This window comes from Prionailurus viverrinus, chromosome B1, assembly GCF_022837055.1.
Source record: "Prionailurus viverrinus isolate Anna chromosome B1, UM_Priviv_1.0, whole genome shotgun sequence".
NCBI classification, from domain to species: Eukaryota; Metazoa; Chordata; class Mammalia; order Carnivora; family Felidae; genus Prionailurus; species Prionailurus viverrinus.
Window position 1 is genome coordinate 28,075,861 of NC_062564.1, and position 250,212 is coordinate 28,326,072.

The following is a 250,212-nucleotide window of genomic DNA, read 5'->3' on the forward strand; positions in this document are numbered from 1 at the left end:
AATGAGAATTCCTGTTGTCCCACAGCCTCACCAGCATTTGGTGTTGTTAGCGTTTTGGATTTTTACCATTCTAATAGGTGTGTGGTCATATCTCATCCTTTAACTTTGCAATTCCCTAAGGATGTGTCTGTTCAGATATTTTGTCCCTTTTTAATTGGGCTGTTCATCTTATTGTTGACTTTTAAGAGTTCTTTACATATTCTGGTTAATAATTATTTTATCAGATGTCTTACGTAAATATTTTATACTATTCTGTGGCTTATTTTCTCATTCTCTTGACAGAGTCTTTTGCAGAGCAGAAGTTTTTAATATCAGGGAAGTCCAGATTTAAATTATTTCTTTCATGGATCATGTCTTTGGTGTTACATTTCAAAAGTCATTGTCATAACCAAGATCAACTGTATTCTCTCCTACTATCTTCTAGGAGTTTCATAGTTTTGCCTTTAAATTTAGGTTTGCTCCACTTTGAGTTATTTTGTTGTGAAGGATATAAGGTCTGTGTCTAGATTTTTTTCTTTCTATGTGAATGTCCAGTTGTTACAACACCATTTATTGAAAGGACCATCTTCTCCATTGTATTGCTTTTGTTCCTTTGTCAAAGATCATTTGGTGAGATTTATATGGGCCTATTTCTTTTCTTTGTTCTGGTCTAATTTTATGTTATGCTATACTATTTTATGACCTGCTTCTTTTGATGTTTTGGAGTGTGTGTGTGTGTGTGTGTGTGTGTTTTATAGAAAGAGAGAGGTGGGAGGGGCAGAGAGAGAGAGAATCTCAAGCAGGCTCAGCATGGAACCCAAAATGAGGCTTGACCTCACAACCCTGGGATCATGACCTGAGCAGAAATCAAGAGTCTGATGCTCAACCGACCAAGCCACCCAGGTGCACCCCCCCCCCACACACACATATGTTCCTCCATGTTTTGATAAATTTTGAAAAATTACATTTTTATTTTTGTTTAGTTCAAAATTTTAGAAGTTCTCTTGACATTTATACTTTGAACCATGTGTTATTTATTTATTTTTAAATATTTATTTATTTATTTATTTATTTATTTATTTATTTTGCAATCGCGCGTGCGCATGGGCAAGAGTGGTGGGGCGGTGGGGGGGGGGGCGCGGGGAGAGAAAGCGAATATGGGAGGGGCAGAGAGAGAGAATCCCAAGCAGGCTCCCTGCGGTCACCACAGAGCCCCATGCGGGCCTTGGTCCCATGAACCAGGGGATCATGACCTGAGCCAAAATCAAGAGTTGGACACTTTAACCAACTGAGCCACCCAGACGCCTCCAACCATGTGTTATTTAGATGTGTACTGCTTAACATTCAAATATTCCGGGACTTTTAAGGTACCTTTACGTTCTTGACTCCTAATTTAATTCCACTGTGGTCTGAGAGTACACATTGTATGATTTCTCTTCTTTTACACGTGTTAAGGTGGGTTTTATGGTCCAGAATGTGATCTATGTTGGTAAATATTCCATGTGAGCTTGAGAAGAACGTGTATCCCACCATTGTTAGATGGAGTAATCTATGGACGTCAATTATATCCGGCTGATTGATGGTGCTGTCGAGTTCAACTATGTTCTTTCTGATATTCCGTCTGCTGGATCTTACTGATAGAGGGGGTGTTGAAGTCTCCAACTATAACAGTGCATTCATCTGCTTGCAGTTTCTCTGTGCAGTTTTATCAGTTTTGCTTCACATATTTTGCTGCTCTGTTGTTAAGCACATACACATTAAGGATTGTTATTTCTTCTAAGTAACTTAAGTCCAGGTTTATGCTATGTTGTACAATTTTATGTCCTGCTTTTTCTCTCACTAAAAACATGTTTTTTTCCTAAGCAAAGCTCTTTTTGTTCCATAAGCCTAATATTTTTCTAAGTTTATGTATTTATTTTGCCAGAGAGGGAGCGAAAGTGCACGTCTGCGCATGCCCTTGCGCGAGCAGGGGCGGGGCTGAGACACAATCCCAAACAGGTTCAGCGCTCTCAGTGCGGAACCCTTGGCGGGGCACCACCTCCCAAACTGTGAGATCACGACCTGAGGCGAAATCAAGAGTCCGACGCTTAACCGACTGAGCCACCCAGGGGCCCCTAGAAGTCTAATATTTTTGTAATGAACTTAATTCAGAACAATTTGTGATGACTCCCAGTCCTGCCGCAGCAAGATTCCGTTCAGGTGCTCCGGGACGCGATGGGAAGGGGTACAGGACGTCAGAAGGAGAGCAAGCGGAGAGAGAGCCCTCGCAGACATCAGCAAGAGAGATGGCCGAAGAACAGGTGGAAGCTAGTCACGGGGTGAGGCAGCAGGTCAGCAGCAGCATAGAAGGAGCCAACCGTGCTACTTCCATCCTAACACCACCTGACTCCTAGTACAGAGTGAAGACCAGGAGTCCGAGGTGAAAGAAGTTCGAGTGCTTCTTGAGAGAGAAGTCAAGGGCATGCGCGAAAAGAAGGCCAAGAGTCAGAGTCCCTTAAACTGGAAACCAAGGTCAACCCTACTCACCCTGGCTGAGTGTCCAGGACATCTGCTGGATGGGGCCTACCAGTCTCTATTCTGAAACTCGGGGAACTTTCCCATCAGTCACATCAGACTTTCTGGGCAGCGGAACTAGTTTAAAAGAGAGCTATGGTAGGAGTGCCTGCGGGGCTCAGTGGGTCAAGCGTCCGACTTTGGCTCGGGTCATGATCTCACGGTTCGTGGGTTTGAGCCTTGCCTTGGGCTCTGTACTGACAGCTCAGGGCCCGGAGCCTGCTTCGGATTCTGTCTCCCTCTCTCTGCCCCGCCCCCACTTGTGCTCTGTCTCTCTCACTGACTCTCAAAAATAAATACACATTTAAAAAAAATTTTTATAAAAAAAGTGAGATGCGATAAATGTTGGACTCTTTAGTAATTGCCTTTGGGAATCGCTTCAATCACTGTCCCATTCTATTGGTGTGGGGATAGGCCAAACATTTCCTTATCTTCTGGAACCCTGGCTTTGATTGGCATGTCTATGCTCAGAATGGAAAAGGGGGAAGGGCTCTAAAGGCAGGACCGGTCATTGTTTTTTTTTTTGTTTTTTTTTTTTTAATTTTTTTTTTTTCAACGTTTATTTATTTTTGGGACAGAGAGAGACAGAGCATGAACGGGGGAGGGGCAGAGAGAGAGGGAGACACAGAATCAGAAACAGGCTCCAGGCTCTGAGCCATCAGCCCAGAGCCCGACGCGGGGCTTGAACTCACGGACCGCGAGATCGTGACCTGGCTGAAGTCGGACGCTTAACCGACTGCGCCACCCAGGCGCCCCAGGACCATTCATTGTTAAAAGAGGAGGTTGGGTGAGGGGTGGAGTCAGTGGCAATGCCCTGTTGCTACTCAATCAGCTGGGTTTCAGGCTATTCTTCGGTTCTGGTTCCGAGGCCTCCAAGGTGTGCCCACAGTGCAGTTACACCCCGAGCTTCAGGACTTCCAGGCTCCTTAAATGACAGGGCCCCTCAGCACGCTTTCAGTGCCAACCAACTCACTTAGCTACAAAGATAAGACCGGCCTTATCTTGCTCTCTGAGAGAGACTTTGGCATCTTTTATGGATTAAAATTCCTCCTGAGCTGTGTTTTGTTTTTGTTGGAATACAGCTGTTGCTTTTCCATAACAGAAAAATAGAGAACACTCTATAATTGGCAATAGGATCCTCCAGTAAGCAACACCTTGAAGCAAGGAGACATCGTGTGGTAGAATTCAGAGGAGGACTTTTTCAGCATGAACATGTGAAGCCTCAAACTTTAGATCAATGTCTGATTCACACAGAGGAAGGGCAGTAAGAACAGAGCAGAAGCAAAAAGAAGCACAGTGATATGGTCAGGGTGCAGAGTCAGACTCCCCTGGGTTGTCTCTTGTTTTGTGATTGTCTAGCTTGGTGCTCGTTATCTTCTCTGAGCTTTATTTTCCCAACGTGGCCTCTCAGAGAAAGGTCACTTATTCAGCAACTGTTTATTGAGGATCTGCTAAGTACAGTGAGCTCCTGTAGAGCAGAGCCATGTGCCCTTCACCTTCCATCTCAGAGGCTTAGCACAGTATCGAGCAAATTTTAAGCATTCAATGAATGCTTGTTGAATAAGCAGATAAATGCATGGGTGGAAAAAGTAAATGAATGAAGAAGAAATGAATCACTATAGAAATACTAACCTTTGAGAATCTGCTTGGAAGAGTTGAATGAAGGTCAAGATGAAGGGTAAGGTTTTTTTGTTTTTTGTTTTTAGTTTATCTATTTATTTTGAGAGAGAGAGAGGGAGAGAGAAAGAGGCAAGGAGGAAGGGGAGGGACAGAGGAGAGAGAGAATCCCAAGCAGGTTCTGCACCGTCAGTGCAACTCGGGGCTGGAACTCACGAACCGAACCGTGAGATCATTACCTGAGTGGAAATCAAGAGTTGGACACTTAAGGGCGCCTGGGTGGCTCAGTTGGTTAAGTGTCTGACTTTGGCTCAGGTCATGATCTCATGGTTTGTGGGTTTGAGCCCCGTGTAGGGCTCTGTGCTGACGGCTCAGAGCCCGGAGCCTGCTTCAGATCCTGTGTTCACTCGCTCTCTGCCCCTCCCCTGCTCCTGCTCTGTCTCTCTCTGTCTCTCAAAAATAAATTACAGTTTAAAAAAAAATTAAAAGAGTTGGACATGCAACCAACTGAACCACCCAGGTACCCCTTGGTTTTTTTAATTTTTATTTTAATTCCAGTTAGTCAACATACAACGTTATATTAGCTTCAGGTACAATACAGTGATTCAAAACTTCCATTCATCACCCAGTGATCATCACTAGAAATGCACTCCTTAATCCCCATCGTCTCTTAACCCATCCCCCACCTCCCTCCCCTCTGGTAACCATCAGTTTGTTCTTTGTAACTCAAGAGTGTTTCTTGATTTCTCTCTCTCTCTCTCTCTCTCTCTCTCTCTCTCTCATTTTTTCCCTTTGCTTATTTGTTTTATTTCTTAAATTTCTGACAGGTGTGAGGTGGTATCTCATTGTGGTTTTGATTTGCACTTCCCTGATGTGAGTGATGTGGAGCATCTTTTCATGTGTCTGTTGGCCTTCTGGATGTCTTCTTTAGAGAAATGTTTCTTCATGTCTTTTGCCCATGTTTTTGGTGTTGAGTGATATAAGTTCTTTATATATTTTGGATACTCTTTACTAGATATGTTATTTGTAAATATCCTTTCCCATTCCACGGGTTGTCTTTCAGTTTTGTTGATTATTTCCTTTGCTGTGCAGAAGCTTTTTATTTTCATGTAGTCCCAACAGCTTATTTTTGTTGTTTCCCTTGCCCCAGGAGAGATATCTAGGAAGAAGTTGCTACGGCTTCTGTCAAAGAAGCTACTGCCTGTGTTCTCTTCCAGGATTTTTATGATTTCAGGTCTCATATTTAGGTCTTTATTCCATTTTGAATTTATTTTTGTGTATGGTGTAAGAAAGTGGTTCGGTTTCATTCTTCTTCATGTTGCTGTCCAGTTTTCTCATCACCATTTGTTGAAGAGACTGTCTTTTTCCCATTAGATATTATTTCCTGCTTTGTTGACAATTAATTGACCATATAGTTGTGGGTTTATTTCTGGGTTTTCTATTCTGTTCCATTGATCTGTGTGCCTCTTTTTGTGCCAGTACCAAACTGTTTTGAGGACTACAGCTTTGTAATATAACTTAAAGTCGGGAATTGTGATGCCTCCAACTTTGCTTTTCTTTTTCAAGATTACTTTAGCTATTTGGGGTCTTTTGTGATTCTATACAAATTTTAGGATTGTTTGTTCTAGTTCTGTAAAAAAATGTTGTTGGTATTTTGATAGGGATTGCATTAAATGTGTGGATTGCTTTGGGTAGTATAGACAACAATATTTGTTCTTTCAATCCATGAGCAAGGGATGTCTTTCCATTTCTTTGTGTCATCTTTAATTTCTTTAATCAGTGTTTTATAGCTTTCAAAGTACAGGTCTTTCATTTATCTGGTTAGGTTTATTCCTAGGTATTTTATTATTTTTGGCGCAATTATAAATTGGATTGTTTTCTTAATATCTATTTCTGCTGCCTCATTATTGGTGTATAGAAATGTAACAGATCTCTGTACATTGATTTTTTTCTTAGAATTTTTTTTTTATTAGGTAAACTCTATCCCTAACATGGGGCTTGAACTTACTACCCCAAGATCAAGAGACACATGCTCCACTGGCTGAGCCAGCCAGGCACTCCTCTGTACATTGATTTTGTATTCTGCAACTTTACTGAATTTGTTTACCAATTCTAGCAGTTTTTTGGTGGAGTCTTTCAGATTTTCTATATATAGTATCATGTCATCTGCAAACAGTGAAAATTTTACTTCTTCCTTACTGATTAGATTCCTTTTATTTATTTATTTTGTTGTTGTTGTTGTTGTTGTTGTTGTCTGATTGCTGTAACTAGGACTTCCAGCACTATGTTGAATAAAAGTGATGAGAATGGACATCCTTGTCTTGTTCTCTACCTTAGGGGAAAAGCTCTCATTCTTTTCCCCATTAAGGCTGATATTAAATGTGGTTTTTCATAGATAGACTTTATTATGTTGAGGTGTGTTCCCTCTAAACCTAATTTGTTGAGTGCCTGGGTGGCTCAGTCGATTAAGCATCTGACTTCAGCACAGGTCATGATCTCACAGTTTGTGAGTTCAAGCCCCACATCGGGCTCTGTGCCGACAGCTCAGAGCCTAGAGCCTGCTTCAGATTCTGTGTCTCCCTCTCTGTCCCTCCCCAGCTCGCACTCTGTCTCTCTCTCTCTCTCTCTCTCTCAAAAATAAATAAACATTAAAAATTAAAAAAAAAACTAATTTGAGGGGTTGTGGGTGGAGATGGGCTAAATGAGTAAGTGGCATTAAGGAAGACACTTGTTGGGATGAGCACTGGGTGTTATACATAGGGAATGAATCACTGAAATCTAATCCTGAAATCATTATTGCACTATATGCTAACTAAATTGGATGTAAATTTAAAAATGAAAAATAAATTAAAAGTAATTACTTGAGGGTTTTTTTCATGAATGGATGTTGTACTTTGTCAAATGCTTTTCTGCATCTAGTGAAGTGATCATATGGTTCTTATTCTTTCTCTTATTGGTGTGCTGTATCACACTGATTGATTTGTGAATGCTGAACAACCCTGGAAACCCAGGGGTTAATCTTGCTTGATCATGGTGAATGCTTTTTTTTAAGGTATTGTTGAATTTGGTCTGCTGGTTTTTTTTTTGTTTTTTTTTTTTTGAGAATTTTTTGCATCTATGTTCATCAGGGATATTGGGCAAGGCCAGAAGTTAATCAGTTCCATTGTGTAAGGAGCAATGTGGCCAATTGGACCGATTCCACTAATATCCGTAATGATTAATTTCTTAGTTAATAATTGTCATGCCATGGCAAAGAAGCCTGAAAACTGGAAAGTCAATAATTTCATCATTTTGGATTCTTCCTATGTGTCTGGGCCCTGCTAAGAGTCATGTGGTACATGGAAACATCAGCAAGGGAATGCACATTTTTAGCCTTCTCAAGTTTTTAAATAAATTCAGATAAAATAAATTTAAATAAAATCTCCTGGGTTACCTGAAGAAAGCTGAAAGCACTCAAGAAGATGTATTGACTGTCCTGAATATCTGGGTGCTCTAAACAGATCCTCATTTAGGATTCGAGACTCTCAGAATGGGGCTGTCATACAATAGAGTCACCCCACATGTAACTGGCTGGGGGACTAGGTTAACAGGGACAGCTCTAGGGATTTTTGCTTTGTCATTTCCTCTGTAAACGTAACGGAAAAGTCCATTTAGCTGGGATTCTGGAATATTGCCCACTCCTGCCCTATTTGACTGTAAAATTCAACAAGAGATCATAGATAATAGACTGTAGTCCAAAAATACCTTTAGGGAATCCTGTCAAATGGAACGACTGACGTCAATGACTTCTGCATGGCCTCTGATATTTAGTCCAAACAGTGAGAAGGGGGATCACAAATCCAAGTGCAAGTTCTGCTGAGCGGAGCTAAGTAAAAGACATGCAGCAGAGCCAAGGCTCAGCACAACCCAGGTAACCCTGATGTTCACTTACCTATTTCTGCATAATAAACCACTCCGGGACTTAGCAGGTTAAAACAACATTCTATCTCATGGTTCTGTGGGTCAAGAATCTGGGAGAGTTCAGTTGGACACCTTTTCTGTTCCACACGACATCAACTGTAGTCAGTCAGTGTGATTGGATGGCGATGGCCTCACCTGGAAGGTCCAATATGGCTCCACTCACATGTCTAGAGCCCTGGTAGACTTCACTAAACGGCTTACCAGAGCGTGTTCATTTGGCTTCTATAGCATGGAGTCTCCAGGTACTCAAGGACTTACATGGCGGCTCAGGGCTCTGAGGGAAAGTGTTCCAAGAGACTTAGGTAGAAGCTGCAATTTTTCAGAAGGTCACTTGTGTAGCATTTTTCCCAACCAAGCAAGTCACAAAGGCCAGCTCAGCTCCAAGTAGAGGGGCACTAGACTTTACCTCTCAATGGGAGAAGTAGGAAGAATTTGTGGCCATTATCAGCCTAGAACATTGAGGAATGGAAGAAATTTCTACCCAGTGGAAGCAGAGACCTACACAAGCATCATTTCACTTTTCTGGGTCCTTCTTCAGTAACAGGAAGGATAGTGTAGAGATGCAAGGCAGGTTTGGAACCCGTCATCCCAATCCCTCTCAGAGACCACGGGATGCTCTAAACACCCTGGAGACTTGGAGACCCAGGACCTTACCTGGAAGCAGCTTTCTCTGAAACAAACAGCTTACTTTGACCTCTCTCACTGAGCTTCAAGCCCATCTTGTCTACAAATTCTTACACCATTGGAGGTCTTGAAAGACTGGAGGGCCACCTAGGTGGCTCAGTCAGTTAATCGTCCAACTTTGGCTCAGGTCATGATCTTGCATTGGTGAGTTCAAACCCAGCATTGTGCTGACAGTGCAGAGCCTGCTTGGGATTCTTGGGATTCTCTCTCTCTCTCTCTCTCTCTCTCAAAATAAATAAATGAACTTTTTAAAAAATATAAAAAAAGAAACTGGAGATGCTCATCCTACAGGAACACATTAGACTCAGTGAATGAATCAAAGTACAGGCCCCAAACTGGCACGTCCTACAAACATTCAAGTGCAGGCCTTTCTTCACACTTTAAATTTTTTTTTTTAACGTTTATTTATTTTTGAGACAGAGAGAGACAGAGCATGAACGGGGGAGGGGCAGAGAGAGAGGGAGACACAGAACTGGAAGCAGGCTCCAGGCTCTGAGCCATCAGCCCAGAGCCTGACGCGGGGCTCGAACTCACGGACCGCGAGATCGTGACCTGGCTGAAGTCGGACGCTTAACCGACTGCTCCACCCAGGCGCCTCAACACACTTTAAAGATATATTATTTCATAAGCTTTTCTATTATGTTCTTCCAGTTCCCAAACACTATCAATCAAGATCTTGGGTGAAGACAGTCCATGCATTCCACAATAGACGTCTATTTATCAACCAAGGGGCAAGCGCAGAGCTGGACCCGGCAGTACAAAGAAGAAAGGAGAAACACATGGTCCCCTCACACCAAGTGGCTCTTGGGCAACAGCAGTAGCCCAACACTGTATAAATATCTTCTCAAAACCCTGAGAAGGGACTATCATGTAACGTCATGTACAAATGAGGAAGGAATCAGGCTCAGAGAGATGAAGTGACTTATCTAAGAGCACACAGCAAGGTGCTGGCAAAACTTGGATTAGAATCTGGGCCAGGTTGTGCAATCTCTCAAGAGTTAAAAATTCTCTCGTAGAAAAGCAAGATGCACTTCTGGGTAAAACAGAGAGGCCTACTGAGGGTGCTTGTCTTTGACATCCTCTGTCTCACGTGTAGACTCGTGGAGCTAAGGGTGGAGGACAAGGAAGGAGTTCTGATATCACAGGCAGAACTACTTTTCAAGTCAAGCTACAGTTCCTCCAGGCCCCACTGTCTTATTTAGGACTTTTGAAAAGTATCTACCCCCTCTAGAGCTCAGTCTGGCCATATATATAAAAAGAGCTATAGGGGCGCCTGGGTGGCGCAGTCGGTTAAGCATCCGACTTCAGCCAGGTCACGATCTCGCGGTCGGTGAGTTCGAGCCCCGCGTCGGGCTCTGGGCTGATGGCTCAGAGCCTGGAGCCTGTTCCCGATTCTGTGTCTCCCTCTCTCTGCCCCTCCCCCCGTTCATGCTCTGTCTCTCTCTGTCCCAAAAAAATAAATAAACGTTGAAAAAAAATTTAAATAAAAAGAGCTATAAAACTGTTCATACACTTTGACCCAATTGTCCCATTTTTGGAATACACCCCAAGGAAAAATGCAAAAGAGAAAGGAAAGCAAATAGCACAAAGATGTTTGTGGTAACACCATTCATAACTGGAAAAATGGGACGCAGCCCAATGCCCAAAATTGGGAAAAGGTTATGGAAACCATGGTACATAAGGACAATGGAACGTTATGTCGCGAATAAAAGGAATTAAGGTTGCAGATTCTGTTGAGACACCAAAATGCATGTTTAACATCATATAAAGAGAAAAGAGAAGAATGCAAAAGAGAGTGTACATTCTGTCTACGAAATATAAATCAACCTGTGTCCTCATTGATAAGGATCCAAAGTGAACTGTGAGCTGCAAATCGCTGGTGCTCCAAATTACAGCACTTTTCCCTCTAAAGTCCACAGTACCGTGAAAATTCTGAATTTTGGTTTGGGGAAAGAAAGGGCAAAAAAGATTCATCATTCCATTTTTCTTGTCTTTTTTAGTTGACAAACCATGTTATGTTAGTTTCACCTGTACAACATAGTGATTCGACAATTCTACACATTATGAAATGCTCACCAGAGTAAGTGTGGTCACCATCTGTCACCATACAATGTTATTGCAATACTATGACTATAGTTCCTATGCTGTACTTTTCATCCTTGTGACTTATATATTTTATGACTGGAAGTTTGTACCTCTTAATACCCTTTATTTACTTTACCCGCCTCCCCTCCAGCACCCACCAGTTTGTTCTCTGCATTTATGAGTCTGGTTTTGTTTGTTTTGGTTTTTTAGGTCACATATAAGTGAAATCATATGGTACTTTTCTTTCTCTGACTTATTTCACTTAACATAATACCCTCTAGTTTCATTCAGGTTGTCATGAATGGCAAGATTTCATTCTTTTTTATAGCCAAGTAATATTCCACACACACACACCACATCTTCTTTATCCATTCACCTGTCAGTGGACACTTGGGCTGCTTCCATATCTTGCCTATTGTAAATAATGCTCCAATAAACATAGGGGTGCAAATATCTTGGTCATGGTGAAGAGAGGGGATTTCCTGATCTGAAGGTTTAATGTGTGTCTCCCGCGTGATTTGTCTACAAGAAGCCCCAACTCCATACTCATCTACTTAATAGAAATGCAGAGCTCAGTTTGGGGGGGTGAGGATGCCTGGCCTATACTCTCCAGGCTATGTCTTGATAATTACATATAGTTCTAGGCACCGCACCCCAGGGGAGACTGACAAACTGAACCTCATTTTAAGGAGGATAACTAGAATGCGGACTCACTACAGACCCTGGCTACAGAAGAAGCTTGGGAAGCCTAAGGACTTCTGGCCTGCAACAGAAAAACCTACTGGGGAAACAAGAAGTGCTCTTAAAGCCCTTGGGAAGCATTTATGTGGAAGAGGTTTGTTTGGAGCTGGGAAGCTCTGAGACTCATGAACAGAAGTTATGGAGGAGCAGAGTTCAAGTCAATATAAGTAGAGTCGTTCAAAAGAAGCAGTGAGTGGCACACCAGCAGAAGTATGAAAGCAAAGCATAGAAGTTTCCAACATGTAACAACTAACAGCCTGTGCCCCCATGACCCTCCAGCTTCACATTTGCCAACTTAAGTGGCTTTATGCTTCAATCAGGGGGCAGGTACAGTTTCTCTGATTCATGAAGCCCAGAGGGGAAAGCATATAGTGAATATGGAATATTCTGCCCTTTATATACTGAGATAATTCTATTGACCCATGTCAACGGGACGTCTGTTTTCAGTTGTTTTCCTAGGACTGATCCTAAGTGTTTAAAGTGCTATGGGGAACCACAGACAGGCCAGAGCTACCACCTGCTGATTTTATTTTTTCCAGTGAAAAGTTAATTGTCCTGAAATGAGCAGCATCTGTGACCTTTGACCTCATTAATCAAGCAAACAGGGAAAAAAAAATCCAGCAAACAACTATCCATCACTTTTTGGTGTCTTCCAATCAACTATGCTGGGCCATCTGAAGAATGCAAAGAAGTATTAGCCATGATCCCTGCCTTCAAGGAACTCACATAAACATGATGTTCTTGTCTAGTGACTTCCATACTTTTTAGATTAAAAACTCCTATCAGTAAAAAAAAAAAGAAAGTGAACATGTAAATATGTACCCCCTTTGTATGTACGTTAATGTACAAATTTTTTTTTTAGTTTATTTGAAAGAGAGAGCATGCACGCACGTGTGTGCGTGAGGGTGAGTGAGTGGGGGAGGGGCAGAGAGTGGGACAGAGAGAATCCCAAGCAGGCTCCACGCTGTCAGAGCACAGCCTGACCAGGGACTCAACCCCACAAACCGTGAGATCATGACCTGAGCCGAAATCAAGAGTGAGTCGCTCAACCACCTGAGCCACCCAGGCGCCCAATGTACAAATTTATACATGAGCTACTGTCAAAACATACATTGAATATTCATAAAGTTTAATTTTTTCTTATCTGTTGATAAAAGTATATAAACAGGGGCACCTGGGTGGCTCATCTGGTTAAGCTTCCAACTTCAGCTCAGGTCATCATCTCTCCGTTCGTGACTTTGAACCCCACACAGCGTTCCACGCTAACATTGAGGAGCCTGCTTGGGATTCTCTCTCTCCCTCTCTCTCTGCCCCTTCTCCGCACACACTGGCACTCTCTCTTTCTCTCAAAATAAATAAACTTCAAAAAAAGTATATAAACAGAAGTTCCAATATTTTCTTCCCAAACTCCTTACATTATTTTGCTTCCTCACCGCCCACTGCCCTCAAAGTGAACACTCACTCTGGAGACCATAGTTCTTACAACTGAGAAGTAAGTCTGATAATAGCGGGCAAGCTGCAATGGAAACCAGCCCTTCAGGATTTAAGGGAATGGGATATCTGATAAATACCACCATCTCTGAAACATTTTTAGGTCTATTGGTAGATATTGGAGTTGAGGTTTGAGCAACTTTTCCCAAACCAGATTAAAAGAGTGGACTAATAAAATTTTTAAATATAGGTAACTTCATAACAAACTTTATAAAAGGAAGCTTTAAAGAAAATAAGGGCTCTGGGGCACCAGGGTGGCTCAGTCAGTTACACATCCAACTCTTGGTTGTGGCTCATGTCATGATCTCCTGGTTTATGAGTTCGAGGCCCGCATCAGGCTCTGTGCTGACAGCATGGAACCTGCTTGGGATTCTCTGTCTCCCTCTCTGTCTGCTCCTCGCCACTCATACTGTCTGTATCTCAAAAACAAATAAATAAACTTAAAAAGAAATAAGCACTCTCATCATTGGATTTCAGTCTAGCTAGCACTTAATGATTGATTCATTAATTCAATATTTTTTTACTGTTTATTTTTGAGAGAGAGAGAGAGAGAGCATGTGTGAGTGGAGGAGGCACAGAAAGAGAAGGGGACAGAGGATCTAAAGCAGGCTCAGCGCTGACAGCAGTGAGCCCGATGTGGGGCTTGAATTCATAAACTGTGAGATCATGACCTGAGCCGAAGTCAGATGCTCAACCAACTGAACCACCTCGATGCCCCTGATTCAATATTTATTAAGAATCTGCTATGTACCACTTAGGCACTGTGTGTTAGGCACTGGGGACACAGTAGAAAGAAAATAAGGAGCAGACAGAGAGTCTCTGAGCTTGTGAGATACTAAACAAGTATGAGGCAGAAAATACACACACTAGCAAACAAATATCTAATTACAAATTGTGGCTCATGTCATCAGAAAAATAAGCAAGGTGGTGTGAGGGAGCTGTTGGTAGGAGGTAGATGACTGGTTTAGATCAGGAGCCCACCAGGCATCTCAGAGAAACCAGATCTATCCCAAGAGCTGAAGACTGAGAAGAGATGTCTGCACAGAAGACGGGAAAGCATATTGTCAGACACAAAACATGACACCCCAAGCCCCCTACACCCAAGGACAAACTTAAACCATCTTTCAGATACCCTTGGAGCCCATCATGCATGTGTAAAACGCCCTCTGCAGAGCTTGGACCAGAGCTATGCTCGTGTTAGGTACTCAGTACACTCAGTGAACGGACATCTGGCCCTAAGAAGAGCTTTCCTATTATTGGACAATTGAGATCCCCATCAATGCCTCACATACACTCTGCTTTCCTTGATCGAGGCTTCTTGGCAACCGTTACAGATGACTCAAAGACCAGATGATTGACAGCTATAGACAAACCACCCACTCGTCCTGCCAATGATGAGCACTCTTAGCTGAGCAGGGTTACCATATCCCATACCTGGAGGTAAAGAAAACTGTGGATTTGCTCTAAACTTGTTCAAATGCCCAGCAAGAACACCTGCTCTGTTTCAGAATGAAACAGAATGAGCTCGTTGTAGGTTCCATGCACACCAAAGATGTTAATATATAGTAGGTAGGTTGGATTTGTGATGTGGTATCATCTGGGAATCACATTCTGTCCATTAGGTCGAGCTAAGTGCTGTCAGAAATGCAGGGCAGAGCGTGAGGAAGAGAGGGAGCAAATAAGTGGTTCTGGTGCCTTAAGTGAATCCATCTGGACCAGCAGGCCCCTTGGTGGTGGCTCTACACTGGCGACATGGCTGAGCAGCCGGCAGACTCAATCTTCAGAAGTTTGGAGTTCAAAACACCAGCCCTTTGCTGTTAAGTTTCACTTGCATTTTATGTTCACTCATATGACAAGTAAGCTTCGGGAGAAATCACCAGTACACACTTTATTTTTTTTTAATGTTTATTCATATTTTGAGACAGAGACAGAGTGTGAGTGGGGGAGGGGCAGAGAGAGGGAGACACAGAATCTGAAACAGGCTCCAGGCTCTGAGCTGTCAGCACAGAGCCCGACGCGGGGCTCAAACTCACAGACCGTGAGATCATGACCTGAGCCGAAGTCGGACGCTTAACTGACTGAGCCACCCAGGCACCCTACCCAGTACACACTTTAGATTGAAAATAAGAACTGCAAATCTGCCCTTGAACTCAAAACGTGTCTCACATTCTAGGGTCTTGTGGAAGACAGCAAAACCACTGCAGTTCTCAGAGGTACAGTTAACGCTCATTTCAGTTCTGAATATCTTTGATAAAAAAAGAGGAGGAAAGTCCCTTGACTCTGTTTATAGAGAGATAATCCCAGGGCTAGTAGAGTTGGGCATTAAAAAGTATTACAATGGGGCGCCTGGGTGGTGCAGTCGGTTAAGTGTCCGACTTCAGCCAGGTCACGATCTCACGGTCCGCGAGTTCGAGCCCCGCGTCGGGCTCTGGGCTGATGGCTCAGAGCCTGGAGCCTGTTTCCGATTCTGTGTCTCCCTCTCTCTCTGCCCCTCCCCCATTCATGCTCTGTCTCTCTCTGTCCCAAAAATAAATAAACGTTGAAAAAAAAAATTAAAAAAAAAAAAAAGTATTACAAGAGAAAGATGTCTTTCTAACAGAACCAGGAATAGCAAAGACACTTCTAACATGAAAACCTTGTCTCTTTAACTTCAAAGCAACATGAAATGCGTCCCATGGTACTATAAGAAAGTAATTTGAGCCTTTCTCAAGAATGATTCACAAACTTAAAACAGGTAGCGGCCAAATGTGCCAAAATTCAACAAGAGAAGAACATTTTCCAGAAAGGGTAGACTGGAATGTGTTTGATTTTAATTCCCAGCAAAACCCCAAAAAAGTTATAAAAAACAGATGGTAAGCTAGCACCAAGAAAAGGAACAAATAAAAGGTATAACCAAACTAATTTCAGTTATTTCTTTTAATTTTTTTTAATGTTTATTTATTTTTGAGAGAGAGAGAGAGACAGAGCATGAGCAGGGGAGGGGCAGAGAGAGAGGGAGACACAGAATCTGAAGCAGGTTCCAGGCTCTGAGCTGTCAGCACAGAACCCAATGAGGGGCTCCAACCCACAAACCATGAGATCATGACCTAAGCCGAAGTCAGATGCTTAACCGACTGAGCCACCCAGACCCCCTACTTCAGTTTTTTTTTTAAGATTTTAAAAGATAAGTGTAAAAAAACATGAAAAGGTCGTGTACGCTGTACCATGATTTGCGATAGACATCGAACAAAATCTCTCGAGGTATCCTCTTGCTCAGAGGAGATATGCAGGCTCCACGGGAGGTCGTGGACCCCGTGAGTCCAGTTGTTCACCCTGCATGATCCGAAAACAGAGCGATCCCAGGGACCTACGAGGTGTTTGTCCTTGGTCCACTTCCAATAGTGTTGTCAGCCTCCAAATGGAAACATGAAATACCAGTTTATCAGGTTTACTATTGACCCCAGGTTATGAGAGACTGCTGCCATATTGGAAAATGCCACCCAGGCATCCCATCACCTGCTCACCAGCTGCAGCACCTTCTGTGAGCTTCAATTTCCTTCTTTGACTTTCAGGAAAAGGAGAAAAACTTCATGAGAAGGAAACTACACAACAGAAGCAAAATACCTAGGAGAGAGCTGGTGTACATGAGGGTTTCCTCCTGGTCTTAGAAGGTGCCAGGATTCAGTATTGTCTCAACAGCTGAGATGGGTTGATTAAAAATCCAAAACAGGGGCCCCTGGGTGGCTCAGTCGGTTGAGTGTCTGACTTCAGCTCAGGTCATGATCTCACAGTTCGTGAGTTCGAGCCCTGCATTGGGCTCTATGCTGACAGCTCAGAGCCTGGAGCCTGCTTCAGATTCTGTGTCTCCCTCACTCTCTGTTCCTCCCCTGCTCACATGCTGTCTCTCTCTCTCAAAGATAAATAAAGATTTAAAAAAATTTTTTTTAATCCAAAACAGAATATAATAGGGCAAAAAAACACTTTATCTTCTTTAAGTATACAAAGGTAGGCTATGGGAGAATTAACCTAATATCAACTTGGATTAAACAATTGTTTTTAAGTTCTTGGAATTGTGTAATAAGCTACAAGTTCAGAGTAAAGAGGTTGTATTTTTAAAAGATATGCACAGAGACACCTGGATGGCTCAGTCAGTTAAGCATCTGACTCTTGATTTCGACTCAGGTCATGATCCCAGGATTGTGGGATTGAAGCCTGCCTCGGGCTCAGCGCTGAGTGTTCAGCCAGCTTGGGATTCTCTCTCTCTCTCTCTGCTCCTCTCTTCTGCTCTCTCCCTCTCTTTCTCTCTCTCTAAAAAAAAAAAAAAAAAAAAAAAAAAAAAAAAAAAAAATTATAAAAACGCATGCACAGTCTGAAGATACGGTTTTAGTGGTGTGGTGTGGAAAAGGGCTAATGGCTGATGTGGCAACAAGACAGAATTTGCTCAATAAAATGACACATTTTCTAGAAGTAAAAGCTATGAATGAAATTGTTTTCATTCACAGGGATAGTGGCACCTCCATCAGGCTCCTCAGGGGAGTATTCTTGTGCTCGAGGTCTCTCAAGGTCTCTCTCAATACTTGTGTGTGGGGGGGCCTCTCTCTGGGCTCTGGTCTTCCGGGAGGGAAGGATGCCTGGACTGGGTCTGAGTTCTGGGCTCCTGCAGAGGGAAGCTTGTCCCATATTTGGAAACTGACCTGGCATCATTACCAGGTAGCTGTATGATTCTGTTTCTCACCAAGGTCAGGGCAGTAATTAAAGTAAACAGACTCAGAGTCCCTCCCAGTTTTAGAAAGGTATGCATGCCTCAACCTCCACTCACATTTAAGCCATGTTGAGGGAGTATCAAATACATAATTATGTGATCGGTTCTTGTCACACCGAAGTCTTGTATTTGACAGCACTGATAAGTCATCAGTTCAAGCTACTGTATGTTTACTAAGGGATAAAACCGATTATTTCTTGATAATGAAGTATTCTGTAATTCAGATGTTACAATTTAAGTGGCCTTTTCCTTTCTTCTCCGTTAGCCGAAAGTATCTTGAAGATCTGTAACCTAGCCTCATAAATTCATATCAGGAAGTACAATTGAGTTCTTCCTGGAGCCTTATTATTATTATTATTATTATTACTGTTTTTTGTTTTGAGAGAGAGAGGGAGCAGGGGAGGCGAGAGAGAGAATGCCAAGCAGGCTCGTGGTGAGCAGGACTCCATACTCTCACCTGGAATCATGACCTGAGCCAAAATCAAGAGTCAGTCACTCAACTGACTGAGCCACCCCTTGAACCTAATTGTTTTTAAAACGTCATAATGACATAGATAACATAGTGTACCTTTTCTTTTCTTTTTGTTAAGTAATCTCCACACCCATCTCCACACCCAACATGGGGCTTGAACTCCAGACCCAGGGATCAAGTGTCCTATGCTCTACCAACTGAGCCTGCCAGGCGCCCTCATTGATTTCAAATTTTATTGTTTATAGAATCAAGTTATCGGTGCATCATGTATACAATGACCATAGGCAAAAGGACAGTATTTATTTATTTATTTATTTATTTATTTATTTATTTATTTATTTTTAAGGTTTATTTATTTATTTTGAGAGCACGCACACAGCAGGGAAGGGCAGAGAGACAGAATTCCAACCAGGCTCTCCACAGTGCAGAGCCCAATGCACGGCTCGAGCTCATGAACTGTGGTGCCCCTGAGCCGAGCCACCCAGGCACCCAGGACAGTAACATATTTAAGTAAAAGTAGCAGACTGCATCAGGTATGTGCAGAAAGACACTTTAAAAACATTTACAAATATAGATACTCAAAATCTGCTTTCTTTATATAAGACCTTATTCTTCATCTACGACCAAATTTAGTACATGCCAAAGTCATTAAAAACAAAGTCATTGTTCAGTTATAAAGTGTAAAAATGCATCAGCTTTCCCCCCTCAACAAAAAAGGAAACACTTTAATCATTTTAAAGTGATCAGAACCAGCCAAATGGATTTTTAGGGAGTTTTCCAAGAGCAAAAGAAAGGGGGAAGTGAGCTGCTGTGGAATAAGAAACATTCTGGGTACCTGAATGAATTGTATCCAAAAACATCAAAGATTAGGTTAGCAAAAGTCAAAGTACAGCAGGTCTCATGAGCTCAGAATTGCTACTGAAATATTTGGATACACATATGGTCTGTTATACAGTTTATATTGCTATAAATGTGATACTCATGCGAATCTGGTGTTAAGACATATTAAGAGTGCAACCTTTGTAAACCAAGTGTATTGCAATTTTCTATTGTTAGAAGTTGTTATCAGTAATTTTGTCTCTCAGCCCTTCCCTTGTCATGTTTTACACTAAGCAGGGCTTCCAAGTTAAGAAAATATTCAAAACAGTTGAGAAAATATTTGAAACACTTTTGAAACAGTTAAGAAAATATTTGAGACACTTTCTTTAGCTGCCTTTTATGTGAGACTCCTTGAATGAATTAAACCTGCTTAGTGCTGCCCACACTCATGTTTCCATTGGCAGCTGTCTTCTCTACATTTCACTGGTATTTTTCAATTCAAGGCGTCTCCTTCCATGGATGTTGTCTATGAACTAATCCATCTTCTAGGCACTGGCTTGCCTTTCTCTCAAAATTCTGTTTGCCTGGAGTTCTTCCTTCCTCTGCCCAGAAATCTGTTGCCTTTAGTCTTTCTCTTCTACTGGTTAGCTCTCTGATTTAAAATGCAGATATTGGGGTGCCTAGGTGGCTCAGTTGGTTGAGCGTCTGACTTTGGCTCAGGTCATGATCTCGTGACTCATGAGTTCAAGCCCTACCTCGGGCTCTGTGCTGACAGCTTGGAAGCTGGAGCCTGCTTCACATTCTGTGTCTCCCTCTCTCTCTCTCTTCCCCTCCCCCACTTGCACTCTGTCTCTCTCAAGAATAAATAAATATTTTAAAAATTAAAATAAATAAATAATAAAATGTAGATATTGAATTTAACGTGACTTCTCAGTGCTGTTTGGAAGGGTTTCTAGCAGCAAAATATCCCCCAACCGAATACAGCAGGGAATTAGTCTAGTGTGCTATATACCTACTGCCATGAGGGTAAATATGAGCGGTGAAATTTAACTTCTAAAAGGCCCCACTGAACTATTACTTTTTATTTTGAAAATCAAATGGGATTTTATTACGTGGATGTTATATGTGCATCAAATCAATAAATGAGAACCGCCTTGGGGCGCCTGGGTGGCTCAGTCAGTTACAGGGCCAACTCCAGCTCAGGTCATGATCTCACAGTTCATGAGTTCAAGCCCGCATCGGGCTCTGCACTGACAGTGTGGAGCCTGCTTTGGAGTCTCTCTCCCTCTCTCTCTGTCTGCCCCTGCCCCACTTGCACCGTCTCTCTCAAAATAAATAAGTAAGCTTATTTTTTTAAAAAATAAACAAGAATCAACCCATTTATGTTCCATTATATTAGTAAGTCTTGCATTTCACTGGGGCTCTGTTTTGAATTTGCAGCACTGCCTAAGCTCAATGGCAGATATCTCAGTTTCCAAAAACCCTTTGGCTCTCTCCATGTACATAAATGAGATCATTCTTTTTTCTCAAGGGGGACAAAAAAAGAATAATGACAATCACACTATTTGTAGATCAAACCAAGGACACGGGTGGAAAATTTGAGAAAAGGGATGGTAAAGAAACAGGAGTTGAGGTTGATGCTACAAGGCTCCAAGCCTGGGCCACCGGGAAAATTAATGAGCTCAAGTGTGAGGACAGGTTTGACGATCTATAAAATGCTAAAATAAAGTCCATGGTTGGGAGAGGTACAGAATAACCAGCCGAGAAGGGAAAGGCTGGGGGAAGAGTGAGGAATTCAGTTTGGAAAGTTCCCATCTCGAAGAGTGAGATGGTCAAGCAGAGACTGGACAGGATCATGGTTTCTAATGTCAAGTTGAGTGAGGTAGTGAGTTTGGAACAGAATATCAGGAGTCTTCCTCATAGGGCGATGCTTGAGGTCCCAAGTGGATTAGGAAGAATGTGTATAGGAAGTGTCATCAGTGATGATAACACTTTGAATTCCACAGTATGTATCTTTTCATTTTTTTAAGTTTTTGTGTTTTGGGGTTTTGTTTTTTTTTTTAGCAATCTCTATACCCAATGTAGGACTCAAACTCACAACCCTGAGATCAAGAGTCTCACGCTCCTCCAACAGAGCCAGCCAGGTGCCTCTGACACTATATTATCTTCTCAGTGCCTTTTCCTCCCATATGTAGTCAGTTGTTATGTCTCTTCTATGCCTGTCTTATTTTAGCTTATATACTCCCAAAGAGCAAGAATGTGTTTTCCTCACTCTGAACAGTGTGCAGTTCGTCACTGGCGAGTAGGCTCTTAACTTGCACACTCCTTATCCAGACATGAGTTGGTTTGGCATGGGCTTGGGGAGAGGGGCGTCAGGCTCCAGGATACAGAGCACGGAGCTAAGGGTGAGTAGAGAGGGGTTAGAGAAAAACAAAAAACAAACAGAGCAAAAAACAACAAACAAAAAACCCACTTAAAAGCCAGCCCCATCGTGAAGGTGCTGAGGAAGTGTAATCCAGGTAGAAGACCACCAGAGGGCATACAGAGCCAGGTAGTAAGGGAGGGCAGAAGGTTTCCGAGTAGGGAGGAAATGCATATTGCGTGATGGATTTTCCCAACCTCCCCCTCCACTTATGCATTCCCGTTCTGGTGGAAGCCTGGACATACTGTCTTCATATTTTACCCAGTATTGCAAGGCTTTAGATATCATCCAGATCTATACTTTCCCATGTGTAATTTAAAGTCCTTCAAGTCCATTGTGTGTTTGGCCATCTGCAAAGAACCAAACGGTAAAAGCATCTCAGAGGCAGGGATGCGTCAGTGGTCTCTCCTGGGACCCTTCAGGAACTGTCCCAGCCCTCCTACAACCTGTCAGTGGGGTGTCCCCTGGATCCCCAGATTCATGGACTTGGTTTCCTATACCAAGGGCCTCACCCCCACTGTACCATGTTTCTCACAACACTGTCTTCATCCCACCAGGCAACCATCTCACAGGTCATCTATACTTATTGGGCACACTGTTTTCTGCCTTGGTCTCTTTTCAGGTCTGTCTGCATCTTTCTTCCTTGACTCAGCACTTTCTCAGAAAACCATGCCTCGGGGGAAATGCTTGACAAGGTTCAGGAATCTCAGTACTTCTCTGCAAGCAGGCCCTGCCTGGTGTACCTGGTCATTGCAGGGTTCACCTGTACCCTTGGCTCGGGCTGGTTGATCCATGTTGCTGACGGTCTTGCCCCCATATCGTCCACTATGATGATGCATGAAGAGTTGAAGGTTGAAAGAGTTACAGTTGTAATGAGAACGCATACGATCATGAGCAAACAAATTTAACACCATATAACTCAAATGAATAAATTAAAACAGCTCAGCTTCATGTGAATCTGCAGCTTTGGGGTCATATTTTCCTTTTTTGCATAAAATTAGAACCAGTTGCTGTGTTTACAGAAAATCCTTTGCTCTGCCAAGCAAATTGGCAGAGAAGATGTTCTTGCAATAAAAAGACAATATCCTAATATCTTTTCCTAGCTCCAACCTATAAAATGCAGTCTCTGTTGCATTGCCAAACATCAGGGAATTATAATTTCCTCCCATCGCTACCAACTCTGCTACAGACAGAAAAGGAAAAGCCAACATCTTTATTAATTCTTTGAATAAATTGTTACAATGCACATGTCAGAGGCTGGAAATTGGGCTGGCCACTAGGAGAGTTACAGTTGCAGGGAAGCTGTGATCCCTGGCCCACAGGCACTCACCATCTAGCTGGGAAGATAAGACATGTACAATTAGACACTCTCCTGGGCAGTGCGCCATAAATGCCATGGGAGTGAATGGTAGGGAGCTCAAGAGCCGTAGGATTTCAGAGGAGGGAGAGAAAATTTCTGGCTTAACAGAGGAAGTTCGAGTTGAGCTGGGCTTTTGTTTATTCAATAAATATTTATTGGGTGTCTCTGAGGTCTGGGTACTGTGCTAATTGCTGGGGAAACACAAGAGTGGGCATTACAGACATGGTCCATGGGTCCTCTGGGAGCCTAGGAGGGAAATAGACATTAATCAAGTGATCACACAATTATTTAATAATTACTCATGGTAAGTTGTATCAAGGAAGCAGAGGGAACTATGAGGGCATAAAGGAGCAGGCAGGGAAGACCTCTGTGGAAGGGATGTGGTTGCTTGGATTTATAAATGAGTAGGAGTCAACTAGGAGAAAAAAGAAAAAGAGAAGTGAGTATTTCTGCTAAAAGGAACAGCACAAGAAAAGCTCTTGAAATAGGAGTAAACATGACAACTTAAAAAAATTTTTTTTAAATGCCCCTGGAGGTAGAGCCAAAGTGATAGGCAAAAAGGAAGAACAAGAAAAGACTGGAGCCAGACCTTCAGGGTCTAGTGAACAAGGACTTTGGTCTTGATCCCAAGAGCAGTGATAATCTCTGAAGGGATTTAGGAAGAAGGCTTACCATCAGATTCATCTTAAAAATGTTATTCTGGCCTCAATGTGGGGAATGACTGTTAGTAGAGCTCCGGACAGGGTGTGGGAGACCAACCATAGCCAATCGCCCTAGTCCAAGCCATGGATGATGGTGGCATTGGAGGACGGAAGTGGTTGCATTTGGGAGATACTTGGTGGTAAAAAGCTGGTACCAGTTCGTAGCAATAGATCCTTAGATTGTGGAAGCCTTTTCCTCAATCCTGATATTTTCTACCTATGAAAAGCGTTTATCTCAGCCCTCCTTCTTGGGAGGGGGCTGATACAGAGAGCAAATATTCTCTTCAGTCCCCCCTGCCCCCCACCCCCCGCCGGCAATAACTAAGCTCTAAGCACTGCTCGAGACCAAGTGAGTGGGTCTGCTTTCTTCTTTCCATCTGGCCCTCACCTCTTCTTCTTCTTTTTAATTTTTTTAACACTTATTTTTGAGAGAAAGGGACAGAGGGTAACCAGGGGAGGGGCAGAGAGAGAATGAAACACAGAATCCAAAGCAGGCTCCAGGCTCTGGGCTGTCAGCACAGAACCCAAAGCCGGGCTTGAACCCACGAACCATGAGATCATGACCTGAGCTGAAGTCAGATGCTTAACTGATTGAGCCATCCAGGTGTCCCAACCCTTCGTTATCAATAAAGCCACTATAAGGTTTTCAATATCCTGGCCTCCATATCTCCTCTGTTTTATTTCTCAAATTTCTTAATGTGGGCAAAGAGATGCTATTTAGTAGGGAATCCTTTCAGACTCCCAACAGACTAGATATGGGGATTCCTTGGTGGATGAATAAGATTTTGATAAAAATGGAAGGAAAAGCATTATAGGTGTGGGAAAGGCACAGGGAAAGGAACAAAATGAGGGAAACACTTAAGGTGTGAGTGTGGAAAACTGAATGAACTAGTCCGACTAGAGCTGAAAATCTATGTGGGGAAGTCACTATAATCCCGAGGGAAAGATAGGCTGGGTTAAGATTTGGAAGGTCCAGAGGGCCTGCTAAAAATTTTGGATTTTATCCTATAAGCAAAATAAAAACAAATCACCGTAAGGTGTTCAAGCCGGCGGCATGAGCCAAACAACGGGAGGTATGTAAGGTAAATTGGAGCGTAGAAATCAGTTAGGAGGTTATGACAAGGTCCTGCACTACTGTGAGAATAATAGAGAAGGAGTAAATACAGACAAATGAAAGGATTAGCAGGCCTTCTTTGGAAGATAGATGAGATGGGTGGCACGAAAGAAGAACTCGAGGTGGCTCCACAGTTTGCCTTTTAAACTGACAACTTTTGAATGTGCAAACTATTACCTATCTGTTCTACAGGATATCTTAGTTCCTTAAAATATTTCTTAAAGAATACGGGGAAATACTTTTTATAATGTGGAGTTTAACAAGTTGCATACAAGGCAGGGCACCTGGGTGACTCTGGGTTAAGCGTCCAACTTTGGCTCAGGTCAGGATCTTACAGTTCGTGAGTTCGAGACCTGCACTGGGCTCTCTGCTGTCAGCACAGAGTCTGCTTTGGATCCTGTCTCCCTCTCTCTGCCCGTCCCCCACTCACACACATGCTCCCTCTCTCAAAAATAAATAAATATATATTTTTAAAAAAGCTCAAGGGGCGCCTGGGTGGCGCAGTCGGTTAAGCGCCCGACTTCAGCCAGGTCACGATCTCGTGGTCCGTGAGTTCGAGCCCCGCGTCGGGCTCTGGGCTGATGGCTCAGAGCCTGGAGCCTGTTTCCGATTCTGTGTCTCCCTCTCTCTCTGCCCCCTCCCCCGTTCATGCTCTGTCTCTCTCTGTCCCAAAAAATAAATAAATGTTGAAAAAAAAAATTTAAAAAAAAAAAAAAAAGCTCGAATGGGGCGCCTGGGTGGCGCAGTCGGTTGGGTGTCCGACTTCAGCCAGGTCACGATCTCGCGGTCCGTGAGTTCGAGCCCCGCGTCAGGCTCTGGGCTGATGGCTCAGAGCCTGGAGCCTGTTTCTGATTCTGTGTCTCCCTCTCTCTCTGCCCCTCCCCCGTTCATGCTCTGTCTCTCTCTGTCCCAAAAATAAATAAACGTTGAAAAAAAAATTAAAAAAAAAAAAAAAAGCTCGATTCAGGGGCGCCTGGGTGGCTCCATCGGTTAAGCATCGACTTCGGCTCAGGGCATGTTCTCACGGTTTGTGGGTTCGAGCCCTGTGTCGGGCTCTGTGCTGTCAGCCTGGAGCCTGGAGCCTGTTCAGATTCTGTGTCTCCCTCTCTCTCTGCCCTTCCACCGCTTGCACTCTGTCTCTCTCTCTCTCTCTCTCTCTCTCTCAAAAGTAAATAAAACATTAAAAAAAAAAAAACAAAAGCTGGATACAGGGGCACCTGGCTGCCTCAGTCGGTAGAGCATGCAACTCTTGATCTCGAGGTTGTGAGTTTGAGCCTCATGTTGGGTGTAGAGATTACCTAAAAATAAAATCTTAAAAAAAATTTTTTTTTAAGCTGGATACAAACCTGGATGTCCATTATGATTATAGTTCATTAAAAATAGTGTGCAGAAGGAAAAAAATCACTTTGAATAAATAAACCAAAATTTTCAAATGAGATTATCATTGAGCAGTAGAATTCTATGTGGTAGTTCTTTTCTCTTTTACCTATTTTCAAATACTCTAACATGAGCTTATATTACTTTACAATTATAAAATAGAATATAAACTTTTTAAAGGAAAAGTATAGTTTAAAAGGACCAAATCCATATTCCTCTCTTAAACTAGGTACTAGGGGAGCCTGGGTGGCTCAGTCGGTTAGGCAGCCGACCTCTGCTCAGGTCATGATCTCGCAGTCTGTGAATGCAAGCCCTGCGTCGGGCTCTGTGCTGACAGCTCAGAGCCTGGAGCCTGTTTCGGATTCTGTGTCTTCCCCTCTCTCTGGCCCTCCCTGGCTCACACTCTGGCTCTCTCTCTCCCAAAAATAAATAAACAGTAAAAAAAATTAAAAAGGGGCGCCTGGGTGGATCAGTCCATTAAACGTCTGACTTTGACTCAGGTCATGATCTCATGGTTTGTGAGTTTGAGCCCTGTATCAGGCTCTGTGTTGACAGCTCAGAGCCTGGAGCTTGCTTCAGATTCTGTGTCTCCCCCTCTCTCTGCCCCTCCCCAGGCTCACACTCTGTCTCTGTCTCAAAAACAAACATTAAAAAAAAATTGTTTTTTAATTTAAAAAATATAAACCAGGGAGTAAAATAAAAGATTTTCTTTTTCCACCTTTAAATGTGGTATGTTCTTTTTCTTATGCCTTTCTGTGATTTTTTTTTTTTTTTTCTTTTTAAGTAGACTCCACACCCAGTGTGGAGCCCAGTTCTGGGCTTGAACTCAAGACCCTGAGATAAAGACCTGAGCTGATATCAAGAGCTGGACGCCTAACTGACTGAGCCATGCAGACGCCCGGAGAGAACACTAGTGTGATTAAAGGAACTGATAAATGACCAAGAATTCATGAGTCATCAAATATAATTCCCTGAAGAATAAGGAGAAAACCTTAAACTACCCCTTGAGGGTAGTATTAAGCTAATATAAACAATTAGTCATGTAAACCTACCAAGACTGAATATTCAGTACTTCATTTACTGTTTAGTTATGTGAAGACATACCAATGCTGTGAAACGGAAACGAGTTTTAATAACAAATAGCAACAGAGGCTTCTTCGCTAAGGTAGGCAGAAACCCAACCAGGAAGACTTGAGAATGATTAAAATCTTACAATGAGCTGAAGACAAAGTCAACAGAGGGAGCCCCTGGATGATGTAACTAACAGTCTGGATCACTCCAGATTCAAATTAGTCCAAGTGCGTCAGGTGATCTTGAGAGAGAGCTGGCCGAGAGGTGGGGAGGGGCTAATGACTCAATCAAGCTGAGACTCAGGTATAATTAGGTGAGCCCTTATACTAACTGGACACCACAAATCTGTGATTTGGTCTGCATGAGGCTTTATTTTTACCTCAGGCTCTGTCCTGTGTCAGAATTTGCCAATTATTTTCATGAATCCCATGACAGTTTTGCATGGATCCAAATAATGCCTCTTACTTTTTAATATCCCTACTTAGCCATTAGATTTTGATGGATTGACTTTCATTTTTAATATTGAACTTATTCTGTATTTTAGACCAGGGAGCATGAAGCTATTATGCAGCTAATGAGTTTCATCATTATATACAATAGGATGAACAGTGTTTTATTTAAATCTGGCAAACGTTAACAATCATGCCCAGAACATTTTTGTTTTCAAATTTTCTCCACGCTCTGTGGCACACGGCAGAGTTTCGTGGTAGATCTGGAGAAGGAAAAGGAAGAGTGAGGATTGACCAAGGTAGGTCCAACTCATTGTTTCACTAGAGGGAAGCTTTGCGGATGGATGAGTGGGTGGGTACCCACCGGCTGCACATCCACTGAGGTGCTGTCATCTGGAAGGTGCTGAGCACACCTCCTGGCCCCCATGAATCTTTCCTATAGATTTATCACAGTGCCTGAGGCTCCACCATTGCAATTTTCCCCTGGAGTCTTGAAGGCTAATCACATTTATGGTCCTGCTTTGAAAAATCACAAAGCACCTCTGGGAACACTTTGCTAATACCTCAGAGCGGGTGCTGTAACCAGCTGATCCAGATTGACCGGTAGACCTTTCACGGAAGAAGCAGTAATGTTAAGAGCTTGGGCTTCAGAGTTTGTTTTTTAATTTTTTTTTAAGTTTATGTATTTATTTTGAGAAAGAGGGGGTTAGTGGAGGGGGGGGCAGAGAGAGAGGGAGAAAGAGAATCTGAAGCAGGCTCCGCTCTGTCAGCGCAGAGCCTGCTTCAGGGCTTGAACTCGAACTTTGAGATCATGACCTGAGCCAAGGTTGGACGTTTAACCATCTGAGCCACCCAGGCGCCCCCAGGGCTTCAGGGTTTAAATGTTGCCTCTTACTTGCTGAGAGCAACCTGGGTCATATTATGAACTTCAAGGCTCAGTTTCTTCATCTATAAAATAAGGATAATAATATTTACCTGGAAGGGCAGTTGTAAGGGGAAGATATATGTAAAATACTTCACCATAACAGATGGTACCTATTTCGGGAGAACCAGGTCAGTCAGCAAGAAGCCGTTAACTCCCAACTGAGCACACGCCCCTCCCTCAGCTCATGAGCATTTCCAGCAAAATAGTGTTTAATCTAGAGGTCCCAAACCTCACACTATGGAGATTTGTTTGTTTTACATAAGCTAAGAGGTACTCAGACACCAACCCCTCAGAGACTCTGATTCAGGAACTACAAGAGGGGTGGAGGAGGTCAAGAGTATAGATTCTGGAGTCAGATTGCCTGGGTTCAAATTCCAGCGTGCTGGCTTATGTCCTTAGGCAAGTCATTTATCTTTTGCACCGTCTCTTCATCTGTAAAATTAGGATAATATCAGTGAAGTTTTACTTCATAGAGTTGTTAATGGAATTAAATTAAATATTATTACTATTAAGCATGGGGAAGGTTCTAACATCTGATGTTTTAAAAATGGGGCACCTGGGTGGCTCAGTTGGTTAAGTGTCTGACTTCAGCTCAGGTCATGATCTTGTAGTTTGTGGGTTCAAACCCCGCATCAGGCTCTGAGCCTAGAGCCTGCTTGGGATTCTGTGTCTCCCTCTCTCTCTGCCCCTCCTCTGCTCACTCTCTTTCTCTCTAAAATAAATAAACATTTAAAAAATCATTAAAAAAAATAAAAAAGACCGTAGATCATGAGATACAGCTGAGCTGGTGAAACACTTTGCCACAAAGCTATTTCTTTTATTTTATTACTATCTTATTTTAAATGCTTATTTATTTTTGAGAGAGAGAGAGAGAGAGCAAGCACGTGTGGGAGCACAAGAGGGGGAAAGAGGGAGAAGAAGACTGAGGATCCAAAGCAGGCTCTGTGCTAACAACAGAGACCCCAATGCAGGGCTCAAGCTCATGAACCCTGAGATCATGACCTGAGCAGAAGTCGGTCACTTAACCGACTGAGCCACCCAGGCACCTCACCACAAAGCTATTTCTAATCATCTTTCAACCATTGGTCTTTAATATGATCTCAGAGGTAGAAACAGGAGATTCAAGGACATGAAAGAATAACTTTTGGCAAATGACTGATCACTGACAAGGAAGATGAAAACTAGGAGGAATTGCCTTTTGATCATTCCTTATGTGGATACATTTATGAAACACTGGACCATTTTCAAGGTAAACCATTTATGTCAAGAGGCACAGTCAAAAGATTGGAAGGGAAACCTGTAATTACAGCACTGCACATGACAAATCAAAGTAAATTAATCATTGCCAGAAATGTTTAAAACTGCTTGAGTTATACACTGAAAGTCAGGGGAATAAGATACACCCCATCTTAAAATGGAGAGAATTCCATCAAATTAGATCCAGATGCATCCAGAGCTCTATACCTGTAATACAAGTAGACCAGCTGCTTTAAGAATCAGAAATCAAACGTAGACAATACATGAGGGAATGTCAGTACTTTTAGCAACTAAACATGTTCTCCATACTTCCAAAATTCAGAGGTGCAAGCAGGCATTTCTTACAGCTTCTCTCTTACTTGTTTTTCTTGACTGTCTTCTCCAAATTCCTTTCTCTTCCTTTTGTATACTGTTATTTACCCTTTTTTTTTTTTTTTTTTTTTTGAGACAGAGAGAGGCAGAGTGTGAGCAGGGGAGGGGCACAGAAAGAGGGAGACAGAATGTGAAGCAGGCTCCGGGCTCTGAGCTGTCAGCACAGAGCCCAAAGTGAGGCTCGAACTTGTGAACTGTGAGATTATGACCGGAGCCAAAGTCGTATGCTTAACCGACTGAGCCACCCAGGAGCTCCTGTTATTTACCCTTCTAAGCAATTGCAAAATCATCCCTGTTGCTAATGACCATGGCATCTAGGTCTATATACATTTTTAATTAAAATTTTTGTTGAGGTAATTGTATGTTTATGTGCATTTGTAAGAAATGATACCAAGAGACTCCTTATACTTTATTTAATTTCCCCTAATAATAATATTTTGCACAACTATAGTATAATATTACAACCAGGTTAATTGACATGGCTAAAATCCACTGATTTTATGCAGATTTCCCTAGTCTTACTGATACTCAAGTGTGTGCATGTGTATTTATTAAATTCTATACAATTTTATCATCCAACCCCACGAGAATCATCTTCATATTGCCCCTTTAAATGATCTCTACTTCCTTCCAGCCCCACCCGAATCCCCAAGTCCCTTACTCTGGGATCCATCTTTCCTCTATTTTTAAAACTTTGTCACTTAAAAAATTTTACATAAATAGGAGCTCCTGAGTGGCTCAGTTAGTTAAGCGTCTGACTTCGGCTCAGGTCATGATCTCACAGTTCATGAGTTCAAGCCGCACATGGGACTCTATGCTGACAGCTCAGAACCTAGAGCCTGCTCAGATTCTATGTCTCCCTCTATCTGCCCCTCCTCCACTTGTGTTTTTCCTCTCTCTCCCCCCCCTCAAAAATAAATAAATAAACTTTAAAAATGTTCTACATAAATAGAATCATAGAGTATGCGTTTTACACTTAGTGTAATTCCCTGAAAATTGACCCAAGTTGTCATGGGTATTGATAGTTCATTCCCTTTTCATTGCTGAATAGTACTCCATAATATGGTTAGTCCACAGTTTACTGACCATTAACCTATAGGAGGACATCTAGGCTGATTGTAGTTTTTGTCTATTACAAATAAAACTTCTATGAACATTCATGTAAAAGTTTTATTTTATTTTATTAATTTTTTTAATGTTTATTTTTGAGAGAGAGAGAGAGAGAGAGAGAGAGAGAGAGAGAGAGAGAGAGAGCACAAACTAGGGAGAAGCAGAGAGAGAGGAAGACACAGAATCCAAAGCAGGCTCCAGGCCCTGAGCTGTCAGCACAGAGCCTGACGCAGGGCTCAAACTCACAAACCACGAGATCATGACCTGAGCAGAAGTCGGAGGCTTAACCGACTGAGCGACTCAGGCACCCTTTATTTTATATTTTAATGATTTTTTAAGTTTATTTATTTATTTTGAAAGAGACAGAGAGAGTGAGTGGGGGAGGGGCAGAGAGAGGGAGGGAGAGAATTCCAGACGGACTCTACACTGTCAGCATGGACCCGATGGGGGGCTGGGATTCATGAGCTGTGAGATCATGATCTGAGCCAAAACCAAGATTCTGCTGCTTAACTGACTGAGCCATCCAGGGGCCCCTCATGTAAAAGTTTTAGTGTGAATATAAGTTTCCATTTCTCTGTGACAAATGCCCAAGGGTATAATTGCTGGATCATATGGTAAATGCATATTTAGTTCTATAAGAAACTACCAAATGTGCCTGGCTGGCTCAGTTGGTGAAGCATAGGACTCCTGATTTGGGGGTCATGAGTTCAGGCCCCATGTTTAGTGTAGCAATTACAAAAGAAAGAAAGAAAGAAAGAAAGAAAGAAAGAAAGAAAGAAAGGAAGGAAGAAAGAAAGAAAGAAAGGGAGGGAGGGAGGAAGAGACTGCAAAACTCTTTCCCATTGTAGCTGTACTATTTTACATTGTCACCAGCAGCATATGCGTGACCCAGTTTCTCTATATGCTCATGTGCATTTAGTATTGAGACTTTTTAAATTTTTTTCATGTTTATTTATTTATTTTGAGAGAGAGAGAGAGCATGAGCAGGGGAGGGGCAGAGAGAGAGGGAGAGAATCCCAAGCAGGCTCCACACTGTCAGCACAGAGCCTGATGTGGGGCATGAACTCACAGACTTTGAGGTCATAACCTGAGCTGAGATCAAGAGTTGGACCCTTAGCCAACTAAGCCACCCAGGAGCCTCCTAGGAGATTTTTTTGTAGACTTCTTGGCATTTTCCACATAGAGAATCATGTTGTTTGCAAATAGAGGTAGTTTTATTTCCTCTTTCGAATCCATCTACATTTAATTCTTTTTCCTGCCTATTGCAGTGACTAGAACTTCCAGTATTATGTTGGATAAGAGTTAGTGAGAGCAGATTTCCTTGCCTTGTTCCCAGTCTAAGGGTGAAAACTTTCATTCTTTCATCATTAAGTATGATGTTAGCTCTAAACATTTTTGTAGATGCTATTATCAAATTTGGGCATTTCCCCTCTATTTCTTTTTTTTTTTTTAATTGATGTTTATTTATTTTTGACACAGAGAGAGAGAGAGCATGAGCGGGGGAGGGGGGAGAGAGAGGGAGATACAGAATCCGAAGCAGGCTCCAGGCTCTGAGCTGTTGGCACAGAGCCTGACACGGGGCTCAAACTCACAGACCGCGAGATCATGACCTGAGCCGAAGTCGGACGCTCAACCGACTGAGCCACCCAGGCGTTCCTTTTTCCCCTCTATTTCTAACTTGCTGAGAGTCTAACCATGTATCATTGCTGGATTTCCATAACAAATTGATATGGTAATATGATTGTTCTTCAGCTTGTTGATATGGTGGATTACATTGACTGATGTTTGAATATTGAACCAGCTTCATATACCTAGAGTAAATCCTACTTGGTCATGATTCATAATTCCTTTTATGAGAGATTTTGGCCTATTGTATTCTTTTCTTGTACTATCTTTGATTTTGTTATCAGGGTAATACTAGCTTTATAAAATTAATTGGCAAGTGTCCTCTTCTATTTCCTGGAAGAGATTGTGTAAAATAGGTATTAATTCTTCAGGAATTTGGTAGAATTCTCTAGTGAAATTATCTGAGGCTGACGATTTTTTTTTTGGAGGTGGGGGAGTTTTTAAAAAATAGACTTAACTTTTAAAAACAGTTCTGATTTACAGATAAATTGAGAAGATGGTACAGAAAGTTTCCATATATCCTATATCCATCTTAAATTAGTATGGTACATTCATTATAACTACTGAAAAATATTGCTACATTATTATTAACTAAGCTCTACATTTTGCTCAAATTACCTTAATTTTTATCTATTAGCCCTTTTCTGTTCCAGGATTCCATCATCCAGAACACATTACATTCAGTTGTCATATTTCCTTAGGCTCCTCTTGACTATGAGTTTCTCAGACTTCCTTTATTCTTGATGACATTAACAGCTTTGAGGAATACTGATCAGGTGTTTTGTAGGATTTTTCTCCACCGGAATGTGTCTGATGTTTTTCTCAGCACTAGACTGAGGCTATGGGTTTGGGGGAAGAAGACCACAGGGGTAAAGTGCCATTTTCATCACATCGTATCAGAGATATACTATGAACATGAATTATCATTGTTGATATTGACCTTGATCTCCTGGGTGAGGTATTGTTTGTTAGGTTTCTCCACAATAAATGTACTTGTACTCCCTCCCCCCCCTTTCCATACTGTCCTGTTTAGAAAGAAGTCACTATGTGCAGCTCATAGTTAACTAGTAGGGAGTTATGTTCCCCCTCCTTGAGGGCAGAATATCTATATACAGTATTTGAAATTACTCTGCATGAGAGATTGGTGTCTTCTCCCTCTTTTATGTGTTTATTCAATCATTTATATGAACTCTTAGAAATCCATTTTGGGTTATAAAGTAATACTAATTTTATTGCTATCGGGGGCCCTTCCAGCTGGCTCTTTTGTCCCTTTGACACACTCCCATAATGTGGAGTTTTTGGTTTTTGGAAGGTGGTGTGGGGGAGCCTTGTAGTTATGCATTCAATTTATTTCGTGGTTATATGGTTATTCAGATTGTCTATTTTGTTGTGGTTAAGTTTTGGTAGTTCGTGGTTTTCAAAGAATTGGTCCATATCTTCGAAGTTTCGAAGTTTATGAGAGTAAAGTATTTATTTCCTTATTAACTTTTTAATTTCCCACTTCATTTCTGATATTGGTGATTTGTGTCTTTCTTTTTTATTTGTGTTCTTTCAGTCTTGCTAGAAAATTATCAATCATTTCAGGGCACAAGCTTTTTGTTTCATTGATTTTTCTCTATTTTCAATTTTATTAATTTCTGCTCATTTCTTTATTATTTCCTTCTTTCTGCTTGCTTTGGGTTTATTTTTGCTCTTCCTTATCTAGTTTCTCAAGGGAAGAACTTAGGTTGTTGATTTAAGATGTTTCCTCATTGCTAATATAAGCATTTAGTGCTATAAACTGCCCTCTCAGCACTGTATCAGTAATCAGCTACATCTTACATGTTTTGATATGTTATGTATCCACTTTCATTCAGTTCTGAATATTTATTTTTTAAGATTTTATTTTTAAGTAATATCCATACCCAGTGTGGGGCTCGAACTCACAACCCTGAGATCAAGAGTTCCACAGTCCACCAACTGAGCTAGCCAGGCACCCCTCTGTGTAGTTTTTATTAGTTCTTTTGAGTCTTCCTCTTTAACTCATACAATATTCAGGAATGTGTTGTCTAATTTTCTTGTGTTTAGAGATTTCCTGCTGTCTTTCTGTTATCAATTTATACTTCAATTCCATTATGGCCAAAGAATAGAATACACTCAGTATGATTTTAATTCTTTTAACTTCATTGAAGTTTTTTTTTTTTTTTTTTTTGACCAGGGTACAATCTAATCTATCTCAGTAAATGTTTTGAAAAATATTTTTTAAATGTATATTCTATTGTTGGAGGAGTCTTCTACAGATGTTAGCTAAATCTTGCTGGATGATTGTGTTGTTCAGATCTGTACCCTAGCTGATTTCATATCAGGCCAATAGTTGTATCCCCTGAGAGGGGAAGGTTGAATTCCCCAACTATAATTGTCAATTTGTCTATTTCCCTTTCCAGCTCTATCAGTTTTTGCTTTGTGTATTTTAAGGCACTGTTGTTTGGTCCATACACATTTAGGATAATTGTGTGTTTTCTTGGAAGAATTTTATCATTATGTAAGGTCCCCCTCTGGCTCTGGTAATTTTCTTTTGCCTCAAATGTCTGAAGCTTATTTTATCAGATAACAGAGTCACTTCTGCTTTTTTAAATTAATGTTTGCATGATACATCTTTTTCCATCCTTTCACTTTCAACCTTCCTGTGCTTTGTTTGTTGCTGTTTTTAAATTTATTTTGAGAAAAAGAGAGCACCAGTGGGAGAGGGGTAGAGAGAGAGGGAGAGAGAGGGAGAATTCCAAGCAGATTTCATGCTCAGCACAGAGCCCAACTCGAGGTTCTATCTCATGAATCACGAAATCAAGAGTTGGATGCTTATCAACTGAGCCACCCAGGCGCCCCAACCTATCTGTGTGTGGGTTTTTTTTTTAATTTTCCTAAAATATTTATTTATTTATTTATTTTGGGAGAGAGAGAGAGAGAGAGAGAGAGAGAGAGAGAGCAGGAGAGGGACAGAGAGAGAGAGAGAGGGAGACAGAATCCCAAGCAGGCTCTGCACCATCAACATGGAGTCTGAGGCAGGGCTCAAACTTACGAGCTGCCGTGAGATCATGATCTGGCAGAAATCAAAAGTTGGAGGCCTAACCGAATCCGCCACCCAGGCACCCCAATCTATCTGTGTTTTGAATTTGGAGTGGATTTATCCATTCTGACAATCTGTCTTTGAATGGTGTAGTTAGACCACTGCATTTCAGGTACTTGTTGATGTTACTACTTAAGTTTGCTATTTTGTTGTTTGTTTCCTCTGGTTCTCTTAGTCTGCTTCTCTTTTCTCATCTTCCTTCAAGTTACTTGAATATGTTTTAGGATTTCCTCTTGATGTCTTTATAATATTTTTTAAGTTTATTTCTTTATTTTGAGGGGGAGGGGCAGTGAGAGAGGGGGATAGAGAATCCCACACAGGCTCTGCACCATCATCGTAGAGTGGAATGCAGGGCTTGAACTCACAAACTGCGAGATCATGACTTGAGCCAAAACCAAGAGACATTTAACCAACTGAGCCACCCAGGCACCCCAACTTTCCCCTCTTTTAAACACTATTGCCTTGAGTATCGGATGGTGTTATAATTTTTGTTCTAATTATCAAATATGATTTCTAAAACTCATGAGTGAAAGAATTGTCTGTTGTATGTACTCAGATTTCTGTTCTTTTCTTTGTTCCTTCTTTCTTCCTGATGCCCCCAAATCCCTTCTTTCATTATTTCCTTTCTGTTTGAAGAACTTCCTTTAGCCAATTTTTATGGATAGTTTCGACCACGACAAATTCTTTTAGTGTTCCCCTGTCTTAGAATGCTTCTATTTCCTTTTATTTCTAAAGGAGAGTTTCACCAGATATAGAATTCTGTTGACAGATCTTTTCTTTCAACACTTGAAAATTATTGTCCCATTTCCTTCTGGCCTCCATGATTTCAGATAAGAAATTGCTGCCATTTGAGTCAGTGTTCCCCTATAGATAATGCATTGTTTTTCTCTGCCTGCTTTCAAGATTTTTTTCTTTGTTTTTGGTTTTCAAATCCAAGTCTTGGCATGGATTTCTTTGGATTTATCCTGTTTGGGTTTTGCTTAGCTTCTTAAATCTGTAGGCTGTGACTTTGGTCAAATTTGGGAAGTTTCAGCCATTCTTTCTTCTAATTCTCTTTTAGCCTGCTTTTCCCTTGCATTCTAGGACTCCAACTGTATGAATGTTGGATCTTTTGTTATTGTTCCACAGGTCCCTGAGGCTCTGTTCATTTTTTTTTTCAGGCTATTTTATTTCTGTTGCTTAGATTGAATGCATTCTATTGTTCTGTTCTGAAGTTCACTGATTTTGTCATCTCCACTCTACTGTTAAACCCATACAATAAGGTTTTCCCCCCTGTTATTATATTTTTCAGTTCTATAATTTACATTTGGTTCTTTTTATTTATAACTTGTATTTCTTTCCTGAAAAAAATTTTTTTACATTTATTTCAAGAAAATTTATAATTGATTAAAAAAACTTTTAAAGCTTCTTTATTTTGAGAGAGAGAGAGAGAGAGAGAGAGAGAGAGAGAGAGAGAATGCACAAATGGGGTAGGGGCAGAGAAAGAGGGAGAGAGAACTCTAAGCAGGTTCCACAATGTCAGCTCAGAGCCTAATGCAGGGCTTGAACTGTGAGATCATGACCTAAGCCAAGATCAAGAGTTGGATGCTCAAACCACTGAGCGACCCAGGTGACCGTATAATTGATTTTTGAAGCATGTTTATGATGGCTGCTTTAAAATCTTTGTCAGATGTTTTCAACATTTTATTAAACTTGCTATTGGCATTAGTTGATTGTCTTTTCTCATTCAACTTGTGACTTGTTTTTGTTTTTGATTTTTTGATTCTTAGTATGATGGGTGATTTTTTTTCTTTAAAAAATGTTTATTTGAGAGAGAGAGGGAGGATGTGTGTGCACATGTGCAAGTGAGCAAGTGGGGGCTGTGTGGGCAGGGCAGAAAGAGGGAGAGAGGGAATCCCAAGCAGGCTCCATGCTGTCAGCACAAAGGATGGGTGATTTTCTTTCTTTCTTTTTTTTTTTTTAATTTTTTAAAATTTTTATTTATTATTTAAAAAAAATTTTTTTAATGGTTATATTTATTTTTGAGACAGAGAGAGACAGAGCATGAGCAGGAGAGGGGCAGAGAAAGGGAGACAGAGAATCTAAAGCAGGATCCAGGCTCTGAGCTGTCAGCACAGAGCCCAACGCAGGGCTGGAACTCATCAACCGCGAGATCATGACCTGAGCTGAAGTTGGACACTCAACCGACTGAGCCACCCAGGCGCCCCAATGCTTATTTATTTTTGAGAGAGAGAGTGAGACAGAGTGTGATCAGGGGAGGGGCAGAGAAAGAGGGAGACACAAAATCTGAACCAGGCTCCAGGCTCTGAGCTGTCAGCACAGAGCCTGATGTGGGGCTTGAACTCATGGACCGTGAGATCATTACCTGAGTCGAAGTCAGGTGCTCAACCAACTGAGCCACCCAGGCACCGCAAGGTTGGGTGATTTCCGATTGTATTCTGGACATTTTGTGTATTATGTAAGGGATTCAGATCCTATTTAAATAATTGATTTTAACAAACAGTCACCCTGTTTAGGTTTAGCACGTAGGTCCTGGCCTACCTTTCTGGACGGGGTTCCAAAAGCAGTTTAATTTCCAGAGACTTTGCACTATTATTCAGTGGTTTACCTAGTGTCACTGGGACTCCCACTGGTCCCTGCTGGTAAGTCCTGAAAGGGCAAATTATTTTCCCCTGTGGGTACATCTCATTGAGGGAGAAGTGTGGTAGGATCCTCCTAACAGTTTCCCCCCAGCTGCTCCAGACTCTCTGGATAGAGAAAGAGAGTCTTGGCCTATAAGGGGAAAGGAGGCTTCTTAGACCAGACCACTTGCTGTTGCTGGATTCTTCTTGCCCATTCTGTCCTGACTCCATATATTAGTCAGTTTGGGCTGCCATAACGAAATGCCACAAATTGGGTGGCCTAAACAACAGACATTTATTTTCTCTGTCTGGAGGTGCTATGGTCTGAATGTTTGTGACCCCCAAATTCATATGTTGAAATTTGGACTCCCAACGATGATGGTATTAGGAGGGAGAGCCTTTAGGAAGTGCTTAGGTCATGAGGGTGGAGCCGTCATGAATGGGATTAGAGTTCTTATTCTTATAAAAGAAGTCCGGAGGAGTTCCCCTGCCTCTTCCACCATGTGAGAACACAGGTAGAAGGCACCAGCTATGAACCAGAAAGACGGTCCTCACCAGAAGGTGGCCATGCTGACAACTTAATCATAGACCTCATAGCCTCCAGAGCGGTGAGAAATAAATGTCTGTTGTTTATAAGCCACCCAGTCTGTGGCATTTTGTTATCATAGCCTGAACAGGCCAAGACAGGATGCTAGAAGTCCATGATCAGGGGGCTGGCAAATTCCGTATCTGGTGAAACCTCTCTTCCTGGCTTGTAGGCAGTTCCCTTCTCCCTATGTCCTCACATGGCCTTTCTTCTGAGTGCACAGAGAAGGGGGTGGTGCTCCCTGGGGTCTCTGTCTCTTCATGTAGGGATACTAATCATATTGGATATGGTCCCCACCCTTATGACTTCACTTACCCTTAATTACTTCCTTAGAGGTCCCATTTCCAAATACTGCCGGACTGGGGGTTAGGGCTTCAATATGTGAATGTGGGAGGTGGGGGGCAGAAACATTGACCTCATAACACCTGGTGACTCTAGGTGGGAGAGAAGGATTTGGGGCCCATGGGGACAAAGGGGCCCATAGGGACAAATCTTCCTGCTGTAGCTGGACCTCTTTGGCTGGTTCTACCTGCCTTGGTATCTCTTGGCAGAAAGGGAAGTCTCAGACCCATTGGGGAATAAGAATGTTTTCCCTGGCCACTTATTTTTGGTAAAACTCCAAATTGAGCCCCATTGCTAGTTGTGTCAGGATCACCTCATATCAGAATTTCAGTCGATTGTGGGGGAGGAATGAGCCTGCCTGGGATTCCCTGTGTTACCAGCCTAGAGATCAGAGAATGCCAGGTCTGGCTTGCCTTCTTCTGTAGGCTGGGCATATATAAGATATGTTCTTCCAGTTCCAGAGTCCCAAACTTACTCGCTTTCTCCTTACTACCTTTTAGGGATCTCTTTTGTTATTTCCAGGGTTTAAAATTGTGCTTCATGGGGAAGAACAGGGAAAAATGAATCTTCACTACCTGGTCCAGAAAGAAAGCTTTACGCCTCCTTCTGAAAATTGGTGTTATCTTGGTACTGGTATTGATGAAAGGGCTGGGATAGGAAGATTGCACGACTTTCAGCCTGATAAAATTCACTAAGCATTCCAGGTAATCTAGCTAACTGAAATGGAACTCAAGGATTGCCCAAAATGCAGCTAGATGATAAGTATCCTACACGGTACCTTCTTGAATGTCTCTGTATTTCCAAACCACATGGTTTTATCTGGCTGACATTGATGATAATCAGGGCTTCTAAAACCTATGGATCTCAGCCAGCTGAAACTTTTTACAGAACATATGCCCTTTGGAAATTTTTGTTTAATCATTATTTTGATTCAATATGGTAGACTAATCAATACATTAGAATTCAAGTGTAATTTAATGGAAAGAGTCTTGGGATAAAAATAAAGAAATCTGGATTCAGGTTTTCTCTCTGTCACTAATTTATCATTCACCCTTGGAGAAATACATTTCTTATTTAAAATGAAAATAATAATTTCCTCCCAGGACTGCGAGAGTAAAATGAAATAAAATATGTGAAAGCATTTTGGAAAACACAAAATAGGATATATAGGTATGACATCAGTGTTATTCTTCAGTAGGAGCAGTGGCAGTGGCGGATTTTCCTTAATGCATCCACATCCCCAAATGTTACTAATGGCAGATATGAGGTGGTTATCTAGGGTGAAATTACCTATTATCCTAGCTTGGTTCCAAGACTCTTGATTTCATAACACCCACCTCACTTTATATATGCTGTACGGCACAAGATGGTTTTTGAAGTTGATGTGAGTAAAAACTGGGTTGAGTCCTTGGTGAGGCACTCATGCTCCCTGCACATATTCGGATCTCAGGGTGTCATGTGCAGAGGCTAGACCAGGAATCAGAAGGCCCGAGCCATTCTGCTCTTTACTCTACTGAGTTATGTAACCTAGGGGAAGTCACTTTAAACTCTGGAACACAGGGGCGCCTGGGTGCCTCAGTCATTTAAGTGTCTGACTCTTGATTTCAGCGTGGGTCATGATCTCCCTGCATCGGGGATTCGCTGTCTACCTCTCTCTCTGCCCCTCCCCCACTGCCCATACTCTTTTTCTCTCTCAAAATATGTAAGTCAACATGACATAAATGCATACATAAATAAATAATAGATAAATAATAAATAAAAATATTCCACGTGTTGCAAAGTCGCCGCTAGGTTCAGGGTGGTTTAACTGGTCACTGCAGCAACAATCAACCACTGTGGTTTTGCTTGACCAGCAATGCTGTATAGAGTTTAACCAGGCAAGGGGTGGCCTTGTGCTCAGCCTTGCCTCATGGTTCCTTAGTGACGTTTCCTGACTATGCCCCTCCCTCTGCATCCGTGTTACCACGTTGTTATTAAGGTCATTAAGCTCTGACGCCTAGACCATTGCAGAAATCTCCTCGTGGATATCCCAGCTCCCATGTCTTTTCAACAATTCGCCATACATCCCGCAGTAAAGGTCATCTGAGATTGCAGATTTGAAGGAGATCTTAGAGGGAAACTATTCCAGGATTTCCCAAACTATGTTCCTTTGAAGAGCTGTTATACATACCCAGATACACATAATTCTGTGGTTAACTACTCTGGGAAATTCTCTATCGCTCTCTTGCAGATTTACAACTCACAATGTATATTCAAGGCTCTGTGAAATCTTGCTGTAGGGAAACCCTCTTACTATTGTTTAACCGAGAGTTCCCCACACTAATTTGACTACAAAACCTTGTTGTTGTTACCACAGAATACCTGTTAACGTATCTTAGAAGCAGTGTTCTGAAGAACAGAGTTGAGAAATGCTGATCAGCCAATTTCTAGATGAGGGAACTTAAGAGAAGTTAAGTGAACTGTGCAAGGTTACAGGACTATTTAGTGGCACAGCTGTGTCAAAACACCAAGTTTCCCAAATTCCTGATGTTCCAGTGTTTTTTGCATTGCATACACCACCGCCAATAAGCCTGGTCTTAAGACAGACAAACCCCAGGTGCCTGGGTGGCTCAGTCAGTTCAATGTCCTACTCTTGATCTTGGCTTCAGGCCATGATCTCATGGTTTGTGAGTTCGAGCCCCACATCAGGCTACACACTGACAGAGTGGAGCCTGCTTGGGATTCTTTCTCTCTCCCTCTCTCTCTCTCTGCCCCTCCCCTGCTCATGTTCTCTCCCTCTCTCTCAAAATAAATAAATAAAACTTGAAAAAAAAAAGACTGCTGAACCAACAGAAAAGGTTTTCCAAAATAATTTGATTATAAGATATTTCTACACAAGTTTTTTTATAATATATATGTGGAGTAAATAACAGTGTTGAAACAAACACCCATCACCCAGCCTGAAAAGAATATTATCAGAGCCAATGAAGCCACTATAGGCCTGTACCCTGTGGTTATCATTCACCTGCTTTCCTTTTTTTTTTTTTTTTTTTAATTTTTTAAAATTTTATTTGAGAGAGAGAGAGCAGGGGCAGGGAAGAGGGGCACAGGGAGAGAGAGAAAATGCTAAGCAGGCTCCATGCTCAGCACGAGCCCCATGAGGGGTTCAGTCTCACAACCCTGGAATCATGGCCTCAGCCAAAACCAAGAGTCAGTTGCTCAACCACCTGAACCACCCTGGTGCTCCATCACCTGCTTTTCTTTATAATTTTACCACACATATAGGTACCCCTAAAATACATCATTCTATTGTGCATATCTTGAACATTTAATTAATGGTATTCCTGTAGGTTCCTTCTGCAACTTATAAAGGGTTTGCTAATTAATTTGTAAGATTCATCCATTCCTCATTATATAGAATTCCATTGTGTGGATATATCATCATTTATGTATTCATTCTCCTGCCAACTGATATTTGAGTTGTCTTCTTCCCTTTTTATTTTGGTTTATAATAAGCAATGTTGTGTGAAATTGTCTCATATGTAGACACGTATCTGATTGTGGCATTAGTGTTTCTCTAGGTTTATAACCTCAGAGACAAATCACTGGGTATTAAGATATACACATCTTCAGTTTTACTGAATAATATGAAATAGCTGTTCAATTTACAACTTACATTCATACCAGAGGAGTATGAGGGTTTCTGTTTTTCCACATCCTTGGCAACATTATCTCACCAGACATTAAAAAAAAAAAAAAAAAAAGCTGGGACACCTGGGTGGCTCAGTTGGTTAAGCAACCACCTCTTGGTTTTGGCTCAGGTCATGATCTCTTGGTTCATGAGATTGAGCCCCACATTGGGCTCCATGCTGACAGTGTGGAACCTGCTTGTGATTCTCTCTCTCTCTCTCTCTCTCTCTCTCTCTCTCTCTCCCCCTTTCTCTCTGCACCTCCTCTGCCTCTGCTCTCTCTCTGTCTCAAAATAAATAAAAACTTAAAAAAAACTTTTTTAAAGTTATATTATGGAAAGTTTCAAACGCGCAAAAATTGTCTTATGACCCATCCTTCAGCTTCCACACTTACCAAGTCATGGCCAATTTCCATGGGCCATCTTGGAGTATTTTAAAGCTAAAATCACTTCATATTTTAAAACTGCAGAATATTTCCTTTAAAAAAAACAGACTCTACCTTTTAAAACTTGCGGTAAAACTTACATAGTCAGGTCCACAAATCTTAAGAGGACGGTTTAGTGTATGGTGAAATTTTACACATGCCTCCAGCTGTGAAACCACCACCCTGATCCAGATATAGAGTATTTATAGTCCCCCGCCCCAAAAAGTTTCCTTTGTATGACCTTATAAAAACATAAGAACAATAGCACTATCACACCCAACTTTAACAATAACTCTTTATCATGAAATAGCTGTCGATGTTTACATTTCTTCAATTGTAACATGCTTTTGTTTTTGTTTTTATTTTGTTTGTTTTATTGCCCACTCAAATCAGGGTCCAAATAGAAGCCATCCTTTTTCCTTCCTTGCAGTTTGTTTGATGGACAAACCAGCTTCCCACAGTCTGGGTTTAGTTGAATGCATTTTCCTGGTGCCATTTCACATGTTCCTCTGTTCCCTATTTCCAGTAATGTATTTGTTAAATCCAGAGGCTTGAATTAGATTCAGGATCTAGCTTCTGACAAGAGCATTTTGTAAGTCGTGGTGCGTTCTTCCATGAGAAGGCACACAATGTTTGGTTGTGTCTGTTTTGTGTGGAAAGGTAGCAGTCACTGTTCATTAATTCATTAGGGTTGTAAAATTGTGAGATGCTATTGTTCCTTTTTCATATGTTAGCTAGAACACTTTTCTAAAGGGAGCTTTTCCCTCATCATTTATTTGGTTACCATGAAATGCAGGTTTTATGGGAAATTGTTACATTTAAAATTTTCTATCAACATAAAATATAAAATGATGTTGTGGTTTGAATTTTCTATTTCCCTGATTACTAATAACATTTTCGTATGTCTCATTCTCTTCCTTACCTGTTCTCATCTTTTGTACATTTCCCCCACTGAATTGTGTGTCTTTTTCTTATTGATTTTTAAGAGTTGTTCACATATTTTGGATACTGATTCTTTGTTGGTTGCAAATATCTCTTCCCAGTTTGTGGCATTTAATTTTGGCTTCTGAGAATGTCCTTTGTTACCAGCTTGAATATGCATTTTTTAAAATGTTCATTTGGCCATGTAAAGGGCACAGATATATACCACTAGCAACATGTGCTGTAATTGTAATGTGAGGTTTGCTGGGGAACTTACAGGCAAAGAATCTGCAGAGTGCATGGATCCCCCCACCCTCCACTATCACAAGTGTAGGTGTGCTTAGACAAGGCACAATTTTTTTTTTAATTTTTAAAATTTCTTTTATTTATTTATTGGGGGGGGGGCAGAGAAATGGAGAGAGAGAATCCCAAGCAGGCTCTGCGCTGTCAGCCCAGAGCCCGACATGGGGCTCCATCTCACAAACCATGGGATCATGACCTGAGCCAAAATCAAGAGTCAGACACTCAACGGAGTGAGCCACCTAGGTGCCCTAAGGCATAATTAATTTATAGGGAAATTAGAATATGATAATAGGAGCTTCAAGGAAATTAGCTCTTTCTAAAGGAGGAAGCTCTGGACCTCAGCCATTGGCAAGGCTATCTTCTGCTGAACTAACATAGACCTGCTGAGGCAGCTACTTGCTAAGCTACAGAAATGGGAGAGGAAACGAGGCTCCAGTGCCATCTGGATTTGTCTCTCCTTATATCTGAGGTGTTTTGTAATGGGATGTTTTTTCAGGTTGTCGTGCCTGCCATTTTACCAGATATGGAAGTCCTCCAAAGAATGTTTTTGAGGTCAACAGAATGCTTGCATTTAGACTGTGCATAGAATAATATAAGCCACACTACATGTTGCTGCCAGATTAAACTTCCTGAAAATTTCATGTTGTTCATGTTAGCTTCTGGCTCAAAAGCTTTCAGTAGTACCCCAATTCCTACATATTAATGGCCATGTGTTTTAGCTGGACATTCAAGGCCTTCTGCAATTGTGCCCCAGTCAGTTCTCCAACCTTGCCTTTATGCAAATTTCCACCCTACTAAATTGGACTCGTTATTGTCCTTTAAGGGCACCAAGGAATTCTACTGCCTTCTCTCTCCCCTCCAATTAGCCAAGTCTTAAGTGTCCTCTAAGATACAAAACAAATTCTCCCTTCTCTGGCAAGTGTCCCCTGACCACTCTTGTCTTTTGTGAACAATTTGATTATTGAGTAGGAATGATGACTTTTTTTTTTTTTTTCAACGTTTATTTTTTTTATTTTTGGGACAGAGAGAGACAAAGCATGAACGGGGGAGGGACAGAGAGAGAGAGGGAGACACAGAATCGGAAACAGGTTCCAGGCTCTGAGCCATCAGCCCAGAGCCTGACGCGGGGCTCGAACTCACGGACCGCAAGATCGTGACCTGGCTGAAGTCGGACGCTTAACCGACTGCGCCACCCAGGCGCCCCAGGAATGATGACTTTTGACAGTGCTCACCAAATACCCATGTGCTCTCCACATTTCCCAGCCCCCTTTGCAGTGCGGTGGGGCTACGAGACTAGTTCTGGCCAGAGGACTATGAAGAAGTGACACGTGTCAATGGGCCCACAGCAATTAGGAATTCATGCATTTTCCTCTACCCTTGATTCCACTTCTGTGGCAACCATGTGTCCTAGATGGGGTTGATGCAGTACAGGAGGGGACCATCCTACCCACACAGAACTTTATGTGAAGGAGAAATAAATCAGGGAACTTTGGGGGTTGATCTGTAACATTGACCAGCCTATCCTTTTTAATGCAGACCTCACTTGATTTGGACAATATAAAAGTATCCTGCTTCTTGACTCTAACATTATTTTTCTTGTGGTCACTCATTATTTTTGCCTGCCAAGCACCACCACTTCTTACTCTGAACAATATCCCCTATTGCAGAGGGATGATCCCTGTGGCAGTGGCTGGTTCTTGTAGCTCCTCATTGACCCACCCAGGGCACCTGATGCAAGCTAAGCCATGATCTCCTCCTCATTATTTTTGACTTGGAACCAAAAGAGTCAGCTCAGACTTTTCTAGTGACTAGATATAAAGTTTTATATACTGGAGCTCTAGGATATAAAACTGGGGGCTGCCAGCAGCCATGTTCTGATATGTGGAGAAAGCAAATCTGCAAGAGGACTGAGTTGACACAGGGAAGCAGAGACATTTAAGACCCTGCTTCCAGTTGTTCCTGAGACCTCCATGTTTCTTAATGCTTCCTTACCTTCATGTATCAAAACTTTCTTGGATTCCAAGAGGCAATAAATCCTGTCTAAGTCAGGTACCTTAGACTGTCACCAGTGTCTATCATCTGCAACCTAGTGAGTCCAACTGACATCTACTCTTTCCCCTGTAGAAGTATCACCAAACTAATATAATAGGAGTTTGGAGAAATGGTTGCCTCTGAGTTTGCCTCCACCTGGTAATGTTCCTTAAGGGTACAGGATGCTCTGATCCATAGCCAAGTATAATCTTGTCAGATGCCTTCTACCTTTCTGTCAAAAAGAGCTACATGTAGTATGGCTGCACAGAACCATGGAGAATGGGCTGGAAAATGAAAGGAGTAGGAACCCCGAAGGTACAAACTTAGCCATGCAGGAGGAAACTGAACCACAGGCTGGTTATATGGTGTTAATGGACTTAATGAGACTATCTTTAGACACCAAGGGTTATAGAGTTCTCAAGTCATGCTTCAGCAGGAAAGAGAGCATTTTCTTTAAAATGTGTTAACTGAAATATTGCAGCAGATGCTATGGATGCCCACCAAATATTTCCTCAATCCATCCCTGAGATCACTGACAGTATCTGAGTCTCTTTTCTTGTGTGCTTCCTCAGCTCACGTGCCAGACAAGCTGGAAGTACCAGGGAGGGAAAGCCCCCAAGAGTAATTTTAATCCAAGAGGGATGAGAGTTCTTGGATAAATACTCCAATATTCTCACTCCTTGATCAGACAATTCTGAGGTGCATTCTGTTGTCTTAAAGAAACCTCAGTTGGGGGTTGGGGGAGGGGCTCCTGGGTGGCTCAGTCAGTTAAGCATCTGATTCTTGATCTCAGCTCAGGTCTTGGTCTCAGTGTCATTGAGTTCAAGCACCACATTGAACTCCACACTGCTCATGAAGCCTATTTAAAACAAACAAACAAACCAACCAACCAACCAACCAAAAAAAAGGTATTTACCCTGTGTAAATACCACCACATTTCACATGTCTATCATTCTCCCCCTTTCCTGAAATTCCCTGCCATCCCTTTGTGTTCAACCCTCTCTCACCCCCAACCCCTGATCGCCACTGATCAGTTTTATGTCTTTCTTCCAGAAGGTCATATAAATGGAATCATTCATTATATAGCTTTTTTGAGTCTAGCTCCTTTCACTTAGTAAAATGCATTTGAGATTCTTTCAAGTTGTTGAGAAGATTGGTATTTTTTTTTATTATTGCTGAGTAGTATTTAATACATGAATATATCATACTGTGTTTATCCATCCACCAATTGGAGAACATTTGGGTTGTTTCCAGTCTTTGAAGGTTATAGACAATGCTATTAGGTTTTTGACTGAATATAACTTTTAAGAGTGGGATTGCAGAGTCATATGGTATGTTTATAAGAAGCTGTTGAATTGTTTTCCAAACAGCAATGCAGGAGTTATAGTTGCTCCACATCCACATCAGTACTTGGTGATTCTCAGTTTTTAAAATTTTAGCCATTCTGATAGGTGTATAATGTGATCTCACTGTGATTTTAATTTTCATTTCCCCATTGACTAATTATGTTGAGCATTTTTTCATGTGCTTAATCACCGTTCATGTATCTTCTTTGTGTATCTGTTCAAATCTTTAACCCATTTTTTTAAGTTTATTTATTTTGAGAGAGAGAAAGAGAGAGTGTGAGCAGGGGAGCGGCAAAGAGAGGGAGAGAAAGAATCCCAAGCAGGCTCCATGGTCAGGGCAGAGCCCTATGGGGGGCTTGATCCCATGACTGTGAGATCATACAGATGGTGCCCCACTTACAGTGGTTTGACTTAATGATTTTTTGACTCTGTGAGGGTGTAAAAGTTATATGTATTCAGTAGAAGCTATATTTTCCATTTTGCCTCTTGATCTTTTCCCAGGCTAGCAGTATGTGGTATGCTTCTCTCCCATGATGCTAGGTAGTGGCAGTGGACTATTGCTCCTAGTCAGGCACACATGAGAGTTAACCATCTGGAACTTTTTTTTTTTTTTTTAATTTTTTTTTCAACGTTTATTTATTTTTGGGACAGAGAGAGACAGAGCATGAACGGGGGAGGGGCAGAGAGAGAGGGAGACACAGAATCGGAAACAGGCTCCAGGCTCCAAGCCATCATCCCAGAGCCCGACGTGGGGCTCGAACTCACGGACCGCAAGATCGTGACCTGGCTGAAGTCGGACGCTTAACCGACTGCGCCACCCAGGCGCCCCTATCTGGAACTTTTTTTGAGGGTCATCCCACTCAACCGTTTCAAATCACGGATATACCTTTTAATCGGAAGTCTATATTTTAACATAAAGATGGAAGAAGCTCACCATGCCCTTAGCTGAGTTATTTTCCAGAGAAGCAATCTCTATTTTCTTTTTTAAAACATTTTTTCAACATTTATTTATTTTTGAGAGACAGAGAGTGGGCGAGCATGAGTGTGGGGGGGGGAGGCAGAGTGAGGGAGGGAGACACAGAACCTCAAGCAGGCTCCAGGCTCTGAGCTGTCAGCACAGAGCCTGACGCGGGGCTCGAACTCCTGGATGGCAACATCATGACTTGAGCTGAAGTCGGACGCTTAACTGACTGAGTCACCCAGGCGCCCTGCAGCAGTGTCTATTTTCACATTGCACAGCATATTGTAGAAACATGGCTTTCGTCAACTTTTATTTTATGTGGTCACATGCAAGCGTATCAGTCAAGGAGCTTACAGACTGAAAACTTATGTCCTAACTTGTGGTTGTGCTTCTGTTGAAATAAATATGTGCACTCTCTCCTGTGGTCTTGACAGCAGCTCTGAGCAGGAGGCAAGCCATTATCACTAGCCCAGTTTTACAAATAAGCAAACCACATCTAAGCAAAATGAAACACCTTTCCCAAAGTTGATACTTAACAAGGGGCAGAGCTTGGGCTCAACATAGATGCCCTGTCTCGAAATTTGCTGCATTTTCCGTGACACCAGTTCCACTCAAAAGAAACACAAATCAACACTAAGCAGTAAGTCCATGATCTCAAACCACTGTTCATGTTTTATCATATATATCTCAAAAAGCTCATTTATTCAATAGTAGCCAGTATGAAGAACTCATTTGTAATTCATTTCTAAACCTCTGTTATTGAAAGTATCAACAAGTGCTTAAAGTGTTTGTTAGTGATTCTGTGACAGAAGCCAAGGGATAAAACTACTTCCGTAATCTCCACATACACACTCCTCCGTATTTCTCCACTGGCTACTGTTCAGTTCAGATTGACATTCAAGATGCAAACAAAATTTGTTGAATCAGACCAGGTTATTGGTTGTAGCTCAGAATCTCTGACAGCAAGTGTGATGGTCTCCAGTCAGCCAGAAATCAAGATCAGCCCCCATAAGTTCCAGACAGTTTCTGAGAAAATAAGGCTTTTCAAAAAAAACATTTTCTAGAATGCTCAACTGAGGTGGCTTCTAACTTGAAAGACCATTCAGCGGACTTGCATCATGGCTAAAAAAAAAAAACAGAATTGGGGCACTTGGGTGGCTCAGTTGGTTAAGTGCACAGCTCTTGATTTCGGCTCCAGTCATGGTCTCACAGTTGGTGAGATCGAGCCTCATATCAGGCTCTGCTCTAACAGTGTGGAGTCTGCTTAGGATTCTCTGCCTCTCTCTCTGCCCTCCTCCACTTGCATGTGCTTGCCCTCTCTCTAAAATAAAAAAAAGAAAAAAAGAAAAAAAGAAAAAGAAATGATCTAGCCAAGTCTGCCTATAATGATTTCCACATGCTTTAAATAGGCATAAGCAGCTATAACAGAAGTGTCAGATGAGGCTATTAAGCTATTTAGTCTTTAAAAGTCAATAAACATTCTAGCAAACTCATATGCTTGCTCTTATTTTTTTTTAAGGTGGTGAAGTAAAGAGGGGAATTAGAGACCATTATTTATTTAAAAACTATTCATTCTACAAATATTAGTCCACTGTGTACCAGTCACACAATCTAAGTGAATGTATTATTTTCTTATGTTAATAATGGAAATTAAGTAAGTTTCGGTTAAGATACAAGTGGCAATACCAGGCATACCTGAGCATACATGAAACCCCAAATATTAGTTGTTTTAGAACATTAAAAATTTTTTCTTTTAATGTTTATTTATTTTTGAAGGCGAGAGAGACAGAGCATGAGCGGGGGAGGAGCAGAGAGAGAGGGAGACACAGAATCCGAAGCAGGCTCCAGGCTCCGAGCTGCCAGCACAGAGCCCCATGCGGGGCTCAAACTCAAACTGTGAGATCATGACTTGAGTGGAAGTCGGACACTTAACTGACTGAGCCACCCAGGTGCCCCTGTTTTAGCACATTTTTTAGATCAACAAATGCACTTTCTGAAGTATTCATGCCAGATACTATAGATATCATTGTGTTAGGTAATTCTGTCAGAGTTAAATCAGTGTCGTGAATGTTTAGAGATAATGTAGAGAGTGAGCTTACTATGCCTAAAACAACCAGGGGGATGAGATGGAAAAGGGGTGGTTGAGAGTAGGGGATGCAGGTGGTGGACAGTGAAGTGAAAGAAACAAGGGGACCTAGAGTAATAGAAAGCTGAATGTAAACATAATCCCATCACTTGTTTGCTCAAAACCTTCAAATGCTGAGAACACCACTGATCGTTTCCTACCCAATAGCTCTGACTCTTCCTTTCCTTTCCTTTTCTGCAGATAGAAGCCATTTCCCATCTCAAAGGGTGAAAATGCCACATATGCACTTTCCCAGAATTCAGCGCAGCTAGGAGTTCACATGTGACTGGGTTCTGGCCAATGAGAATGGAGAATTCTGCTAGAAGCTTCTGGAAAAGACTTTCTTCCCTGTTTGCATAGACTCAGCCTACCTTTTCCAGGCCATTGAACATAAGTTTGTAAAGATCTGACCCTTGCAATTGCTGCACCGATTTGGGCACTATAAGAGGAGATATCATGGGACAATAAGAAGAGGTGCCACACAGAGAATGGCAGACAGAAAGATGAACCCACCCAGGGACCACACTTCTCATTATGTGAAATGTTAAAAAAAGTTTTCCTTGTTTAAATCACTTTTAGTTGAGTTTTTTGTTGTTGCTACCTGCAGCTGAAAACATCCTAATGAACACACTTCATTACTGCCTTAGGATAAAGGTGAAATCACTTCCTGTAACTAATAAAGATTTCAAACCCGAATAATCTGGCCCCCTCTGCCTTTCTAGGCTCATCTCTCATCTTTGCATTCTTTATTTTTTTTTTCAATTCTCTAGCCGAAGACCCTCTCTTTCCTTTTCAGGCTAGCTGGAGCCACTCCAACCATTCCTACTTTAACCAGTCCTTACTGCTCATCCATTAGAACTTGGTGAGGGGCACCTGGGTTGGCTCAGTAGGTTAAGCGTCCGACTTTGGCTCAGGTCATGATCTCAGGGTTCCTGTGTTCGAGCCCTGCATGGGGCTCTGTGCTGACAGCTCAGGGCCTGGAGCTTACTTCGGATTCTGCGTCTCCTTCTCTTTCTGCCCCTTCCCCACTTGCACTCTCTCTCTCTCTCTCTCTCTCTAAATAAACATTAAAAAACAAAAGAACTTGATGAAATGTCACATCCTCCTAGAAGCTTTTACTGACCACCCAGAGTATGTATCTGCCACATTTACGAAGTCCCTAGATATCTGAACTTCCACAGTTATAGCACACATTCCATTTTACTGTAACTGCTTAACAAATCGTCTAGACCATGAAGGTTGGGTTTGTGGCTCTCTTGTTCATTACTGTATCCTAAGAATCTATATGGTACCTAGAAGTCATATCTGTGGAACATGTGAATAAGCAAAATAATTTCAAAGATCAATTAGAAAAAGGCAAACATCTCACTAGAAAAATACACAAAGACATGATAGGCAATTTCCAAATGGTTATAAACAGATGAAAAGATGGCCAGCCCCTATAACAATCGAGAAATACAAATTAAAAGAATAATATTTTTCAGGGCACCTCGCTGGCTCAGTTGGTAGAATATGCGATTCTTGACCTTGGGGTTGTGAGTTCAAGCCCTATGTTGGGCGTAGAACTTACTTAAAAATACATACATACGTGGGGTGCCTGGGTGGCTCAGTTGGTTAGATGTCCTACTTCAGTTCAGGTAATGATCTTGTGGTCCGTGGGTTCAAGCCCCTCATTGGTCCCTGGTGCTCACAGCTCACAGCCTGGAGCCCACTTCGGATTCTGTGTCTCCTTCTTTCTCTGCCCCTCTCAAATAAATAAATATTCAAAAAAATTTAAAAAACACACATACATACATACCTACATAAAGGTATAAAAACAGAGTAATATTTTTCACCAACAGATTGACAAAATGAACCAAGGTTTTTCCCATGTTGGGAATGTTGCAGTGAAAAGGGTACTCTGAGATACTGTAAGAGAAAGTGTAAATTGTATAAATTTTCTAACCATAAAATGTCAATACTTAAACTTGCCTACCATCTAACCTAGTAATTTATTTAGAATGCATTCCAAGAAAATAATCAATGTACAAAGATGTTTGTATATGGATGTTCACCATAGTATTGTTTAACATTAAAAAACTGTAAGCAACTTAAATGTACATCCATACAGAACTTGTGCACACACAGTAGAATTCTATAAAGCTTTAAAAAAGATGAGATAGGAAAAACCTAGATGTCTTGATTTGGATAAATGTTCATAATACATGTATAACTGAAAAAAGCAAGTATCAAGTATTAGTAAATAATGATGCCACTTAAAATACATGTTAAAAATTAAATACCAAATTTAAAACAATTAAACCGATTAATCAGTTGAAACACACTGTTCAGAGAACATCTCGGACCAAGATGAACATATCCAGCCACTAGTTTTGGAACTTTTCAGTCAGCGAATGTTCACTTTACATTCACAACAGTTAATCATACTCCAAAAAGGCACACATTATAAAGTGGGTCACTTAGAGTGAAAATTATAGCAATGTTTAGGATTACCGGGACCCTAAATTTACACACACACACACACACACACACACACACAGAAAAGATCTAGTTTTGCAAATTTTCACCCAGTGATGCTTATCTTCCCTAACTAGTCCTATTTTTTGCCTCTTAAAAATGTATATATTTATTTTACACTAAAGCTGATTTGATAAGACTCTTCTCATATGAAGAGAAATAAGCTTCTAATAAAAATGAAGAAATGCTTTTCTTTTTCCTGTTGGACAGCCTAAAAAGAGGGGAGAAGTTTAAGATGTTAACTGTGTAACAAAATGTGGGAAAAAAGAAGAATCTGGGTGCAAACTACTTTCTTTGATCAAGCCTCCAGGTGAGAACCCCATTTTCACTCTCACTTGCGAGGTGCCAGCTGGTGTCAAGCCCTGGGTCTTTGGGTGATTCCTCAGTGCAAGGTTGCTTCTCAGGGCTCTCCCATCAGATTTAGGATTGGGTTTCTCCGTATTTGTCTACATGCTTTGCAGTTGCCCAAACTGTATTGCTGGTGTTTTCTTTCATTCTCTTTATCCTTGTTTGTTTATGCCTTAAAATAATGATGATAACAACATATCCTTTTCATGTTTTTATCAGAGGATTTGGAACAGAGTGGATAGAAATGTGTATGTTTAACCCTCCATCTTGAAACCATAAAATGTGACAATCCCTGTAAAGTTTGGGGCACGGGCCCCTGGTCGATGCTGTCGGCTGCTATTATTTTTATTAGTGGTCTTGTTCTCTTACATCTGACTGCTTGGCCTCTTTCTTGGCTTGTCTTTCTCCTTGTCCTGTCTAAGCTTAGATATTTCCTAAGATTCTACTCTCTGACCTCTTATTGTTGAAGCTCACCTATGATTTCAATTCAGATGGCACCCAATTATATACATTATCTCCTATTTCTTCTGGGTTACAGACTCATTTTCCAATAATCAGTGCAATTCTGACACTAGCAAGCCTCATATGCCTGATGCTGAGCTCTTTATCCTTAAAACCAGGGATTCCTGAACATCTCTCTTTCTTTCTTTTTTTTTTCCATTTAGGAATTGGCATCACCAAATCCTTGAAGCCTTGAAACCTGCCTGTTAGTTCAAATGTCTTATTTTCCCTTAACCTTTACACTCAATCATTTGTCAAATTATGTACCTTCCCTTTTGGAAATGGCTTTCATTTCCATCTTTTTTTTTTTTCACTGCTTGTCCGGTGGGGGGGAAAAATCTACCTTACTAGCCATTAAAGATTTCTTTCTAAAGGGCAATTCTTAATAATGACTAAATGAACTAAATCCTCCATTCCAGACAAGTTAGAGTATTGTAGACAATTGTTAATTGTAACAATTGTTAATTTAGCATTTGACCTTTGATTGTTTATAAGTGATTCTCCAAGAGGCCAGAGGCATTGCTAATTTATTATTTTCCTGAAGCACAATTCAAGTTCCATGTGCTATAAAGTTGGAAATAGGAAAAGTCACTTAATTATAAGTTGGCCTTGCCAACTGACCCACAACCACACCTCAATCTGGTTTTGTTGTTTTCTACTTATCATCATTGTAGTCAGCAATTTTTGTTAAAGTTCTGAAGGGACCATCTATATTTTCCCACTTTACTGTCTTCCAGTAGCACAAGTATATGCTAGAAATGGCCTTCGTGATTCTTGTTTTATAGACAGAACTCGTGTCAAGGGTTACTCTCCTTGCTGATCCTTGAGAATGCCCCCTGTGTTCTGGTTTCCAGAGCCTTGCCTTCATTGTTCCCTCCCCTAGTGGTTTCATTATATATTGCTCCCTAAGTAACCCCCCCACCCCCCAAACCTAGTGGTTTAAAGTGATAATCATTAATTTGCTCACAAATGTGTTTACAGTCTGGTCAGGATTCTGACACAACAGCTTGTCTCTGTTTCATGTGATGTCGGCTGGAGTGGCTCAGTGTGGACTTATCTACCTCCAAGATGGCTCACTCACAAGGCTGGTGGCTGGCATGGGCTGTCACAAGGAGCTCTGATGAAGCTGTGGGTAGTGGGGTTTGGGGAGATGGCTAGGGCTTGAATTTCTTCCATGTGGGCCTCTTCAGGTGGCTGCTTGGGATTTCTCATTACATGAAAGCTGGGTTCCAAGACGGAGGAAGCAGGAGCTGCCAGACAGAATTCTGTCTGGGCTCAGAATTCCCAGAATGTTTCTCCTCCAAACTCTCTTCGTCAAAGCAGCAACAGGCCCAGCTCAGATTCAAGGGGAGGGCACAGAAGCTACAACTCTTGATGGCAAGAGTGGCAACGCATGTACAAAACGGTGACATTTTGGGGGGCCATGTTTGAAGACTAGTTACCACCACTCACTCACCATATGGCCACAACAATACATGTCCCTCTCAAATAAAAAATACACTTATCTTTCCCTCTAAAACATGAAAATATCCATCCCATTATACATTTGTTCATAGTCTCGGATGGGGGTGAACAAATCACAGAATAAGGGCCAAACCTGACCTGTGGACTATTTTTGTACAGCCCTGTGATAAGAATGGTTTTTATACTTTTAAAGGGGTATAAAAAACAAAACCAAGAATAGGAACCATCACACAAATTTGACCTGCAAAGCCTCAAATATTTACTCTCTGGTCCTGTACAGAAAAAGTTTGCCAACCTCTGGTCTAGGATATCCCCTTTTAAATGGGGTCTAAATGTAGGTGTGGCTCCTGCAGACGTCCTTCCTTGACTATGGCTCCTCAGACATGAATTCTCTTGATCTGAAGACCAGTGAACTAAACAAAGTATCTGTCTCTCACACACTCAACATCTAATGGTAAGATAGGGACAGAAAACCTGTAATAGACACTCTCATTCAAAAAGGGGAGAGGCAGGGAGGCTGGGCGGCTCAGTTGGTTAAGCATCCCATTTGGCTCAGGTCATGATCTCACAGTTCATGAGTTGGAGCCCCGCATCAGGCTCTGTGCTGACAGCTTGGAGCCTGGAGTCTGCTTTGGACTCTATGTCTCTCTCTCTCTCTGCCCTTCCCCTGCTCACTCACTCTCTCTCAAAAATAAATAAACATTAAAAAAAATTAAAACAACAACAAAAAAGGGCGGGGGGAGAGGGGCACCTGGGTGGCTCAGTCAGTTGAGCGTCCAACTTGGGCTCAGGTCATGATCTCACGGTTCAAGAGTTCAAACCTCACATTGGGCTTGCTGCTGTCAGCCTGTCAGCAAAGAGCCCACTTTGCTTCAGAGCCTCTGTCTCCCTCTCTCTGCCCCTCCCCCACTTGTACTCTCCCCCAAATAAATAAATACAAAAAGGGAAGAAAAGGAGAGGGACATGGAAAGTGACCCATAGCAATTCTGAAATTCATCTGGTCAAATGACACCAGTTCCTTCACTCGGCTCACTCCTGCTCTCTGGAAATGATTCTCAGCGGCTTTATGCTCCATCTTGAGTCATCCTCCCTTTTGAAAACAATCCATCATGGCAGACGAGTAGCGTCCTCAGCCTGTTTCCTGCCTGTAAAGTTGTAGCTCCAGAGGCCTCTTTTCATTATGAACAGTCTCTTTTTCAGTGCAAGCTAGTAGAGATCCTTTAAAAGCCATAGGTTTCGTATACTTCAAGTTATAATCATGTCCCTTAGGCAAAAGCCATACTCCTATTTCTTTCCAAGGGAGGCCCTTCTCTGCACTGGGCCAGTGTGAGATTGGTGTGGGCAACACCATCCAGATTTTTAGAAGCCCTGCTATCTAGTTGAAAGGATCTATTGGTACCACCTTAAATCTTTGAATTATCAATTTATCTATTGCTGCATAACAAGGTACCCAAACTTAATGGCTTAAAACAGAAATCTGTTATTATCTCACAGTTTCTGTTGATTAGAACACCAAGGCTCTGCTTAAGCTGGGGCCTTTTGCCTCAAGGTCTCTCAAAAGCTGCAACCAAGGTGTCAGCTGGGGCTGTGGTCTTGTTTCAGTCAACTCAGGGTACCATAACAAAATATCATAGTTCTGGAAGTTCACAAGTCCAAGATCACGGTGCCAGCCAGTCTAGTTCTTGGTGAAAGGCTTCTTCCCGGTTTGGGGATGGCCACCTTCTCGCTGTATCCTCACAGAGCAGACAACAGAAGCTCTGATGTCTCATAAGGGCACTAACCCCATCATGGGGGCTCCATTCTCATGACCTCATCTAAACTTAATTACCTCCCAAAGGCTCTAATACCATCACATTGGGGGTTAGAGCTTCATTATATGAATTTGGGGGGGGGGGGTACAAACATTCAGTCCATAACAGGTGTCACTTAAGGCTATACTTAGGGAAGATCCACTTCCAAGCTTGTCACATGATTGTTGGCGGCAGGATTCAGTTCCTTGTGCATTGTTGGATTGAAAGTGCCATTTCCTTACTGGTGCTTGGATGGAAGCCTCCACTGCTCCTTGTCACATGGGCCTCTCTCTAGGGCCACTGGCATCACAGTAGCTGGCTTCCATCAAAGGTAGCAAGTGAGAGAGCAAAGAGGGTGTGTAAAAAGGGAGCCATGGTCTCTCTGTAATCTGATCTTAGAAGTGATATCCATCACTTGTACCAGGCTCTGTTCATTAAAGCAAGCTCACACTCAAGGGGAGGGGATTGCACAGGGCTTGAAGACCAGGAGGTAGGGAACATTGGGGGCCATGGTGGAGGCTGCCTACCACAGGATCTTTGAGCTGTACCCTTGTCTTGAACTTCACCTAAGGCCATATTCCCCACCCCCCCGCTTTTTTTTTAAATGTTTATTTATTTTTGAGAGAGTGAGACAGAGTGTGAGCAGGGGAGGGACAGGGAGAGAGGGAGACCCAGAATCTGAAGCAGGCTCCAGGCTCCAAGCTGTCAACACACAGCCCGACATGGGGCTTGTACTCAAGAACCAAGAGACCATGATCTGAGCCACTCAGGTGCCCAAAGGTCGTATTTTCATGATCGCACCCTGGATTTGACCTTTGCTCTGAGGCCATTTCTTATTTTGAGAGTTTTGTCCTCTGGAGAAACTAGGAACGACAGTTTTATTTCAAACCCAGGAAGTCCTGGCTTCTTTATGTTTCCTCTAAATTGGGATAAAAATTGAACAGTTTTTTTTTTTTTTTTGGCTCATCTCGCTTGTACTATAAGTATATGAAAGAAATTCTTCAACTTTTTTTTTTCTAGTTTTTTAATATTTATTTTTGAGAGAAAGAGAGACAGAGAGCAAGTGGGGGAGGGGCAGAGAGAGAGGGAGACAGAATCTGAAGCAGGCTCCAGGCCCCGACACAGGGCCCAAACTCAACAAACCTGAGATCATGACCTGGGCCAAAGTCGGACACTTAACCAACTGAGACACCCAGGTGCCCCCCAAAATTCTTCAACCTTTACAACATCTATCCAAATATCTCCTTAATCAGATCCACTTTGTCATTAGGTATCTTTTCTATCTCACATGTACCAGCAATCTTGTTCAGCTAATTGTTTTTCCAATGGATAAATCGGGTCCCCCTCTCTCTAGCCTGTTATGACAATACTCACTGTCCCATAGTAATGCTCTTCACTAGTAGATTCCTCAAAGTTCTTCCAGCTTCCATCCTCCACCTGGTCCCAAAGCCACTGCCACATGTTCTAAGTTTCTACACACCAGGACGTTACCTCTAGATATGCACTTATGTCTCAGTTATCTATTGCTGTATAAGAAGCCACCTTCAAACTCAGTGTTTTAAAACAACGGCATTTACTTTTTGGCTAACAGTTTTGCAGTTTGGGCATGACTCCGGAGACAGCTCATCTCTCTTCCGTGTGGCATCAGCTGGGGCAGCTCAACCAGGGCTGGAGTATCCACTTCTAAGAGAACTCACTCAAAAGGCTGGCAATTGGTACCAGCTGTCCACTGAGAGAGTTCAGCTGGAGCTGTGAGTCCGGGACCTACTTCTCTTCCACGCGAGCCTCTCCACGTGGCTGCAAAGGCGGCCACAAAAGATCGGAGGGAAGTGATTGAATCTCACAACTATTTAGGAGGTAAAAATCAAGAGGATGTTGCCCAACAATGTGAATATATATACTCCACACTACTGAACTGTGCGCTGAAGAATGGCAAATACGGTTGTGTGTTTTTTAAAGCTACAATTATAAACTAATAAATAAAATTGGGGAAGATGATGATGGCCTGGAGGTGTTGGGGGGGGGTAGGGCGAGAGATGTCAAGGATGACAAAACTCTAAAACATAGCCTCTGGCCTCGAGAACTTTTTGGGTCTAGCAGAGGAGGCAGAAGTGTTAACAGATAATCACAATTCACGTGGTAGATACTGTAGCTTTCTGCTGCCAACACAGGCACAAAACCCATGCCATGCAAACTACCTCAAAATAGATCTTCAATGTCTGCAATTCCCAGAGACATTTAAGATGTAATTATAGGTTTGGATTTCTTAAAGCAAGCCTCAAAATGAACACTGCCAGAGAAACAGAGATAAGTAATAAAACTACAGGTGCGTACAATATTTCCCTTTCAATCTGGTCTGTAACCTTGCAGGCTAGAAGCAAAGCGGTAAAGTAGTGGGCAGGAGAGAAAGCAGACGTTTCGTGGTCATTAGCCCTACTTTCCTAGGATACAAAATCCCTTTGTTGTCTCATGGGTAGCTTGTAGGGCGACTGGAAACTAGTGCTGCTGAGATCTCAGTTTTGAAACTTTCTTTCTTTGAGGTAGTAAACAGGTCAGAAAGATCACTTATATCCTGAATGATCCCTTTCCCCTAAGTTTTATAAACAGCCAAAGTCTATTTACAGATTTTCATTGGGTTTTGTTGGTACTGTATGACCCTACTGTTTTTCCAGGTAAGTCTATGCCATTCTTCATGGGAAGGACAGAAAACAGGAGTCCTTCTTTTCATGGCATATAACCCCCATCCCCATATACTTCTCTGAAAACACCTTGAATGTCATGCTTACCATTGGGATATGTTCTAGGCCTCCCTTTTGTATTGTTAATTGCCTGATGTGTTAGGTGGACCGGCTGAGTGGTGGGATTTTTTATTTTTGAGATCTCATCAGTTGTCTCCACAAATGTTCTCTACCTAGGGTCTCCCCCTGCAAAATAACGACTAAAGATCACTACCATGACTCTGCTAGTGCCCTCGTGGGGGCTCTCCATGCTGAGACGCCTCCACTAATTCAGACCCTTCTGCAGGGTCTTGGAAGGATCTGATGATGTCATTCATGCCTGAGAATCAAGATCTGGTAAGATTTAATGTGTTCATTCATTCAAAAATAATTACTGAATGCCTACTATGCATGAGGCACTATCTAGATGTTGGGAACACAACAATGAACAAATCAAGACTCTCTCATTGCCCGTATTTTCATTTTTTATCCCAGAGGTTTTTAACTGTTAACAATGGACAAAGTGCTGGCTTGGCTTAAAGACAAAGGAATCAGGTTCTACATTTGGAATTAAGCCACATTTTCCTGGGTGGGGGTAGGGGAGGTTCTCCCAGCATCCTGGAATCCTACAACATCTTCCACCTACTCATAAGTGGAGTCTGACTGGAACCATCAATGACTAGATCAATTGTCATTTTTCTTGGGCCTTTGCCAGGCTCCAGAAAGACAATATCTTTCTGTGGAGTGTATTCAGTAACAGGCACTGGCCAAGGAGGGCAAAGTGCCGGCAGTATCGGAGGCACAGGGGCCAAGACCACCACTCAGCCATTGATCAGGAAGACATTGCCCCCTCGTGGTTCCTTATGTAACTGAGGGAGGGATTGGGAATGGACTGGGCTGTCCAAGTTTCCAGATTAATTGTGGCCCTTGCCTCTTCCGAACTCCCATTGCAATTTCGAGATTCTTGGTTTATTTTCACCCAACATACACATTTTCTCCCATAGAGAGACATGACATCAGGACAGCAATTAAATCTATCACAATCTTCCGACTCCCCCTACCCCCCAACCCAAGGAAAATCCAATAGGTAAATCGAATTATTACCACTCTCTTTTTTTTTTTTTTTTTTGGTCACCATGCTCTGAACACAAGTCTTTTCTTTGCTTTCTACAATTTCAACCAGAATCCCTGGAGTTGTTTTGGGTATCTTGTCTCTAGGACACCAGTTTAAACTCCCTAAAAGCAGGAGTCTTATCTTCACCCCCAGCCCCACCCCACTCCCAGCAGCACTTAAACCAGTATAGGGTGAAGAATGTTGGGGGGGGGGGTGAGGGGCAGAGAGAGATAAACAGTGAAGCAAGCCAATAATTAGAAATTGTGATTGGTGCTGTGCTGGAAAGGAACAGCATGCTGTGTGAGAGAATGCCTGGGCATGGGAAGTGAGGGAGAACCTACTGATATAAGCAGTTTAAAATTTGTGTTTATGATACAGGAATGGAGAAGCTCTCTATGACCCCGGAAAAGTGGAAATTTCCTTAATAATGTTAGGTTCCATGTACTGCCGACTTAAACTGGGCAGGAATGGATGCTGGGTGCTGTAGCTGTACCAACCTGTAATGCCCTCTGATTGCAACCCCCTGGGAGGTAACTGGAACTATTCCCATTTCACAGGTGAGGAAACAGAAACCCACAGTCCTTCCGAGGTTGGTGCATAAACAGGCGTGCTGTGCTGACCTCCCATAATGCTGAGCCCTCTTCCTTCTTCAAGCTGCTTTGACCCTCTCTGAAGATCATCTGTGTTGGCCTCCAGTTCGGCGGGCTTGAGGAACATTCACTTAGCCAACAAATATTTACTGATTGCTTCCTATATACCAGGTAGCGTACTTAAATGGCCGTGGGATTATAAAGATAAACAGGGCACGGTGTAGTCTAGCAGGGAGGCTCTCCAGAAGAGTAAGGGAGGCAGCCAGGTAAACAAATAATTCCAGAACGGCCTGATAAAGGCGGTGAGAGGAGCCTGAGCAGGGGCCCGTAAAGCCTCGCGGAGAGCGACGGCCGGTGCGGGGAGGCTGGAAGGTTTGGGAGGACCCGGCGTTGGCGGGGGGTTTGAAGCTGTGTCCTGAAAACGCTGGCCCGGAGCGGGGGGCCCCAGGACGTCGCTCGTTCCCTCGCATCCTGTCATCTCAAGCTGCCAACTAGGAAGGCAGGAAATGGGTGTAAGCCGGTACTGAAAAGGAGGGGCAGGCTTAGGGATAGGGGTGCGAATCCCCGCGGGAAGCAAGCCCACGGCAGTAGCCCATCACACTTCCCGGGCGTCGCGCTGGCCCGGCCTGGCTCCCCGAAGCCCCTCTCCAAGCTGGCGCGCACCGCCACGCGAGTTCGCCAACTCCGGCCCGGCCCGGCCACCGGGGCCCACGGGGGCGCGAGGGAGCTGGAGGACCCGGCCTCCTTCCCTCCCCCGCCTCGGCCCTCGCCCTCCGACCTACCGCGGAGTTGGGGGCTGGGGTCGGCCGCTTCCGCCTGCCGCCCGCGGCCCCTCCCCGGCGCGCGCCATCCGGCCGCGGGGCAGCCGCCCCCGGCGCAGCCCCTCCTCCCGCGGGGGGCTTCTCAGTCCCGCGTCCTGTCCCTCTGGGCTAAACCCGGCGGCCCTCGTCTAGGGAGGGAGGAGGGGGGAGGAGGAGGGGGGAGGAGGAGGAGGAGGAGAGAGGGGAGGGAGGAAAGAGAGAGAGAAAGGGAGCTGCTTGGATCCCGTACTTCCCAGAGCCTGCCTGGAGCGCGCACTCAGCGGCTCTCCGGGTCCCAGCGTCCCAGCCGTGGCCCGCGCCCCGCACCTCCACCTCCTCCTTCGGTCTGGGCACCCCTCGCCCCCTCCCTCCGGCCCCCGCTAGGCTCGGGCAGCGGCCGCCCCCAGCCCCTACTCGGCCACGTCCCCGACTCTCTGGGCTCCCTCCTGGGACGCGCGCCCTCGCCCCATCCTTTCTTCCTTCCTTCCTTCCCTTGCGCCCGCCCTCCCTCTCCAGGTCTCCCTCCCGGGTCCCGATTGTCTCCGTCCCCTTCCCAGTCGGCCCGCGCCTCGCCCTGCCCCGTCTCTCCCTCGCACTTCCTGGGTCGCCCGCCGCCGCAGTCTCGCCTCGCCGCGGGAGTCCGAGCCGCCGGTGCCCCGGCTCCAGCCCCCGCAGCCCGCGGCGCCCGTCCGAGGGAGCCCCGGCGCCCGGGGAAGGGAAAAGCGGGCGAGCGCGCCCTCGCCCAGCCCCGCGCCCCAGCCCTGCCCGGCGAGGAAGGACCGGGAAGATGAACAACGGCGGCAAAGCCGAGAAGGAGAACACCCCGAACGAGGCCAACCTTCAGGAGGAAGAGGTACTGAGGGGGCTCGGTGCGGCGGGGGGTACGACCTGGGGCGCCAGACGCGCGGGCTTTCTCCAGAGTGCGGCCGGCCAGCCCCGGGGCGCCGCAGCCGAGGGTTTGGGAATTGCCCTTGTCCCGAGGCACAGCCCCAAATTGTGGCCCCGAGAGGGGCTCTCTTCGGAGAGCGAGTTTTTGTGGGTTCCAAAAATTGCGTAACTTTAAGGACTTTTCGGAGACTTTAGTAAGTATAATGCTCAGCTTTGTTTGCGTAGGATTTTAAAAGCGGAATCGAGAGCTGGCTCCTGGGTAACCTCCGTTTACTGGGACCCGGAGGGTCAGTTCTTAATTCTGCGACCCGGGCTGGAAGTTGTGGGGTGTGTTTGTGTGGTGTAAGGAAGGAACTCGGGGCGAGTTCTCGTCAAGAGACACCTTCTGTTCCCTACCTTCTCCGCCCCCCACCCCCCCTTCAGTGTTAAAAGTTCTCGGTGAAATATCTTTCCAGCCGAGGCATTTCGAATTAATAGATAACTCATCAGCTGCATTCTTCTCTGGTGAGTCAAAGACCCCGAATCTGGATGATTAGGTTTTGTAAATTTAGGGGCGATGCGGCTGCGGGGAGCAAAATAAAAGAGTTTAAAACTTTACAATTCACCAAACGATCATCGAGGCTGTTTTAATAGGACTTTGACTTCTGAGCGTAAATTTTATGTGATGCGTCCGTAACAACATTAAAACTTGCGGCTGCGGAGCGTTCCTTTGGTAGAAACAAAATTCGGTAACTGTGGGTTTCAGAATTTTGTAGTTAGGTATCTGGTATCCGATTAACGTACCTGCAGGAACAAAGCCATTTATCTGGAGTCCAAGAAACAATATTTTTTTCGCCTACTTTTGAAGATCCCACATAGCTGAGTTCTTAAACGTTCTAAAAAGAACTTGTGTGTGTGTGTAGATGCAAAAAAGTATGCATGTAGACATGAACCGTAAAGCATTCTTACAAGTGTTGTGTCCCAGTATATGAAGTCTACAGAATGGTAAACTGATTAGGAGGTTGAGATTATTATGGAGATAATGTGTTGCGTGCCAACTAAGATTCTGATAGTGAAACCGAATGTTGGGGAGGATTTAATTTAGTGAGGGTAAGCCTTCATTGTCCACTTGTGAAAAGGGAACGTTTAAAATGAAGACCATGCAAATCAATGCAAAACACAAGATTTTACTCTCAGCACAGTTGTATGGGGACAACCCACCTGAATTGCAGTAAGCTGAAAATTGCCTTCACACCTGAGGATAATTGCATTTTATTTTAACCTATTATTTTGGCAAGTGTTATTTACATGCTAGTTCTTTACAACTACTGACCTTCCTCCTTCCTTTTCAAAGAGATGGAGACTTGAATTGAGTTCCAGTTTTTCTTGAATCTTTCGGGCTCCTTTGCCATTTATTTTCCCTACCACTGAAATAAAATTTAAAAAATTACCAGTGTGCTTCTAAGGAGTTGCTGTATCTAATTCACCTAACACACCAATTACTTCAGAAACCTTTCTCTATTTCACTTAGATGGGCAGTCTGTTTATTTCTAAGGGTACGGATGTATTGTGTGGAACCATCTTTCTCTGTTCACCCCATTGAGAACACTTGCCAAATGGAAAGGTTAACCAGTCAAACCAAAGGCTTTTTGGCTTCTGGTGGTAGCAAAAAAAGAGGTTTATATGTTCCAAAACCATAACGTACTTGATAAAATTGAGAGAAATGTCAAATTTCTTTTACTTAACCCATCTCGGCCTCACTGCCACCAGGACTGAGGTGTCGGCCCTGTTCCTGGGGCGCCTTAATGTGTGAGGTGTGCAAGCACAGAACCACAGGTGAACTTAGTGCAGTTACTGCCTCTTACCTGTTCCGTTGCCCTGACAATGTCCCTTTTCAGGTGGGAATGGCATGTGGCTTGATGACGTGTAAGTTTTGGCAGGACAGTTGTTTTAAAACTAAGTGGTCAGTTAGGAAGATTTCAGAACCCAACTCGTAGAAGAGGTGGAGTGTAAAGACAGATACGCCATGAAGAGAGAAGGTTTATAATGTTAAAAATTCAGGAAAAGAAAGTAAATAGGCCTTGAATGATCCAGGTAATTTTGCCCTAATTCCCTGTTTTGAGTTTGTTTTGTTTTTGATAAACTCTAACCTCTTTTTTTTTTTCTTTCTTTCTTTCTAACCCTGAAAACCACAAGTAAAATAAATATGGTATTTGGTGAGTCCCATTAATGTGCTCAGCATTATACAAAACCACCGCACTGGACCCTTTCCCTGCCCACCCAGCGATCAGCAATTTGTTCTCCAACACATTTAAAAGCCTTGGCTGAGGACTCTCATAAACAGAACACACACATATAAAATGTATATACACATAATGACAAGAGAGGGGAAAAATGTGTTTTGTTGTTTCTGGTGGCCATTGAGATGGCTTGGAAAAGCCAAGTCCAATCATCATTAAGAGAAAATAGTTTATTTCCTAGAACATAAGGGTAATTTAGGCTTTCTCTACCACTTTAGAGAATCCAAGGGGTTTTTTTTCTATTTTTTTAAATGCGTTCCTCTTCTCTTCCAGTACACGTTAGCCCTGTTTGAGAGCTTTTAAAGCTTACTCTAAAATAAGTGACGCCGAAACACTTATTTGGTTCCGACTGTGTAGACTGAACGGTCCAGGATTTAGGAGAATTTTTGCAGCTTTTTGGGGTTGGAAGTTTGAGAACTTGGACAGGACATAGACTTCTGCTTTGGATAGTATTTAAAGCTTTGAGGAAAAATTCTTTTTCAGCTTTGGCTAGCTGTGACAGAGATAATACATCTGGCTTTCTGGATTATAGTGTGCTATACATGTGTATTTCTCTGCAAGATGTCCCATTAAAGAAAAGCCAGTTGTCAAAATCTTACTGGGATCTGAGATTTGTAAGGCTTATGTATAGGGCGTTAGGTAATTTCTTATATCATTTTTCAGTTAGTAAAATAATTCCTAGAATTTGCATGTAATTTTGGACTAGGTAATATTGTCTTTAAACACCTTTGGCAGTTTATACTGGACTAGACTTTATTAAAGTTAATGTATATATAATAGACTCAATTATTTGTCTTGAGTTTTTATATATCAAGACTTTATCTGGTAGTAAATAGAAATTTTTGATCACTTTCAAAATACGTTTTGTTTTTGTTTTTGAAATCAGATAAATCTGTCATTTGGTTTTATTTTTACTTTTATCCAGGTCATGTAGTATTTTTCAGACTGATCACAAATCCTTTCTAAAACGTGTTTTATTATGTTGAGGCCCTAGTGTCAAAGAGCAATTTTTCCTTAAATTGATCTGAACTTGTACTTAAAACTAGAAAAGCAAAAAACTTGGCATTGTTGGATAAATGACTGAAAAGATGTTTGGCAGATGTTGGGCAGGAATCCTGTAAAGTTGGTTCTTTACAAGCGAATACAAATCTTTACCTCTTTCCTTTTAAAGTGCTTAGTGGAGCGCCTGACTGGCTCAGTCAGAAGAGCTTGGAACCCTTGATCACGGGGTCGTGAGTTCAAGCCCCACGTTGAGTATAGAAATTACTTAAAAAAATACCTTGAAAAGAAAGTGCTTAGTAATCTTGCCCAAATATTGGGGTCATGAAGGAAAACTTGTTCCTCTAATTGGCACACAGAAAGGGTATCATATCAGTGTGTGGCAACCTCAGGTTTTCAATCGGGTGTTAAGATTAGTCTACGTTATGACTTGGACAAAGTGCAGAATGGTTTTATACAGTTTATCCACATTTGGAGTCTGTTACTTCAAATCAGATCTAATGCAGCCCTGGAATAGGGTTTGGTGATAGTGTTTTCAATGAAAACGTGAAGATTTCCTAGTAAAGTGTCCGTGAACATCGCAAATATGGCATGCACTTCTGAATTACTATTTTTCCAGAAGTGGTCTTAAAATTTCCCTCCTACACCCTCGTGCTCTTCTGCAGTCTTTGTTTCCATGGCATTTGTTTGTTGGATGGATCATTTGATAGGGTAGAGATTTGATAGGGTAGAGAGATGATTTTCATAGGCTCAGGGTAATTTGTGCTTCGAGGACAGTGTTCAGTGTTGGTGATGGTGCAGTAAGTGGGCACGTGCGGATTTGCAGCAGTGATACAAACCCATGCAGCTTTCTGGAGGACTTTGGTGTTCCATGTCAAAATATGTTCATCAATTTGTTACTTACGGTAGGGAACATTCTTAAAGATTCTTCTATGTCTTATCCAAGGAGATTGCTAAGTAAGTCACGGTATAATTTCTGAAAGAGAATATTAGGTAGCCATGAAAAGCAATGTTTTTAAAGAATATATATGTATATGCAGATTTATTTATTTATTTATTTATTTATTTATTTGGTGGCTCAAAGCAACAAGTGCATTCTTACAGTTCTAGTGGCCAGAAATGTGGAATTAGTTTGTCTGCATTGCCATACTCCCTCTGAAGGCAGTATGGGAGAAACTGTCTTTTTCTTCAGCTTCTGACTACATTTTAATTTTTTTTTTTTTGTTTTAAGTAGGCTTCATCCCCAACGCGGAGCCCAATGCTAGGCTTGAACTCGAAACCCCGAGATCCCGATGCTTAACCAACTGAGCTACCCAGGGCGCCCTATGTGATGCCAATTCTTAAATAAACCCCCCCCAAAACCCTGAATAGGTAAAAAACAGAATACAATAAAAATTATCTGGTGGATCGCAGATAATTTTTATTTACTTGCCAGTGCTTTTCTGTGCTTTCTAGACTTTCTAAAATGAACATGTGAATGAAATTGCAACAAAACAACAAAAAACAAATGTCTTTTTCGTTGACTATTTTGTTAAATTTTTTTTGCCATATCTGTAGGTGTCACAAAACTGTTTTGTTTTGCTCACAAGTCTTGCTGCAGGAACCTAGACTCTTCTTTTCCTTGTAGCCTTTCTTTGTAGTATTTATCTCCCTCATTCCTTTTATCCTGGCTCATTTTAGTGATGTTTAGCTGCTCTCCTTGTTCTAACATGCTGTCTTAATCTGTCCTTCTGTACTGCTCGGTCCTCTGATGGGTCCTTCGGCACTGATCTGTTCTCTGTATAGCAGAGTCCAAACTTGACATTCAGGATTGCCCTAATGTACCCCTGTGCTCCATAAACTATTTGCTTCAGCCATCTTTTCCCTCTTGATCTAGCCTGAGCTGCTTTCAAGGCAGGAGCCAAGTTTCAGCCTACATTGTGCAGGCTACCATCACCTGAATGTTCCATTCCAAAGAAATGGTTTTCTCAGAATTCCAGTAGGAGTTACTTTGTTCTCTTCATTTAACTCCTGGATCATTACCTGTTTTCATGTAATTTTTTAAAGAAGATCGATGCCATCTTATCACAGTATTCCCAGCACTCAGCACCTACCAAAAGATCGTACCCCAGTACCAGTAAATACCACACACAATACTTACACGTATATGCATATATGATTCTTTATAAACACATAGTTTACAAACGTGAAATATCCTCATTGGTAGGGTTGGTGATGATAACTGTGTATAGGTGAGCTGTTAATAAGCAGCCACACGTTTAGTACTGAGGTCCGTTGCCTACTGGGGATTTAGGGAAGTTGTGGATGGAGCAGCTGGCAAATTACCTATCTCCACCTGCCGTCCACAGCCTCCACTGGAGTGCACAGGTGAGCGTGCCTGGTACATGTGACAGCCTCCGCGGGCCTGCTCATTCTGGGGTGCGTTTGGGTTTTCACCATTAGCATTTGGTTTGTGCGGTGAAACTCAAGTTGACCTTTTGGACGCAGACTTCTGGAAGCTTTGGTTAGGTGCAAGAGCACGGAGCTCCCTGTGTTCCCAAACAAGCCTGCTCTGTGTGACAGCCACTTTGGAATGTTTGTGTTCAGTTTCATTTGGCACCTTAGTGTCTGCCTGGGGGAAGGGGAAAGGGAATGCAAATGTTCCTCTTGAACAGTGCTTGCTTTGGTCAAAGAAAAAACTTAAGAAGGAATGAGGGGAATGAACCTTAATAATAGCTAGAGCAAAAGTGGCTGCATGGCTCAGTGGGCTTGAGGCCAGCTAGGAGCAGGTATTTAAATTGATGCTGTTGAGAGGAGGATGTCATCCCTTGATGGGGATGAGTTGATCAGATATGTGGGGATAACTTGGGTAACGACTCCTTGCACTTACATCCCTGTCTTCAGAGAGTATTGGGAGAATATTTGAAACCCCGTCAGTGCATTGGGATAGGGCAAGACTGCATCCTGGCGGAGGGTTGCAGGTTTGAGCTAATGACGGTGAAGTTGCCTGGTTTGTCCTTTTTTTTTTTTTTTTTTTTGCTGATACAAAAATACTGGAATATTTGATTTTTTGAAATTCTCAGAAATCTTTTTAATGTATTCACGCAGGAAATCATAATTGCTGACTTCTGCATTATTTACCAGGTACTGGCCACTTTATACACACACTACATTATTTTACCCTCCTGGTGAGCTGGGGGAGGTGGTATGATGGTGGTGAAGGTCTTTTTATGGGGAGGGGACTCTAAGTGCAGGTTCTGAGGGTGCCAGGGGCTAGGAGAGCTGGTTTCTGCTGCTCGGCTGCTCCAGGGTGTGGTGGAAATGGTGACCCTGTGTAAACAGGTAGAACGAAGCATGGGGTTCACATGGAGTGAGAGTTGGGAACACAGTGAACACTGCAAGGAAAAGAGGGTGGAGGGGTTGTGTCAGAGAGGTGACATTTGAGCTCAGATTCTCAAGAATTTGCCACATGAGGAAGGGGTTGAGACTGTGGCGGGGGAGATTGGCCTGTATGAAGACACAGAGGCTTAAAAGAACTTTTGGGGGGAGCAAACAAGGCATGGCAGGGAGAGGAATGGAAGTTAAGGATGAAGCTGGAGGCAGGGGAGGCTTTGGTGGGAGAGAAGGTGGAGGAGCTGGCCTTCCAGGCCAGGACATCGAATCCACTCTGTGATTGGAGTTGCCCTGCGGCATAGCAGGGACCTGGCATTCTGGGACTTCACAGTGGCAAAGAAGCTGCAACAGGTTTGGGAAGAGGCTGGTACTGCAAAGTCCTAGTCTCGAGTTGGTGGCTGACAGTGGTGATTCAGCCCGAGGTGTTCAGAGGCCTCAGTTAACTGTCAGCAGAGGGAAGACTGGGAGTTTCATTCGGGAAGCCTCTTGAGTTTCTCTTTTGGACCACCTTGGACCCCCAGCTAAATGGTGGTTGTATTTGTTGACACAGCAGATTGAGGGGTTGACAGGTGGGGAGAAGGAAGAAAAGGCCACGAGGAGGTGAACATGGGTTTGAGATGCAGAGGAGAGGTCTGTTCTCGACAATTTTCAGAACAGTTCGAGTACATGGCCGGTAATTGAAAAGGGGGGTGATGAGAATGAGCGCCTGGAAAATTGGAGAGGTGGGGGACTCTGGTTCCTGGGGAACCTCGTAAGGGTGGGCAACAACAGAGAAAGTTGACTTTCTCAAAGGTATATAAAAACAAAACAAAAAATTTGGAGGGAGGGGAGCTGGAAATTTGCAGGAAAAATTGAAGCAAAATATTTTAAAGCACTTTTAGGGACATAAAAGTGCATTCTGTATCTGCCTAGGTTATAACATAATAGTGTTCAGCGTGCTTATCCATTCGAAAACCTGAGTGTGGGAAGGGAGCTTAGAAAAACCTAGGCATATATAGTATTTCCCATACACTTTTTTGTTGTTGTTTTGGCTTTCATCAGTTGTCTCTGGAAATCGTTTTCCTCTACAGTTTGCATTAATTCCGGGACTTTGACTCCTCCAACTTTTCTTTTTCCAACCCTGTGCCTCGACTAGAGGGGAAAATCAAGCTACCCTAAGATTTGTAGATGGGTTTGGGACTGATAAAGATGCTTGTGTTTTTGTAAGAAAAAATTTCCTCAAGTTTTTTTTTTTTCTTTTTTTTCTTTTTTTTTTTTTTGGTGGAGGGGGGGAATTTATTTGGGTAGGGAGTAAGGTGAGCCTTTTGGCAGATCCTTGAACTCCCCTCTTCTCTGGGTCATATTTTCTACTGATTCATTTAGTGCTTTTCTAAAAGTCTGCTGCCCTTGCTTCTCACTTGGAGAAAGTGTCCACCCTTGAAGAAAGAAAGGTGGTCTAGGAATTTTAAGAAAAACAACCACCTGCGTTTGTATTTCCCATAGGTTTTAACCCTGCTGCACCCATTATGATGCACGTTAATGTAGAATGCTGGAGGAAACAAGGAAATAGCCGTAATAAATGCCAGTCACACCAGGAAGATAGTTCCAAATTCCAGGGTGTAATACAGTATTGTTACACAAATTTAAAATGCAGAAGGAATGCTGAAGCAGCCTACCTCAGTCCTGTGGGCCCCTGCGATTTTGCAAAGGTATGAGAAATCTGGGAGTCTGAAAATTGAGGTACATCTCACCCATCCATGCAAGTAAGAGACCAGTTTGTACCCTCAACTCCTTTGTTTCTCCTGAGTCGATTTTTAAATGATGTTCCCCTGCTCTTCCTGACTCCTTAGGTCTGCAGGTAGGTGGCCAACATTATCCTAAGAGAAAGCCTAGAGATTAAAAAAAAAAAAAAAATGGCTTTGCTTGAATCCACAGGATTCTGTTTTGTGAGAATTTCTCTCCTGCCCACCTATAGGATGGGCAGTGGAGGCCTCCTGGGAGAAGGTACAGCACAGAAAGTGCTACCTTATTACAGAAGTACCAGAATTTCCATTGTGCGCAGAGGGGAAGTGCTACAGAAGTGTAATTACTTTACCCAGCATGTGTGATTTACAGGACTTAAAAATGTGTGAGTTTCCAAAGAGGCATCTGTTTTTAAATACTGTATCCCTTTAAGCCAACAGGATGTGTTTGGGGGCTGGATAAGGGGTCTCTGTCTCTCTCACACTTTGACGCGCACGCGTGCACACTTCCGTCCTGTGCCTGCTCAGGGATGCTGGGTGACTGGAGACTGAAAACGTTGGTGATTACTTCTCCTCAGGGCCTTGCTTATCAACAGAAGGGAATACCTGAAGTACTGGAGTCCGGTAGGCCGCTTACCAGGCCAAGTCACTGGTCTGATTCCGCCTTTCCCCCCTCCACTCTAAGCCCCATTCTTTCTCTTCCAGAGCCTCCTAGACCTTTCCCAGTGATGAGCAAAGGAACTGTTAGAGCTAACGAACATGGAGATCATTTTTGTTGCAAAAATTTCCTTTTCCGTCTTAATAGGTGTAAGAAAATTGGCGAGTTGATTAGGTGCATATCCAAAGATAATCAAACTTGTAAAAGCCTGAATGGATTTTTTGCACATTAAGCATTTATGGAGTCGTGTCTACTGTTTTTAAATGCTGTACTTGAACAAACCAAATGAGGTGTTATCATCCCATGGTTTAGGAATAAGAAACTGAGGCTCTTGAGAGATTAAGTAATTTGTCTGAAGTTTTACTGCCAGTGGGTAAGAGCTTAAAATTTTTCCAGTGGTGCACGAGGTTCATGTGATCTGGGCCCTGCTGGTTTCTGACCTCATCTACCAGGAATCACAGACTCATTCATTATGCTTCAGCTGCTTGGGCCTTATTTAGGTATCTCCTACTTGCCAAACTTGTTCCTGCCTCAGGGCCTTTGTGCGTGCTATCCTGTCTGCCTGAAAAACCCCTACATTCAGATATTTTATGAGGCAGCAGCATCCTTGTCATTCATGGAGATCTCAGTTCAGATGTTACCCAGAGAAGTCTTTTGATCTCTAAGTTTAAAGTACCCACATTCCCAATCACTACCCTATCCCTCTTTTATTTTCCAGCTAATTTTTATTCACTGTTACTACCTTATGTACTTGTCTTCTACCCCTGGAATGTTACTCCTAGGCAGCAGGGAGCTCTGTCTTGTTAAGGCTGTAACTCTCAATGTCTATGACAATGCCTGGAACTGCCCAATAAATTTGTTAAATGACTGGAATATGAATGAACCAGTCAAACTTGAGGCCTGTGCAATGTATCCCGTAGTCCTAAATGTTTTCCAGCAGTTTTGAATTACATTTTAATTATTACTACCTTCAGGATCATTTCTGGATGCCTATCCCCACTTAATTATATCAAAGTCAGCACCTGCTTTTAAGCCAGAAATTTATAAAGTTTTTATTTTAATTCCAGCTAGTTAACAGTCTTATATTAGTTTCTAAGCCAGAAATTTTAGATGGTAAGTGATTAGGTCCTTGGTGGGGGGTACTTTGTAGCAGTTTTGCACACATAAAGGAATCCTTGCCTTTGTCCAGTTAGAATGGAAACCTAGCACCTAATTCCATAGACCCAGGAGTGAGATGTGGGCCTCACATGGGGTGATAAGTAAAAGTAGGGCAGGATGAATTGGATTCCCGTTCCGCAGTTGTCTGTGGGGTTGTTAAGGGTTACTGTTAATAATCCAGGTGGAATTGATCTGGAGATAGACTTAGCACTCGGTCCTTTGATTTAGTCTAGCCCCAAGCTCAATATGCTTTCCTCCTTTTGCCTACAAAGGGCATAGCTCAGGATAACACAGGCTTTAGCTGGACGAATCCAGCCTTTAAGCACCTGTATGGGTTGCCATGAGGGACAGCCTAATCTGGGCTTTGTGAACCTGTATGGAGGAGGCAACCTGGAAACACAATTTCTACCTACTTGGCAGCCTTACGGACTCAAAACTATTTTTTATTCACCGTAAAGCAGAACAGATGACATTTCAGGAAGAAAAAATGTAAGCCATCATTACTTTGGTCATCAGACCGCCTGTTAATTGAGCATACTAATGCACTGATGAAAATGCAGGCCGTTGGATTTATCCCCATTTATGGCATTTGTGTCCTAATGCTTGACCTTGAAAAACTTTCTTAAATTTAACCATCATATATGGTCTATTGGTCTTAGAGACAATGATATATAAATACTCTTATTCTTGACCAAATCGATACTTTACTTTTTTTTTTTTTTAATTAAAAAATTTTTTTTATTTGCTGAGGGACCTAGGACAAGTCTTTAAGCTGCTTGCGTAGACATTTAAACTCCTTTCCTCAGCTAAATTTTGGGGATAGGACAGATAACGCCTGCCGTGCCTGAGAAGAATCATAACTCCACTCCAGTGTTTCTGCTTCGTTCCCCTTCCGTTTCTGAATCCTGGTATAGAATGCTGTTGTTGGGGGCTTGCTAGCCCAGTTCCATCGGGGTTGGGGAGGGGGGGAGGTGGTTTTAAGCCTGAAATTTTGTTTTGCTTTGTTGTTGTTTTTTACTAAGAAAGTCAGTGCTTCCCCTTGAGAAATGGGTGGGAGTTTCTGGGTGTGAGCTAACGGCAGGAAATGACCCTCTCTAAACAAAAGGACTTTTTAAGGCCCATCCTGAGTCTTTGTGTTTTGAGGAGGGGTTATGCAGAAAACCTGAGCTAGGAAATGAATCTCTGCTTTAGCCATCCTCATGGGGGAGGGGCGGAAGGAGAAGATCCCTTGCCTGCTTGCCCTCCCAAGTGTCCCGGGTGCCAGGCGGTACCTGCTCTGAGTGCCAGAGCGGTTTAAGAGTAGGGCCTGGGGTGGCTCTTTGGGATAGTGTGGCTTCGTACCTCCAAGAGGCAAGAAGGGATCAGGTTAGGCAGAATTACACGCAGTGTGACATTCACCTTTAATCTGGACTCTTGAAAAACCACCACCAGCAAAATGCAGAAAGAGAATGAGGAAAGGGGGAGAAACAATTTTTGTATGATCTATGTCTCCGTAAGTAAAAGCGGGTTTATAAATAAAGATTTGAATTACTGTGTTAACTGTTCGTGTTTTTCTAAGTCTGAAGGGATGACCCAGTAATAGCTAGTGACTTCTGCCTCTTGTCTAATAGGGGATTTGTAATCATTGCCGCATTAGATAGCGGGGCCCGTGTGAAGAAATGTGGGGCCTTGCCCCTGTTTTGGAATGCTCCCTCACCTAGCTTTAAAGTGACTGCTCATTAGATCACGATTTGTACAGCAGGATCCTGGATTTTTATTGCTAACGAAGTAGTTATGTCTTATCAAAATTATTTTGCTTTTACAAATTCTTGCTGACTTGTTGCAGTGAACTTCTTTTCCAGGCGTACCATTGTTTTTTTTCCAGGAATATAAATCTTCCCACTAATAATTAGAAACACACACTTTGTTGAAAATGGTTTTGTGGTTTAGTTTTCAGAACACTTGAGAACGACAGACACATCTTTTCAAAGAACATTGTTTGTTACATCACTATTTTGGGGCTTTATATTTTTAACTATATTTTTAGAAAGGCCTGCTGATGTATTTGGTGGGTACTGGTGTGCTAAGGGTAGAGAGATGGTTCACAGCACCAGATAACTTAGTGGAACAGCAGAGAGAAGGTTCAAGCTGCTCCTCTGATCCCTGTGTGAAAGGGCTTTGTTCATGTAGTAAATGTGTTGGAACACTGTATCTTAATTATGAATTAAGGGGTGTAGTATCGTTTAAAACAGACCTGATTGTTGTAAATTCCAGGGCTTACAGGGAAGAATTATTCTCATGGAGAATTCCAGGCTGAGGTGTTGGTAGGTTTTCTCATTTTCTTAATACATAAACTTTTGAGAAAGGTTACTGTTGTAGTGTTACTCATTTACAGATGTGGAGATCTGCACTGCCTTAGGTTCTTTTGGAGGCTTAAGTACAATATACATTTGGCATATGTTTTTCATTTTTAAAGTATCTGCTATTTTCCACTTATCTATGGTACCATCACTTGTATTTCTACAAAGAAAAGATAAAGCTACCAGTGATCATCTACCCCTCTCCCTTTAAGCTGCTTATAACTATGCAACACAGGGCACTGGAATTCTTTGCCTTGAGAACTGTTTCTGCATCAGCCTTCCAAGCATGGTGACTGATACTAAACATTCCCAAGCTGGCATACTTTACATAGGTTAGTTCTTAGTTTAGATGGATTCCTCAGGAGTGGAGTGTATCTGATTTTACTGGGTGAAGGAACGGCTTTTTCTGTAACTCTTCTCATTCCTGCAACTACTTGGTAAACCTTGAAGCAAAGTGAAAATGGCCTGATCCAGGGATGTTTGTGCATTCTCTCCGTGTTCTTGGATGATCAAAGGGAAGTGTCTTGCCCTCTGCAAGACCAGCATCTGTTGCCATTTGGTCATAGTGCACCCAGCCTGCTGACTCTGTATCTTAAAAACAAAAACAAAAGTCAGTGGGGAGGGAGCAGCCTCAGAAATGCTTATGGGCTTTGGAATATTGTGAGTTTCCGACTTGGGCAAATACATATTTGGGAAGTTTTAACTAGCAACTGTCCCTTTCCTCTCCATTCCAAAAGCTCTACAGACCTTTAATCAACATGAAAATTGCTTTTTTATATCTTTTGTGGTATATCATGGGTCATGGTTATGCAGAGAAATCTACTGGTGTGAGCTTATCCCGAAGTCAACAATAAAAGTGTTGTTTTCCTTATTTCTTAATAAAGGTAGCCCAGGCAAAGCTTGGATAGTCCTCTGTACAGGAGACCCAGGCATAGAAATCCATTAGTGTGGGGGTGCCTGAGTGGCTCAATCTGTTGAGTTACTGACTTCGGCTCAGGTCCTGATCTCATAGTTTTTGGGTTCGAGCCCCACGTTGGGCCCTGTGCTGACCATGTAGAGCCTGCTTAGGATTCTCTCTCTGTCCTGCTTGCTCTTTCCTCTCTTTCTCTCTCTCAAATAAACAAATAAACTTAAAGAAAAAATCCATTAATGTGACCTTCCACTCATTCCAGTGCTCTCTGAAATCTCTCCATAAAACTAATATGCATTAGATTTTCCAAACTGAAATTGCAATCCTGTTCCCTTGGAAAGACTGCTGTAAATACGTCCCCTTCCTACCCATTGCTAATGGATTAATTTTCAGAGGAAATGTTTCCTATAGGGATGGGATAAAGAGTAAGTGTATTGTTCCTTGTAAAGTCCTGAGGTGGTTTGTCTTTGTTGGGAGCACTAGGATATTAATGTAATTTTTTGTCACTGTGTTGGAGATTTGTAGTACTCACTTCTGCAGCACTGGGCCACAGCATAGCTTCAGTGTACGACAGAGGTTTCCTCCTGGGATATTTTTGCATATTTTAAATCCTGTTATGCACTTAATTCGCCCAGTCGGTTCCCCCAACATTCCTCAAAGGAAGGGCAGTAATGTAGTGTTTCTATTTTAGAGATTAAAATAAAATAATGGTAATGAATCCATTGGATTTTTAATTTATTTGGTTTTTAGGATTGAGCTTCTTTCTAAGATTCCTAAGCCAATTTGTTCACCTAATTGGATCACATTGTGTCCCAAGTTTCTTTTCATTTTTTTCTTACCGGAGAATAAATCTCACCCACATTATCCCCTCCTCTCCTTCCCCCACCCTCAGCAAACGCAGGTAAAGAAACAACAACAACAACAACAAACTAATTCCTTTCTCCACAACTAGTGTTAATATTTTAGTATGTATCTTTATGTCCTTTTTTCACTGTACAAGCTCACTCCCCTCTATTTTAACAAAGATGAGATCATACTATGAAAGTGTTTACATTCAGTTTTTTTTGAAACTTCGCATTATGTCATGAACATCTTTGCGTGCCAGTGGGTACATTTCTTATGCCTCGTTTTTTTTTTTTTTCCTGCTGCCTCATTTTTAATTTTTCATACTATGCCATAAGGATGTGCCTTAATATATTTTACCTACTCCTTATTGAGCCTGGAGCTTGTTTCCAGCTCTGTGATATAAACAGTGCTGTACAGCCTCCTAGCTAAGTCTGGGTGCACCCTTCGTGATTTCCTAAGCTTAAACTCTTAGAACTGGAATTTCTGGGTCAAAGGGCATGCATTCTTTTTAAGACACTTGATGTTTATTGCCAAATCTCAGAAAGCTTGTACTAATTTATACTCCCACCAAGACTATCAGCAGGCCCCTTTTTCCTGCATCCCCTGCCCCTGAAGTTTTTAAATGTTTCAAAGGTTGCTTCTCTACAGTGGAGTTTTTCCATGTTTGTGTTGTGTGATTCGTAATTAATATTCCAGTCTGATCTGTACTTAGATATTACATATTGATTTTAACAGCAACAAAAAACCCCACCCCATTTTGAGACCTCTCCCAATTGTTTCTCGTACAGCTGTACGCACGAAAAGGCTTCATTTCTGGAGCTGTCCTTCTTGAGTTCAGTTGAACACATTGAAAAGTGTTGACTTTGTGGTCTTTGTGTATTAGGTCGTTGATCTGTATTGCTGGCTATAAACTTCATGGCTAGAGATGAGGCCAGTACTACATGTTTTGTTCTGTGTGCATGTACATAGAATTTCACTGAATCACTCCCAACATTTTTCAGGTGAACCACTAACACTGCCAGTTAAAAACTGAGTCGTAAAATGCATCTCGTTTTCAGAGATGTTATGCCGTGGAAAGCCTGTGCCTCAGAACTGGTAGATTTGACCTATCTCTGCTTTTCTGGTCACATTGTGGGGGTGCTCTTGAGGATAGAGATACTCTTGGACACACTGGTCAGTTTGACAGAAGTTTTGGAGGACAGCTAACTGAGGACATCCGTGGAAGGAGCTTTTTTATAAAGTTAAAACCGTGCCTTTTATTAGGTGTGGATGGAATGTGCAGCGCACCTACTAGCTTGAATGTTTTCCTCTTCTCTAACTTGAGAGTCTGAAGCTCCAGTGTCAAAGTTACTCCAAGTATTCCTCGGTCCAAGTGGCCACCAGGGCACCTCATGTTCCCCACGGGGGTGGTTTTCACTTTGGGTGCCCACAGTGTAGCCAGAACCCCACACTATCTGAAGAGTGAAGCTAAGGTCTCCCTGTACAGGCAGGGCAATGTCAGCCCACAAGGCCTCTTTAATTGTTAACAGAACATTCCTGCAGAGCACACACCCTCCACAAAGCCTACACACATGTTCTTAGAGTGTGACTCTAGGAAATGAGCAGATGTAATGGAAACCTCAATCTTGACTCATCCTGACTCTTACATATGAATGGAATTTGCATCTCATTTAGCGTTGAATCTAACAGTCTTTCAGGGTAAATTCCCATGGAGGTCATGAAACACTGAATTTATATGCATGTAATGCCTTTCTCAAAGGAGCTGGAAAGTCTTTTGCAAATAAAAACGTGCCTTCTTTTCCTGGCGGCCTTGATTTCAGTTGACAGCTGGCGAAGGAGTCGGTGAAGGGAGCATTGTTCAGTGAAGAGGTTCATCTCCCCTGGGGTACAGTCATTAGTCCTGGCTGAAGACAGGCCTTGAACCCAGCGTTGTGTTGGCCGTTTGGTGGGGATGTAGAGGTGGTTACCGAAAAGCAGTTTTCCTGCCGACTTCCTTTCCTACTTGGAAAGGCCTAGTCAACACAGAAAACAATGGGAAAATAATACGAGTTCCTATATAAATTGACAAGTTGCGTAATACAGACCGGGCTTAGAAATTCAAAGAGATCAGTGTGGATTAGAGTAAAACAAGCTTTGTGGAAGAAGGAGCTGAGCCTTGTTCACCTGGCAGGATTGAAATGGGTAGAAATGGGCACTGGGGTAGGAATTACTATCATATATGTATATGGAGGTGGGAACGAACGTGGGTGTATTTATATGGCAAAGAGAAACCTTATTGGCTGTTAATTTTTGATGAATAAATAAGAAAATGATAAAGATCAAGATATTATAAAGAACTTGTATTTGTCAGTTGTCCTTGGCTTCCCCAACCGGGCCTGTTCCATAGATGATAGATCTACAACCTGCAGAACCCAATGCCAATATCGTAAGTCTTTTTTTTTTTTCCCCCCCACTAGGCTTACAATAGACTGTTCAGATTAGCATCTGGAAAAATAAAGCATTTTCCTCTTTGACTATTCTCCCTTTCACTTCCTTGATGCAGCTATTTACTCCGTGACCATACTTGTTTGCATCTTCCTGCTGCTATTCTGGATAGGATAGCATGGCTGTTTATCCGTCACAGTGTCTCTTGGCTTTAGAAACCGAATGTAGAATTCCTAGGTGAGTCATTCCAAAGATACTGACCTCCTGCAGTATTGAACCCTGGTGATACAGTGGGCAGCAGACAGACATTGTCCTTGACCTTCCTGGAACTTTTCTGTGTAGTGGGGAAGTGTGTATTGTGCAAATAAAAGCATAAGTCAGTATAGATTCACAAATTGATAAGTGCTGTAAAGCATAGCTCTGGGCTCCTGGGTGGCTCGGTTAAGTGTCTGACTTCAGCTCAGGTCATGGTCTCACAGTTCATGGGTTTGAGCCCCACATCGGGCTCTGTGCTGACAGCTCAGATCCTGGAGCCTGCTTACGATTCTGTGTCTCCCTCTCTTTCCACCCCTTCCCCGCTCATGCTCTGTCTCTATCTCTCAAAAATAAATAAATGTTAAAAAAAAAATTAAAAAATATAGCCGATGTGAGAAAATTGGGTAACCAGGGGATCTTGTTTACTTTGTTCTAGACCTTGCTTACATCGCTTCTTGTATTTAGTTCTTAACTCTATCATGTGAATACCAACCACCATTATTTCTGATGTACAGGTGAGGACCTGAAGCTCAGAGAGAGGTGAATAACTTGGTCTAGGTCACTAATAAATACCAAAGCCTGAATTTGAACCGATAGCAGTTCAAAAATCTGTCCTCTTATGCTGAACTTCATTGCCAGTCTGGAAGGAATATTCTTCAGAGAAGTACATTCCAAAGAGATCAAGGGGTCTCTTGAACCTAGTGCCTCTTAGGATTCTGCTTTCACAGAGGAATTTGAGATACAGGACTTGCCCAAATCCTCAGTGATCAGTAATGTGGCAACTTCTTTTCCAGGAGGTGAATCACCAAGTTATACATAGCATCTCTAGTTCCCGAAAATCTGGGTTGCCGTGGACTTCACGCCGTAGTCTGCTCTTTTCCATCTTTTCCATCCCCTGGTCTGGACTCCGAATTACACCCCTAGCCTCCATTGCCTTTCTCACATCCCTAGTCCATTCGACACTCATGGCAGATGATTCTTCCAAATGTGTTACTCCCGTAAATCAGCCAGCATCTGAAAACATTTGCAGATTCTTTGATCAAAAGGGTCTAATGTATATGAAAGTGCTCTGAAGACTGGAGAGCACTGGCCCCGCTATTTTTTGTTGTTGTTGTCCTTAGCGGATAAGATCCAGATTTCTTTCGCTGACATTCAAAGCTCCCCATGCTCAGGCCCTTCTCTGCATTTCCAAACTTGTCTGCTCTCCGTCCGTGTGCACAGTCTCCTCAGCCTCCAGCCCAGCAGCTAGTCTAGTGTTCTTTCTTTTAATAACTTTGTTGAGGTACAATTCACAGCTTAAAATGCACCCTTAATTCAGTAATTTTTGGTGTGTTCAGAGTTGTATAACCATCATGACTCTAATCTTAGGACATTTTTGTTCCCCTCACTCAAGGGAAAAAAAAAAAAACCCAAACACCCAAACCTGTGTTCATCAACCCTGCCTCCCAGCCCCTGGCAGCTGCAAATCTGCTTTTTGTCTCCATGGATTTGCCTATTTATGGACATTTTATACAGATAGAATAATACAGTGCGTGGCCTTTTGTGTCTCACTTATTTCACTTAGCATGATACTTTAGGGTTCGTCCATGTTGTAGCATGAATTGGCACTTTGTTCCTTTTTTTTTTTTTTTTTTTTTTTAAAGACCTCTCTGTGCCCTATGGGCTTAAACTCATGTCCCAGAGATCAGGAGTTACCTGCTCTACTGGCTGAGCAAGCCAGGTGCCTCGAGTACGTTGTTCCTTTTTATGGCTGAATAGCATTTCCTTTGCATGGATCTATACCACATTTTGTTCATTCATTCATTCATTCAGTTGATGAACTTTTAAGTTGTTACCACCTTTTGGGTGCTGTGTTCTTATAAAGGTGTTCTACCTCCAAGTCCCTGATCCTCTGGTGGCTAGAATGCACTCTTCTGTCCTCTCCGTGCACTTACTTTTTTTTCCTTCCAGGCTTACCCTGTGGTTTTCCCTTCCATAGGACGATTATGTCAGTCTCTGACTTAGCTACTGAATGTGCTACCTAGTATATGTACTTATGTCCTTTCCTGCGTATCTATGTATGTTTGGATGTTGAGCTCATTTTTTTTTTTTTTAAGACTATTCAGCAAATAGTACTGGACACACAGTAGGCAGTGGGGGATAATCAATGGACAAAACTAAGGGTCTTGCTATTGTGGAGACTTGAGATTCTAGCAGAGATTACATTCTAGGTGATTTTAAAAATGTATACACACACATATATAAAATTCTACTCTTGTATACTTCCAGCACCTGATCACAAGATGTTATATGGTGTAGATTGTCAGGAAACCTTATTTGATAACAATTACATTGCAATTTTCTTAATAGAATTATGAAGGCCACTTAATCCCCTCCAACCTGTATAGATAGTGGTCTTATTTCTTACAGGCACTATAATCACAGTTGCCAAATTTATTTGTGAAAGTAAAGAGATGGATGTCAAGTGTCCCCTTTGGAGGATGGAAACCAGCTTGGGGAAAGCAAGTCTCCTATCCTCTTGACATGCCATGTCTTTACTCCTTGCTTGTATCTTCTCCTAGGCTGTTCAAGTAGGAGTCTTAATTACTGTATTTTAAAAAATTTATTCATTTATTTTGGGGGGGGGGGGGCAGAAAAGCCCAAGCAGGCTCTGCACTGTCAGCTCATAGTCCCATGTAGGGCTCAAACTCCAGAACCTTGAGATCATGACCTGAGCTGAAACCAGCAATCAGATGCTTAACAGACTGAGCCACCCAAGTGCCCCAGGAGTCCCAGGAGTCTTAATTATTCTATGGATTGGAATCTTATGGAGACCCTGTGGGAGGTAGAGGAGAGAGGGTGGAGACTGTTCCTCACTGTCAAAGTTGAAAAATCTTCCTCTTCCTTCCTGTTCATTACTAGGAAAGCGTTTACTCCGTTCCTGACACAACTTGAGGCGTGCCTGGCCCTGAACGCAGCACCTAAGGAGAGCTGCTGGCTCCTTTACCCATTTGGGCATAATTAACTGTAGTCAGTCAGGTATCTATCTTCTGTCTCTTGGAAATGATAGTAACTGGGCTCTCCCAGGATACTGTGAGAACTAACGAGTTAATATTTGTGGAGGCCTGTGGAAATGTTAAGTGCTCAGTGTTGTTCTTATCTTCTCCCTGAGCATGGTTGCCTTATAAGGCTGTCCACTGGGCCCAGGGACTTCTGTTGGGGAGTTGGGCCAGCCTGTGAGGCTACATGACTGTGGCAGTCCAGGACCTTGTTCCCGGAATGGGTTCAGATTTCCTATTTTAATACTGGCGATACCACTTTTTGCTAATTGCTAGTCAGGCTCTCACAAGTACTTTCCTTCCACTTTGTTACATCTATTTTTAGCACCCCATCTCTGTGATTCTTTCTTTCTGAAAACCAAGTATAGTAAAATCCACTTGAACAAAATAATCCAAAGTTCTTAAGTTTTCTGGAAAGGTAAGCTACTTATCCCAAGAATTATTTTGAAGTAAATTCATTCTTTTTACCCTCTTAAAAAAGAAATGACAGGGGTGCCTGGCTGACTTTGTCGGCAGAGTACACACATGACTCTTGATCTCCGGGTGGGGAGTCTGAGTCCTGCGTTGAGGGTAGAGTTTACTTCATTAAAAAAAAAAAAAAAAAAAAAAAAAATGCGTCCAGTTGGCTCAGTTAGTTGAATGTCCAGCTCTTGCTTTCATCTCAGGTCATGATCCTGGGGTCGTTGGATCGAGTCCCACATCAGCTCCACACTGTGGAGTCTGCTTTGGGATTCATTCATATTCTCTCTCTCTCTCTCTCTCTCTTTCCTTCTTTCCCTCTTTCCCTCTCCCTCTCCCCCCCCCTTCTCTTCCACTCACATGCTCGCACTCTCCCAAAAATAAAATCTTAAAAAAATGTAAAATATGCCAAAATGGTGTTGTTGGTCAAGAAAGATGGGTAGAAGGTTAGACTATTATTTCTTATATCCTTGGTGAGCTTTTAGAAATATCTTGGTCATACCCCTTTTTTTTTAGTGTCGTCAGAACAACAGGTCATTGGTTACTATCTATGATGGCTCAGTGGACTACCCTCGTTCTCATTAATGATACACTTCTGCTTGCTGGGGCAGGTACCGTGTAAGTAAACATAAGTCCTTTTTAGAGGCAATAAACAAACATTTTTTGTGAGCCTTGGACCTCCTGTATCTGAGTGAATGTTTATAGGCAATCTCTTGTTTATAGGAAATGGTGCAGAGTTGGGGAATTTTGGTTCGGCATTAGTAGTTGTGGGAAGTGGGACAAAGTAGGCAGGGTCTGTGACTGGTTAGCTCATTTGATCAGAACAATATGCTAATGAACCCAAGGTCACTGGACCATGGGTGTGTAGGCCAGCCAGCTCTGCTCTGCTGGGATTCCAGACCTTGGCCAGGAGGCTGGGCAATGTGTGTCACTGGTCATGAAGCCGGAGCAGATAGATCACCAGACCCAGAAAAGGAACTCAAAACACATGTCCTGTGGATTGTAAACTATAGCTCTTTTTTTTTTTTTTAAAGTTTATTTATTTTGAGAGAGAGAGAGAGAGAGAGGGACAGAGAGTGTGTGAGCAGGGAGAGAGAGCTAGACTCCTAAGCAGGCTTGCACTGTCAACCTAGAGGCCAGGGTGGGGCTCAATCACAGGAACAGTGAGCTTGTGACCTGAGCGTAAATCAAGAGTCAGATGCTTAACCAGCTGAGCCACCCAGGGGCCCCAACTATAGCTTTTTAATTAATTTATTAATTTATTTATTTTTAATGTTTATTTTTTGAGTGAGAGACAGAGCACGAGCAGGGGAGGGGCAGAGAGAGAGAGAGAGGGAGACACAGAATCTGAAGCAGGCTCCAGGCTCTGAGCTGTCAGCACAGAGCCCGACATAGGGCTCGAACTCACAAACCGTGATATCATGACCTGAGCTATATAGTCAGAGGCTTAACCAACTGAGCCACCCAGGCGCCTCTAGCTTTTTAATTTATGGAGATATTATAGCAGACATTTTGCAGTTTTTCTTCAAAAATTTTTTTTCTTTCAGGAGTGCGTGGGTGGCTCAGTTGGTTGAGTGTCGACTTCAGCTCAGGTCATGATCTCATGATTTGTGAGTTCGAGCCCTGCGTCGGGCTCTGTGCTGACAGCTCAGAGCCTGGAGTCTGCCTCGGATCCTGTGTCTCCCTCTCTGCCCGTCCCCCATTCATACTCTCTCTCAGCAATAAATATTATTAAGCATCCTAGGAAAATAGAATAAAATATAAGAAACAAATTGCTTGTTATCCCACTACTGACAGGTTTGACTTTTGGATTTTTTTTTTCTGTTCTTAACATTCTTTCCTTGGTTTCCATGATTCTATGGACTTTCTGTGCCTCTGTGCCCCTGCTTCTACTTTCTCCTTCTCATCTTTTTTCATTGATTTGGTCCATAAATGATAGCATTCCTCAGAATCTCTGTCCTGTGTCTTATTTCTTATTACCCTGCATGCCCTTGGAGGATGTCCTTTGTTCCAGGGTTCTGTCCTGAGCTTCAGAGTCAAATAGCCAGGTGTCTGTACCACCTCCAGTTGTCTGTCTCCTGTGCATTTTGATAAACTCAGCATGTCCAGGACCTGCGATGTCGTTGTCCTCCTCCTCAAACCTCCTGTGTTCTGCATCTGCCACTCTTGAGCCAGTTTCCCACCTCTTCCATTTCCCTTCCTAACCAGTCTATCACCAAACATGACAATTGTGCCTCCCCCAATCTCAAATCTGTTGACTTCTCTCCACCTTTCTCTCTTACCATTCCATTCAGGCTACCAGCAAGGCTTTCTGCACTGCTATACCTACCAGCTGTGCCTCCCTTTGGTCCTAGCTCTTCGGGACAGTCAGGGTAACCTTTCAAAACAATGGAAATGTGCCCTGTCATTCTGCTTAAAACCTTTGGCACCCCCTTGCCAGGTAGTCTCCTCTGCAATACTTTGTCCCGCAGACTGGGTTTTTGTCACACTGAATTTCATTCACTGCCCTAATAACATGCCATCTTGTTCACTTATTCGGTAAGCATTTTTATCACTTACCAGGTCAGACACTAGGTTCTGGGAACAGGCTTCAGGGGGGATGGGGAGGGATCAAGACAAGTCTCGGAGTGGGCTTGGTTGGGAGGCTGCGATGGCTTTGTCTTGGAGAAAACCCGGGCTAGGACCATGAGGTCAACTGCTTGATGTGTTAGATGGCAGTGCGTGTACACGCTGTGCCTTGCTGGGTGTTTGGCACGTGGACGGCCTGCGGTATTTCGTGTTTCAGGTTGCTTTTCCGCCAGACTTTGAGGGATGGCTCCTTGCTGGAACTGTGCGTGAAGCACATTGTACAGAGGGGAGAACATCTGATTTCTTCATCTAAAATAAGTGCTTCTGGGGTTTGTCAGTTTGATTTTGTGTTCGTTTTCTGCTTAAAATTACTGTGTGTGTAGGGGGGTACGTTTTAATTCAACACAATGAACCCCTTTTGTAAGATTTCAAGGCCTGTTCTATTGCAACGTGGGATTTTCAGAGTTGGGAAATCCCTGTGAACCAGGACTTAGTCTGGTGTCTGGATATACCGGTGACTTATGAGTTGGAAGAGTTGCGTAGATAGTAGCCCTGTCCCTCCTTCATTTTGGGTTTGTTTCGCATCATCGTCCAGATAAACTAAACAAAATGATAAAGTGTGGATAAGGCCCTCCATTAGTGTAGTCAGTGTTTGTGTAAATGTTAATCCCTAGGAAATAGAACGTTCTTTGCTCTCCAGTCTTAGAGATCCACTCTTTTACTCTCCTTCTGCCCTCTTGATGTTTTCCATTTATTGTTTTTCTTTTGGTGGGGGAAGCTTGTGCTTCATAGGAACACATAGATCTTTTGACCTTATCTAAGAATACAATAAAATCTTGCGTTCGTGATCACTGAAAAGTCTGTTAAAATGTTGAGATATTTTACTTTCATAGAGACACAGAACGAAAATGATCACGTTGACTGGGTATTTAAGCTTTTACCAGAATGTTTGGAATTGTTGGATGCCATCTCTGTTCTTTTTCTCACTGTCCGTGAGAATCGTCACTACTCAGTACCAGATAACTGATTATCAGTAGCTGAAATCAACATTGGAGACTCCTCAGAACACCTGTTTCTCATAAACTTAGAAAGTTGCAAAGAACCATAAATACCATGGCTCCTCATTTTTCTGTGAAAAAAATTACAAAGTAATAAGTACTTGTTATTTAAGATATAAAACTACAGAAGTACATGCAGAAAATAACTTAATGTTCTCAGTCTTCCATCCTCATTCTGTTGCACAAGTGTAATCAGAGTTCATATTTTAATATGCATCTTTCTCTTCATTTAGATGCTGCAGATAAAAATGTTTTCTAACATGCAATACATGATTTGCTCCCTGTATTTTAACTTGACAGTAAATCTTAGATCTTCCATATCAGTGTATAGCAGTAGCTCGTTCTTTTTAATAGCTGCATGGTATTTCACTGGATGTACCATAATATATTTCCTGCTGACTGACATTGAGCCTTTTCTAGTGTTTTTGTTGTTACTAATGATATTTGCAGGAAGCATCTTCATATACAGATACAGGTGTGAGGTATTTCTAATAAAGTAGAATTGTATTTTATGCGTTGGTAGAATTTAACCATACATATTCTTACAATTAAAAAAGGAAAATTTGGGGAGCCTGGGTGGCTCAGTGGCTTAAGCGTCCAACTCTTGTTTTTGGCTCAGGTCATGATCTTGTGGTTCATGAGATTGAGCCCTACATTGGGCTCTGCACTGCTAGGGCAGAGCCTGCTTGGAATTCTCTCCGCACCCCCCCCCCCCCCCCGCCACTCATTCTCTTTCAGTAAATAAACCTAAACAAAAATGAAATTTTGTCCATGTGTTCTTTAGGACATATGCTACATCAGTAAATATAATTTATATTTGTGTATATTATGCGTATTTGAATAAATGAACTACATATACTTGGACAGTTTATGGGATTCTTAAGTTTTTTTTTTTTTTTTAACTATAAGGCATTGTATAATTTACTCTTTAACTCTAGAACTTGAGTATAATGTAAAGATTCCTAGAAATGAAATTTCTGGATGAGTTATGTGCACTTAATTTTTTATTTCTTTCTTTATTTTTTTACATTTATTTATTTTTGAGAGACAGAGACAGAGCACATGCAGGGTAGGGGCAGAGAGAGAGGGAGACACAGAATCTGAAGCAGGCTCCAGGCTCCGAGCTGTCAGCATAGAGCCCGATGCGGGGCTTGAACCCATAAACCATGAGATCATGACCTGAGCCAAAGTTGTACGCTCAGCCAACTGAGAGCCATCCAGGTGCCCCGCCCTTAATTTTTTGATAATGCTGAATTGCCTTAAAAAGACTTACCATTTTATAATGTGGAGCATTCATTTTTCCATATGCTTTCCAACATAGATGTTATCTTTTTTTTCAATCATTGGCTGAAAAAAATTTTATTTTAATTTGTATTTTTATTAATGAAGTTACCATTTTAATACATTTACCAGTTTTCAGTTTTTTAAACAATTTAGTTATCGATATTTTTCTATTAGGGTTGTCTTCATTGATTTCTAGGCAGTCTTTATTGTAAACATTGTCTAATACAGGTATTTTGGAAATATTTTTCCTAGTTTTTTTTTTTCAGGTCTTTCAAAGATAGGTTCTAGCTGTCAGTGTTACTGTCAGCGTGACTATGTCCTTAAAAATCCAAGCTTATCAATTGGACGAAAAGAAAAAATAGAACTAATAACAAACTTTGGTAAGGTGGCTGGACAAGATAAACACAAAATCCCAGGAAAGCAGTGTGTACCAGCATAATCAGTTAGAAAACAATGAAAAAGGCAGTTTTGGGGGGAGGGGCAGTAAAAACAAATTTGCAGGACCTACCTGAAGAATACTGTACTCTGAAGGACATAAAAGACTTGAATAAATGAAAATAAAGACTCTATTCCTGGATGGTATTCTGAAGTTGTCCATTTCTTCCAAGTTTACAAATTAAATACAGTTCCAATAAAACTTTCAAAGTATTTTTAAAAGAAATTGACAAAAAAAAAAAGAAATTGACAAACTATTTCTAAAGTTCTACTGGACTTCTAAATGTATATAAGGCCAAGAAAATCTTGAAAAAGAACAGTGAAGGGGGACTTTCCTCACCAAATAGCAAAGCCCAATTCAAAGTGTTAAAAATGTTCTAAAATCATACAATACTAAAGAAGTATGGTATCATAGTTGAAAGAGATCAATCACTAATTGAAATCGAAGACCAGAAAGGTATGTAATGGCAGATTTAAGGTCATAGAGCTAGATAGGGAAATTTTTCATGAAGTATAGAAGTATTTCTCAGTTTTTGAACTGATCATGGGTCCAACTTTTAGCAAAACTCCATTGGGGGATTTTTTGTGTTATGTCAACGAAAAAGTTAGTGTACTTTGGGGGGGAGGGGGTGCCTGGGTGGCTCAGTCCATTAAGTGTCTGACTTTGGCTCAGGTCATGATGTCGCAGTCCATGAGTTCAAGCCCCGCGTCGGGCCCTGTGCTGACAGCTCAGAGCCTCCAGCCTGCTTCAGATTCTGTGTCTCCCTCTCTCTGTCCCCAGCTCACAGTCTCTCTGTCTGTCTCTCTTTCTCTCTCTGTCAATAAACGTTAAAAAAAAACCATGAATAAAAAATTGCACTTTGGGAAAATTAAGCACTCAAGGAATCAACTTAAGGACTTTAACAAAGCTTGAATAGAGGTTTAGAAAAGGAAAATGCTCATGCAAGTCTGCCAAGTCTTTGCGAGTTTCATATTCAGTCAGGGGCGCCTGGGTGGCTCGGTTGGTTGAGCGTCCACCTCTTGATTTGGGCTCAGATCCTGATCCCAGGGTCATGGGATTGAGCCCCCCACTTCAGGTTCCGCACTGAGCGTGGAGTGCGCTTAAGATTCTCTCTCCTGCTTGCATGCATGCTGTCTAAAAAAAACAAAACAAGACAAAAAAAAAAAACTTGGCATCAATTGACAGGGCAGTTAGTATTTTTAGCGATCTTGTAAGTTTAAAATATTTGTTTGGAGTCATGAAAATGGCCATTTTTCCCCATCCTTTACATCGGTGCGTGTTGTGAAGAGGAGTAGAAAGTACACACATGGGAGGGGATTTAGAGTTTATAATTAACTTGTGTAAAAAAAATTGGCACAGTTTTGTTTTTCTTGTTTTTTTTTTTTTTTTTTTTGGAGTGGTTTGAGGAGCTGGTCAGCTGCAGAACCTTCTGTTAGCAAACTGATAGCATCTAGGGTGGAGCTAGGGGCGGAAACATGTTTAATCACATACTCACCAACTTCCTGGCATGAAGAAAGTTATCACCAGACAGCAGCTACCAGGCTAATTTAACTTTAGTTCTGGACAGGCCCCTCCGCAGCAATCATTTTTAAAGTAAGTTTCTTAAAGAAAATGGAGGCATTATTTGGCTTTCTCTTCCAAGTGACGTTTTCATGAATCCTCCGAAGTGTTTTTGTGTGTGCATATGTGTTAACCATTAAAGATTCCTTGAAGTACGGATGTCCTATCCAAATACGGTATTTAGTATTCTTAAATGTGAAAGCACATCACATAGATGACTTCTGAGAAATTTTCTGGGTACCTACTATGTGCAGTACCCTCTAAACAGCGCATGGGCGAAGTGGAAGGTATTAATAAACATGGAGTTAGAAAAAGCTAGTTGCTATACCAGATAAAAATACGAGTTATCCCTGGGTTGGAAATTGAAGGAAAAGTCTTAGAAGCAGTAGTGTTTGGGCTGCGTTGTGTAGGATTTAATCTGTTGTTTTATACACAAATCTAGGCTTTGTTGAAGCATGGGACCCCATGGCACCTCCTTCTGGGGGGAACTTGCCGTGCAAGACAAACACCAGTGTAGGTTTCTGAACATTTAGACCTATCTGAGAGTAGATTTTGGAAATCCTTCCACTTGGGCTCATTGTCTTCACTTCTCAGTTGTAAACTAAACTCATACCCAAGCAGCCATAGGAAAAATGAAAACATTGCTCCTTCTTTAAAAAGAAATGGAAAGATCACAAGTTCTTCATGGCATTGAATAGATGCGTTTGGCTGAAACAAAGTTGCATCTTCAATGAATATTTGTTTATGTCTATTCTTTGTGCCAGAGGAAACTCTTTACAGCAGGGACTCCTATTTATTGCCGTGAGCCCCTGTGGAATTCACAGTTCATTTTGTAGAGATAATTTATCTGTTCATTTCATGTATCCAAAGTGGCCTTGAGAACCAGGACCTGCCTCAAAGGCCTGTGATCAGTTGCAATGTATGTTACAAAGTGCATGCCTTAGACCCTCCGTGTGGTGGTAATAAGAGTTGTTCAGTCTCACTTGCGGTCTCTCTATCCCCGGTACTGAGTCGCCCTGGGCTTTGCTATCTGGTTTCCCAGCCATCCAGTTATTTGTCCACCAGTGCCTTACCAGGCCTGTCTTTATTCTTACTGTGGCTGGAGATCCAGACTCTAAAACATCTGTAGTATTTGTCCCTTATCTGTTTGTGTGTTCTGTCACCTTGCGGATATTTATAGGCCTCCGGTTCTGCTTTTGTCTGAAGACCCTGCAGGGCAGCACTTGGCAGCTCTGTGCTCTTTGTGTATGTTGCCTTTGGTTGCCTAGCTACCTGTGAGGGAACCTGGTGAGCACGGGTCTGCAAGGGGAAACCTGGGAGTTTTTGGCATGGGTGAGGCTTCCAGGAACTGAGGGGAAACCCACTGTGGGATGAATGGCCACTTCTTCCGTTTCTTCCCTACCACCTTTCCTCATTTCTTTCCTCTTCTGCTTCTAGCTCTGGCCCACTGGTGCCTGTCAGGACCACAGAATCTGTGGAGTAAATTGGCCAAGGGTTGGGTGGAGGGGACATCCTGGAAAGAGAATATCTTAGTTTAGATTTTCAGGGACAGAGTCGCACGGGTCAGTTGAGAAGAACAGCATGATGGTGAAGAGCTTCCGTTGGATCTGCATTCAGAAAATTGAGAGGAGCTTTCCATTGCTTTGAGCTTGGGAGTGCACCATTGTAGGTTTTGAATGCGAGTTTCCTGGCTGTCCTTCATTATCTTGGGCAAGCTACTGAATGTCTCTGAGGTTAGTTCTTCCTGTGTAAATTGGGAATAACGAGATCTACAAGTAGGGTTGGATACAGATTGTAGCAAAAATTAGGGAGAAAGCGTGTCTCACTAGAATTTAATGTGTTCAGCACATGCAGAGCTATCTGGAAAGGGGTTCTCCTTGAAAAGTGTATGAGGACAGGTTATTAAAAATCAGTAAGCTGAGATTTTGTGACATTGGACACCTAATTATAAACCAGTTACTGAAGGTGCATGGTTATGTTGGACTCGTAACTAGGTTCATAGTCTGTTATGCTTGCTAGTGACTTTTAACCTCTCTAAACCTTCGTTTCTTCATCTCTTTGTAAGAGAATGAGGATGATAAAGCTTCATGGAATCACAAGGTAATGTATACAAAACACATGGCACAGTGAATCTGATCTAGAAAGGAAGCTCTTATTTTTACTTCATACTAAACTTTAAGAGCAATTTATGCTGTAATAACAATTACATCATTGGCTCTCCTTGGCACTGTTCAGCTTCCAAAATTTCTGCGCCTCCTGCATTATTTTCCCAGAGAAAACACACCAATAGCATCAGCCCATTATTAAATAGTAATGCTTTACTCCATTATTACTTTAGAGATTTCTATCCTCCTTCAAAAGTTCAGTCTGCATTCCTCAATAATATTTCAGTGTAGGGGTGCCTGGGTGGCTCAGTCGGTTGAGCATCCGACTTCGCCTCAGGTACGATCTCACGGTTCGTGGGTTCGAGCCCTGCATTGGACTCTGTGCTGGCAGCTCAGAGCCTGGAGCCTGCTTCGGATTCATTCTCTCTCTCTCTGTCTCTCTGTCTCTCTGTCTCTCTCTCTCTCTCTCTCTCTCTCTCTCTTTCTCTCTTTCTCTCTCTCTCTCTGCTCCTCCCCCGTTTGCTGTCTTTCCCCCTCAAAAATAAACATTAAAATAAAATTAAATAAATTTAAAAAAATATTTCAGTGCATGTAAGCATGAGTCTTACTCTGTCAGTATTCTCTGTTCCTGTGTAATTAAGATGTGTATGTACAATGACTTTAACTTGTTTATCCCTAATATCCAGCATGGTGATTAACGTGTGGTAGGACATCACTGAATGTCTCTTGAGTTTAATTTTGCTTTCCCGATTTTTAAAATATTTTTCATTCCATTGACGGTTAAAGTATTTGCAGTGTGGTGATTATTTTCGGTGTTTTATTTCACATTGAACGTTAAATTAACTCTGGATATTTGCCTGTTAGTGGACTTGCCTTCTTTCTCAGTTTTGTTGGAATAGCTAGTTTCCTTAACCAAGGAATTACGGTATGATTTAACATACTTCTCAAATACTAGCTAGGTTCCAGACACTGTTCTAAACATTAACGTCTAAGTTCTCATAACAATCCTATAACGAGGCACAGCTATGATCTTCATTTTATACTTGAAGAAATAGAAGAGAGGGTAAGTAACTTGCCTGAATTCACACAGCTTCATCATAAGGCTGGCATTTGAACCTGGGCTACTGTTGACTCCAGCACTGACTTTTTTTTTTTTTTTTTTAAGTTTTATATATTTATTTTGAAAGTGAGCAAGCAGGGGAGAGGCAGAGAAGGGGGAGAGAGAGAGAGAAATCCAAGACAGAATCCCAAGCAGACTCCTCGGTGTTAGCATAGAGCCCCTATGTGGGGCTTGCACTCATGAACCATGAGATCATGACCTGAGCGGAAACCAAGGTCAGTCGCTGAACTGACTGAAGCACCCAGGTGCCCCTCAGCACTGGTATTTTTTTGTTTAAGTTTATTTATTTTGAGAGAGAGAGAATTCCAAGCAGACTCCACACTGTGAACTGGGAACCCTATGCTGGGCTCGAACCCGTGAGATCACGACCTGAGCTGAAATCAAGAGTCAGATGCTTAACTGACTGAGCCGCTCAGCACCACCTCCCCCACTCCCAGCACTGGTATTCTTACCCACCATCTGTTCCTTGCCACCTAGCATGCTAGGTACCTGAAGGCTTCTGTCTCTTTCATGACCTGTTGCCTTTTCATGACCTGTTGCCTATTTTGCCTTGACCTGTGCACTGCTTTAGAGATGGCAGCATGGGCTGAACAGCAATCGAGTGAAGTCTAACAACAGAAGATGTGTATGTGGAAAGGTTGGTGATGTGTGTCGTCATGTGATGATGATGACAGATGCTGGGTTGACTGTTTATGTTCCACCAGGGCCCAAATCGCCAACCTGTGAACAAGGTTTCATGTGTTCAGACTCCAGGGTGATGATTATTCCTCAGGGGCCAGTCATCCTTTTAATCTTGTGGTAGAAAATTAAAGTGTGTTTCACTGAAGTGTGGTTTATTTTTAAGTTTTCTTTTAAATATTAGTTGAGAAGTTAATTAAGTACCTGGCCTGGGGATCCAGCTTTTTGAATTTTGTCACTGTTTTCACCGTTTTAGAGAGAAGGTTTTCCTTAGGAAAATTAGAAATTGGAGGGTTTATGTCTTATCGGTAAATCATGAACATTTGGGGCTCTGAACAGGTGGTAGGCTATGACCTGAATCACGTTAGGCAAGCAATAACAACCTCAGATCTTAAAGGCCTTTTGAACAGAGTCTGAAGTTACACTGTTTGTCAGAGTTTTAGGTAAGGCCCAAGAAGGAGGGAGGGCTTTGCGGTGTGTCGTGTGTTAGGGGGTTGCCAGCGGTGTTGGAAGTTGTGTGGAGAGCGCTGATTGTTTTTTCGGGCCATGGATCACTTTGAAAATCTGGTGAAACGTACTGGTATTCTCCTCAGAAAACACACACACACACACACACACACACACACACACACACACACTGCTGTTCCTGGTATTCTCCTCAGAAAACACACACACACACACACACACACACACACACACACACACACACACACACACACACTGCTGTTCCTGACCCCTTAAGGACCACGCACCTAGGCTGTAGAGTTTATGGCAATTCATCATGGGGGCCAATTTACTGCCCTTTCTTCTGTGTGCCCTCTACTGCCTAGATAGCCTGGCTCTAAAATTCGGCTAACTGGTTGGTTTATTATATTATTGTTTGCATCCCAGGACTATTTGTACTTTAGAGTCTTATTGACTCTGGGGGAAGTGAGTCTTGGAAGAGAAGAAAAACATTCCCTCAGACCCTACCAGGTATTGTCACTGTAGGAGAGAGCTGTTAAGGGGACCCTGCTTTCTAGCTGCCATAGCCAGATAGGAACAAATGTTGAAAGGGGTCCAGTTCGCTAGTCTGTAAAAGCTCCCCATTCCTGCCCTGCCTTCCCTCCCCTCCTGGCACACTGGAGCTCTCTCACCTTTATGTACCTTGGCACATGCTGTTCTGTACCCAGAATGCCTTTCCATTCTTCCTGTACCCCAGGAATGTCTGCTCATCTTTCAATACCCAGCTCAATGAAAGCCTTTCTGAACTCCCCTGGCAGTCTCTCTCTCCTCTGTTGCCACAGCAGTTTTTAAAGGCCTGGGTTACAGCACACATATCATGTTGTAATTATTTTTTATATGTTTGGCAGCCTCTGCCATCTGTAAACCGAGTGCTTGTCTTAATCATCTTTGATCATCTAGCATTGTCAGGTGCTAGATATGTTTGCCATCCAGCATTTAAACAGGTGGGTCATGGGGATAGAATGCCAGGATTCAGACTCTGGCTTTGGGACCTTGGGATGAAGTTATTCTTTTTGTGCCTCTTGTTTCCTTAGCTGTAGGCTTGTGAGACAGGGAAGGGTAGAGGAGGGTGGAGTCAATGTAGGTAGTGCCTGACCCATGGCAAAATATTCAAGTGCTAATCACTGTGACGTTTAATCTTAGTGTTAAGTAGTATTGAGCGTATGGGAAAGCTCTTAAAAACCCACATAATTGGAGATCACACTAGAGATCTAGCTAGAAGCTTAGTAGATTCTGTGTTCTCCAGGTTTAAATCCCAGCGTAGATGAGATAAATGAATCTAACATTTGTAAGGCACCCCAAAGAGGCGTGCTGTTGTGCACTTCCCTACAGTCTGTGATTCTTTGCTTTGTATCAGCGTTAACTGCCCTTTATCTGAGGGCTTTCAGCCTCTTAGAAGTAGGTACTAGGGGAATATAACTTATTTTTTTGTTTTTTGTTTTGTTTTACTGGAAATAGAGTGCATACATTTGCTTTTGCTTTTAAGACAAGTCATAGGTGGTGAGAAACACATCACTGAAGGAGTTCTTTCCTTAGGGTGTTTGATTTGTAGGCAGGATAGAGGCGTCCTCCTAAATTCATGACTGTAATAGTCCTACTTTATAACTGGGACTAGTCCAGCCTCTTCTGTTACAAATGAGGGAACTGAGGTCCCAAAAGATGGAGTGATTTGCCATATGACATTATGTCATGGATGTGGAACTATGCCATCGGTCCTCACGTGGATTCACATGTGTGGCTGGGTGGCTGGGGGCGGGGAGCACGTTGGAGTGCCTAGGCGGCCACTTTCTGTGCAGGAGTGCCTGGCTGCCTTCAAGCACAAGCTTGCTTCTAGAGAGCCTTCTTGGATTCCCTAGGCAGCATCTCCTTTGTACTTTCAAAACTGAATTTTGCCTAAATTAAAAGCCGTGAAATCCAGGCCTCCTGGAAAGGTTGTTTTCCTCTTTAAAAAAAGCAAAACCATTAAGTTAATGACAGCGTTGGAAACCTTAACCATACCATCCAATGATTGATATACATGTTCCCCAATTTTTGTAGTGAAATAGAAGAACAGTCTGTAATCTTATTTTATAATCAAAGTTTAACCAGTTATAGTAGGTCTCAATACATTTTTTAAAAATTTGATTTATTTTTGATAGAGACAGAGCACAAGTGGGGGAGGGGCAGAGACAGAGGGAGACACAGAATCTGAAGCAGGCTCCAGGCTCTGAGCTGTCAGTACAGAGCCTGACTCAGGGCTTGAACTCACAAACCGGGAGATCGTGACCTGAGCTGAAGTCGACTGAGCCACCCAGGCGCCCCAGTCTCAATACATTCTTAAGCAATTGTGTCCTCAAGTCACCTAGCAAGATCCCTTTTATCAACTTCTTGCAGCCGTTTCCTTTCATGTTTTGGCTTCTTGGTGTCTACATAGTTTCTGAGCTCAGCAGACCAATAAATTGTACTATTCTCTCCAGGTTTCTATAGTTTTAAGAAATGGTATATACATTTGCTGTGGTCTCCTTCAAGATGTAGGTCAATTTGTGCTTTTTAAAGTATTTTTAAAGCAAAAGAGGGAGAGTGCTTTAGAAGAAACTAATAGTAATTTATAATAAGTGCCCTAGCCCTAATAACTTTGATTTCTAAAACTGCACTTCAGGTTTAACTGTATGGTTATAGAATCTATGCATAAACTTGGCAAATTTTAAAAAATGTGAAATCACATATGTCCCTTTGCCACTGTTGGCAGCACAGGACAGAATCCTACTTCTTGCTCTGTGCCTGTAGTATCTCTGAAGGGAAGAAACAAGTCGATGTCATGATTCTCTGCCGTCACGTGGAAACAGCGTACTGTGCTTGAGGTGAAAGCAAAGAAGAGGCTTCGTTATGTGTATCCCTGGGATGTACTTTTGGGGCACATTTTTCAGATATTACAAAGAAAGCCAATCTTTTAATGAGTTACTTAATAATTTTTGATCCATTCCCCTAAAGTACATTACAAAATAGGTCCACAGAAATGCAATAGTGACAGCATTTTAAAAAGGCCGTGTGTGGGGCGCCTGGGTGGCGCAGTCGGTTAAGCCTCCGACTTCAGCCAGGTCACGATCTCGCAGTCCGTGAGTTCGAGCCCCGCGTCAGGCTCTGGGCTGATGACTCAGAGCCTGGAGCCTGTTTCTGATTCTGTGTCTCCCTCTCTCTCTGCCCCTCCCCCGTTCATGCTCTCTCTCTCTCTCTCTGTCCCAAAAATTAAAAAATAAACGTTGAGGGAAAAAAAAAAAAAAAGGCCGTGTGGAGAGACTCCTGTTTGAGTTGGAGTAGCTCCGTTACTAACTGGATAGAGTGGGGTAATCGTGGCAGGGATTCTTTTACATGTGTTTAACAATATGTGGATTAACATCATATTGAATAAGCCAAATTTGTAGCCTTCGTCTCATCTTTATTGTCTTGACTTAGATATGGATGAAAGTGCTATGAATTTTAAAAGTTTATTTTGATGGGGCGCCTGGGTGGCTCAGTCGGTTGGGCGTCCGGCTTCAGCTCAGGTCATGATCTCAGCATCCGTGAGTTCAAGCCCCGCGTCGGGCTCTGTGCTGACAGCTCAGAGCCTGGAGTCTGCCTCGGATTCTGTGTCTCCCTCTCTCTGGCCCTCCCCTGTTCATGCTCTGTCTCTGTCTCAAAAATAAATAAACATTAAAAAAATAAATAAAAGTTTATTTTGAGAGCGCACGGGAGTGGGGTAGGGGCAGAGACGTGGAGAGAGAGAATCTCAAGTAGCTTCATGCCATCAGCACAGAGCCTGATGTGGGGCTTGATCCCACAAACCGTGAGATCATGACCTGAGCCAAAATCAAGAGTCGACCCTTAACCGACTGAGCCACCCAGGTGCCCCAAAAGTGCTATGAATTTTAAAAATTCCTATGTGTTCTTTTAGTCCAAAAAGATAAATTAAGCACTTGCCATGTGCTTAGCGTTGTGTAAATGGCTGGAATTTAAAGACAAGTAAAACAAGGCTTTTTTTCTTAAATGAGAGCAATGAAAAGTGAAGCAGATAATTGCAGTGCATGGGCAAGTGATTATTTGTGGGTATGATTTACCTGTAGTCTATAAATACATAAAAGTGGTTTTAAAAGGAACCAAGGTCTGCTTCCATTAACTTGTAGCTCTTCTTTTAGTAATGGTGTTTATCAGTATAGTTATTACTGATCATACAGTTCTATTGTATCAAGTGAGAGCTTAAACATTTTTTGGTTTAACTTCCCAAAGACTACTTTTTTGTGTGTGTGCACATGTGTCGGGGGGTGGGGAGGGGGGTACCAATCTGATTTGTTAATGGAATTTGACAGAACATCCTATAGTTCTTTAAACTGACACTCCAACTAGAAGTGACTCTGAGTTAACTGCTCAGAGTCTTTGGTTAGATGGAAAACAGCAAAGTAGCCTGCGTCTCCTTGCTGTGTGTGTGTTTTGTTTTGTTTTGTTTGTTTTGTTTTGTTTTGTTTTGTTTTGTTTTGTTTTGTTTTGTTTTGTTTTACTCAAGCAAGAGAGCCTTACCTGGATCTCTTCCGATCTGGTACTGACCAGAGCGGTGCTCACAACTTCTTTCAATGTCCACTGGAAATGTTGATATCAAGGCCTACTTAATTCCTGCCCAGACTGTGAAGTCTGGGACTGTGAAGTCTGAGGAACTTCCTTAGTTCCTGTGACTGCGACAACTATGTCCATGAAGGTAGTTAAAGAAGATGGTAATGTTAAAGTCGGATGGGTTTCATTAATAGTGTGTGAGAGTGTGGTGTGCAGGTTTGTATGACTAGCTTAAAATCAGGGTAATCGCTATTGTAATAAAAGCAGGTACAGCTTCTGGCTCATTTGTAACTTAGCAATAGTTTAAATTCATTATTTGTTATTCACTGCTTTATTCTTGTTAGGTTAAGGCAAGGAATAAATAAATGGAAAAAATCATTACACAATTGTTTTCTATTTGGCTAAATTGCAACACAAGAAAACAACAAAAGAAAAACCCTTTAGCTTAGACATTTCATTGACCCAAGAAAAATCACACACACTCCGAAAACAGCTTTTATTTAGAGAGCTAGACTTCTCTTGAGTCTTCTCATGTGGATCATTCGATAGAAATCCAGTGCAAGCTTCTGCTCCTCTAAAATGATGATGTCTTTTGCCTAAGAATAGACAGACCCTTCTTTCAGTATAGAAACCAGATAAGCTGCCCTACAGTGATCCAAATAGCTAGCGGCTTCACCCCAGCCCCACTCCCAAACTTGACTAACAACACAGCAATATAATTTTACCGTTTAAAACTTGGCTGACCCAAACATGAACTTTTAAAGAAAACAAGAGTCATGACTAAAAGAGATTCCATTTCTTTCCGGGGCCTAATTTAAGATGACTTTCCAGAACTTTGAAAAAACTTATTCTTCCAATGGCCACTTAATTGTGAAACAAAATAAACACCTACAAGGGAGGCAAAATCTAGAGTTCTCTGTGTTTGGATTTTAAAATATTTTGGGGGGGGGAGGGTGAGGTTTTTTTTTTCTAGGGTTGTCCTATGTAGTTGGGAATAGTTTATCAGGTTCTATGAATTTTAAGGGCAATGACTTAGGAATAACTGATAATTTCATTTCTTAAAGTTTGCCCTGTTAAGCTTTTTTTTTTTTTTTAACGTTTTATTTATTTTTGAGACAGGGAGAGACAGAGCATGAACGGGGGAGGGTCAGAGAGAGGGAGACACAGAATCTCAAACAGGCTCCAGGCTCTGAGCTGTCAGCACAGAGCCCGACGCGGGGCTCGAGCTCACGGACTGCGAGATCATGACCCGAGCCGAAGTCGGCCGCTTAACCGACTGAGCCACCCAGGCGCCCCTGTTAAGCTTTTCTTAAAACCTGTCTATTCTGTGTGTCCTGGTTATTCAGAACCACTGAATGATGGGACCAGGACTATGGTGGGCCAGGCTTCTAGACCCTCGCCTGTTGGACTGAACAATACCACCTTCCATCTTGGGTATGCCTTTCCAAACATTTGGAGATGTGATCCTAGGGAACAAACAGTTTTGAGAAACCACAAGATAGTACTTAAGGTAGCGCAACATAGTGTTGCACAGGCTTTAAGTCAGACAGGCCTGGGTTTAAACCCACACTCTGTTTTGAGGCTTTTTCTTTGGGTAAAAGGAGCCTCATTTGTCTCATCTGTAAACCAGGGATAATTATATTTACAGTGGCAGAATCATGGGGATGATTACGTGAGCTAGTATATGCATAGGATGAGATCAACCGTCTAGTACTCAGGAATTCATGAAATGGTAGTTTTTTGTTTTGTTGTTGTTTTTAAGTAGGCTCCATGCCCAACATGGAGCTTGAGCTCATGACCCTGAGATCAAGAGTCAGACGCTCTACTGGCTTGAGCCAGCCAGGTGCCCCGGTAGTTTTTATAATTGGCTCATTGTAAGTATTGAGTTGGCCTAAACTCCCATGTTCTCATTTTTGTCATTATATACATGACTCTTGTCCTATTTATATATTCTCTAAATGATACCTTCCAAGTATGAGTGACTTCAAGAATAAAACGAGCATTCAGGCATCTCAGGTGGTCCTGGACCAATGCAGGGACTTCTATGAGGTGATCGAGCTTATTTGTTTGTAGTTTAAGCAATTTTTTTTTTTTTTTACCTTCTTAGAGACCTAAATTAATAAGTCCCTTTACCTTTCTAAGCAGTAAAATCAGGGAGCTACATTAGACGGTCTCCAAGTTAAAGTAACTCTGAAATTCTGTGATTGGTATTAGGCCTAGTAATAGAACTGGGATCTTTTAATTTTTACAACCCTTAGGAAGTTAGTTGTATCAAGGATTATTATGAGAGTGGGGGTAACCATGAGTGGTCTTTTGTGCCCACTAAAAACAGAAAAAGAAGTTGGTGTTTGATTCTACCATATTTGCAAAAATAACTCCTTCCTCACAAACACAATTTCGTTTTCCAAGTATAGGGTTTTTTTTTGTTTTTTTTTTTTTCATTGGCAAGCTGTTTATGAAATTCCATTTAACCAGCAACTAAGAGCTCTCATGGGACTGGGAAAGGAAGACCTCTCCATCCTCAAGGAATTTATAGTGTAAGCAAGGCTGAATGATACAAAATGAAAAATGTCCTAAAACATGTTTCTAAGGGCCAAATTTCCAAAGACACATGTCCAAGTGGTTGCTAACTCCTTGTGAAGGTGGTAATTCAGAATACATCCTCTCTGGAGGCCTTTTAAGGTGTGTTGCTCTCTGATTTGGTTAATTCTCTTTGATAAATATCATAGACCTTTATAATCCAGTACTACTAGTGTTTTATGATACATGATTTTATAAGGTCTATGCCTTTGCTATAATTTAGAATCCCGTTCATAATCAATAGTCCTTGGGGTGCCTGGGTGGTTCAGTTGGTTAGATGTTCTTGATTTCAGCTCTGTCTTGATCTCATGGTTTGTGGGTTTGAGCCCCACATCGCGCTCTGTGCCAATAGTGCGGAGCCTGCTTTGGATTCTCTGTCTTCCTCTCCCTCGCTCGCACTCTCTCTCTCTCTCAAAATAAACATTTAAAATAATAATCCTTATGAAGCAAGAGTACTGTGTTGGTGATCTGCATAGATAACTGGTTGCTAGGGGAGACAGCAGCCAAATGGGGATGTATGTACAGGGTTGTATGTACGTGGGGGGTAGGGTGATGATGAGTTAGGGAAGACTACATCAAGAATGATCTTGAGGTTTCATAGATAAGTCATTGAGAGAAAAAGAACCTTTGGCAAGCTTATTTGAATCAACAATATATTGATACAAGGCACAAAAATGTTTTTGGAATATGGGTAAATACAGGGAGGGAACAACAATTTTTCTGACATTTCCTTGAATTTTTATTTGGAATTTAGTTCTAGTAATTATCCCCATTTTTCTTTTAAAGAAAGCAATTGTCCTGGCACCAGCAAATGTTGAGGTTCGAAAAGGTAATTACTTCAGTCTCTCAAGTCAGGACTTTTCACTTTTCTGTACCTCCACACATTGGCTGGTGCCAGGAGCTTTTCTGTGCTCCAAGGTAGCCTGTTTTGCTATGGACGGTTCTAATGGTTCTACTCTCCTAAGACCTTCTCGTGACTTCCATGCTTGGTACTGGTTCTGCCCAGTTGGCCAACTACATAATAAACCTACTCCTTATACGGGGCAGCTCTAAAAATATTTTAAATGTGCTGTCAGATTTTTCTGAGTCTTTTTCCCCTTCAAGCTACACATCTTTACTTTCTTCAACCATTTATATATGCCGTAGTTTCCAGTTTCTTAACAGGCCTGATTGCTCATGTCTGGGTCTCCAGCTTGTTTGTCCCTGCCAGTCTTCAGATAGGATTTTGTGGTCTTGAGCACAGCTTGATAAGAGCTGCAGAACAGGTTGGCAAGTATCCTGTTTCTTTAACATAACTGTTACTTAAGACTTTAGTTTTTTGTTGTTGTTGTTGTTGTTAAGCAAGTTACCTGTCTCCTTGCTTCTCCAAGGCTGGTGTATGTGTGGTTTGCCACAGCTTTGCCTAGAGTGCCCTTGCATTCCTTTCATGCAGTTATGGTTTGCTTGTGTTTTTGTTCCGAAAAAGAAAGCGATGGATTCATTGTGTTGAATTGATAGGATTGGATTTTATACTACCAGAGATCCTTGCTCTTGGGCACTTAATAAATGTTTCCTGAACGTAATTGAATAAGTAATGAACCTTTGAATGTTCACAATCTTTGTTATATGTATAGCAGTTTGACCTAGAGTTGCCAGGATTATAGGTCAAACATTAAAATTGATCTTCTCCAGTTAGATAAACAAGTGTACTTCAGAAGAATTTTGCATTAAACTTTGAATGCTCTTTAAAACAAACAAATTACGTTGTTTTCACTTAGGAAATGACTTATCCGCTCAAGTTTGTCTTAGAGCACAATTCGGATATTTTTCATTCTCATCTTCCTCTTCCCTTGTTGATAAATAGCCCGATGGCTTTTGGTAAAATAATAGTTAATTAACAGGGTTCTCTAAATAGTCTGTAAATTTTCTTTTTTAATTTTTTAATGCGTATTTTTGAGGGGGGGGGGGAGGGGCAGAGAGAGAGAGGGAGACACAGAATCCAAAGCAGGCTCCAGGCTTGGAGCTGTCGGCACAGAGCCTGACATGGAACTTGAACTCACAAACTGTGAGATCATGACCTGAGCCGAAGTCGGATGCTTAACTGACTGAGCCACCCAGGCGCCCTAGTCTGTAAAATCTCTAAGCCAACTGCTTGTCTTACAACTTTTCTTTCCAAGTTTTAGGATGGTTATTATAACCTTCATTAGGTGCAAAATATAAGTAGATTTGTCCCTTCTGTCCTCCCTGTGTTGTGGAGTAGACTGATAGTCCATAGAATCAGAAGTTGATGATAGTCATTATTTCAAGGGTTAAGAAAAACAAGAGCTGCCATTTTACGTGCATGACCTTCGGGTAAATGCCATTTTTGAAACGTGAACACCATTTTACCTGAAACTTTTAAGTAAGTGACTTGGGTTGAGGAAATACGGGGTGAAGCAAAAGTATCACTTGATTTCACTTTTTTTGTTTTTTTTTTTTTTTTTTACAGAGGAAAAGGAGAATTCCCATTTACCTCTGCAACTGGTATTACTTAGTTCTTTATCCTAACACGTGGGGTGGGGGGGTAAAGGGAGAGGCATTTCAAGTACAGATACTATATTGTTTTATCTTTTTATGTTTCTGTTTCCCTTTGCATTAGTGGTGGTATTAGCATGGATATGCTACAATTTAGGGTAAGTTGTGTTATATCCAGAGCTAGAGATAGGAAGATGTGGTCTTATTAAAAAAAAATTTTTTTCCTGTGGAGAAATATCTGAATTTACTTAGAAATATCAAAAATAGTCTGATGCTATAGTACTTGTGGTTATTTTGGCCTTCCTTATTTTAGATGAAGCTAACGTGAACTGTAATCAGTCACCATCTTCAAGGAAATAATGTTTGGAGGATAAATTTTGTGTGCATCATCTAAAAGCAAATCTCTTTAATCACAAAGCCAAAGGGAAAGGATGTGTTCTTTTTTTCCATGTTTCCTGTTGGATCTTAAAGCCGAGTTGGAGGAATCGTGAATTGGCAAATTCCAAGAAATGAAGTAATTTTGATCATAAAGCAAAATCTTTTCCTTTGAGAGTCCTTTCTCAGGGTAGTATAATGATGTGGAGGCACTGATTTTATTTACAAAGAGAGCCTTAAGTAGATTGACCTTCTAGTGATTGTCTCCAAAAAACAAAAAAAGGAATGTGGTGGGAAAATCTTTTGACATTCTGAAGATCTGTTTTTAATTTTTTTTTTCTTTTAACAGTTTTTATGTTTTGAGAGAGAGAGAGCAAGAGAGCGGGAACATGAGCGGGGGAGGGGCAGAGAGAGAGAGAGAGACACACACACACACATACACACACACACACACACACAATCCTGAGCAGGCTCCAGGCTCTGAGCTGTCAGCACAGAGCCCAATGCGGGGCTCGAACCCATGACGCAAGATCATGACCTAAGCCAAATTTGGGCAATCAGCCTACCGAGTTTCTCAGGCGCCACTGAAGATCTGTTTTTCTAAAAGGAGTAAAAAGTTCTTCCTTACAGTTAATCTCCCATTCACTTCTGTCTTGCTAATTGCCAGATTCTTTTTTTAAAACATAACTTAAAATTTTTAATTGTGGTTTAAAAAAGATACAATTTGCCGTCTTAACAATTTTCTAAATGTACAGTTCAGTTAGAGTCAGAGTATTCATGTTGTACAACATCTCCAGAACTTTTTCTTGCAAAACCGAAACTGTTTACCTATTAAACAACTCCCCATTTCCCCATCCCCCCCTCCCCCCCCCCCCCCCGCAACCACTACTCTACTTTCTGTTTCTATCAATTTGTCTACTTTAGATATCTTACATAAGTGGGGTCATACAGTAGGTCTTTTTGTGACTGGCTTTATCTAACTTAACATACTGTCCTCAGGTTCATCCATGTTGTAGCATATGTTAGAATTTCCTTCCTTTTTAAGGCTGAATAATACTTCATTGTATGTATATACCGCATTTTCTTTGTCCATTCATTTGTTGATGGGCATTTTTGGGTCGCTTCCATCCCTGGCTATTGTGAATTATGCTGCTGTAAACATGAAACATCTCTTTGAGATCCTGCTTTCAGTTCTTTTGGATGTATACCCAGAAGTGAGATTTCTGGATCATGGGGTAATTCTATGTTCAATTTTTTGAAGAATTGCTGTACTGTTTTCCATAGAGGGGGCACCATTTTACATTCCTACAACAGTGCAGAAGGGGTTCAGTTTCTCTACATCTTCAGCAACACTTGTTTTATGGTTTTATTATTATTATATAGTAATTGTCAGTGTTTAACACTAACCATAACCATCAAAGTTTTTAGTGTCCCGGGGTGTACAAGTATGAGATTTGTGTGCTGTCTAAAAAGCTAGAGTGTTTTTTTTTTTTTTTTTTAATGTTTATTTTTGAGAGAGAGCATGAGCAGGGGGAGGGGCAGAGAGAGAGGGAGACACAGAATTTGAAGCAGGCTCCAGGCTCTGAGCTGTCAGCACAGAGCCCAATGTGGGGCTCGAACTTATGATCACGAGATCATGACCTGAGCCAAAGTTGGACGCTCAACTGACTGAGCCACCCAGGTGCCCCTAAAAAAAAAAAAAAAAAAAAAAAAAAGGCTAGAGTTTTAAATTTGTTTGCTTTCACTTAAAAAACATTTTTCTAAGTTTATTTATTTTGAGAGAGAAGGCGAGCAGGGGAAGGGCAGAGAAAGGGAGAGAGAGAATCCCAAGTACCTCTGCACTGTTAACTAACAGCGCGGAGCCCAACATGGGACTTGAACCCACGAAATGTAAGATCATGACCTGAGCAGAAATCAAGACTCTGGCCACTCAACCGACTGAGCCACCAGACGTCCCTGTTTTCTTTTACTTTTAATAGGTTTGTTTCTTGATGTTCATTACAGCCAGTATGGGACTTTTTAACCCATGTAGAAGAAAGCAGTGCAACTTTATGGTAGCTAAAGTTGCACATCTCAAACTTGGCACAACTATTATGCTGATACAAAAAAAATAATGTTCAGTAGAACGGATTGTGGGGAATGCATTCATGTCCTACAAGTTTACAAACAACAGGTATACCTATATAGTCGATGCACCAGGGTGTTTCTTGCCCATTTATGGAAATGTTCCAAATACTGTACAGTCCAGGAAGATGGATAAGGTGGTGGATCTACTCAGCTCTCTAGTATTTCACTTCTTCCATCATAATGCCTAATTTCCATCCTTTCTTTGTTTCAAAGTCTTTAGTAGCAGTGTTTCCTTGCTGTTAAATCTGAGAGATGAACCCTTCAAAAAGAGAAAAAAAAAATCCAGTATTTTATGTTTGATAGATCTGTCATCAGTGTTATTTTTTTATTTTCTGTATCGTCTTAATATTGTATCAGAAAGAACTTTATAATCTGCCTCATGCTGACTACAGATCATTAGAGAATCTAGTAAACTTGTATAGAAGATCGCTGGTAAGTTCTGACCAAAGAACATGCAGGGACTAACAATTTTAGAGGATACTTTCTTGGACCTTTAATATGCCAAATGTTCCCGCTGGTGATATAGGCATAAATAAGCCAAAATATACAAAACATTTTAGATTCTTTACACTACATTTTTCTTATTCTCTGCCTCGCCATCTTTAGTGGCTTTTCACCTTTGCCCTTCATTTTGTAACACTACCATGTCACTGGAAGGTTTTCCTCCCTCACCCCCTCTCCTCTGACTGGCAGCTGCAGAATGCCAATTTGGTGGCGCTTTATCTTGTTTCTGTAAACCTTCTTGGCGAGTCACAGCCTGGTGCTTTGTTTTGTTTTGTTTTGTTTTTAACTTTATTTTGAGAAAGAGAATGGGCGGGGCAGAGAAAGAGGGGAGAGAGAATCCCATTCTGTCAACGCAGAGCCTAACTGGGACCTCCATCTCCTCAATCGTGAGATCATGACCTGAGCCAAAACCAAGATTGGGAAGCTTAACACACTGAGCCACCCAGGCACCCCACATCCTTGTCCATTTTAATTGCATTTCCCACATCCTCCCCCCTCAACCCTGCGTCTTCCTCGAACACTTCCTGTCTTGTCAACAGTGAGGCTGGGTCTCAGGTCTTCATCTCTTTGCCGGCTTTTGTCTTCCTCCCACCGACACTGCCTTCTGGGAGGAGCCAACCGCAGAGGTGGAAGCCTGATCTGGATCTGGTGTGCAGCCCCACTTCCGGTAGCTTCGCCTCTGCCTGCGCCATGTTGGGAGAAGGTTGTGGGGCGCAGAGAACCCAAATACTTGCAAGGGTTGTAATTAAGATTCGTGAAACCGGAGGAGGGAAAGGTGAGAGGATGGCATTTTGAGTGATATGGGTGACTGAACCCGGACTTTTGGGAAAGGCTATAGAACGATTTGGCGATTAGCCCACCTTGCTGGTGAGATGACTCTTAATCATTAATTTTTTGTACACTATAACCCTTTTTTTTTTAACCATGGTATTGTCTTTGGACACCTTTGTTCATAATGCTAGTAGCAACTCCTCAGTAGGGAGGACAGTTGTGACACTTAATGTTCTGTTGACTCACGACCTGCATCTGGAGGAATGTGCTGGAGGATGTTGGTGGTTTTAAAAATATTATAGTGTGTCCAAAGTTGTTTTTTTACCTTAAAATATATTACTTTTTTTCTGAAGCTTAACAATGGTTTTTTAAAAGATTGAAAAAAATAAAAGGATTTCTGCATTAATTTTGTTAATTATGGCTAGAAAACCAAAAATCTCATCTATGTAATGTAGAAGGAAAAGTCTGCATAGGTAATGGTTAAGAATGCAGGCTTTGAACTGGTGGAGTTGCTGTAATACTTAATCATCTTTTTTAACTTGGGTGGGTTCTTTAACCCTCTGTTTCCTCATTTGAAAAATAGCTTCTATCTCACAGGTTTGTGGTAGGGGTGATTGAATTCGTACAGGTCTACACTTCCTTACCTGAAATCCTCAGGACCAGATGTGCTTCAGAATCTTTCAAATTAAAAAAAAATTTTTTTTAATGTTTATTTATTTTTGAGAGAGAGACAGAGTGAGCAGGGGAGGAACAGAGAAAAAGGGAGGCACAGAATTGGAAGCAGGCTCCAGGCTCTGAGCTGTCAGCACAGAGCCTGACGTGAGGCTTGAACTCATGACCTGTGAGATCATGACCTGAGCTGAAGTTGGACATTTAACCAACTGAGCCACCCAGGTGCCTCAGAATCTTTGAGATTTTGAAAGATGACACAGTACGTAACCCAAAGATAATAAGCACAGTGAGGTTAAGGTAGCACTTTAATAATTAAGCACATTATGTCTGTAGTAAAGCAAATAGTTACACTGAGTGGGATAAATTAAGACCATAAGTAAACACTTCAGATTCTGCTTTGCCACCCATTGAGTTTGCACATACAACCTCTCTCTTTTCAACTCGAATTAGACTTTGAGAGCTTTTAGATTTTGGAATTGTGGATTAGGGTTTGTGGATTCACATGTACAAAGCATTTGTAAACACCATGTAAATGTTAGGTGCAAAACTGATGTCTTCCTATACTTTGACTTTTGGTTTGCCATTATTTATAAGAATGTTAAATAGACGTTAAATCTTTGTAGTTTAAAGTGGACAAGGTAGGAAGCCATGTGTAACCATATGTATTTTTCACATATTACTATCGCATTTGGGTTTCAAGTCTACTCTTATCTTCCAGTTGTAGAAGAACAAGAAAGAGGATGAGGTGGAACATAAAAGTTCTCTGTTCCTCTTAACTCCACTTTGCCTTTCCTACTTCCTCATAGAAGATCTTTAAGTACATCTTCAAAGATTTTAAATAACTTCTGAAATGTTTTGTTGTTGTTGTTGTCACTTGTGGCTTTTGCCTTGACTTGCCTCTCTTAGTTTCACATTAAATTACGCACACAGAGAAAGCCACCCTGTGGATCTTAATCTTTTGATCTGCTTTGCTGCTGATGGATCATTTCTGGGACATCTAGTGGTGTAGAAAACCTTAAGTTTAAAGGAACTTAAGCACTGCTAAGATTTTAGCTTTCTTGTCCAAAGGGAGGAGCCTCCTGAGTTTATGTCTGTGGGGTTAGATATTTTGTGTGAACTCATGGCTGTGTTATGATTGGCCTGAAAATCTGGTACATCTTATCCTATTAAAACCTTTTGAGAATCTATTAAAGCTCTTATAGTAGGAAATAATTTGACCTTTAGATTTTCATCTTCTTTGTCTACCTAATACATGTGTTATCTGGCTGAAGCTTGACCAGAAGGAGAATGTGGAAATGTTTGAAAGAATAACAAGATAACCAGATACTGGAAGCAGAAACTGTATACTCTATAAAAGGACAAATTTAACATTTCAAGGGAAATGTTATATTTACGTCTGAAAGGAATAGACCTTGACAAAAGTAAAGACATAGGTATTTAGATATGTCAAGAGAATAACTTCTTCTAGATTGTTGACCTATTGTCTGAACTATAAATTCTGTTTTTACCGTAAATCAGTAATCCATATGTTCCTAAAAAGAATTATTTTCTCTAGGAAAGCAGATAATTGAGATTTTTAGGTTTTTCCTTCTCCCTAACATTTATGATTTATTATTTTTTTTTTAAAATTTTTTTTAATGTTTATTTTTGAGAGAGAGAGAGCGCAAGCAAGCAGGGAAGGGGCAGAAAGAGAGGGAGACACAGAATCCAAAGCAGGCTCCAGGCTCTGAGCTGTCTGCACAGAGCCTGACGCGGGGCTCAAAACTCATGAACTGTGAGATCATGACCTGAGCCGAAGTTGGACGCTTAACTGACTGAGCCACCCAGTCCCTCCCCTTCCTTCCTTCCTTCCTTCCTTCCAACATTTTTATTTACTTATGAGAGACAGAAAACAGATCATGAGCCAGGGAGGGGCAGAGAGAGGGAGATAGAATCTGAAGCAGTATCCAGGCTGTGAGCACAGAGCCTGATGTGGGGCTTGAACCCACAAACTGTGAGATCATGACCTGTGCCGAAGTTGGCCTCTTAACTGACTGAGCTGCCCGTGCCTCTTCAGTTTCTCTATAAATGTATTTGTGTGAGGATTTTGTTAAAGAGGCAGTGAAATCAGTTGAAACATACCAATATGACACACTAAACATAATTTGGATAGTTCACAATTGCCAAAGACCACCTGCTTGAAGTAAAGTTGCTTTTTTTAATATAAACTAATGTGTTACTGTTTCATATTACAGTAATGTGGTATATTAATTTTGAAGGTGATTTTATATTGTGTTTAGTAACTTCTAGTTTACTTTAACTTTCATTGTGGTTAATTCATGAGGTAGATTAGGTCAGTTAGTACATTTTATTTTTAGCAGTCTCCCAATATTTTCAATCTTTTACTCCTTTCACAAGTAAGAAACAAGGCCAGCAATTGATAAGGGGGAGGCATTTTTGTTTCAAACTAGCTACTCAGAAACCAAGGAGGTTAACTAAAAAAATAAGATATTTTAGATTCTTCTGTTTTCTTTTTTTTCTTATGTTTATTTTTGAGAGATAGAGAACATGCAAGCAGGGGAGGGTCAGAGAGAGAGGGAGACACAGAATGTGAATGAAGCATGCCAGGCTCTGAGCTGTCAGCACAGCCCGATGCGACTCAGGGCTTGAACTCATGGACTGCTAGATCATGACCCGAGCCGAAATCAGATGCTCAACTGACTGAGCCACCCGGGCTCCCCAGTTTCCCCAGCTTTTTCTGTTTTTTATTTGAAGATTTAGCAGAGTTAGGTTAATTTTTCAGTCCTCAGCTTAATAAACTTATGTTTAAAAAAGGGATGATATTTAGTTGTAGCCTGAGAATAACTTCCTGGGATATGTATATACACATGCATGCAGTAGGATATTGACTGCAGCAACAAAAACCAAAATGTTTTTGCTTAAACATAATAGACCTTTTTCTCTCACCTGAAAGTCTAGAATAGCGGTTCATGGTAGGTATGTGGGTCTGTATTCAACAGGGACTCTATATTGTTCTGCCATCTTTAACAGGTAGCTTTCATCATATGATCTAAGATAGCTGCTCCAGTTCCCACCATCATATTGTCTCGACAACAGCAAAGAGGGAAGAAATGCTCCCATTATGTAGGCACAACTTAGAACTTGCAGGCAGCACATCACATCACTGGTCAGACCTTGGCAATATAATCCTATTAAGGGAGTTGGAGAAATTGTGTGGCCAGCTAAAATCTGAAATAGGAAGAATAGATATTGGAGAAAACAGGCAGTTCTTACTAAAGTGTATATGATATGCAGTGTTTAGTTAACTGTGGATAGTCATCGTTACCAATATTTACCAAAATAAGAAAAGATTCACCCACTCTACAACCATTGGGATCCATAAAGTGCAACACTTGGATAGCCCAGAAGAATTTCCTTCCAATTGGTCACACATGGAGAGATTTCCTAATTCTTAAGAAATACATGGTGGAAAAAAAAACAAAAAACTAAAGGTTAAAAAATAAAAGTCCTGCATCTGACTTTCATCGAGATACTTTTAGAACTTCATTGTGTCAGTATACAAAATTTTACCTGTATGGTGTTTTTAACTTAGCAGTGTATTGTGGACAACTCTATATCTGCAATATAGGTCTACTTCATTTAAAAAAGAATGTTATATAGCATTTATTTGAGGGAAATTTTAAACATTGCTGTTAATATAAGTGTCACATACTTCATTTCTGATTACATTTTTTTGCCAGATGATGAATTATAGACTGCTCCCTGATATAAACAGGAGATTTCAAAAGCCTCTTAGTTCATTTTGTCCTTTTGCCCGAAAGCCATAGTCTTCTGGTGTTCCTAGATTTTGTGTGAGAACACATACACATGCTGTTAGAAGTAAGTCGGTTCTGCCAAGATAAGGAAACAACTGAAATGGTTTACGATGACAGTGTCCACTGCTGAATTCAGAATGAAACATTTTAAAAAAAGGATCTATCTTCTGGCTATAGATAACTTTCGTGTAATTCTTTTCTGTTAATTAGAACACTAGGATTTAACTACTGTGGTGTAGGTCAGTGAAACAGAAGTTAGTTAACCTGTACCTGTTTTTCGCATACTGTGTTAATGCCGTAGTATTAAGCATGTATGAAGGTCCTGCTTTGCACGGCATAACGTACAGCCTAACGTTCTTGGTGGAACACCACAAGATGGTTGCAAAGTGACGTCTTTCCAGGGTTTGGCCCCTGTGCTCTTCCTACCATTGCCATGAGGATCAACTCTCCTACTCTTTTCAGTACTAGTCTTAAAATCAGCTCCCTTTCTATTCCTTCCACCTCTTTACTACGTTGCCTCTCAAGTTCAAGTCAAGGCATCAAGGCACCTTATCAAGTATAGAATTTGAAATGGAAGCAGCAGTGCTGAAGAAGAGGGGGTGGCTGGTAGAAATTGGTAAGAATTTGGAAAAGTATAGAGAAGAGTGGGTAGAAATAGGTGTAATTCTTGACTTCAGGAGTCAGATTTTGAAAGTTTAAGGTTCGAGTCTTGGCTCTGTCCCTTTATAGTTTGTGACAAGTTACTTAAGCTTTCTGAGCCTCAGTTTCCTCATGAATAAAACTGGGACAGAGAGAAGACCTAGTTTATCTGGTTGAAGTTCAGATTAAATGCATGTAATAAAATGCTTGTAATGTTTGGCAACTATTGTATACAACTCTATATACTCTTCATTTCTTCTCCATGTCTAATCAAAATTTTGTGAGACCATACTCATAGGAATAGGTTTTCTATCCATTGTTTATCTTGTCTATCATCCCTCCTGCGTGTTCTCTGGAGTTGAAGTTAGGCTTAGAAACTGGGGGGTGTGGGGGGGGACCTGGTGGCTTAGTTAAGCATTGGTGAGTTTCATTCTCATTGGTGGAGCTTTGCATCCGGCTCTCCACTGACAGAGGGGGCGCCTGCTTTGGACCCTCTGTCTCCCTCTCTCTCTGCCCCTCCTCCACTTGTGCATGCGTGTTTCTCTCTCTCTCTTGCACACACACGCACGTACACACACAAACATTTTTTAAAAATCTTCTCAGAAATTGGGGATATGGGGGCGCCTGGGTGGCGCAGTCGGTTACGCGTCTGACTTCAGCTCAGGTCACGATCCCGCGATCCGTGAGTTCGAGCCCCGCGTCGGGCTCTGGGCTGATGGCTCAGAGCCTGGAGCCTGCTTCCGATTCTGTGTCTCCCTCTCTCTCTGACCCTCCCCCGTTCATGCTCTGTCTCTCTCTGTCTCAAAAATAAATAAACGTTAAAAAAAAAATAAATTGGGGATATGGCACATTGTATTTATATTCATTCAGCTACTAATGCTGGAGAAGAATGACAAGTGACTTTTGCCAGGGAAAAATGGTTTCTAGAGCCGTGCTAATTCCACGTTATCAGGCTTTTGAATAGTTTACCATTCTGGCATCTATTCCTTAAATTTTTTGAGCCTGATCAAGAATCAAATAAAAGAAATAAAGAGAAAGGAAAATGTGAAAGACAAACTTTGTAGCATTTTTAAACTTGAGTTTTTAGTTAAAATAGGAAACCTCTAATGTGATATTTTCTGACTTGGTCCTTCCTTTGGGGCTAAGAATATGTTCTGATATCTTGAAGCAACTTGAATAATGTCCCCTTTCTCCCTGTGGCTCTTAGTAGGCCATCAAGTCTGTCCTCTTCACACACCACTTCCTCTCAGGAGACAGAAGCGAGCATTGTTGCCTCCACCCCACATAGGGAGAAACTGGGCCTCAGGGAGGAGCAGAATTATTCAGATGTGACGAGGAGGCCAGATTCTAGGGAGTTTATGCTTCTCTGATAGTCTCTTTAGTACTTTTCCATTGTTTTAGAAAGAACTCCTTCAGGACCAGAGTATACGGTTTTATGGGCAGAATTTTGTTTCAACAGAAAATCATGAAAAATTACAATTTACATTTAGTTACACTCTAAGTCAACTAGGATGTCCTGTTTAGAAGCAGGGCTCCAAACCTTGTTAAAGAACAGTTTATCTTGCTTTTAAACAAATGGAGGTATTACAAGAGACGCGGATGGAAAGCAGGTTGCCACATCAAAATAAATTAAGGCATGGTTTCCTTCTCCCAAATAACTTTCCTCTTAAAACAACGGGTAGGAGAATGGGTTAAAATTACAAAATTTAGATTGTTCTATCTAGTCACTTTATAATCAGGAAGTATGAGGACTAGTCAGTGTTTTAATATTTGTTTAAAAATACACTGCTTTAAAAGCCCTGGAGGTAGAATATTCAATCCCTTGTATGGTAGTTCCTAAGAAATATTAATTAAACAGTTCAGCATGAAATGAATTTATAGATGGACAACTTTGGGATTAATATTCTCTTCCAGGTATCCTTATCTTAGTCTGGTGGCAACTCTGGATGGTTACAAACTCTGTTTGCTTTTATTCCCTAACACCCAGAACTAGACTTTGAGGAGGAAGGTAGGACAGACACTGTGGGTGGCCACTGCAGGTAGGGGCTAGAGAATGAGAAGAACCCCATGCCCATACCTGTGATGTTGGCTGGGAAGTCCCAGGTGGCCAGTGAATGGTAGCTTTTGGTAGTTTCTTTCCACCCAGCTGAGATCTTCAGTCCCAGTTCCTGCCTTGGGATTTGTGGTACTTGGATTATAGAAGTCATCGCATAAAATTCTGCATAGTATTTCCAGAACTGCAGTACTATGAAAAAATAACAGGAGTTATAAATGCTGGCTGGCATGGCCTTCCGTAACAACATGGGTAAGTGTAGCTATTAATTGGTCTGTCACTTATGGTTTGATTTGGTTTCTCATTGCCTGAAAGCATTAAAAATGTTTTCTTAAACTGAGGGAAAACATTTCATTTAAAAATAGAAAAACTTTGGAGTGAAGTTATTTTTCCTTAGCCTTTTATGATACTCCCTGATGAAAGGCAGGTGTATTTCTTTAGCAAAAACCCTACTGCATATATTAAAATGAGTAGAAAACGTCAATAAGTAGGGTAACTAGCCAGCATTTTAATATTTGTTTAAAAGTAGAGTGTTTTAGGGCGCCTGGGTGGCGCAGTCGGTTAAGCATCCGACTTCAGCCAGGTCACGATCTCGCGGTCCGTGAGTTCGAGCCCCGCGTCAGGCTCTGGGCTGATGGCTCAGAGCCTGGAGCCTGTTTCCAATTCTGTGTCTCCCTCTCTCTCTGCCCCTCCCCCATTCATGCTCTGTCTCTCTCTGTCCCAAAAATAAATAAACGTTAAAAAAAAAAAAAAAAAAGTAGAGTGTTTTAAAAGCCCTGGAGGTAGAATAATCACTTGCATGCCAAAAGAAATGTTGGGGTCTTGAACAGGCCCTGGGTGCCTATAACATAGCAGGTTTTTTTCATAACCTGTTCTGTAACAGAAGTAGGCAGGCCACAACACGTTTCACTGGCTTGGGCTCCTGAAGTCTTTAGATTTACACCTGCCGTCCCAGTGCCTTAAGCCTCAGGAGATTTCTTTTTCATACTTTCCTAACCTTCTGTCTGATAAACTTCACTTATAAAATGATGTAGATCAGGTATTCTGCCACTGACACAGGGTCTGTACTCCTGGGGTTTTATTGATTAGGCAAGACGGAAATGTCTCTCATTATTTAGTGGGTGTTTTTGGTATAGGTTGTGTGAAGGTTGTCTGTCAAGCAAAGCAAGAATGCCTTGTGCAGGAACTAAGTTAAGATTCTGATAGATGTAGATTATTATCTCCCCCTCCCCCAAACAGTTTTCTCTTTGGAAATAGTTCCCATTATTTCAGGCTCTCTAGAGGTGTGAATGAGGCTAGTGTCTTTTCTCAGGGAAAACTGCCATTTTACAAAAGTGTCCCAGCAAGAAACAGTCTGTTGGTGATGGATGTATATGATGAGAATGAAGAACAAGTGAGAGACTGGGGATTTCTGTGGCTTTTGGGGTCTAATTTTATTTCTGGAGATATTTAACCCACTTGTTTTTAAATTGTTTAATATTTATTTTTATTTTGAGGGGGGGCGGGGAGAGAGAGAGAGAGAGAGAGAGAGAGAGAGAGAGAGAGAGAGAGAGAATGAATATGAATATGAATCCCAAGCAAGCTCTGTGCCATCAGCATAGAGCCTGACCCAGGGCTCAATCATGACCTGAGTTGAAATCAAGAGTCAGTTAACCAACTGAGCCACCCAGGTGCCCCTATTATTTTAATTTTTAAAAGTTCATTTATTTATTTATTTTTTAAAGAGACAGCCTTTATTGTAAGGAGTTTTACACTGAACAGTTCAAAATGGGGTAAACTTTTCTGGAATTTGCTGATTTGTATTTAAAAGAACTGTTGACAAAGATTCACCAGAAATCATCTGAACAAGTGAGAAAATACAGTTGATACTATTGAAACAGTAAAATAATTCCAGGACGTATGGCTTATCCAACACAACAATACCTTAGATGCTGTCACTGATAGGAAAACTGTTTCTTCCTCTTCTAAATACACAGTAGTATAATTACCAATATTCAGTCACTTCTGTTCTTTCCTGAATGTATAAAAATTAAAATACCAATTAAAAAACTAATATATCTTCTCTTTAAATGTTTCTTACGGATACAATTTCATTATTTTCATTCAATAGTGGTGTGGTTTAAGAGATTTTTCATTCACAAGTCAAACAGTCCACTCAAAGGGAACTGATAGTCTATATGCTCATAGTGCAAATAAAGACTTCAGAATGCAGCAACTGACATTTCTAAAATACAAAACAGATAAAATCCTTAGGAGATACATGCAAAAAGCTCTACTGGGCAGCTGGCCACAGAACTAGAACATGGGACTGGTGATTCCAAGGGGACTCCAGGTGCTTCCAAACTCAACTTGAAATCTCATCTTAGGCTTTGTATTTTGCTTTTCCAGTTTCACTAATGACACAAATGTGATTCGAGTCACTGAAGTATTCATTGTAGTCGAGGGCATATCCTACGACAAACTTGTCTGGGATTTCAAATCCAACGTCTGGTTTATAGCCAACACTTTTTTTTTTTTTAATTTTTTTTTTTCAACGTTTATTTATTTTTGGGACAGAGAGAGACAGAGCATGAACAGGGGAGGGGCAGAGAGAGAGGGAGACACAGAATCGGAAACAGGCTCCAGGCTCTGAGCCATCAGCCCAGAGCCCGACGCGGGGCTCGAACTCACGGACCGCGAGATCGTGACCTGGCTGAAGTCGGACGCTTAACCGACTGCGCCACCCAGGCGCCCCTATAGCCAACACTTTTTGAGGTGTCCTCTTCACCAGCAAGCTTGCAACCTTGACCATCTTTGGATTATGCTGCTTGACCATGGAGAGCAAGGAAGGTTTGCATTGTTTTGCCAGTGTCAATTATATCCTCAACAATCAAGACATTCTTTCCAGTTAACATTGAGAGATCATCTCCACCAATTACTTTTATGTCCCCTGTTGACCGGTCATTATAGTAGCTCTTCAGTCTGATGAAATCTACAGTCATAGGAATGGATCCATCATTATTTCTGTTCCGTGCTTTGATATAATCCAGCAGGTCAGCAAAGAATTTATAGCCCCCCTTGAGCACACAGAGGGCTACGATGTGATGGCCACCCATCTCCTTCAACATGTCTCGGGCAAGATGCTCAGTCCTGTCCATAACTAGTCCATGAGAAATAAACACCTTTCCCAAACCCTCAGCGTAATGGTGAGGTATACAAAATAAATCTAGGTCATAACCTGGTTCATCATCACTAATCACGACGCTGGGGCTGTGGGTCGCCATAACAGAGCCGATGGGCACACGTGCTGAGGGCAGCCAGAGGAGGAGCAAAAAGTTCATCTTTTGAGAGAGAACTCGTGCATGGGGGAGGGGCAAAGAGAGAGCTCTGCAGGCTTTACACTATCAGCAAGGAGACTGATGCGGGGCTCAAACTCGTGAAACCTGAGACCATGACCTGAGCCTAAACCAAGAGTTGGACAGTTAACCAGCTAAGCCACCCAGGTGCCCCACACCCTTTTGTTTTTAAAAGTCAAATTGTTAGTTAATACTACAAATCTCTCCTGTCTTCTGGGGACTGCAGAATGGTTTGCTGGGTGCAGTGTTGATTTGGGAATGGTCATTAATCTGGAACCACTATAGAGTTGTTCCGTGTTTCTTTTTCATCATTGTTTTAGTTATAGTATTTCTAACTTTCTCAGATGTTACATCTCTGCTCAGCAACTTTCAGGAATGAAGCAGTGGTCAAAGGTTATTAGTATTAGCATATAGAACTTACAATTCCTTCTCAGTGCTTTTTCCTTCATATCACTCTACCTTACTCTTTTCTTTTTAATTTTAATTCCAGTATAGTTAACATACAGTGTTACATTAATTTTATTTATTTACTTATTTATTTTAATGTTTATTCATTATTGAGAGAGCAGAGCATGAGCATGGGAGGGGTAGAGAGAGGAGACACAGAATCTGAAGCAGGCTTCAGGCTCCGAGTTGTCAGCACAGAGCCTGATGTGGGCTTGAACTCAAAAACTGTGAGATCTGAGCCGAGGTCAGACACAACCGACTGAGCCACCCAGGTGCCCCAAAGTGTTACATTAATTTTAGGTGTACGTTGTAGTGCTCTACCTTCCCCTTTTGTGAGTTGCCTCAACAAGGTTACATTTCTGCTAACTCACTATAGGTTGAACTTAAGAGGAAGGTGATGATTAGAATGTATTGTACAGTCGTCAGTACTTAGCTATGAAAAGTATGAGTGTCCCACAGAGGCCTGTTACCTCTATTCAGAGGTGGCCAAGAAACTAAGGTCCATCAAGTCCAGCCAATGGGAAAGCAGGACAGAATGACTAATTCATGTTTGATGTGCGGACATGATTGTAACTGGGCATTACCATTGACAGGCATCCAAACCATAGTAAACAAAATACTAGCTATCATGCAGAGAAGAGATAAGGAGTTGCTAGGTTAGAGTACATATTCATCAGTGGCATTTTGTCCAGATACTAGATGAACAGGACTGTTGGCATCTAAATTTATTAGCTCTCCCCACCTCTACTCACAAGAATTTTCTGTTTTCTGTTAGTGCATAGAAATGATACGTTTTTTCATTTCCTTCTGTATAGTTCCTGTAATTCTGTCATCTTTGACTTCTGTGATGATGCTGGGTAAAGATGCCAAATGGTTTTTGTGCCTCCTATTTCTGCCAGTCAACAGGATGTTTATAGTATTTACTGTGGGACATACACCAGGACAAATAGCTTTTAGCATCAAACAATCATTTGTTATATCAGACTGCATGACGTTGGCTCCTGGCATTTGTTTGTATCATATGAGGGATACTTAGCTTTTTATATAGAAATTGTCCTTTTCATACTTAATAGTTATTGTTTGTTAATTAAAACTTTAAAATCTCTTCCTCTCCAAAATGTCAGTGTCTTACAACTTTTAGGGAAAATTATGAGTACTGTCCTTAACAAGTATCTCATACTGTCTTCTAATCTTTGTGACTTTTCTAGTAGTATTTCTCAATGTGGGTTCTATGCACTGCCTGTAGCAGTATACTCTAAAGCCCTTGCTAAGATTGCAGCCTCCACGGTCTTGTTCTTTCTTAATCAGAATATCCAGGAATGAAGACCAAGGATCTTCATTTTAAGTAATCGTGTTGTCCCTGTCATCCTTAGGCACATTTAAGTTTGGGTGATCCTTCCCGTAGAAATTTTCTAGCGTGGTCTGTGGACCTGGCAGCTAGCTAGAAATGTAGAATCTCAGGCCCCACTCTAGATCTGCTGAATCAGTCTACATTTTAACAAATTTCTGTGTGACAAATTTGAATACTGATTTACCACTTCTTACAAGTAGTAAATTCTCATTAATCACTCCTTGCCTATTGGCTCGTTGATCTGCTTCTCAGATAGGTACTTAAAACACCCGCAAACTTTTAACATCTCAAATTTAGGGAGTGTCTCAGGAGAATTACTCTCAATATTTTCAATAAAGGATCATAGTAAAACTTCATTGTGTCACTAGTTTAAGCACAGCTTGAGTGATTTCCTCCTAAATAAATGCAGGAGTACCTCATAAAATATAATTGCAAATCTGTTTCTCAGACAAAAGGGTCTGATTCTTCTCTGCCTGTGTGAAATTCACTCTGGGTCTGGCTCAAAGACCTCTGCTCCAAGATCAAGCAATGCCTTCGCAACAGGCCCTATGGCATTTGGCAGTGAGAAGCTTTCAGGGGCCACAACCTCATCTCAGTTGGGAGTAAGTATAATTGAATGTCGTTTGTATGTTCTTTTAAAACTAGAAAACCTTCCTGTGGATTTGGTGATGTGTTATATTATGTTTCCCAAATATGTCCGATCAGGAAAATCATCTGTTGCTTGTTAAAAATTCAGGCTCCTAAGCCTGAATCAGAATTTCAGGAGGTAAGATCTATTTTCTGACCAACAGTCTGGGCTTTCTTGCGATCAGGCATATGTAAGAAACACTGAATTATGTGACCTATTCTCCGGAAGATTAGCTTTCTGATTATATTTTTTGGAGCTCTTAATAGCCTCCCTTTTGGTTTTCTTGAACATATAGTGCCCTGAGAGCATGAGAGAAGCAGTTCAGGATTCTGAGTTTAGTATTACTGAAAATCGGAAATGGGGATAACTAAGTACTGTATAATAGTGTCTGTCAGGGATTTAACAGTACTTGATTAGTTCTTTCATGCTTTCTATATTCCTTTGAAAATGCCTTAAAGATGGTCAGTAGTATGTCCATTCTACCTGTGGAGAGAGGAGAGATAGATCTAACTAAGGTGGTGAAGTAACAAGCATCTAGGAGTGTTTGAGGAGTGTGTGCTTGGCAAGCATCTGTGGAGGGAAAGGGGTGGGGTTAAACTTGGCATTTGCCATCTCATTGAAGAACCTCACGTTTAAAACTTGAATGTGCTTTAACCTCAGAGGTGAAACTTCTAAATAATTACTATTTAGAGAAATGGTGCTCCCTTTTCCTTGTAGTTAAACTTCATGGGCCATCTTTTCTGAACTTCGCAGAAGAAACCTGGTTTTTAATTTTTTGTTTGTTTGTTTTGAGAGTGACAGAGACAGCGTGAGTGGGGGGGAGGGGCAGAGAGAAAGGAAGAGATCGAGAATCCCAAGCAGCATGGAGCTTGATGCAGGGATCGAACTCACGAAACTGTGAGATCATGACCTGAGCTGAAACCAAGAATCAGATGCTTAACTGACTGATCCACCCAGGGATCCCAGAAACCTGGTTTTTAGAAAGAAACAAAATTGATCTCTAATTTAGGATTAGAGTCCTCCTTTTATCTTGAACATTAAGACAAAAAGGTAATACTTAAGAAACAATCTTAGAAACCACTGAATCTGTTATTTGTGTAAAACCATGATTAAATTAAGTAATGTTACCTAGTTTGGGATCTCAAATTCTTATATTTTTTTTAAAAATTTTTTTTTTTTTTTTTCAACGTTTATTTATTTTTGGACAGAGAGAGACAGAGCATGAACGGGGGAGGGGCAGAGAGAGAGGGAGACACAGAATCGGAAACAGGCTCCAGGCTCTGAGCCATCAGCCCAGAGCCTGACGCGGGGCTCGAACTCACAGACTGCGAGATCGTGACCTGGCTGAAGTCAGACGCTTAACCGACTGCGCCACCCAGGTGCCCCTTAAATTCTTATATTTTATAAATCATTTTATGGTTTAAAATTTGTTTTTTAATTTTTTTTTAATGTTTATTTTTGACAGAAAGACAGAGCATGAGCAGGGGAGGAGCAGAGAGAGAGAGAGGGAGACACAGAATCCAAAGCAGGCTCTAGGCTCTGAGCTCTCAGCACAGAGCCTGATGCGGGGCTCAAACTCACAGACCGCAAGATCATGACCTGAGCTTAATTCAGATGCTCAACTGACTGAGCCACCCAGGCGCCCTCTTTTTTTTTTTTTTTTTTTTAATGTTTTTGTTAAAAAAATAAAATGTTTTTATTAAAAAAAGACAGAGCATGAGCCAGGGGAGGGATAGAGAGGGAGGGAGACAGAATCTGAAGCAGGCTCCAGACTCTGAGCTGTCAGCACAGAGCCCGACGCGGGGCTCCAACTCACAGACTGTGAGATCGTGACCTGAGCTGAAGTTGGATGCTTAACCAACTGAGCCACCCAGGTGCCCCTGGTTTTAAGTTCTTAATTGTTTTTCTTTTTTTTAACGTTTATTTATTTTTGAGACAGAGACAGAGCATGAACGGGGGAGGATCAGAGAGAGAGGGAGACACAGAATCTGAAACAGGCTCCAGGCTCTGAGTTGTCAGCACAGAGCCTGACGCGGGGCTCGAACTCACTAACCCAGATCATTACCTGAGCCAAAGTCCCACACTTAACCAACTGAGCCACCCAGGCGCCCCTTAATTGTTTTTAATGGATAGATAAAAAGGGAGCCTTTTCCTCTTAGAATTAAAACCTGACCTTTCTATGCAATAATTTAAATACTACCCAATTATGACTTTCTCCAGGATGAGTGTATCATTCTTAAATGTCAGATGCAGGAGGAAACTTAGATCCCTAATCTAAGGAGATTTAGATCCCTAATTCAAGATTATAGTGATAGGTGAATAAGATACGGCATCTGCTCTCAAGGAATTTATGGTTTAATTGGGAAGGACTTAAGCCCGTGAAGCAGTTTGGGAACAGAATGAGACACATGACTGTGGTACAGCAGTGCAACAGGAGTTCAAAGAAGGAAGGAGAGAATTGGAGCACTTGCAAGAAACCTTCGTTGGCAAAAGAGAAGACTTGATTTGGGCTTCTAAGTCCAGAAGTAAGCTTTCTACAGAAGTGAAGAATAAGTATGAAAGAAAAGGCTCTTAGCCTAGAATTAAGCAAGGTGTGGTGTTAAGAGTGACCCATTAGAGCCCAGGGAAGAAAAGTGGCAGAAGAGAAGGGAATCATATTTATGGAATGTTTCTGTGGTGAGAGGAAACCGATTTTGTTAGTAGTGCTGATTGTGAAGTCAGAAAAACAACAGTTCTGTTATAGTCTTTTGTAAAATCGTGTGTGTGTGTGTGTGTATGTATATACATTTATTCTGTTTTTTAGAAATTTTTGAGCCATAAGGTGACTGCAGATAAAACCTAAAATTTTTGATGAACGGTATACTTTCCACCGCAGATTAAGACATGTGGAAGAAAATAAATGATGCTTGTGCTAGCCTTAGAGGGTCATCTAAAGGTTGTGGGCCAGTTGTCCAAGCACCGCTTACAGCTGGATGGTGTCAGAGGGAGGAGGGTATGAGGTTAGGGTTCCATAGTCCTCTTGCCTGGGCTCATAGTACCTGTGATACAATTTCAGGTAGCAAAAAAAAAAAAAAAAGTATCATATGTGGCATTAACCATACTAAAAAGATTTTTTTTTTAAGTCATGGGTATATTGTAGTTTGGTATATACATACATTGTCTTAGATTTCTGGTGAGGTTTTATATTCTGTTGTATTCAGAACATAGGGAAATTCTTCCATGAGGCGCCAAATAAATTACACTTTGATAAATAGCTTAGGAGAATAGCCATTTGGAAGAACAATTGAGAAGTTTTGGCAAAACAGCAGCATATCTGGGATGTTGGTTGTATCTTTATTTGGTCATATTAGAGCACAGACTCTCTGGAACTGTGATAACTGTTTTAGATGTGCGTACCTGAGTCTGTATTCTGGCTAGAGCTGGGCTGGCACAACCAGGTTCTAGGAAGATCACCGACAGGTTGAGTCATGTCCACTCTGAACAATCCTTCACATGCCCCAGGTTCTCTGACAATCTTGAGAATTTTTCCTCAGTTGGAAAGGAACAGTTTTGGAAACTGCCTTAGCTGTTTGAAATTCACAAAATGGAAAATAATGAGCTGGCTTCTGTAAAATGCACTGGTTTGTGCTCTTTACAAGTACTTTATGTCACAGGTGCATACCATGTTAAACTTGGAAAGGAATTCCAGGTTCCTGAAAGGGAGTGAAAGTGGTAGAGGTAGTGTGAATAACAGCATTTCACTCTGGAAATCCACTATTAATAATGAAATATTTGTCTTCGATGATACGCAGTTTGTGCAGTGGTCATGTTATTTATTTATTTACTTATTTAATGTTTATTTTTGAGAGAGATAGAATGCAACCAGGGGAGGGGCAGAGAGAGAGAGAGAGAGAGAGAGAGAGAAAGAGAGAATGAGAATGAATCTGAAACAGGCTCCAGACTCCAAGCTGTCAGCACAGAGCCTGATGGGGGGCTCGAACTCATGAGCTATGAGATAGATCATGACCTGAACTGAAGTTGGATTCTTAACCGACTGAGCCACCCAGCTGCCCCGTGGTTTTTATTTAATAGCTACTTTTAGAATACTGTTTATTATGGGTAACTTTTCAGAGTCTCTTCAGCTGGCTAAATGAAGTCCTCTAAGTTTTTGGATTTGAATAATTTCATTCTTTAGTGTTTACTCTACCCCATCAGCAAGAAGTGTTAACTAGATAGCAGTGGAAGGACTCTGTTTACTTATTTAACAAAGACTTGTATAATGTGTCAGGTACTTTTCTAAATGCTTTACAAATAAATAGTCACTTATTTAAACCTCTTAGCAACCTTATGAGGTAAGTTTTATTATATCTCCCATTTTATAGATGAGGAAACTGAGGCTCTGTTTAGTTTGTAAGTTGTCTAAGATTATTCAGATAATAGACATTGGAGCTGGGATTCAAATCCAGGCAATCTGGCTCTGGAGTTTGTGTGCTTAAAATACTGTGCTCTGTTAGCGCACATAGATTTAATCATGACCATTAGGTCAGTGTTTGTGATAACTGCACATCAGTAGCTCTTTAGCCCATTTATCTTGCTTTGTGCTGACAGCTCTGCTGAATTCTTGAAATGTGTGGTTTACGATGTCACTATGTTTTATTACATGAATCATAAAAAATACAATTTAAATATACATAAATATCTAGTGAAATGTGTATATTTCAATGGCTTGATTGAAAAGTTCTCAGTGGCAAGAACTAGGTCTTCTTGACTGATGTCCTTTGATTCTGGTAATGCCTTTACCAAAAACCCATCCTTTCATTGGGCCTGTGGAGTCGGAATGGAACCTGGAGACAGACTGTTCTACACCTTCACTTTCTCAATAAGGAAGGGGAGGCTCAGAGAGGTCAGTGTCCAAGCCCTCAACAGCTAGTTTTGAAGCAGAGATGGGAATTAAACCACTAGGTTCAATTTAGTGGTATTTTCCTTCCATTACAGTAATTGAAAAGTTTGTGCTGTGGGAGTTCAGATTACATATCTAACATTTTTAAATAGCTTAGATCCATCTGTAAAGCATGTATTACTTTTGTTAATATAGGTTATTTCTCAGCTCCTCAAACCTCACTCATCATTTCTTTGTTTCTGACATTTGTTAGGTCTTTCATTGTGCCTGACCAACACATACAGTTCTACTTAAAAATCCTGCCGAGTTTTCAGATGCCTGCATCTATTTACATAATTATACATACACATAAGTAATATATTAACTTAATACTGACTTGATTCAAATGACCACATAAATGGTTTACAGACAGAGGCGGTTATCAAATTGAACAAATAGCGTCTCACTGGAAAGGTAGTTCCTGTAGTAGGCTGTGGAATTATTAGTTGTGGCCTAAATACATTGAAGGTATTCTGGATTTGGAAATTCCTGTGATTGGAAAAGCTATGATAATCTAAATTTAAAAGTGGAAGCTTACTCTTACTGGAAGAACACATTATAAGCACTGTGCTTTGCAGTGTTTGAAGAAAGTAACTAGTTTATGAATTACAGGAAGTAGCCAACTTAAAGTAGGTTGTATTCCAAATATTCGTCTTTCAGTCATGTGGTGTTTTAAATGCAACACCTACTTTAAGGGTGGCATTTTTTTATATATATATTATAAATATATACATTTAGATATAGTCTTGCCACTTAAAAAATCAATGAAGAAAAGACCAGTCTTCTGATAGAGCTTGGAAATGCAAAGGAATTTATAACTATATAGTTTCACATCCTAGTTTTACCAGCTGATATAAATGTCTTGATTAATGTTTATGTAATTATTTGTCAGGTTTGTCAGGCTTTTTTTTTTTTTTTTTTTAATGTTTATTTTTGAGAGCGAGTGCAGGCGGGGACGGGGCAGAGAGAGGGACAGAGGATTTGAAGCAGGCTCAGCACTGAGAGCAGTGAGCCAGATATGGGGCTCAAACTCCTGAACTGTGAGATCATGACCTGAACCAAAGTCGGACACTCAACAGACTAAGCCACCCAGGTGCCCCGTTTGTGTTAGTTTTTTTTAAGTGTATGGTGTAAACTTTTAGATGATTGAAAGTTCATATACTATAAGAAGTAATACAGAGAGATCCTGTGTGCCTTTTCCCTAATGATAACATCTTGTAAAACATCTTGTAGCACAATATCCCAATCAGGAAATTCACATTGATAGAATCCACTCATTTTCTTAAGATTTCCCCAGTTTTGTGTGTGTGGTGTCCTATGTCATTTTATCACATGTGCAAGTGTGTGTATCCACCACCACCGTATTTAAGATTATATAGATTAGCCCCGTTACCACAGGGAATCCTTGTCCTTGCCTTCGTAAAACTGTGTATCCCCCTCCACCTCTTAATCCTCCTTTGTCCTTAACTCTTGCAAACTCATTTGCTTTTCATCTCTGTAATTTCATCATTTCAAGAATGTCCTATAAAAAGAATCAGGCAGTATGTAATCTTTAGGAATTGTTTTACTTTTTACTCAGCATAATTCCCTTGAGATTTATCTATGTTTTTTTGTATTAATAGTTTATTGCTTTTTATTGCTGAGTGATATTCCATGGCAGAGGTATACCCGTTTGTTTAACCATTCACCCTTTAAAGGAGATCTGACTTGGGGCGCCTGGGTGGCGCAGTCGGTTAAGCGTCCGACTTCAGCCAGGTCACGATCTCGCGGTCTGTGAGTTCGAGCCCCGCATCGGGCTCTGGGCTGATGGCTCAGAGCCTGGAGCCTGTTTCCGATTCTGTGTCTCCTTCTCTCTCTGCCCCTCCCCTGTTCATGCTCTGTCTCTCTCTGTCCCAAAAATAAATAAACGTTGAAAAAAAAAAAAAAATTTAAAAAAAAAAAAATAAAAATAAAAATAAAAAAAAAAAAAAAAGGAGATCTGACTTATTTGTTTGGTAATTATGAATCAAAGGTTTCCGAATATTTGTGTACGGGTTTTTGTGTGAACGTAAATCTTCATTTCTCTCGGATAAAAAGACTCAAGAGTGCAATTGCTAGGTTGTATAGTAATTGCTTTTTTTTTTTTTTTTTTTTTTTGTAAGTTTATTTCTGAGAGAGAGTGTGCAAGTGCACTTGCAGGGGAGGAGCAGAGAGAGAGGGAGAGAGAGAGAGAATATCCCAAGGAGGCTCTCTGCTGACAGCATAGAGCCCAGCTTGGGGCTTGAACTCAAAAACTGCGAGATCATGACCTAGCTGAAATAAGAGACGCTAACTGACTGGGCCACCCAGGCACACACCGGTAATTGCATTTTTTGATAAGAAACTGCCAAACTGTTTGCTAGACTGTGATTGTACCTTTTTATATTCCTGCCAGCAGGGTATCTAAGACGTAGGGTTTCTTCACATCCTTTCCAACGTTGGTATTCTCTTTAGTTTTGTATCCGATGAGAGGATTCAATCCAGGATGAATGTTAAGCAAGTGGATGATTTAATGAATTTTGGATACTAATCGAATGTATAATGCAGCTGAAATATTGTATACAATAAAAAGTAGTGATTAAACAAATCAGAAATGTTCTCATGTTGAGTAAAGTATACTTTTCATGTACCTTGAATGATGCTACTTAATTCATACTTTCAGTTTCCCGTAAAAGTAGGTAGGAAGAGGGCAGATGTTATGTCCAAATTAAAGATTTTAGAGATTGATAATTTGCCTAATATCACTTCAAAACTTGTTTTCTCCTTGACAGGAATACTTAAACCATTAACCTTGATACTTCTTAAAATCTTCAATAGAACGAAAAGAGATTTCTCCTTCCTTCTTTGTTTAACACTTGACACATGAGGAAGTAGGAGTTGAGGATGCATGACCAACCGGGGGGTAGGGCGCTGGCCAAAGCGGAATTTGCTCCTGGCCTTCTAAAGAGGTAGAGAGATGGTAATAAAAGGGACTCTAAGTCACACTTTTGAGGTTCATATTGTGGAAAATACTTAAGCATGTTACTTCATTTTACTGTGCAAACTTTTTACCTTTCGCCCATTTTAAGCCTGCGTATAACAGTTGCATGATAATATTATCAGTTGCAGCCTCTCTTAGGATTGATTTGTCTTTGGAGCGTAAAAATGCATGTTCTTTTGAGTGGTGTAAGCTACTTTAATACAGATAAAATTTTCTGAGTCCTTACTGTGAACCTGGTACTGAACTTGAGGCATTTCACTTCCTATTAATTTACTTAATCCTTCCAGCAAGTTTGTTAAGAAATTACCCCAGAATTTAATGGTTTAAACATTTGTTATTTCACAGTTTCTGAGGGTCAGGAATTTAGGAGAAACTATGGTAGGTGGATCTAGCTCAAGTTCTCTTGAGGATACAGTCAGGACATTGTTAGCTGGGGGCTGCAGTCATAAGAAGCATTGACTGGGGCTGGAAGGTCTTTCAAGATGGCCACATCACATGGCTTTTGACCAGAGGCCTCTCAATTCCTATCACATGCACACATTTATGTATCTAGTTTCCTGTCTAGGCGAATTCAAACTCTAAATTTTCCTCCATGTTGTCTCTTGAGTATCAGTATGACATGGCAGCTGGCTTCCCCCAGAGCAAATGATCCAAGAGGGCCTGCTTCTGTTGAAGAAGCCACAATGCCTTGTTTGACCCAGTGTTTGAAGTTAACAGACTACATGCTACATGCTAACTACATGCTATCACTTCTGCTGTATTCTGTTCATTAGAGGTGAGTCACTAAGTGAAGCCCACACTGAAGGGGAGGAGAATCCAGCTTCACCTCTTGAATGGAAGAGTACAAAAAATGCTGTGGACATATTTAAAAACTGCCACAAGTAGGTACCATTGTTGTCTCTCGTTCCCAGATGAGGAAATTTCTGAATGGACAGATGAAGGTTCATAGCTAGTGAGTAGCAGAACTGGGATTTGAATCCCAGCAGTGGTTCCACATAAGTGCTTATTATTTATTGTTTTAGTACATATCCTTTTTACTGTCTTGAGTACTTATCCTGTTGAATGTGTATAAAAATCACAACTTTATCTCCTCATATTCCTCCATATCTGGATGTTCATAAGTTATGTGGCTCTCTCTTTTCCAACGTTTATTTATTTTTGGGACAGAGAGAGACAGAGCATGAACGGGGGAGGGGCAGAGAGAGAGGGAGACACAGAATCGGAAACAGGCTCCAGGCTCTGAGCCATCAGCCCAGAGCCTGACGCGGGGCTCGATGTGGCTCTCTCTTATGCCTCATTCCTAGTACTGTGACTCTTTCACATTTACTCATTTAGTTCCTTATACAAATACTTGGCACCTACTGTTAAGTACTAGGATGCTCACCACTATCATATGGGGAAGAACATTCAGTTTGAAGGTGAACTGACCTGGCATCGAAGAATTTGAAGTATATATGGAGACATTTCTCACAACTACACATGGGGAAATCAACTTTTCCCCACAGCTTGCTAGTTCGTTAGAACTGTGGTGCATTATGGATGGTTATTAAGAGTGCGCTGCAAACTGAAGTTCACAGTGGGATCAAGTTCCTCAAATGAACTTTATCCACTTAAGGTAAAAAACAAATCTTTTACAGCCCTGGGCAGTGTTGGGACCATAGCCCCTGATTCTGAAATTTTTTTCAGGTACTTTATGTGACTACAAAAAACTGCTTGGGATAGCTTTTTCTGTATAGCTGGGAGAGGTGGAATGACTTTTTTCTTATTTTGTGAAGCAGATCTGTTCAGTCACCTGAACTATGCAGAAGGAGAAAGAAAGGGCTTGAGATTTTGGTAAGCTCTTCTTCTGCTTGTACTTCATTTTGTCAGTGCATGGAAAAGGCTGTATGCGGATAGCCCAGATAATCTTTCGGGCATTCAACTTCATCGTACTCTATAGGACTAAAATCCTAAGGGCAAGTGCACATTAGGGAATTAAAATGCAAACTTCAGTTTACAATACACAGCGTTAATGAATATGTTTGAAAATCTTCATGTTTTAGCAATGCAGGCAGTATAATTGAATGAAGAGTAGGATTATGTGGGCTATCCAAGGTTGAAACAGAGTTAGCCATCAGAAAGTTGACTTAAAAGGGACTAAGGGAAGCCAGCATCGATAAGGAGAGGACTAGAGGTGAGGGGGTAAAGCATCCTGATTTTATAAGGAACTTCTTATTGAACTCTAGGAACCTGACAACCATATACTATGTTGGACAGCACTCCATGAACTTCCTAATGAAGTTAAGTTCTTATATGCGCACATTTATGTATGTAGTTTCCGGGGGAACTCTAAATTCCTGGCTTGTTTCTGGTACCCACCTCCCTTTGTATCTGACAGGCCTAAGGAAGTTTCTTAATAATGAGGTTAAGGGCCCACATGTACAGACACATCTGCCTATTCTTGGGTAGTTTCAAACCCTAGAAATTCTTGATTTATCTCTTATCCTTTTAGATATATAGCAGACATGAGGTATGGCCTAGGTTGGACTTTGGTCTTAAGCAGTCGTATAAACCTGGGAGATGATGAGACCATCTGATTGACTATAAATTGACATTGGGCTGGGCCAGGATATCTCCTCAGTGAACACAGTGGTGTGGTGTACCCAATGCTAACTTGCTGTCTCTGTTTCCTTTACATGTTCTGAGCCCTGCACATATGAGTTTATGGAACCATGGTGGTTCCACTTCTGTATGTGTTCCCATGAGTCTTCTTCCTTCTTTCCCTGATCTTACTGGAAACTTTCTGATCACTTTGGCAAAGGCACCCTGGTGTCCAGGGGCCCAAAGTAAGACTATAAATTTGGTTATTCTGGATACTGATCTTCTACAACTGAATATCACTCAGGGCAAACACTAGTGGATCCCTCAGAGCTAGGAAGACTTGCAATATGGATAATTACGTTTTAGATGATTAATCTAAAACTAAAACCTGGGAGTTTATAACAACAACATGGTAATAACCCTTCTATCCCATGGTTAATCGGTCCTTGGTGTCTGTAGCAACCTGGCCTCCTGAACCAAAGCGTAACCTTCCCAGGGCTGGTAATGGAATGTGTCTTTAAGTCCAGTAGGGGGCCAGGAGAGTGGAACTTGACCACTTATCCCATCTTGAAATCCGTGCCAATAAGAAACTGGAGCTTGACCAAAGGCCGGTCAGTTTCTCTTGAGCTGCAACCAGAATAAAATTCCTGGCAGACCATTTTAATGATTGTGGTAATCCATTTTCATAGTGGCAGTACATGAATGCGAAATCATAGCAGGCCAACAAAGCGGCCTTTGGAGATGAGATGACAAAGCCATCCTCAGCAGGAGTTGGGAGTTTCTTGTTTCAGGTGATGCTTACAGAAGAAGCAAATAACTAAATCCATCAATACTTTATTTAAAGAGAGTAAAATAATCTGTATGTAAAATTTAAAAACCGGGCTCTGAACCTCCTCCCTGCCTTGTGTGTTAAAACAACCCAGTGCTATGGGGTTTATGCTGCACAGATAATGTGGAGCTCTTTAACTTTTCTGTCCCTGAAACCAAGTTTATATTACATGATCTCCCAGAAGAAAGCTGGCACTTCCTTGGGAGTTGGAGAGTGCATGATCCCTGTGTTGTTGTTTTAGTGGGAAGTAGGGTGTTGACAAACCAAGAGACCCTTTTGGCTGAAGCGAGGATGGTCCTGCTCCGAGGGCCTTAATTTAGAGTCATTGATGCCTGTTTTTAGTTAGGTTTTATTTTTGGTGAAGGTACAAAGAAACACTGACTTTTGTCAGAATTGGAATGTGAAGCAAATTAAATGAATATATATACTTCTGCTGAATCAAATTTGTCCCTATGGAGCCACAGGCAGAAAAATGAGACCAGCTAAGGACAGAAGGATAGGTTGGACCCAAGGTTCCTATTTCCAAATGAAGGAGATCTCTGTGGGCTGTGTGTATTCTCTTTTTAAGAAATGGTTTATGCTTCTGAATATTTAAATGCCTACGTGTATAAATATGTAAAATTAAAGTTCTCTGTAATAATTCCACCTTCCCTGCTATTGACAGAACAGTAATTTAGAAAACATTATTTCAGTACCTTTTTTTTTTTTCTTAAGCATCTACTAATAACAACACTTGAAAGAATTAAACTGGGGTTATAGACAAATTCTGGTGTTTGCCTTTTCACTTAATAGGAGCCTTTGTCAGTAGACATGGTTATCTACTCATCATTTTAAATGTGCAAGCTAGTAATTTTGAGTATTTTTTCAAAAAACCTTGTGGATTGTTCATTCATAGTGGGTTTGGGATTTATTTATACATAAGTATGTTTAAATCATTATTAAGTTGAAATGGGAGTGATTTTACTAGTAACCATATATTGATCTCTCTATGTTATTGTGTGTACAGTCCTGAATTTTTGTGATCTGTTTGTCTTTTGGTCTACGTTTTCAGTCTTTTTCGTTTTTCTCCCTTGCTTGTGATTCTTTTTATCTCCTTTCCTTTTCTTTTAAACTTGTCTCTAATAATGTTAACCTTTTCTGCCTTTTTGTCATATGAGTATTTGTCATTTGATGTTGTAACCATACTGATCTAGGTTGTGCCTGGGAAATTTGGTTACCTCCTCTTGTTTACCATGTTGTCAGCCAGAGGTGTCGACATGCAAGCATTTATTGTCTCCTGTGAATATACCGTATTCTTTTGTAGATTTCTAAAGTAATCCAAGAGAGATTTATAGACTATACACTCTGTGCCTAGGATTATGCTTACTACCAAATAAGAGACTGCAAACTCTAAAACAATTTGAAAGACCTTTGAAACACACAAGTATATTTACAGATAAGAATGGGTACCCCAAAAGAAAGACTTAAACCTATAGCACCTTTGAAAGCCTCTTTTGGAGTTTGCATTTATAGGTTTAAGAATTTGGGTAGGTGGATAGAGAGCTTGCAGGGGATAGATTATCATAGATAGAAGTACCCTATGGGCTTCACTCATTAGAATGATGCAAATTAGTGACTTCCGTAGTTAATCATGAATCATTTAGAAAATGAGAACTAGCTTTTCCCAATCCTGTGAATTTGAGATGTACCTCAAGAGGTCAGCTCAGAGCAGCTAGAAGTGATCCCTAACATCTTCTTATAAACAACTAAAAAACATACACAGAAAATGCCCGTAGGCCTAGAGTCTTTGGCCGCTATGGTGTTTACCAGATAGGGCCGCTGGCTGTAAAGTGTGATTCCTGCTGTGTACTGAAATGAAGCATTTGTTGGTTTATATTTTAACGTCTAGATTACCTGCAGGATAATGTGTGTTCTTTGTTAAACATAGGATCTTTCCATTTCAAGGCCTACTTTGACCTTTCTGTCCAGGAAAACACAAAGCTGACACAATGACTTTACTTACTAAATTAGAGTTTATTGAAGTCCGTCACTGAAACGTGGCTTGTCTTTCTGGTGGGAGCTGGCACTGCCACTGAAGAACACATGGTTAGTTTTATCCAAAATGTAACTAGGGCCTCTAGAGGGAATGCCAGATAAGTGAGCAAAGAAGTCTTCTTGCTCTTACTGTCCGGCACAGGAGATTTCCCCTGGCATTTCTTTCAGTTCTTTTGTGGTAAAGATGAAATCGGAGGTACATCCACAGAATCCATTAGAGTCCCTTTGGGATAGAGCTGTCAGCAGCTTCATGTCTTGCACTTCTATGAGGCATGTTGTGTCCTTGACTAAGAAATGTGTTTCCCCATGTGTCTGATAAAGTAAACATCTGTGATGCTAGAGGCATAGTGCCAGGCACATCTGTGTCCACAGGCACTTCTGGTATGTTAAGGGCTGCCTTGGACAGTGATAGACCTGCCACAAAGTTCATTTGGTATCATTCATTTGTTATTTGGGGGACCTTTTTTTCCTGACTGTTTGATCATTTATGTGTCTCAAACTTTTCTTTCACTTTTGGTTACTTTGTGAATGAATTAAGCTTTCTGTTATCATATTTATTTGCATGTTCTGTCTCCTTCACTGGTCCTAAGCTCCCTGCAAGCAAGAAGCATGCTTTTTACCTTTGTGATTTCCACAGACATGGTAAAGACAAATGTTTTGCTATATAATGGTTAAGATTAAAAAAAAAAAAAAAAAAAAAGCATGGGGGTGAGAAGAATGGGGGGGAACTAAACTTTTCTTTAAAAAAAACCTTTTTTTTAATGTTTATTTTCTTTCCGAGGGGGGGAGAGACAGAGCGCGAGTGTGGGAGGGGCAGAGAAAGAGGGAGACACAGAATCCAAAGCAGGCTCCAGGCTCTGAGCTGTCAGCACAGAGTCCGACGCAGGGCTTGAGCTCACAAACTGCGAGATCGCATCTGAGCTGAAGTCGGATGCTTAACCAACTGAGCCACCCAGGCACCACCCCCCCCCCCTTTTTTTTTTATCCCCACGATCTAGAGCCCAGTCACAAGGAAAAAGCATGAGTTAGATATTCAGGAAGAGTTTTTTCCATTCATTATCCATGATTTTTTTAACTTAAATTTCCTAGTCTGAGGAAATCTAAAAAGGATTCAAAGCATGTAGATTCCAAGCACTGTATTTGTGAGCTTTAGTTGTACTCATAAATATATAATGTAACTGCTTGAAAATTATTTCTCCTAGCCAATGTGTTTTGTCAGAGGAGAGAATCTCTCTTCAGTGAGAGAAGAGATATCTTGGCAGCTTCTTGAAACAGATTCACTAGATTATAGGAAATGTAACTTGTGTCCATGTGTAAGTAAAATACTAGACATTTTAGTTGCCTCCGGTTTGAACAGAATTACTGCTTTGAGCCTCTTGTCATCTGTGAGTGCGTGGCAAGCTTAGGGCTAATGGGAGTTCAATTTTTTTTCATGTATAACACTTTGAGATACTAAAATCAGCATCACTTCTAATTCTGAAATGTTTACATTAAAAGTTTCCTCTGTAAACTTAAAAATTTTTATTGATGTAAATACTGACATTGTTTATAGTTTCCTAAAGAAAACAATAAAAGAAATCTAGGCAATTCTTCACAAAATAAAGTTATCTAGTACATGCATATCATTTAAAAAAGTATAAATAAGCTAATAAACATTAAAATCACTTCTTCCACCACTCAGGGCTAAACCATATAAATATACCCATTTTTGTGTATATGTCCTACAAACGCATGTTATACCTCTCAATACATGTGTGTGGGCTGTTTTACAGAATAAAATCAAACTATTTGTACTTTTTCCTTGAACATTCTTTTTCTTGGACATAATTTTTATTGCATAATATTGCATTTTGATGTAAATGAACCTTTCTTTAAAAAATTTTTTTTAACGTTTTTATTCATTTTTTGAGAGACAGGGTGTGAGCAGGGGAGTTGCAGAGAGAGAGAGAGGGAGACACAGAATCTGAAGCAGGCTCCAGGCTCCAAGCTGTCAGCACAGAGCCTGTCACAGGGCTCGAACTCAGGAACCAGTGAGATCATGACCTGAGCCAAAGTCAGACACATACCCGACTGGGCCACCTACGTGCCCCTGAACCTTGATTTATATCAAGTAATATTTTGATAACCCCCAGATTTCTATTTTGCTGGTAAATTGTTTGACTTGTAAGTTTGTAAAGTATTTTTCTTTAGAACAATACTATAAATGGTAGTTTATTTTCTAAGTTAACTCCCTAAATTTTAATTAATATCTGTCACATGGCTAAATGGACAAATGGCACTCCAGTGTTTAAACCATAGAATCTGCTTATTACATTATTTCCTTGGAAATTTGTAATCCAGTCAGTACCTGGCATAATGTCAGACATAATGGGTACTCAGCAAAATTTGAGTGAATGGGAGCTGGGATTCCCTCTCTTCCAGAGTGTCCTGGCTAGAGCAGCCAGGGACAGATGGTGTTTACTTACTTGGACTGTGGGAAGAACATTGTTGATCGCAGGGAGGGCATACTGGATACAGGATTCCCTCATCATCTGTGTCTTTGGCAGTTGTCAGTAATTTGGCCTTAGCTTTGGTAAAACAAAGTTCCTGGAAAAAGGAGTCTTTATCTCTGGCAAAGTTGAGGGAGACGGGAGAAGGCAAAAGGTAAATTGAATCTAATCAGCATTTGTAAAACAGTACTATGCAAGAGCAATGGAATACACGTTTGTTTTTAAGTACACAGCATTTATCATGTTATGGGCCATAAAAGAAGGAATTGAAGGGCAGTTTTTTTTTAAAAATTAAGCCTTATACCTACCATATCATTCAGCTCTTCCACTCCTAGGTAATTAACCAAGAAGAAAGAAAACGTATAACCATACAAAGACTTGTACAAATTGATGCATGTTCATCTCCAAAGCCATTTTGTTTGTAAAAGCAAAAACTAGAAATAACCCAAATGTCCCATCAGTTGAATGGATAAATGAACTGTGGTGTATCCATACAACCGAATACTACACTACCCAATAATGAAAAGGAATAGACTATTAATCAACAGTGGATGAATCTCAGAATAGTTATGCTGAAGTAAAAAAGCCAGCCAAAAAGAATACATACTTTATGGCTCCATTTGTATAAACCATTGCACCATCCATAATCCTAGTGACAGAAGGCACAGATCAGTGATTGCCTGGTGATGTGGATGGTAGGACAGGGTAGCAGGAAACTTAGGTGATGGATATGTTAATTATCTTGATTGTTGTGCTGGTTTCATAGGTTATAATATGTGGAAACTTATCAAATTGTAGGGGTGCCTGGGTGGCTCAGTTGGTCAAGTATCTGACTCTTGATCTTGGCTCAGGTCATCATCTCACGGCTGATGGGATTGAGCCCTGCTTTGGGCTTTGCACTGACAGCATGGAGCCTGCTTGGGATTCTCTCTGCCCCTCCCCTGGTCATGAATGTGCACGCACACTCTCTCAATTAAGTTTTTTTTTTTTATGTTTATCAAATTGTAAATAAAATGTACAGTTTATTATGTAGTTGGCCCTTGATCTCTGTGGGGATTAGGAGCACCGATCGTCTGCACAGTCAAAATCCACATGTAATCTCTGTCTCCCTTATTACTTAACTCTCCTAATAGTCTACTATTGACTAGGAGTTTTACCAGTAACATAAACACATAGTTTGTATGTTATGTATTTTGTATGCTGTATTCTTACAATAAAATAAGCTGAGAAAAGTTATTAAGAAAATCATAGGGAAGAAAAAATACATTTATGGTACTAAACTGTATTGGGGGAAAAATGTGCCTGTAAGTAGACCAGTTAGTTCAAACCTGTGTTCGTGGGTCAACTGTATATCCCTTATAGCACAATAAAGTTATCTAAAATATGAATGAATAAAAATAAGGCCCTCATGATTCTGAGGCTGTTTACATCATCATAGTGTTGATTACACACCTGCATGCAAATGGCATGACATTTTACTGTCTGCTGGGTCAATAAAGGGTCTTGCCTGCTTTGTGCTTCTTCACAACCAGAATCAATAGAAAGTGTTAGGGTTCTAGAAAATCTCCCAGTTTTGCACTGAGGAAAAATCTAGATTTATAGATGGTTAACAATACGGCATTGAATTTTTCTTAAGGTAGCAACATGATTTCTAATGCCGAACTTCATCAAATTGTATCAGCCTGAGTAGAGAAGAATAGAATATGTGGGGGTGGAGTCAAATTTTCTAGAAATAGAGTAGAATGGTGGTTACCAGGGGATCAAGATGGGGGAGACAAGATGTTGGCCGGAGATTACAAATTTCCAGCTAGAAGTTGTAGAAGTTATGGGTATCTAATGCTCAGCACTGTGATTATAGCTAACAATACTGTATTCCTCATACTGGAAAGTCAGAGTAGATCTTAAATGTTTTCACCACAAAAAAAAGAAATGGTTGCTTATGTGACGCAGTAGTTAACGCTGTCGTGGTGATTACCAGTATATAAGTATATTGAACCATTACGTTGTACGTCTTAAACTTCCGCAATGTTATATGTTCATTATATCTCATTGTGTGTGGGAAGGTGTAGAAAACTTGACTGAAGGCACACAAAACACTAAGTAGAAAGAAAACATGGCGATGATAATTCAGTGATTTCTCCTTGCCTATTCAGTGAACACCAGATTCCTGAGGCATTGACTTTTGATGCCCCCTGTGGTTTGCTCTTCAGATACCTGTTCAGTTTTGGCTCACCCTTCTCCCAGAATATACTGTGTCATCACCCTCTTCATTGCCTTGGTTATTAGTATTTTCTCTGCCTCTGAGTCTTGCCCGTTTCCTCTTACACTTTGTATCTGTGTGATAATATTCTACCTTATCATTAAGTTCCCAGTCAAATGCTAACATGTTTTTTCTGATCCTCCCAAATGAAAGTGTGTCGTCAGTGTTCTGTATTTTAGTAGAAATTAATCACATAATTTGTACCTTAGGCCTCATGGGGTATAGGTCAGTGAAGTCTTCCCTGCTGTTTTGGAACTGAGCAGATGGAGAGTTATGCATTTTGGCTACTATTTAGATGTGTTAGTCAACAAACTTTTTACATTTATTAAAATTAATTGTTAATGCCGACGAGGGAGAGGCAAGGACAAACAGGAAAAACCAAAAATTGTTCCGATTTTTATTTTGGAACCATGTTTTGCAGTCATTTGATATAGAGCAGGCAAGTGGTAGATTTGCTGTTCTCATGACTTCTGTTTTTCTTAAGCTCATATTTTAACTCTGTAGACCTTCTCTTCCCTTCATAGTGTTAGAACCAGGCAGTGGCTAATTGGGAAAGGAGAAATAAGTTTGTAAAATTAGCCAGAGGTAATTCACTCTGAGTAATTCCATAGAAATATTCAGGAGTTGCTTATTGGCATCTTAATGTTAGAATGTTAGTTGGGTTATGGAAAAAATACGAACTGGGTAGGACTCGTGAAGTATATGAAGGAATGTATTTTTGAGATTACAAGTGATAGCTGTTCTCTGGATCGTTCACTGTCTCGATCACTTCTGTTTATTTTCCAGGTCCGGACCCTATTTGTCAGTGGTCTCCCTCTGGATATCAAACCTCGGGAGCTGTATCTGCTTTTCAGACCATTTAAGGTACCTTTTCTCTTTGAGAAATTATAAAAAGCGACAAAAAGTATCTGTATAAGCTTCATGGGGGTTTCTGCAGGAAGAAATGATACGTTTGAGAAAGCATCTTGTAAAGTGACCTTCTTACAGGGTTGGTCAGTAAAGATTTAATCACTCAGTTCCAGTGTATGTTCTTAGGAACGGCTGAAATTGCCTTTGTCCTCCCCAACAGCTAATCTAGAAAAGTCTCTTTTACTAATGTGGACATGCATCTGACTCTTTGGCATGTAGAGCAGGCTTCGTGTCCTCCCTGTTTATCATCTGCCAATTGGGAGTATTCTTCTGAGTGCAGACTACCGAAAATACCATCAATTACTGTTATTTATATTGCCAGTGCAGTAATATAAGTCAAGCCCTATTCCTACAAGGTTTATTAGTTGGAATACTGTTGTTAATACTATTCTTTAGATATGGAAGTTAAGTGTACTTTTAAACTAAGTATTTTTAGACAAAGAATATAACCACCATTACTTTTTCTGTGAGAAGAATGTCCTAAATCTCATACAAAGTAAAACAGAATTTTAAAGAATTACTTGGTGTACTGGGACATCACGAAATGCTTAACACAGTTGCCTGTCCATTGGGACTATCACGATAAAATCACTTTAGAGATAGTTATTTAACATTGACAGAATTGAGAACGTAACAGGTAATTGGACCACCAAGGAGAAACCTTGAAGGCTAACCTGTGTGGAGGATAAGAGAAAGATGGGACCGGGTACGTTGTGGGCTGGAGGCCTAGGCCCTCAAGGAGAGCATGTAGAAGTCGTGATAAATTCGGGGCTTGTGTCTGAGCTGGTCAGTGAGGACATGTTAGCAGCAGTGCCTGTCCAGGAGCACATTTAGGATTAGGTGGTGGGTCATCTTGATTAATGATGAAACATCCATCCTGTTGAAGCATGACCCCAGCCACAGAGGCAAGACAGATTGAGGGACAGAATTCAGCTTCTCAGGGAGGAGAGAGTAGGATGTAACAGCTGAAAACATCTGGGTAGGAAAGGAAGAAAGAAGGTTGAAGGGACAGCCAGCTAAAGACCAACAAAGGTAAGAATCTAGCTTATGTCCTAGGAAGGCACCATGTATTAATAGACCTGCCTCGATTCTGATAGCCATCCCCTTACTGTAACAATGATGACAGTACAGAGGGAAACAGAAGGGTTAATCGTGTAGCTGAGAGGAAGTGGGGGAGAAAAGATGATGGTGTGAGGAGAGTGTCAACTTCATAGGATTTCCTGAACATCTTTTGCAGGGTTGCCATTTCTACTGTCTGTCCCTTTTGTACGATGAGGACTTTTTAATTGATTTGATCATCTAAAAGGACAGAATACTGTTAGGTTTTTGTGTGTATAGAGAGATTTAGCCAGCAAGCTTCTTACATGAATTACCCCCATTGAAATCTCACCACACTCAATTCAGGTGGGTTGGCCTCAGTTTTTCAAATGAGGAAAGTGAAACTTGTATAACTGAATAAATTTTACTCCAGTTCACACATAACAAATGGCAGGGCTAAGATTCAAACGCAAGCAATTTGCCTCTGCCATCGATGTTCTGAACTAGTCTGTGATACTGCTTTTCTGTTTGTGACTTGGGAGCACAATATATCGCTACCCATGGTGTTGTACTTGAGTGAAATATCCATTTGTCCTTTGCCTCTGAGGCCTCCAGAGTGTTTAAGCCTCCAAGTTTTTCAGAGACAGTGCACCTTGAAAAAGGAAGAGGCAGGACTGTGAATCATGACCTCTCTGGCCAGAAGAGCTCAAGGCCTTTGAGGTAAAATGTTTACAGTAGCTAATTGGTAACATAGTTCTCTGTTGGGAAGATACGAGGAAGAATCAATCCCAACATCCTGCCCAGAAACCCCAACGCTAGAGTCAGGACCCTGGTACATTCCCAACAACCCTCTTTTAATTAAAGTCCCTGGAGGCTGACCCTAGTCTGCAAATCTGTCTTGGCACTGATATGTGTGGTGGTCAATCATGTCAAGTGGTGTTTTTTTCCACCTCGTGTCATCCATCAGTACAAGCCACCAGCCATTGATTATTTTCAGAAATAAACACACTTTGTTATCCTTATCCTGAGGAGCCAGGAGGGGCGAAGCGAGGGAGTGAAAAGGGAGGGTTTCTATCCTCCTTGAGGATGAGCTGCAGTAAAAAGCCAACAGGGAGTTTTTGCATGTTCCAGTCGGAATACCAGCATGAAAACTGGCTGCTTCAATAAGTAAGCAAAATAACTCAACAGAATTTAGCATCACTACCTGCTAAACTTTTCCTGGCAGTTTTGAAATTTTGCATAAGTAGTTCTACCTAGTACATTCGTAATGTTTTCATGTTATTTTATAGCAAACACATGACCAAGTCATCACATACTTCCTATCTTACTGAATTTACTCCCTTCACTCTCTTAGTTCTGTAAAATGAAAAAGCCCTGTTGACAGGAACCCATCTTCCTACTATTATATAATTTCATTGAAAAAAAAGGATAGGAAACATAGATACGTGCATAAATTTCAGGATCTGATTTGTTTTAGGCCTTAAGTGTGGAAGCATAGGTAGATGTGCGTGTGCATGCGTGTGTAAAATTTGCTTTCTCAGTTACCTTAAGAGGCGTTTGTAAGAAGAGTTAGATGGTCAGGAGTCAAAGGACTCATTTTTACTTGAGCAAGATGCTATTAAAATTGTTTTTTGGGGGTGCCTGTGTGGGTCAGTCAGTTAAGCCTCCAACTCTTGATTTCTGCTCAGGTCATGATCTCATTCATGGTTTGGGAGTTTGGGCCCTGCTTTGGGCTCTGTGCCAACAGCATGGAGCCTACTTTGAAGGATTCTTTCTCCTTCTCTGACTGCCCCTCCCTTGCTCGCTCACTCAAAAAAACTTTTTTTTTTTTAATTGTTTTTTTTTCTTATCTTTTTTGGTCTAAATTTGGTTCTTCTTAATTTTCAGGGCTACGAGGGTTCTCTTATAAAGCTCACATCTAAGCAGGTAAGAATTTCAAACTTGCATATAAATGATCCAATTCTATAATAAATTTGAATTGACTTTCTTCAGGAATGTTACTGGGGCTGAGCATTCTCTTTTTTTAATTCTCATTAGGATTTGAGGTTTGTTGTTGACTTAAAATTAAGGGTGAGATTGGTTAGGAATTAGCACAGGAAAATGATTCATAATTCCATTGTCTCCAGCTAGGATATCTGAGGCTGTCCCTGAGGAAAGCAAACGTAATGCCTCCAGCATGGTTATATTGGGATTGGTCTGTATATTCAAAACAAATTATCCAAACCCACTTTTATTCCCAATTCTTCCTTTAAAAAAAAAAAAAAAACATAGACAAAATTTCGCAGTGTATAAATATCTGTTGATGAGGACTCATGCTGTCTTTCTTGTGTTTCAAACTGCTAAAATCAGGCATAGTCCCCAAGTCTAGAGTCCCCAAGTCTAGAGTGGTGCAGAATGGAGGGTGGCAATCCATGACCCTGATAGCTTCTAGAAGCTTCTTGAAGATTTTTAACTATATGCTTCCCCCGCCCCCAAAATGCTGAATACCTTAGCATGCTCACCTCTCAGAGTCACTTTTCATCTCTCAATAAGATATTCTCTGATTCATTATAAGTAAGCTGTGTTGCAAGCATCTTTCTGGACTAGAAGTCCAAAGGGATTATCACTCCTCTCTATTCAGTTGGAACAATTTGGTTTACCCAGCTAGTTAAACTTTTTTAAGGTATCCCTTGGGATTTGCCATGGAAATGCATTTTGTAAATTTGATCATGCAGTGAGAGTACAGGGCTTTTATCATTGTGTCATTGTATTCCTTGCACTTACAGTGTACCAAAAGGTGATTCGGTTCTCTTTCCATTTTAAAAGATGAAGAAACTGAGGTACAGTGAATTTGATTTAGGAAAGTAGAGCCTCTTGACCCAAGTTTTCCTCTATTCTCTTGTTCACTGCTGCTCACCTTCCAACCCCTTCTAGATTTTTTTTTTTTTTTTTTTTATGATTCTCTAAATCCCCAGCTGTGCCCTTGAAGAACCACTCTCACAATCCCTTTTGATTCATGTTAGAAATTTGGCTAAGCCACTGCGTCATGATTCTTTTGAACTGGCTTTCTTATTTCTTCTACCCATTGCCTGTGGTCATTTCTTTATCTTAGCTCTTCAGTTTGACATCACCTTTGACCCAGAAAAATATATATCCCCTGATTTGTTTTTTCTTCATATTTTTTTCTTTCCTCAGCCCGTAGGTTTTGTCAGTTTTGACAGTCGCTCAGAAGCAGAAGCTGCAAAGAATGCTTTGAATGTAAGTAGTGATGATGTAATCATTGGTGTTTCCTTGTGAGGTGGGGGGAGGTAATACAACCTCTTTGGACAGGAAATCACATGGATGGAATATGACTGCTCAATCTGATAGGGAGGGATTCATCAATTAGCTATCTAAAGAGATTTTTCCTGGGGTGCCTGGGTGGCTTAGTCGGTTGAGCATTGGACTTCGGCTCAGGTCATGATCTCACAGTTCATGGGTTTGAGTCCCACGTCAGGCTCTGTGCTGACAGTTCGGAGCCTGGAGACTGCTTTGGATTCTGTGTCTCCTTCTCTGCCCCTCCCTTGCTCACGCTCTGTCTCTCTCTCCTCTCTCAAAAGTAAACATCAAAAAATTAAAAAAAAAAAAAAAAAAAAAAAGATTTTTCCTTGAATTGTGGTCACATGTGCAAACTATTAAACAATGCCCTGCTCTTCTCCAGCTTTTACTGTAATGTTCAAAATACCTGACAATGCCTTATTTTAATTCGGCCCAATCAGTCCCCATGGTCATGTGCAGTTTAGTTTGGCCATTGTTATATTCTCAAAGGCTAAGGCTAACCCAAGAGTAGATCAAAATCTTGGCTCTCCTCATCTCATGAGACTTACATTTTAGGTATGTGGCTTTTTTTTTTCTTTTCATTTTAAGGTTATAGTCTTTATTATCCTGGTTTTCCCCAAAGACATTGTGCTATAATAAATGGCTGTCAGCTGTAACTGAGTAGAGATACCTGTGTTTGGTTTGTAGGCTTCTTGTCTACATATGTTTTGAGACTTGCCAGCTTTATTTTAGCAAATATTTTCCCCCTTTAGTATGCCAGGAAACAAAACGACTTAAGAGGAACCAAGCTGAGAGAAGGTGAAAGGAAGCAGCATTTGAGTTCCAGATGCTGAGGGCTGATCCTGAGGTTAAGAGTTGTAGTGAGAATTCTGGATCCATCCTGCTTCAGGCAGTTGGCCTAACTGGCTGTGAATAAGATTGATGAAAGTGGCCAAAAGGATTTAGGGTACTTCTTAAAAGGCAAGTGGCCCCTAGACTGTTGCAGTCTGAGTGTGATGGTATAGACCTTTGTGTTGCTATGGAACCTGCAGGTGCCCCTCCCAGCTGCTCCTTTGAGCACTTGGGTGCTAAGGCGGACCATACCGAGGAAGGCTGGAGGGGAGACCTGGTGTCCTGGAGACTCCGAGGGCCAAGGCATAGGGCCTCCAGGGGGTCTGTTTAGTCATCATAATGGTGTCATTGTGACATGATCTTGAAAGGTTTTTAACCTTTGGAAAAAATGTACACACTCTCAGATGAAATGGTTTGCTTGTTGTTCTGGAACATCTTTAGAATCCAGGAGCTCTCAGGAGCTCAGGATTTTCCTGGATTTGGATAAAGTAACCTTCTGGTGAGAAAAACTGCTTCCACACCCTGTTTGTCTTCCACAGAACAAAATGTAAACCAATTTTTTATTGCATACCAGTGGTACACACTAAAATGTAAAAATTGTTTTGATTTTACCATTACATAGATATAGCCAGAATTTTCTCAATATAAACAAATTTTAAGCATATCAAAACTGATTCTGTTTAGATGGTGGTGTTCTTTCATTCTTGCCACCATGTTCTTTGTTGTTGTTGTTCCTATAAAGGAAGTTAACAGCAGTTGAAGCTTGTTTACAGAATGGGTTTTCCATGGCTTTACTGTCTGAAGAACACTAGGCTTTTATATAAAGTGGACTTCTCTCATCTGACAAAGTTATCTCACGGTAACTTGGGAAGCACTCCAAGTGAAACAGTTCAACTTCTATTCTATTCTATGGACCTAAGGGTAGCTCTTAATATTTACCTGTGGATTATTGAACCTGAGCTTGCTTCTGCTCAGAGGCTGACTTATGAGTGCAGGGCATTTATTGAGCTCTTGGTTGATTCTTTCTTGACATTTTAATTTTTATATATAAAGCATGAGAGGTCTTTGTACCTTAGAAACCATCCTGTTGTTACAGTTCTGGGAATGGAGACCTGGAAAGGATGAATGGCTCAGTCAGAAAGCATATTAAAACTACAACTAGAAGTAAGCCTTTTGCATCTTAATCCTGTCTCCTTTGTACAACATCTTGATGCTTGCTTCGTCCATGGAATGTTGCTGTGTTTTTCCTGGTGGCGGTGACAGACTATTTAATGCATATTGTCTGGGACAAATGGTCATGATAAAGTTTGGTGTTATGTGACAATGGAGCAGGATTTCTTTTCTCTACAGAGAAAATGGGCCCGTTCAGGACAATGATCCCACATATTCTGTTTTCAGGGTCATCTTTTCTAATAGGTGAATTTAAAACATACGGTACTCCTAGCTGTTAGAAAATTTTCTCCTCTCATGTCATTTGTCCAGGCTTCTCTCACAAGCTTTTCCTCACATTCCTTTGGGAAAAAGTTCCACGTTGTAATGTTTTGTCTTATTCTACAATTGAAAAACTAAAGCCTCAGTCCATTAAGTCTCTCTATATAGAATAGTTCACAGTGTTATGAACCACTTCTCCATGCTTCTCTTGTTGTCTTTCTCAGTCATGGTTACTGTCTGGTTATTAGTATTAATAATCAGTCTTTTCCCAAATGACTGATTTTTAAATGTGCTTTCTTCCATTTTTGGATTAAGTCATTTTGATAATTTTACGGAAAAACATGTTCACATTGAATTAAGTGGTAACATTGAACTTTTATCAGGAGGTTATTCAAATCTTCTAAAGTAAATACAGTGTATTTTGTTTTTACAGCAAAAACTCCCAACTTAAGCTAAAAATAACCCAAACCCAGACTTCCCTTCAGGTTATCTATGGTTCCATTAATTCACATGATTAGAAACCCCATCCATTCTTTAACCTGACAGCAAAATATCTGACCTATCCTTCACCCTTTATACACGTTTGTAATTTCCATACTGGCAGTTTACTGTTTTTCATGCTGATGGAAGGGGTTGCTGATAAACCAAAGTGTCTAGTAATCTTTAGGATTTGTTTATAATTTTGGAATGTAAATCAAATATGGTGAGTAATATTGAGAGTTACCCTGGTTTAGTAAAAATTTGTGCAAGTTTTAAAAAGAAACTTAGGAAATAGAGCAGGTATAAGGGTAAGGACCCTGAGCAGAGGTGAGAATAAGCCAGCCTGGCTTCCTACCAACTGTGAAGACCCCAATATTGCCACTGTTGCCTCGCTGAAATCTTGTTTTAATAAATAAGAGTGATTTGTAGTTAACACTTCAGATTGACAGGCTTGTTGTGGTCCTTGCTTGTGTAAGTTTCCATAACAGGCATTGTCTTACTCTGGTGTTTGGGAGTCACTCATCTAAAGTACAGTTGACCCTTGAACATCATAGGGATCAGGGGCTGACCACCCCTTCAGTAAAAAACAAAAACACATAAATAACTTTTGACTCCCTCAAAACTTAATATTCTACTGTTGATCAGAAGCTTTATTGATAATATAGTCAGTTAACACATATTGTATGTTATATGTATTGTATATTGTATTATATGTATTGTATATTGTATTTTTACAATAAAGTAAACTAGAGAAAAGAAATGTTAGGAAAATACATTTACAGTACTGTATTTATTAAAAAAAAGATTTTTTTTTTCCATGTAAGTAGGCCCACAGAGTTCAAACCCATGTTGTTCAAGGGTCAGCCGTACCTTGACAGGTTGTGTGTGAACCTCTGGAGTATATGTGCCATTTTGTTTGAAATACCTCTTCCCCTAATTTTATATAGTTGTTACTGGGCTAGGTTTTATTATAGACTCTATTGTAAATTATTATATCAGAATTAGAGAAGTCTGATGCAGTCAAACTGTACATCACTACAATTTGCCTTCACAACTAAACATTGCCTAGATAAACACGATAATTGGCGTTCTCTCAATTATACTAGTTGATGTAAAATATCTCTAATTATCATTGTACCCCCCAAGTCTATTGGATTCTTAAGTTTATTGAGATATAACTCACATAGCATACAATCCATTTAAAGTGTACAGTTCAGCGAGGCACCTGGGTGGCTCAGTGGGTCAAGCATCTGACTTAGGCTCAGGCCATCATCTCGCAGTTCCTGAGTTGAAGCCCTGCATTGGGCTCTCTGCTGTCAGCTCAGAGACTGTTTCAGATCCTCTGTCTCTCTGCCCTTCCCCTGTTTGCGCTTTTCCTCAAAGATAATTAACTATTAAAAACACGCTTAAAAATTGTGCAAGTCAATGAGTTTTGATGTCATTCTTAAAATTATACTTAAAATTTTGCCATCTTAGTGATTTTTTTAAGTGCACAATTCAGTGGCGTATAATTACATTCACCGTGTTGTGCAGCTGTCACCGATGTCTCTTTGCAAAACTTTTTCATCATCCCAAACTGTGTAACTGTTAATCAGCACTTCCCAATTTTTCCTTCTAGCCACTGGTTAACCTCTAGTTTATTTTCGGTCTCTAGCCTATTCTGGATATTTGTCCTTTTTGTGTTTGGCTTCTTTCACTTAGTGTAATGATTTCAAAATTCATCCATGTTGTAGCCTATGTCAGAGCATCGTTCCTTTTTTGGCTGATATATTGTTATATGGGTCTACCATCTTTTATTTATCCATTCATCTGTCGATGTATGCTTAGGTTATTTCCACCCTTTTGCCCTCGTGAATAATGAACGCTTCAGTGAACATTGGCGTACAAGTATCTGTTTGAGTCTCTCTTTTCAGTTATATTAGCTATATACCTAGGAGTAAAATTGCTGACTCATATGGTAATTTTATCTTCCACTTTTTGAGGAACTTCCAAACCTTTCCATAGTAGCTGCACCATTTGAAATTCCCCCCAGTAACATATATGGGATTCCAATTTCTCCATATCTTCCCCAATACTTGTTTTTTAAATTAGGATCATCCTAGTAGGTATGAAGTGGTGATTGGGTTATTGATAAATACTTTTTGACTGATTTCAATAGATTTGGGTTCTTTTGGAATCCTACCTGACAGAAAATGTTTCTTTTAACAGGGATTAGTAACGTTTCTGTGATGTCAATTCTAATCAATAGAACTGTGTTACCATTAAATAGCTTAGTTTACCTGTTAATAAAAGAAGGGTAGGAAAAAAACCCAACCTTTTTACCTGTTAATAAAAGAAGGGTAGGAAAAAAACCCAACCTTTACATGATTCAATCTTAATAAGTTAAGACTTAGGATTTGTGCTCTTTTATGTACAGTATGCAAGACAAAAAGGAATGGTATTTTCTCAAGGTCTAAAAAGACTTTGGAATAGAAATTAAAAAGCAGTTTGGTTTTGAAGAGGAAAAGTGCAGTCATGCAGACTTACAGTGCAAAGAAGCCTTAATAAAGAGAAAATGAAGAGAAATTGAGGGTATGTAGTATTAAATTCTTAACGATTGAGGAAATTTATCAGTTCAGTAGCGCATATGGTAAAAAGAATTTTTAGGAAAATCTTTAATTTCTAAGAAAGCATGTTGAAAAGGTACTTGATACTGTCACATGTTGAGAAAACAGCCCATCTAATCCAGGGAAACTTTGGCTTTTCCATCCACATAAATTCCCGGCATTGAAGTAAACACTATGGTTATTTATATCACAGTGATTCCAGCCTTGTACACAATTTAATTTTGTTGAATAGCTTTAGCTCTCCAACTATCGAATTACCAAACAGTATGGCATTAATGAATCCATTAGTTCTATACCAGACTCCTCCTCATACACAGGGATATTATTCACTTCCAAAAGTGTTAAAAGGAAATCGAGCCAAAACACTTGCAGATGTTCTAAATGTGAACCTCTACGAGGAGTATACTTTCTTAGTGAAAAGATGTGGCCATAAAGTGCTGGTACAGACTCTGAGTCCTGAGGGACACCAGGGCAGTCAAGATAGGCACTGGTCGCACAAAGGTATTTTGGCTCTGGTTTGACAGAAGTCTGGACAACAGTCTCTGTTTCCTGTATCACAGGTTTTCCTGATAGGTTGTGCAAGTTAGGACTTTTGATCTTAATATTTGTACAGCTTGTGAGTTAGGTGAATTATTTCCACTAAACAAAAGTTTTCACAAACACAAGCATCCAGATGGTGTATTTCAGCTCCCCCTCACCAAGCACTATGTCAATGTGTTTCTTATCAGTTTTAAAATTTTCTCCCTAAATTTCTCTTTGCCTATTGCTCAATATGGTTGAAGAGGCCCAATTAGTGTGATCCCAGCTGGGACTTTTGGATGGGAAATATGCAAGGCTGCCAGATGAGATCATGAGTCCGATCTAATGTTTATCTGTTAAATCTGTTTATAACTGCTTACTCTTGACTTGCAAAGTTCTAAGGCAGCCATTTGACGTCACTGGGTTCGGGACTATGTCTGTGCCGGTCAGTATAGAGTTGCTATGATGCAGGGTTATTGGACTCTTGTCTTTTTTCTCAACCCCGTGCACTTTGGGACTTGACAAACACTCAATCCAGCTAGCCCCATCAAAAAAATTTGAGATAGGTTCTCCACAAAAGTTACATCACCAAAAGTGACTCATAACCCAAATACAATGTAAAAAAGTAAAAATAGTAAATGATTGTTTAATAAGTTCTAGAATCTGTCAGATTATTTTTCTGTGCTTTTCTCAACGGTGGTCCTGCTTTTTTGGGTTGTTACAAAACCTTGGGATGGTACAGCACATAATTTAAAAATTGTTCTTAAAAACAACTAATGAAGATGAATGCAAGGAATTTGTTAAATTTCTAATTAGAGTCTTTGCCTGAAGAAAAGTAGGTTATTTAAATCTATTAAGCATTGACATAAGAAACTGGACAATACAATGCTACTAAAAGAAATCCTAAGAAATGTAGGGCCACCTGGGTGGCTCAGTCAGTTAAGCAGTCGACTTTGGCTCAGGTCATGATCTCACGGTTCATGGGTTCAAGCCCCACCTCCGGGCTCCGGGCTCACAGCTCGGAGCATGGAGCCTGCTTCAGATTCTGTGTCTCCCTTTCTCTCTGCCCCCTCCCCTGCTCTTTAAAAAATGTTTTTTAAAAAATGCTAAGAAATGTTAACATCATCCCCAAAGGAAACAAGCAGGAAGAGCCACTGATTCTCACACATAAACTGATTTATATTCCAATGATAAGTATGTGTGGAAATCTCAAGTTCATCAGCTATCACATGGCTATGTGAGACAGCCCTCAGACTTTGCATTGCAGCCTTTTTTTGAGGACCTAACTTGTTTAAACTTAAACTCCCTTTTAAATAGCTATTTCATATTGACCTATCTCCATGGTTCTTCAGGTGATCCAGAAATGTTGAGAATCTATTTGCCTCTTTTGTAAATGTAAGTAGAAAATAAAGTTAGTGTTTATGGAACACGAAGTGCAAAGAATGAGTTATTTGCTAGGACTCTTGCTAAGAAGCTGGGCCAGTTTTAGAGTGAAAGCTCTCTAGGCCATTCACATTGCTGATTTTTCTGCAGTGCAGCACATTTTGGCCCCTGAGATCACTCTTTATTGTAAAATCACTTTTTATTTTTTAGCGAATACCATACTAATGACTAGGGGTTACAGAGCTTCCACACTGGCTTAATGTTTCTGAAATTCTGCACAGATTTTAACTTTTGGCCCACAAAGATTTTGTCTTAGTGTATAACTGGAATGCTTCAGAACTTTTTAAAGACTTGGGGAGTAGGGATGGGACTTGACCCCCCCCCCCCCCACCTTAAAGTGGAATAGAGTGTTTTGACAAGACATTTGTCAATGGCTATATTCTTATTTCCTCACAAGTACATACATTATGAGTTATTTTCTTTCTTTATAATTAGTGTAACCTTTTCATGCCATTTTAATGGGTATTTAATAATTATTACATAGGAACATTAAAAAGTTTAAAATTACAGAACCATAATAGTCAAGGACTTTTATGTACATAAAAATAAAGGGGAGGAGAAATAGAGTAAATGCTTCTGGAATATGAAGATAGATAGCTATATAACCTGCATTGTAAATATGGGATTAGGAGGAATAAGAAATAGTTCTAATGAACATGATTATACGGACTAATCTACAATCTTAAAAAAATACGGTCTCAAAATGCTAATACTTATACAAAAATAAACCATGAAAGATACTTTTAGGACTAAAATTTCTAAAAATGTAGTAAATTTCAATAGAGAATTATTGAAAAATTAAGTGGTACCTAGAGTTACCTGGACATTGAATAGAAGGATCTAAGTTTTTGTTTTCTAGCCGTTGTGGGGCAAGTTAATTTTAAAGATTAATGTTTTAAAATTTAAAATTCAAAGATCTAAATAATTCCCCTAGAGAATGCAGTTGTGTAGAAAATTTCTAGTGTAAACTAGTAACCATTGGCTCTCTTGTATTTTGAATCATTTTTAATCCATTTTGTCCTTTATTTGCCTTACGTAAACCATCGCTCAAAAGTAAATGGATGAATAAATACACAGGACTTAAAGAATAAATTTGGAAACATATTATGGGAAATGAAAATAAGTTTAAATGGAAAGGAATTCATGTTCTCAAGCAGGGTAGTTTATAATAAAGGAGCAAAAACAGGCAGAGTATAATATAAAGTGTTACTGTACTTTCAAAAGTATGAATAGAAATCAGAATTCACACAATATTACAGTATAATTTTTCATAGAATTTTAATATTCATATAGAAGGCCAATGTAATTGTGCAAATGAACATTGAACAGAAGGCAGAAGAAACTGTTGAGGGTTACAGGTCCTGGCTACACCTCAATGAAAAAAAGCAAACAACAAGGTTATGAAAGAATCAGGCTGTTTACACATCTTAGAATGCTAAATAAATGAAAACACTAATGGAGGAAACCTTTTTAGGTTTAGAAAGGTCCTACCTAACTAGTAGGAAGATGTTGACTTTTCTAGCACTTCACCATGTCATCTTGGTTTATCTGTAGGGGTGTTCACCAAAATACTAAAAACCTACTGTGTATTTGGTAGGGGGTAGTTCTTTGTATTTCTGCAGAACATTAAGTGTTACTGTGTTGGTACCTGTGAAAAGGTGCCTAAATCTCTAAATTGAGACTGAGAGAGGAGAACAGAAAGTTGCTTCTTGGTAACCAGTTATCATGTCTGAGAGACTTTCTAGTCAAAGGCAGTGTAATAAAAGTGTCAGTCAAGCTGACCTGGTTCAAATCCAGATTCTGCCACTTACTGATTCAAGACCCTCCTCTGGACCGCAGTTTTCCTCCCATTAATATTCTGTTGATAGTACTTATCTCAAAGGGCATAGGGATCAAAGTAAATGCGATAGATAATTTTAAAGCCACTCGCACTCAATAATAGTAAGTATTCTGGTAATTAATGGGGATGATGATCTTCACAAAGGACTGGTTTTTATTCCTTAAGCCCCCTTTGCTACAGCCTGATTTTAAAATAATGTCTGTAGAATCCCAAATTCCACTAGGTTCAGAGTAGTTCTGAAGACTTATTTGTATTATAATTAACAGTAAATTGATCATCAGTCCTTTCTTGGAGCTTTTTTGGGAAACAGAGTTGCAATATGGTCCTTAATATTCTCAAGCCTTCAAAATATTGCAAGCCCAACAAACGCCCCCCCTCCTTTTGTCCATTTCAGGTTCCAGTTGAATCTGTTTAAAACCAAAGACCCCACATCCATTCCATATAAATTCTTTATTTAGCAGCCAGTGAGATTCCTTAGTTAATTGTCAGACAAGCCTTTTTGCAGAGAGGTTTAGCCTCAGCCTTGTTAGATCACCAGTAAATGGCCTGAGGTAGTGCGTTAGAACAGTGGCAGAGCACTGATTTAAGTTGCTCAGAGGTGAGATCAGTTTTGACCTATTTTAGTTCTGTTCTCAGTGCAGCGCAGGAAGTACTTTGCAATGAACTTCTGAAGTTTGGACTTGTTTACATTCTTTCTTACTAACTTGTGCCTAAGCCCCAAACTCTTGGTTGGAAAGAGAGCTTGCAAGGTCTGTGCTAGATAGTTTTTTCAAAAACCAGTTTAAGGAGCAAATGCTCCTCTCTTTTCTTATTTCTATATTTTTACTGTATTCATCAGAGAACAGATTTTTTTCCCCACCCATGAATTGATTTATCTGTAGTGGTTTTTTGTTTTTTTTTTTTTAACTTTTTTTTAATGTTTATTTTTGAGAGAGACAGAGTGGGGAGGGGCAGAGAGAGAGGGAGACACCGAATCTGAAGCAGGCTCCAGGCCCGACATGGGACTCGAACTCATGGACTGTGAGATCATGACCTGAGCCGAAGTTGGACACTTCCCCAACTGAGCCACCCAGGTGCCTCTGTAGTGGTATTAATATGTGACTTTGAGAACCAAATAATTTATTAGTATAGATGGCACTCAGTTTTGCCCCCAGTAAAGTTGATTTCCAAAAATATTTATTTTTAAATGTAATACAGCCTTCCTAAAGAATTGCCATTATCCTGTTATGCAGCTTAAAAATCAGTAACACCTATGTACACGTTTTCTACTTCCTATTGGTATTTAGTTTTAAGATGACCTAAACTTGGTTGTGCATAGGTTATGCATACATCATGTAGGAGATGCCCCTGGATCTTGTTGACGGGAGGAGTGTTCATTGATGAAAAACTGGAAAGTAGGAACAAGGCTATAAAAATATACTTGGAGGCCTGTTGTGGGCTGTTGTGTCTGATCTTTAAATGGAAGTCTTTCCAAAATGGTTTTGGAAAGTTGAGGCAATGGTCTTTTCAGTTGTAGAGTTTGTTTATATATCGGCACTTGTTTCTCCTCTCCTCCCTCCATCTCTTTTGTTTCTTCTGCATCAGCCACTAATAAAGGTTCAAAGTAAACTTTGCAGAATGATCCTTAAAGAAGATACAGAATGTTAAGCTGGCTCTTCAAATGATCCAACAAGCACTTGAGGTCAACCTAAAAGAAGAGTGTGTTAAATGTATTTTCTTAGTCTGCCTACCTTACAAGTAGGACTTATTCTTCATATGCTTTTGTATATAGACGAAGAATACTTGGTTTTTAGAACTCTAAGATTCATTATATTGCACAGGGTTAATCATCTAAGAGTTCGTAAGGTATTTTGATACAAACCCACACACATCTATTGTCTCATTTTGCCTGGCATGTGCCTAATATGTGTTAGAGAAGCAGGGTGGTCTCCTTCTTTTCAATGATTAGAAAATTAGTTTGTAATTAGTATGATTGCCTTTTCCTAAACTGACCTGGTTTAGGAATACAAACTATGGCTAAGAATAGGGTTGTGATTTCTTTTATTGGCTTTATTGTTTAGGTTTTTTCCTCCATGCCAAACTCACTGATTGAAGCCTATGATCTGGACTTTACAGAAACCGTATTGCCTAGAAATCCTGTACACTGACGCACATTATGTTTTATGACTCAGAAGTTTTTGTTATGATAGCCATAGGCTCTGGACAAGTACTTGTGGGAAGTGCTTGTGGGATGGACTTGGTTGAGGCAGAACGTCTTTATTTCCCAAATGAGTGAAGTTAACCATTAAAAATCTGAGGAGTGGAGCAACAAACATCAGACTGGATTGTAACAGGCCAACGTGAAGCAGATGTGGACCATCACAAGTTTGTTTTGATATTCTTTCAAGATACTGTCAGGGTCAAACCCTTAACTAGATGAAGATACTACCTAGGATCTGCTTCCTTTCAAGCTTTCACTGGTAGTGTCATTTGTTGAGTGGCTTCGTTCAGCAGGTAGTGGGAGTAAAAGGTGGTCCTGTAGCTGCTGCCTTTCCCCCTGCAAAGGGAGGAGAAGGGATGGTTTACCGGTGTAATCATCCCGATGATGAGAACTTGGGGCGGTGGTATTAGGACTATACGGTGACGGGGACGGCTAGCAGCACCAGCCGCATCTGGTGTTTGTGTGTGAAGGGTTCTAAAAAGTGCCTTTTTCTCTACCAGAGCAGTTGACCTCTGTTTACCTTCAAAGTCCCCAGAGTGAAAATATTAATGTCAGGATTCCTGAAGGAAAGGATACCTTCTGCACTCTGGCCTATGTTTCTTTCCACATAACATTATCTATTTCAAAGCGTCACTGTAAAATACTGCTTTAGTGGGTAACTGTGCTTGAAGTGGAGACCTCCCCTTCCTAACATTGTCAGGGCCCAGGTCTTTCGATCATCCTTTTTAGGACAGTTTGAGAACATAGTGGCAAAAGTTCAAACAATCATGCCCTCTCAACCCTTTGGAAAATAAACTCTGTTTGACTCTGATTCTGTTGACATATTTAAGATGGAGTTTATAGCTTCTTCAAAGACCCTGTCATGACTTTACAGTCATCCTATACAAAGCAGATTCTCCTAGGGCATGGTTATGTACACAGGGGGTGGCTGGCTAACAAAAAGTGTGCATTAGTGGAAAAGAAATAAATTTAGCTGGGGTGGATGGTCCGAATGGAGTCCCAGATACCTCTGAAGTACTTCTACCTGTTTCTCTCAGAAAGTAGATCCAGTCTCTGCAGTTAGCAGTCAGTCCCCCAAAAGGTACTCACATTATGTGAACTAACAGAAATGGGCAAGAGGAAGAGGACAGGCATCAGCTCCCTGCTGGGGGCGGGGGGGGGGGGGGGAAGGGTGGTTGGGGGAAATGAAACCAGGTGGAATAAAAGAATAATTCAAAATTACATAGTACTAGCTTGGACAAGAGCTCAGATAATCCCGTTTTGTCCAGTCGTGAGAATCCCACAGTTTCGTATGAATCTCCTCTTTTAAGAGTGGGGGAAGCACCTTTCCAGAAATAACAAAGGAGAAGAAATCCTTATCAGTCCATAGTGGTAGCTCCTTAGCTGGTGAGCACTGGGCCACAGGAGTGTTTATCATATGCTAAACCTTAACCATTGACACAACTTTTTTCTTTTTTTCTCTTTTAAATGTTTATTTTTGAGAGAGAGAGAGAGAGAGAGCGAGCAGAGACAGAATCTGAGGCAGGCTCCAGGCTGTCAACACAGAGCCCAATGCAGGGCTTGAATTCACAAACCTGAGATCATGACCTGAACCAAAGTCAGATGCTTAACTGACGGACCCACCCAGGCGCTCCAACACAACTATTTTCTTAAAAGCAACTCTATGAGATGAGGACAGTTTTCATTTCCAGTTGTGATAGCTGAGGAAACTGAGGTACAGAAAGGTTCAGCAACATAACCAAGATCAGCAATGGAGGTAGATTTGAATGCAGGCTGACTCCAAAGCACACTCCTAATTGTAGCAATTTAAGCCTCTTACTTGGGAGGAGATTCCACCCAAAATTGGTTATGACCTTCATTTGGGGTGCTCTTTTGTATTTGTCACTATAACTATTGCTGATATTTCTGGGAACCTTTTTTTTTTTTTTCTTGCCTTCCTTCACCAGTAAAGGGAAGGGGGCCCACCAGGACCATCTTCTCCTAGTTCTTATCTAGTCCTGGACTTGAGGGAATAGAAACAAGGTTTTCCTCCTTTTGTTGTTGGGGCATGTCCATCCTTTACTTTGTGCATTTTGCCATAGGAGTCTGGCTTAGTGAAAGAGTGTGAGTTTGCATGCTGCACTTTATTGAAATGAATAAAAATGATGCCAACAATAAAACCTGTATTCTAGGAAGTGGCCTAGTCAACTAGGAAATACTATTAAAATCCTTTTATTCCAGACCCAGGATGCCTACTGAAGGATGATACTGGGTTTCTCTCCTGTGGCCAGGCTGACTGATTCTGTTAGAACACCGAGAACTGAGCTTGTCACATGTTATCTGGGGAGAAATTACATAGGCTAAAAATCAAGGATAAACCTCTAGAGACATTCCAGACTGGGTGTGGACACGTATTCCTTTGTCACTAAGACTTTGAAAACAGGTTACTGTCATTGTGTTTTATGGAACATCTGGTTTAGAAACAAAATTATACAAAAAAAAAATTTTTTTTTCCCGCCGTTAAAAACAAGGATAAATGGCCTCTAAAAACCTCATATTCACTTGGAAAACTGTTCTAGTAGGCATGGAGCAAGGAATTGTCTGTACCTGGATGCATAGCTCAGCTTCAACCCAAGGGCCACATATACCTACAGAGAGCCCTGGGAGACGGGTCGCTTTCTTCAGGTATGATCCAGATATATTGCCAATGGAGAGGGACCCCTTCTTTTCAAATGAGTGTTTAGGCACGGAGGACAGTGAGTAATAAGTCAGTGTATTCTAAGGTAAATCCACAGCAAGGATTTTGAGGTAGTTGGATTAAGAAAAAGAACAAGGCATAATTGCTCAGTTTCTCAATAGACAGTGACCCAGCAGCATGGGCTGTTGTGTTAACAGTCCTGATGTTTCTGCAAGCAATGCCCTATTTAGGGAAAGTATGAAATATGGTTCACATGTGATAGATTCTTCTCCTCACTTGTTCATTCCTTGTGGGATCCCACATCTACCTAAATTTCAACACAGTGGAAACTGAACAACAACCTCCATTATTTTCAGAAAATAATGCAGTCTTTGTAAGATAAAGAACTTCACAGAACTGTAATGTACACGTGTACACAATCATGGGAATCAGAAAATTGAATTCTGGATTCTCCCAGTCAGCTATGAATTTAGGTGGATTACATGACCTTTCTGGATCTTAATTTCTTCATCTGTGCTGGGGAAGATACTGGCATTTTGGGTGACACTGTATTTATATTGTATCAGACTGCCCTTGTAGTAGAATTCTAACATCCTTGCCTCCTTCCCACTGAATTCCAGTATGGTCTTAAGTCTCGTAGCAGCCCCAAAAACACTCTCACACGTTACCAAGTCTCCCTAAAGAGTTGGGGAGTGGATGGGGGACAGGGGCAGTGAGGAGCATTACCCATGATTGAAAACTGCTAGATTAGGTGGTCCCAAAAATTAAGTCATAAAATTCTATGAATTTCATGCTTTATGTAGATAGCTCTCCACTAAGCATCAGAGAACCTGACCCAGACCTCTTGTAGCAACCTGCTTCCTATGATCTTTACTCAGACAGTTGTGGTCTTTTTACATTTTATAAATGGTAATTACATTTTATAAATGGTAAAAAAAAAAAAAAATCATAGTTTTCAGAAATGATACGTTGGAAGAAATTTTTGAAATTGTGACATTCATTTTCCCCCCACACTCCTATTTCCTTTTTTCCAGTCATCTTTTCTATTTATATTTATTACATGCAACTCTTGAACTTCCCTCCACACTTTTTTTCTGAGCTTCGTCCCCAGAACAGATTACCTAGATAGATGAATGTTTCTTTTTGGCTTATCTTAAAGTCATTTTAAGGCTCCAGCTGAATGTATTGTTTTCGGACTCCTAGGGAAACTTTTCCATGTCCCTTGCCTCGAGTCTGTTTCTAATCTGAGTATTTTATGCTGCTTGTAGAAGAGAAAACTGACAATACTCAGAAAACTGTAAATATATTTTGGTCCCCTCAGACTTCAGAATATCTTTAAACTATGTATTTACCTCCTCCTATTTGGCAGGAATGACCTGTCAATTTTTAGAAAACAGTTTGTATTTCTAACTTTTGTTTTTAACTTCTAAAAGGTAAAAGTTAATTCTTTCAACTTCATTTTTTTTTTTTTATGTTGAAAGATTTGTGGTCCTCAGATTATTTCCTGTAGCCAAATGCTCTTTGAAAATAGGAGGCTTTTATTCTTAGCCCTCTTTATAAAATGTTTTAAAATGTAACAGCATGGATAAATGCAGTGAGATACCACTTCACATCTATTAGGATGCCTAAAATAAAAAGGCAATAACCAGTGTAGAGGAAGGTGTGAGAAAGTTGGGACACTCCATCATTGGTCATGGGGTTGAAATGGTATAGCCACTTCGAAAAACAGCTCCACAGTTCTTCAAAAATGTTAGCATAGAGTTACCACATGATTCAGCAATTCTACTCTTAAAGAATTGTATCCACACAAAAACTTATACACAAGTGTTTATAGCAGCCAAAAAAGTGGAAACAACCCAGTGTGCATCAGTGGATAAAAGGATAAACAAAATACAGTTCATTCATACGATAGATTATTATGAAACAGTAAAAATGAAGTTCTCCTTCATGTGGTATAATATACCTCATGTGGTATAATATGGATGAACTTTGGAAAATGTTATTCTGTGTGAAAGAAGCCAGTCCCAAAGGACCATGTATTGTGTGGTTCCATTTATATGAAATACTCGGAATGTAGGCACATTCAGATACTGAAAGGAGATTCCTGGTTGGAGGGTTGAGGGGAGAGAGGAATGAGTGACTGATGATGGATACAGAGTTTCTTTTGGGGGCTATGAAAATGTACTAAGCTCTGTAGTGATGATGGTTGTCCAAGTCTGTGACTATATGAAAACCCATTGAATTGTACCCAAGAGGGTGAATTTAGGGTTGTAAATTATATTTCATAAAGCTATTAAGAATAGCATATGATATTCTAGTAAGTTTCAGAATAGCATTTAATTTTTAGTTAAATTAACATTAAATAGAAACCGAAGTCATAAATAAAATAGATTCCAATATTGGGTTATTTAGAAAGAAAGGGCTCGAATACATTTTGTGGTGGGATGAAAAATCGTTCTAATGTAGTGTAGTATAATTAAGCCACTTCCAGCTTGTCCATCTCTTGGCCCTATCTTTCCCCACATACCATGATGACTGGAAATCTTTGGAGTACAACGTTTAGGTAATAAGAATCATTCTCTCATTTATTTATCAGCTTGTCCTACTTATTAGCTTCTTTATCAGCTTGTTCTTGTAGCAGTGGAAACTGGTTTTGGAGCACTAAATTTTGGAAGAAGCCAAAACATTGCTGAGAAAATGGATAGTTATTCTAATACTCTACCAAATCTGTGATCTCAATAAATTAGAATATGAATGCTTTACAAAGCTTATACCTCATCTCTATTATGGTGTATGCCAGTCTCTAGTTACTCCTGAGAATTAAATTGGTTCTTCTTCTCCATAGATACTGTTTAATGTACTGCTGTTTACAGACATGAGCAATCTTCAGCTTCTCTGTTTGATCTTGAAAATTTCGAAGGAACTCCATCCCCCCCTCCCCATGCCCCCCGCCATCCCCACCACCCCATGCCCTGGTCCCACCATACTGATTTCCTCTGGCTTGTGCTATAATAATCACTACCTTCAAGAAGAGAAATGAAAACATAAAGAGGTATAACTGAGGCTCAGTGAGGATGGCCAGCAGTGGACACCAGGTAGAGCAGCTACCACCTGGTGGAGCTCTGAGTCTCAGAGTTTATTACAGCAGGTTATGACGTAGCTCTGAAGATTTATTGGGGTCACTGCTTGGGTAAACCTGAAGAGGAACATCAGAACTCCAGCTCTCAGATCTGTGGTTTGGTACCAGAAACCAAGATAAGGAGGGAGGTGTGGAGTGGGGAGAAGACGACAAGATCCAGGTACCGAGATTAGATTATGAGGTCAGAGAGCGGTAACTACTAAGTTTGACCTTAATTTGAGCTCCTTTCCTCTGGTTTCTTATTTTCTGGACACAAGATGGGGGTTTCACTGACTTCATTTGTGAAGGTCAGAAGTTTCTCAAGGCTAAGGAAGAACTGAGCAGATTGTTACAAAAGAAAATGGATTTTTAGGCACTGAGGTTTTATTGTATGTATAGTTTCTGGTGACAGATCATTCTCCTTCTGTATTAGCAAGTCTGAATGAATTGGTTAAAACCTGTAACTTAACAGGCATTTGTTTTTCCTTTTCCGCACAGACGCCTGGCTGGGCAGGGTTTTCTTGATGCCCCACATTCCTTTAGAGCAGAAGTGGGTCTTCATTTGGAGTTGGGTGTGGAGAAAGGAGCAGTAAAAAACTTACTAGAATCAACCAGGAATCTCTTTTGAGCATATGAAGTTGAATCTTACTAAATTGCTGCTACTTTATTTTGTCTTTGACCAAAAAAACACAAAAACACAGACGTTTTATCTGATCTAATACATCCAATACAGATCCGATCCGATCCACTGGATTACTTGGTCAGAAAGGGGTATATGTGAAATGCCTAGGAGATTCTGATAGGAAATGACTTTTTTTTTTTTTTTTTTTTTTTTTAATAAAGAACTGGGTTACTTGTGACTGTCCTCCAGAGGAGAGCAGCATCCACTGACTATGGAATGAGTGGTAGAGGGGGCCTGTTACTTGCCAGTAGTTTTCATATCATTCACTGAATGGAATAATCTTAAAACATTTGAATTTGTCCATATTGGGACTTTGTAAAGGCTTTCAGGCTGCGACTCACCAGGAGAAACCAGGCATTGAACACAGTTCAGCCTTGAGAATGTTCCCTCCGCCGGCTTCAGGCCATGAACTTCACCGACCTTTTATAAAAGCAGCGGTGTTGATTACAGCAATTTTAGCCCCAGTTATCTTTACCCTTCCTTTCTCTTGCCCCCTTTTAAAAACATTCAACATGTTTCAGTTAGAAGTTGAAAACTAAAAATTAACTACAATAAATTCGATTAGAAATGTTTGGTTATTTAAATGCTTTCTTTTAAAGGTTCAGTATATCAGGAAGTCATAACAGGTGGCAGGGGGATGTTAAAATGCTAGGTCCTCTGCTTTTTGGCCTGCATATATAAAATTGATGAATGGGTTGTTGAATCAACTTTAACTTAAGTGGTAAAAAACAGTTAACCTGCTATGAATACATAGATAAAATACCAAAATAAGTGAATCTGACTGTATTTCAGATGAGTTAATATAATCACACTGAAGGTGGGAGGGAATGGAGAGAACTTACCCAAATAATTCTCGAATATACATACTGGCTATATACTTGTAGACTAAAGGTCAAAAAGAACTGTAAATATTGAACTTTAGTTATAACAGGTTTATTTTTATGTTAATACTATTATAGCAATTCTGACAATACTTAGTGTGCCTTCCTGTATTGGGCAAATAAGTAAATGTATAGTGGATAATCTCTCTAGGATGCAGTGAAGGAGTTAGAAATATGGAAAGGGAAGACTAGAATTAACCCAGTGGTGTTAGGTTGGGATTGGAGCTATCAGTACAAACTTGTCTTTTTAATATATCTGAATAGATGTAGAGAAATAGATACAGATGTGAAAATTGTGTGTGTGAGTGTGTGTACGTACATACAAATCTGGGACAATCTGAGTACCAAAACAAATAGTAATTATAAATTATAAAATCAAATAAGCTATGAATCAGTACTGATATGAGTGAACAAATAAATGAATGAATAATAAATGGAGCATAAGAGCTTTTCCTTAGAGTAGAAAATAAATATTGAAGGAATGATGAAATTAGCAAATCACCATTTGGCAACTGCAATAGTAATGATTGCCCCAGGTAAGAGTTTTCAATAGATGTTAAAACTAGTAGGTGAAAGTTTAATAGAATCCTGATATTTATATAGTCTCAAGTATCTCCCTATGAGATCTTTATAAAAAAAAAAAAAAGTAACCTTACTAGTGGAGAAACTTGGCAAGTGATCAGAGTTATCACTAGTAATGGGACAAAAATGACATCATGTACCTCCTGATATGGTGCACTGAGAATGACACATCTCTTCTGTGATATTCCTGCCAAAAATGCATAACCTGAATCTAATCAAGAAACAAATCAGATAAGCCCAAATTGAGGGACATTCAACAAAATAGCCTGTACTCCTAAAAAAAAAAAAAAAAAAAAAAATGTCAAGGTCTCAGAAGACAAGGACAGAGGAAGATATTCCAGGAGAGTTAAAGAGATGACCGCTAAATGCTGTGTATGATTCTGGACTAGATCCTGGATCAGGAAAACAGATAATCTTTGCTTTTGGGAAATCTAACTGTAAAGGGTAAAGGGGCATCGTGCTTCAATTTACTCTTCTACAGTTCAGGGAGGAAACAAAATTATGTGGAGGAAATCTAGGCAAAGGCATATGGGAATTCTTTGTACTACATCTGCAACTTTTCTATAAATCTGAAGTTATTTGAAAATATTTAAAAAAAAATAAGACACTAATATAGCTGGTTGAGTGCTGTGTGCTAGGATGTCTTGTATTGGTTCTGCTCTGCCTCTTGTAGCACTCCCTGGAAAATCACTTCTGTGAGCTCTCTCCCTTTCTTCTTTTTAATCTATCAGATGTATAACTTTAAACGTATTTGTAAGAAACTTAAACAGTACAAAACAGATGCTTTCTTCCCACTATCACCACAAGAGTTACCACTATTAACAGGTTAGTTGCTTTCACCATGAACATTCATGGGCTTACACAGGTAAAGTGTTCACATACAAATATATAATCTCCTCTCCCCACCCCCAGATCCATTAAACATTGTTGATAATCTTTTTTTTTTTTTAACCTTCTTTTGCTATGGACATCTGTGTGTGTGTGTGTGTGTGTGTGTGTGTGTGTGTGTGTACGTACATACAGCTTTGCCTCATTATTTACCAGTATTTTTTCTAAATGAGTGTTTTCATTGTCCCTTAAACTCTTCGTCAAGAACTGACAAACTGACTTACTTTAATAGTACTATTTGTAAAGATACTGGGATAGTTGGTAGCTTACAGATTTGAAGGATGTACCAAATAAGACTCCGTCAGGCATCAGGGGGGCTCTGAAGACCTCACTCAGTGACGGGAATTTGGAGACTTTTTCCGGAGGAAGAGACCGTTATGGTGACTTAACGCCAGCCCACCTCCATTTTCTATGTTTCTAATATGTAAGGTTGAAATCCTCAGAAGAAAAAAACACATATGGTCACTTTGGACAGCATCTGTCCCTTGAATAGTCAGAGCTGTTGCTAAGGATGTAAGGGCTCAGCAGACATTGACCTCTGGGTGCCCTCCCAGAGAAGGACCAGCAAGCCAAGCAGCCATCCCAGAGACCCTCTCTTTCCAGGTCTGTTCTAACTGCTTCATGTCTGGTCTGTTCCAGTGTCTGCTTTCAGTTCAGCTGCCCTTTCACTACTGGAGTTACCCTCCACTACAGTGATTCTCAAATAGTCCTATACAAGCAGCGTTAGCATCAGCTTGGGAACTTGTTAGAAATGCAGATTCTCAGGTCCCATCCTAAACCTATTGAATCAAACTCTGGAGATGTGGGACTCTGTTGTTAGGAAGTCAACTAGATGATTCTGATTCATGCTAACGTTTGAGAATCATGGATCTACTAAATCTGATCGTATTAGTTAGTTTAAAAAATTTCAGCATCTCAGCTATGCTCATATTCCAGAGTTCTTCCTCATGGCACAAAAGGTCCTGTGGTCTCACCCTAGCCTGCTTGTATAGTCATTTATCTCCCTGCCCCACATGCATGTACATGCACATACTCAACCCTTCTCTACATCCTGTCACACACAACTTTGCTGAGCCCTTTCCTGGACTGCCACCTGGTAAATTTCTGCTCTTCCATCACTTCCTCTATGATGCCTTTGCCTCCCCTGTTCCCCAGTCACTTTCTGCCTTGGCTGTGTTTCTCACAAGGCCATAGACATTGTGTTTATCTGTTTAACCATTAGTTTACCTATACAGCTCCACCACCAGAGTGTGACCTCTGAACTCCCTCAAGGTAGAAACTTAATTTCATTTATTCTTTTGTCTCACACATAACAAGGTTTATGTGCTTGGTCAAATTCTGTTTTGTTTTGTTTTTTACTCTTTATCATGAAACTTTAAGCATACCAAAAGGTAAAGAATATAGTAATGAACATCTCTTAACCCATCACCAGAATTTACCAACTTACCATTTTGCCACATTTGCTTCATCTTTTTTTCCTAAGTGTTTCTAAGTAAATGCATGTTGGATCATTACATTTTGTCATTATAGTCTTTGTATTTTAGTACTAAAAGCTAGAGACATTTTCCTAAGTTACTATAATATCACATATTGACAATTCCTAAATACCACCTATGCCCATTCTGTATTTGGTTTTCTCCATTTTTCCACAAAAGGTCTTTTACATCTGTTTTGTTCTATCAAGGACCACACATTGCATATGAAGGAAGGTCTCTAAGGATATCCTAATCATTCTAGAATAGCTCTTTTCCTCTTTGTTCCCATTATTCAGTGAATACATCCTAACCTTTTCTTTTTTAAATTAACGTTTATTAGTTTGAGAGGTGGAGGGCTGAGAGAGGAGAGAGAGAATCCCAAGCAGGCTCTGTGCTAACAGTGCAGTTCAAGCTGCAGTGCTTGAACTCATGAACTGTGAGATCATGACCTGAGCTGAAACCAAGAGTAAGACACTTAACTGACTGAGCCACCCACACGCCCCTAAACTCCTAACCTTTATCCTCACTCATGTGGGATAATGTTAGTCCAAGACCAGTGACAGTACTAAGGAGTTGGAAGATGTTGTACCTATATGGTCCCAAATCCATGATTTGCAGCCAATAAATCATTCCAGTACCAGGCAGTATACACAAGAAGCCAGTATCACAATAGCTAGAGAAATAGGGGAGCTACTTAGGATGTGGGCTTTGTGCATATTCAATTAGTATTTTCTCCATTTTGTCTTCAAGTCACTGGAAGACCTAGAAATTCATTTAACAGTGACTCTCTTTATCCCTAGAGGCTTGAGTCTTCAGGATTTGGTGACTTCACCTTGCCCATTTCCTTCTGTGTATTATATACTAGCCTTTTCCTTATCCTTTTAGGATTATGAGCTTTGATAGAGTTTTTGAGCAATAAATGGTATTTTTAAGCTCTCTGATTTGCTTATAATCTTAATCCAATTTAAATAGGAAACACAAATTTGCATTGGGAGAGTTCAGCCCACAATTCAGAAAAATCTTTTAACTTTTGTTTACAAATAGTTAAGTTTTATTTACATTTAAGAGAAAGAGAAAAAGCGTATTTTAAAATAATTCCTTCAATTCCTGAATGCAATAACTGAGTTTGAATTTAAAGCATTACAGTGTGTAAATGCAGAATCTGAATTTTCTTTAGGAGTTACTAATTGCTCTCTGTAGCTTTTGAGATTGAATTCTTAGGACTTTTAGTGATCAAATACCAGGCCATACACCAGTTGAAGAAGACTGTTCCTGTGGGTTGAGTGACCTGTGGTGATGGAAAAGGTGGAATTGGAGATTGGCTGATGGGAAAGGGGAGATTTATCTATATGAGGCCACAGAATGTTCAGAAAGAATACTGTGAAATATTTTAGAAACTATGGCACAGGAAAGAAAACTGTTAGCATGTTAGCAAGACTAGCTGGGGCTGTCATAACAAAATACCATAGACTGGGATGGTTTAAACAACAGACATTTAATTCTCTCAGTTCTGGAGGCTAGAACATCCAAGATCATGTTAACCAGCAGATTCTGTATCTGGTGAGAATCCTCTTCCTTGGTTGTAGTCCTCACTGTGTATTTGTGTGGCCTTTATTTGGTGTGTGCTTTTGGAGACAGATCTCTGGTGTATCTTCCTCCTCTTCTAAGGGTATACTACTGACCCCATCTTAGGGGCCCACTCTTAAGATCTTCTCTAAACTTAATTACCTCCCAAGACCCTACTTCCCAATACCATCACATTGGGGGTTAGGGCCTCAATATATGAATCCTGGCAGGACCTCAGCATTCAGTCCGGGACACCACAGTATAGGATTTGAAACTGCCCTGGTAGACTCTTAAGATTACGAGACTATTAAGGATACGTTATTTGTCAGCACTGTCTTTGTACCTCCTAGGTAGGGATTTCAACCTTTGTAGTTCATGGTGAACTTGGGATGGTTTGGTCACCGTCCTTGAAGGGATTGTTGGCTGTCCGTGTAGTCCATCAGATTGGGTGGCTTCTGAGTAGCTTTATTCTCAAATTGATATCATATTGATACCCAGAAACTCTCCCTTCTGGTGACCATGTAAATAAGATACCATTTACAGGTGTAAGAAGAAGATTTCTCTTCGTTATGAGAAGAGTTTTGGCAGATTATAGGCAAGAAAGGAAAAAGTTGATTTTGAAAGGCACAGAGTCCCCTCTTGACTTGGCAGTAACCTTCACCTACAGCATTTAATGTGAAATCACTCTGGCCAGAGAATAATCTTATTAGGCTTTAATTAAAAGCACAAGGTGTTTTTATTTTTTCAGGTCTCCTTATCTATCTTCTTCTTTTTTTATCTTTCTCCCCTGTTTCCTTCCATTTCCATGCTCTCCCTACCCCTGCCCACCCCCACAACCCCCCATCATCCTTTAACATTTAAAATGTTTTTGGCTTGGCTGATCCCTCTGGATAGAAACTGAGCCGAGCAGGATATTGATTACCAAATATGGTATTGCTGCTAAAGATGTTAGAGGAATGTGGCTTGTATTCTAAGCCTCCGGCCTCTGAATAAGCTGCCAAACAAATTAGGTCATTTTAACTTCTGAGCTTGCCTTTTTTTTTTTTTTTTTTTTTTTTAAATAAGGAGCTGGAACTTTGATTTGGAACATGATGGTGGTGTTATTTTAGCTCACAGAGAGGAGGGGTATGAAGAGGGAGTTGGGGAGGCTTAATTCAGCATGTTTTAGGACACGAGCCATCAGTCCAAGCGGTGTAAAAGGCAAGCATATTGTGCAGAGCCTCTGTTGACTCTGGAGCACCAGTGGAAGAGCTGAGGCATGGAATTCAGATGTGCAGCCTCATTATCTGAGGCTAGAAGTTCCAGAGGACCACTGAGAGATCCCAGGATGCTCTTCTCGTGCTACAATGGCCTGGACCACAGTGCTCAGGTTTAGGAAAGTTCCTTCTTCGGGAAGCAGCAAGTACAATAAAAGTCGGCTTAAAAAAAAAAAAATCCTTCTTCACGGGAAGGTTGGTGGAGTGGAGTGCCAGGGAGGACACCCTGAAATTGATGGCAGATTGGCAGATTGCTACTATGTGTAGCTGATGGGGTGTTGTGTAAATAGGCACAGCATACCGTTAGCCAGGGACTGCACTTGTCTCTCAGCAAAGACCACAGCTCTTTGGGTCCATATTTGGAAATATTTATTCTGTTGTGATACTAGCTTTGATAGAGTGAAATGCTCTTACGTGGAAGGGGATGAAAGCAAACTCTGCTTCAGAATGTGGCCTTACTCTTTTTCCTCATTTATGTGTTTGGCAAGATAATACTGAGGTTTCCTAAGTTAAAATGAAATAAAAACAGAACAGTTAGGGAAAGAATTTCTTTTTACCTTTCTTACAACTGGCACCCCCCTTTTTGCTTTTTGTTGTTGGTTAGGGCTGTACAGAGTGGATTCCTTCTCTTCCCGCCCACCCCTGTTGCTACCTTCAGTTGGTTTCTTCTCAGAGAATGGACAAATCAGGCTCACAAAGAAATTCCACCCACTCCAGGATGTCTGTAGGTCAGGGCTCTGTGGCTTTTGTTGTATCTCCCTGAGGAGCTCTCTTTCTTCCTCCCCCCTTATTTCTCTTACTGCAGTTAACTGACCAGTCACAGGCTCTTTGTCTCATCTTTAGAGCTGAACCTGTAAAGCTCAGAGTTGTTCATCCTGGTCTACAGTCAAAGATTCTTACTAATTTCTTGTGGAAATTGCTCTTTTTTCAAGCTAATTATGTAGAAAGGGGCCTTTGGGACCCACAAGCTCACATGTACACTAAATGGAAAACCTGTGTTCTTAGGATACTCATTTTCAGAAATCCACCCCCTTTCCAGGGCATACCATGCAGACAAATGTGGGACCTGAGCCTGTTTTGGACACACATTTACATACTATACTGGGATATCTTTTTGTTACTGTTGTTGGGATCCAGAATGCATAGCACTGGAAAATAGATAGGAGAATATTTGTTATGATTAGTAACAGAGGCATTCTTGAATGGTAGGAGGGTTTCAAAAGAGATTTATCTTGCCCTAAATCTTGTGTTTTATAATGTTTGTGATTTATTGAATGTTTTGTTTTAGGTTAACTGTAATAATAGGGTCAAGGGTAATTGAAATTACTACCCTCTCTTTGGCCCATATAATCTGTTGTCTCTAGCCATGTAGCTAGTAAGCCAGCTATAATCAAAACTGGGACGTTACCACCTCAAAACAGTAAGGCTTTATATAAATTTATTAGCTAACTGGAATTAAATGATACTAGTTACATTGAAATCTTTAATCTCAGTTTCTGTTTTAATAACTCAGTACTACATGTATCACCATTATGAAAGCCCTCTAGTTAGAAAGGGAGGGGAATTTTCTTTATTTATAGGTGATTAAACTAAGGCATTGAAGGATAATACTGTTTTACATCAGTATCAGAACACTTGTCAGGGCCTGGGTCTCCGTGATTTCCAGTATTGTACAGAGCTTTACGTTAATTATTCTTATTGGTAGCCATTAATTGAGGTTTTTAACTCTACTAGGAATTTGCTGGTCCATATTTAGAACTCGAATCTGGGGGCGCCTGGGTGGCTCAGTCAGTTAACCATCTGACTTCAGCTCAGGTCATGATCTCATGGTTCGTGAGTTTGAGCCTCGTGTTGAGCTCTGTGCTGGCAGTGCAGACCCTGCTTTGGATCCTCTGTCTCCCTCTCTCTGGTTCTCCCCCGCTTGTGTTCGTTCTCTCTCTCTCTCTCTCTCTCTCAAAAATAAACAAACTTTAAGGAGAAGAAAAAAAAAACCAAAAACTTGATCCTGAAGGTTTTTGTTCAAGAAGAAATAGTTGAAAAAACATGTAACTAAATTTTTGAATTAAGTAAACAAAATCTCCCCTGACTTTCTAGACATGTTGTATTACAGATTTTCACATATTATGTGTAAGTAGTGAGAATGAGAGTTCTTGCTGACCTTTTTTTCCTGATAGGCCAGGATTTACTGGTGTGTTTATTTTGTCACCATTCCGGTTTGACTCTAAGGAAATGAAAACATCTTCCATTTGTTCTTTATTTCCAAAGGGCATCCGCTTCGATCCTGAAATTCCGCAAACACTACGACTAGAGTTTGCTAAGGCAAACACGAAGATGGCCAAGAACAAACTAGTAGGGACTCCAAACCCCAGTACTCCTCTGCCCAACACTGTACCTCAGTTCATTGCCAGAGAGCCATGTAAGTCAATCTACTTTTCATTAAAAAAAAAAAAAAAGAATAACCAAGAATTGTTGGTGTGCTGCATGTGAAATTACACCACAGGACATAGAGCTGGCTGAGTGTCATTTTCTAATTCTGTGGAAAGGCTGTCTATTCTTGCTGTCTTAATTCCAAATACAGCAATCTTGTTCATGATTGGCTGCCCTAAAAGGTGGTTCAGCTGGATTAGAACTGTAACTACTACAAAATTTCATTTGATGTGTTGTATATTTCCTTAATGTCATCTCGACCTTATTGTAAGGGTGTTTCTGTTTGCCTGAGGGTATAAACCCTTCTTTATTCCCCCATCCCTGGATATGAGAGTTGGTTCTCGGCATTTTACTTCATTTGTTGAAGAACATCAGTTCTGTGGCTTGGGAAAGTAGAATATTAAAAGTGAAAGAAGCAGATATTAAAAAGTTCTGTTTTGAGAACAGTTGAGCCCATAAATCCAGAGGGAAAAGTAAACACAAAGAATTTATATATTGGAACAATCAGTTCTAGCAAACCAATACTGATAAATTTAAGGAAATTTAGGGCTTCCTGTTGTAAATTAATTGGGTAAGGACACTAATTGCTATACAAGTGTTTTACCCCACCTAATGAGCTTATTCCCTTAAATGGCCAGCCTACAGTTTTGCCTTTGATTGAGTAACTTGAAAAGATTGTCTTAATTTTCTTTCTCAAACTCAATCAGTAGCATAAGTGAGGCGTGAGATAGGCCTTAACTTTTCCTTTCATTTTGTAGCCATATGTGATTTAATACGGCAGGGCATTCAAGCAATCCCAAGTGACTTGCTGTTATTTGGAATATTTTTGCCCTATCGTTCTTGATCTTCTTTCCAAACCACATGATCTTGATCTTCCTCCTGCTTTCCTTGTCGGTACGTTTCAAATTTTCTTACTGAAATTGAAGGGCACGTGAGTTTCCTTCTCCCCACATGTCATGTGTGTGTCAGATTTAATTAAGTTATTATGGAAGTTATAGTCATTCTGTAGCCATGTAACTCTTGAGAATGCTGCCGCTTGTCAGTGGAAACTAACAGGTAAGAGTTTTCTCCCCCTAGTGTGTTCTAAAATTTTTCTGTGAGGCCAGAAGTCATAATAGAGAAAAAGTTTTGTTCTTCCATGTCCTAGGGAAACCTGAAACCTTTTCTAAACAAGTTTCATCTTACGGTACAGATGCACTACAGGAAGATGAGCAGACATTTCTTAAGTGATTCTGTGTCCTTACAGCATTTAGTTCAGTACCTTTTGTATATTGCATGTATTTAATAAATGTTAGTTGCAGTTATAAGTGGATAGATTAGCATTTTAGTTTGGCCATTTATAGAGTTTTCTATTTGTATGCCTCTTCATTTCCCTCTGAGATTTCTTCTCTCTTTAGATGTCAGGAAAAAGTATTTGTGAGATACCTTGGTTTAGAAGAGGAAACCTGGAATGTCTCTTTAGTTTTCTAGTAAATTTGCTGCCTCAGATCTAAGAGTGCTTTGAAAAGATGAATTCAGACAGCAAATGTAATGCTGGCAATACTTATCCTTTCAATTCTTCATTGAATGCTTTTGTTCTGGGACCTCAGTTTTTTTTTTTAATCTGCTTATAAAAGCTCTGTGAAATTGGTAGCCAGGGAGGTGATAGTTCACGACAGGGTACACAGAAGCAACAGAGGTGAAAAAGTGGACATCCACAAGTCTCTGAAGTTGAAAGAGAGTTTGAAGCGGAGTTTAGGACACCACTCCGGCCAGCTCTGCCCACCTCCCTTCCCTGTATCCAGAACAGCTCAGAAGTGGTCAGATAGTTTCTATGGCACAGGCAAAACTTGCCTGGGCTGCCATGGCAAAACAAACTTGAAGCTAAAAAAAAAAAAATCCACACACCAGTATATTCTTGAGAAAATAAAAGTTGTCATGGTACCTCTTAATATAGCTCCCTTTTACAGCATAGGGGCCTTGATGAACAGCAATTCCACTCTGACTCAGATTGACCTTATCATCCATTGCAATTCCCTCTGGGAATCGTGAACTTCCCTGTCACATATGCCAAATTGTTTTCCCTGAGAGCATGCTGTAGACTAAAAACACCATGGTGTGGTTCTTCACTGGTGATTCCAATTGCACTGTGCCTGTAATTGGTGTTCAAGGTGTGGTGGTCAGTTCAACCACTGTTAGGAGTAGACTACAGTGGAATCTTTGAATTGCGGGCCTGGAAAAACCCTGGAGGCTTCTCTGTTATAGACTGTGAGAGAGGTTTTTTGTTTATTTATTTATTTTGAGAGAGAGAGAGAGAGAGAGAGAGAGAGAGAGAGCGAGCGAGCGAGCGAGCGCGGGCGGGAGCAAGAGAGAATCCCAAGAAGGTTTTGCACTGTCAGCGTGGAGCTCGACCTGGGGCTCAAGCTCATGAAGCATGAGATCATGACCTGAGCTGAAATCAAGAGTCAGATGCTTAACCGAGTCATCCAGGTGCCCCAACAGAGAGGTTTTTAATGTTTCTTTTTGTTGATGTTTTTATATAGTTGTGGCTGAAAAGTGCCCTTTGTCATCACTAAAGGAAGAATGTGCAAGATTCAATTACACAACAGTTTGCTTGAACTCTCATTTCTCAGATACCTGTTGAACTTTAATGAGCACTCAGTGTGCTAAATATTGGGGAAGAAGGAGACTGGTTGGTTCCTTAAAAGAGCTATTAGTCCAAGGGATTGGTGGTGGTCAAAGTTGTCAGGAAACTTGGCCCATATAAAGGACGTCAAAGATTTTTTACAGCTTAGTCTAGATTGCCCCAAATCAGACTGCCTTATTTGCTGAGCACCTGCTCTGTTTGTGTAGAGCATGGGAAATGAGAAAACTAGCTACTGCACTTGCCAAGGCAGATAGTGGCCTGAAATAGAGAACCTTGGTCTTAGACTCAAAGATGTCAGTAAGAGTTCTGGTTCTGCCTGTCATTGTGAAGCTCTGTGACCTTAAAGAAAAACATTGAACCTTGCTGTGCTCCTCCTGTTCCCTCAGCTATAAAATGGGAATAATACCTTCCTCACGTGCTTGTTAGGAGAGCTCAAGAAAACAAGATCCTAAGATTGTGTTGAGGATTAAATGGATATAATATGTAGAGTACCAGGCAAACATAAAGTACAACCTGAATTTTTTTAAAAAAAGCATTGAGTTGCTTTTCTTTCTTAATAGTTAAAAGTAAATATTGATCTTCTGAGGTATCATCACTGTGACTATAGCTAACTGTCTTTGTAAATTAGGAGAGACGATGAATGAAAGTCCTATATGGTTCCAGGAAAGTGTAGTATACTTTACTAAGGAAATAATTCCCTAATGAAGTTTTAACTTATTCCCTCGTTTATAATAAAGTAAGAAAAGTACCATGAGAAAGCAAGAAGTAAGAGATACAAAAATTTTATAAATTATATAAAATTCTGCTGGATTATGCATTTGCTTGTACAGGAAAGTAGGGTTGTATAGCGTAAGAACTCCACTTTAGAGCTGAAAACAGGGCAAATCACCGTCTCTTGAGTTTTGTTCTCATCTGTAAAATGATGTGCCAGACACTGCTAAGCATTTCACATGAATTATCTCCTTGGATTCTCATTAGCACTATTGGACACTTGAAGAAACAGGCCTTAGGGAGATCCAGTAATTTTGAGGTTACACCGTCATCAGGCATTATGGGTTGAATTGCGTTCTGCCAAAATTCCCATGTTGAAACTCCAACCCTCAGTGGCTCTAGATGCAAGTGTACTTGGAGATAAAGTCTTTAAAGACATGATTAAATGGGGCCATTAGGGTGGGCCCTAATTCGATATGACTGGGTTCCTTGAAGAAAAAGAGACGCTGGGGATGTGTTCACACAGAGGAAAAGGCCGGTGAGGACATAGTAAGAAAGAGGCCATCTGCAAGCCAAGTTACAGAGGACTCAGGAGAAGCCAAACGTGTCCCCACCTTAGTCTTAGAATTCGTAGTCTCTAGAACTGTGAGAAAAGCCATACCACCCAGTCTGTGGTATTGTGTTATGGCAGCTCGAACAGGCTAGCACATCAAGAGATAGAGCCTGGATTTAAATTCTGACCTGTTACTTTTTAGTTTTGTACCTTTGGTCTAGTTACTTAACCTCTCTCTGTTGTGTCATCTCTAAAATGGCAGTAATAGTTATACCTACCCATAGGGTTGTGAGGATTAATTAACATGAGAGGGCCCCATTCACAAGAGTGACTACTCCATGACTGTTTAATATGTGCGTGTAAGAACATCTATGTTGTGCCTTCTGTTCCTCATAGTTGAGACTGTAGTTTTTCTGCATTTGTATACTCTGCATCTAGCACCTAGGAATACATGTAAAATCAAGATGCCACAGATTTTTTATTTTGTGCTTTTTCATTTGGAACTTTAAAAAATTAATGTGTTATTGAGGCATGACAGGGAAACAATAAAATGCACATATTTAAATTCTATTTTGATAAGTTTTGTCACAATACATAGGGAATATAGTTGACTCCATGCTCTTGGTCTGTTTGCACTGCTTGTGGCATACCGTATTATCATAGTGGCTTTAAAGGTGGAGGCAGCCAATACGTACAGAGGATTTGCTCAGATTTTACCCATTCAACTTTAATTTTAGGGAGTAAGTTTCAAAAGGCTCTAGAACTTTGCAATAATTCAGATTCCCATAGTCCAGCCCCAGGGATTCTGATTCTGATTCTGGGTCTGGTCTAGGACTTATGCTTTGCATTTTTAAAAACTCTTTGGGTGATTCTGATGCACAGATTTGAGAATCCCCAGCAGAGCAAGGAATTGTAAAGTTAAATTCTACCGCTCACTCCTCTGTTTCCCTCTCCTCCACACCCCCCCTCCCCGCCAAAAAAAAAGAAAAATGCTCTATTGAACTGATACTCTTGTTAAATACCTGGTAAGCACATAATCCCTTGGTGAATAATCAGACCACTTCCTTGATTTCTGCCATACCACTGGAATTTCCCATTTATCCAATACTGACCCTGGCTGTGTGGAAGTGAATTTTCTGTTTCATGTCTGAAAAGATCCTAGGAAAGTTCAGAAAACTTCTAAAATGCCTAGCAAGTGCCCTTCTGCTTCTGGAGACAACACTCCACAAGCCTAAAATCTGTTAATTTTCGCCTCTGTGGGATGGGGCCATCCGGGGCTTGATCTGAAGCTCCATGTGCCCATGGAACAGAGCCAGGGTACCTGCATTTTCCAAGGCAGCATACACAGCATGTGCTGTTTGAAAGTGCTATACAGGGGCGCCTGGGTGGCTCAGTCGGTTGGGCGTCCGACTTCAGCTCAGGTCACGATCTCGTGGTCCGTGAGTTCGAGCCCCGCGTCGGGCTCTGGGCTGATGGCTCACAGAGCCTGGAGCCTGCTTCCGATTCTGTGTCTCCCTCTCTCTCTGCCCCTGCCCCGTTCATGCTCTGTCTCTCTCTGTCTCAAAAATAAATAAAACGTTAAAAAATAAAAATTTTTTTTAAAAAAAGAAAGTGCTGTCCAGTTCCCAGCTCTGCTCTGAAAATATGCAGGTGCCTCCAAGTACAAGGTGCTATGTATCCCACACTGCTCTCCACAAGTGGGGTCATTTAGAAAGCCAGTGACTAGGCCTGAGGAAGACCTAATCAAGCCGTTCAGAGAGAGGGAAGGCAAAGACAAAGTTGCAGGTGTTCTGTGGGGATAAGGGCAAGACTGTTTTGCTATGAAAAGCAACTTCCGTGGGGGCATTGGGTGTCTCAGTCTGTTAAGCGTCTGACTCTTGGTTTGGGGTCAGATCATGATCTCATGGTTTTATGGGTTCAATCACTGCATTGGACTCCACCCTGACACCGAGGAGCCTGCTTGAGATTCTCTCCCTGTCTGTGCCCCTCCCCTACTCTCTCTGTCTCTGCATCTCTCAAAATAAATTAATTAAAAAAAAAAACTTCCTTAGATTTTTGTGTTTTATATTTCATAAAAACAAACAAATAGTTCCAGTTTACTCTGATAAGAGGAAAGTTTCGGTTTCCTCTGCTTCTCAGAGGAAAAGAAATTCCAGCAGTCCAGGAAAATATAAAGAAGAAAATAAAAGTCATCCAGGTCCACTGGAGATAACTACCATTAACACTTTGGTGTGTAGTATCTCTATCCAGTTTTTGAATTTCAGAATCCTTCCACTTCCCCTTTTACCTTTAAGGTAAAATTCTGATGCCCAGGGAGATTAAATGGCCTGTAGGGCCAAAAATAATATCTGGGCTCTCACAATCCTTTGCCACAGCCTCTGTGTTGCCGTTGCTGTAGGGTACTAGTTCATAGTGACACAGATCCCTCGCTAGAATTAGAGCAGGAGGAGTGGTGGGAGACCCTGGCGGAAGGCCTGGTGTCCCAGGTGAGCGCAGCCTGCTGCTGGAATTCAGGTTGTTGACCGAATGATCTGCAGCCTCTTATTAAATGGATAGGGGAGAAAGCAAGCATCCATTTACTGACCTACTATTCTAATCCTTCAGAACAGTGTGGCCAAAATACCTCTTTTCCACCTAAAGAAGTCGAGTAACTGGCCCGGAGTCTCACAGCTCATTTTAGGCCTCACTGTGTCACACTCCTAACTTATAGCCCACCAGGAGCTTTGGCTTGAGTTGTTTTTAAGGTATTCCTTAGGGGTGCTTTAAACTCATTTAAGCCTTTAAAGATGATTTTTTTTTTAATCTCTTAAATTTAGAGAGAGGGAAGTGGGGGGCGGGGAGAGAGAAAGAGAATATGAATCTTAAGCAGGCTCCACACTCAGCTCAGAGTCCAACACAGGGTCTGATCCCAAGACCCTGGGATCATGACCTGAGCCAAAATCAAGAGTCAGATGCTCAACTAACTAAGCCACCCAGGTGCTCCTAAATGTGATCTTATTAGAGACCCCAGATGCCTGTATCTAAGGAGATTTCAATTTCAGGGCAGGTCACTGCTCAGTGAAAGTCAGGCTTCTGTATAATTCTATAAAGCATCAGATTTTGATGATCAGGATGCATTAACTGTAAAATGTTTTCTGACGTAGTTGACCAAATTGAACCGTAGGGTTTTTATTTAGTTTTGGTGTACTTCATTCTGAGTTATTTCAGAATAAGAGTGACTCCTTTCAACAGTTTAAGTATTTCAATTCAATGAATAATGGCATCATCAGCAAAGAGGAGGGTATTTGACTTCTTTGATTTATACTGGAGGATATGCAGGCAGTTTACTTAAGTGTTTCCCATCATTCAGATGGAAATGGAAATGAGCATGAATGGCAAGAGGCAATACTACAGCTCTGTTTTACATTGATAGTTTCAGATCCTTAGACTTCATCTGTACACTGCTCTTGGAATCATGATAGTATGAAAACAGCGTAAATACTCACCAATTTAGTTAAGCAGACTCTGTGATCTCTAGGTGATCCCTGTTTGTAAAGTCCCAAAAGGCTGATTGATGAGCAATCTGCAGAAAATTTTTCACTATTACTTTTTCTTTTTTGAGTTTATTTTGAGAGACAGTGCTGAAGGGGCAGAGAGAATCATAAGCAGGCTCTGCACCATCGGCATGGAGCCTGATGTGGGGCTCAGACTTACGAACTGTGAAATCATAACCTGGGTCAGAATTGAGAATCAGACGCTTGACCAATTGAGCCACCCAGGTACCCCTTCAATATTACTTTTCAAGGAGATTGAAAACCTTGCCTGCTCCTGACATAAAGGAAGGGTTTGAGAGACCTAGTCCTGCAATTGTTTGAAAATAAAAATAACACAGAAATAGGAGGAGTTGTTTAACTGGATATTGGGTCTGTTATTTAGGGAGATAAAAGATTTGAGTTGGAGACAGGTATTTTAACCACATGATCACAATCTGGGCTCTTCTGCATTTGAGAAATAAGCCCCAATATATTTTTTTCTTAATTCTTCTCTTTATAAAATAATAGTTAAGTTTGATTTTGTAAAATGACCGTGCCTGATTCATTTTATTGTTAGAGAAGGAAACCATAAATGAAATGTAAAAGGTTAAAAATACATGTTTCCCTACCATCCAGGAATAACCACTGTTAACGTTATGTTGTATACGTTTCTACATAACATTTTATGCATATATGTATAAAAAATGGTGTGTCAGGTTTTCTGGTTTTGTTTGGTTACAGCATATAATCCCAGCGTCCTCATTTCTTACTTACTTGTGACCAGTTTTCCATCCAGGACTGTGTACCAAAAAAGCATTATTTTTAAGGGCGTTTCATGTTGAAGGTGTGGAGGTGGTGGTGAAGGTCTTCAGTGCCTGGCGAGAAATTTTTTTCTTTCATTTAAAAAATGTTTATCATTTGAGAGAGAGAGGGACAGAGAGCAAGCAGGGGAGGGGCAGGGACAGAGGGAGACATAGAATCAGAAGCAGGCTCCAGGCTCTGAGCTGCTAGCAAAGAGCCCAACGCGGGGCTCGAACCCACAGACTGCAAGATTATGACCTGAGCTGAAGTCACCGGCTTAACCAACTGAGCCACCCAGGCGCCCCCTGGCGAGAAATTTTTTCTAAATAATTGGTGGGGAGAGAATGGAGATTGTTGAGCATGGCAGCCTCATGTTTTAAGGAAGACACTCTCCTTCCTTAAGCTGTTGGAAGCTGCACTGGGGAGACAGGAATGGAAGGACACCATAAAATGTCTTAACATAGAGGAAGAAATTCAGTGGTGGTGAGGAGGGCCCTTGCCTGAATTCTTTTCTTAATATGCCTTGAAATGCCACTAGGAAATACCCTGCTGGGGAGGTGGTGCTCCTAGGAAGGAAGCTTCCCTCCTCCCCAGACCTCCACCCCACTTTCACTAAGTTTTGGGAAAAGAAATTGGTGGTGGTGAGACCACAGATTATTCTTTCACCCGTTTTTCTTACCTCTGTCCTTGCTGATAAGGGTTTTGATGGGAGGGGGAGCCCGATGTGATGCGGAAGTTGTGGACGACAGCAGTAATGGGGAGTCTTTGGGCAGTCAGAGCCATTGGGAAGTGATATAGGAGAGGGGCCAGGAGATGGACACCAGGAGGAGACAGGAGGCAGCTGGCTTCCTGGTGGAAAGGAGACCAGGACATCAAAGTATGGAAGGTGAGCTTGCAGGATTGTGCTTACTTGGATCATGTGCCCCCCTGTTCCCTACAAAGCAACTCCACAGTGGGAGTGTCTAGGGATTCTGTCCTTGTTGTGGACCAGTTTGAAGCTACCAGAAGTGATGTTCACAGAAACATGCCAATGATTTCCATTCTGGGTATTGAGACTTTATAATGATTGACCCGCTGAGCCTCTCACCCCCAGTAACGCCAGGTATTTGTGGGCCCGATTCTCACATCACAGAGAAAGGCCCATTGTCAAGAATCAGGCAGGACATGGATTTGGCACTCAGGATATGTGTGAGGGCACCAGGTGCTTAGGCCCCTGGACATTCTGAAAAATAAAAACATGAAACAAAACTGCAGTCAGTGAGGACAGCAAAATACTCTTAGAAACCAAGATATCCTAATTAATGCTTATTTCCACTTATGGCCCACTCTGACAAAGCAAAAATACTGTTTGCGTTAAAAAACAAATTCACAACACCGCACCAGTGTTTACAGCCTGTCTCTGCCTCTGTCATCTCAAACCTGCACACATTCCTAGTTTTTGCTTAATGTGTGTAAATTTTAATAACTAAGTTTAACAATATTAAAGTAATATTAGGTAATGGATGTGATAAGAATGGTTTCCATATATATCTTGTTTTATGTGGGAGGTCAGTTATTGCAGCACTGTGTAGATCAGCAAATCTGATCCAATTTATGATACAATTTAATGAGTAGCCTATCTTTGATTAGCAATGGCTGTTAACATTATGCTTTGTTTCTTGTTTAATCATTGATTAGCTATAAACAAAGGCCTTAAGAACTCAGGAAGTCAAATCTCCTTGGAAATCACAGGATTCTTTTATAATGCAAATAACTGCCCCAACTTTCATGTTTTGTAAACTCAAATTATTCATTATATCTGCAGAGAAATGAAAGAATAAAGGAGTTAATTTAGTGGGACATTCCAGAAGGAATAGCTAACATAGACTTAATTCTTTTAAGGCCGTGTACTCTCCTCACTCATTAAAAAGAGAGCATTTCTCAGTTAAAGTTTGATTCAGTCTCCCTGTTTCTTTCTTCCCTTCTTCTTTTTCACACACTTGTAAATCCTTAAAGAAAGAGGTGCCTTTTCTTGTATAGCAGTTCTCAAAGTATTTTTCTGCCAATCCCAGGTTGGTCTCCAAGACCCTTTCAAGGAGTCCCCGAAGTCTAAACTATTTTCACGAGAGTGGTTTGTTTTTCTCCCTGCGTAGCAGTGTGCGTAATTACTGGCACCTTAGTACATGTCAAGACAGTGGCACCAAACTGCACTAGTCATCATTGTATTCTGTACTGTTCCATGCTTTGTTTAAAAAAAGAAACCAGTTTCATCTAAGAATGTCCTTGATGAAGAAGTAAAAAATATTTTTATTCCATCTCCATTCTTGATTACACGTCTCTTGACAGTATTTTTGACAATGGGGAAGGTACATATTAAAAATTAAAACGGGTGCCTGGCTCAGTGGGTTGAGCATCTGACTCTTGATTTCAGCTCAGGTCATGATTCCAGGCTCTTCGTCCGGTTCTGCACTGAGTGTGGAGCCTGCTTGGGATCTCCGCCCCCCCCACCCACTCCCTCCCTTTGACCTTCTCCCCTACTTGTGCTTGCTTGCTGCCTGGTTACTCTCTCAAAAAAAATTTTTTTAGGGGCTCCTGAGTGGCTTAGTCAGTTAAGCGCCTGACTTTGGCTCAGGTCATGATCTCGCGTTTTCTGAGTTCAAGCCCTGCATCGTGCTCTGTGCTGACACTTGCTCAGAGCCTGGAGCCTGCTCTGGATTCTGTCTCCCTTTCTCTCTGCCCCTCCCCCTCTCATACTCTGTCTCTGTCTCTCTCAAAAATAAATAAAACATTAAAATTATTTTTTAAAGAAATTTGAAATTAAAAAAAATTTTAATTCATTTAAAAATATGGCCTCCCAGAGATAGGTAGCTTGTGAAGGAAGAAGTATTTCAATATCTTTTACAGGTAATTGTGGATATTCCTTGTTTATATTACACCAAAAGATTTGTTGCATTGTGGAATCAAACTTTATCCATGAGCTTTTTATGTTGTTAAATTCCAATTCATGCATGATTTTATGATGACACATTGATCTTTTGGAAAATACTGGGTCACTGAATTATACTGATCTTCCAAATGTCAACTCGTTTTATTCATTAAAAGAATTTCATTAATAATCACTGATTTCACCGGTGAGGCTATGTTTTCTTTTTCATATACTACAATCAGTACATTGCAATAGATTGCAATAGATTGAATTAAAAGCAGATAATAAGAATAATAAGCAGATGATAAGTTGTCTTCTGTTGCACCAGATATTGAAGTTTTATCCTTACTTGTTTTGGTATATGTAGTTGTTTTTCGTAACACATATTATCTTAATATGTAATGGGCTTGGTTTTTTAAATGAGTCGATAAATGTTTTTAAAATTTAAGTTTTAATTTTTAATATGATAGAACCATAGTTTGGGGGCATGGAAACCTGCATTTACCAGATAGCTATTACAGATTTGGGGCAGGTGATTAAGTTTGCAGCAGCTGGGGACCCGGGTGACTCAGTTGGTTAAGTTTCCAACCCTTGATTTCTTTTTTTTTTTTTTTTAATTTTTTTTTTTTCAACGTTTATTTATTTTTGGGACAGAGAGAGACAGAGCATGAACGGGGAGGGGCAGAGAGAGAGGGAGACACAGAATCGGAAACAGGCTCCAGGCTCTGAGCCATCAGCCCAGAGCCCGACGCGGGGCTCGAACTCCCGGACCGCGAGATCGTGACCTGGCTGAAGTCGGACGCTTAACCGACTGCGCCACCCAGGCGCCCCCCCAACCCTTGATTTCAACACAGGTCATGATCTCGCGTCTCGAGGTTCATGAGATTGAGCCCCACATCAGGCTCTGCACTGACAGTGTGTGGAGGCTGCTTAGAATTCATTCTCTCTGTGACTCTCTCTCCCTCTCTCCCTCCCCTGTTCAACCCCTCTCTTTCTCCCTCTCTTACCCTCCCCTTCTCTCTCTCAAAATAAGTAAACTTTAAAGGAAAAAAGAAAAAAAAAAACCACAGCAAGTGCTAAATGTTGATTGATTTAAAAAAAAAAAAAAAAGTTTGCAGCAGCATAAGCCCTGCAGAGCTAGTCGGGAGGAAGACAGTGCCCCTCCAGTGCCTGGAGGTCTGCAGGCTCACATGCCAGCCTCCCATTTGACTAGGGGCTTCTATTTATGCCACTTACTCTCTAGAGACCCTCCCAAGAATAGCTGCATGTGTGGTGGTTTTAAGAGCTGGATAATATGTTTCCCATTCATTCTGGGAGAACTTCCTTGGGGGAATGGATCTGGACTGAGTACCTTTCCAAACTATTTAATCGCCCCCACCACACCCCCATTACCTGATGTAATACAGGTTCACCGAAGAACCTTGGAAAAGATTAAAGGGGGGGGGGAGGATTAATGTTTTTAAGTTCCTAAACCTAAAGACACGTGCTATTAAATTCTGTTGTATTTACTTTGTATTTTTTAACATACAATTTTACAAATGAGCTATACTTTTAAATACAGAGGTTTGAGGCATCTTGAAAGTCACTGGTTTTCTAATAGTATAACATCTTTGTCATGGAATATCTGTATTTTATAACTGAATGCAGAAAATTATCCCCACCCCCATCCAAAGATAACCGTTTTAATGTTTGTGATGAATAGCCATACAAAGATACACATCTTTATATTTGAGTGGGATTATATATTATTACATGCTGCTCTGATGCCTGTTTTCATTCTCTGCTCTAGGCCTCATTTTATATATCAGTAAATATATAGCTGATTTGTAATAATAGAATATCAGGTAATCAAGGCTCTTTTCCTTGGGGAAAAGCCTAGCAAAAGTGGTGGTTGCTTGGAGAGTTAAGTGAACTGAAAATCTCAAGCTCCTGGTGTAATGCGTGTAGCTGGTGCAAATACGGGTTCTTCATCATCCTCCTCTTCATTAGCTGCTAGGGTTTTAGCTGTCCTGAGAAACGGTGGAGTTGGAGCCAGAAGCACCATCTTGGTTTGAACGGAATAATCTAATTAGTGGCTGAGGGTGAAGGAACGTTAATTAATTAAATATCTGTCTCGAGGTCGAGGAGATCAACCTGGTCAAACATTAACAGCTCTGTGCAGGAAATTATGCTGAGTTCCCGGTTAAGTTTTCTCACTTGAGTTTAGCAAACATTTGAGGGGAGGTGAGAGATAAAAAGCTGAGTGAGGTACAGCTCTGTTCTTGAGGCGTTTTACACTTTCGTAGGGGAAACCAGCCTGTAGATGACTGCAGTAGAAGGCAGAGCAGGTGCTAAAGTGAAATCGTAGAGAATGCTGTGTGCAGATGATAATGCTGGTAATTAGGGACAACGGGAAAAGATCTCCTGGAGGTCTCTAGACCTAGTATCTGAAGGTGAGAAACATTTCAGTAAGCAGAGAATATGCAGAAGTGATCTACAGACTTGAGGGGGCGGCTTGTGGGAAAGTGTAGGAAGGAAAGGATCAAAGAAGAGCTTGTGGTCTAGTGAGGCTGGAGAGATGCGCAGAAGGAAATAGAGGGTGACCACGCTGGATTGGAAGGTGGTGCCGAATCCAGGGCGTCCATAGATACCAGAAGAACAGCACGGGACCCTTTCAGGCGTTTTATTCCTTCACAGAACACATCGCACCAGCACAGTGCTTTAGTCATCTCTGATAAGCGTTTATGGACTAAGCAAGCTGATAAAGGAGGCTGGATTGGGGGTGAGGGTTAAAATGACGTCTATTGTCTCGCCGATTCTGTAGGTTAGAATTCCAGGCACAGGTTTACTGGATGGGTCCTCTGGTCATAGTCTCACAAAGCTGAAATAAATGTGTTGGGCTGGGCAGTTTCATCTTCTGTGCCCACATGGTTGCAAATTTCAGGATCTTGGGGTTGTAGGTAACTGGCTACAAGTGATTTTTTATAAGCTGTCATTTACTTGAGCCACTGCCAGGGGCCAATTACAGGCACATACACATATTAGTGCTAATCCTTCATAAAAACTGTAAGGCAGTATTGTCTCTATTTGACAGATGGAGAAAAGCCTGCAGAGAGTAAGTGGAATGCTGTTTTGGTTTGTTTTTTTCCTTTCCTCATGGGCAGAGAAAGATTCTGTGGTGGTTCTGCATGCCTATTGTTCCTCACCTCAGAGGCTGAATTTACTTGGAAAGGAAAACCGTTATTAAAAAGTCTCATTACCCTGTGACTTAAGTACAGGGGTGTGCGTGTTTGCATAACAGAACTGATGAAAACATTCCCTGGTGACTTGAATCACCTACAGCTTAGGACCCTTCTCGTGTCTCCTTGGCTACTTTACAGAAGAAACTTGTTTTTTGGGCCACAATACAGAGGAGATTGGGGTCTTGTAGATTTGTTTTATTTCTGTTTATTTCTCTTGTTTTCAACATACCAAAATGTAGAGAGAATCAACCCCAGAAACCCATCTACATTCATATTTAAGCTTTATCAAGATTACACCACAACTTGCTTTTTATATCCCTTCTCTCTTTCTCCTCCTCCTCCTCCTCCTCAGTCTTTCTAGTTGAATTGTTCAAAGTATATCCATATGTTGCATTTAGTTATGTCTCTTAAAGGTCTTTTCATCTAGAGTAGTTCCCTTCCCCCACCTCCCCCTTTCTTATGCCATTGTTTTGTTGAAAAAAGTATCAGCCATATTGAGAAAAAAAGTCCTGGGTTTTTCTGTTTGCTTCCTTTAGGTGTCTGTGTCCCCTTTATTTACTGCAAATTGAAAGTCTTGATTAGATTTGAAAGGTTTGGTTAAGGAGTTCTAGGTGGTGCTGTGTGCTTTCATTCATGTGATACTACATTATGAAGTAACCAGTGTTTGGGTCATTCTGTGGTGATGTCAAAATGGGCCTGTGTTCAAGTAGTAATTGGATGATGCCTTCATTGTAAAAGTCACTGTCAACTTCATTTTCATGGCTTTATCCATTGATCTTTACAGCGTTACTTGATTAGGGGTTGAAAAGAGTGATTTTCCTAATTATGTTCATTTTCCCTGAAATAAAGTTAGTTTGTTCATCAGAAAAAAAGTTGAGGAGCAAAATAAATGCTTAATTCTTTCCTTTTATTGCCAGTTTTGAACATAAGGGATTGGTGCCCGTTTATCTGTTTTGGGCGGGGGGAGGGGTGTATGACTTTTCTTTTTCTTTCACTACCTACATCTGCTGGTTAATTGCCAGTCCTTTTTGTGTGTAGTTATTTACTCCCTTTAATTGTATTTCATGAAATTTATTTATTTTTTAATTTATTTGAGAGAGAGCCCCCAAGTGAGGGAGAGAGAGAATCCCAAGCAGGCTCCAAGCCAAGAGTTCGGGGCCCCGATGCAGGGCTCAACGCAGGGCTCCAACTCAGGAACCGTGAGATCATGACTTGAACCGAAATCAAGAGTCAGACGCTTAACTGACTGAGCCACTCAGGCGCCCCTTCATGAAATTTAAAAAAAAAACAAAAACAAAAAAACCCCCCATATATTTGCCAAAGAGCTCGTGTAAAGATTATACCAACTTATGTAGCCAACAGCCGTGTACTGGAGTACCATAATTCTCTTACTTTATACACATGGTGTCTGGGACTTGCGAGTCCTAGTTTCCCCTAAGGTCATATAGAGTAGTTAGAGTTGAGTATAGGAGTCATTTCTCAATCTTGTACAGGACACCAGCTTCCTTCTCTTTCGCAGCCCTAGGTAGTTTCTCATCTCCACCTGTAAATGGTAGAAGGGAAGAAATAAAGACAAGGTGAGAGATTAAAGAAAGTGAACAGTTCAGTTAAGAGACTTAAAGATGCAAAAATGACTTCCAGGATATTTCCCAGTTTCTCCTCTCATTTTGATTCCCTGATGCTTGTAATGATCCACCATTGATTATCATTACTTGGGACATTGCATGATCTTACGTGTTTCTCAAAATACGCTGACCAAAAACATCAATGGCCTTAGAATCCTAATTTCAGACTTTGCCACAAAGACTTTTTCGTAGCACCTTCATCCATGCCCTTTAAAGACCTTTTATTTAACACTATAAAAAGTACCAAAGCTGGGATCCTGTGGGAACATTCCAAGTTTAGTCCATCATTCACCTAAACATTTTTTCCTAACACTTCTCTCTTCATTTATCAGTAGCTATATTTATGAAGAAATTCAATCTAGATGTGTTTGATAAATCTTGTCATTAAAAGGTATTTCAAAAGCCATTTTATTATATAGTAAATGTTTCTCAAGCCTGTTTCATTTAAGTTCTTTTCCTAAAATAGCAGTTTAATTTGACTTCTGACAAATAGTTACCCTCAAAGGTTGAGCTACGTTTTGAATGTAGTAACTTTGCATAGAAGCTAAATTTAGCTATTAGCCATCTCCCACTTCTAGTTTAAGTCCAAGTGAACTTTTAAAAGTCTAAAATATATTGGCCTCTCCCAAGACCTAGACTCTGATATTAACAAATGCCAAAAGAGATGTGCAAACAGGAAACTCAGTGACTCTTTTTAAAATGTTGTAAGTCCTATAATCATTTTTCCATTTGGCCCTCCCACCCACCCCACCCCCCACCCACCCCCACAAATAAAAAGATCTACAGTAATCCTGTGGAAACTTTAGAAATCTTTTTGTTTTTCTTGCCCACATCTTCCCATTTATATATTTTAAGTGCTACCTGATATGGCAAACAAATGTAAATGATGTCCTTTCAAAGTTCACTGGCTTCCTCTCTGAAGTCATCTAAAATTCTGGAGCCATAATACAAACCATCAGATAAAGTGTGAGACTTTCTACTTGAGAAACATTAAGTGACTTAAAATGATTAAGTGGAACCAGAAGAGCATTTTTTTCCCCAGTTTCTAGAAAGAATTGTGTTACTCCCTTAAGTGCATCTGTTAACAAGATTTTAGTTTAGGAGAATGGAAACTCCTTGAGGGGACTGTGTGGAGGTAAATCCTGGCATATAGAGAAAAAGGTGTTTGATGGGGCACAGACCCTAAGGCCAGCTTGGTTGCTAGTTCAGGACCAACCCACGGAGAGCTCCCACCTCTGCCACTGGGGACAGCCCCTCCAGCTGGTCCTCACAACCCTGCCTAGGGCTTCCCAGCCTCTGGCTCTTGAGTCCTGTCCCGAATACCATCATACACTTCTGTGAAAGAGTTTCTTACCACTTGTGCAAAATGTACTGATATTTTAAAATATTTGATGCGTTTAAATCCCAGATTAGTATCAGTTATGATAACAGACCTTTTGACAAAAGGATGTCTTTAATTGACGCAGATGGCTGTAGTGATGAGAAGAGCTCCACTGCCCTCTGGATAGAGTCTCCCTTCCCTAGCGTGTTGTACAGGCCCTTCTCGAGCCTCTTCTCCAGACACTGGTCCCCTCACAGCTGTGCTCTGGCAGTACTCCGCCGCCGGGAGTCTATGCTGCCACTTGTGTCCTCTCTGCCTCTGACCTTCCCACTCCTAGTGCCCATTCCCTGGCTGTAAATTCAGTCTTTGTGCAAGTTAGCTGCTTGTCCTTCAGAAGTCACCTTAGCTGTCTCATCCTTTAGAAAGCTTGTCTGACTCTCCAGAGGTGGATTAATTGCCCTTCTGGGCTGGTAGCTGCTGTAGAAAACTCTGTTTTTTTCCTTGCCACACCGTATAGAAATTTCCGGTTACCTCTCCATCTCCCGCTGTAGTCTCTCAGCTTCTTGAATAATAAGACTGAGCTTTGCATAATGTTAGGTACATAGTGTTTGATAAATACTTGCTAAATTTCTGCTCCAGTTCTGCTACTAACTGGCCCAAATCTGTATACCCTGAAACTTCCACTCACCTATTTTTACTCCCTGGACCTCATGGAACAAGTCTAATCCCATTTTTATATGATAGCCCTTCAGAATCTAGATTTCTGGGGGATAGTTCTCAGAAAGAATGAGACTGTTCCAGAATGAGTGAGTTCTTATACATGAGCACAACATGAGGCTCGATCCCACAACCCTGGAATCATGACCTGAGCCAAAATACAGAGTCGGACACTCAACCAGCTGAGCTTCCCAGGTGCGTCGGTGAGTGTAAGATGTCCTTAAAGTGAAGACATTCTGCAGAGATCAGAGTTTTGGGCTTGATTTTATGTTAATGACTTTGAAGGCTGGGAAACTGCGAAGTTGGCTCTTAAGCACACACAGCCTTGGGGAAGCTGTTCTGAGCTGTATGGCTGTCCCTCGATTTAGGCGAATTGCATTTCAGGCTAGTGGAGGAATGAGTCTTAAAATTTAGTGGCAAGAATTAACTTCGTTCATGAAATGATAAGCGGCAGAGAAATGATGGTGTGTGGTAGGTATAAGAAGGAAGGAAGGTATAAATGGAAACCCTCATCAGTTATGCTGTCCTTGATTCAGAACGAATTGGGAACTATTAGAGATTTATAAGAAGAGGAATTATCAGAAAGAACTTAGCAGTGGGTTTTAAAGGAGATGTGGCTTTTAGGTATTTTCTCATCCTGTAAAAATTAAATGACTGATTACAGATGCATCACCCAAAGTGCCAGGGTGATGATTCAGATAGTGCTGTGCAGCTCCACCCTAAAAAGGACACATTAGCCTGTCTTTCTGACACATTCTCCCAAAAAACTTGCCCAGTACTACCCCCCACTTCTATTCTCTTATTTATTTCCAGCTCCATTTGCCCCTTTGAACCTGATTCTCCTCTCAAGAGTGAGTGAGTGTGGGAAAAGTAACTTCTCCAACAAACCTTGAGATAAGTTTCTGTAAGCCCTCAGGCAGGCCTCTCATTCTGTTCTTGTAGCCGGGACAGAGGAATTAACATAAGGAACAGCCCTGGGAGCCAGTGTGGAGTCTCCACACCACGGAAGCCTGGCCCCAGCCGTGATCTCACAGCTGCCCTGAGACACCTTTTGGGGGGCTCCCTGCCTCATTCTGGATGAGATTTGTTCTTCTTTACCCCAACCACCAGCTCTCCAGGTCTCCGAACAAACTTCCGTGCTTGTCTTTTTCATCAGTTCTCAGGAAAGGCCCAGAGACAGCTCTTCAGTTTCTCTTCCCTCTGGGATGTTTGTAAACTACTGTCACATTACCCACCAACTGGTCTACAGCCACTGGTTACACACACAGCCTGATCTTTTCAGAATTTACCATCCAAGCCCCACACGGGATGTACTGTGGGCTCTATGACCCGCTTACCAGACTGTTCCCAGCCCTGCGTCCCATGCTGGGCCTCAGCACTGTGTGAGAAAAGAAAAACTTGGATGGGATCCAGCATGAGGAAAATGATTGAAAGATCAGAAAGAGGCGTTGCTATGAGAAAAGGATAAAGGAACAGGGTAGGTTTAGCTCTGGGAAGAGAGGGAACAGTGAGAGATAATAAGATATGTTGAAAAAAAAAGAATTTTTTTTTAATGTTTATTTTAGAGAGAGAGAGAGACAGCATGAGTGGGGTAAGAGCAGAGAGAGAGGAGACACAGAATCCAAAGCAGGCTCCAGGCTCCAAGCTGTCAGCACAGAGCTCAAGGCAGGGCTCGAACTCATGAGCCATGAAATCCTGACCTGAACCAAAGTCGGGTGCTCAACTGACTGAGCCACCCAGGCACCCCTAAAGATACTTGTAATTTTTTTAATCCTTGTCTAGTGATGGACTGTCCTTGTGCAAGATGTTCCAGTGCTTAGGACAGGTTGTCTGAGGTGCTCAGGCCCTGGAGTAAGGTATTGCTCTGTGTGTTTTCTGACCCTCCTCTGATTTGCTGTGAGATTTTGATTGTGAAGAGGGGTAGCTGGCATTGCATGGGGACATGTACGATGAGGACGGTGGGGCTTCTGCAAGTATGTTTGCCTAATGGTCCCCGAATGGGGAACCAGGATGTATGTATGGATTCTTTCTTATTACCATGGTGGTAGTTCTGAGAGCTGGTAAAACCTGGAGTCAATAAGTAGAGCTTTGACCCTTGGGAATCTTCGGGTATGAGAAGTTTAAAAATAATTATGATAATTAGCAGCTATTCATTCAGGGCTGTTTTTTTGATATGTATTTATTTTTGAGAGAGAGAATAGGCACGTGAGCAAGGGAGGGGCAGAGAGGGGGGGGAGGACAGAAGATCCGCACAGTCGGTGCAGAGCCTGATGCGGGACTCGAACTCACAAATCCGGAGATCAAAACCTGAGCCAAAGTCAGACACTTATAAGCCACCCAGGTGCTCCCAGGGCACTTGACTAAACTCTTTCTATTAGCTCCTTACTCCTCAAAACAGTCTGTTGTGAAGGTACGGTTATTATCCTCATTTTACAAATGAGGGGTCAGGCTCAGAGAGTTTTAAAAATATGTTCAGGGTCACAGTTGGTAAGTTGCCTATCTGGGGTTCAAAAGCCAGGTCGGTCTCTCTGGCCCCAGAGCCTAAGGTCGTTTTGGGTCTTTAACAACTTTATTAAAGTATAATTTTAAAAAATAATTTACATTTTTTACAATTCACCAATTTAATTTTTTTTTTAACACTTATTTATTGTTGAGAGACAGACACAGAGCGTGAGCAGGGGGAGGGGCACAGAGAGGGGGAGAGATAGAAACCGAAGCAGGCTCCAGGCTCTGAGCTGTCAGCACAGAGCCCCATGCGGGGCTCGAACTCACAAACTGCGAGATCATGACCTGAGCCCAAGTCGGATGCTCAACCAACTGCGCCACCCAGGCGCCCTACAATTCACCAATTTAAAGTGCACAGTTCAGTGTGGTTTCCTATATTACATTATCAGTCTCTCTTATTTGTCTGTTGTAAAATGTATGTGACATAAATCTTGACATTTTAACCATTTTGAGTTGTGCAGTTCATTGGCACTAATTATATCTATGATGTTTTGCAGCCATTACCACTATCTATTCCCAAAACTTTTTCATTGCTTCGAAGACACTAACCATTAGGCTCCCTGTTCCCTCTCTGCTATGCTCCCCCGTAGTCTTTAATTGGTTCTGTCTCTGTGAATTTGTGTCTTCTAGATATTTCATTTAAGTAGAACCATATACGTGTCCTTTAATGTCTAGGCTTTTTCTCTTTATATTTTCAGAATCGACCCATGTTGTATGACGTGTTAGGATTTTTTAATGGCTCGTGCTGGGTTTATACATTTTTTCTTCTGTGTGCTTTTACTGACATTTAACAACTATCACATGAAGGAAATCAGTTTTCATACTTCATTTCCAGTGTGTTCTTGTAACATTGGAACCATAAGTGTTCTCTTTTTTTCACGCCCCAAATGGTCCTTGTGTCTCTTTGTATTTTTACAAAGCCTTTAAGAAACAACAAAACACTATGTGGTAAAAATACGTGGTCATGGTAGAAACTCAGGAAGCATAATGAGCAAAACAGAACTCAAGCATCTATTTATCCACAGAATCTACCATCCAGAGATAAATCATAGTGATACTATTAAATGTATTCTATCACAAAGAGCTGTTGAAATCTTTTACATATCATTTAATTTTCATGACAGCCTATGAGAACAGGTACTTCCCTCCTCCCCCTCCCTTCCCCTTCTTCCTCTTTAATAGTTCCCAGATGAAGAAACTTGGCCTTAAGTTGCTAACTTACCCCAGGTCACAAAGCTGATAATTGGCTTAAACCTAGGGCCACATACCAAAGCATTATGCCCATCCCTCATGCAAAGCATTTATGTGTGTGTGTGTGTGTGTGTGTGTGTGTGTCTCTTTCTTTCTCCCTCTCTTTCTTCCTTTCTCTTTCTATGTGTGTCTTCCTAATAATGGGATTGTATTATACATAATGTTCAGTAACCTACTTACTTTGTCACTGAGTATTTTGTTAACATGTGTCCATATATGTAAATACAGGTCTCTCACATCATCCCTTTTGGTGGCTGTAATACATGCCATTTTGTAGTTATTTAACCAGCCTCTAGATTTGAACTGTAAGATTCTCCTCCTTGATTCTTTTTTAAAAACCTTGTATGACCATCCTCTTAATGCTTGACCAGCTGCCAGTTCTAGATTTCCCAGAGATCTTGCAGGCACCAGGATGGCTTGGGCATGTCTTTTCCACTCTAAGATGTTCTGGTTTCTGGCTCTGGGGAGGCGCAGCACCCCCATGAACCCCTTAGCTCCTATGCAGATCATCCACCAAGGCTCAGAAGTCAGGCCAGAGCCAGCCAGCCTTCCTACTGAGCCTCACACCAGATCTCCCTGAGTTTCATGGCAGAGTAGAACTGGAAAAAGACTTAAAACACTGACAGGCAGCCTTTTAGAGTTTGAGGGTAATTTGTTTATCACAGACTCAAGATCCTCATGACATAGAATTACTTACTCCCCGAAATAAAGAAGCTCAGCCTAAACTCCTCCAGTTTTCTTTTGGTATTTCAGTGCTTCTGACAGGTTAGGATGCTCCGTTCTCCCCAGTGAACTCTTGCTGTCATTCACATCCCAAGAATGAGTACGGTCTTCAGGAATGAGAGGGTGGGTTGTATACATTAGTGCTGGCCAAGTTTGCACTGTTTATCTTACTGGAAAGTCAACAGTGTGACTATTAACCTCCTGCACAATTAAGATGTAGGCTTTTTGTTATGTTGTTCTTAAACATTGTCGCTAAGTCTGATTTTTATGAGGCAGAGAGAGATGGGGAGAAAAAGGGAAAATCTGGCCAGTCAGGGGGCTCAGATGGATCAACACCTGGAGCTGCTGTTGGAACTTGGAAGTCTGGCAGCCAGTGGCATTGAGTGGTCAGGGAAGTCTAGATCGGTCTGCAAAGGTACTTGACCTGGCTGCTTTTGCTTTTACTTACCAGGTTAAGTGGGTCTTTTGAACAGATGAGATTTCTTTAGAGAAGCTGAAGGACAATGAGACTCCTTTTTAAAAGAAGCCTTCTGCTCTTGAAAAAAGAGCACTTGTTATTTAAAAAATTAAAAAGGAAATGCCTTATAGCTAAACCTTTAGGTTCCAGTGGTCATCAACTCATTCCTAGTAAAATGAGCTGAACAGTAAATACGAGGCACAAAAGAATGAGGAAGAAAACAGAGTTAAACAAGTGGCTGAGGGCACACATTCCAAAGCACCACTCCCTGCTGCCTCCTCCCGCAGGTACGGCCCCAGACAATTTGATGAACCAAGGAATTTTCTTGTAATAAGGATAGATTGCCTATTGCATAGATAACATTATTTACACCCCCAGAATGTGTCCTCCCCTCCTTTCCTATGTTCGTGTTGATTACTGCCACTGCTATTTGCTAACAAACACTGTATGATACTGTGCACTTACTCTGTGCCTCTCAGGTTCTCAGTGACTTTTTATGATGAACCTTTGTGATGGTCTGTATTTTTATCAGAGAAATTGGGTAAATTGCTCAAAGTTGTGCAGCCAGCAACATTTACAACTAAAAGACTTCCTTAAAGAGGAGAAACACAGGTTTGACTTTCAGGTGAGACTTTACTGAGTCACTACTCACCACGTTTCCGGAATTACCTCATGCGACACATTCTGACACAAAAAGGTCATTTGTTCTTCTCTTGTCAAATTTTCTTTTCAGTGACCATCTGCTGACTCCCTGAAGTTTACAGCTCTTCCAGCACTTTCTGCATGACAAATCACATCTTCCTAATAGCCTGCACTATGAAATTAATAAGGAGTTCCATCTCTACATAGTTTTCCTCAAGTATAACTTCTGCTCCCCACCCCACCTACCCTGCGATCACTGGATATATGCAATTAAGTAAGAATTACGTTTCAGGTTTGTAGAGAATAAGGTCCTTCTGTGGCTCAGCATCAATGCCTCGAATTTGGGCCGGAGAAATAAAAGATGATGGTATTCATCCAGCATCTGACCCACAGTAGGTACTTATTAGTAAATACTCTTTGCAAAGAGGTGGTATAATTTTGAGAGAAAGTAGCCCTGACTAAATTTTTGGATAGAGTGGACTTTATTCATCTATGCTGGCCCTGAACTGCATTTAAGAACTAGTTTAGTCTGTCTTTGTTTTTAATGTTTATATATTTTTGAGACAGAGCATGAGCGGGGGTGGGAGTGCAGAGAGAGAGACATACACAGGATCCAAAGCAGGCTCCAGGCTCTGAGCTGTTAGCACAGAGCCCAACACAGGTCTCGAACTCATCAGCTGTGAGATCATGACCTGAGCCAAAGTCCAATGCTCAACCCACTGAGCTACCCAGGTGCCCTGCTTAGTCTCTCTTTGTTATTTTTTAAGTAATGCCTGTCCAGTTTCTTCATCCATCCATGGGCTCATGGTTCAGTACTGTCAAGAAGCATCGTTCATTTCTATCACAGAGTGTCAGGTTGAATTGTCCTCCCTGGAACCCGTGTCACCTCGGAAAGCCTAGGGGATGAAGAGAAGCAGTTCTTAGACAGCAACAGATGTTTCTACAAGTGAAGTTTTGCTTTGTACTCAGGATTTGATCTGACGCACCAGATTATAAAACCAAGAACAAAGGAAGGGAGGATTTTGGAGAAGATGGAAAAGGACACGTTTCTGAGTTTTCTGTGTGCTAGCAGTGTTGTTACCTGTAGGCAGGAAGTTCTGGGTCTACTGATGGCTTTGTTCCTATAGGCTTTTCATAGTTCACAGTAATTGGCAATATGTGACTTTCTAGATTTAAGTGATGGATTTTTAGCCTCCCTGAAAGAGATGTTTAAAACACCATGGCACACAGCAACACTTAGCAGCCTCCGCCATAGCCATCAGCATTGTGGTGCTCGGGCATCTGATCCTGAGTAAGGAAGACTTACTTTAGAATGGTGGTGATGATTGGGCATTCAGGTCACTTTTAAAATATTTCAAATAGCGATCACTATGATGCCATGAGCAATAGGTGTCCTCGTTATTTTGTGTCTTCCTTATATCCTCCAAATACCATTTAGAGGCTGGGGCAGGAATAGTTTGGGAAAACATGTTTATGCCTTGGACTTTTTACATTTAGTACACATGCAGTTTGGCTACGATACTCCTCTTGGCTTCGATGGCCCTGGCTTGTGGCCATGTCGGATTCTCTGGCTGCATAATTCTCAGTGCACTGACAGCCAGGACAGTGGGATGGGTAGGGTGGCCGTGCTGGTGGTGATTATAGTAGAGTGCTCCTACCACCACAGTCAGGAAGATGATAAATGACATACATAACTTCTCTATGTTAATTGATTTGTTTGATCTTATACTTGTAATTTCAGTTTGAATTTCTAGGAGTCAAAATTTTAGTACCACATGAGAAGCTAGGAGGAGCAGTAGAACTTTTCAGCTATCCATATCTAGAGATGATGGCATTTTACCTCAGTGGGTCTTTATCATCCACATAGGACTGACACCTTTTAGTCTGTGGGCTCGCTCTTTTTGGTGATTGGAAAGGCCTCTTGGGAATACAGAATGTTAGCATAAGCTAGTGCCTATTTCTTGTTGTTGTTCCCATGAAGATGGGTACATTTTCATGTGTTGTAAAATTTATGCTTGGAATTTTTTGACATAGCCACCACTGTTTAACTCACAGTTCTTTTCAGAACAGACTGTAGAGCAGGATTGCTCTGACATGAGGAAACCAAGAAGGTGGAAGCAGGGATGACAGGTTTGCTAGTGTGGCCCACCCATCTCTATGCAGTCTCTGCAGCCCAGTACATCATGCTCTACCAATGGTTTGTGAATATTGTCGACATTAGCCGTGCATAAATCAAGGGTAAATAGCTGAGGCCAGCCAGCGAACACAGATGGCGGGAACCAAAAGAGTTGCTTGGCTCATAGAGCAGGAGCTCAGTTCAGACACACATTCCATTGAGAAATCCCTCACACGGCCCATAGGCCACAATGCTTCTGTGTGTCTGGATTTGTGTTATTTGTACCCCAAGGTAGGTTTTGAAGTTCTGACTCCATTCCCTAAGTCATTTTCAGTCTCTTTAAAACCGATAGCTGTGACAAGTTATTCAAGTTTCTGCCTTTTTATCTAGACTGGAACCTGTACAGATATAAACTGACGTTTTCTTAAAAGTCAGTGCCGCTAAACTAGAAATCATTGGGTTGATTATACGTTTCTCAATTTTACATGCTCCTGAATAGTGTAAGAAGTTGCAGCCACTTGGTAATATCAGTTAAATTTAAGAAACGTCATTGAATATCTTTTGTGTGCTAAACCTAGGTGCTGGGGGTAGGAGATTACAATTTGGGGAATAAGAAAGGTACAGAAAGTTCATTTTCAGTGTGAGTGATAGAGGGCAGTGATCAAGGTACACACGTACTATTAAGGGAGCTATCGGAAGGATATGTGGTCCATCCTGGGTTTTCAAGAGTGCAACATGCCTTAATGAAGACTTCTCTAGGCAGTACCTGTTTCAGCTGAGAATCAGTTCGGCTTTGTTAACTGTCAAAGAAATACACATCAAAATAATGGAGAGATGTTTTGCTTATAAAATTGTTGGGTTTTGTTTAGTTTTGTATTTAATGATAATTCCCAATGTTGTCATATTTAAAAGTTGGTATAAATGTATCTGTTTTTATTGGGAAGGTAATATTGAAACAGTCCAGCACAGTAAGATTTATCAAGGTTCTTAAAAATGCTTATCACCTTAGACATAGGTTCTTTTTTTGTTGTTTTTTGCTTTTTTTTTTCTTTCTTTAGAGAGAGCAAGCGTAAGCTGGAGGGGGGCAGAGAGAAAGGGAGACAGAGGACCTGAAGCAGGCTCTGTGCTGAGAGCAGACATGGACGCTTAACACACAGACACGTAGCCACCCAGGTGCCCCTAGACCTAGTTTTTCTAAGAATTTATCTCAAAGATTTACGCCTAACAGCACTAATTAAAAACTGAGCGTCTGCTCTAGAACATGTACTGTGCTAGGCCCTGGGGATACAGTGGTGAGCGTCACAGACCCAGGCCCTGCACTCAAGGAGCTTATGGTTTAGTAAGATAGTTTTGTAGGTGGTCTGTTTTCACAGACTAAGTGGACCTCTGTCCAAGTAGCTGTTTCATTAAAAAGACACCTGTCCCTCCCCATGTTCTTGAAAATACTTTTCCCTTTTCAACTTTCTTCCCTTACCAAAAATGGTGAGTAGCAACTGGAAGTTTTAGTAAAAGGCTAGCTGTTGTTTAGATGAAGGAAGAAGTTTCTTTTTCTTCCTTCCTACGCCCTCCAGGATTCTCCGTACAGCACAGGTTGTCGATGGTTCTCATACACCCTCTCTGTGATCTGGACCTGCAGTTTCTCCTGGCTTCTTTCTCCTTTACTCGGCACTCATGTACACATAGACATATACACATGTCTTTAAGCTAGTTTTTGTAAAAACAAGTGAAAATCACCTCAAGGGTATGCTTTTCTTATAAATTTAAGTATTAATTACATAATTGTCATGGCCCAGAAAAGCAGATCAGAATTACCATGTTTTCAAAATTAACCTCTTAATATATTCATCCACCCTGAAGTAATATTTTCTCTTTTGTTTTTCAGGGTAGTGACCTGTCTTTTCTAACTTGGTTAAGAGTTTAAGCTTTATGGTTTTGGGGGAAGGTGTTTGGCTAGGCAAAACCACCATCTTTTTTTTTTTTTCTTTTTTCTTTTCTTTTCTTTTTTTTTTTTTAACATTTACTTATTTTTGAGAGAGAGAGAAAGAGAGTGAGCCGAGAAGGGGCAGAGAGAGAGAGGGAGACACAGAATCCGAAGCAGGCTCCAGGGCTCCGAGCCGTCAGCACAGAGCCTGATGCGGGACTCGAACCCACGAACCGTGAGGTGAGATCGTGACCTGAGCCGAAGTCTGGCGCTCAACCGACTGAGCCACCCAGGGGCCCCATACCATTTTAGCACAGTGGTTAAGAGCAGGAGCTCTGGAGCCACATGGTCTGTATTCAGATTATGGCTTCACTCCCAGCTGTGTGGCTTTGGGCCTGTCACGTAATCACTTAGCATCCTCCATTTGTGACATGGAGATAATAATAGCAGTACCTACCTCAGAAGGATGTTGTGGAGAAGAAGTAGGTTCAAGTCTGTGAACTATTTTGCACAAAGTACGTGCTGTATAAATATCCTTATTCCTGTTTGATATGCAAACAACCCCATTGACTAGCCACACTACCACTCATGTGCACGATACTGAAATCCCTTTATAATCTAAATTATCTGCCATAGATGGAAGAGGCTCTTGTTTCAGCAACAAAAGAGGGAGAAGACTCACTTCAACTGACAGGACAGAAAGAGGGGGAGTGGGTATGTTATGCAAAAGGGAGAGTATATTCATTCAGCAAGTGTTCATTGAATGGCTACTTTGTGTCAGACGCTGAAAGGGTACACTAGCGAGTACAGCTGCAGTGGTCCAGCCTCGTGGAGCTTAGCGAAGTCTCTAGCAGAGTGGAGCTGGGCAAATGTTTTTGTATTGTTAATATAAAACCAACACTTTCTGGAAGTGCAGCTCCTGTTACACTCTAGATTTGATTGCAGTTGTTAAGAAATCCATGGTCTCAGAGAGGCTGGCAAAATACCCTCCAAGTTCAGTTGCCCGTGTCTGGGAAGGGAATTGCCTGGGGAAGAGCTGGGGCACCCTCATCCCTGCAGTTGCACTGCTCAAGAAGGAAGACGAATGAAAGTATCCAGCGGGAGTAGATAACGATAGTGACTTAAAGTAAGTCCCCAGAGGAAGTTTTCTTCCTGCTTCTGCTCTGGGTTCCCTCCACCTCTCAGATCAGGCATCAGATCTTTTTAAAACCACGGATTATATTGGATAGTTTTTTGGCGTAGAACAGCTGGGCAGTAACAAAAGAACAGGACTGTTGAGAGCAGTGACCGCTCAGAGGTATGACAGAAAATCATTAAGCGGAGGAGAAGGGCCGCTGGGCCAGCTGAATCAAGACCAACTTGATTTTGGAATTTCCTTGGCATCCTTATTTTGTGGGTCTAGGTTGGCCTTCCTGCAGGTTTGAAGAGTTGCTGCAGGAATATGTGTTACGAGAGGAAAAAAAAGTGGAGTGGGGAGACTGGAAGTTAGCAGGAAGCCAGTTTAAAAGTCAAAAGGCTACTAAATCAGTCTAGGTGAGAACCTGCAGTTCGGTCATAGAAGCAGGGGTGGAAGGGAAGAGATGAGATGGTAGTGGCCCCAGGGTGGCTCGGTCAGTTAAGCGGCTGACTCTTGATCTGTGCTCAAGTCATGATCTCATGGTTCCTGAGATCTAGCCCCGCATCAGAGCTCAGCCTCAGAATTGGAGCCTGCTTGAGATTCTCTCTCCCTTTCTGTCTGCCCCTTCTCTGCACGTGCTCACGCTCGCTTGCTCTCTCAAAATAAACTTAAAAAAAAAAAAAAAGATAGTAAGGCGTAGTGGAAATGCAATCAACATAGAGAGGCGGGAAGTGAAGGGTTGGATTCTGGACAAAGATGACTGATTCACGATTCACATCCTGGGTCTGTCACCTGCTATGAGTCACGTGGCGGTTCTTTAACCTCTGTGTACCTCTGCTTCCTTGCCATGTAAAACGGGCGAATATTCCTACCTTCCACAAGGAGCACGGTGTGTGGCACGAAATGTGCTTGGTGAGCATTAGCTACTGCTCTGTTACTACTGTTGTCGCTGTTGTTAGTATCTTTGTCATCTTTACTGTTATTAGGACTCAGCAGTTGTCTGGACATGGAAATGAAGGAGACCTTGAAGCTGAATAAGTGGGATAAAGGAAAATGTGGGGAGGTGAGAAGAGAAATTGGTTGTGAGTGACAGTTCACTTTTGGATGAGTTGAGCTGGATGAGTTTGGAATGTCTACACTGGAGTGGGCATCAAAGCTGTCAATTAATGGGTTATCCTAAACAAAACTCACAGTTGAAACAATGGAAGTTGCCAAGGGCCATGATAGAGAGTAGATAGAAGTAGAAGAGACCTGAGCACACACTTGATTACTCTTGGTGTCTCGAGCATTTAGTACAATTAGCTCCGTGTGCAGAGCAGAAAAATTACAGTTGTGGTTTGTGCTGGGTGGTGCTGAAGACATCCTTTCAGCTTCTCACCAAATCTTTTGATTCCTCCTTTACACTTCTGTAATTCTTAGGGAGCCAGTGAAAGTATGTGACCTTTTCTGGGAACTGTTTCCTAGGGCTACCACAGTAAGTTACCACCAGTGGGTGGCTGAAAACAAATTAATTCTCTTGCAGTTTAGGAGGACAGAAGTCTGAAATCAAGGTGTCAGCAGTGCTGATTCCTCCTGGAGGGCTCTAAGCGACAGACCCTCTCATGCCTCTCCCAACTGTGGTGGCTGCTGGCAGTCCTCGGCATTCCTTGCCTTGTAGACACGTCATTCCAGTCTCTGTCTCCGGCTTCACATCGCCATCTTCTCTGTGTCCTCTCCTCTAATAGGAACATCAGTCGTTGGATTTAGCACCCTCCCCAAATCCAGTATGATTTCATCTCAAGGTCCTTGAATAATTACACCTGCAAAATTCGTGTTTTCAAAAAAGTTTCCAGGTAAATGTTAATTTTGGGAGGACACTGTTCAACCCACTGCCAGAGCTAGTTAGTGTGCCGGGCCACCGAAGCTGGCATATGCTGCATTCTTAACCCTGACACGAGAAGAGTGTGTCCTGCTAGGATAGTCTACAAAAGAGCCTTGGAAGACTGATTTTTTGAGGGGTTTACTTAACAGACATGGACCAACTACTTGTGAGATACGTGTGAATGGGAGTCCTTGATTTATTTTTTCTTTCAAATTTGATTTTTTTTTTTTCATCAAAAATGGAATTTGTCATTATATTTAGCCTTTGGTTTTTTCTGGTCAAGGCTTCATTTATCAGGCAGGCTCTCCTTAAGGACTCTGCTTAGGTTTATTCTAGTAAACGGAGTATGCCAAAAACTAGAGATGAGGACCACACCTGCTCTAAGGCCTGTCACCACCACCACTGGTGGTATGTGTGGGGGGGCGTGGGCAGGATGCTGTATGGAAGGGAGCCTGAACCATAAGACAAAGAGACTGGGATTCTGGTCCCAGTTCAGACACTATGAGTTAGCTGTGAGACCTTGAATAGAGTTCCTGCCCTTTTCTCCAGAGCTTTGGATGAGTATCCAGAATGATAATGGATATACACCCTCTTAGCTGTATATGAAAATGTATGCAAATACAACGTGTTATTAAAACAGGGTTGAAATGTAATCTTATTTAAGAAGTCACATTTATATCCTCTCGTGTCTCTCTTCTGGTATATTTGTCTCCCACATAGAATTGAATTAACCTACAGTTTGATCATTTCCTCTTCTGAAGGGCAAGGTAGAAGTTACATCCTCTTTTCTCTGTTGTTTTTATCGAGTATAGAGCAAGTGGTTGACTTCTTGATACTTTGTGATCCACTGTGCTAGGCTCTGGGTGAGCAGAGAGTGAGAACATGCAGTCCTGGAGGTAAGTGCTGTGCCTGGGAGACAGAGGATGCAGCAGAACACAGAAAAGGTGCTCCTTCCCTGCCACCCAAGGAAGTGACATCTTAGTAGAGTCCTTTGAAGAAAGAATACAGGTTAAGGCAGTTGAAAGGAGAGAATGCCCCTGGCAGAGGGAGCTAGTGTGTACGAGGCCTGGAGGGTGGGGGAGGAGCGGGCACGGTCCAGCAATGAGAATGATCCTAGACCGTGATGGGGAGGCAGGTGAGAGCCAGGTCTGCTAAGGCAGATGAGGGCAAGATCATATGCAGTCTTCTAGGCCGTGGTATCTGGAGATCAGACACTGTCCTGGGAGCAAGGAGAAATCACAGAAAGGTTTTAATCAGGAGAGTGACATTGCAGAATTGTGTTTTCAAAGTTGTCCTGGCTGCAGCGTGACTGCCAGGAGGACTGTGAGGAGGCCTTTTCAGTAACCCGGTGGTGGTAGTTAAGAGAGTGGCTGATGGGACGGGTTCAGTGGGGCCTTGGTGAAGGACTACCAGGTCACCATGGCTTGGGCATCGGACTGGCATCTTTCACTGAAATCTGGAACCGAAGAGGACAGGCATTGGGAGGGAGGGACTGTGTTTAGTTTCAGACATGTTGAGTATGAGATCGCCGTGGAATATTTCCAAGTAAAAATATCCAAGAGGCGGAGTAAATACTGACCTAAAGTTCCTGGACCTTGTGTTCTCAACTGCATTCAGGTTAAGTCCATCAAAGATTATCCGCGTCCCTCTTGCTCTCTGTTGTTTTTGAGAGTCAGTTCATATTTATCTGTTTCAGTGTGACTTCACACCGGAAGCTTCGCCCTTCTGCATGTTTGTTTCCGCATCCAAAATGAAAAGGCAGACAAGATGATCTTCATTAGCTGTTTTTGTTTAAACCTCTGTCAGACACTGCTCTTTTTTTCTTTTCAAAGGGATTGGAAGATGGAGTTGGGGAAGTTTCTAGTCCTTGTTTGCCAGAATACAATTTGAGCTTTTCCGGTTGTATATTCTCATGCTAAAAAAAAGGCTTATTCAGATGTATATTGTGAGCCCTCAACAACTGTATCCTTCAGAGGTGCGAAAGGAGAAAGGATGTTGCTGGATCTGGAGTAATGGGAGAGGACTGACCCATCACCCTCTCAGCAGAGGGTCGGATTAGGCCCAGACACAAAGCCCTGGCCGCCTGATCCCTCCCCTCACTGGGGGGTCAAAAGCCTATGTAGTCAAGGGGAGTCTCTCTACCCACCTCCCCCCACCCCTGCCAAACCGTGGTCATCCTAATGGGCTCAGGGCAGCAAACTTTCTCTTTTTTTCAGCCTTCCCATCCTATTAAGTTGAGCAGGATCAGCAGTGACTCAGGAAGGTGAAACCCACTAGAGCCAGCCCATCTGCTCCCCTGCTGCTGCCCGCACCTTTGTTGGTTCATCTGTGTGTGTGAAGGGCTTGTGCTATGGAAAACCTGTCTATTCAGTTGTTTTAATTTTCTCAAGACCACACATTAGCAACCAAAAAGAACATACAAATTCAGCTTACTACCCTCTTCTGCCAAGAGAGAGTATGTGGGTTTTCAGAGATTCGTCAGCATCCTAGTGAAATGTACGTGTCTGTGAGGGCTTGCTTTGCCACAGGTGTGACCGTAGCCTGGTCCAGCTGTCCCCACCGTGCCTATATTGCTCTGTCACTAGTGGCTCTGAGCCAAGCAGGTGCTGTCAGGCTGGATCTGCTTTGACCCTCCAGTTTCTCTCACAGAACAAGTCCACAATCATTGCTCTCATTTGCATCTTCTCTCTCGAAGTATTTCATCCATTCATTAAACAAATTGCTGTGTAGCAGGTACTGTGCTAAGCTCTTTGAGAGCAACATGCATAACACTTGGCTCAAGCATCTTGATCCATTAAGAAAGGCAAGAAGGCAACTTGTATCAGTGGTTCTCAAATTTAGGCATCCATCAGATTCACCTGGGGGGGGGGCAGAATTCTGATTCAGTAGGTCTGTACTGGAGCTAATAATTTGCATTTCTGCCAAGCTCCCAGGTGATGCCGCTGGTGTGGCCACCATACTTTGAGAAATACTGACTCACAGGACTGGGTGCACTGTGGGTGCCGTAGTGCAGCTATGAAGATAAAGTTTGGGAGCACGGAGGAAGGAGTAAATAGTTTGACTTGGCTTATTCACCTTTCTTCCTTTCATTTCACCTGTACTTCCTGGGTCAGATTTTTCTGTGCTTTGTGAGGCCCTAAACGCTCACTTGAGGACTCCCTCAGCATTCCAAAGTAGCACTTCAGGCACTGAAGTCTGTGTTAGGAGAGCCTGTTTGGTTCTGTCCCAGTCATTCCCAAAGTCATCCCAGTGTTCTTTGTTTCTTCCCCTGCTCCGGCTGCTCATGGCCCTCCCTCCCTCCGGTGGGTTTTTTTCAGGAGCTGCAGGAATGAGTTCAGTCTTCAGACTTGGAAGAGGAGCTTACTTTTTCTTTTTTTTTAAATGTTTATTTTTGAGAGAATGCAAGAGACAGAGTGTGAGCAGGGAAGGGGGCAGAGAGAGAGGGAGACACAGAATCCAAAGCAGGCTCCAGGCTCCAGGCTCCGAGCTGTCAACACAGAGCCCAATGTGGGGCTCAAACTCACGAATCGAGAGATCATGCCCTGAGCCAAAGTTGGATGATTGACTAAGCGACCCAGGTGCCCCAAGAGGAACTTATATTAAAAACCGTTCCATGGGTGAGCACAGCTATAACAGCAGTTTTCAGTGTTCTCTGGAACCCTGGTGTACCTGGGAGACAGACATGGGGGTTGAAGTCCTCCAGCTACCCTACCACCAAGGCAGCCAAAATTTACTACACTTTATTTAAAAAGGGATTCTGGGGAAAGTTAGTTTGAAGAAAGGGTTCCAACTGCTTTTATTTTGAACTTTGAAAATTACTGTTCTGTAACATGTGTTCCAGTTCAAGCCTCCTTTTTGCTCATGGTTTTTGTTTTAGTGTGGCAAATACTGGAAGGATTGGGAAATTTTAGATCTAGTTCCTATGGATATTTCCTAAGTTTTGCTTTAATAAAGAAAACAGTGGTGTATCTTTAAGCAGCTTTTAAAGTTTTCCACCAGGCCCCATTAAGTCTACCAAGCATTATTACACACTAAGTGCTAGTCTCAGAGCTGGCGCCAGGGGTGCAGGCTGGATCCTGCCTTCCTGAGCTCTCACTGGCCAACCGGTGGGCACTTGGTTTTGAGGACTCCTCCTCTCCCCAGTGCCCTCCAGCTCAGAGCGTTTCCACTGGCACATTTTGAGCTCATCTTCCTCCCGACCAGCCCACTCTGCTGCACATCTCTTGACATTTATGGTAACTCCAGATTGCGTCACAAGGGCAGAAGGGAAGGGTGGTGAGATGTGTGACGGGATTTATCCAATGTGAGTTCGCTCCAGTCTCTCTTAGGCCTTCACTCCACTACCTGACTTGTACTGTCAGCAGCTTTGGGTTGGGGACTTTGTTTCCAAATGTCCCATTCTGGGCTAGGTTTAGTGCAGATGCGGGTCAGTGAATAGTCTGCGAGCATCAGTCTAGACCCAGTGGGAAGTAATGCTGTAGGATAAAAATGTAGAAATGTCTGGAAATCATAAATCCCATCTGTCAAGGCTGAGATTGAAACCCTGACTCCCCCTATCTCCACTATCTCTCTCTCTAGGATCAGATAGCTTTTGCCAAAAAAAGTTTTATTTAATTCCGTGGGAGTGCTTGAATTTATGCCCCATTTCTAGGATCAGATATCATAAAAGACATTTCATTTTTAAAACTTTCACCCCCAACTTGGCCAGTTCCTATTAGGCAACAGGATGAAGAAGGGCTGCCATCAGGCTGCAGGCCCTGCGTGCTCCTCTCTGCTGGCATTTAGAGTCTCCTGCTGTCACAGTAGGACTGAGCAAGCATGGGCTAAGACATTAGTGTGCTGGGTCCTGAGACTTTCTTGACTTTTTTTTTTTTTTTCTTTTTTTAAAGGCTCAGAATGTCTTAAAATAGCATGGTAGCTGAAATAACAGTAACAACAACAACAATAATAGCTTGCCATTCCTGAGAATGGTTGTTTGTTTGAAATCCGAGGCATGGGTTCTGGCAACAGTTTCCACAAGCGGGGCTCCCACAAGAGTTGCTCTAATGGAAATCATATGGTCTCATCATGACCGGAAACACAGAGGTCTGTTAAGCATTCTCCCAATCCCTCTGTTAGGGATTTTCTTACAGAAGCTTCAGACACCTACATACCCTAGAATTGGAAATAGGTGGTGTAGACCTGATCATTTTAAAGAGGCTTATCATGCTACTGTTATCCCCTTCAAATAATATCAGTCTACTCTTTGAGCTAGGCTTTCCAGCCTGGATATGCAAACAGTCTGTATTCCCATCACTAAGTCCTGAGGAGGACATTTTTTTTTTTTTTTTTAACTGCCTTGTTGAGAAAGGGATTCGGGGAGTCCGGCCAGCCATGGTTACAGCACTCCACATTGTCGAGATCCACAGGCTGCCTTCTGAATGGATAGTCCCTAGTAAGCTCTGGAATCTCCATCTTTTCAGAAGTTCTTGCCATGCTGGCCAGCTGTGGAAAAACTCCCCAGGTTCACATGCACCTACAGGCTCTGCTGCTTTCCGGTTGCTCCGTACAGCAGTTCCCACATCACATTCAGGGAAGTTCTGTTTCCAGCCCCCTTCCCACACTAAAAACCCTGCCCAGAGCCAGAGTTTTGGCAGATGGTGAGAATGAGTGAGACCTGGAATAAGCAGGCTAGGGTGACTTCTTCCATGTGGGAAGGAGTGAAATGACTTGATTGACCTTGGGTCACGTGCACTCTAGACTTCTGGAAAGTCCTGAATGGCAGAGTCTCTAATGGCTTTATAAGTCACCTTTTCCTGACTCCTTCAGCAGTCCTGGGTAGCATCCTTGGCCTACTTGATTTCAGATTTTGACAGGTGATAAAAGCACATACTGAGATTGCTGCTTTACAGAGTCCAGATTCATAACTATTGACTGATGTTATTTTTGCCTTTGCTGAGACGCTCCCTCATGTGTTTGCTGTTACTTTAATGGATTGCTTCCTGATACATTCTGAGCCCCGGGCACTTGCCCTTCAATCTGGCAAACTGCGGCTTGACCTGAATGGAATCAGATTGAGACCAGTCAGTTGGCAACATGACTCACTTTTTTTTCCTAGAAAATATAGTTTGTGTAAGCAGTGACTGTGAATGTTCTAATTTGCATCTTTGTGGAGCTTAACTTTAATCAGGATACTCCAGCCTTTTTCACTTCTGTTCTCTGAATTTTTAACATTTTAAATGTCTTGTAGGCACAGCGTCTGGCTCTGTGCTTCTGAGTGTTAAATGGGTAATGCTTGGTGATCATGACTTACCGGTTAGTAGTAATTACACTTCTAAGCAGAGAAGTCCTACAGTTCAGGTCTGTTTGGGTCCTGCCAGTAAGCCATTATTCTCTCAGAGACTCTGCAGTGGGTTTTCATGGGATATCTCCTACCAGTTGTCTTTCTTCCTCTTTTCCTCGGAGGGCCACGTGTGCGGTTTTGTGCAGGAAATCCCCACTGTTCTTGTGTTCCCCCAGCTCCAGTTGGAAAGACATCAGAGTGTCCGGGGCAGAGCCCAGGCCCGACATCTCAGCAGGCCAGACAGGCAGCAGATGCCTGTTGCCTTTTTTCACTTTGTATTTACCATTCCCTTGCTTAGAGTTTGGGGACCAAAACCAGCAGGTTATTAAAGGAATGAGAGTAATTTGACTCCTGACATCGATTGGGGCTCGGGGTTATTTGGTGTTTTGTTTCTGATTTGAAAGCAGCTGTTTGGTAACCACTAACTCTTCCCTTATTCTTTTCTTGCAGATGAGCTCACAGTGCCTGCACTTTACCCCAGTAGCCCTGAAGTGTGGGCCCCGTACCCTCTGTACCCAGCGGAGTTAGCGCCTGCTCTACCTCCTCCTGCTTTCACCTATCCCGCTTCACTGCATGCCCAGGTAATTTATACCCATCGGCCACGACTTCACTCACTCCACCACTGGTCCTTTCAAACCCGGTTCCCCAGAGCACACCGTACAACTAACACCTATCCAAGCTAACAGACCCACCTGCAGGAGATTAATGATTCCCTCTCAATCAAGCTGACACTCCAGGACTTGGGGATCATCTGACAGCAATGATATCACCCACTGCCTGATGTTTGCCCCAAATGACACCTCTCTCTTCCTTAATGATCTCACCCTCCTATCACACACAAGAGACTGGGCCCAGCCAGCTAGAGGGCGTCACCAGACCATAGTCGTGTGTGCCTGGTTGTGCGGAAGGGCTGCAGACGGAGGTGTCCACTTGTCGCAGGACTTACGTGTCTGAGTGTGAACCTGTGTATTGAGAGATCTCTGCTGTCGTGTTCCCTCAGGTCTAGTGACCAAAGGGGAAAGTTGGGAGCTTCCAGGAAGACCGCGTGCTGTCTTACATGTGTTACAGGAAAGATTAAGGGTTCCTCTTTCCACTTTTAGGAAACCCTGTATAAAAGGAGGTACCAGTGTAGTTTTGAGAATGTAATTACAAGTCAAGGTAAAGGTCTCTGATCTGACCCACTCCTTCTCAGTGAAGAGTAGCCTGAGTTTTATAAACTCCCTTGTTTCTTCACAAAGATTACTATCTACATACCAACCTTCCTCTTCCCCTGGAAAAAAAATCTTGCTCTTAGTTTTGCTCCTAGTGCAAGTAATAGTAATGAATGTTCGGGTTCAGAGTGACGATCAACAGCAAGAGAGAATATAGATTTCATTTGTCGTAGCACACGTGGAACTCTTTCTAAAAGCAGGAAAGCCTGGTTTCTGAAAAGCTTTGGCCTAGACAGACAGGTGGGGTCTTTTTGTTTTGTGTTTATTTACAAGGCTGGATGAAATACACAGCTTCCCAGAGTACTCTTCCTTCTGACTTACAGCTCTTTCATGTTGTACAGAATTCACCGTGTTGTATAAAACACACACGGGCGGTCCCCCAGCTGACATCCTCACAGGCCACGGGGTCAGGAGTGTTGGTGGCTGCCTATGCTCCCATTCTCTTCCAGCAGGGTTACCAGTGCTTTGTGCACATGCTGACGACCCAGCTGCCCAGGCCTGTACAAGCAGACTGCGGAGAGAGGACCCAGGCACCACCCGGTGTGGTGACCCTCGGTGTGGGAAGGGGAGGTAGAAAGCAGTACCAGTAGTGAGGGAAAAGTAGATGGTGGTGGTGAGAGCACCGGACACAGAGCATCACTTCTGGTAGTAGCAGTCCTAAGACTGATGACCCAGGTTCCATCCAGATCAGCTGTGCTCTCTGCTTCCCCTTCCCTTCTCTTCCCTTCCTGCCATTGCTTCCACCTTTGTCTGTGTCAGTGCTTGGTCTCCTGGCAGGTAGCAGAGGAGCGAGAACGGACAAAACTTAAGCCAGTGGACATATCTTCTGCTGAGTCCTCGAAATGTTCGTAGTGGCCTCAGGGATAACTTTGTCGATGACTGGGAGCAACTCAAAGAGGCCCCTCTGTTTGTGGGCCCGCCCCCATCATCCATGGATAAGTCTTCGTTCCTCTTGCTAGAGTGCTTAAATACAGATGGACAGTTGAGGCAAATGTTAATACTATGAAATGGTGCCAAGTTTGTGGAGTCATCTGAATATTGATGGCTTTGGTTAATCAGCAACAAAGCCTTTCACCGTTATCTGGGAAAGGCAAGAATTGACATTGGCCAGAAAGGACTGGGAATGGTAGTTTTGGGGCCCTAACATCTGGGTAACTTGCCCTTTATGTAACGGATGAAATCCAAAGTATATCTGGGGTTGTGGGAGAAGGAACTAAAGAGTCTTAAGAGATTAGAAAGCCCATGCCGTTGTGACAAAGGTTAGGGAGAGACAGTGCTAAGATTCAGTGACTCGACCATTTGACTAAACGGGATGTGTTGCCCATGGTGGCACCCTCCCCTGTGAGTTCTTCCTCGATCTCAAGATTTTCCCAACCTGGAATCCACTTGGCTCTGCCACATCGGTCCTAGAGTTGGTGGAACTCTCATCTGATACCAGTGAGATCCTTGCGCTCAGCCCCACAACTTGTTTGGAGTCATTCCCAGTGACGCTTGGGTTCTGTATCCTAAAGGCTCGTGAACAGATGTGGTTATTTAAATTTCTTTGTCCAATATGAGAATCATGGAATGAACTGGTAGGGGCTTTACCGATGAGCAGGTCTGGCCCCTTTTACTGTTGAGGAAACAGACTGGAGAAGATGGAGAGAGTTCTCCAGAGTTGCGAATGGCTCTGCCATGACTGGAGCCAGGTCACCTGACTCCCAGGCCTTGCTCTTTCCACGCCTCAGTGCTGGCTCACCAAAAGCTTAACTCTTTGATGCAATTTTGGAAAGGCCTCACTCCAGTGACTCCTTGGATCTTTCTTCTCTCAGTAGATGAGAAGCCTGTAAGAAGAGACTTGGAGGCAAAGACAAGGGAATCAGAACTTAACCTTCACCCAAAGGGTCTGAGAGAATTTTTATTAACTGGAGGTAGAGCAGTGGGGAAGACCAAATGGAGCAATGCCCTTAGTGGATGATTCTGGTTTTGTTTGGAGATCTTACTTGTATGTCTTTGGAGAAGCTTTTATATTATTTTGTTTTTCTTAGCAATGTTGTGCTCTGTTTTGAGACTTGGATTTTTTTTTTCTTCTAGTGTTTCTCTCCTGAGGCAAAGCCCAACACACCTGTCTTTTGTCCACTTCTCCAGCAAATTAGATTTGTCTCTGGGAATGTGTTTGTAACATACCAACCTACTGCAGACCAGCAGAGGGAGCTCCCATGTTGAATTTGCTTGTTAGCTACTTTTCCCCATTTTGCAAAAATTATTTCTTGGTAACATTTGAGAGATTTCAATAAAAATTTTAATCCGAGCAAAAATTATCTCACGTAGACTGCAGCGTTTTGTTTTCATGATGATGCGAGTTTGGAGCTAAGATGTTATCTCTGAGATGGTGGGAGAATTGGGCCGCCGTGGCACTGATCACACACTTCGTGGGAGAGGGCCTCAGAGCACCCAGGGAGACTTGGCCCAGAGTCGAGGGCTTGCTGCCGCAGCCAGTCTCTTCTTGGGTTCCCGAACCATCAAGAGCTGCGCATTGGAAGATTCTCTTTCTAGCATCTGTGGGTCGCCTCTACCTGGAGATCTTGCTTCAACGGGGATGGTGTGTTGGCTATCGGAAGCCTGTTTGAAGCAAATAGATGTGCTTTCCAGTCTGTCCGCCCTGATCCAGAGGAAGGAGGACCCAGGGGACAGAAAGTGTCATTGAAAACAAGTTGCGTCTTCTAGTTCTACTCCAGCTTCCATCTGTGGTCTGGTGCCTCCGGGTCTAAATTGAAGATGCTTATTTGACACCAAATCACAATTCTGAAGCATTATTGCATAAGGCATTGGGACTGTAAGCTGCAGTACTGCCTTATTAGTTGTAGAAATGATGCAGCCAACAAGTGATTTCTAAGATCATTAACATTTTTAGACATGATCACCCTGTCCTTGGTATTTGAAATGTATTAAATATATTATGTAAGTCACTGTGAACAGGAGGGGAGGTTTCATCCATGGCTTTTAGGAAAGTTAGACTCTCAAAAGAACATAGTGATTCCTGTCACATCATACTCACACATCTCCGCTTTATCAGTCTGGGTTCGGTTTTGCTTGTTAGCAATCATTGGGTCTTGTTGCTGACAGGGCAGAGAGGAAGCCAACAAAGTGCACTGTTCTCATTACATTCTAGAAACAATACCATTTACCCTTGACCAGAGCCACGTTGTTGGGCCAGAAACTTCTACAGGTAAGTAGGGCTGAGAGAGCAGGTCCCGGTTACCTGTTTCTCCTTCAGAGGCCTCATTCCCCCTACGGCAGATCTTACAGGGCTTACGACTGGAACCCATCACCTGCACGTAAACAAAAGGTTTTAACATCCCAACACAGACCTCCCAGGGTAAGACACGCCCCTAGGGAGGTGCCTTGTGACACATTGGAAATACTTTAAAGGTTAGACCCAAAATCAATGTGAAAATGGACCGTGGGAAAGTGACCCAGGCAAACGGAAGAAAGATCACGGGCGAAGACGGGAGCCAAGGATGGTGTGCGGGCACTAACTCCAGAGCTGCCCGCCCACCGCCGTATCCAGGCATTGACTCCGCAGCAACAGGCAGCTTCTGAGAACTGAATCTTGAAACTTTTTAATGAAGACAAATTTTGTTAGGCACCTCCTCTGTCACTGTGCCCTGTGGAGATGACACCAGGGCAGCTGGTGTGGCATGGGGTATGATTTAAAATGCGTGGCCCGTGAGAGAGGGAGCGTCTTGAGGGAGCTAGGAAGCGGGGCAGGTGTGAGTGTGCACTCCGGTGAGCACACGGCCCCAGAGCATGGCGGCGGCGTGCCCTGCCCAGGCACGTGGCGGGACTCCCACAGGAAGGGCACTTTATTCTTCAGCCTCTGCCCTCCTGCTCAGAAGGCAGTAGCCAGTGCCGGAACGGTGGTTGGTCCTGTAGTGGGACTGGTGAGCAAAACCCATGGGAGGGGCTGCAGCACCATACCCGGCTGGCCAACCTCCCAAAGGTAAGGGAAGAGTCGGGAGATTCGGGGCGTTTGCTTCTGTGCCTCCCGGATGGCATCAGCACTTCTCACCTGAGACCCTGGTCCCTCGAGGCCTGGCTTTCTCCAACGGCTACTGTCTCCCTGCAGTCCAGGGCTTGTGAGTGTCTGGGAGACCACAGCTTTGAAGGACTGCAGAGATTGCTTTTGGGGGCTGATCAGCCCAAGGCTTTAAATTGTTTGTAGACATCGATGAAACTATTAATCCTCTGACATTTCCCTTTCAACCTACAGCTCCACGAAGGCCACACTGTGAGGAGAAACTGCCCCTGGGTGCTCTGTCTCCTGAGTGTGCTAGCCTTGTCTGCTTCTTGATTTGGTTGGCTTTCTGGTCTAGGAGCACCTGGCTTAACTCCCCCCGGAGGCCGGGCTAGGGCAGGCAGGCTGGCCCGCTGTGAGCTCCGGGAACGCGTCTCCCACTTAGGAGCACAGAGCCCCCTTTCTTTGGCCAGCACTGCTTCTGGACTGTTTCTGGGCCTGGCCTTGGAAGGGTTGGAAGTGAAGGCTATGGAGCTTCATGGTCAGACACTGGCTCTGCCATTTACGAGCTGCGTGACTTTGACTGAACAAGTTCCTTAACCTCTCTGGGCTTCAGTAAAGTAGGACTAGTAATCCCTCATGTAGAACAAGAGTGCCTGGCACATGGGAAGGGCTTCATAAAGGTTAGCCTTTCAAGGAAATTTCAACAAGGAGAATTTCAACAAGGAGAATGAATCCCAGGACTGGCTACTCGTGAAGCTGTGATAGTTCAAGCACGAAGGGCATCTAGCACGTCTTGACACTTGATGCTGCAGAGTCCTCATGGCTTCAGCCAAATGGAAGGCCAGAGGTCGGAAAGAATAAACGAGACCTCGAGGGACAGCCACCAGTGTGACCACACCTGCCCTCCATCCAGCAGTGGAGCCCTGGAGCTTGTGTCAGCACCGGGAGGACTTGTCCCCATAGGAAGTCTCCCCCCGAAGCTGGGTCCGGACACGCCTGCTGGGAGAAAACCTCTCCCTGACAGGAAATAGATCAAGAGTGGGAAACAGCTGAACTCCCAGAGAGACCAAATGGTTCCTGTATGTTGCTTTACTCAGACCCGTTGTCCCTGAACTTTCCAGCTGTTGTCTTATCTTGCTTTCCTATCAGAGAAACTGGAGAAGAGAAAGACCCACAGCTCATCCTGCCCATTCCTCCCCGGATTCTCTGGCTCATTCTTCCCCCAGTCCATCCGGTAGGATTCTACCCAGCCTCATTTCCAGGTGGCAGAGTTAGTTACCGCTCGTGCCTTGGCTGAACCATGGCCTGTTGCTGAACCCCCAGGGGATCCCACCCTGACCAAGCAGGTTCCCTCTCCTTCCTTACCTTTTCTGTCCATCTCATCCCCTCTGCTGTCTGGTATCTGGAGAACTCGGGAGCCCTCACCTCACTAAGGCAGTGAGAGACATAAACATCTGGCCTGTCCTCACCAGCGTCTTCAGAAGCAGGCCAAAGTCAGTTCACCAGAGTTAATGGGGTAGATGTTCCTTTAGCCAGAGCTGTTGCTGCTGAGACCCAAACCTCACCACACTGCAAGCAGCTGTTCAGAAACCTGAATCAGTCCCCTAGTGCTCTATGGCCCTGGCCATGGTTGTGGATCCCAACAAGAGTCCTCGACTTCACCATGGCCATGGTTGAGAGCGTGGCTCAAAGTGGGCCTCTTCTTGTCTAGGGAGCAGCAGGGTTACCTTCATTTGGTGCACTGTTTTACGGGTTTCTTACAAAGCATGTTTCATTTTGTCCTTTGTTAAGGCTCAACTTTCTAGAGCCTGCGTCTTCTTCCCCAACCTCATCAGCAGTGAGAGCCCCTTCACAAATAATGTGGTCTGACCACCGCAGTACCATGGTGCAGAGGCTCCGACAGACAGGCTGATTTTAATGATAATTTCCACCCACTCTGCTAACTTTGGGATTTTAAGCAAGCTCATTTTAACCTCACTGAACCTCAGCTTCCTCATCTTTAAGTGGGAAGAATGAGTAAGTACCTACTTCGTGGGGTCATGTTGAGGGAAAGAGTAAAATGCTTGGCATGGAGTTGTAATTATTAAGATAGCTCTTCTATTTCCTTCTTTTTGTCAGAACTTGATCTGCCACGGCCCAGAGGCTCCTGAGCCCTCCCTTTGTAGCATTAGAGGCAGTTAGGATATCGGGACTCAAGACGAGCACCCTAGCAAGAGAACCCTAAGGGCCCGGGCTTTATTCGCTACCAGAGCAAGAATGGCAGCCTGTGGCTGTGGCACTGAGGGAGGCAGGCGCTGATTTTTGGCCTCCTTTCCTAGGAACGGGCACCCATGTACCATCCAGAAGTACGGGAATTCTAACTGCTTTGGAAACAAAACCAGGGCTACGAAGAAACTTTGGAAATATAAAATGTAGCCTTCATAAAAAGAAAGTGAACTTTTCCTTGAAGAAAACCAATTCTGACAGGGGGGAAAAAAGAAAATCCACTCCAAATGGGATCATGTTTTATTCAGGATTTGTGCTGCCAATGGGGGAAGGCCAGAACTCCGTGACAGGATGGGAAAGTGGGACACCCCAACTTCAAGCCTCATCCACTCTGCCATGAAGTACTTCTCGCTTCACCGGGCTCGGCTCCTGGGACCTCTAATGGCCCTCGATAGCAAACATAGTTAAAAATTAACAGACTGACAGAATTAAATATGGATGACAAGCAGCCGCTGTGGACTTAATCTGACACAGGATGTTACATGCTTGGGTGCCCTCGACCCGAGTGGCGTCTTGAGTGAACTTCTGGGATGTCTGAGCACATTTCACATGCTTCTTTGGAAGCAAGAACCTGGCTTGTGCTTAGGACAGACGGGGAAAGAGTCTAAAAGCTCAGGAGGGAAAATTATCTCTGAAGCCTTACGTTTAATTAAGCCCAGCCTTGACTGGTCTTAGCAGGAGGTCTAGATCTTGTCGCTGCCTGGGTCCAAGCCCCAGCAATGTCCCCCCAGTTCAGATGGGGAGATCTTGCAGGGCTCTGGGCTGGGCTGGAGCATCGTGACCTTCTCCAGCCAGAGCTTATTTGCTCACTTCCTTTCCGGAGGTCAGGGTAGGTCAGACGGCAGACTTCACCTCTGGACCGATTCACCGTAGACCTTGACATTTTGCCTAGATAATGGCAACTTGTTCAGTGGCCCTAGGCAAGGAATATTAGATGCCAGACAAGTAGTAAAGAATGGTGAGTGCGTTTTTTGCCCTCTATGTCTGCTGAGAAAGAGGATGGGCTGGCAGTTTGGTGTGGGGGGGGGTGTGGTGGGGTGGAATGGGGGAAGGATGTTCCTTCAGAGTGATCCTCAGTGGGCCTCATTTCATGAAGCAGAAATTCCTGAAAAGTGTTTTTCCAATTTTGGTGGACACTTTATGGCAGGGGGTAGGAGTGCAGTTTTAAAGAACCCTATAATTCCATAAAAATGATCGTTTTTTTGTACAGCAGATCAATCCAGTCTCTTTGATGGATTTGTAGTTTCTTGGACCACGTGTGCTTCTGGCTTGGCTGCCTCTCCTTAGCCTGGAAGCCTTCAGCACAGTGTGCTATAGGATCTGACCTGCTTTATTTGGTGATGCTGCTCAGAGTGGATCCTTAGGCCTAGAGCGAGCGGGCCAGGGTTGGTTAGAACTAAAGAATGTGTGAGTGTCTGGCTGCAGTTGGTTCAGTGTGGGGAAAACCCCAGCAGGGTAGACAGGGTCCATCTTGCAGACAGTGTAGAAATGTGAATTTCCATGCCTTCAGAAGGAGAGCCTGGCTCTGAATATACGGTGCTAGGGAAACCTGTATTCACATACAGCATCTCCGTCAGGAAAGGTGAGAAAGTCTTCACTGTGTCTTACAGATTAGGTTAGACATCCAGAACACCAGCTGGGCTGGTGGTCTTCCCGCTGTAATTAGCTGTGTTAAGAGCTAGAAACTTGGATGCCATATTGGCATGCCTCAGCTCCTTGATCCACCAAAAGTCACCCCTGGAAGGGGCCTTCTCAGCATTCGCGGGTGCTACGTAATAAAAAGATTCTGTGGTCAGATAAATTTGGGAAACCCAGGGTTAAATCAAGTTTAATAAGTTTCTTCATTGTGGAACTTCTCAGAGTCTGTAATGTGCTTAATGTGTATCTCGAATCTGCCGAAGGGGCAGAGACTGCATTTCTCTCAAACTTACTTGACCACAGAGCATCTCTAGGCGGCCTGCTTCCAGACACACTTTGGAAACCTCACTCAGGAACAGTGTGAGTCTCAACTTGGGTGTGCGCGTCATCATCTCCTGAAGGGCTTGGTACATGCAGGTGCTTTGGTTTCTCTCCTAGGGTTTCTGCATTTCTGACAAGTTCCCAGGTGATGCTGGTGGGCCAGGGACCACACTCAGAAACACTGGTCGTAGACTTACCCCTTTCTTTCATGGAGAAGGAAACAGCTAAGCCAAGGAGTATTTACTAATGGTCACTACCCTTAATTGAGCGAGGCACCTTGGTAAGCACTGCTCACAACTGTTTCTAAAGGCAAGTGTGAGGATGGCAGTCAGTCACCAGAAGGAGGTAGTACAGTCAGTGCAAATAATTACACTGTGCTGTTTGCAAATCACTGCAGAAAGACTGGTCTGTAGAGACCAGTCCAGGTCCTCCTGTCCTTGGCAACATGATTGGAAATGGGAATTCTGTATCTGTTTTAATTGTCTGTATCTGTTTTAATTGTCTTAGTTTCCTCATCTGTAAATGGAAGAGGATAGAAATTACTTTTATGGATACTCACTACTTTTTCTAGCATTCCATTTTATTTTTGCTCTGAGTTATTTCTGTTTCTGGTGCTCTCCTCTCCTGTCCAACCTCTCAGTAGTCACAGGAGCTGGTGCCGTGCTGAGGTGTCAGAGACTTCAGTGTTATCCTACGGGGGCACCGTGTTTCAGAAAAGCCTGCCTAAAGAAGAGTGATGGTAGAACCCCAAACAGTGCCCCCCCAATAGTAAATTCTAGTGGTAATCCCTTAACTTTACTGGGTAATGAACTCATGGTAATCGCTAAATTCTCGTGGAGAAGCGTCCCAGGGTCTTGTTGCTTCTTGACTTGCAGGTCATAATCTGATGGCGTGTTTAGCAGTTTCTGGCACAGAGTCAGTGTTAGTTTGGATCATATATATCATTAAAGGTTCTTACAGGGACTTGAGAAGCTGCTGGGATTGTAGGCAGGATTGTGAGTGGGCTGTGTGTGCGTGTGTGCGTGCGCATGTGCGCACACGACAGGATCGTTGTCTTACGTGGAAGGTCAACTGCATAGACTCATTCCTGCTGAATTGCCCATGGAGAGGGAGTCCAGGGAACCACGAGTTTCCCCAGCGTTTATGATGTACGAAAGCAGCCGCTAGGCGATGGGCAGGAGTGGCTACTAGTGATCTGGGGCCAAAAGCCACAGCAGAACAAGGAGCTCGAGTGGGTGTCCTCCCCACCCCCTGGAGGACAGCAGTGGTTAGCACAAAACAGCTTATTCACCTGGACCAGCTCCCTGCTGGGAACTCCATTTGCTCAGTTTGCTCCTGAACTTCCCTACCTGCCCTGCTGCCCAGGAATGTTGGGGAGAAACTCATCCTTGCCTTGGTGGGGGACGACACTGCCCTCTGCGGGCAAATGGGTGCCACTGCACCTCAGACCTGAAAGAGGGGCAGGCTTGGATGTCTGTGGAGTAAGTAGTGCAGTGAGAAGGGCCCACCTTGTTGGCAAGGGCAGTGGTGTCCAAGCCATGGTGCACGAGAGTCATGAATTTCAGGGCCTCTGTTGACTCCATCACCACCACATCCTCCCTGAGAATCAGCCAATGGGCTGAGCTGAGCTGAGTACCGGTCTATCCTGGACCCCACAGCCCAGAGTCCGCCTGCTTATCACCCTGGAGTACTTGGGGGTTCTAGGCCAGGCTGACTACGGTGCTCACGTGTGAGGCTTGTGTGGGTGGCGAAGGCCCAGCATGCATGACAGGTTAGCTGAAGCTGGGTGGGTGTGTGGGAGATGAAGGGCTTCCTTCTTGCAGTCACTGTCACCAACAGTCATGCCATCCACTGCGCCCCCACCCCCTGGTCAGACCTCCCTCTTCCTGTGTCTCTGAAACACCAACATGTCTTGGCCTCATGGGGCTCAGCGCCCCAGCCCCACACCCAGGCAGCACCAGTCGCCACCACTGTGCTCCCTCCGGCTCCAGCGTGCACAGACCCATCCCCTCCCGCTGTGTGTTTAGGTTCCCAGCCCCCCACCTGCCCCGGGGCTGTGTCCCAGTCCTGTCCTTTACCACCTGTCTCAGGAAGGCAGCTCCAACTCTGCCCTTTGCTTAGTGAGCAAGTGGATTCAGATGCACAAAGCCATAAGCCATGGGTAGGTATGAAATTTGTCTTCATCTTTCTGTCTTCCTTTCCTCCCTTCTGCCTTTTCCCCTGCACCCCTATACTCCTCCCTCCCCCTTCCTTCCCGTCCTTCCGCACTTCCCTCCTTTATTTCTCTCTCCTTTATCCTCCATGTGCTCCTAAATTCCTAAAGTGACCTTTTTTTTAGTACCTGCATGCAAAGAGTTTCTGGTCCCTTCTCTTAATTGTTACTGAGTGTTGGATGACCCTGGCCCTGCCTTAATGAGCGTTAGTGTCTGCTGGTGCCTCCCAAGGAACACAGCTTTGCCCCCTCACAGTGAGGGCGGGGGCAGCCCTCTGGCGCTGGTAACCTGATTTCTGGGAATGTCTGATATAGTCCCTCAGGAGATCCCCAGAATGATTCCTGGTATGGGCAGAAGCTCAAAATGCATCTGTGGACCTTTTAGGTTCCCATTTCCTGAATAAGTGAGGCCAGATGCTGCTGCCCCAGGTTGGGATGGAGTCTCCCGGTATGGCCCCTCGCCCTGACTCAGAACCAGAGAGGAGAGAACCACCCTGTGAAGAAGTCCTGGGGTAGAAGGAAACGCTAAGGACTTGCGCATGTGTGCCAGGACAGAAGGCCAGGGATCCTGTGTCAGCTTTGTCTGGGGCCCACTCCTGCACAGCCCAGCCTTTAGAATCAAGTTATGAGAGCTAGTGGAGCCTGAGCCCGGATCCTGACCCCACTGGGTTCTGTGCACATGGGGATGTCCTTCAGAATACCCAGATATCAGTTGATTTCTCCACCTCCCCCAGAATGCTGCTTTATTGTTTATGCTTTGGAGATGTAAGATGCCATGTGAAAAGAGGGTTCTCCAGCAAAGTCTGTTTTATTAAACCATTGGAGTAGGTTTGTCAGGGCGAAGTTCCTTCCAGCATTGCATTCTACTCTAGAAACATGGGCCAGACCCAGGTCATAGATCCATCTTTCGCCTCCTGTCACCCTGGGAGGGAGCCACCCAGCCCTCCTGAGTATCTCTTTGGTGTGATTTGTTCTCTCTCCTCCAGGACAGAGGAGCCGTGGTGAATGGGCTTTTTTTGCCTCTGTCCAAAGGCTCAGGTGCAAAACGGACGTTGCCAACAGATGGATATCTGTTAAAGCCAAAGTGCACTTGCCCTTCTGTTGTTTCTTCACGTTTTCCTCAGCGTAAGACCGGGAACATTCTGCTAAGTGGACAGAGCATCACTTGATCCATTTGTTTTGTTGCTGGCCTTCCATTTTAGAAACCTAATGGAAGAGAAAGGGCTATGGGCCCTTCTCAGCAGAGTGAGCAGAGGGCGTGGGGTACCAGGTACCCCACAGTACCGAGAGGCCAGAGAACCCCTTTTCTAAAAGAACCAGGAGCAGAATCTCAAAAATGTCTTGGCCAGACAACTGGCATGGATGGGTCATGAACCACCCCTTCCTTGTCAAAGCAGGTAGACGTTTCCACACCCTGCCTAGAAAACCATTAGGCAGCCTGCCTCCTAGCCCAGGCCTTGCTGAGTGAGTGCAGAAACGGACTCACTGGCCAGACTTTAGCCCAGCAGTGGGAGCATGGGAGCTGCTGGACCCGGCGTGCTCCAGAGCTGGATCCTCGCTGAGACCTCGGCCCCTGTGTTCATCAGGGGATGTGGAAGGTTTCTCAGGGCCCTGTTCTGATACTTTTCAGCCCCTGGGGGGGTGGGGGGGTCCTGCCCACTGGTAAATGTAAAAGGGCACCATCTTTGAACAGTGAAGGGGTGGCCGTCCGACAGGATGCCCTGTGAGGAACAAGAATGTCCACTGGGAGCCCCGGTTCACTGCCTTCTCCCCACATGTCTTTCCAGATGCGCTGGCTCCCTCCCTCCGAGGCTACTTCTCAGGGCTGGAAGTCCCGTCAGTTCTGCTGAATACTATGTAAGTACTTGGCTTGAGTAACAGACCGTCAGGCGCCTAAATGCATCCCGTCCAAAGCAGACGCTGCCCTGCGCCCACAGCCGCCTCGCTACCTGCGCTCACCCGCTGTCTGCCCGCCATCCGCCCGCCATCCGTAAACTCGCGGCGGAGCTCCTCTGTGGTGCCGCGTCTCTCTGGGAGATTTCTCCTGGGATCGAGGGAGAGGGACAGATGGTACTCTAGCTTAAGACACCGAGGCCTGGCCTTCCACTTCATAAATCAGCAGCCAGTGCTAGTGTTCCCGTCAGGTGTCTGCACGTCTGGCTAGGAAACAGCGGTTCACCTGCTGCTGGCGTTGAACAGCCACCTTCGTTGGTTACAGGCGCGCCTCATCCCCCTGTGCACGTAGTACTGTGTTGTGGGAGTCTTAGCGATTTATCAGAATTACCTTTCCCTGCATGCATGCACAGTAGAACTTTGAGTAAGTTCTAATCTTTCTGTAATACCTAATCTTTTGACTGAAGGCCAACAGTGTGCTGTTTCCAGTAGGCTTTCCTTAAAGTTTCTCATCCTGAAGGAAGCACTATGCTAAAATGGCATCTTCGTTGGGGCGCCTGGGTGGCGCAGTCGGTTGGGCGTCCAACTTCAGCCAGGTCACGATCTCGCGGTCCGTGAGTTCGAGCCCCGCGTCGGGCTCTGGCCTGATGGCTCAGAGCCTGGAGCCTGTTTCCGATTCTGTGTCTCCTTCTCTCTCTGCCCCTCCCCTGTTCATGCTCTGTCTCTCTCTGTCCCAAAAATAAATAAACGTTGAAAAAAAAAAAAAAGTTAAAAAAAAAAATGGCATCTTCGTGCCATTTTATTTTAGGCCTTTTCCGAGAACCACCAAATGAGGGGTTTCTTTCTTTTTTTTTTTTTTTTTTTTTTTTAAGATTTTAAGTAAACCGTATGCACAACGTAGGGCTCAAGCTCACAACCCCTAGGTCAAGAGTTGCATGCTCCACTGACTGAGGCAGCCAGGCGCCCCCAAATAAATTCTTTTCCTGTAAACATATCATTTGTATAAAATTCCAGATGCCTTCTTTAATTCAGTATCTTGACTGAATTTCGGTTAAATACAAAGCACCATTATTCTGAACTCTAATATGGTGTGTACATTTGGGGAGTCTGCCTTAAATTGAGGAAAGTCTATGTAATGTTACAGTTCTATGGTCTACAGTTCTCTTAGTTTATATCATATCTTCACAAAACAGAAGAAAAACTTTCATGAAACTTTTCATGAACTAGACCTTCAGCCATTTAGAAATGCTTAAGAGTTCTTGTAAAATTATGTACATACCTCTACCTAATGCAGGGTCAGCACAGAGCACGACCTGGGGCTTGAACTCTAAGAAATAGATGATGAAGGGTGCCTGGCTGCCTCAGTCGATTAAGTATCCAACTCTTGGTTTCAGCTCAGGTCATGATCTCACAGTTTTATGGGTTTGAGCCCTGCATCGGGCTCTGCTCTGACAGTATGGAGCCTGCTTGGGATTCTGTCTTCCTCTCTCTTTGCCCCTCTCCCACTCACATTCTGTGTCTCAAACTTAAAAAAAAAAAAAAAAAAAGAAAGAAAGAAACTGTCAGATTATGACCTAAGCCAAAATCAAGAGTCAGATGCTTAACTGAGCCACCCAGCCACCCCTAGATTCCTTTTCTAAAACTACTTGTATTTGTCCCTTATTCTGAAATTATGGTCCGTTATCTGTTTTATATGAAATGGTAATGTTAGTGAATGGCAATTCTATTTTAAATGTAGTTTCTTAGAAAAAAGTCAGCAGTCCATTTAAAAATTTAAAAAAGAATTTAAAAGTGTTACTGTTTTTTGAAATCTAAAAACTTAGCGTTTAGGGAAGACTTTTTCTTCCTGAAAAAACCATTTTTAAGCTTTGAGGTGTATTCTAGGGTGGGTCCATTACATGCAGGACTTCCCGATTCCATGTTCCACATCCATATACCCATAATTAATTTTTTAAATGGCGTGTCCCCAGCACTTGCTTCTTCACTTAGAAAAGCCTCAGTCATTTCATCATGAGGGACCTTCCCTCCATTCCCAGGATGATGCTGGTACAGCGCTGTCATGTGGCTCCAGAAGGCACTGCTTGTGTGCACCTCTATGTCCCACAACTGTGCTCCTCTCAGCTTTCAGAGGCTGGTAGGTGTCCACCTGGAGGCGGCGTGGGTTAGGTAACTGGAGATTCTGAAGCTCACAAAAGAGTTGATGGGTTGACATAGGTCTGGCATTCAGTGTAAGTGGCTGGTTGAAGAAGTTGTGGAAACTGGAAGAGAGGTGGGCAGGACGGAACCTCGAGGCTCACCAAGATGTAGAAGGTCAGCAGAGGATGAGCAGCTCATCGAGAATGAAGTGACCAGAGTTGCAGAGGAAGGCTGGAGCCCGGAAGTTTAGCAGTGGGGAGCTGCTCGGTGAGCAGTATCGAATGGTGTAGGAAGGTTGAGTAAGAGAGAATACACTTGAATTTGGCGGTTTCAGTTGGCAAAGTATAGTGGTGGCATTTGGCCTAAGGAAGGATTTTTTTAAGCATTTATATAGGCCAAGGGAAGAACGATCATTAAGCAGTTGCATGGTTCCAGCCAATAAGATCTCACTTTGTTTATACCCACCCACCAAGTTCCAGATCATCCTTCCCCATGGACCTATCTTACCAGAGATCTAGAGGCAGCAGTGGCTGCCGAAGAAGGGCGAGCTAGCAGTTTCCCCCTTCAGATGTGTGGCTGGTGAAACTGTCGGGTCTGTGTGCAGATGGGACGTCTCCTGTGGATGCATCGTTTGTTCTGAGCTAAACTTGGGCCACAGGCCTGACTCCTTCCTCGGGGTCTAGAGGGAGCAGAGGAGAGGTATTAGCAAAGAGGATGGATGATTGTACTCATTACCACCACGCTTGGGGGTCAGGACTCCAATCTCCCATCCTGCCTGAAGTTAGACCGGTTCAGGGTGGATCCATCACTCAGGTTCCTTCTAGTCTCTTGGATCAAGTCCTTTCCAAGACAGCTAATAATCCAGGCCATGTAATTTTAGGGAAATGTAAATTAGAATTGAAAACCATGGTTCTGATGAAATAATAAACGTTTTAGTATAAAATGAATCAAAAAGGCCAAATGTGGGATAGGTGCCACCAGAGGCACCACTAGGCCACGTGGCCTTCCTCCGTTCATCAGAGGAGACTTCCTTCCTCTGTGGAGAGATGGCACCCGAATAGAAAACTAGAGCAGGAGTGACGTCTGGTGTCAGATAGGACGACCAGTAAGCAGACTCAGATGGCCGTCACGTCCAATGTGTGGAGCACTGGGATGCCGCACTTCCAGATCCTCAACAGTCAGGGCCTGTTTCGTAGGGGCCCCCCAGGGAGTTTTCATTTACTCACTTTGACCTATTTCTAAAGGGAAATCAGTGACTAGACGAGAAAAGTAAGCAAGCTCTTTATTCTGTAAATAAACATATATTATGTGTTTGCTATGTACTAAATATAAAAATGTAAACAAGGCCTGTGCCCCTAAGGAACTCCAGTTCTAACGGCTGGGCGTCATGGATACACGTTTTAAAGAGAGTTAGCACTCAGGCTGCTCCAGGATGAACCTGTTAGGAAGGTCCCAGAGGCACGTGTGGGTGTGCGTGTGTTTACTGTCATTGGTGGCATAAATAAGGCCATCAGAGGTGTAAGTGTAATTGGTGTTTTGGTTTGTTCATCATCTTGCTTGATGGTGTTTAGTCTGGCTACAAGCTATGTCTGCACAGCACTAGAGTTCTGCTAATGGTCCAGCCATGAGGTGGACAACCCCAGATTATGTGCTAATCATTGAAAATGATCCATTTTCCAGATATGTTGAGAACAGGAAAGCATGGGCAAGTTTTTTTTTATTTTTGAGAGAGAAAGAGTGGGGGAGGGACAGAGAGAGAGGGAGACACAGAATCTGAAGCAGGCTCTAGGCTCGGAGCTGTCGGCACAGAGCCTGATGCAGGGCTTGAAACCCACGAACAGTGCGATCATGACCTGAGCTGAAGTCAGATGCCCAACCGACTAAGCCACCCAGGCGCCCCTGTTTATTTTAAAATTTGGGTTGTTTTTTTTTTGTTTTTTTGTTTTAGTAATCTCTACACAAAATGTGGGGCTCGAGCTCACAACCCTGAGATCAAGAGTCGCATGCTCTTCTGACTGAGCCAGCCAGGCACCCCCAGCATGAGCAGGTTTTTAGTAACTTTTTACAGAGAATGCGAGTTACACAGCTTTTCTTGTTGGGTATCCAAATGTAGTTAAATAATAATAATAATAAATTAGGAGCTGGGGTGGATATAGGAGGGTGCTCTTTAAGAACTCCTATAATTTCCCTGGCCATGGACCAAGACCATAGCACAGAAATTATAAGCACATGTAGTTACAGCACCAACAAAGGAGCGAAGGACATGGCAAGAGATTAAGACTGGAATGTAAAGCTGTGTGTATGTATTCCTTATGTTTTGTTTTGGGAGGAACGGGCTAGTTTGTCTCTGGCCATGAGCACAAGGGTCTTGGGGATGCTGCCATTGTCCAGGGAGCCCCAGGCACTGGAGGTCACGACAGAGCTTGGAACTCAGCACTGTGGTTCCTGCAGGGACCCCTGCCTTCTCCCTAGAAGAGTCCCAGGCGCCATGCTTTCTGCCGCAGCTCACATGCCCAGGAACCAGGACGGTGCTTGTGCCTGAGTTGCCTCTCCCCTTCCTCCTGTTAACTGCGTCTCCTGTCTCACTTAAGTTCATTAATGCAGTAACTTATCCAGTGAACATCTGCAGCAAGCAAGGTAGTATTCTGGCTGCTGAGGTTACAGGAGCAATGAAAGCAGACAAAATCCTTGCCTGCGTAGAGTTCGCTTTCTGTAACAGGGCCAAGATGGCTGATACACTACAATTAAACATAAGTAGTCAGGCGGTAAGAAGTGCTAAGGGGAAAACAAGCCAAGCGAGGGAGGAAGGTAAATGTTCTGGGCCGGCAGGCGCCGTATGTCACAGGAGAGCAGAGGGGCCAGGGTCAGCCTGGCCCTTAGCATTCAAGCGGAGACCCAGAGCTTCCCCAGAGCTATGTGGGTGCCCTTTTCAGAACAGACTCACTTAACTCAAGTTTAGAGAAGAATTTAACTTCTCCAGTCTTGTTGCCTTCCCCTTTGCCAAGCCACCCAGGCCTGTGCTGCAGCAGGCTTACTGTGGAGCAGAGAATGTGCCCAGGCAGCTTGCAGTTTAGCCCTGGGTGCCGATTTGCTTTCCCTGAGCGGCGTCTCTATTTTCCCAGTGAGGAGCCACGTGCCCTGGTTCTGACTCCCTGAGCCCGGGGTCTGGTAGGTTCCTGGTGAGTTGTAAAGGCAGGTCCGGGACTGTGTGCGGGGCACTCCTTCCAGCCACTGCCATGCATTCGCAAGTGCCCTAAGCTACGGCCACAGACATCTGCTAGCCACAGAAGCACCCACTGAGCTCATCTACGAACACCACTGTCAGGAAGTGTGGCCAAAGCTGTGATCTCCCTGCTTTTGCCTGTTACCTGTTTTCTGTGAGTTTGGCGGGGAGAGCTTCAACACCCCTGAGCACGTGCTTCAGGAGAATTGCCTGACGGTCCCTGGGAGAAGTCAAAAGAGGACAGCTGCGTCTGAAGACCAGGATATAGGGTCCCGGTGCCTTCACAGAAAAGGTCAGGGCCACCTACGAGGGCCTTGCCCCACCCCCCACCCAACCTTCCCTCCTTCTCGGCTGGAAGGGGAAGTTCAGAAGGCCTGCGTGTTCACTGTAAAGTTGAAAATGAATACAATTTGGACTTGCCTCTGGTGTTTTATGCTTTGGGGCACCCTCTCACGGGGTCCCTGTAGAACAGACAGGCGCGTGCACCGTCCCTGCCCATGGCGGATGGGGGAGCTGGCGTGACAACAGGTGCTGCTGTGGTGCTGCCCTGTGCTGCCAGACCCTGGGGGGATGTGGCTGGCGGTGGGACATCCTGAAAGTGCAGTGTTGGTCTGGCCTTCCTGGGAGGCACCCGAGGCGCCCTCCCTCGAAAGTTCTTGGCACGTGCGGATCAGATGGAGGACGTGCGGGGCGCTGATGGGTTTTGTTTGCAAAGACGCGTATTTTCCTGTCCTCAAGTGACCCAACCTTTCCTAGGAAACTGGAATTTCATCTACTTCTCTTTTAATATTTTTAAAGTGAAATTCTGGGGAAAATTTTCTTTTTTCCTTAGTTCTGTGAAGAGAGCTGTCCTAGGAAGGCAGGCTTTCCGTCAGCCTCACTTGTGATCCCAGAGGACATTTCAGCCCCGGTCCAGTCTCCATCCGAACCCCGGTGGGGTGTGGGGGAGCTGCATCCCATGCCAGCAAACCAGTGAGACCATAAGGGGAACCTGAGGTTTGCAGCAGCACCCTGTGCGCCCCCGTTCATGAAGCGCTGCATGTCTGAATCGGCCCCTCTGCAGGAAGGAGAGTAGCACCGCCCGGGGCCGGACATTCAGGCCTGTTACGGGGAACACGGCCTCTGGCGTCCTCGTGCCGGGAGTCAGCTTCCTGCATCGGCCCTGGAATTCTCGTGAAAACCAGCTGGCTCAGAGGCAGTCATGCCTGCAGAAGAATATTAAGAATTTATGATTTGCTGGATCTCAGCACCTTCATATTTCAAAATTCTCAAACCCTAGGGAATGGGATATAGTCACAAATGTTTCGTTTTAGTTTTTGTTTTCCAGAAGGTACTTAGAGCAAAATCGAGCTCATTGGTGCATGTGACCGCCCAGGATCCTCCTGGAGAATTGCTTTTATGGCCTTGGGCTGACCAAAGTTGTGGTCTGAGGCAGCTCCTGGAGTTGTTTGGGTTTGGGGCGCTTCCTTTCTTTGGGGGCTGGGGGAGGGCCTTCAGGTCCTGAGCCCTCTCCTCATGGGGCTTCTGAGCGGTCCCGGGGACCCGGGTCTCGGGACTGTGTGTGCACCTTTGCTCTGCCCCGCCACATGGTGGACACCCTCGTGCCCTTGAGTGAGTGTGTGAAGGCCGCGTCTCCCATGGCACGCTTCTCTCCAGGTGCCCTTCCCCCTGGGCGCCACACTCAACTGCCAGAGTCCTTCCCCTCTGACCACATCCTGAGACTTTGAGCCGAGAGCTTCCGTGCCGCTGGTGTAAGGCCGTTCTCACGTGGTACCTGTCCCCCAGCTCCGCATCGGAGACCTTTGGTCCCTTTGGCATTGGCTCTCTGTTCTTTGCCCTACAGAACAGGCTGGCTGTCAGGCCTCAGGGAACCCGAAGAGTGGGCCGGCCCCGGGTTGGAGGTCACTGCACCCTGTGAATGGCTGATCTCTTCCTCCATCGCAGGTTCCAGGTGTGTGATGGTGGCTGCGATCTGTCTTGTGGGTGTTAATGCCATCTTTGGCGGTGGCGACCGTACTCGAGCTGTTCCACGAAACTGGAGCGTGCCGGTGAGTTCCATGGTCAGAGGCCGGGCAGGGCACGGTGGTGTCAGACCAGGGTGGGAGGTAGTCCCAGGCCCTGGGTGACAGGGCCCAGCGGTCTGGGTGTTCCCACCCCCAGATGGTTCTGATGGGTGCTCTGGGCGGAGACATGATGTGGGGAACGCTGGGGTCAGGGCTTTGCTCTCCATTAGCTCCTCCAGCCCCAGCCTGCATAGGGAAGGGCACCCTGGGAGAGCAGGCTCTTGCAGCACCTCACCCTTCCCTGGTGGGGCCGATGCCTGGCAAGGCTGTCCACACTGCCTTGGCCCACAGCCTGTGGAAGGAGCTGTTCTACCTGAGGGGGTTTACAGATCAACGACACTTTGCCCTTCGAGCACTTAGACCATTTTTGGAAATGAACCATTTTGGTGAGACTCTTTTTTAGATGTAGTATGTATATATTCCTTCTGACTTATGAATCCAATTATACTGAACATAGTGCAACCCTTTCCTGATGACTCAGACATTCTTGTGACCCTCTTTGGGAAAAGTGGTTGCCCTTGGGCACAACTGAGGTAGGATTCTTACTGAATTCCTCCAACTCTGGACTTTCCTTCTGGGTGATGAGGGTGATTTTGGTGATTTGGTGATCTGTTCATCTCTTCAGTTGATATCAGCTGTTCCTCCTTAATTCATCAGCTTCTAGCAGCATGTGTTGTCTTAAAACAATAACGTAGCATTCCCAGAGGTGACCGGCCTGCAGGGTGCGACACAAGGGGCTTCTAGCCTCTCTGGAAAACTTGGCCTTGAACAACAGCCATGCCAAGGGCAGGCCAACGGCGGTATGTCTCGGCCCAAATAAGGCAGCAAATTTCATCCCTAAAAGGGGCCTGTCAAGAAAAGATGAGTCAGAAAGAGGGCAAGATTCCTGCTAAGGACAGAGAACCAAGCAGATCTAGCCAAGGAGGTCGTTAGCACATTTTTGGAACTTAGGTAATTTCTTGCTCAGAATAGCGCCCGTCCATTGGCAGACACACCTCGGGTGCCAGGTTTCGGATCCTACCTCCTCCTGCCTGGACAGGAACCCAGCAACCTGCACTTGGGGTCTTTTTCCCCCACTGATGGGTTTCTCCCACTGACCAAACTTACAACAGGTAAACGTTTTCCACATCATGTAGGGTGGCTAATATTTATCCCACTAATTCCAGAGCTTTCTAACACATCAGATTCTCCTTTTGCCATGGTTCTTTTAGTAGCAATGCCCATGCTGTTCTTACCGATATCACCTGGTAAAACTTTCTTAAAAGTCAAGTTTTGTTGGGCTCTTTTCTCCCTCTGCTCTGGCAAACTTTAAGGACCCATACAATTTTTTGGAAGCAAGTTAGAATGATTTTTTTTTTTTTTAATGCAATAAATTGACCCAAACATCAGCAATTCAGGGCAAATGCGGATCAGCCCTGTCAGGAAGCGGCAGCTGGAGCACAGGGTGACTTCATTTAGACAGTGGAAGGGCCTGGTGACCCAGAGCAGACAAGAGGTGGGGGTGGATCCGGGACTCTGGGAGGAGCTGAGTTGGGTTGCGGGCTGCTGGCCAGCATGGGCTAGACAGGGTGCAAGGTGTCGTCGGCACCAGCCATGTTCACCTTGGGACTTGCCAGTTCTGGGGCCGTCCGTGGAAGATCGAGTTTGGAGGAGGCCTGACATTAGCACTGCTTCTGGCCTGCCCTCATGAGCCCTCGGAGGGCCTGGACCGTGAGGAGGCTGAGCCTTCTCTGGCCAAGTGTGGAGCTGGAACCCACACGGGGAAGCAGCTAACTGGCCCATGCTTTGTGCTGGTTTCTGGGGCTGACAGGCGCACATGGGGAGAGGTGGCCGGGGGTGTGTGTGTGTAGAATGTGGGGGAGGAGTTTCCAACTCCAGAAGACTGTTCTGGAGGCTCGAGACTATGAGCGTTTTTAAATGTTAGTAGCTAGGCTTTTTATTACAAATTAATATTGGTATTTGATTTTTTTAGGCCAACAGGTATAAAATGAAAACTGTGTCCCATGTTCATTGGGAGTTGGGTTGGGGGGGATAGTCCTTACCTGACTTTGGGGGAGAAATGAATACATGTTGGAGAGACTCTTGGGGAAGAATCACCAGTAAATAGGTCAAGTGCATGTAGAACGATGGGGGAAACAGTCTCACTGTCGGGAGAAGGAGCTCCAGTTGAGTCCGGGAGGAGCAGCCACGGCCAGGGCTGGCGTCGCTCCTGAGCTGCCGGCAAGTGCCTTGGCCCCAAACCCAGCAGCAACCCCTGCACCGAGGGCCACAGGCCGACCTTTTTGAGGACAACTGACACGAAAGGTTTCCTAATTGTAGAATATTCTTTCAGAGAGCAGCACTCTCCGTGCTCTTCAATGGAGACTGTTGTGCCTGACCCCAGACTAGATTGTCTACGTGCATTTTCCTCCCTGTGTGTCCTGTCACGTGCACGGTGTGGTTCAGCCCCCACCCCTTCAGGAAAGGCTCTGTGGGGAGAGGCCACCCTGCAAACGGAGCCTGACCCCCCCCCCCACCCAGCCCCCACCCCTCCGTGGTGCTCTGTGTTCCCGGATGTCTCTGTGTTCTGTTTAAAATGTCCTTGTTAATACATTCCAAGGTTTGAACTCCGTTCTTAGCTAAACCCCTTCCTTGTTTACAGGGACTGAAATAGCCACATTCTGACCTTCTGTTCAGTCTGGGAACATCTATGGCAATGTGGACGCATTCTTTTCCCATGTGAGAATTACATCTACACGGCACAGTTATGGAAAAGCTCGGGAAACTATCAGCTCTCCTCCCCTCTCTTCTCTCTTCCCTCCTCCCTTCCATGGGTTTTCACCTCAAAGCCTTTCTAATCAGCCAAAATTACCCAGCCCCACACACCTTGCTTCCTGTGCAGGAGGAAGGGGACCGAGTGATGGCTGCTTATTGTCCGGGGAAGCCAAAAGCACCCTCCCACCCCCTCTGCCCCCCAAACTGCTTCCTGGGGCAGCCCCCCATCAGGGCCAGAGCTGCCCCATGCAGGTGCTGAGGGTGCTTCTCAGAGGGGGGTGTGATCAAGTCTTAGGGTCACATGCCATTTATTACCCATCGTTCTTGTCTCCTTTGCTGCCCCAGAGTGCAAGTGTTGGAAGTTTTGCTACACGCAGGTAACGATGTCTGGGGTGGAGAAACGAGGACATAGTCTTAGGGAGGAAAATTATCCTTCAGGAGGCCAAACCAATGGCCTGGACAGGGAGGACTCCTCGTGAGGACGCCGAGGAGAAAGGCCTGCAGGCTGAAGTGCCCAGGGAAGGCCGGAGAGGTGGCACTCCCTCCGAGTTCTGAGAAAGGAGTTTGTGAGGACAGAAGAAGGGGGATGTAAGCATATGCCCCACAGGTTCTTGTCAAAAGTGGGTTCTGACCAAGCTTTGAGGGCCTCGAGGGAAGTGGTAGGGATTTGGGTCTTGGGGAGGCAGGCGAGGGGTTTTCAGAAGCTTTGTCACCTTGCCCGCAGCAAAATGAAGAATCAAGTTAGAAACACATACCGGGAGAGGCAAACCCAAGATGGTGATGGTGGTGTCGGGAATTAGCAGTCGTCCGTGTCACCAGGGGCCGGGTGGAGGGACAGTGACACAAGTGGCGGGGGCGGGAGCTGGAGCCGTGTTACGGTGAGGTGGTGAGTCTGGGTTCAGAGGTGGTGCCTTTGAGGTCACGGCAGCAATGTCCAGGGCACAGCTGACAGCGATGGGGACAATTGTCTGGGAACTGGCTGTGGAACCAGAAAGGCCAGCAGTAGCAACGTGCACTTACCCAAGGATGGTTGTTGAGCAGAGAAGGCAGACCCGCCGGGCCCCTGCCCAGGGCTGGAGGACACCGTGGGCGCCTGGTCCAGCCTAAGCCCACGGGCAGGTGTGCACACACATGGAACATGGCCTGTGCTCCTCCGCCTGTCCGTTCAGTCCTTCCTCTCTGTCCCTGAAGGCAGTGTAGCAGCCTGGGTTTCAGCAAAGTCTCAGTAATGATTCAAGACTGCCCCCCCCTCTTTTTTTGCCATGTCCCCACGTGGGATCTGGGCTGCCTTCCCAAGATGGTGCTGTGCGAGCCCCACATGCAGGCCCCGCAGGTTCCCAGCATCCAGGGCTGCCGAGCACCGTCCCCTGTGAATTGTTCCAAAGTAGGAACAGCCATAGGGTGACTGCTGTTCCTAAGAAACGGCTTCCTGGAATCAACACACAGCTCTGACTGCTGGCCCATGATCAAGTTTGGGATGACGTGGAACTTGTCATTCCAGACCTGACAAGCCGCAGGAGGGCAGGGGAGAGAGCATCTCGTGTCCACTTCCTCGAAGCAGGTTTCCGTTTCTGTGGCCGCCCAGACCTGGGGACGCAAGGGGGCACTGCCTCCTCCCAGTCTGGTGGGGAGGCTCCTTCAGTGTAGTTCAAGGGCAGCAGGTCAGGCATTTGAGGGACTGTGAGGTCACGGGGTCATTAGGAAGGTCAGCTGCTCCAGCCCCAGAGATCATGCTTGGTGCCATGGCCCCTGCCACCAGCCCGGGGCTGCTCCGTGCCACACACGCCTGGAGTGTGGGACCCTGGTGCCCCAGGCAGGTTCAAGTCAGGGTGCGGCAATGGGATGTAGCTCTCAAGAGCGGCCCCTGCTAAGTGTCACAGGTCTTGTGACGTGTACCTAAGATGGGGTGTGCATAGTCCCGGCCCACTCTGCTTTCTCCATCACCAACCATCTGCCAAGTGACCGGTGATCCCCCCGCCTGTGCTGGGCCCCCGGGGGAGGCAGAGCGGTCAAAGTGAGATTTCCAGAAGGAGTCTATCTCCTGCGCTCCTGCCATTTCAGAGAGCTCTGCTGAGAAGATGAGGCAAGGGTGGAGGGTCATGGAGGTCAAGCCTTGCAGAGCTTGACCTGGGAGCATCTCCAACCCCAGGGCTGTCTGGCTGGGCCTGTGAAAAGCACAGTTAACTGATGTACTGGCACCAACTGAATAGTGGCAGCGGGCTCGAGAGACTGGTGAGTGTCACCCGCATATTACAGTTGAGGCTCCAAGTGTCCAGATCCCTGCCCTCGAAAGCTGCACCCCGATTTCTCTCTGGGGGGATTTTACCGTGATCCATGGGTCTGTGGTAATTATGCTGGATCTTCTGACTTGCGGCCCATTGCTTCTGCCGTCATCTACGAACCAGGCCGTGCCAGGGTTTGCCGGGTCTGGTCTGCATAGGAGTATTAGCTCGTCCGGTTAGTGATGTTTGTTCACAGAATGCTTCTCACTTCAGGATTTACTGCTAAATACACATCCTCTTAAATCAGTTTAACTTCAGATAGTTAGATGGGTGGTTACTAATAATGCCATTTTCTTCATAGCTTCCTCCCCCCCCCACACACACAGAAGCATTTCCCTGTTCAAAATTCTAGTGTATGCAGAGCTACTTCTGCATAGACCTTTGTGTGCCTTTTTATTTATTTTTGAGAGAAAATTCCACGCAGGCTCCTCAGTGTCAGCATGGAGCCTGACACAGGGCTCGAACTCACAAACTGAGATCATGACCTGAGCTGAAGCTGGATGCTTAACTGACTGAACCACCCAGGTGCCCCTTTACGTACCTTTTCCACAACCATAAATTTAGGAGTTTGATGTGTTGGTAGAATGGTGAGAAAATGGAGTTGGACAGAGTTAGAGGTTCTGCAGTCTTCACCTAGGTGAAGCAAACACAGGACCGCGATGGGACTCAGCAAAGTCTCAGTGATGATCCAAGACTGCCCCTTCGCCGCCCCCCCCCCTTTTTTTTTTTTTGCCACAAAGCAAACCACATGTGAGCATTTCCTTGCAAGTGCAGAGGAAGAAGGTCTTGAAACGTTTCTGGTAAGAGAGAAATACGTTGCCCATGTATCTAAGGTGAGAACGTTGCTGCTCTCGTGAGGGATCTTTGGAGGGTCAGGAAATCTGTTCTGTGCACACAGGCTGCTGCAGAGATGCCCCCACGAATGTCCCGGGGGTCTCCGCCCTGAGTACTCTCCCCTGCGCGGTCCCACAAGCTTGGAGGAGGGTGAGGTCTCCCCTCACACGTGTTCTTTCTGTTTCAGGCTTGAACAAACCTTGCCCAGTTTTGATCCCTTCAAGACTTTGCCACAGCCTCTATCACACATCTGTTTTTCTCGAAGAAAAAAATATAATAAAAATGTTTTACTCTTTTACACTGTATAATTTTAAGATATAGTGTGTTATTTGTGAACGCATGGTCTGACCTTTCTGTACAGTTTGGACATATTTTCAAACGAAACATAAAAGATGTCAATAAAACCAAGAGAGTGAGTATTTTTATACTAAACATTTTAAGTATGAGAGGACGGGTGATTTTACACTGGGTTGGATCAGTTTTTTGTGCTTGACTTTTGAATGCTTGTTATTAAAAATATCTATTTTTTTCTTCCAAGCCGCATGTTTGAGGCATGTTTTTAAACGTTACAAAATTTCCGGAATCGTATTGTGAATGTATAGCCATCTGCTTGCCTGGCTCGAGTCCAGGGGACGTTAGGACCGTGGTGTGAGGGACAGAGCTGCATCCTGCAGTCCTAGGCGCATCTCCCCCGTTGTAGTAGGACCCTTCCCCAGGACGGTCAGAAGCGTCCAGGAGCTTCTACATAATGGCATGCCGACAGCTGGACAAAGAGGCCTGGCTTTGGTCCACACTCCTGATCAGAGCAGGCCATCAGCCCCAGCAGCTCTGGAGGAGCCCACGCAAACGGGGGGTCCAGGTTTGGGTTTTGCTGTTTCCTTACATTGATCCTGCTCCCCCAGGTGTGACCCCCCCACTGGCGCGAGCGCCTCCCCCCAGCGGGCATGGGGGAAGGGAGGTGGCCTTGCCCAACCTGCCTGGCTTCCAGCGGTGGCTCTGATCTCCCAAGTGATTTTGCAAAAACGTTGGTTGAACTGAGCTGGCGTTCCTGAGTCTGGGCAGCACCGTGCCGGATGAAGCACTTAGAACGTTCTCCCAAAGCCTATGTGCTCACTGTGATGCCAGCCGCCCCTGTGCCCACGGAGAGAGGGCACGGCCGGTGGGTGTCTGCAGTGAATACCGTGGAGCTAGCTAGCTTCGCAGCCTCAAAACCAGTCTGGTGCAGAGCCTGTGACCACTTGGTCTCTCCCCCTTGTGGCCAAAGAGCACACATTTATTTTTACACAAAAAATAAATCCTCTGCTAATACAGCTAAACATCACACAAGCCTGCTCGCTCACAACGTGAAGCCTTAAATGTTTTAATGATTATGTGGTTGGTTCTGAGATGTGTGGGGTCGTTTCTTTTCCATTAGAAATAAAGATACCAAGAAGCTTTTAAAGGTCATTACAAAACCAGTGGACAAGAAGAGCCAGGGTTGAGGTGGTTCAAGCCCTGCTAGGCCTTCACCGCCTGGCCCTTGGGGGAGACGGACATACGGTTGTTTCTAAGGAAGACAAATTCAACACAGTCCACTATACTTTCATACGCTGTTTAAAGGTACTTCACCATTGTCATTTTTAAAAACGAAGTGCTTCTCCCAGTTGTCGCACCGTTGCTGGGCAAATTCCTTTCTGCAAGCTCAAGCGCGTCGCCCCGCTGCGGCCCAGCGGATTCCTTTCTCGTTCTCGGCGCCGACAAAGCTGAGAACAGACTGAGGAAGAGTCTAGGCATGGGACAGCTGGAGACGACGACTGGGGGCACGCGGTGACACGCTGACGCCTGAGACCCCTGCCCCTTGCGGCTGCCCTCCCGAGCCGGCAGGAAGGCTCCCAGTAGATCCCACCCTTCCCGTGCCTGTTGCTGCACCCAGCAGCCTCCGCATCCACCTCAGCCTGCAAAGCTTTAGCTCAAGAGGATCTGAAGCCGATGAAGGAAGGGTCTGGTTGGTTTTCTGCCAACTTAAATATACTAAGTGATGAGCCAGGAATTGACAGCGATGACAATGAAGTGATTTGCGTCACCACCCCCCCCAAAGGGAGGGGAAAATCCGCAGTGCTCAATTCTGAGTAACGGCGACAGTGAGCAGTAACTATTTGGTAGTCTCGGTGGGCACTGATTGCCTCCCTTTTGCAGAGGGACTGTCCACCAGAAGCAGGGGCCAGGCACGCCCCCCCCAATGTCCCAGAGCCCCGGTAGGACCATAGGAAACCAATACACAGCCCCCCTCAGCCCACCTCGACTACCACACCAGCCAGGCAGCCTAGGAACAGAGGGCGGCTTGCCCCGAAGGAGAGTCCCTCTGCAGCCTGCCTCGGGCCACCCTGCCCTGGACGTCACCACCACGTCCGCCGCTTTTTCACAAGGGGCCTTAGGATGGGTGGACCAGCGCCCCAGTCAGCACCGTGCTGATGGCCGCAGGTGACGTGCAAGCAACAAGAATGGAGGGTATTTCCCGATCTAACGTGAGCGCCGGATACATACCCACTGACCAGTTAAACACCAGCTTCATGACAGTCTGAAAAACTGCCTTTTCTGTCACCTGGTGAGCAGGAATCCCATCATTCTTTTGGAGTTGGGAACTTGGGAGAAGAAAAACGTCTGTTCCCTCTGGTGCGTGTGCATAGCGTCCCAGGCTGCAGGCTCCTAGAACTCGGCCAGCCCTCTGTTTGTTTTGTTCCCCAAACAAGTGTTCACTTGTACCACTTGTGAGCACAAGACTAGCTATCAAACTGACACCTGAAATTAAATACTAGACCTCTGCCTCTGTGGTAAAACTGCAAATTCAAAGAAATTTGGACAAGAACCTTAAAACTTACAAAATGACAGTCATATTTTCCAGGTAATCATCTCTGGGCTTCATATTCACCGGACCCAGTGCTCGCATAGATGTTGGACCAGCTGGCAATCACCACCGTCATCTGTGAGTTCCCCACAAATCCGGGCATCTTTGGGTCCTGAGTCGTGTGGCATATGGAACCTTCTGGAGAATGAGGCAGGCATGTCTGACATCTTTGAATTCTGTCGCTCTTCACAGCCGGTATCAGGGCAACAGGAATCCACTAGCTATCTCTGAGGGCTCTGGGCTGGGTGCATGTAGCGGGAGGAACACGTTCGGATTCCCTGTGTTCCATACCACCAGGGACATGCAGATTTTGGGTAAAAGGAGCTTTCCTACCCAGTTTCCTCTTAACCTTCAACTCTAAGTCCCACACCTTCTCTTGACATCACACACTCCAACATTCTTAGAAGGCACAAGAATACTGGCCACTGGTGAAGTGTTACCTGAAACTGTAGTCAAGACACCTACACTAAAATGCTGTGATGCTGAAAAACCATATGCAGGTAGCTAACTGCTTAAGACCCCAAATTAGGAAAAATTGAACACTGCCATGATTAAGCTCTGCTGAGGAACCTTCTAGAAGTACTGAAGTGGCAGTCATGCCTCCCTAAACTAGCCAGGATCTGTAACTGCCCCAAGTGCCCAAAGATACCAGCAATGCGACAAGAATTCCTCCTCTTCCTTTGTCCTTTTCCACAACACCACGCACAGGTGCTATTTTCCCGCTACTTCCAGAGTCAAAACCACACTGCCTCTCACTCTGTAAGGAAGGAAAGTGGCCCTGTCCCTGCAAATGAGAACTTACTTTGCCCATAAACATGACAGTGAGCTTTCCATCCTCCATTGCTCACACATCTCTCTTGCTTAAAATCCACGTGAAGCTCTGACCAGGCTAAATAGCACTAAATTAGAAAGTTAGGGCAGATTTTTTTTTTTTTTAATGTTTATTTCTGAGAGGGGAGGGGAGTGGCAGGGAGAGGAGACCGAATCCCCAGCAGACTCGGCACCAGGGCAGGTGCTTAAACTCAATCCAGACTTGGAGAAATGCTCACGTTACAACAATTACCTGAACAAGGACCACTTTCCCCTAAAACTAGAACACAGGCCTTGGGAGGGAGGGGCTCAGCAAGAAAGCCAAACCTGACAAAAGTCAAGTGCAAGGTAAACCTGCTGTTGGTGTTTCCGGAGCTGGTCTTGCCAAATTCAGGCTATCCTTGGCATCCTGTATTTTTACTTTTAAAAACTGCTTAAGTCTTTGCATTGGATATCTTTTGAAGTATGAGTGCTGCACAGTTCCAGGTGGTTGAAAGTCACTGGGTTCTCACAAGGTCTTGCTTGAAACCACATGGTCTGAGTCCCAGGGAGCACGCAGGCCCAGCCCCCTCCCCGCAGAGCCTGTGGCAGCAGCCTGCTCACTCTTGCCAGGCACCAGCCACATTTATTTCTAATTGAAGTCCTTCTGTGAAATGCTCTTCTTTCTTTTCTTCACTATAGCCAGAAGGAAGGTCAACAGGCAATGCCAGGGCCTATTCTGGCTCTGTGTTTCCAAAGTGCACTCACTCGGGGCACCTGGCTGGCTGAGTCGGTGGAGCAGGTGACTCTTGATCTCGGGGTCACGAGTTTGAGCCCCACGTAGGGTGCACTCCCCCACCACGACACCACCGCAACAGGGCAGAGATCCCATTAGTGTAAGAAGTGACTTAGAGGCCCTTGAACCTGTCCCCCCTCTGCCCACAGAACACCTAGCAGGACAAGCTCAGGACAAGCTCCCGAAACACACACTGAGAAAGAAAGGAACGTCCCGCCCAAGGACAGCAATGCATTGATGACCAGCCATTGCCGCTGTCCATACACCAGCCTTGCCGCACGGGGACAGTGCTGGTCGGCTTGCTAAGAACAATCCAAAGAAGCCTTAGGAAACCCAAAATCTTCCTGACAAATGAAACCTATAAAAACAGTGGCTACAGGGAAGAGGGGAGGTGGAGCCTCACCCCTTTTGCCTCAGAAAGTCATTAGCTGGTAGGAAAGGGGGAGTTTATAAATCCAAATGCCATAATCCCACGTCCAGAACATGTCTTCTCTGCTTGTGATTTCAAACGGCTCACAAAACGGGTCAAGGACTGCACATTCGCTGCGCCCTCCCTATGAACACTGACTGGAAACAGTGGGAGGCCCCACACTGCCTTCTTGTCGATACCCTGCTCCAGGGGTCCCAGCTCCCACCAGCACCTGGCCATGCTTCCAGGCTGTGGTGGCGGCAGCCACAGGTTCAAGGTTTACGTCTTGTCCGGGCACGGCTGCATCTGTCTCAGCTATCCCCTAGGAGCTCCGGTGACTGTCATCTGTTGGAGATCAGTATGGTCTTCACCATTTCACTCACCCAGCCACACCCCTTCCCAGTTGCTTTTTTTTTCCTTCCCAGTTGCTTTTTTTTTTTTTTTCTTCCTCTTCCCAGTTGCTTCTAAACGCCCAGCAGCTGCCGCCGAAATGGGCAGAGGCAAGAATGGGACTTCAACTCTAACTTGAATTTCTGGTGGATATGGTTTTAGACTCCCAGAAGCCCATGTAAAATATTTCTTCTTAGTGAGACACAACTGGGACCCTGTCACAATTTCCCACAAAGGCTGTGACCCGATCCCCGTACCACAAGAAGGGGTATATGGAGAAAATTCTCTGCTGCACAGCAGGCAAAGCGGATCAAGTCTTCACACACACACACAAAATGCAAGTGAATGAGGTAAAGCTACCGAATTTGCACGTGTGACAATTTAGCAAAACACTGCATTTCTCTAGACCTCAATTTCCTCAGTTCTGAAATGAATTTAGACAAGAGAACAGAAATCAGTTATCAACCTGGTTTACAATACTGGTGAGCACAGACTTGGCTAGAAAGTACTAGCAACACATACCTGGCAATAAAATATCTTACCTTGAGAATCCGGGATGAGGGCCTTCGTGTCTGTCTCCTTGCCAAACAAGCTGAAGTGCTTGAGATGTCCAAAATGCATTTCCAGGCCATATCACCAAGATGGCGACATAGGTCGTTCCTGACTTTGCTTCCCCTCACGAGAACAACTATACAAGGACAAAATACCACAGAGAATTCTGGAACACAACAAAGGCAAGGCTGAAGCACCCTCCTGTACCCCGGAGACCAAGACAGACCATATCAGAAGAATAAAGGCACGACTACCCACAGACTGCACTGCCCTCCCCTAGACCTGTGGTTCCTCCAGAGGAAAAACAGCCCAGGGTGGCCACCAAGCTCCCCAGTCATGGGTCACTTCTTAGGAGCCCCAACGCTGGTCTGGCTACACGGAGATTTCAGGGGAATCTATGGAGCTTGACCAGGAGAATCTGATGATGACAGAGCAGGGAGGAAGGGCTTGCAACAACCAGCACTTGGATCTCAGCAGCCCACATTCCCACTTGCAGCGCCCAAGGAGCAGTTCTAGCGGTGGCTTTGTTGTTCATCTGCAAAAGCAAGTCAGTGACACAGTATGACCAGGGAAGTCAGTGGGGTGCAGATCTGCCTGATTTGGGTCCTCAAACAAAGAGACTTTACAGCCCTAGAGGGAGTGGAGTCATAAGCCTAGCCAATGGTGAGTGTAGCTCTCAGCCCTGCCAGACCAGAGAGCCTGGCCAGAATAGCTAGAAAGCCACATAGCCCACAGCACTCAGTCTGGCAGGCAGACCTCAGCAGTCTGCAGAGCAAAGCCAGTAGCCCTGTTCAGCCAGAGAACATGGCATGTGGGTTGGCTTGAGTCAAAACAACAAAGTCTTGGGGTACCTGGGTGGCTCAGTTGGTTAAGCAGCTAATTCTTTATTTCAGCTCAGGTCATGATCTTACTGTTCAGGATTCCAAGGCCCATGCTGGGCTCTGGGCTGACAGCACGGAGCCTGCTTGGGATTCTCTCCCTGCTTCTCCCCCGCTCACATGCACTCTAAGTAAATAAATACACTTAAAAAAAAGTCTTACCGGCCGTTAAGCTAGTTCTCCTGCTAAGCCTGCGCAGGGAAACTAAGTCATGGCCTCAGCCATTGCTGAATACAGCATTTAGCCCAGCCAGCCAGGGAACCTCACCAGAACACACAGGGGGCTGTATGGACCATCCAACAGACCCGCTTACAGTAGCACTTGAACAGAGAGCATAGAGCGTGATCCCCATCTGCAGAGCAGAACCATGGGCCCCAACTAGCCAGGGAATTCAATGTTCAGCCATGCCTGATTTGGGGACGCAAACTGAGCCGTGTAGGCAGGCCCTGGGGCCTGTCCTGCTGCCCTCCCAGTGCAGAGAAGCTATTCATAGCCCCGCTTACTAAGTACAGTACCCAGTCCTGACCATCTAGAAAGCCTGACCACAGAACCCAGGCAACCGTGGAGCCCATCCTATAGACCCACTTTGCCAGGGAACCAAGCCAGCAGTCCTACCCGACTGATCTCAGCCAGTAACACCCCCAGCACCCCTGAGCTCAGAGCCCAGGCAGTGACTTCATCAAGAAATAGACCTGACAGCAAGCCCTACCTGCCCAATGACATTACCAGCAGACACGTCCAGAAAACCAAACTGTCTGTGCCAAAGTAAACATGTACAGTCTTGAGACAAATGGAGATCTGTGAACTGCCAAAGAATTCCAGATATTCCTTTTGAGATGTAGTGATTACAAGAACACACAGACAACATCAAAAAACAATCAAAGAACAAAACTGTAAGTTCAATAGTGAAATAGAAAGCATTAAAAAAATCCTAGAACTGAAAATAAAGTGACCCCACTGAAGAACTTAAGTTTGAAAAGCAGACTCTCCCATGTAGAAGAATCAGCAAACTGGGGGAAAGGACACTAGAAATTATCCAGTCTGAGGGGCAAAAAGAAAAAAGAATGAAAAGGAGTTAGAAAACCTACAGGATTTACTGGACACAATCAAAAGAAACAATATTCACATTATGGGAATTCCAGAAGGAGAAGAGAGAGTGTATGTAAAGCAATAATGGCAAAAGACTTCCCAAACCTAGGAGAGAGATACATCCAGATCCCAAGGCCCAGAGGACCCCAAATAGGTTGAACCTGAATAGGGATACACCAAGACACATTAAAAAAATTGTCAAAAGTCAAAGACAGAATTTTGAAAGCAAGAGAAAAGGAAATGATTTACAAAGAACCCACATAAGACCACCGGAGGATTTCTAATCAGAAACATTTCAAGCCAGGGGAGAATAGGATGACCTATTCAAAATGTTAAAAGAAAAATAAACCTGTCAACCAAGAATTCTATACTTGGAAAAGCTGGCCTTTAGAAATGGTGAAATAAAGACTTTCCCCAAAAAACAAAAGCTGAGGGAAGTCAACACCACTAGACCTGCCTTACAAGAAATGCTAAAGGGTGTTCTTGAAAGTAAAAAGACACTAATTAACATTGAAAAACCACATAAAGTAAAACTCACTGGTAATGGTAATATAGTCAAGGTCAGATTCTGTAACATGATAATAACAGTGCACAGTTCACTTAGAACTCTAGTTTAAAAGTTAAAAAATAAACAGGAAAAAGAACAATAACAATAATGTTATTAGTTACACAGTATTAAAAATACATAAACTTTAATATCAGTAACAAAGTGTGAGCAGGAGGAAAAGTAAAAGGTGAGGTTGAGAAATCCTATTGAAGTTATCAGGTTAAAATAAGGTGTTACAATTTTAAGATATTTTATATAAACTTTATGGCAACCACAGGGAAAAACCTATAGTAATTACACAAAGGAGCATGATAAACAAGTCAATGCATATTGATACAAAAGACATCAAAAAAAAAAAAAAAAACCACACACACACAAACAGGAGCACCTGAGTGGCTCGGTCGGTTAAGTGGCCAACTCTTGACTTTGGCTCAGGTCATGATCTCCCAGTTTGTGAGATCAAGCCCCATCGTGCTGGTTGTGGCTATTAGTGCAGAACGTGCTTGGGATTCTCTCTCCCTCTGTCCCCTTCCCATGCTCTCTCTCAAGATAAATAAAAATTTAACAAAATAAAAATTTTGTGTCTTTAAAAAAGACACAAAAATAAAATTTGACACAAGGAATAACTGATCTATAAAACTACAAAAATGAGTCTAAAAAACTTAACAAAATAGCAACTATAAGTCTGCCCGTCAATAATTCCTTTAAGCCTAAGTGAATTCTGCAACTGATACAGAACACCTATTAAAAAACAAGATCCAATGAAGTGCTGTCTACGAGACATTGACTTTAGCCTTAAGGCACACACAGAATGGAGCTCCTCAGTCGCTCAGTCAGCTAAGCATCCAGGTCTTATCTCAGGGTTGTGAGTTCAAGCCCCACACTGGGCTCCAGGCTGAGCATGAAGCCTACTTAAAAAAAGAAGAAAAAAAAAAAAAGATACACATATACTAAAAATGAAGGGACGGTGAAAGATATTTCAAGGAAATATGAAAAAAAAAGAAAAAGCAAGAGTAGCTGCACATTTATCAGACAAAATAGGCTTATAAAATTGGTAAAGGAGTGTCTGGGTGGCTCAGTTGGTTAAGTGTCCAACTCTTGATTTTGGCTCAGGTCATGATCTCATGGTTTGTGAGTTCAAGCCCCGGGTCAGGCTCTGCACTGACAGTGTGGAGTCTGATTGAGATTCTCTCTCTCTCAAAATAAATAAATAAAATTTTCTTAAATGATAAAAAGATACAAAGATCATCATATATTGATAAGAGGGTCAATTCTTCAAGAAGATCTGACAGTTATAAATACTTATGCACCAATATCAGAATATCTAAATATATAGAGCAAAAACTAACAGAGCTAAAAGGAAAAATAAACAGTGAAACATTAGTAGCTGGGGGCTTTAATACCCCACTCAACATGGATGGATCATCCAAAGAACCAGCAGGAAACAGCAGATCTGAACAATACTTACAGACCAAATTGGCCTAACAAACATATACAGAACATTCTCAGGCACGCATGAACATTTTCTAGGATAACCCATATGGTAAGCCAAAAATGAAGTCTCAGGACATTTCATTTAACAAGGTTAAAATCATGCCAAGTATGTTCTCTGACCACAATGGTATGAAACCAGAAATTAATAAAAGAAGGAAAACTGGAAAATTCACAAATATATAGAAATTAAACACTCTCCTGAACCACCAATGGATCAAAGAAGATATTAAACAGGAAATTAAAAAGTATCTTGAGACAAAAATGCAAACACAATCTACCAAAACTTGAGATGCAGCAAAAGCAGTTCTTAAACAAAGTTCACAGCAATAAACACCTTTAGACAAAACGTAAGACTGCAAATAACTCCAAGCATTAAGGAACTAGAAGAAGAACTCAGCCAAAAGTGAACAGGAGGAAAAATATAATAAAGATTAGAGCAAAAAGAAATATGATACAGAACAAACAATAAAAAAGAGGAGTCAAAGAGATGGTTCTTTGAAAAGATAAAATTGACATTTTGCTAGACTAACCAAGAAAAAGAGAGGATCCAAATCAACACAATTATAAATGAGAAAGGAAACATTACAACAAATACCACAGAAATACAGAGGATAAGAGGCTCTTATGAACTGTATACCAACAAACTAGACAACCTAGAAGAAATGGAAAATAAGTTTTTGTTTAAGTAAGCTCTATGCTCAACATGGGGCTTGAACTCACTACCTCAAGATCAAGAGTCACATGTTCCACTGAGCCAGCCAGGTACCCCAAAATGGAAAACTTAAAAAAAAAATTTTTTTATTAAAATGTTTTTATTATTTATTTTTGAGAGAGCACAAGTGGGAGAGGGGCAGAAAGAGAGGGAGACACAAAATCAGAAGCAGGCTCCAAGCTCAGAGCTGTCAGTACAGAGCCCAACGCAGGGCTTGAACTTGTGAACTGTGAGATCATGACCTGAGCCAAAGTCGGACGCTCAATAGACTGAGCCACCCAGGTGCCCCAGGAATACAACCTACCAACAGAATACAACCTACCAAGTCTAAATCTGGAATAAGCAGAAAATCTAAACAGACCAATTACTAGTAGGAAACTGAATAAGCAATCAAAAATCCCCCAACAAAGAAAACCCAGGACCCAGGATGGCTTCAAGTTGAATTTCACCAAACATTTAAAGAATTAATGCCAATGCTTCTCAAACTTCCAAAAACTCAAAGAGAACATCCCAAAATCATTTTACAAGGCTAGCATTTCAATGGTACCAAAGCCAAAAAGAACACTACTAGAAATAACTGCAGGCCAATATCCCTGATGAACACAAATGCAAAAAAATCTCAATAAAATACTGGCAAACCAAATTTGACAACACATTAAATAGACCTTTCATAACGATCAAGTGGGATTTATCCTTAGGATGCCACAACACTTTAATGTATACAAATCAATCAATGTGATATACCATATCAACAGAATGATATAAAAAATACCGATACAGAAAAAGCATTTAACAAAATTCAACATCCATTTATGATAAAAACTCAACAAATCAGATACAGAAGGAACATACCAACATGATAAAGGCCATATACGACAAGCCTACAGCTAACATCATATTTAATAGTGAAAGGTTAAAAGCTTTTGCTTGAAGACCAGGAACAAGACAAGGGTGCCCAATCTCACCACTCCTACTCAACATAGTACTGGCAGTGCTAGCCAGAGCAATCAGGCAAGAAAAATAAAAGGCATCAGAACCGGAAAGGAAGTAAAACTGTCTCTATTTGCAGATGACATGATTTTAAATAGAGAAAATCCTAAAGACTCCACCAAAAAACTGCTGGATCTAATCAACAAATTCAGTAAAGTTGCAGGATACAAAGTTAACATGCGAAAATCAGCAGCTTTCCTATACACTAACAGATTCGATGCAATCGTTATCAAGATTCCAATGGCATTTTCTACTAAGGCAGAAAAAACACTCCTAAAATTTATATGGAGCCACAAAAGACCCCAAATAGCTAGAGCAATCCTGAGAAAAAACAACAAAGTCAGAGGCATCACACTTCCTGATTTCAAGCTACACTATAATGCTATAGTAATTAAAACAGTATCAAATAGTATCAACTAGTATTTGACAAGGGAGCCAAGAACAGTCAATAAAGAGTCTCTTCAGAAAATGGTGCTGGAAAAATTGGACATTCATACATATAAGAATGAAACTAGACCTCAATATTATACCACTCCCAGAAATTAACTCAAAATGGATTAAAGACTTAAATATAAGAGTGGAAACCATAGCTCCTTGACATGGGTAGATGATGATCTTTTGAATACTACACACAAACAACAAAATTAGAAATAAACAAATGGGACTATATATATATATATAAAACCAAAAAGCTTTACACAGCAAAGAAACAATCTACAAATTGGAAAAAAACCTACAAATTGGGGAAAAAATATTTGTAAACCATGTATCTGATAAGAGGTTAATAATCAAAAATACAAAAAAACTCATACAAGAAAAAAAAAATCAAACTAAAAGGTGGGCAACAGACCACATAGACATTCTTTTAAAGAAAATATACAAATGACCAATAGGCACATGAACAGGTGTTCAACATCACTAATAATTAGGGGAATGGAAATTAAAACCACAGTGAGGCATTTTAATGCTATTAAAATGGCTACCATCAAAAAGACAAGAAATAACAAATGCTGACATGTAGAGAACAGGGAACCCTTGTGCACTACTGGTGAGACTATAAACTGATACAGCCACTAGAGAAAATATTGAGGTTCCTCAAAAAAAGTAAAAAATAGAATTACCATGTAATCTAGCAATCCCACTTCTGGGAATACATCCAAAGTAAAACAAACAAACAAACAAAAAACTATACGGAAGAGCTGTCTGCATCTCCATGGAAACAACCTAAGTTTCTATCAACAGAGAAGTGAATAAAAATTGTGGATGGAATGAAATAATATTAATGGAATACTATTCAGCCGTAATAAGGATGAAATCTGCCATTTGAAACATCGATGAACCTTGACAGCATTATGCTAAGTGAAGTATGACAGATAAACAAAGGCAAATTCTATGTGATCTCACTTATATGTGAAACCAAACGAATAAAATCTCAAAGGCAAAGAGATCAGTCTTGTGGTTATCACAGGCAGGAGTCAGGCAGAGGAAATTGGATGGAGGTGGTGAAAAGGTACAAACTTCCAGTTTCAAGATAAGTAAGTATTGGGATGTAATATACTACAGTTAACACTGCTGTATGGTATATATGAAAGGTATATGATATATATTAAGAGTAAATCTAAGAGTTCTCACCACAAGGAAAAATAATTTGTTTCTATTTTTTTGTATCTATATGAGATGGTGGATATTATCTCTTGTGGTTATTTCATAATATATGTAAGTCAAATCATTATACTGTACACCTTAAACTCATGCTTTATGTCAGTTACATCTCAATAAGACTGGAAAATAAAACCGGCTGATGCATATAGACTACAAAAAAGTAGGTATACTTGGAGATAAGCTTGCACCAGAATTTTCACAAGAAAACTAGTTTTGTGTCATAAGACATTTAATGTTTGAAAAGTTTCTCCTTACTGGCAAAACCACCCATGCACCCCCCCGCCCCCAAAAAAAGAACTGAAACAAAGGCATGTTGAGTTTCCCATGTTCTAAATTACCGTGGGGAGGGGCACCTGGGTGGTTCAGTTGGGTAAGCGTCCAACTCTTGATTTCAGCTCAGGTCATGATCTCAGTCTGCGTTGACAGTGCAAAGCCTGCTTGGGGTCCTCTCTCTCTCTCTCTCTCACCTTCTCCTGTGTGCTCTTTCTCTCTCAAAAATAAAAAAATAAGCTTTTAAATAAACAAGTAAATTACCATGGGGAGCCTTAGTTTTACATCTCCTGGGGCCATGTTTTGGGGCTGGCACGTAAGAAAGACGTAAGCAGTAAGAGGACTATGTAAATGGATGAGAAATAAATAGAAAGGATAAAAACTAAAACAGAAAAAAACCCCTCATCATCTGCACAGAGTTCTTGCCATTCTGGGTTTGCCATCACACCTTTTTTGAGAGCACTGAACCTGATTTTTATAATCTACTGCAATTTCAATTTATGATATGTGGACTGTATGGATCAACCCTAAGGACTCCCACACCATATAA

At 42.4% G+C, this 250,212-nt stretch overlaps 1 protein-coding gene, 1 long non-coding RNA gene and 1 pseudogene across 9 annotated transcripts; 1 reads left to right on the plus strand and 2 right to left on the minus strand.

The window, feature by feature from the left end:
- Positions 1 to 59,533: 59,533 nt before the first annotated feature.
- LOC125164060 (uncharacterized) lies at positions 59,534 to 63,345 on the minus strand. The gene is made up of 2 exons (XR_007151628.1): positions 63,181 to 63,345; positions 59,534 to 62,889 (listed from the first exon to the last, which is right to left on the minus strand). It is a non-coding gene; the product is annotated as an uncharacterized LOC125164060 (long non-coding RNA).
- On the plus strand, positions 62,901 to 236,608 carry RBPMS (RNA binding protein, mRNA processing factor). 8 transcript variants are annotated; one of them, XM_047856504.1, is made up of 11 exons: positions 131,694 to 131,738; positions 131,902 to 131,956; positions 141,102 to 141,179; positions 144,150 to 144,188; positions 145,437 to 145,499; positions 172,300 to 172,450; positions 209,819 to 209,949; positions 220,831 to 220,964; positions 222,803 to 222,872; positions 230,212 to 230,315; positions 236,388 to 236,608. In XM_047856504.1, exons 1-10 carry the CDS (start codon positions 131,719 to 131,721, stop codon positions 230,224 to 230,226), a joined length of 756 nt encoding a protein of 251 aa, XP_047712460.1. In that variant the 5' UTR covers positions 131,694 to 131,718; the 3' UTR covers positions 230,227 to 230,315; positions 236,388 to 236,608. The 8 variants fall into 8 exon arrangements, with proteins under 8 accessions (XP_047712459.1, XP_047712461.1, XP_047712455.1 ...); XM_047856505.1 differs by lacking the exons at positions 131,694 to 131,738; positions 131,902 to 131,956 and adding an exon at positions 63,390 to 64,051; XM_047856499.1 differs by lacking the exons at positions 131,694 to 131,738; positions 131,902 to 131,956 and adding an exon at positions 63,715 to 64,051 and having other exon boundaries at positions 232,972 to 236,608.
- Positions 118,650 to 119,735, minus strand: LOC125164058 (hypoxanthine-guanine phosphoribosyltransferase-like; annotated as a pseudogene).
- Positions 236,609 to 250,212: the final 13,604 nt, after the last annotated feature.

What these genes read in the sequence shown, in the direction of transcription:
- RBPMS (XM_047856503.1), top strand. An exon ending in GTTCATTGCCAGAGAGCCAT is followed by an intron (nt 172,451 to 209,818) that starts GTAAGTCAATCT and finishes CTTTTCTTGCAG; the next exon opens with ATGAGCTCACAGTGCCTGCA. An exon ending in CCGCTTCACTGCATGCCCAG is followed by an intron (nt 209,950 to 220,830) that starts GTAATTTATACC and finishes CTGTGTGTTTAG; the next exon opens with GTTCCCAGCCCCCCACCTGC.